General features: G+C 46.4%; 3 protein-coding genes and 1 long non-coding RNA gene across 8 annotated transcripts; 1 reads left to right on the top strand and 3 right to left on the bottom strand.

The window, feature by feature from the left end:
- Positions 1 to 11,218: 11,218 nt before the first annotated feature.
- On the bottom strand, positions 11,219 to 17,409 carry fosb (FBJ murine osteosarcoma viral oncogene homolog B). Of its 3 annotated transcripts, XM_072549328.1 has the most exons (5): positions 16,881 to 17,409; positions 13,539 to 13,820; positions 12,751 to 12,858; positions 11,812 to 11,976; positions 11,219 to 11,621 (listed from the first exon to the last, which is right to left on the bottom strand). In XM_072549328.1, the coding sequence occupies exons 1-5, from the start codon at positions 17,007 to 17,009 to the stop codon at positions 11,556 to 11,558; spliced, it is 750 nt and encodes a 249-aa protein (XP_072405429.1). In that variant the 5' UTR covers positions 17,010 to 17,409; the 3' UTR covers positions 11,219 to 11,555. The 3 variants fall into 3 exon arrangements, with proteins under 3 accessions (XP_072405429.1, XP_072405428.1, XP_072405427.1); XM_072549327.1 differs by lacking the exon at positions 16,881 to 17,409 and adding an exon at positions 15,504 to 15,599 and having other exon boundaries at positions 11,221 to 11,976; XM_072549326.1 differs by having other exon boundaries at positions 11,223 to 11,976; positions 16,881 to 17,406.
- LOC140454520 (uncharacterized) lies at positions 16,414 to 19,768 on the top strand. The gene is made up of 2 exons (XR_011952709.1): positions 16,414 to 16,680; positions 18,167 to 19,768. It is a non-coding gene; the product is annotated as an uncharacterized lncRNA (long non-coding RNA).
- An 81,350-nt stretch (positions 19,769 to 101,118) lies between these two features.
- capn12 (calpain 12) lies at positions 101,119 to 147,126 on the bottom strand. The gene is given in 24 exon segments (XM_072549322.1): positions 101,119 to 101,563; positions 101,965 to 102,011; positions 103,636 to 103,752; positions 104,449 to 104,527; positions 105,157 to 105,228; positions 106,096 to 106,157; positions 113,470 to 113,515; positions 113,663 to 113,731; positions 114,378 to 114,414; positions 115,472 to 115,680; positions 117,547 to 117,558; positions 125,119 to 125,282; positions 129,333 to 129,487; positions 130,004 to 130,081; positions 130,923 to 131,008; positions 132,060 to 132,143; positions 134,249 to 134,423; positions 143,357 to 143,490; positions 144,175 to 144,293; positions 145,225 to 145,294; positions 146,810 to 146,911; positions 146,913 to 146,936; positions 146,938 to 146,991; positions 146,994 to 147,126. Coding segments are annotated over 24 exon segments (2,091 nt in total). The 5' UTR covers positions 147,063 to 147,126; the 3' UTR covers positions 101,119 to 101,536.
- A 712-nt stretch (positions 147,127 to 147,838) lies between these two features.
- LOC140454517 (reticulon-2-like) lies at positions 147,839 to 211,774 on the bottom strand. Of its 3 annotated transcripts, none has more exons than XM_072549323.1 (10): positions 211,574 to 211,771; positions 198,557 to 198,613; positions 191,962 to 192,765; positions 188,393 to 188,758; positions 173,094 to 173,301; positions 171,072 to 171,210; positions 155,221 to 155,290; positions 153,022 to 153,068; positions 152,632 to 152,690; positions 147,839 to 152,218 (listed from the first exon to the last, which is right to left on the bottom strand). In XM_072549323.1, the coding sequence occupies exons 1-10, from the start codon at positions 211,629 to 211,631 to the stop codon at positions 152,176 to 152,178; spliced, it is 1,851 nt and encodes a 616-aa protein (XP_072405424.1). In that variant the 5' UTR covers positions 211,632 to 211,771; the 3' UTR covers positions 147,839 to 152,175. The 3 variants fall into 3 exon arrangements, with proteins under 3 accessions (XP_072405424.1, XP_072405426.1, XP_072405425.1); XM_072549325.1 differs by having other exon boundaries at positions 211,608 to 211,769; XM_072549324.1 differs by lacking the exon at positions 152,632 to 152,690 and having other exon boundaries at positions 211,574 to 211,774.
- Positions 211,775 to 246,668: the final 34,894 nt, after the last annotated feature.

Below are 246,668 nucleotides of genomic sequence, written 5' to 3'. Positions count from 1 at the left end.
CAGAGGGTGGGGAATCTATGGAATTCACTGCCACTGAAGGATGTGGCGGCCAGGTCACGGAGTATATTAAGATTGAGATAGATAGGCTCTTGATTGTCAAGGGGCTCAAGGGTTACAGGAGAATGGGATTGAGAAACTTAGCCATGATTGAATTGTGGAGCAGACTTGATGGGCTGAATGGCCTACTTTCTGTTCCTACATCTTATGGTCTTACGGTCTCAACCATTCAGATGCCTTTTAAATGTTGTAATTGTACCAGCTTCCAACACTTCCTCTGGCAACTCATGCTATACACGCACCACCCTCTGTATGAAAAGGTTGCTCCTTCAGTCCCTTTTAAATCTTTCCCTTCTCACCTTAAACCAATGCCGTCTCGTTTGGGACTCCCCTACCCTGGGGAAAAAGACCTTGACCAATCATCCTACCCGTGCCCCTCATGGTTTTACAAACTTCTATCAGGTCACCCCTCAGCCTCTGACGCTCCAGGGAAAACAGCGTTAGCCTGTTCAGCCTCTCTGTGGCAATCAAAATAAGCGCCTGAGACTACAAGACTGGAAAATGAGGTTAGAATTGATGGATATGACAGAAATTAGTTGAAGGATCTTTTCCCATGCTGTAAAAACGCTATGACCTGTTATCTACGGAGAGAATCAGGGTTAATGTTTGGATTTCTGACCGCTCATCCAAACAGGGACAGATTACATCCTTAATAACCCAATCAAGCACAGTAGGAGGAGAGATCTGGTGTGGCAGTGGGTAACATCCCTGCCTCTGGGTTCAAGTCCCACTCTACAACTTGACAAAACAAGAAAGGTACATAATGCAGACAAACAGAGTTTTGACCTGCAAATGCTTCCAACACCTGCACACGGCAAGCAATAAGGGCAGGGGAGATTCCTGGTCAGGCATGTTATACTGACAATGGTGGACCCTCTATCATCACTGCCTGTGTATGCACCATTGTAACTCAGATATAGACAGAACTGTAAAACCTCATTTCAGAATGTTCCCCATTATAGTTCCTAACCTCTGTCATGGAGGTGTTATAGAGTTTTACAGTATTGAAAGAGACTATCATCATATCCAGTTCTGGTCACCCAGTTAAAGGAAGGATATTATTAAGCTGGAGAGGGTTCAGAAGAGATTTACCAGGATGCTGCTGGGAATGGAAGGTTTGCCAGGTATGTCAGGTATAAAGAAAGGCTGGGATTTATTTCACTGGAGAATAGGGAAGTTGAGAGGTGACCTTATAGACGTTTATAAAATCACGAGGGATATAGAGAGGGTTAATGGCAGTTGTCTTTTCCCTAAGATGGGGGATTTCAAGATAGGGGGCAAAGTCTCAAAGTGAGAGGAGAGAGATTTAAGAAAGACATGAGGAGCAAATGCTTAACACAGAGGGTGGTCCATGTGTGGAGTGGTGGTTATGGGCACGGTTACAAAGTTTAAAAGACACTGAAATAAGTGCATGAATAGGAAAGGTTTGGACAGATATGGGCTGGAAGTAGGATTGATTGATTTAGTTTGGGATTATGTTCAGCATGGACTGGTTGGGCCAAAGGGTCTGTTTCTGAGCTGTACGACTCTATGAATCAATGGCTGCAACAGTCGCAATACCATTTTCTAGCTCTTGGACATTACCTTGAATGTTATGGCATCTCAATTGCTCAGCTGTTCTCTGTCTCCTATAATATTCCAACGAATGTCATTTTCCCCTGGTACTTTGAGCTTGTTGATTGGAATATCTGTCTCCACTGTTTCTTTTCCCTCAGTTTTGATTTTGGATGGCAACTGTTGATCAGAGTCCTTTCTTTCCCTTTCACCACCCCTCGATTCATCTTTTGTTGTTGAGGGGATGCTGAGGGAAAGGTTTTACACGTATTTGGAAAGGGAAGGACTGATTAGGGATGGTCAACATGGCTTTGTGTGGGAAATCATGTCTCATTAACTTGATTGAGTTTTTTGAAGAAGTAACAAAGAGGATCGATGAGGGCAGAGCGGTGGACGTGATCTATATGGACTTCAGTAAGGTGTTCAACAAGGTTCCTCATGGAAGACTGGTTAGCAAGGTTAGATCACATGGGATGCAGGGAGAAATAGCTGTTTGGGTACAGAACTGGCTCGAAGGTTGAAGACAGAGGATGGCGGTGGAGGGTTGATTTTCAGACTGGAGATCTATGACCTATGCCCAGTGGTGTGCCACAAGGATTGGTGCTAGGTTCACTGCTTTTTGTCATTCAAATCAATGATTTGGATGTGAACGTACGAGGTATGGTTAGTAAGTTTGCAGATGACACCAAAATTGGAGGTGCAATGGATAGCAAAGAAGGTTACCTCAGAGTACAATGGGATCTTGATCAGATGGGTCAATGGGCTGAGGAGTAGCAGATGGAGTTCAATTTAGATAAATGCGAGGTGCTGCATTTTGGAAAGGCAAATCAGGGCAGGACCTATACACTTAATGGTAAAGCCCTGGGGAGTATTGCTGAACAAAGAAACCTTGGTATGCTTGCCTTTATTGGTCAGTGCATTGAGTACAGGAGTTGGGAGGTCATTTTGCAGCTGTACAGGACAGTGGTTAGGCCACAATTGGAATGCTCCATGCAATTCTGGTCTCCCTACTTTGGGAAGGATCTTGGGAAACTTGAAATAGCTCAGAAAGGATTTACAAGGATATTAGCAGGGGTTGGAGTGTTTGAGTTACAGGGAGAGGCTGAATAGACTGGGGCCATTTTCCCTGGAGCAGTGGAGGCTGAGAGGTGACCTTATAGAAGTTTATAAAATCGTGAGGGGTATGGATAGGGTGAATTGACAAGGTATTTTCCCCGGGGTGAGGGAGTCCAAAATTAGAGGGCATAGGCTTAAGGTGAGAGAGGAAAGATTTAAAAGGGACGCAAGAGGCAACTTTTTCATGCAGAGGACAGTGCGTGTATGGAATGAGCTGCCAGAGGAAGTGGTGGAGGCTGGTACAATTGCAACATTTAAAAGGCATCTGGAGAGCTATGGGCCAAGTGCTGGCAAATGGGACTTGATTAATTTGGGATATCTGTTCGGCCCGGACAAATCAGCCTGAAACATTGACTTTCCTGCTCCTCGGATTGGTCTGACCTGCTGTGCTTTTCCAGCTTCACATTTATTGACTCTACTCTCTTTAGGTGGTCATAAAAGATTTCAAGGTATTATTTTGGAGAAGATGGGCTGTCCTGGATGTTACTCACCCAATACGACTAGAAGAAAAATGGCTAATCTGTTCAGGATTAAACTGTTGTTGCTGTGCCTCCATTTTCTGCCATCTTTCAGTCATCATGGCGGTGACAACAGTTCAAAAAGTACTTCATCGAGTGCAAAATCTTTTTGGCCACCTTCAGATTTTGTAAAGTTAGGGGCTATTTAAAGGCAGAACTTTCTGCCATGAGGTTCCGTTGTCAAGGTCGCAGTATCCAGAATGCAGTTAATCCAGGATTAATTACTCATCAGGGTCCTCAGACAGTGCGTCAGGCTCTTTGCTTCCCCGTGTGGAAGGTCTAATGTCTGTTTCAAATCCAGGGCCCACTTTCCCTCCCTTTACCAATACTGCGGCTCTACAGCTTCCAGCTGTGATTGTCATTCTTTAAATTCATTCAGGGGATGTGGGCATCACTGGCTAGGCCAGCATTTTATTGCCCACAGGGTAGTTAAAAGTCAACCACATTGCTGTGTGATCTGGAGTCACATTTAAGGCAGACGAGGCAAGGATGGAAGATTTCCTTCCCTAAAAGGACATTAGCGAATCAGATGGGATTTTTATGGACATCATTAGATTTTTAATACTATATTTTTATTTAATTCAAATTCCACCATCTGCTGTAGCGGGATTCGAACCCAGGTCCCTGGACTAGCAATCCAGCACTAATACCACTCGGTTATCACCTCCCTCTCAAATGGATACTGAGACACTCATTTAGAATCTGGGAAATTCCGCCAAATTTCTGGGGCATACAAAAGACACAAATGTATACTATCCATGGTCATTACTTAAGTGACCTGAATCTGGAATCTGTACTCAGTGAGGCTCCTACTACACACCCCCCTCAACCCAGTGAGAATGGGGTCCTGCCCCTGCCCCAAGTGAGAGGTAGACCCCTGTACCCCAGTTTGGGTGAAATCTCTACTCAAATATATGCCTCAGTGATTTAAAGAATGCAAGTAGTAAGAGAGAGATGCAGAGAGGAAGACAGACAGGAATATGGAGACTGAGAGTTGCAGAGAGCTAAAGATAGTCAGAAAGGGTGAGGGAAACATATATGGGAAGGAATACAAGAGAAAGAAAATTATACACACTTATATAAACTTATATAAAATAAGTATAGAGAGAGGCGAACCAGAGAGAGATAGAGCAGGAAAAGCAAAGGAGAGAGACCCCCAGAGTAAAAGAGAGAGAGAAAGAAAGAGGGAGACAAACAGAGAGAGATAAAGATGATTGTTCTTGCAACTTAGTGAGTAAATGCTAAGGTCATATCGAGCAGGACTGGGCATGGAACACTAGTGGACTTACTAACATTAAGGGCATTTAAATGATCATTGGATAAATATATGAATGACAATGGAATAGTGTTGGTTAGATGGGCTTTAGATTAGTTTCACAGGTCAGTGCAACATCGAGGGCCGAAGGGCTTGTACTGCGTTGTAATAATATTCTATGTTCTCTGAAGTCTATGCAAAGCAGTCAATGAGCCTCTCAGCTCCGGCTGACTCTAGTTCTGGGAATGTGAAGTGTTGGGCCATTTATGGACACTAGATGGCAGAAGGGACCACAGTTAGTCAGAGTACAATGCAATGTTTTAAGCACACACAAAAAAACTTGTCCTCCAAATTTGGATCATTTGGGGTGGAGTTGCCAAATCTGGTTGCATGTATTCCTGGACAACCTCCTGTTTCCAAAATCCATGGCCCTCAGGCCAGTAGAAGTTAGGCCACACAAAACCTAGTGTTCTTGTCCGAGACACCACATCTTTCGCAAGGATTTATTTTGAGGGACAGCAGTATAGGCTTTGTAATATAATTCAAACTTAAATTGCAAGGAGAGATCACACAAACCTGTGTCCTCTAGAATTTCAGGTCAAGGATGATTAAGGTTTTCTGTGAAATAGAACAGATAGAATGGTTAACAAGGCTTTTAAACACTTACCTTCATTGTTCAGAGTTGGGACATCATGTTGAGGTCGTGCAGGACATTGACGATACCTCTTCTGGAATACTGTGTCCAGTTCTGGTTGTTCTGTTATAGGAAAGATATTATTGAGCTGGAGAAGATTTAGGTAAGATTTACCAGGATGTTGTCAGAAATAGGTAGGCTGGGACTTCTTTCACTGGAAGACAGCAAGTTGAGAGGTGACTTTATAGAGGTTTATAAAATCATGAGGGGTACAGATAAGGTGAATGGCAGGTGTCTGTTCCCTAGGGTGAGGGATTCCAAGACTAGAGGGCGTATTTCTAAAGGTGAGAGGAGTAAGATTTTAAATAGACCTGAGGGAATGTTTTTAAACACACTTGAACTTCCAGAGGAACTGGTGGATGTGGGTACAATTACAAATCATTTAAAAGACATTTGGATATGTTCATGAATAAGAAATGTTTGGAAGGATATGGGCCCAGCACAGGCAGGTGGGAGCAGTTTAGAATCTTAGAATCCCTACAGTGAGGAAATCAGGCCCAACAAGTCCACACCGACTCTCCGAAGAATGACCATCCTAGACCCATTCCTCTCCCCTATTACTGCTTACCCCTGACTAATGCACCTAACCTATATAGACCTGAACACTATGGGCAATTTAGCATGGCCAATTCACCTGACCTGCATATCTTTGGATTGTGGGAGGAAACCGGATCAAACCTACAGATGTGGGACAATGGCTGTGTGGGGTTTGCACAGTCGCCAGAGGCTGGAATCAATCCAGAGTCCCTGGTGCTGTGAGGCAGCAGTGCTAACCACTGAGCTACTGTGCCTTTAGTTTGGGATTATGGTTGGCATGGACTGAAGGGTCTGTTCCATGCTGTATGAGTCTATGAAATGGACTGATAGGGATAACAGAAATACTCACTAATTGATGCTCAACTCATTGCTAATTCTAAATCGGAGATTGATGGCCAAAGGTGTTAAGGGATTATGGGAACATATGAGGTTGGCTTATAGATCAGCACTGACAGAACAGACTCAATGGGCTGAATGGCCTCCTTATGTTCCCAAGTTTCGTGGTTGATAATCTGACCAAACCCCACATGCCTCACACGTTGAATTGGAAAGCAAATAGTGTCTTCATTTAAAGTGGGGCTGACAAGGGTAAGAGGAGAGAGGGGCAACATTTTGCCCATCAAATATTCCCAGGACGGGGACAGCACAGGGTTAGATACAGAGTAAAGGTCTCTTTGCACTGTCCCCAACCACTCCCAGGATAGGGATAGCACAGGGTTAGATAGAGTAAAGCTCTTTTTACCCTAACCCTATCAAATACTCCAAGCACATGCCAACACAGGATTATAAACAGTAAAGCTTCTTCGACACTGTCTCCATCAAACACTTCCTGGATAGAAACAGTATGGGGTTAGATAGAGTAAATCTTGCTCTACAAAGATTGCCAAACACACATGATAGGTACAAAACACGGGATCAGATACAGATTAAAGCTCCCTCTTCACTGTCTCCCTCAAACACTCCCAATGCAAACATCGCATGCTCATACATACAAAGATCCCTCCACACTGTTTGTACTGATGGTCTCCTGCCACATGAGGAAGGGTCTGGTCTCAGTTACTGCAGAAATGGACTGAGTTGCCCTATCGGATCCATATTTTGTTGGTGCATCAATCTGTGACTGAGTCTGAGCTGGTTTGAATTGCAAATCCTGGAGCCCCAATAACCCAGCAAAATCTGAGAGGCTTTTTGACATTTCGTGCTCACATTAGCTGCTAATTACTAAATAATGAGACGACAACTTTGGAGTTAGCATCAATAGTTCCTTTATTAACACATAGGAAAACTCAGTTCATGCACGTTATTGATCCAACAAACGCGGATTTCACCTTGTTAACAGGAGCAAAATACTCAAATATCAAAATAAACCTTAATTTCACAAAGTGCATAAAACACTGGTGGATCTAGGGCATGTCAAAGTCATGGTCGGAAATCATAATGGGAGACTGACATACACCAGAGGGAAAGAGGGAAAGAGGGAAAGAGGGAAAGAGGGAAAGAGGGAAAGAGGGAAAGAGGGAAAGACCATGAGAAGGAGATAGAGACAGTAGGCTGACAAAGATGAGTCCTTATCACACAATTAGAATTATTACTTGTTCAGGATTGCAATGTGGCTCAACACCAGTTTCACTTAAAAACAATCTTGACTCCTGCCCAACCCCCTCCCCCCCATCGCCAAGAGTCTCTGGAATGCTGTTGCGATGGAAAAGGAGGGAGTTAGAGTGAATGTTCCTGACTGAATTGGTTTCTTTACTTTATGCCCAGTTATCCAGAAGGTTTGCTTGATCCCACCAGTGGCTTCACAAACTGGAGAGGAGGATCTGACCACATAGGTGCCAGTCTCCCAGAGTTGTGGCAGATTTGAGAGCAACAGTTAGACCAAAGATGAGGTTGCATAGACACTGAACAATGTCTGGTAATAGATCCTGATCTTTTTTTTGGGATGGACAGCAAACCAAAAGGTTTGTCCACACACAACAACAGCTCCTTCCCTAATGACCCAAATGAGTAAATACTTTCAAAAAAAAGGGGCTTGTGCCTGGGTCAGGCTGCAGACTGGCATCTACAGCGAGAGCAAAACCCATTTCCCAACACCCTGGTTACTATGTTAAAGCAGTTGTACCACTGCAGGGTGCTTAGACATTGTAAGCAAGCTATAAAACCCACAACAATTGTCCACTGTTTAACTGCATCAAGCTCCACAAACACTGGATACAGGTAGGAATATTGGTAACAGTTCTACTCCAGACTCAATCATATTATGATGGGCCCCCTTTAAACTCAGTCAAAAATAAAATCTAACTCCTGCTCTCAAATCTGGTTTTTAAAAGCCGTTGTAATGCCACATAATATACATATACAGTCACACATCCAGAAATAGATCTCAAAATATTTTTTCAAATAATTACGATAGAATTTCCAATAACCTACTATGAATATAGTCACAGTACAAGACACAGGAACATACAGTATATAATCGGCTGCTGTAACACAGTCTGAGATTGTCCTCTGTCACAGTAAATATCAGATTTCTGTTTGAAATGTTAGCTGGTATCCATGCAGTTTTTTGGACATATTTTTTGTAACATTTTTGTTGTTAAAAAGCTTTTTAATCCCTCAGTAATAGAGCTTAAAACTAGACACTATTTATAGACTAACACTTGATAAGCTGTGGCAGTTTGAAGCAAGTTGCTTTCACATCAAGACTAAACAGAGTGAAAAAAAATAGAATGGAATTGATCAGTAGCTTTGTATATATGACTGGCTGGCACAGAATAGGACTAGCTGTGGACTTTCCCTCTCCAAAGAGTTTTTTTCACAAGACAGTAAAACTTTTGATAGCTCCAGACATTTTGTACAGCAAGTTTTGCATTCCATCTAACTTTAATTCTAAAGTTTTTTTTTGTTAGAACTTCATACTTTTTTCCCCAATGGAAAAACGCAGATCATTTGAACCCATTAAAAAAATAAATATTAAAATATTAAAAAAAATTATAAAAACAGATGCTGCTAACGGAGACATCACCATTGGCACACACAAAAAAAGTGTGCCATCCTACACAAACTAAAGCCTAACCCTGTAGAAGACAATGGAGGCATGGGTGGGGAACACAGATGGATACTTTTTGCCTGCCATCCCTTGAAGTGGGACTGCCCCTGGGTGCAGTCTGTGTGCACCAGCCTAGGCGTGGATCGTGGGCAGGATCCTGGGCAAAAAGCATAATCTATTAGGGCCCAGTGACAAGGTGCCCGCATGGTTTTCAGGCAAGGGAAGGGGAGTGGAGCCATTTTAAAAGCCTCATGTGAAAGTTTAAACTCAATGAGAGTCCCTCCACTGGAGGGTCATCTGCATCTATGTGGCGTTAAAATATTGACAAAAATACGATAACTTAAAAGGTGATTTAAAAAGTGATTTGGTGTCAGCAAAACTTTTTTAAATGGGTCCTGTGTCAGAACCATAGAGGGGTTACAGCACAGGAAGAGGCCATTCAGCCCATCACCTCTGAGCCAGCTGAACAAATGGCCATTCTTAATTCAGCCCGGTTCTGGACCCTGGCACGTTACAGTGCTGTGGGACGTGCTATCCATTAGGGACTGTGCCACTTACCTCCCATTCTCTGTGCTACAAAGTCAAGCTAAGACATTCAGCGAAGAACTAGTGAGCTTTGGCAACCAGTTCCAGATAATGGGTGGGTGTATTCAGGTGGATAATTTCTGTTCTGGCCCGGGGGGGGGGGGGGGTTAGAAACAGGGCTGTGGGAAGGTGGTGGGGATGGGGGAAAGTGATTGCTGCAGGTCCCACTGAAAAGCACTCAAACCAGGAGCTGCCAAGACTGAAGCTCAGACTCAGTCCCAATTATAGGGAACTTAACTCATGCAGTTCTTTCCTCACAGAGAACCCTCTTTCCCCATGCCTTCTAAGACGAGGAGGGATAATTTTATCAGCTTCCTCAAAGCCCTGGTGGCTGTTCACCCTGAAGGGGCATCACAGACCAAAGAGGCGTGGCCTCTAGTTGGAAATGTGAAGCAAAGCAAGGGCAAGAGCAATAAACAGCACCTCAGGAGAGGGGGCAATCTGAAATACTTCAAGTGGAGGCCGCAAAAAGAAAATCTACTTGAACTTTTGCCTTTCCAGCTTCAAGACTCTATAGCAGCGAGAGAGAAAAAAAAAAGTTAAAAATCACACAACACCAGGTTATAGTCCAACAGGTTTATTTGGAAGCACTAGCTTTCAGAGTGCTGTTCCTTCACAGGAAACCTGTTGGACGCTAACCTGGTGCTGGAAAAGCACAGCAGGTCAGGCAGCAGCCGAGGAGCAGGAGAGTCGACATTATATCCGGAATCCTTCATTCCTGAGTAAGGGCTTATTGCCCTAAACGTCGACTCTCCTGCTCCTCGGACGCTGCCTGACCCGCTGTGCTCTTCCAGCGCCACACTCTCCTCTGACCTCCACACCTCCCTTTCTCCAAGCTAACCTGTTGTTGTGTGATTTTTTTTTAAAAAAAGCTTTGTCCACCCCATCCCTACACCGGCTCCTCCACGTCAGAGAGAAAAAAAAAGTTAACCTATTTCTGACAAGGTGGGTGTATCTGTAGCCAAGTTCGAGGAGAAACATGGGGTGGAGGGGCGGGGGAAAAATTCCGCCCAAACTCCAAAATCGGGGCTGGCTGTACATGCAGATGTCATCCAGAGAGAGTCAGTTTCTAATCAGCTGAGTTAAAAATGGGCGGTTTCACATCGCCTCAATAGGAGAGGACAAGGGATTTTCTTACACCCCCCTCCCAACGCCCACGTCTCCAATGTCAAGCCCAAAAAACCTTCACTTCTTTGACAAAGTGTCTGGATTCACAGTATATTTAGCGAGGAAGGCAGCTATTTTTCGATTTACATTTAAAAACACAAGCAGAATTCTGGTCGGCAGAACTTGGCTCCGCTTCGGATTTAACAATCACCTCTCCCCCTTTTTTTAAAATATAAATATAAAGGAATTTCTTTGAAGAAACATCATTTCAAGTCCGTGGGGGGGGGGGGGAAGGGGGTGTCGAGGTTATTTTCTCTCCTCTCATTTTACCGTCTACAGCCCCCCCACCCCTCCCAGGGGGAGAAGGGAGAGCAGAAAGAGTTAAAATTAGGTGGTGATTGGTGCCCGGAATAAAGTTCTGTCCAGTTCCCCCCTCCCCCATTTCATTGATGGGGGGGGGGGGGGGGGTCGGAGGGGGATGTGTGTGTGGGGGGGGGGGGTTTCTTCCTTCATCTTCTTTATTCTTGCATCATCCCGAAATCTTGCGAGGCCGTAAAGAATTGGGGGAGGGGGGTGGGGAAATAAAACACTGGTCCACTGGTTTCACAAACGGGTCCTTTTCTTCCCCCGCCCCCACGCTGTCTTCCTCGGCCGGCTGATCGGCAACGTGGGGCATCACAATTCTGTTGTGTTCTTCCCCCATTCTGCTCCCACTCCCCCCCCCCCCCCCCTCGATTCGCGTTGTTTCTTCCTCCCCAACACCCCCCTCCCCATTCCTTCCTCTCCCCCCCCCCCCACCTCGGGGGAGGGGGGGGGGGGGGTAAAAAAGCACACACACACACGATGCAGCCCAACACCCCTCCCCAGGAGAAGTTGGAATGAAGTGGAGGGGGGGGGGGCTTATTTCTAAAAATAAAAGACGATGAATCGTGGGAGGGTGGTTGAGAGAGAGAGGCGAAGGTGGGAGGGAGCGGTAGGTGAAGTCTTTGGGGGGGGGGGATAAAAAGGGGTGGGGGTCTTTTTTTAAAAGCAGGTTTTTTGGAGAGTGTGTGTGTTTTTAAAGAGCCAGTAGCGACGGCGAATTCAGAGAGTCCGTGGACTGGTCACTGCTACTGTTCCGCTGGTGCAGGAGGCCGCAGCTGCTTCCCTCTGGGTAGGTGAACACAAATGAAGATGTGTATGAGGAGTTGGGGCTACTGGTATTCAAATAGGCCGAGTGGAGTGGTTCACAGTGCGGATAGAAAGAGCTGCCAGCCAGCGGTACCTCTGGTGGGTAGCTCCTGGTGAAAGGCGGTTCCTTCGCTTCCACAAGCGCGCTAGGCGGCGGCAGAGAGCTCACCTCGGCTGTGACGGCGCCCCCCTGCGGGCTCACGGGCTCCTCGAACGGGATCTTGCAGGCCGGCCGGTGCGCCACCAGCACGAACTCCAGCCGCTCCTTCTCCTTGTGCAGCTCGGCGATCTGCGACTGCAGCTCGGCCTTCTCCTCCTCCAGCTGGTCCGTCTCCTGGGGCAGGGGCCGAGGGAGGAGGGAGGAGGGGGAGGAGAAAAGATACCAGCCGGGAGGGTTCACCGTTAGACAGGGCGGGCTATAACCAGGGATACAGGGGAAGGGGAGAGGGGGGAGAGGGGGAGAGGGGGTACACAGAGAGAGAGAGAGAGATAGATAGATAGAGAGAGAGATACACAGACACGGACAGACATACACACACACAGAGACACACAGAGGCAAAGAGACAGACACACACACAGACAGAGAGACAGAGGCACATGCAGAGGCAGAGAAAGGTAAAAGAGAGAGACAGAAATTGGGAGGGGGTGGGAGAGAGCAATGGGGAGGGGGGAAGAGAGAGAGACAAACAGAAAGGGAGAGAGAGAGAGACACAGAGGGTTGGAAGAGAGCAATGGACAGAGAGAGACAGACAGACAGAAAGAGAGACAGACGGAGATGAAGGGGGAGGGGGTGAAGACGCGGCTGGTGCACGAGCCCCAAGTTGTCGCTGTGTCCTCCCCAGCCCCGGGGGACGGAACCCTCCCGAAACAGGATCACTCCAGGTCAACAACCCCCTCCCCCTCAATGATCCCACAGACTCCCCAACACCATTCGCCAGAGGCGCGGCCTGGGACGCAGAGACCCCCCTCCCAATCCCAATTCCAATCCCAATCCCCATCCCCCCAGCTCCCCGGGAAGATGCAACTTTCACAGCCCCTCCCCTCCTGTCCCGTCCCGGGGGTTGGGGGGGTCGTTGCTGGAGGGAATTCCCCGGGGTCTGCTACTTACACTCTGCAGACGGTCAGTCAGCTCCCGGCGCCGGTTCCGGCACTTGGCGGCGGCCAGTTTATTCCTCTCCCGGCGAACGCGTCGCTTCTCCTCCTCCTCGGCTGTGAGCTGCGGCAGACAGAAAGACAGTCAAGTTCCAAATCTTTACTCTGTATCTGGGAGTGTTTGATGAGGACAAGTGTAGAGGACGCTTTATTCTGTATCTGTAACACTCTGAAGGACAGAGTGAGCGTAGCCAAACTGGACTACAACTCATGTTCAACTGACGAACTGTAACCTTTTTGCAAATAAAAGGTTTTTAAAAAAAAAACCTCAGTGGCTTTGATATAAAAGGTTGACCGCTGATTGGATACAGTCCCGTCTCACTCACTCTCCCTCGCCCGTTCACACATTCATTCATTCACACGCTCAGTCTCTCACTGACATACGCTTCTCTCTCTCCCCCTCACACTCACTCATTCACGCAGTCTTTCTGTCATTCGTTCACACACTCAGTTTCTCTCCTTCTCAACCGTTCACTCTCACGATTTGGAGATGCCGGTGTTGGACTGGGGTGTACAAAGTTAAAAAAAAAAATCACGCAGTACTAGGGTATAGTCCAACAGGTTTAATTGGAAACTCTGATGAAGGAGCAGCGCTCCGAAAGCTAGTGCTTCCAAATAAATCTGGTGTTGTTGTGCTTTTCAAACTTTGTTCACTCTCACACCCGCTCTCAATCTCTGTCTCTCTCAGTCTGTGTCTCTCTCTCTCTCACATTCTCACATTCTCAGTGCCCCTCGCCCTCTCACCGTTTCATCCCGTGCTCTCCGGGGGCGGCTGGACCGCGTGGGTTTGGACGGCTCGCCCCTGCTATAGGGGCACATGCCGCCGGTGGAATAGCTGGTCCCGGGGAGGTTGTAAGGATCGATGCTGGGCTGGGGGAGAGCTGGAAGTTGAGCTTGAGCCTGAGACTGGGCCGCCGACGAGATGACGGTCGGTTGTACCATCCACTGTAGATCCTGGCTGGTGGTGATAGCCGTCAGTGTCGGTACAAACGATCCTGGCATTTCTCCAACTCCCGTGGTACACTCCTGGGAGAGATGGCCGAATATTACAAATACAGTGGGAGAGAATGGGGGTGTCGAAATAACCAATGACAGGGAGACCCGAAAGTGTAGATGTCCCGTTGTTACAGCTAAACATGATCCAGCACCACATTGAGTCAGAGATGTACAGCATGGAAACAGACCCTTCGGTCCAACCCGTCCATGCTGACCAGATATCCCATCCCAATCTAGTCCCACCTGCCAGCATCCATCTGCACTGCTCCCCATCCCTTCCTAATCAGCCTCTCCAATGAGGGACTTTTGCCCGTCGATTCTCTCGCTTCTCGATTGCTGCCTGACCTGCTTTTCCAGCATCATACTCTCACCCCACAACAATCCCAAGTCACAGCCTCCTGTTCATATCACATCCCCAACGCCAGGAGGTTCCTATGTCAATTTCACCCTCCCTCCCTACAGGGTCCAATTGGGTAGGTGAGGAGAGAGGGGGAGGTGAGTGAACTAGAGAGGTATGGGCTAGTGACAGAAGAAACAGACAAGGTTCCAGATTCTGCCTCCTTTCACCTGGCGGTGAAATGGTACTTTTGCCTGACGCCCCCAACAGTACCACGAGTGAAGGGGGCTTCACAGACAACGTGCTGGAGCAAACTCAGCAGGTTCTGGCAACGGGAGGGAAAGAGAAAGTGAACATTTCCGACGAAGGAAATGCTCGTCCCGAAACGTCTGCTTTCTCTCCATAGATTAGATTACTTAGTGTGGAAGCAGGCCCTTCGGCCCAACAAGTCCACACCGACCTGCCGAAGAGCAACCCACCCAGACCCATTCCCCTACATTTACCCCTTCACCTAACACTACGGGCAATTTAGCATGGCCATTTCACCCTAACCGGCACATCTTTGGACTGTGGGAGGAAACCGGAGCACCCGGAGGAAACCCACGCAGACACGGGGAGAATGTGCAAACTCCACACAGACAGTTGCCTGAGGTGGGAATTGAACCCGGGTCTCTGGCACTGTGAGGCATGCTGCCAGACCTACTGAGCTTTTGTTTTTGCTTAACATTTCGAGTTTGGATTCTCTTCCTCGGAACCCAACTGCAGATTCGAGGAAGTGTGACACTGGGCCCGAAATGTTAACTGCTGCCAAACACTGCTGAATTTCTCCAGCAATTCCTATGTTAGATTCAGATTTCCAGCATCCGTGGGTATTTTTGCTTTTTTAATTAAGGGGTCTCGCCCAGTCTGGTTGCATGTAAGTTAACATGAAAGATCAACAAACATAATCTTCCCCTATTTGATAACAGTCACTTGTCCTCCCTGGATCCCAGCTTTTATTCCTAATTCACTGCATCCAGCGCCACTACTCTGCTTCTTAAATCCAAGTCCTGGCGGTCCAGGAGATGAGACTACAAGAGGGACAGTTCCGCGCTTGGCCGTTAGGGGACGCCTTCATCGCCGTCAGTGAGGAAGCTTTCCAAACCACATCGCTTTCTGCTCATTTTTGCGTCTAATTGGAGACTCGTGTCGTCAGAATGAGAAAATCTTTTTTTCTCCCCTCATTAAATACCGCCACACCGCGATACCAAAATCTTAGAGAGAGCCTCGCCCACGCTTCCCTCCCCCACCCCCCATTTTGTGGACAAACTCTACCCACACACACTTTCTTACTCCCAACCCACCCCCCCCCAAAAAGAAAAGCTTCCCTACAAAACCTTTGTAGATTAGTGACAGTTTCCACGCAGCTGCAGTTTTACGCCCACGGGAAGAGTCAAGAGGTGAAATGATCGCCTCCAGTTTATCTATTGTTTTGGGGTTAGACGAGGGAGATTGTCCCCGTCCGTGACTACTGGAAGCCCGATTAATTCTGCAGCACCTTCTGTGTCTAACTGTTAAAATTTAGGAGTAGGAACAGCTTACTGCCAGAACCGAAATACACCGTTGACATCAAGCAGGATTTAAAATGGAACAAACAATACCAGCAACTGCTAGAGAAACTCAGCAGTTCTGGCAATATTTGTGGACGTGCCGGTGTTGGACTGGGGTGGACAAAGTTAAAAATCGCACAACACCAATAAACCAATCAAACTAAAAACAGAAATTGCTGGATAAAAGCTCAGCAGATCTGTGGCAGGAAATAAAGCAGAGTGACGCTTCTTCAGAACTGGATACGGATGAGTCTCCCCAGCAATTTCTGTTTTTGTTTGAGATTTAGTCTCGGATCTCCAGTATCCATAATTCTCGGATTTCCGATTGGAAGGTGCGGTGGGTTAGAGGGAGCATTGCAAACGAGAGCATCGAGATGCTGGGCGGCTTGCAAGAGATTCCCCCCCTTCTCCTCTTGCGTCCCCGGGGCTACAACTGTCAATCAAAAGCCGTCCATTCATAAAACAGAGCGAAAAAAAAGGGCGCGCAGGCCGTGAGAGCGAGGGAAGGAAGCTGGGAGGGGGCGGGGCCTGGAGCCTGGTATGCTAATATCCCAGGCGCGCGTTGACGGCGTGGGGTTGCCTAGCAACGTTCCAAAATAGAACGTCGCCGACGTCAGCGCGTCACGGAGGGGGGGGGCGGCGTGCGTGCGTAACGTCAGCAGGAGCATTCCAAGACGTCAACCTCCTTACGCACCTCACCCGGACCCAAACGGCCAGCTTTTCCAAGTCGGCTGGAAATCGATGCAACTGATCGATAAAGCGATTCTAACCGATGCCATCGCGGAAATGCAACGCCTCGGACACACTCGTCAATTGCACGGGGCGCGCCGACTGATTTTCTCTTTGCAACAACGGCCCTTCAACCAACCGCCGCCGCTTGCACCAGATTGTGTGACATTAGCGCAGGGATCAGTCAGTCACCGAGGTGCTGCCAAAACATTTGCTTGCCTCAATTGTAAAAAAGGTAAAAAAAGGAAGAGGAGGGTGGGGTGGGTGAATGTCAGTGGAAAGTTTGGATTCCGGTCCTTTTACTATTATTCCCTTTTAAAGATGTACAACCAGACCTCTCCCGCACAGAGCATGCAAACTAACCAAGACAGGCAGCTACCCCAAACCTCTTCCCCACCCAACAAACTGGGGGGAAAAAAAAGTTAATTCGTTTACCTGGGCTGTGGTGGTCGGACTGCCCACGCTCTGGCTGAAGGAGTCCACGGATGACAGGTACTGAGGCTCCGATGGGGAGGAACTGCAGCGGGAAGCCGAGTCAAAGTCGCCTGAGAATCCCTGGTACATGTCCTCCCAGTCGGTGATGACCCAGGATTTGTCGCCCCTCGGATCCAGTTTCTGGGCTTTTGTTTCCCCTTTCTATTGTATGTGTAGTCTGAGTGGAAATAAAACGCGCTGTTGTTGCTGCTGTAGTAGTTCCTCGGTGCTGCCGCTCTCTTTATGAATGAATCCAGATCCTCGGCTGTCTTCTTTTATATACTCGCTGTTCTTCTGACGTCAGGTGGAATAGCAACACACCGAGAGGGGGGAGGGAGGCAAAACGGGCAAATTCCGACTGGAAGCTGAGACCTAGATACCCCCCAGACTGGCAGGAGTGAAGCCGACAGAGCTAATGCTGCTGATCGCCCGCTTGTAGCTTGCCCACTGCCCTTTATTGCGGGTAAAAGGCGATAAAATCCCTTTCGGTGAGGTAGCTCCGCCCATCCGGGATCCCTGACGTACATGCCCAAATATGGAACTGTGTAGCGCGCTGTTTACTGGTAACCAAGCAATGACGTCAGAGGGAATCCCTCTCTAGACAGCAGCTTTATCAGAAAGGCAAGTTTTTAAAATAGAAACCCGAGCTTTATTTTTACAATCGGAGCAATAAATTTATCCTTTTTTCGAATTGTGGGGGTGATCGACATCCTCGCCTCGGGGTGCAGGCCCCGTTACCTCCTCTGATCCAAAGCGGAGGACTGGGCTGCAAGGGGACGCTCTTTCTGGGATCTTGCTGTGCGCACACAGTTGCCCTTTTTACGACGGGTCAGCACCTCCCCCACCCCACACAAACATTATTTAATTGACAAGCAGAGAAAGGAGTCGATCCACCCTCCGCTAAAATACCGATTTGTTTTTTAACCAAATGAAACTTTTGTTTTTCGAAATATAAAATGTTCCTTGTTTATTTTTCTTTCTTCTTGAACTGCTGTCCCCAATTCTTCCAACCCACAGGTCAGAGCGACAGTTTGTCATCTCCGAAGTAGGAATTGTCTTTGCACCAGAACTGTTTGTCAGTGACGCCCCTCCAAACCATGGCTTTCAAGAGCCAACCAGTAGTTATATTTTTTTTCAAGACTTTGCCTTATTTCAGTAAATTGCGTTTGTGGATTTGTCTGCTGTCTGTGTTTGTGGTTTGCATTCTAACTGTGAAAAGTAATCCCCTTGTTTGTTTTTGCAAGCAGGGAGCTCCTTCAACCGCCTCTCTCACTTTCGCCTTTCCACAGACACTTGTATTTACATTCCAAGAGTGATCAGTCAGTCATTGGGCGTTCAAACTTTGTGAGAACGCGGCCTTGATTGAGAACGGAACACACACGTGGGTTTCCTGTAAACGGCTGAGCGACTGTGTTGAGATAAAGCCAGTTTGATATTGAGGACCGCCTCGTGAAGTAAAAAACATCACGGTCCCTACAAAGACACAAAGTATTATTCAACTCCTGGAAACATGTTCATTGACAAGAAACATTGATCGTGTCAAGCCGTTCAGACTTGCATTTACCTAGCGCCTTGCATGACACTAGGGGCGTTGCAACTAATGAAGTACTTTCCGCTGTCAGGAATCAACTTTGCAAGATGGGGTCGTGAGAATTAGGAAAAGGAGGAGGCATCCCTCCATCTAATTCCATGTGTTCTCCCCACCCACCCCCTTCACTTCCAATAAGCCTTGATTCCCAGCTTGCTCCGCCATTCAACAAAACCCTGGTGTCCATGTACCTGCAGGGTCAATTTGCAGGGGAGTGGGAAGAGGCCATAGACACAGAGATACCATAGACACAGTGGGCTGAATTGCCAGTGTGCTGGGATTCTGCTGGCTTATCTGCACCAGAGGCTGGGAAGGCAATGGGACAATTCCTGCTCAGGATGACCCAAATCCCACACCTTCAGCCAACACAGTAGCAATCCCAGATGGGAACTTGGGATCTTCCTACCCTTTTTGTGAAGTTCTTTGTTAACCCTGTATAAAGAGATAAACCGATGCAAATTTCCAAGAAGATTAGATTTTAGTGCCTAAGATTTTGTACAGAAGTACCTTTACACCTAAGGTGGCACCAGGAATGGCAACATTGTACACTTTTCACTGAACTCCTGTATCATTGTACTTGTGACAGTAAAATCTAATTCTAATTCTTTTTAATTCAATTGGAAACATTAATGGAACAAACGAATACTTGAGAAACGGTAATATACCATTTACCATGGAACTGTAAAGCTATCGGCTACAAAACAAGTTCATCACAAGATGTCCTTCCTGTTTTGTTTCAGTACCATCCCTTAAAAGATGATTGTGGAGCCCTTTGCATTAATGGGCAGATTTTGTAGGCAGCTAAATTGCTATCCTCCTTTGTTGAGGGATAGCAGCTCAGTTGTGAATACCAATAGGATAGGGTTAGGAACCACACAACCAAGTTTGTCAATAAAACAATGATTCCTGAAGAAGGGCTTATGCCCGAAACGTCAATTCTCCTGCTCCTTGGATGCTGCCTGACCTGCTGCGCTTTTCCAGCAACACATTTTTCAGCTCTGATCTCCAGCATCTGCAGTCCTCACTTTCTCCTAATAAAACAATGATTGCAATCCATACCGATAGAAACATAACATCACAAAGGGGTATTAATGGATTGAGCGAATATGTCAGAACTGTGTCAAATGTCACAGCAAGTGTGAGCCCTCCTGCATTGGGTTCCTAAAATGATTGAACCTCTTAATAAAAAAATTGAAGGTGCAGAGAGCCTTAGGAGTCCATGTGTGTATTTATCAATAAAACGTCAAAAGGAAAGATTGAACATGGTCGGCCTGCATCTTTGAATCATTGAAGCAGGCCATTCAGCTCATTGTGGGAGCAGGCCATTCAGCTCATTGAGTCCATGCCAGCCCTCTGAAGAGCAGCCCGCCAGACTCACCCTGTAACCCTGCATTTCCCATGGCTAACCCACCTAGTCTGAATATCCCTAGATGCTATGGGCAATTTAGCATAGCCAATCAACCTAATGGCATGGTGGCTCACAGTGCCAGAGACCCAGGTTTGATTCCAGCCTCGGGTGACTGTCTGTGTGGAGTTTGCACATTCACCCCGTGGCTGCATGGTTTTCTGCCAGGTGTTCTGGTATCCTCCCAAAGTCCAAAAGATGTGCAGGTTAGGTGAATTGACCATGCTAAACTGTCCACAGTGTTCAGGGATGTGTAGGTTGGGTGCATTAGTCAGGGGTTAAAAGTAGGGGAATGGGTCTGGGTGGGTTACTCTTCGGAGGGTCAGTATGAGCTTGTTGGGCCGAAGGGCTTGTTTCCACACTGTAGGGGTTCTATGATTCTAACCTGCACATCTTTGGGCTTTGGGAGACAACTGGGACACATGGGGGAAACCCACGTAGACACAAGGAGAACGTGCAAACTCCACACAGACAGTCACCAAGCCTTCCCCCAATCCCATAACTCTCTCAGATCTTCTCTCTGCTCCCCACCATCCCCGTTCCCACCTTTTCAGTTCTCACCAAGGGGTTTCAACAACACTAGGAGGCAGCAATGCTAGCCACTGAGCCACAGTGCCACATTGGAGTTCAGAAGGAGAGGTGCCCGTATTGAGTCATAGAAGATCCTGAGGGGGCTTGGTAGGGCAGGTGCTAAAAGGATGTTTTCCCTCATGGGGGAATCTAGAGCCAGGGAGCACAGTTCAATGGTAAGAGGTGTCCTACTTAAAATGGCCCTTTAGGCACCCCGAGGAAATTCTTCTCTCATAGTGTTGTTCGTTTGTGGAATTCTCTCTTCCAGAGAACAGTGGAGGCTGAATAGATTCAAGACTGAGTTAGATTTGATTATCAAGGAACTCAAAAGGTTATTGGAAGTGGGGGGTAAGCACATGTGGAATTAGATTAAGGCACCATTAGATCTTATTGATTGGCAGAGCAGGGTTCAAAGGGCTGAATGGCCTGCTCATATTTCTTATGTAACAAAAGATCAAAGTACTCCTCATAATGCTGGCCTCTACATCTCAGGGTCTAATCATAGAAAGAAGAAGAAAACATGCTGCAGTTATAAAAAAAACCTTGGTTCCATTATACCTGGAGTATTGTGTTCGGCCTGGACATCAATTCTTAGGAAGGGTGCAGCAGCCTCAAGGGAGTGCAGTATAGATTTACCAGAAATATTTGCCAAAATTCCAAGGGTTAAGTTATGAGGAGCGATTACACAAATTAATGTTTTCTTCCCTGGAGTCTGGAAGATCAAAGCAGTGATTTCATTGTACAATTTATTAAGGGGAACAGAAGAGGCAGATAGTGAGAAATTATTTCTGCAGATTGGATAATTGAAGAGTTGTTCAGGAGTGAAGTTTGGGAACACTTCAGCACACCAGGGAATTTTGGAACTCTATTAAATGAAATAAACTGGCAATTAAATGAAATGGGACAAAGGATGGTATATTGAGTGAAAACATGGAGCATCTAGGCTTCAGAGGTGAAATGATCTCTCCTAGCTTCTATGATCATTTAAACAATCAGTATCAGTCTGAAATGCAGAGTAATGCTTCCTCTACACTGTCCTCATCAAACACTCCCAGAGCAAGGACAACACAGGATTAGATACAGAGTAACACTCCCTTGACTGTTTAAACTGAAAGTAAAGCTCTGTTTACGTTGACTCCACCAAATACTCCTCATGCAGGTACAGCATGGGGTTAAATACAGGATAAAGCTCCTTCTACATGGTTCTCATCACACACTCCCACAACAGATACAGCACTGATGCAGAGTAAAGCTCTCCCTACTCTACAACATATTTTTATATACTATTCAAACCACCCTGTGACGTCCCTGTATTTATATTGTTAATTATTGCTAAATCAATTAAAGCGCAACTTCCCTCAGTGCATGGGGGCTGGGTGGGGGTGTTGGTGGAGGACACAGTGAAATTTAGAGTTATGAGGCTGAGGCAGCAATGACCACCACAGGGCTCTGAGCCTTCCCCCAATCCCATAACTCTCTCAGATCTTCTCTCTGCTCCCCACAATCCCCATTCCCACCTTTTCAGTTCTCACCAAAGGGTTTCAACAATGTATATGTCACCAATTGGGGTCATAATTGGAGAAAGTTTGGGAAACACAGAATTATAGTATGACATTTACTAGGAATTAGATTGAAATTGTCCAACTTCATTTCACATCCCAGCGTTTGTCAGAAATTTCAAATCCATTGGTTTGTATTCAAATGGAACCAACATCCCAAAAATGAAAGGGCAGTGTCTGTTCTGCCAATCAGTTCCACAATGACCCTTCATATTACACCTAATGGATTTATAATTACTAGGAGAGCAACTTGAACATGTTTTTACACCTGTTTGTGAACAGTGAGAGATGGATTCATTGTGTATTGTCTTCTCACACTGCTCTCTAACTGATACAGCAAAGCTTCTAGAAGTTGAAAGTTCAGTAGGTATATTTCTAAGATATCTGAGGTGTAGTGACCATCAGACACAGTCTGCTGGGAATGGCATTGCTTTTAATGTCTAATGCCTCTACTGTCTGACTCATCCCTCTCTAAGACTCGCCTTGGCTAATTAGTCATAGTCATAGAGTCATAGAGAGGTACAGCATGGAAACAGACCCTTCGGTCAAACCCGTCCATGCTGACCAGATATCCCAACCCAATCTAGTCCCACCTGCCAGCACCTGGCCCATATCCCTCCAAACCCTTCCTATTCATATACCTCTTAAGTGTTGCAATTGTCCCAGCCTCCACCACTTCCTCTGGCAGCTCGTTCCATACACATACCACCCTCTGCGTGAAAGAGTTGCCCCTTAGGTCTCTTTTATATCTTTCCCCTCTCACCCTAAACCTATGCCCTCTAGTTCTGGACACCCCAACCCCAGGGAAAAGACTTTGTCTATTTACCTTTCTAATGTCAAACTGTCTTATGACCTTATTATCTGACTGGGAGAAAGTGAGGACTGCAGACGCTGGAGATCAGAGCTGAAAAATGTGTTGCTGGAAAAGCGCAGCAGGTCAGGCAGCATCCGAGGATGAATCTGATCCAAGATTCTCCTGCTCCTTGAATGCTGCCTGACCTGCTGCGCTTTTCCAGCAACACATTTTTCAGCTTATTATCTGATTCCCTTGTTGCCTCTAAACTTGTTTATTCCAACACTCACCCACATTCCACTCCCCACACATCCGAGGCTGTCTAAACCTCTCTTGTCCACGTTCAAATTTTCACCAAATCCCCACTCACCTGTCATTATCTTATTCTCACTGACCCGCATTGGCTGCTAGTTAAGCAAGGACATCAATCTTAAAACTTTTGTGTTCAAATCTTTCCATGCCGTCACTCTTCCCTGTCTCCATAGTCTCCTCCTGCTCCACAATCCTCCAAGTTGGTTTCCTCTTCCAATTCCGATATCTTAAGCCTCCCTGGTTTTAATCACTCCACAATTGGAGTCCGTGGCTTCAGCTACAAAGGCACTAAGCCCCAGTATTCTCTCTTCAGATCTCTCTCTCTCTCTCTTCATTTAAGATGTTTCTGAAAGCCTTCCTCTTTAGCCAGATGTTTCGTCCCCACCTTATCAGTTTCAGTGTCATGTTTTGTTTGACAGTGTTCCCATGAAGTATTTTCAGATTTTTCAAGACATTAAATTGCTATGTAAGTAGAAGTTGTTGTTGTTAAGGTTAACATGTGCTGTTTTAGGATTGGTAAACAAAGCCAGTATAGTTTTCCATTTGAATTTGAGAATTAAGTTGGACATGTTTTGAGGTTTTCAACAGTTTTGAGGGAGACGGTGTCATAGTGGTAAAGTCAAAGGGTTAGATCTGAAACTAAATTCTAGGGACATGGGTTCAAAAACCACAATGGCAAAATTGAATTCGTAAATTTGAAATCTACTCGCAGTGACGGTGGCTTGTGACAGTTCTCAGTGATTGTTGTTCAAATCCATCTGGTTCAATGATGAAAAGGAAGAAAATCTGATCTGGCCTACATGTGACTCCAGACCCACAGCAATGTGATTGATACTTAACTGCCTCTGAAATGGTCTTAGCAAGCCAGTCAGTTCAAGGTTAGTTAGGGTAAGGCAACAAATGCTGGGCTTACCCATCAAACAATAGATTGAACAAATTAATCTTGCATATGTGGTTCGGTGTCATTGCAGAACGTGCAGTCACTCTTCGTATTTTGGAAATTGCTTTCAATAAATCATGGCTGAAAACCAACAGAAGGGAAGAGTTTGATTTTCTAAAGCAACCTTCACAACCCCACCTCTGCACATTCCCAATTAGAGACGCAAGCACTGTTCTAAGGCAGGACACACAGCAGCCAATTTGCACACAGTAAGGTCCTGCAAACAGCAATGTGATAATACCCAGATAATCTGTTTTAGCAATCTTGTTACAAATACATACCAATAAATTTTGACCCTAACACCTCTCAGTGAAGTGACTGGATTTCTGAACTGACTTGATTCTCCTTCAGGAGAAATCATTCCAGCTCTAAACTGAACTCTTGATTTATCTGAACAAAAGCTTTGAACCTTCAGTTCTGAAGTCAAAACTAAGCTAATTGCCTTAATGCATTTACTCTGATGATCATAAACCTCACACAGTAAACATTTTATCTAAATAGAGGTCAAAATTGATTCATATTGTTGTAATGGCATAAATTGGGGATTCTCTGTGCTTCCTCCATTCAGAGTTAAAAATCGCACAACACCTGGTTATAGTCCAACAGGTTTATTTGGAAGCACTAACTTGCGGAGCACTGCTCCTTCATCAAGTAATTGTGTGACCCTTCAGGTCTGTAGATACCAAGCCATGTAGCAAATGCCAAAATGCCATCCTGATGTGGAGGGAATTGTGGCAGGCCCCTTCTGGGTAAACTGAAGTTTATGGAGATTAGGATATTTGGTGAGATACCGCTGATTGCGTTGGAGTTATCAGGTCTGGAGGTATTCTAGAAGGTTTCAGCAGCAGATGAACTGAGACAAGTTCAGACCATTTTCCGAGCTGCCATCAGTTCTGAGGAAGGGTCACTCGACCCGAAACGTTAATCCTGATTTCTCTTCGCAGATGCTGCCAGACCTGCTGAACTTTTCCAGCAATTTCTGTACTTGTTTCAGATCATACAATGTTGTGATGAGAAGTGCATAATATATTTTATTGTTTGTGGAAGCTGTATTTTAGAATTATAGAGTCATAGAGATTGACAGCATGGAAACAGACCCTTCAGTCCAATTTGTCCAGGCTGACCAGATATCCTAAATAAATTTAGGCCCATTTGCCAGCACTTAGTCCTCTAAACCCTTCCTATTTATATACCCATTCAGATACCTTTTAAATGCTGTAATTGTACCAGACTCCACCACTTCCTCTGGCAGCCCATTCCACACATGCACCACCCTCTGCGTGAAAACGTTGCCCCTTAGATCCCTTTTAAATCTTTCCCCTCTCACCGTAAACCTATGGCCTCTAGTTTTGGATTCCCCACCCCAGGGGAAAGACCTTGTCTGTTTATCCTATCCGTGCCCCTCATGATTTTATAAACCTCGAGAAGGTCACCCCTCAGCCTCCAACACTCCAGGGAACACAGCCCCAGCCTATTCAGCCTCTCCCTATAGCTCAAATCCTCCAACTCTATCAACATCCTTGTAAACCTTTTCTGAACCCTTTCAAGTTTTACAATATCCTTCCTAGAGCAAGGAGAGTGGAATTGCATGCAATATTCCAAAAGAGGCCTAACCAATGCCCTGTGGAGCCTTTTGTGTAATAGGCTTCTGTTTTGTTGTTAAAACGCATCTGCAGTCTCACACGAATATGTTTGTCACTAACCTCCACATTAGCCAACCAAAAAAAAGGAAACTTATGAGCTGTCAAGCCAGACTTTATACTGGGAACTGACTTGTCCAACGTTAAGCATTAGTTGGGATGATTACAATGAGATGGTGATGGGAAAGAAGATTTTCATGCTGTAAATGGGCAAAGGCCTTTCAGCAACTGAGGAGTTGTGAATGGTACTAAATACAGTGCAACCATCAGTGGACATCCCTCGCTATGGCTTATGATAGACGGGAGGTGATTGCTAACTCCTAGTTGGGAAAACTGGTCAGCAGGGTCTATTTCCATGCTGTATTACACTATGACCATGACTCAGCTGAAGATGGCTGGTCCCCATGCACTACCCTGAGGCGGAAACACTCTGAAACTGATTTGATTGTCTTCAAACAACCAAACAACCGACACTTACATCTTCAACGTTGACAAGTGTGACTCCAACCAATGGAGAGGCTGCCTATTCCCCTGCAGTGGAATCTCCAGCTTATGATCCTGGGATAGAGAGCACAAAAGGAGCACGATCCCATTAGAACCCCCCTCCTCGAAGTTAACTGAAGAGGCCGCAGCTCAGACTTTGGTCGGGAGCGGCTAACAGGTGCACAGTAAGATCCCACAGTCAGCACTGAGTGACACATGTCAGATTGCCAGGGAGACTCTCCTGCTATCGGTATTGAGTCATTGACAGCACAGAATGAAGCCATTTAGCCCATCGGGTCTATCCTAGCTCTCCATAGACCAAACCCAATTCATCCCATTTCCTCGAACTGTCTACCCTCAAGGCCCCAAGAAGTTTATTCCCCCCCCCCACCCCCCTCCCGGAGTCCATCTAATTTCCTTCCAAAATCATTCATAGCCTCCACCTCTGCCCCCCCAACCCCAGCAGGGAGAATATGCTCAGGAAGAGTTCTCCCTCACACTCTTGCAAGCCATCACCCAGAGCGTCAATCCCAAGTCCAGCAACAAATGGGGAGAAATTTCTGTTCTCCACCTTATCTACAGGTGTCAGACTCTTATGTACACCTCGATCAAATCTCCACCCAGCCTCCACTGCTCAACCCCAGCTTCCCCAATGTGATACAATTCCCGATTTTAGAGCCATTCTGGCGAAGGTTGGCCCGGATGAAGCCATCCTCATGGATACCCAACTTAGCTATCGGCCTCTGCTCAGCCACTTTGCATTGTTGCCTGTCCTGAAGTCCACCTTGGAGGACGGTCACCCGAAGATCCGAGGCCTCCAAGGCAAAATGGCTGAACAGAGGCTGATAGTCAAGTTCAGTACCCTTGGGGGTGGCCTCACCCGAGACATTGCGTTCATGTCACACTACATGTGACCCCACGATACTATACACTCCCTCAAACACACACACTTACATACTCACACTCTCATGCAGACCCTCTCTCATAAACGTACACATACACCCCCCCACAGGCACCCACTCACAGGCTTAGACTCCATCACACTCAGACACAGACTTTACCAAGCTTGCACACAGACAAACACACACTCTCTCATATGCACTCACACTCACTCTCTCTCTCTCTCTCTCTCCCTCTCTCTCTCCTGCACATGCGCACCCGTATAGGTCCATGGGGTGAATTTGTATATGCAGCCGTATATTTACAGATATATTCCATTTAGCTCAAAAAAATACACAACCAGTAGGCAGTTAATGCAGACAGTCAATCCATATAATATTTTGTAAATTCCACTTTGGAAACAGAACCAGCCTGAGTCAAGATTGGGATACAGACAGACTCTGACCTCACACCTTTATGCATTGTCTGAGCTGAGATGTCACCTTTCTTCATAAAGCCTTAGCTTATCTTGAGAACGTGACTTGAAAGAAGTTCTGGGTCCTACGTGTTAATGAACCAAAACCTGTAACCCATTCTAAAAGATGAAAGACTTAACAAAAATTGAGGTTTGTTAAATGTATCATTTTTCTTGTATGATACTATAATCTTTTGCTTTAAATTCTGTGTCTTATGCTTCTCCTCATTCACAACCACCTGGTGCAGTGCTCTGAAAGCTAGTGCTTCCAAATACACCTGTTGGACTGTATCCTGGTGTTGTGTGATTTTAACCGTTTCCACCCTAGTCCAACACCAGCTCCTCCACATCTTAAAAACACAAAGACCTCCGCACCCCCAGTGAAGCACTGGACACATCAAGCAGCTGAGGTACTTTAATCCTCATAGCAACCCTGGCTATTCCTACAGAGCTTCTAGTGCTGACCCTGTCTACAACAGAGCTTCTAGTGCTGACCCTGTCTACAACAGAGCTTCTAGTGATGACCCTGTCAACTACAGAGTTTCTAGTGCTGACCATGTCTACAATAGAGCTTCTAGTGCTGACCCTGTCTACAACAAAGCTTCAGGTGCTGACCCTGTCTACATAAAAGCTTTTAGTGCTGACCCTGTCCACAACAAAGCTTCAGGTGCAGACCCTGTCTACATTAAAGCTTTTAGTGCTGACCCTGTCCACAACAGAGCTTCTAGTGCTCACCCTGTCTACCACAGAGTTTCTAGTACTGACCCTGTCTACAACACAGTTTCTAGTGATGACCCTGTCTACTACAGAGCTTCTAGTGCTGACCCTGTCTACCACAGAGTTTCTAGTGCTGACTCCGTCTACAACAGAACTTCTAGTGCTGACCCTGTCTACAACACAGTTTCTAGTGATGACCCTGTCTACAACAAATCTTCTAGTGCTGACCCTGTCTACCACAGAGCTTCTAGTGCTGACCCTGTCTACAACACAGTTTCTAGTGATGACCCTGTCTACAACAAATCTTCTAGTGCTGACCCTGTCTACAACAGAGCTTCTAGTGCTGACCCTGTCTACTACAGAGTTTCTAGTGCTGACCCTGTCTACTACAGAGCTTCTAGTGCTGACCCTGTCTATTACAAATCTTCTAGTGCTGACCCTGTCTACAACAGAGCTTCTAGTGCTGACCCTGTCTACAACAGAGCTTCTAGTGCAGACCCTGTCTACAACAGAGCTTCTAGTGCTGACCCTGTCTATTACAAATCTTCTAGTGCTGACCCTGTCTACAATAGAGCTTCTAGTGCTGACCTTGTCTACAACAAATCTTCTAGTGCTGACCCTGTCTACAACAGAGTTTCTAGTGCTGACCCTGTCTACAATAGAGCTTCTAGTGCTGACCTTGTCTACAACAAATCTTCTAGTGCTGACCCTGTCTACAACAGAGTTTCTAGTGCTGACCCTGTCTGCAACAGAGCTTCTAGTGCTGACCCTGTCTATAACAGAGCTTCTAGTGCTGACCCTGTCTACAACAGAGTTTCTAGTGCTGACCCTGTCTACAACAGAGCTTCTAGTGCTGACCCTGTCTACAACAGAGTTTCTAGTGCTGACCCTGTCTATTACAAATCTTCTAGTGCTGACCCTGTCTACAATAGAGCTTCTAGTGCTGACCTTGTCTACAACAAATCTTCTAGTGCTGACCCTGTCTACAACAGAGTTTCTAGTGCTGACCCTGTCTACAATAGAGCTTCTAGTGCTGACCTTGTCTACAACAAATCTTCTAGTGCTGACCCTGTCTACAACAGAGTTTCTAGTGCTGACCCTGTCAGCAACAGAGCTTCTAGTGCTGACCCTGTCTATAACAGAGCTTCTAGTGCTGACCCTGTCTACAACAGAGTTTCTAGTGCTGACCCTGTCTACTACAGAGCTTCTAGTACTGACCCTGTCTACTACAGAGCTTCTAGTGCTGACCCTGTCTACAACAGAGCTTCTAGTACTGACCCTGTCTAGTACAGAGCTTCTAGTGCTGACCCTGTCTACAACAGAGTTTCTAGTGCTGACCCTGTCTACAATAGAGCTTCTAGTGCTGACCTTGTCTACAACAAATCTTCTAGTGCTGACCCTGTCTACAACAGAGTTTCTAGTGATGACCCTGTCTACAACAGAGCTTCTAGTGCTGACCCTGTCTACTACAGAGTTTCTAGTGCTGACTCCGTCTACAACAGAACTTCTAATGCTGACCCTGTCTGCTACAGAACTTCTAGTGCTGACCCTGTCTACAACAGAGGTTCTAGTGCTGACCCTGTGTATAACAGAACTTCTTGTGCTGACCCTGTCTACTACAGAGTTTCTATGATGCACCTGTCTACTACAGATCTTCCAGAGCTGACTCTGTCTACAACTGAACTTTTAGTGCTGACTCTGTCTACTACAGAACTTCAAGTGCTAACCCAGTCTACAACAGAGCTTCTAGTACTGACCCTGTCTACAACAGAGCTTCAAGTGTTAACCCTGTCTACTACAGAGCTTCTAGCGCTGAACCTGTCTGCAACAAAACTTCTAGTGCTGACCCTGTCTACTACAGAGTTTCTAGTGCTGATCCTGTCTACAACAGAACATGTAGTGCTGACCCTGACTACTACAGAGCTTCAAGTGTTAACCCTGTCTACTACAGAGCTTCTAGTGCTGATCCTGTCTACAACAGAGTTTCTCGTGCTGACCCTGTCTACAACAGAGCTTCTAGTGCTGAACCTGTCTGCAACAAAGCTTTTAGTGCTGACCCTGTCTACAACAAAGCTTCTAGTGCTGACCCTGTCTACAACAGAGGTTCTAGTGCTGACCCTGTCTACAACAGAGCTTCTAGTGCTGACCCTGTCTACAACAAAGCTTCTAGTGCTGACCCTGTCGACTACAGAGTTTCTAGTACTGACCCTGTCTACAACAGAACATCTAGTTCTGACCCTGTCTACAATAGAGCTTCTAGTGCTGACCCTGTCTACTACAGAGTTTCTACTGCTGACCCTGTCTACAACATAGCTTCCCGTGCTGACACTGTCTACATTAAAGCTTTTAGTGCTGACCCTGTCCACAACAAAGCTTCAGGTGCTGACCCTGTCTACATTAAAGCTTTTAGTGCTGACCCTGTCTACAACAGAGCTTCAGGTGCTGACCCTGTCTACATTAAAGCTTTTAGTGCTGACCCTGTCCACAACAAAGCTTCAGGTGCTGACCCTGTCTACTACAGAGTTTCTACTGCTGACCCTGTCTACAACAAAGCTTCAGGTGCTGACCCTGTCTACATTAAAGCTTTTAGTGCTGACCCTGTCCACAACAGAGCTTCTAGTGATTACCCTGTCTACCACAGAACTTCTAGTGATGACCCTGTCTACAACAGAACATCTAGTTCTGACCCTGTCTACAACACAGTTTCTAGTGCTGACTCCGTCTACAACAGAACTTCTAGTGCTGACCCTGTGTATAACAGAGGTTCTAGTGCTGACCCTGTGTATAACAGAACTTCTAGTGCTGACCCTGTCTGCTACAGAGTTTCTAGTGATGCACCTGTCTACTACAGATCTTCCAGAGCTGACTCTGTCTACAACTGAACTTTTAGTGCTGACTCTGTCTACTACAGAACTTCGAGTGCTAACCCAGTCTACAACAGAGCGTCTAGTGCTGACCCAGTCTACAATGAGAGCTTCTAGTACTGACCCTGTCTACAACAGAACTTCAAGTGTTAACCCTGTCTACTACAGAGCTTCTAGTGCTGAACCTGTCTGCAACAAAACTTCTAGTGCTGACCCTGTCTAGAACAGAGCTTCTAGTGCTGAACCTGTCTGCAACAAAACTTCTAGTGCTGACCCTGTCTACTACAGAGTTTCTAGTGCTGATCCTGTCTACAACAGAGTTTCTAGTGATGACCCTGTCTACAACAAAGCTTCTAGTGCTGACCCTGTCGACTACAGAGCTTCTAGTACTGACCCTGTCTACAACAGAACATCTAGTGCTGACCCTGTCTACAACAGAGCTTCTAGTGATGACCCTGTCTACAACAGAGCTTCTAGTGCTGAACCTGTCTGCAACAAAGCTTTTAGTGCTGACCCTGTCTACAACAAAGCTTCTAGTGCTGACCCTGTCGACTACAGAGCTCTAGTGCTGACCCTGTCTACAACAGAACATCTAGTGCTGACCCTGTCTACAACAGAGCTTCTAGTGCTGACCCTGTCTACTACAGAGCTTCTAGTACTGACCCTGTCTACAATAGAGTTTCTAGTGCTGACCCTGTCTACCACAGAGCTTCTAGTGCTGACCCTGTCTACAACAAAGCTTCAGGTGCTGACCCTGTCTACATTAAAGCTTTTAGAGCTGACCCTGTCCACAACAGAGCTTCTAGTGCTGACCCTGTCTACTACAGAGTTTCTAGTGCTGACCCTCTCTACAACAGAGCTTCTAGTGCTGACCCTGTCTACCACAGAGCTTCTAGTGCTGACCCTGTCTACCACAGAGCTTCTAGTACTGACCCTGTCTGCTACAGAGCTTCTAGTGCTGACCCTGTCTACCACAGAGCTCTAGTGCTGACCCTGTCTACAACAGAACATCTAGTGCTGACCCTGTCTACAACAGAGCTTCTAGTGCTGACCCTGTCTACTACAGAGCTTCTAGTACTGACCCTGTCTACAATAGAGTTTCTAGTGCTGACCCTGTCTACCACAGAGCTTCTAGTGCTGACCCTGTCTACCACAGAGCTTCTAGTACTGACCCTGTCTACTACAGAGTTTCTAGTGCTGACCCTGTCTACCACAGAGCTTCTAGTGCTGACCCTGTCTACAACAAAGCTTCAGGTGCTGACCCTGTCTACATTAAAGCTTTTAGAGCTGACCCTGTCCACAACAGAGCTTCTAGTGCTGACCCTGTCTACTACAGAGTTTCTAGTGCTGACCCTCTCTACAACAGAGCTTCTAGTGCTGACCCTGTCTACCACAGAGCTTCTAGTGCTGACCCTGTCTACCACAGAGCTTCTAGTACTGACCCTGTCTGCTACAGAGCTTCTAGTGCTGACCCTGTCTACCACAGAGCTTCTAGTACTGACCCTGTCTACTACAGAGTTTCTAGTGCTGACCCTGTCTACCACAGAACTTCTCGTGCTGACCCTGTCTACTACAGAGTTTCTAGTGCTGACCCTCTCTACAACAGAGCTTCTAGTGCTGACCCTGTCGACTACAGAGCTTCTAGCGCTGACCTGTCTATAACAGAGCTTCTAGTGCTGACCCTGTCTACAACTGAGGTTCTAGTGCTGACCCTGTGTATAACAGAAATTCTAGTGCTGACCCTGTCTACTACAGAACATCTAGTTCTGACCCAGTCTACAACAGAGTTTCTAGTGATGACCCTGTCATCAACAGAGCTTCTAGTGCTCACCCTATCTACCACAGAGTTTCTCGTGCTGACTCCGTCTACAACAGAACTTCTAGTGCTGACCCTGTCTACAACAGAGGTTCTAGTGCTGACCCTGTGTATAACAGAACTTCTAGTGCTAACCCAGTCTACAACAGAGCGTCTAGTGCTGACCCAATCTACAAGAGAGCTTCTAGTAATGACCCTGTGTACAACAGAGCTTCAAGTGTTAACCCTGTCTACAACAGAGCTTCTAGTGCTGAACCTGTCTGCAACAAAGCTTTTAGTGCTGACCCTGTCTACAACAAAGCTTCTAGTGCTGACCCTGTCGACTACAGAGCTTCTAGTGCTGACCCTGTCTACAACAAATCTTTTAGTGCTGACCCTGTCTACTACAGAGCTTCTAGTGCTGACCCTGTCGACTACAGAGCTTCTAGTGCTGACCCTGTCTACAACAGAGCTTCTAGTGCTGACTCTGTCTACAACAGAGCTTCTAGTGCTGACCGTGTCTACAACAGAGCTTCTAGTGCTGACCCTGTCTACTACAGAGCTTCTAGTGATGACCCTGTCTACAACAGAGTTTCTAGTGATGACCCTGTCGACTACACAGCTTCTAGTGCTGACCCTGTCGACGACTGAGCTTCTAGCGCTGACCCTGTCTACTACAGAGCTTCTAGTGCTGACCCTGTCTACAACAGAACATCTACTGCTGACCCTGTCTACAACAAATCTTCTAGTGCTGACCCTGTCGACTACAGAGCTTCTAGTGCTGACCCTGTTGACGACTGAGCTTCTAGTGCTGACCCTGTCTACAACAAATCTTCTAGTGCTGACCCTGTCTACAACAGAGCTTCTAGTGCTGACCCTGTCTACAACAAATCTTCTAGTGCTGACCTGTCTACAACAGAGGTTCTAGTGCTGACCCTGTGTATAACAGAACTTCTTGTGCTGACCCTGTCTACTACAGAGTTTCTAGTGATGCACCTGTCTACTACAGATCTTCCAGAGCTGACTCTGTCTACAACTGAACTTTTAGTGCTGACTCTGTCTACTACAGAACTTCGAGTGCTAACCCAGTCTACAACAGAGCGTCTAGTGCTGACCCAATCTACAAGAGAGCTTCTAGTAATGACCCTGTGTACAACAGAGCTTCAAGTGTTAACCCTGTCTACAACAGAGCTTCTAGTGCTGAACCTGTCTGCAACAAAGCTTTTAGTGCTGACCCTGTCTACAACAAAGCTTCTAGTGCTGACCCTGTCGACTACAGAGCTTCTAGTGCTGACCCTGTCTACAACAAATCTTTTAGTGCTGACCCTGTCTACTACAGAGCTTCTAGTGCTGACCCTGTCGACTACAGAGCTTCTAGTGCTGACCCTGTCTACAACAGAGCTTCTAGTGCTGACTCTGTCTACAACAGAGCTTCTAGTGCTGACCGTGTCTACAACAGAGCTTCTAGTGCTGACCCTGTCTACTACAGAGCTTCTAGTGATGACCCTGTCTACAACAGAGTTTCTAGTGATGACCCTGTCGACTACACAGCTTCTAGTGCTGACCCTGTCGACGACTGAGCTTCTAGCGCTGACCCTGTCTACTACAGAGCTTCTAGTGCTGACCCTGTCTACAACAGAACATCTACTGCTGACCCTGTCTACAACAAATCTTCTAGTGCTGACCCTGTCGACTACAGAGCTTCTAGTGCTGACCCTGTTGACGACTGAGCTTCTAGTGCTGACCCTGTCTACAACAAATCTTCTAGTGCTGACCCTGTCTACAACAGAGCTTCTAGTGCTGACCCTGTCTACAACAAATCTTCTAGTGCTGACCTGTCTACAACAGAGGTTCTAGTGCTGACCCTGTGTATAACAGAACTTCTTGTGCTGACCCTGTCTACTACAGAGTTTCTAGTGATGCACCTGTCTACTACAGATCTTCCAGAGCTGACTCTGTCTACAACTGAACTTTTAGTGCTGACTCTGTCTACTACAGAACTTCGAGTGCTAACCCAGTCTACAACAGAGCGTCTAGTGCTGACCCAATCTACAAGAGAGCTTCTAGTAATGACCCTGTGTACAACAGAGCTTCAAGTGTTAACCCTGTCTACAACAGAGCTTCTAGTGCTGAACCTGTCTGCAACAAAGCTTTTAGTGCTGACCCTGTCTACAACAAAGCTTCTAGTGCTGACCCTGTCGACTACAGAGCTTCTAGTGCTGACCCTGTCTACAACAAATCTTTTAGTGCTGACCCTGTCTACTACAGAGCTTCTAGTGCTGACCCTGTCGACTACAGAGCTTCTAGTGCTGACCCTGTCTACAACAGAGCTTCTAGTGCTGACTCTGTCTACAACAGAGCTTCTAGTGCTGACCGTGTCTACAACAGAGCTTCTAGTGCTGACCCTGTCTACTACAGAGCTTCTAGTGATGACCCTGTCTACTACAGAGTTTCTAGTGATGCACCTGTCTACTACAGATCTTCCAGAGCTGACTCTGTCTACAACTGAACTTTTAGTGCTGACTCTGTCTACTACAGAACTTCGAGTGCTAACCCAGTCTACAACAGAGCGTCTAGTGCTGACCCAATCTACAAGAGAGCTTCTAGTAATGACCCTGTGTACAACAGAGCTTCAAGTGTTAACCCTGTCTACAACAGAGCTTCTAGTGCTGAACCTGTCTGCAACAAAGCTTTTAGTGCTGACCCTGTCTACAACAAAGCTTCTAGTGCTGACCCTGTCGACTACAGAGCTTCTAGTGCTGACCCTGTCTACAACAAATCTTTTAGTGCTGACCCTGTCTACTACAGAGCTTCTAGTGCTGACCCTGTCGACTACAGAGCTTCTAGTGCTGACCCTGTCTACAACAGAGCTTCTAGTGCTGACTCTGTCTACAACAGAGCTTCTAGTGCTGACCGTGTCGACGACTGAGCTTCTAGCGCTGACCCTGTCTACTACAGAGCTTCTAGTGCTGACCTGTCGCCTACAGAGCTTCTAGTGCTGACCGTGTCTACAACAGAGCTTCTAGTGCTGACCCTGTCTACTACAGAGCTTCTAGTGATGACCCTGTCTACAACAGAGTTTCTAGTGATGACCCTGTCGACTACAGAGCTTCTAGTGCTGACCTGTCGACTACAGAGCTTCTAGTGCTGACCCTGTCTACAACAGAACATCTAGTGCTGACCCTGTCTACAACAAATCTTCTAGTGCTGACCCTGTCGACTACAGAGCTTCTAGTGCTGACCCTGTCTACAACAGAGCTTCTAGTGCTGACCCTGTCTACAACAAATCTTCTAGTGCTGACCTGTCGACTACAGAGCTTCTAGTGCTGACCCTGTCGACTACAGAGCTTCTAGTGCTGACCCTGTCTACAACAGAGCTTCTGTTGCTGACCCTATCTACAATAGACCTTCTAGTGCAGACTCTGTCTACAACAGAACTTCTAGTGCTAACCCAGTTTACAACAGAGCTTCTAGTAATAATCCTGTTGACGACAGAGCTTCTAGTGCTGACCCTGTCTACAACAGAGCTTCTAGTGCTGACCCTGTGTATTCTGACAGAGTTTCTAGTGCGGATCATGTCTACTCATTTAGAGCTTCTCGGGATGACCCTATCTATTCCTAAGAGCTCTCCCACGTTGGAACCTAGACCTGTTGACAATGTAGGAGGGTGTGGGTGGGAGGCTGGTCTAACCTTGCAAAAGGCAGATTGTGTCACAAGGTTTGGCGGCGGGGTGGGGGGAGGGGGCGGGGGGTGTGCTCCAACCCAAATTGATCGAAAGGTTATTGCCTTGAAATGCAAGAGGCACGCCCACGGGACGCAGCCTTGGGGCAGGGAGTGTTGTTGCACACACAATTCCACCCCAGAACTCGGTACAATGCGTCTTATCTGAGGAACATTGTGCCAGTGACGTGAGACTTTATTTGTCCCGTGGATCCAATTCTCAATTCTCCCAAAGAAATGCTTCACGCTACATCCACGATTCAAGACAAAACAAAACATACAGACAGAAAGAAACAAAATGTGACTTCTGATTTTATTTCAATCGAAACGTGTCGCGTCCTCGCCGCCAGCGTGATGTTGATCTAACTCGCTCGTTCATTCTCTATGTAACATGGAGAAGAATGCACAGAGAATCGTGCTCACAAGGACAAAGCGCCTGACGACACAAGGTATTTCATCTCAGGGGTCTGTCGTGGAGTTTGACACCTTAAGTTGTGATATCTTTTTCCATTGAGTCTGTATAGGCCCAGATGAAATGACTCGTGCTATCAATTAGTCACTTAGTGAATGTGGAGACCGGATGGGGTCTGCGGGTAGGTTACCTTTTCCCTCCGGGCTGTAACTTTTTAGAATGCAGCTGAGAGACTGCACTGAGCTTCACTCCCCACTCAAGAGTTCCAAATGGATCGTTACAACGAACAGAAACCGGGATTTTTAAAATTTCATTCATTTGGTGTGGGTGTCCCTGACTGAGACTGCCATTTATTGCCCATGCAAAAACAGGACAGCACAAACAGACCTTTAGAGCCAGCAAGCTCTATTCACGCATGACTCTGATCCAAACTTAAAAACTTTTTGCCTCTGATATCTCTCTACTCCCTGCCTGTTCAGGTATCAGTCAAGATGCTCCTAAAACGTTATTATTGTTATCTCCTTCTCCTACTTCCTCTGGCAGCGCATTCCAGACACTTACTCTGTGTGTAAAAAAAACTTGTCTCTTTCATCTCCTTCAAATTTCCCCCTTTCACCTTAAACCTATGACCCATATGAATTGACATTTCGGAGCCGCCTTCATGATGCAGGGATCCACAGTGCTTTTTTAGATTAGATTACTTACAGTGTGGAAACAGGCCCTTCGGCCCAACAAGTCCACACCGCCCCGCCGAAGCGCAACCCACCCATACCCCTAACCTAACACTACGGGCAATTTAGCATGGCCAGTTCACCTGACCCAGCACATCTTTGGAGTGTGGGAGGAAACCGGAGCACCCGGAGGAAACCCACGCAGACACAGGGAGAATGTGCAAACTCCACACAGTCAGTCGCCTGAGGCGGGAATTGATCCCAGGTCTCTGGCGCTGTGAGGCAGCAGTGCTAGCCACCGTGCCGCCCACCGTGCTGTTAGAGCGTTTCAGGTTTTTGGTCCTGAAAGGACCTTTCCAAGACGGGATAATGATATGTGGCTTAGAGGGAACTCGCAGGAAATGGTCTTCCCCTGCATCTGCTGCCCTTGACTTTGGAAAGCAACCAGACTGTGCACTGCAAAAGCAAAGCACAGCGGAAATCTGATATTTAATAGGAACAAAAAAATGCTGGAAATACATCTGACATCATCTAGAGAGGGAGACACGAAATTGACATGCTTTGTGACCTTTCATTGGAATGGGTTTCAAAATAAATATTTGGAAAAAAAACCACAGAAAATTCTGGAAAGAAACCCAGCAACATCTGCGAGGCAAGGGTGAGATGAACATTTCAGACGTGACCTGAGTGCCCCAGCATTTGACTTGTTTTTGTTTTAAGATTTCCTGCATGTTTAGCATTTTTACCATTGGTGAGATGTTGTTGCAGATTAGAGAGTGCAGCGACGGCAGGGTGAGGCGATCTCCCATTAAAGTGCATTACCTCACACACACACACACAGTTACACTGTGCTGTCACGGCTCTGCTATGTTCTGGAATGTTCTGGTCAGTTTCTGGTCAGTTTCACATTCCACCGCGTCTGACCAACCGATACCCACGTGGGCCGCTGCGTCGGGGTGGATACATCGCTCGTCGTCATGACGACCGCCGCCTCAACGTTCCACAGCGCGTGACGTCAGGCCGCTGCCATTGTTGTCCCGTCGCGCCGGGCAACGCTTCCGGTACAAAGCAACGCGGGGGCGGGGCGGCGTATGGCGTCATGGCACTTGACTGACAGCTGGGGCTATGGGCGGAGCCCTGACTTGGGCTCAGTCACAGACGGTCGTACAACAACAACTTACTTTCATTTGGAAAGCGCCTTCCAGGCGTTGGAACGCTTTGTTGCGCTGCCTAGAGTGCCTCAGGGCACCGAAATCCTATTCTGAGACATATATTTTAAACATTCAGACAGAAAACCAAGGTTTCTAGGGAAAGGGGAATTTAAAGTTATCAGATTAGCCACGATTTTATCGATGGTAGTGTAAAACGTGGGCTGAATGGTCTACATCTGCTCCTATATATTCTGTATTGTGTGAAGCCAAAGCTTAGTGGAAGAGTTAAAAAGTGTGGCTGGTTTGGAATTCTCTACCACAGAAGGCTGTGGAAGCCAAATCACTGAATATATTCATGAAAGAGAAGGATAAATTTTTAGATTCTGAAGACGTCAAGAGATATGAAGAGAAAGTGGGAAAAGGGCATCGAGGATCGTGATCATACTGAATGACAGAACAAGCTCGAAGAGGTGAATACCCTATTCTTGTCCAAGTTTCTACAATTCCACATCAGCTTTAATTTCTATTGCCATTTGCCATAGAGGGAGTGCAGTGGAGGATCAGTAGGCTGATACCAAGGTTGGCAGAACTGTCCTATGAGGAAAGATTGGTTCGACTAGGACTGTGTTGACTAGAGTTTAGAAGGATGTGAAAAAATTTGATAGAATTTTATATATTTCAAACAGGGCCATACAGACTGGATGCCGGGAAAATGTTTGCCCTGGGTTGGAGAGTCCAGAACCAGAGGACACACTCTTGGGTTATGGGATCATCTATTTTGGACTTAGATGAGGAAAAATGTCTTTGCTCCAAAGTTGGTGAACTAGTGGAATTCTCTGCCACAGAAGGCTGTGGAGAAATAGTTATTGAATACAATTGGGAAAATGATAGATACATTTTAGATTTGAAAGACATCAAGGGGTATTGGGAGAAATCAGCAATGAGATAGAGTCAACCATGACCATATCGAATTGTGGAGGAGGAGGCTTGAAGGGCCGAACGGCTTACTCCTCCTCCTGGTTTCTATGACTAAATGAAGCACAGCAGTGGAGGATTGGAGCAGTTTAATGTTCAGAGTCCTGGCAACTGAGGGTGAGACAAGCTGTGGCAAACATCAGCTTGGTGATAGACTTCGATGACAGGTGCATATTGATAGGGTGACTGGAGGTTTCCAAAGTCAAAACTGGAACACTGTTGAGAAGCCACTGGGAAGATACGGGGCTTTCGTGATGATTCACACAACAGCTTATCAATGACTGGATCCTGAGGGAGGTCACGCGATAGCATGCTGTGGATTGTCCAGGTACAGTTGGCAACCCCATTCCACCAACTGTTATAAAAGGTGTCACCAATGATGGAACATTGGCTTCAAAATGGTGGTGACATAGTATCACTTGGAGTTGAGAGGGAGGTGTGGGGGTAGGGTACAGGTCCACTGCTTGTAATGTAATGGCCACATATAGAAAGAAGGGTGAAGTTTCTTTCCCTTGTTGTCTTTCCCTTATCTCAGTTTACAGAGAGGTAAGCCAGAGAGGACAGGGAGGTACAAGACTTGGTGAGAGTTAAGACAAAGGCAGCAAAAGATTGGATGACCTTAAATTATCAAAGAATAGAATTTTGGAGACCAGCCAGGAACTGGTCTAGAGGTAACAAAGATACAAATGAGGGGATTCCACAGCTGGGTTGCTGAGCTAGGGAAGGCTTCAGGCAACATTACAGAGTTGGAGGTGGGTGGCCTTCGTGGTGCCACAGATAAAAGGAAGCTCATCCCTAGGTAAAATGTGACAACAAGGCTGCAACTCTCAATCTCAGATTGTTACCAGAGAGTTAGCAACTCACGTATAAATACAGCACAAAAGGAGATCATTCAGCCCATTGAGTCTACACTAGTTCCTTCGAGAGGAGTTAGCATTGCTTTGAACTCCCCCTGAAATCCTACAAATATTTTCCCTTCAAGAACAGAAGGTTACCATTGAACCTGTTCCCACCACAACTTGCTGCTCAATAAATACATTCCTCTGGCCCATTTGCCATTCTATCTCCTCCTGACTACAGACCCTTGCACTGCTGAAACTCCTCACCGATTCTATGCTCAATCTTCTTTAACCTCCTTTGCTGTCATCAAACAGTCCCAGCTTCCCATGCGAATAAAGTGTCTTATCTCCAGTACCGTCCTGATAAATCTGCTCTAGACCTCTTTCCAAGGCTATGAATTGTTTCTCTCAAAAGCACTGCTCCAATCTCAACAAAATGCAATAATATTTTTGTCTCTGCAAAGAAGGGAATCTCTGAAAAGCCACACTGGCCCTAATGACCAACCAAGAGGAAGACGGTCTTTTGTTCTCAACCCCTCATCACTATATATATAGAATCATACAGCAGAGAAACAGATCCTTTGGCCCAACTCCAGGTTTCCTCAACTAACCAAACCCATTTGCTGTATTTGGCCTATATCCCTCTAAACCTTTCCAAATGCTTTTCAAAAGTTGTAATTGTACCCAATTCTACCACTTCAATTCAGTCTCCCTTGTACTAAAGGGAATGACCCAAACAATCATGGAATGAATCAAACAATCATAGAATCCCTACAGCAGGCCATTTGACCTATCAAGTCACACTGACCCTCCAAAGAGCATCCCACCCGCTACCTTATTGCCATAACCCTGCGTTTCTCACAGTTAACTCACCTAACCTGCACATCCCTGGACACTATAAGCAATTAAGCATGGCCAATCACCCTAACCTGCATGTCATTGGGCTGTAGGAGGAAACTAGAGCACCTGGAGGAAATCACAGACTCAGGGAGAATGTGCAGACTCCATCCGGAGTCACCCAAAGGTGGAAACGAACTTGGGTCCCTGGTCCTGTGAGGTAGTGGTGCTAACCACTAAGCCATCATGCTGCCCTAATCTTTCCTCATAACATCCTTGTAAATCTGCTCCATCTCTTCTCTAGTCTAACTGCCTCTTTCCCACTGTACATGGTGTTCCAGCTCCAGTGTGTTCCAGCTACAGTTCCTCAATGTGTCCGAGTCTTATTTTCTACCTCAGTATCTGATGGCCCAGTGGGCAATGGCTCCCACCTCTTAGACAGAAGCTCCAGATTCTAATCCCAGCTGACGGTCACAGAAGGTGTGTGGCTGATCCACCAACTGTAAATCTTTTTAATGTGACTGTGCAATTCTAGTCTCCCTCCCCTAGGAAGGATGTTGTGAAACTTTGAAGGGTTCAGATACAATTTACAAGGATGTTGGAGGGTTGGAGGATTTGAGCTGTAAGGAGAGGCTGAATAGGCTGGGGCTGTTTTTCCTGGAGTGTCGGAGGCTGAGGAGTGACCAGATAAAACAGCCCCAGCCTGTTCAGCCTCTCCCTATAGCTCAAACCCTCCAACCCTGGCAACATCCTTGTAAATCTTTTCTGAACCCTTTCAAGTTTCACAACATCCTTCCAATAGGAAGGAGACCAGACTTGCATGCAATATTCCAAAAGTGGCCTGACCACTGTCCTGTACAGCTGCAACAAGACCTCACAACTCCTGTACTCAATACTCTGACCAATAAAGGAAAGCATACCAAACGCCTTCTTCACTATCCTATCTACCTGCGATGCTACTTTCAAGGAACAACGAACCTGCACTCCATGGTCCCTTTGTTCAGCAACACTCCCAAGGACTTTACTGTTAAGTGTACAAGTCCTGTTTTCCCAAAATGCAGCACCTCGCATTTATCTAAATTAAACTCTATCTGCCACGTCTCCATCCATTGGCCCATCTGATCAAGATCCTGTTGTAATCTGAGATAACCATCTTCGCTGTCCACTACACCTCCAATTTTGGTGTCATCTGCAAACTTACTAACTGTACCTCTTATGCTCTCATCCAAATCATTTATATAAATGACAAAAAGTAGTGGACCCAGCACCGATCCTTGTGGCACTCCACTGGTCAAGGGCTCCAGTCTGAAAAACAACCCTCCACACCACCCTCTGTCTTCTACCTTCGAACCAGTTTCATATCCAAATGTCTAGTTCTCCCTGTATTCCAGGAGATCTAACCTTGCTAACCAGTCTCCCATGGGGAACCTTGTCGAATGCTTTACTGAAGTCCATATGGATTATCTCTACCACTCAGCCCTCATCAATCATCTTTGTTACTTAATAGACAAAAAAAATAGAGAAAGTCTCTACAAAAGTAGAGAAAGTCTTTTCCCTGGGACGGGGGAGTCCAGAACTAGAGGGAATAGGTTTAGGGTGAGAGGGGAAAAATTTAAAAGTGACCTAAAGGGCAACTTTATCATACAGAGAGTGGAGCGTGTATGGTGTGAGCTGCCAGAGGAAGTGGTGGAGGCTGGTACAATTACAACATTTAAAAAGCATCTGGATGGGGATATGAATAGGATGGGTTTAGAGGGATATGTGCCAAGTGCTGGCGAATGGGACTAGATTAGGTTAGGATATCTGGTTGACATGCATGAGTTGGACCGAAGGGTCTGTCTCCATCGTGTCCATCTCTATGACTGTGGCACGGGGAGGAGAGAGAGAAATTCCTGCACTCCCATTAGGGTGTGGGAGCTGCAGCAGAACAGCCTACCCCACCATCCCAGGTATAGAAAACCCTCAGGACCTCGCCAGAGGCTGGTCTTTGATTAGAGGCAATGCTAGACATTCTATGCTTTGTCCAGTAAACTCCAATCAAAGCAGGGGCCTCTGATGATCTACCTCGACATCCCCAACTGGGTAAAGGTACCTGGGATTTCTCCAGGAGAAGTTTCCGATGATTTTCTTGAGCTTTGCTGAGTTAGCAGTGCGAGGTTGTGAAATGACATTAAGGTGATCTGCCAAAGGGGCAGCTGACTGCATCCTTGGCCAATTAAGTACAATGGCTATTTCTAAATCTTCACCAGCATCAGCAGAATGTGGATACACTCCACCCTGTTTTGCGACAAACACCTTGCCTAGATTGCTGAGGCTGCAAGCTGTCAGCAACAAAGAGATTTGAATGACTAAGATGTACAAATCTGGGAGGTTCCCTATTCGGCCTGTGGTTTGTGCTGAGTTAGCTGTATTCAGCAGAGAGGCGGCCAAGTGCATACTTACCTTTACATTAGTCATTGGCAGCTGGGTCAAGTCTTCCTGGAGTTGAAGGAACTCGATACTGACTGGGACATGGTCACTGATCTCCAGCACATGTCTCATCTGCCCGGCTCAGGAGAAGACCTTTGATGGAATATTGCACCCCTGCAAAAGGATGAGGCATGGCGAGGGCATCTGCAATTGGATCCAACAGCACATCGAAAACCAATAGCCCACTTCCAAATGGTGGAAAGGTTTCTGACCAAGCTGCCCCCTCATTTGTACGTTGGGTAGAACCTTTGGCCAAGTGCACTGGGAAGGATGCAAGCGCAGAAGGGCTGACAATTCCAGATAGTTTGGGTATTCAAGACTCCGTGCATTAGGAGAATGTCCCTATCTTCTACTCTGACCCGCTGCAGGCTGTTGAGCAGCTCAGCCCAGTTCGAACAGGCCTCAGGATCTAAGGGAAATTGAGGTAACGGCAGGCCAATGTTCTGAGTGAGTTGGGCCGACTGATGCTCTCTTCCCCTTAGTGTTAGGTCAGCCTGCCGAGGGGGTTGGGGAAAGGCCGGGAGGCCTGTGGGACAGGTGAGAACAGGAACCAAACATATGAGAGCTGCTCTCTCACTCCAAACAGGTACAAACCTGGCCCATTCCTCACTCCTTCACCATGGAAGATGAATCGAGTAATCACCATGTAGAAAATAGAAGCAGGCCTTTCAGCCTATTGTAGTGATTACATGAGCGTGGTTGATCATCCAACTCAGTCTCTTGTTCCTGCTTTCTTCCCCATACCCTTTGCTCCCTTTAGCTCCAAGAGTTATATCTAACTCCTTCTTGAAAACGTTTCATGTTTTTGGTCTTGACGGAAGGGAATTCCACAGGTTTACCACCCTCTGGGTGAAGACACTTCTCCTCATCTCAGTCCTAAAAGATCTGTCCCGTGTCCTCAGACTGTAGGTTCTGGACTGTCCAGTCATTGGGAACATTCTTCCTGTGTTCACTCTACCTAGTTTTGTTAGAATTTTATTGGTTTCTATGAGCCCGCCTTCATTCTTCTGAACTCCGGTCTTTCTTATGTCAGTTGCACCATCCCAGGAATCAGTCTGGCAAACCTTCGCTGCACTCCCTCCATTGCTGGGACCCCTGTCCTCAGATAAGGGGAGCAAAACTGTACACAATACTCCAGGGTGTGGTCTCACCCAGGCCCTGTACAACTGCTGCAAGACCTCCCTGCTCCAGTACTCGAATCCTCACGCTATGAAGGACAACATAGCATTTGCCTTCTTCACTGCCTGCTACACCTGCAGACTTGCTTTGAACCACTGGTGTACGAGGGCACCCAGGTCTCATTGCACCTCCTCCTTTCCCAGTCTGTTGACATTCGGATAATAATCTGCTCTCCTGCTTTTGCTACTGAACCTTACAGTTGTCCACATTGTAGCTCATCTGCCATGCAGCTTGTGCACTCACCCAACTTGTCCAAATCACACTTCCATTGTATCCAGAGTTTGAAAATAAACTGTGTGCACAAGGACAAGATGTTACAAGAAACCTCTAGAGCAAAGGGAAGAAAAATACCCAAAGGCGCCTTATCCTATTGGCTAACCCTCTGTGTGAGGCCGCAACAAGTCGTGTTTAGATCCTGGGTGCACAAATGTCACTACGGACTGAGGTTTCTCCTGATCCTGCTGTTTTGAAGGAAGGCTCTGGCCCCATTGTTGAGGAATACTTCAAGCAGTTGGACTGTGCTATCTCATCTGATGGAAAGGGTTTGTTTTGTGATGTCCCCGAGGCCCTGTGGAGAAAGTAGAGGTAGATCCTGTTGGATAGATCTCTATGAATCATCAAGAGTTAGAACGCTTCTTTCAATCTAGCTTGCTAGAGCGCCCAGTGGTGAGAAGGGCACTTCCCATCAAGTCCTTCCTACACACCCAGATCTCACTCTCTCTGCCTAGTGTACTTGAGGTGCCTGTGGTCGGGAAGAGACTATTATCCACCTCCATGTGGAACATGCCTTTCCAAATAAGGGCTCAGAGAAAGGTGTAACTTTTTTTAACTTGAGCTGCTCTGTTCCACTGATCTCTGAGTCCTCCCGGGACACAGAGAACACAGGAACAGGAGTAGGCCATTCAGCCCCTCAAGCCTGCTCTGTCATTCAATGAGATCATGGCTGATCTCTGGGCCTAACTCCATACACCCTGCCTTTGGCCCATATCCCTTAATGCTTAACAAACATAAATCCCTCTCGGATTTAAAATCAACATCTGATCGAGCATTCACTGCTGTTGATGGAAGAGAGTTCCGAGTCTCGACCACCCTTTGTGTGTAGAAGTGCTCCTTAATATCTATCCTGAACGGTCTGGCCCTAATTTTCTGTCCTGTTGTTCCAGAATCTGCAACTAGTGGAAATGGTTTATCTTTATCTTATTGGCAGTCGCTGCCTGGGGGACTGCCAACTCAGTGAAAGACTGTCTTCGGTCTGCCTGAAACTTGCTGATCTTCCAGTGCAGAGTTGTCCTTGACCGAGTTTTGCAGACTGGTACATTCCAGCGTCCAGGACTATGTGCTGAGGGGTGCACTGAAGCTTGGGGCAGCCACAGTGGGGAAAGACCACAGTTTAAGACTTGCCAGCCATTGTGCATTAAGGGCTCGTAACATATAGAATTTCTCCCTGACAGGGAATATAAATTCTGAACATTGAGAGTGTTGAAATTGTAATGTAACACCCCAGAGTGGAATACATGTATGGAGAAAAGTTGAATTTTATTGCACGTTCTGTAGTTGTCAATTTGAAATGGTTTGCCCATGGGCTGTATACCTGACACATTGTAATAACTTGGGGATGCCGGTGTTGGATTGGGGTGTACAAAGGTAAAAATCTCACAACACCAGGTTATAGTCCAACAGGTTTAATTGGAAGCACTAGCTTTCGGAGCGCTGCTCCTTCATCAGGTGGTGCCACAACCGAAAGCTAGTGTGCTTTCAATTAAACCTGTTGGACTATAACCTGGTGTTGTGTGAGTTTTAACTTTGACATTTGGTAAGCATTAAGAGTACCAAATTGTGCTAAGGCTCCGAATGGTGGAACTTGCTTCATGGAGGCAAATGGCAGCTTCTTCAACCGTCCATTGTTTTGAATTAAATATGTTTGGAATGTATATTTACAAATATTATGAATAAAGCATACTTTTATTTTTAAAAATTGCATTTGCCGCGCACTTTTTAAAACAATCTCAGGAGATCCACAAGCGGCTTCACTGAAGAGTAGTTTTCTTGTGGACTTGGGGTGAGAATGTGATGCCCCCACCATGAAATTTATTTGCATTGTGTGTTCAGTGGGCAGGCAGAGAAGCGAAACCACCATTGCCAGTTCACTAATAATTCACGAAAGACCCTCGAGAAACTCGATCTGAGCTAACAAGTAACTCCAGCTCCAAGCCATTATGATTGGATATTTACCAACCACTGAGAGCTGGCAATGAGAGTGAGACAGTGTGAGTGAGTGAGGGAGGGGTTGGTATCTGAGAGTGGGACAGTGTGAGTGAGTGAGGGAGGGAGGGCATGGTATCTGAGAGTGGGACAGTGTGAGTGAGTGAGGGAGGGGTTGGTATCTGAGAGTGGGACAGTGTGAGTGAGTGAGGGAGGGAGGGCATGGTATCTGAGAGTGGGACAGTGTGAGTGAGTGATGGAGGGAGGGGCTGGTATCTGAGAGTGGGACAGTGTGAGTGAGTGAGGGAGGGAGGGCATGGTATCTGAGAGTGGGACAGTGTGAGTGAGTGACGGAGGGAGGGGCTGGTATCTGAGAGTGGGACAGTGTGAGTGAGTGAGGGAGGGGCTGGTATCTGAGAGTGGGACAGCGTGAGTGAGGGAGGGAGGAGCTGGTATCTGAGAGTGGGACAGTGTGAGTGAGTGAGGGGGGGGCTGGTATCTGAGAGTGGGACAGTGTGAGTGAGTGAGGGAGGGAGGGACTGGTATCTGAGAGTGGGACAGTGTGAGTGAGGGAGGGGCAGGTATCTGAGAGTGGGACAGTGTATTGGGAGGGAGAGAGGGTATCTGAGAGTGGGACAGTGTGAGTGAGTGAGGGAGGGGCTGGTATCTGAGAATGGGACAGTGTGAGTGAGTGAGTGGGGGGGGTGCTGGTATCTGAGAGTGGGACAGTGTGAGTGAGTGAGTGAGGGAGGGAGGGAGGGAATGTCTGGTATCTGAGAGTGGGACAGTGTGAGTGAGTGAGGGAGGGGCTGGTGTCTGAGAGTGGGACAGTGTGAGTGAGTGAGGAAGGGAGGGAGGAGCTGGTATCTGAAAGTAGGACAGTGTGAGTCAGTGAGGGATGGGCTGGTATCTGAGAGTGGACAGTGTGATTGAGGGAGGGAGGGGCTGTTATCTGAGAGTGGGACAGTGTGAGTGAGTGAGGGAAGGAGGGGCTGGTATCCGAGGGTGGGACAATGTGAGTGATTGAGGGGGGGGCCTGGTATCAGAGAGTGGGCAGTGTGAGGGAGTGAGTGAATGAGGGAGGAGCTGGTATCTGAGAGTGGGACAGTGTGAGTGAGTGAGGGAGGTGCTGGTATCTGAGAGTGAGACAGTGTGAGTGAGTGATGGAGGGAGGAGCTGGTATCTGAGAGTGGGACAGTGTGAGTGAGTGAGGGAGGGGCTGGTATCTGAGAGTGGGACAGTGTGAGTGAGTGAGGGGGGGGGGGAGCTGGTATCTGAGAGTGGGACTGTGTGAGTGAGTGAGGGAGGAGGGAGCTGGTATCTGAGAGTGGGACAGTGTGAGCGAGTGAGGGGGGGGAGCGGGTATCTGAGAGTGGGACTATGTGAGTGAGTGAGGGAGGAGGGAGCTGGTATCTGAGAGTGGGACAGTGTGAGTGAGTGAGGGAGGGGCTGGTATCTGAGAGTGGGAAAGTGTGAGTGAGTGAGGGAGGGGCTGGTATCTGAGAGTGGGACAGTGTGAGTGAGTGAGGAAGGGAGGGAGGAGCTGGTATTTGAGAGTGGGACAGTGTGAGTGAGTGAGGGGGGGGAGCTGGTATCTGAGAGTGGGACAGTGTGAGTGAGTGAGGGAGGGGCTGGTATCTGAGAGTGGTACAGTGTGAGTGAGGGAGGGAGGGGGGAGCTGATATCTGAGAGTGGGACAGTGTGAGTGAGTGAGGGAGGGGCAGGTATCTGAGAGTGGGACAGTGTGAGTGAGGGAGGGAGGGCTGGTATCTGAGAGTGCGACAGTGTGTGGGAGGGAGAGAAGGGTATCTGAGAATGGGACAGTGTGAGTGAGTGAGGGAGGAGCTGGTATCAGAGAATGGACAGTGTGAGTGAGTGAGGGAGGGGGGAGCTGGTATCTGAGAGTGGGACAGTGTGAGTGAGGAAGGGAGGGAGGAGCTGGTACCTGAGAGTGGGACAGTGTGAGTGAGTGAGTGAGGGGGGGAGCTGGTATCTGAGAGTGGCACTGTGTGAGTGAGTGAGGGGGGGAGCTGGTATCTGAGAGTGGCACTGTGTGAGTGAGTGAGGGAGGAGGGAACTGGTATCTGAGAGTGGGACAGTGTGAGTGAGTGAGTGAGTGAGGGGCTGATATCTGAGAGTGGGACAGTGTGAGTGAGTGAGGGAGGGGCAGTTATCTGAGAGTGGGACAGTGTGAGTGAGTGAGGGGGGGGGGAGCTGAGAGTGCGACAGTGTGTGGGAGGGAGAGAAGGGTATCTGAGAGTGGGACAGTGTGAGTGAGTGAGTGAGGGGCTGATATCTGAGAATGGGACAGTGTGAGTGAGTGAGGGTGGGGCTGGTATCTGAGAGTGGGACAGTGTGAGTGAGTGAGGGAGGAGCTGGTATCAGAGAATGGACAGTGTGAGTGAGTGAGGGAGGGGCTGGTATCTGAGAGTGGGAAAATGTGTGAGTGAGTGAGGGAGGAGCTGGTATCTGAGAGTGGGACAGTGTGAGTGAGTGAGGGAGGGGCTGGTATCTGAGAGTGGGACAGTGTGAGTGAGTGAGGGAGGAGCTGGTATCAGAGAATGGACAGTGTGAGTGAGTGAGGGAGGAGCTGGTATCAGAGAATGGACAGTGTGAGTGAGTGAGGGAGGGGCTGGTATCTGAGAGTGGGACAGTGTGAGTGAGTGAGGGAGGGGCTGGTATCTGAGAGTGGGACAGTGTGAGTGAGTGAGGGAGGAGCTGGTATCAGAGAATGGACAGTGTGAGTGAGTGAGGGAGGGGCTGGTATCTGAGAGTGGGACAGTGTGAGTGAGGGAGGGAGGGGCTGGTGTCTGAGAGTGGGACAGTGTGAGTGAGTGAGGAAGGGAAGGGCTGGTATCTGAGAGTGGGACAGTGTGAGTGAGGGAGGGAGGGGCTGGTGTCTGAGAGTGGGACAGTGTGAGTGAGTGAGGGAGGGGCTGGTATCTGAGAGTGAGACAGTGTGAGTGAGTGAGGGAGGGGCTGGTGTCTGAGAGTGGGACAGTGTGAGTGAGTGAGGAAGGGAGGGGCTGGTATCTGAGAGTGGGACAGTGTGAGTGAGGGAGGGAGGGGCTGGTATCTGAGAGTGGGACAGTGTGAGTGAGGGAGGGAGGGGCTGGTATCTGAGAGTGGGACAGTGTGAGTGAGGGAGGGAGGGGCTGGTATCTGAGAGTGGGACAGTGTGAGTGAGTGAGGAAGGGAGGGAGGAGCTGGTATCTGAGAGTGGGACAGTGTGAGTGAGTGAGGGGGGGAGCTGGTATCTGAGAGTGGGACAATGTGAGTGAGTGAGGGAGGGTCTGCTATCTGAGAGTGGTACAGTGTGAGTGAGGGAGGGAGGGGGGAGCTGATATCTGAGAGTGGGACAGTGTGAGTGAGGGAGGGGCAGGTATCTGAGAGTGGGACAGTGTGAGTGAGGGAGGGAGGGCTGGTATCTGAGAGTGGGACAGTGTATTGGGAGGGAGAGAAGGGTATCTGAGAATGGGACAGTGTGAGTGAGTGAGGGAGGGGCTGGTATCTGAGAGTGGGACAGTGTGAGTGAGTGAGGGAGGGGCTGGTATTTGACAGTGGGACAGTATGAGTGAGTGAGTGGGGGGTGTGCTGGTATCTGAGAGTGGGACAGTGTGAGTGAGTGAGTGAGGAGCTGGTATCAGAGAATGGACGGTGTGAGTGAGTGAGGGGGGGAGCTGGTAAGTGAAAGTGGGACTGTGTGAGTGAGTGAGGGAGGAGGGAACTGGTATCTGAGAGTGAGACAGTGTGAGTGAGTGAGGTGGGGAGCTGGTATCTGAGAGTGGGACAGTGTGAGTGAGTGAGGGAGGAGGGAACTGGTATCTGAGAGTGGGACAGTGTGAGTGAGTGAGGGAGGGGCAGGTATCTGAGAGTGGGACAGTGTGAGTGAGGGAGGGAGGGGCTGGTATCTGAGAGTGCGACAGTGTGAGTGAGTGAGGGAGGAGGGAACTGGTATCTGAGAGTGGGACAGTGTGAGTGAGTGAGGGAGGGGCAGGTATCTGAGAGTGGGACAGTGTGAGTGAGGGAGTGAGGAACTGGTATCTGAGAGTGAGACAGTGTGAGTGAGTGAGGTGGGGAGCTGGTATCTGAGAGTGGGACAGTGTGAGTGAGTGAGGGAGGGGCTGGTATCTGAGAGTGGGACAGTGTGAGTGAGTGAGTGAGGGGCTGGTATCTGAGAGTGCGACAGTGTATTGGGAGGGAGAGAAGGGTATCTGAGAGTGGGACAGTGTGAGTGAGTGAGGGTGGGGCTGGTATCTGAGAGTGGGACAATGTGAGTGAGTGAGGGAGGAGCTGGTATCTGAGAGTGGGACAGTGTGAGTGAGTGAGGGGGGGGAGCTGGTATCTGAGAGTGGGACAGTATGAGTGAGTGAGGGAGGGGGGAGCTGGTATCTGAGAGTGGGACAGTGTGAGTGAGTGAGGGAGGGGCTGGTAACTGAGAGTGGGACAGTGTGAGTGAGTGAGGGGGGGAGGAGCTGGTATCAGAGAATGGACAGTGTGAGTGAGTGAGGGGGCGGAGCTGGTAAGTGAGAGTGGGACAGTGTGAGTGAGTGAGGGGGGGCTGGTATCCGAGGGTGGGACTGTGTGAGTGATTGAGTGAAGGAGGGGGGAGCTGGTTTCTTAGAGTGGGACCGTGTGAGAGAGTGAGTGAGGGAGGAGCTGGTATCTAAGAGTGGGACAGTGTGAATGAGTGAGAGAGGTGCTGGTATTTGAGAATGGGACAGTGTGAGTGAGTGAGTGAGGGGGGGAGCTGGTATCTGAGAGTGGGACAGTGTGAGTGAGGGAGGGAGGGGCTGGTGTCTGAGAGTGGGACAGTGTGAGTCAGTGAGCGAGGGGGGGAGCTGATATCTGAGAGTGGGACAGTGTGAGTGAGTGAGGGAGGGGGGATCTGCTAAGTGAGAGTGGGACAGTGTGAGTGAGTGTCAGAGAGGCTGGTATCTGAGAGTGGGACAGTATGAGTGAGTTAGGGAGGGGGGAGCTGGTATCTGAGAGTGGGACAGTGTGAGTGAGTGAGGGAGGGGCTGGTATTTGACAGTGGGACAGTGTGAGTGAGTGAGTGGGGGGTGTGCTGGTATCTGAGAGTGGGACAGTGTGAGTGAGTGAGGGAGGGGGGAGCTGGTATCTGAGAGTGGGACAGTGTGAGTGAGTGAGGGAGGAACTGGTATCAGAGAATGGACAGTGTGAGTGAGTGAGGGGGGGGAGCTGGTATCTGAGAGTGGGACAGTGTGAGTGAAGGAGGGAGGGGCTGGTATCTGAGAGTGGGACAGTGTGAGTGAGTGAGGGGGTGGCTGGTATCCGAGGGTGGGACACTGTGAGTGAGTGAGTGAGGGGCTGGTAAGTGAGAGTGGGACAGTGTGAGTGAGTGAGATGGGGCTGGTATTTGACAGTGGGACAGTATGAGTGAATGAGTGGGGGGTGTGCTGGTATCTGAGAGTGGGACAGTGTGAGTGAGTGAGGGAGGGGGGGAGATAATCTGAGAGTGGGACAGTATGAGTGAGTGAGGGAGGGGGGAGCTGGTATCTGAGAGTGGGACAGTGTGAGTGAGTGAGGGCGGGCCTGGTACCTGAGAGTGGGACAGTGTGAGTGATTGAGTGAAGGAGGGGGGAGCTGGTTTCTGAGAGTGGGACAGTGTGAGTGAGTGAGAGAGGGGCTAGTATCTGAGAATGGGACAGTGTGAGTCAGTGAGCGAGGGGGGGAGCTGGTATCTGAGAGTGGGACAGTGTGAGTGATTGAGTGAAGGAGGGGGGAGCTGGTTTCTGAGAGTGGGACAGTGTGAGTCAGTGAGCGAGGGGGGGAGCTGGTATCTGAGAGTGGGACAGTGTGAGTGAGGGAGGGAGGGGCTGGTATCTGAGAGTGGGACAGTATGAGTGAGTGAGGGAGGGGCTGGTAACTGAGAGTGGGACAGTGTGAGTGAGTGAGGGGGGGGCGAGCTGGTATCTGAGAGTGGGACAGTGTGAGTGAGTGAGGGGGGGAGCTGGTAAGTGAGAGTGGGACAGTGTGAGTGACTGAGTGAGGGGTTGGTAAGTGAGAGTGGGACAGTGTGAGTGAGTAAGGGGGTGCTGGTATCCGAGGGTGGGACTGTGTGAGAGAGTGAGTGAGGGAGGGGGGAGCTGGTTTCTGAGAGTGGGACAGTGTGAGAGAGTGAGTGAGGGAGGGGGAGCTGGTTTCTGAGAGTGGGGCAGTGTGAGTGATTGAGTGAAGGAGGGGGGAGCTGGTTTCTGAGAGTGGGACAGTGTGAGTGAGTGAGGGAGGGGGGAACTGGTATCTGAGAGTGGGACAGTGTGAGTGAGTGAGGGGGGGGAGCTGGTATCTGAGAGTGGGACAGTGTGAGTGAGTGAGAGAGGGGCTAGTATCTGAGAATGGGACAGTGTGAGTCAGTGAGCGAGGGGGGGAGCTGGTATCTGAGAGTGGGACAGTGTGAGTGAGTGAGCGAGGGGGGGAGCTGGTATCTGAGAGTGGGACAGTGTGAGTGAGTGAGGGAGGGGCTGGTGTCTGAGAGTGGGTCAGTGTGAGTGAGTGAGAAAGGGAGGAGGCAGCTGGTATCTGAGAGTGGGACAGTGTGAGTGAGTGAGGGAGGGGGGAGCTGGTATCTGAGAGTGGGACAGTGTGAGTGAGGGAGGGAGGGGCTGGTATCTGAGAGTGGGACAGTGTGAGTGAGTGAGGGAGGGAGGAGCAGGTACCTAAGAGTGAGATAGTGTGAGTGAGTGAGTGAGGGAGGGAGGGTCTGGTATCTGAGAGTGGGACAGTGTGAGTGAGTGAGGGAGGGAGGGAGGAGCTGGTATCTGAGAGTGGGACAGTGTGAGTGAGTGAGGGAGGGAGGGAGGAGCTGGTATCTGAGAGTGGGACAGTGTGAGTCAGTGAGGGAGGGGCTGGTATCTGAGAGTGGACAGTGTGATTGAGTGAGGGGGGGGGGCTGGTATCCGAGGGTGGGACAGTGTGAGTGAGTGAGGGGGGTGCTGGTATCTGAGAGTGGGACAGTGTGAGTGAGTGAGGGGGGGCTGGTATCCGAGGGTGGGACAGTGTGAGTGAGTGAGGGAGGGTGGGCCTGGTACCTGAGAGTGGGAGAGTGTAAGTGAGGGATGTAGCGGGGGAGCTGGTTTCTGAGAGTGGGACCGTGTGAGTGAGGGAGGGAGGGGCTAGTATCTGAGAATGGGACAGTGTGAGTGAGGGAGGGAGGGGCTAGTATCTGAGAATGGGACAGTGTGAGTGAGGGAGGGAGGGGCTGGTGTCTGAGAGTGGGGCAGTGTGAGTGAGTGAGGGAGGGGCGAGCTGGTGTCTGAGAGTGGGACAGTGTGAGTGAGTGAGGGAGGGGCTGGTATCTGAGAGGGGGACAGTGTGAGTGAGGGGGCAGAGGAGCTGGTATCTGAGAGTGGGACAGTGTGAGTGAGTGAGGGAGGGAGGGAGGGAGGGGCTGGTACCTGAGAGTGGGACAGTGTGAGTGAGGGGGCGGAGGAGCTGGTATCTGAGAGTGGGACAGTGTGAGTGAGTGAGGGAGGGAGGGAGGGGCTGGTACCTGAGAGTGGGACAGTGTGAGTGAGTGAGGGAGGGAGGGAGGGAGGGGCTGCGATCTGAGAGTGGGACAGTGTGAGTGAGGGAAGGAGGGAGGGGCTGGTATCTGTGAATGGGACAGTGTGAGTGAGTGAGTGAGTGAGTGAGGGAGGGAGGGAGGGGCTGGTATCTGAGAGTGGGACAGTGTGAGTGAGGGAGGGAGGGAGGGGCTGGTATCTGTGAATGGGACAGTGTGAGTGAGTGAGTGAGTGAGTGAGTGAGGGAGGGAGGGGCTGGTATCTGAGAGTGGGACAGTGTGAGTGAGGGAGGGAGGGAGGGGCTGGTGTCTGTGAGTGGGACAGTGTGAGTGAGGGAGGGAGGGGTTGGTATCTGTGAGTGGGACAGTGTGAGTGAGGGAGGGGTTGGTATCTGAGAGGGGGACAGTGTGAGTGAGCGGTGGAGTTGCGATGCTGGTATCTGAGAGTGGGACAGTGTATGTGCATGGTGCAGCCTTTATCTGAGAATGCTGGTACAAAGACACATAGTGTGTATCTGGTATCTTGTGTGTAAGGTTAATGAGAAGGCCCTTTACAGTTGTGGCTGACTGTCCAAATAACACGTATAATGAATGAACACAGTGAGCTCTCTCTACAATATTTGCTTTTACAGAGCGTGCAGTACAGAAGACCTGAGTTAGCACAATGTGTGAACCCTGGGCCAAAACACCACAGTTTGACAAGGAGGCAGAGTCTGGACCAAAGCCATGTTCAACAACGCTGTCATTCAACAGGATACTGCTTGTTGCTTAGCAACAAATATTTGGCACATGATGTACGTCTTAGGCGTAAGACCTGCCTCGCAACTCTCCGCCCCTTTCTTCCTTTTCAGTTGCAAACAGTAAATCGCCTGCAGTGGTTTTATTTTAGCTTTGCGGTTTTCCTCTGTTACGTGTGAGTTAATCTGTACCTTTGTTGCCCCTCCACCCACACCCGCGGGACTTGTTCACAAACACAATAACTAGACACAGCCGAGGCTGTTAAATCATCTGTTTATTTTCGATGTTATTTAATTTTATTCATCGGGTTGCTCGATGTTTTTTAACTCTTCGTATCTATGGAGATTTGGGCGGATTGTTTAGCCACTATATGCTCTTTTGAATGTCCTATCTGCATTATTTTTAAGGCCAAGGGTCAGAGTCGTAAGGGTTGTAAATGTCTGAAGTGTGGAAAGTGTCGAAGTTTTCAAGGTAGCAATGGGGATTTATTGGCCAGTTCATTGAGTATAGGAGTTGGGATGTCATGTTGCAACTCTCCAGGACTTTGTTTAGGCCACTTTTGGAATACTGCGTTCAGTTCTGGTCTCCCTGCTAGAGGAAAAAACGTTGTTAAACTTGAAAGGGTGCAAAAAAGTTTTACAAGGATGTTGCCGGGTTGGAAAGTTTGAGCTATTGGGAGAGGCTGAATAGGCTGGGGCTATTTTCCCTGGAACTTTGGTGGTTGAGGGGGGAACCTTTTAGAGGGCAAGGTCTTTATCTCAGGGTGGGGGAGTCCAGAACTAGAAAGCATAGGTTTAGGGTTAGAGATGAAAGATATAAAAGAGACCCAAGGGGCAACTTTTTCACGCACAAGGTGATACGTGTATGGAATGAGCTGCCAGAGGAAGTGGTGGAGGCTGGTACAATTACAGCATTTAAAAAGCATCTAGATGGATATATGGATAGGAAGGGGTTAGAGGGATATGAGCTAATGGGACTAGATTAGGTTAGGATATCTGGTCGGCATGGATGAGTTGGAACGAAGGGTCTGTTTCTGTGCTGTACATCTCTATGACTCTAATTGATGGACTGAGAGAATTCATGTTTGCTGGTTGCGGAGTCTAGTGGTGCAATCTTCTGGAACCAGAGGCAGGAAGGAAACTTAATTTGTTGAGATAATGATAGACCTACATCTGGTGCCTTCTCATATCCAGATAAATTAAGTTTCTGTTTTGTTTATTGACAGATTGTGAGCATTTCTGGTTAGACCAACATTTATTTCCCATATTGGGGTATGAGGGTTGAGAGGCTGTGGGTCTGGAGATGCATGTAGGCCACACCAGGTTGGGACATCAGATTTCTTTCCCTAAAGGGTATGAGTGAACCAGAGGAGGCTTTAATGACCACTGACTGGCTCCAATGAGGCTTGTTTTCTTTTCAATTGACTTCAAATTTTAACCATCCGTCATGGTGGAATTCAAACTCATGCCCCCCAGAATATTAGCCTGATGTTCTGGATGACTAGTCCAGTGACACTACCACTGCATCACTGCCTCCCCTTGGTCAGGAAGGCCCCGAGCTCCATTCACAAGGTGAGGCCACCTGAATGGTCAACTATTGGCCACCTTCGTCCCTGTGTCCCCTAGGGTGGCAATGATCTGTTTCAGGCAGGACAGGAAAGACGTGGCCCAACTGGCTGGTCAAACCGGGGCTGGATAGGCTTTGGTTTGGGATGGTGAGGGGATGGGAAGATGGGTGGGGAGCAAGTCCCTTCATCTGCACCAGTCTGTGCCCGGTGGGCATTGGATATGGTGATGGTCACTGAGAGCCACCACCATGTTTTGTATTTGATCCTCATGCCTCCTTTAACCCTCTCTTCATGACCCCCATCCATCTAATTCCTCCCAAAACAGTTTTATTTTCCAGTGTTGTTGATGCTCCATTGGGAATATGGGGTGGAGATGGGGTAGTGGGGGATGGGTTGTACTGGTGCCAGCCACAGCCTCCTCCACAGTCCAACCTTCTGTCCTCTCAATGAATGAGGGTCTTACTTGCTCCATTGTCAACCTCCAATCCCCCCACCCCATCACCCCCACCCCCATCCAAGCCTCAGATTGCTATCACGTCCTGGCAGTCTGTGGGTTATCTCTCCTGCAACAGGGCAATAGGTTCCTCAGACCAGGGAGCATAGCCTCAATCCTAGAGCCAAACCTTTCAGTGAAATCAGGAAGCCTGCAGATTCAGGTAGACAGTGATGGGCCGGAGGAGTGATCGGGTTGTACGTTTGCTCGCTGAGTTGGCAGGTTCGTTTTCAGACGTTTCGTCACCACGCTAGGTAACATCATCAGTGAGCCTCTGGTGAGGTGCTGGCGCTCTGTCCCACTTACTATTTATGTGACTTGGTCTGTTAATTTGGGAGATATCATTTCTGGTTCTTTTTCTGAGATTGGTAATTGGGGTCCAAATCGTTGAATTTATTGATGGGGTTCCAGTTTGAATGCCAGGCCTCTGGAAATTCCTGTGCATGTCCCTGTTTTGCCTGTCCTAGGATGGATGTGTTGTCCCAGTTGAAGTGGTGTCCTTCTTCATCTGTATGTAAGGATTGTAGTGATAGTGGGTCACATCTTTGGCTAGTTGGTGTTCGTGTATCCTGGTGGCTAATTTCTGCCTGTCTGTCTGGGATAGTGTTTGTTACAGTCCTTGCATGATATTTTGTAAATGACATTAATTTTACTGGTTGTTGGTACAAGATCCTTTAGGAGAGATATTGGAGGACTTGGGATACTATGAGCCGATTGACAGAATGAACCCAGGATCTGGATTAGTGGTGCTGGAAGAGCACAGCAGTTCAGGCAGCATCCAAGTAGCTTCGAAATCGACGTTTCGGCCAAAAGCCCTTCATCAGGAATTCCTGATGAAGGGCTTTTGCCCGAAACGTCGATTTCGAAGCTACTTGGATGCTGCCTGAACTGCTGTGCTCTTCCAGCACCACTAATCCAGAATCTGGTTTCCAGCATCTGCAGTCATTGTTTTTACCACCAGAATGAACCCAGGATCCTGGTGCCATTTCTAATCATTCCTTTTGCTTCAAAACAAGTTCTGTGTTCTGTTGTCCCTCAGCATCCTTACTCATGGCAAGATCCTGCTCACAGAATCTTTTAACGCAGGGGGTGGTGCTGTTCCAGTACAATTACCAAGCAGATTAGACATTCCCTCTTCTTGGCCCAGGCACGTCAGAGACATCTATAAATTAATATGCATATGTTTGGCTGATTTCTGTGCCCATCCGTTCTTAAAGTGTAAAAACACAATCTAAAGGAGGAACGAAATCAGAAATTTCCGGAGAAACTGGCCTGGCAGTGTCTGTGGAGAGAAAGCAGAGTTAATGTTTCCGGTTCAGTGACCCTCCTTCAGAAGGGACTGAAGTTCTGAAGTGTCACTGGGCCCGAAATGTTAATTCTGCTTTCTCTCCACAGATGATGCCAGACCTGCTGAGTTTCTCTGGAAATTTCTGGTTTACAGCATCTGTTGCTCTTTGTTTGTTTATTTTCTCTTAAAGGAGGAGTTGGGCATAGCACGTGAAGCTTAGAAGGGTGAAAGATTATCGGGGGGATATCAGGAACAGGCTGTTGAGTCAGGTGATCAGTCATGGATGTGACAAATGGCGGACCAGGCTCAGAGGGTTAAAGGCCTCCTCTTGCTCCTGGTTTCCACGTATCTGTATAAGTGGGAAGTTATACACTCTCAGACAACAACTCACCAGGACGAAGGACCCGATACCCAGCATGAGCAAATCCAATGTAGTTTACAAAATCCCATGCAACGACTGCACAAAACACTACATAGGACAAACAGGAAGACAGCTAATGATCCGTATCCATGAACACCAACTAGCCACGAAACGACACAACCAGCTATCCTTAGTAGCCACACACGCAGATGACAAGCAACATGAGTTCGACTGGGACAACACTACTATTATAGGACAAGCCAAACAGAGAACAGCCAGGGAATTCCTAGAGGCATGGCACTCATCCACAGATTCTATCAACAAGCACATCGATCTGGACCCAATATACCGGCCACTGCAACGGACAGCTGGAACTGACAACCGGAAGCGGCAGATTCAAACCACTACAAATGCCGAAGGAAAGATCACAGAAGCGCTTCACAGGAGGCTCCCAAGCACTGAGGATGTCACCAAGACAGGGGATGAAATGTCTGCAACACAAATTCCCAGCTCAGCGAACAGAACCACAACAATGTATAAGTAGGACTCAAACCCAGAGGATGCAAGTCGTTAGAAAGCCTCAACAGTGGAGGGGCTGTGGTATAGGTCTTTAGCTACTCCCATTTTCAGAACAACTGAGCTATTCTGGAAATACACACCAGCTGTAGCGAGCTTGAGGCTCAGAGCTATGTGGCCTTTGGGAATGAATTCATCACAACACACACAGCGTGTCTACAGCCACCACAAGTATCATTGTAACTTGAGCTGCTGTGACTCAGAAGCTGCTCAAGCCCATTCTATAATTAATAAAACATTTTTGCCAAGCTTCTCATATTCCAGGCACTCACCACAACAGCAACATTGAAACACATAATGGTTCCCATGTGCTTCGCTGTCTGTTTGCTAATCAGGACAGACTTGTATTTTGTTGCTCCTTATCTCCTGGTTGCTGTGCTATTCCTTTAGAGGCCTTGACTGATCCTCTGGGGATATGGTACCGAATTCCGTCACCCACTGGGGAATGTTATCGCAAAGAACGAGATAAACTTGGCATTAAAAAGCTTGTTTCAGTAAAGATTAGAAGCAGAGACATGAATTGTTGTTAAAAACTCATCTGTGTCACTATTGTCCTTCAGGGAAGGAAATCTGCCATTCTTACCTGGTCTGCCCTGTGAGTTGAACTCTCTCCCCAGCTGCACTGTGTCTCTATCTACCCCAAATGTTAGTTCAGAAAGGCAGTCCATCATCAACTTCTCAAGGGCAACGGTAGCTGGGTAGTAAATGTTAGGCAAGGCAGCAATGCCCATATCCGGCGAATGAATAATTTTAACTCCAGACCCACAGTAAGGGGTTGGCCCTGAAGCTTTCTATCAAATGGCCTGGCAAGCCCCTCAGCTACAGCTCACATTGTGAACTTACCCCCGAAGATTAATTGCCGTGGAGAATCCTGCATATGTTGATTTCTGCTGGAACTGTTTGGGTAGGTTCGCTGGTGCCAATCCTTCTTGCCCACATCAGTCCGGGCTACTCATGCCATGTGGGGGAGGATGCCCACACACAACTTTTTCAGCTCATTCCTGATGAACAATAAATAGCTTTATCGCATGTTGCTTTGTCGCTAGATACATTATACTCCAAGGCAAAAGTGAGGACTGCAGGTGCTGGAAAGCAGAGTTTAGATCAGAGTGGTGCTGGAAAAGCACAGCAGGTCAGGCAGCATCCGAGGAGCAGGAACATCGATGTTTCGGGCAAAAGCCCTTCATCAGGAATAGAGGCAGGAAGCCTCCAGCGTGGAGAGATAAATGGGGGGTAGGGGGTGGTGCTGGGGCTGGGGAGAAGGTTGCAAAGCGTACAATAGGTGAATGGGGATGGGGATGGAGGTGATAGATCAGAGAGGAGGGTGGAGTGGATAGGGGGGAAGGGAGATTGGCAGTTAGGACAGGTCATGAGCAGAGCTGGAAGGTTGGAACTGGGGTAAGGTGGGGGGAGGGGAAATGAGGAAACTGGTGAAGTCCATTATATTCCAAGACATATGACTGTCCCTAGTAAGACTACCAGCGTCAATTCAAGATTAAGTACACATAATACTTTAGTTGCGTGTTGTTAACACTTAGGACAAACACTGAAGTATGATGTATATTGTGGTGAACATATGCACACACAACTCTGATTAGTTCCTCCTTTACATCCTGGCAGACGAAGGTTATTTTGTGATGCCAGTTAACCCTTACAGATACAAACTATCTTATACAACACTTACTCCCATGCTTTCTCCTTTCTGTTTATTTTTTTAAAAATTCTTTGTACGATTGTTTCAATAAGTTAAGTAGCTCTATCGCTACTCCATCTCCCCTTGAGTCTCTGACTTCATAAATGTCTGACAACTTGGTTGGGTCTGCTGCTGGAGGACGAAACATTCATGTATAGCACATTGCGATCCCGGAGGCTTGGTGGATGTTTGGATTCCTGAATGTCCTTTGCAGAAGATGAAATATCTTCATTGGTGGAATCTTAATTTTTCAGATACTCTTGACCAATGATTTCCTCTGGTACGAGGTGGAACTGTATCCAATCCTTCTATTCTTGCTCATATTTCAATAGATTCATCAGGATTTGATTTATTGTTGTCTCATGTACCTAGGTACAATGAAAAGTTCTGTTTTGTAGAGGCAGATCATACTATACAAAGTGCATTAGGGTAATCAAACAGAGTGAGGAACACAATGTTATGGCTGCAGAGAAGATGCACCAAGAGCGAAATCAACACTAAATTTGAAATTTGAGAGGTCCATTCAGAAATCTAATAACAGCGGGGAAGAAGCTGCCCTTGAATTTGTTGGTACGTGTTTAAGCTTCTGTATTTTCTACCCAATGGAAGAGGGTGGAAGGACGATAACCAGGGTGGGAGGGATCCCATTAATGATGCTGGCTGCCTTCCTGAGGCAGAGGGAAATATAGATTAAGTTAATGGATGGAAGATGGGCTTGCGTATAAAGCTGTTTCTTAGAAATGACTGAATTTAGTGTCTACTGCCAAACCCTTACCACCTGACACCTGGAGGAAGATCGCCTCATCTTCTGCCTTGGGACCCTCCAACCACGCAGGATCAATGTGGATTTCAGCAGTTTCCTCATTTTCCCTCTCCCCACCTTAGCCCAGATCCATTTTCCAACTCGGCACCACCCTCTTGAACTGTCCTACTTGTCCATCTCCCTTCCCACCTCTCCGCTCCACCCTCCTCTCTCCGCCCTATCGCCTTCATCCCCAACATCATCTACCTATCGCATTCTCAGTTACCTTCCACCCAGCCCCACCCCTCCTCCCATTTATCTCTCAGCCCCCTTGGGCCAACCCCTCCGTCCCAGGGAAGAGCTTAAGCTCGAAACGTCGATTCTCCTGGTCTTCGAATGCTGCCTGACTGGCTGTGCTTTCCCTGCACCTTAGTCTTCGACTCTAACTGTAACAAGAGTCTATCATCGATGTTTGATGGTCAAGGACATCAAATTTTGAAGATTCTAAAGTCAGAAGACATATTTGAATAATTCCTTCAGACTGGTGAAATCAATTGTATCTTCTGACCATCTTGAGTGGCCCATACTTTGTCTCAGGTTGAGTGCACATTCTTCTGCAGCCATTAAAGCTTTTCCTTGGTGGAGCAGTTACGTTCATCTTTGGTGATTGGGTTCTGAGCTGGTTGAGGTTCTTTGATTGACTGTTGAATTTAAAGAGCAAAGCATGCATGGGGGGGGGGGGGTGGTGAGAGTTTCTACTGATGTACACTTGTTCCTTTTGTCTTGGTCTCTGTGTATTTTAACAAGCATTCCCTTGATTTTGTGCAATGTGCCCACATCCGTTTCACACGGGTGTAATTTCGTTCTGCCAAAGCGAGTCTTTTCCACCCAGCTCAAGGAAGGCACGTGAACACGAGGAGGACAAAAGATGTATTTCGAAGACTCGCTCGAGAAATGCAGCATAGATGTCGACATGTGGGAGACTCTCCTCCAGGAAAAAAAACAGACCTCCCTGACGAAAGGATGCAATTCTTTGCAAACAAGCGAGACCAGATGAAAAAAAGGACCGGAGTAAGGAATGCCAACAGTCCGAAGGTCAAGATCCACCTCCCAGAAGCACCTGACAAGCACATGGTCCGACATGTGATGCGCAGGGACTGGGATCCTTAGTCACACAATGACCCACAGAACCCATGGAATTTCATCAGCGCACAGTTATACTTGTTAGCAAGTATTTGCCAATGATGAAGAGTTTAATTCTCCCCAAACAAGGGATTTTCTCACCTCGTACAGTAACAGTGACCCTGGTGTTGAGTTTGAAATGCACCTGTGTATGGTACGTGTCACCTCTGGTCCAGATGAGTCACCTCTCGGAAATGTTTGATTTGTATCTTTCAAAGGTGACATATCCTCAAATTTTGATATCCATTCGTATGAATGTTTGTCATGGTATTCTGTGTTTTCATCCAAATATGCATTTCCTTTGTGCAAGTGAACATGATCGGTTCTGTGGTTCAGTGGTTGCTTTTAAGCTTTGCACACCCTCTGGAAAAGTCCCATTTTCTAACAAGGACACCAGTGTAATAGAATTGTGCATGGTGACTGTCAGTGAGAGTGTGTGCTTCTTAACTCCCTATCTGGAACATCAAAGGACTTAAAGACATTTTGAGTTGGAATGTCACGTGACTTTTGTTTTGTACTTGAAGAAAGTCGACAAAGTTGGATCGCCTTGTTGAATCGCCTGTGGGGCAATCCGGAACAAGAGGTCATTGTTTCAGGAGAAAGAATAGCAGATTCACTACAGAGATGAAGAGAAAGGACTTCTCTCAAAAGGTTTGTGAATCTGTGGAATTCACGGCACCTGTAACACCTCCCCCCACCTCCCACCCACCCGTTCCCGGGTGTAAGGAGATTTTTAATTAGCAATGGATGGAAGGGGTATGGAGAGCCCACAGGAAAGTGGAATTGAAGCGTCGGTGACAGCAGAGCAGACTCAAGGGGCTGAATGGCCTACATTTGCTCCCTGGCTGGGGACTCCAAGGGGCAACATTTTGAAAAAAGGACATGCCACTTCGATATGGAGCTTCTGCTTTTTATTTAGAGGGTTGTAAACCTTTGGACTACTCTTAACACAGAGTCGTGGAAGTCAGTCTTTGAGTATATTTAAGGCAGAGATTGATAGCATTCTGGTTACCAGTGGGGTACATGGTAATGGGGTTAAGGTGAGTTGAAGTCATTGGACTGTTCAATCAGCCATGATCACACTGAACAGTAGGGCCGGCTTGTTGGGCTGAATGGCCTATGCTTTGGCACAGACACTGCCACTCTCCCCAATGGATTTGGGGGTGGCATGGTGTCTCAGTGGTTAGCGCTGCTGCCTCACAGTGCCAGGGATCCAGGTTCGATTCCAGCCTCATGCAACTGTCTGTGTGGAGTTTGCACATTCTCCCCGTGTCTGCGTGGGTTTCCTCCAGATGCTCCAGCTTCCTCCCACAGGTCCAAAGTTGTGCAGATTGGGTGAATTGGCCATGCTAAATGGTCCATAGCATTCAGGTATGTGTAGATTAGGTGCATTGGTCAGGGTAAATATGGGATAGTAGAGAGTGGGTCTGGGTTGGTTACTCTTCAGTGTGGACTTGTTGGGTTGAAGGTCCTGTTTCCACACTGCAGGGATTCTATGATCTTCTATAATGATCTATGACAGTACTGTGATGAGCAGCCTGGTATTGGTGGCATGCCCTTTAACTTCAGCTGTCTTGCCCTCTCCGTGGGGCACTCCTGAGACATTTCCCATAGCAGGCAACATGAAACGGTGTGCGTTTGACACCTTCAGAGATTGTCAATGGGTGCGATGGAGACGGCGACAGGTGGTCCGGTTAACGTGCACACTCGCCATTCCTATCGTTTTGTGGTCAGCATTTTGGCTGAGTCCCTGTGCTAGGGAGGAGTCCACCCTAGTAACCATCAATGTACAGTAACTGTCCTGCCAGTGTGGGGAAAGCCCAGCCTGTGCTGTTGTGGCTGAGCCTGTCAGTCAGCACTCTGGCCTCAGGCTCCTGGGTCTGTGTTTGCACAGCTCCGGAACCTGTTTCTATCCGGCAATATGCCATCCCAGCTGGAGTGAGATTTCCTCTCACTGTCGCACCATCAAGTAACAGTGAAATTCATTCAAACCAACTCCCTCAGGGTGCATTCTGTCACAGGGAGGATCAGACCAGCATTTATTGCCCGTCCCTAATTGTTCTTTAACTGAATAGCTCACCAGACTATTCCAGAGGGCAGTTAGAGTCAATCACAGTGGGTCTGGAGCCATGTGTGGGCCAGACTGGGTAACGACATTGATCCCCTTACTGAAAGAGGCCATTAGAGAACCAGATGAATTTCTACAGACTGGTTTCATTTTTATTTCCAGATTTTTTTGTTTATAATTGAATTCAAACCCCACCATGTGTCGCTGCTGGATTTGAACTCAGCTCCCTGGAGCATTAGCCTGTGTCTCTGGATTATTACTCTAGTGCAGTTATTATTAAGCCATCATCTCCCCTTTATCTCTGTTGCTGAGTTTCTCTAGCTTTGTTTGCTTTTGTTTGTTTCGGATTTCCAGCAGTTCTTTGTTTTATATAAATAGAAGCAGCAGTAGGCCATTCAGCCCGTGCTTCACTATTCTAGATTATGACTTTTCGATCTTCTCCCTGAAAGCCAATGTTTCTGCACTTTCTTCATATTCCTTATCAGAGAATCCCTACAGGGTGGAAGCATGTCATTTGGCTCATCAAGTCTACACTGAACCTCCAATTAATGTCTTTTTTTAATATCTGGAAATCTGTTTATCTTTTGCTTGAATATGCTCTGGGTAATCCAAGATGGAGGATGGGAAAAATTTCTGGCTATAACAGCTGCTCCTTTATTGAGGTATTTTAGGTGCTGGAAGTTATTTCCTCGAATTCCAGGAGCAGCAATTACTGTTTTATATGCTGTTGCATTGTTTTGGAACTTTGGGGAAGAAAAAGTAAAAAAAACAGCAGTTTTAAAAGGGAGAAGAGCAGACAAAGGAAGCACATGGTGAGGTCACTGCAGGAGAGAGAGAGAGAAACTGACACCACAGTGAACATGTACAGTTACTGCCTTTGCTGTTTGAATTCATGTATCGCTGGCACGCAGAGGGTGGTATGTGTATGGAATGAGCTGCCAGAGGAAGTGGTGGAGGCTGGTACAATTGCAACATTTAAAAGGCATTTGGATGGGTACATGAATAGGAAGGGGTTAGGGGGATATGGGCCACATGCTGGCAAGTGGGACTATATTGGTTGGGATATCTGGTCGGCATGGACCGAAGGGTCTGTTTCCATGCTGTACATCTCTATGACTCTATAACTCAATGACTAAGCTTCCTCAGGCCTCTCGGGTCAAGATTTCCAAAGATTCATCCTGCTCTGAATGCAGAGATGCCTCTTCATCTCAGCCCTCAATCCCTTGTTTTGAGACTGTCCCCCCAATTCTGGATACCCTCAGTATATGGGAAGCATTGTTCTTGTGTCTACCCTATTGGTCCATATAAGAATTTTGTATGCTTCAAGGAGATTGAAGCATTAAATCTCAACATTAAATCCCAGTCTCAATCTCTCTTGAGGCAAACCAGGCTGTCACATGGTGTGATAAAATATGCAGGGGGAAGGTGATATGTAAACAGTCTAGTGACTTTACTGACCCAGTTCCTATCTGCCCCTTGTCCTGCCTGTTCACCCTCCTTCCCCTTGAGACTCATATTTGCCCCTTTCCCTGCTCCCAGTTGCCTTCTGTGGTCCCTAACCGTTCATATCTGCTGAAGGTCTGCATCATGCCACTATTTTCTTAAATTGGTCTGAATCAAGGTTGAGTCAAAGAGTGTGGCGCTGGAAAAGCACAGCCGGTCAGGCAGCGTCATAGGAGCAAGAGAGTCGATATTTCGAGCATAAGCCCTTCATCAGGAATGTTGGGGGCCCAAGAGATAAATGGGAGGGGGAGTGGGGATGGGGGGAAGGTAGCTGGGCATGCAACAGGTAGATGAAGGTGGGGGAATGATGGTGATGGGTCAGAGTGAAGGGTGGAGCAGATAGGTGGGAAGGAAGATGGACAGGTAAGATTAGATTTCCCACAGTTTGGAAACGGGCCCTTCAGTCCAACAAGTCCACACTGACCGTCTGAAGAGTAACCCACCCAGACCCATTCCCCGACTCCATATTTACCCCTCACCTGCCCTGCACATCTTTGGATTATGGGAGGAAACCCACACAGACATGGGGAGAATGTACAAACTCCACACAGGTAGTTGTCTGAGACTGGAATCAAACCCAGGTCCCTGGCGCTGTGAGGCAGCAGTGTTAACCACTGAGCCAGCATGCTGCCCTCAAGAGCGTGGTGCCTGGTCTAGAGGGTTGGATCTGGGATAAGGTGGGGGGAGGGGAGATAAGGAATCTAGTGAAATCAACATTGATCCTGAGTGGTTGGAGGGTCCCAAGGTGGAAGATGAGATGTACATCCTCCTTCACTTCTGGCGTCTGGTGGCTAGAATTTGGTGGTTGAGGAGGCCCAGGACTTGCATGTCATTGGTGGAGAGGGAGGGGAAGTTGAAGTGTTCGGCCACAGGGTGGTGGGGTTGATTGGTGCGTGTGTGAACCCTCATTAGTTTTATTGATGAAACTAATTTTTAAAATTTCTTTTTGTGATGTGGTCATTGCTGTCTAGATCAGCATTTGGTTGCCAATCCCTAATTGCCCCTTGAGAAGGTGGCTATGAGCTGCTTTGTTGAGCTGCTGAATGTCAATGTGCTGTGTATTGACCCTTAAGGAAGGAATTCCAGGATTATGGCCAGTGACACTGAAAGAATGGAGATATATTTGCAAGTCATGATGAGTGGTGTGGAGGGAAACCAGTGGGGGCTGGTATTCCAATGTATCTGCTTCTCTTGTCCTTCTAGACGATAGAGTCCCGGGTTTGGAAGATGCTGTCTCAGAAGCCTTGGTGAATTTCTGCGTTGCATCTCGTAGATAGTACACACTGCTGCTACTGAGCATCAGTGGTGGAGGGAGTGAATGCTTGTGGATGTGGTGCCAATCAAGTGGGTTGCTTTGTCCTGGGTGGTGTCAAACTTCTTGAGTGTTGTTGGAGCTGCACTCATCCACACAAGTAGGGGAGTATTCCTCACACTCCTGACTTATATTTTGTTGATTGGTGAGCAGACTTTGGGGAGTCAGAAATTGAGTTCCTTACTGGGGAGACAGGCCATGCTCATGACCTCATCTCCCTCCCTATTCCTAAAGATCCCAAATTTTGTTGTCTCATGGCTTCTGTGTAGATAGAGGTTTATAAAATCATGAGGGGCATGGATAGGGTGAATAATCAAGGTCTTTTCCCCAGGGTAGGGGAGTCCAAAACTAGACGGCAGAAGGGAAAGATTTAAAAGGGACCTAAGGGGTAGCTTTTTCATGTAGAGGGTGGTTCATGTATGGAATGAACTGCCAGAAGAAGTGGTGGAAACGTTTACAATCACAACACTTAAAACATATCTGGATGAGTACATGATTAGGAAGATTTTAGAGGGATATGGGCCAATTGCTGGCAAATAGGACTAGATTAATTTAGGATATCTGGTTGGCATGGATGAGTTGGGCCGAAGGGTTTGTTTCCATGTTGTACATCTTCCTGAAGAAGGGCTTATGCCTGAAATGTCAATTCTCCAGCTCCTTGGATGCTGCCTGACCTGCTGCACTTTTCCAGCAACACATTTTTCAGTACATCTCAATGACTCTATAACTCCTAACCCTTGAGATCCTCATTCTCCCTTCCTCTGTGGGAGCTCTGACGGTAAGGTCGACACCGTATTTGGCTGCACTCATGGCTGAATGATGGGGCCATAATGGAAATGTAATTTGCCTAGGAACCCAGACATATGCCCTGGGAGCGCATGGGTTCAAATCCCACCACGTGAGCTGGTGAAATTTCCATTCAAATTTACATAAAATCTGGAAATTCAAGCTTGTCTCAGTGAAATTATCACCGGTTGTCATGAAAGCCCATCTGGTTCACTGATGCCTTTTGGGGAAAGAAATCTGCCATTGTTTCCTGGTGTGGCCTACCCACAACTCCAGACCCATAGCAATGTGGTTGACTCTTAACTGCTGTCTGAAATAGCCTGAGCAAGTTCAAATTCAAGGGCAGTCAGAGGATGGGCAACACGTTCTGCCCAATGGTGCCGACATTTCCGAAAAGAACAAAGAATGCAGGGTGACCCCCGTATCCACAAAATCGTTTTCCATGGTTTCAGTTACATAAGGTTTACCGCGGCTGGGTAAACTTTTGGGATCAGAGGGCTGCCGGGAAGGTACATTTCCCATTTAAATGAAATGGTTTCAGGCTTCTGTGGTAGGTTTGGGAATGTACCTCCTGTGGGTACATGGGAACTACGGTATCTCCAGAACATTAGCCTGGGTCTCTGGATCACAAATGCAGTTATTCTACCCCATCTCCCCTTATCTTTGTACAATTGGCTCTGTCCATTTATGCCTGAGTCCATTTGCTTCTGTAACCCTTATCCACTAGTGTGTCCAATGAATCCAACTCTCTCCTGGCTGATGACACACCTTCCCTCTCGCCTTGTTCCTCTCAGTAAACCTGAGTTGCATTGACAATCTTAATTGTCTGTCCTAACCCGCACCACATCATGTTCCTGTACTTGCTGACCTTAGTGAATTCCCATTCTGCGACAGCTCAACTTCAACATTCGCGTCCTTGTTCACCAATCCCTCCAATGGCCTCATTCCCCCTTCATCCCTACCTCTGTGATCTCCCCCAAATCTCTCAACACTCCCAAGTTACCTATCCTCCTCCACTTTCAGCGTGTTGCACAGTCACTCCTCCCCCACCTCAATTTCCATCAGCCCTTTAAAGAGGCTCTCAAGAGAGAGAATGTGAATCTTAAGGGGTCTGAATTCCACAGAATCCATAAAGCAGCAAGATTTGGGATTTTGGGAATGGTGAGGAGTCATGAGCATCCCTTCTGAGTTCTCTGCACCTTCTTTAAAAAAAAAATTCATGTACAGGATGAAGGTATCACTAGCTAGGTCAGCATTTATTGCCCATTCCAGAAGGCAGTTAAGAGACAACCACATTCTTGTGGGTCTGGAGTCACATGTAGGCCAGACCAGGTAAACATGGCAGCTTCCTTCCCTAAAGGACATCAGTGAACCAGATGGGTTTTTCTAACAATTGACAACAGATTTGTGGCCATCATTCGATTCTTAATTCCAGATATTTATTGAATTCTAATTCCACCATCTGCCGTGGCAGGATTTGAACCTGGGTCCATAGAACATTACCTGGGTCTCTGGATTAACAGTCTAGCAAAAATACCACTTAGCCATTGCCTCCCCAACCTCACTCAAGTCACTCCTTAAACTCACTGGACCGATTCCTGGGATGACGCCACTGTCTTACGAGGAGATATTGAGGACACTGGGTCTCTATTTTCTGGAGTTTAGAGGAATGAGAGGTGATGTTCTGTGCCCAGCCAAAATTCTCACAGGATAAAAGCAGGAAGGATGTTTCCTTTGACTGAGAAGGGGATTCTAGAACCAGGGGACACGGTGTCAGAATAAGATCTCAGCCCATCGGGATTGAAATGAGGAAGAATCTCTTTGCTTAGAGAGCGGGGAATCCTTGGAAATCTCATTGAGGATGTTCAAAAATGAGATCAATTGGGTTCTAGGTTTTTAAAGATTTCACAAGAGGTGGAGATGGTTTGCGTGGTGATTGGAACCAGGGCTGGGTGAATCTCATTGACTATGAGATCCTTGATTGGGGTTGTTAACCTAGGCCAACCAGGGAGCCCTGGCTGACAGATATAAACTGGCAATCCAGAGAGTCTCCTCAGTCGAGGGACTGGCTTTGAGCTGGCCGGTCAGAGCACGTGTAAATAAAGGGATACTGGCCTCAGTGCATTTATTTCAGTATGGGAAAATGATGTTGAGGTGGAAGATCAGCCATGATCAGAGATGGCCTCCTCCTGCTCGTATTTCCTCTAATCCTATTAACAATTACCTCTTTGACGGAGCTTTTGGGCCTCCACACTAACATCTCCTTATCTGGGGCTCAGTGTCACAAATTGACAGGGCTCGCTGCGGTGAAAGCACCTTAATGTTTGCCTACGTTGAGGGCGCTATGGCAATGCAAACTGCTGCTTGTGTTGCCTCAAGCTGCTGCGCAAAGCCGCAGCAGTGATGAAGGAGCCCAGGGCTGTGACGAAGGTGGTGATGCCTGCGCTCTCAGCATGTGATGTCAATTGCAGGCACTAATCTGGCTAGTGCAGTCACTGCTGGCTTGACAGACAGCTGGTGGGCCCAGGCTCTGTGTGAAAGCCAGCCGTCGAGAGGAAACCAGGTCACCTGCCCCGACACAGTCAGACCTCAGCTCCCTCTCTCCAGGAGTGCTCCAGTGCCTCCTTGATTGCAGCTCCTCCAGACTCAAGATTTTAAAACAGCTTCTCTATGTGGCGTTTGCCCAGATACCCCAGGCAGAAGCTGAAAGCATTCAGAGCAGGTTGAGGGCATTCCTTGGGCGGCCTGGTGACTCAATGGTTAGCACTGCTGCCTCACAGCGTCAGGGACCAGGGTTTGATTCCAGCCTCAGCCGATGGTCTTTGTGGAGTTTGCACATTCTCTCTGTGCCTGCGGGGGTTTCCTCCCACAATCCAAAGATTAGATTAGATTAGATTCCCCACAGTGTGGAAATAGACCCTTCGGCCCAACCAGTCCACACCGACCCTCTGAAGAGCAACCCTTCCAGACCCATTTCCCTCTGACTAATGCACCTAGCACAATGGGCAATTTAGCATGGCCAGTTCACCTGACCTGCACATCTTTGGACTGTGGGAAGAAACCAGAGCACCTGGGGGAAACCCACGCAGACACGGGGAGAATGTGCAAACTCCACACAGTCGCCCAAGGCTGGAATTGAACCTGGGCCCCCTGGTGCTGTGAGGCAGCAGTGCTAACCACTGAGCTACCGTGATGTGCAGGTTAGGATGAATTGGCCGTGCTAAATTGCCCATAATGTTCAGGGATGTGTAGGTTGGGTGCATTAGTCAGGGGTAAATGTAGGGAAGGGGAACAGGTCTGGGTGGGGTACACTTCGGAGCTTGTTGGGCCGAAGGGCCTGTTTCCACATTTTAGGATTCTATGATTCCCACAGTCAATTTGGACATTTTCCTACACCTTTCAGCTCGGGTCTTCCTTGCTGGTCGTGCTGCACGGGGCAACTTGTTAAAAACCAAGCCAATGGTTTTTCAGCAAAAAACTCAAAAGATTAAAGGATTGAGAAAGAAAGAGTTTAGATTACAACTATTCTCTGATCAATCTGTTCAGAGCAGGTGGGACTTGAACCCAGTCCTTCTGTCCCAGAGATAGGGTCAGTGAAAGAAAGAAAATAAGAGCAAGAGTAGGCCATTCAGCCCTTCAAGCCTGCTCTGCCATTCAAAAGTTTAACTTATAGATAACCAGCCTGTTCAGACGCACTATGACAAATGGCCAGTGTAGGTTGGGACTTGAACACTTGCCTCCTAGTTTGGAGGAAGGGACACCACCACCAGTGTCAAACAAGCCCTCCCATTTTACATTACTTATGTTACAACGTGATTCAAAGATGTTAGAATTATGTTCGGCATGGACTGGTTGGTCTGAAGGGTCTATTTCCGTGCTGTGTGACTCTATGACGTCTGGAGTAGATTGGGCATGAACCCAGGGCTCAGAGGTGAAGACACTGCAACATGGAAAACAGGAGCAGGAGTAGGACATTCAGCCCTCCGAGCCTGCTGTACCACTCCATACGATCATCCAACTCAATACCATGTTCCTGCTTTCTCCCCATACCCCAACCAACCTGAAGAACTGTATCTAACATTCTGTTGAAAACTTCCAATATTTTAGCTTATGGGGTTTTGTTCAATGCAACATTCAGGTAAGTTTCATCTTTAGTTCTCAGGGGCATTAAAGACTAGACACAGAGGCAGCTTTGGCAGCTCCTGGTGAACTTAAGGGGGAGGGGATGGCCTTGTTTTATCCAGAGACTATTAATCCAGAGTCCCAGGTATTGTTCAGGGGAAAAGAAAACATGCGGGAGATCATAGTGGGTCAGGCAGCATCCATGGAGAGAGAGCAAGCTAATGTTTCGAGACTAGAGAACTCTTCATACTCAGAACTCTGATGAAGAGTCATCTAGACTCAAAACCTTCCCTTGTTCTCTCTCCATGGATGCTGCCTGACCCACTGTGATCTCCAGCATTTATTGTTTTCAGTGCCAGATTCCAGCCTCTGCAGGAATGTACTCCTGTAATGTTAGAGGGACCTGGGTTTGAATCCGAATTTTTTTAAAAATTTGCAATTAAAAGCTAACAACCATTGTTGATTGTTGGAAAAACCCGACCGGTTCACTAATGCCCTTGATATAGGGAAATCTACCACATTTACCCCGTCTGGGCTACAGACCCACAGCAATGTACTTGTCTCTTAACTGCCACAGGGCAAATAGGGATTGGCAATAAATGCCAATGGTGCCCACATCCCTGTGGATAAATCAAAAACAAAGGTGGGAAACTTGTCCCTTTAATGAAGAAGTGACGTTGTGAAACTTGAAAGGGTTCAGAAATGAATTACAAGGATGTTGCCAGGGTTGGAGGATCTGAGCTACAGGGAGAGGTTAAATAGGCTGGGGCTATTTTCCCTGGAGCGTCAGAGGCTGAAGGGTGACCTTATAGAGGTTTATAAAATCATGAGGGGCATGGATAGGATAAATAGGCAAAGTCTTTTCCCTGGGGTTGGGGAGTCCAGAACTAGAAGGCATAGGTTTAGGGTGAGAGGGGAAAGATATAAAAGAGACCTAAGGGGCAATATTTTCATGCAGAGGGTGGTACGTGTATGGAATGAGCTGCCAGGGGATGTGGTGGAGGCTGGTACAATTGCAACATTTAAGAGGCATCTGGATGGGTATATGAATAGGAAGGGTTTAGGGGGATATGGGCAGGGGTGCTGGCAGTTGGGACTAGATTAGGTTGGGATATCTGGTCGGCATGGACAAGTTGGACCGAAGGGTCTGTTTTCGTGCTGTACATCTCTGTGACTATGACTCTAAGTAGGTATTGGGAAAATGGGGGATTAGAAACAAGCTCATTTGGATTCTGTGAGATCACTGCTCCCTCTCACTGTCACAGGCTGTGATCCACCGGAAATATGAGTAGTCAGCTTTGTCACTATTTCTGTTCTCTCCTGTTCCCTTCTTATGGCTCACTGCTTTATAAATAGCACTGGCTGCAATAAATAGGACAAAGTGAATCTCTTGGAGTGCTGTGTCTGCGCCTGCAGCTCATTCGCTGCTTTGCCTGTCCTCTGGTGACTTAATTTACTATTGTCGAACAGCACAGCGCTGAGCTATGTGACAGGGGAGAGAGTTCAGCACCTGCACATTGAGGGGGTGGGTGAGGGGTTTATTCAGCCACTTGGTGGAAGGGGGAGACAGCAGGGGCAGGGGGTTGGGGAGGGAAGGGTCACATCTGACGTGTTTGTGCAATTTATTTCTTGCAATGTGTCAACACTCCTCTGCTCAGCAGCAGCCACAGTTAGGAAGTGATATCAATCCATGGGAATTAGGAGTAGATTCAGGCCCTCAGTCCTGCTCCTGTGGTGATGGTTGATCTGATGTGGTCTTAACCCCACCTTTCCTCGCCCTAACCCTTCAGTCTCTTGTCAATCAAAATTCGATCGAACTCAGCCTTGAATTCCTTCAATATACAGGGAAGGAGTGGAGCACATCTCGAATCCCTACACTGTGGATGCAGGCCATTTGGCCCATCGAGTCCACACTGACCCTCTGAAGAGCATCCCACCCAACTTATGCTATTTCTGTAGCCCTACACTTCCCATGGTTAATCCATTTAGCCTGCGCATGACTGGACACTATGGGCAATTTGCCATGGCCAATGGTTTGGACTGTGGGAGGAAACCAGAGTACCCTGAGGAAATACATGCAGACACGGGGAAACTCCATACATTCGCCTGAGGCTGGAATGTTCAGGGGCTAGGGGCTCCACTCCCACTATGGTTGACGGCGAAATTTGAATGCAGTGAATTTCTGGAATTATCCAAAAGCTAATCTAATGGCAACCACATAACATAGAACCTTACAAAATAGGAACAGGAATAAGCCATTCAGCCCTTTGAGCCAGCTCCGCTTTTCACTATCATCATTCAACTCAATCCCCTGTTCACATTTTCTTCCCTTTGATTTTATTAGCATGGGAACTGTATCCAACTTCTGCTTGAAAACATTCAGTGTTTTGGCCTCAACTGCTTTCTGTGGCAGAGAATTCCACAGGCTCCCCCACTCTCTGGTGAAGACATTTCTCCTCACCCTGTAGACAGAGTACTGAAGAAGACATTTGGTACGCTTGCCTCTATTGGTCAGTGCACGGAGTGTAGGAGTTGGGAGAACATATTGAGGCTGTACAGGACATTGGTTGGGCCCATTTTTGGAATACAATGCTGAATTCTGGTGTCTTTTACCATAGGAAAGATATTGTTAAACTTGAAATGGTTCAGAAAAGGTTAACAAGGATGTTGCCGGGGTTTGAACTATAGGGAGAGACTGATTAGGCTGGGGCTATGTTCCCTGGAGCATTGGAGGCTGAAGGGTGACCTTATAGAGGTTTTTTAAATCATGAGGGGCATGGATGAGATGGATAGTCAAGGTCTTTTTCACAGGGTAGGAGAGTCTAAAATTAGAGGGCATAGAGTCATAGATTCATAAAGATGCACAGCACGGAAACAGACCCTTCCGTCCAATTCATCCATACTGACCAGATATCCCAACCCAATCTAGTCCCACCTGCCAGCACCTGGCCCATATCCCTCCAAACTTTCTTATTCATGTACCCATCCAGATCCCTTTTAAATGTTGCAATTGTACCAGCCTCCACCACTTCCTCTGGCAGCTCATTCCATACACATACCACCCTCTGCGTAAAAAGGTTGCCCCTTAGGTCTCTTTTATATCTTTCCCCTCTCACCCTAAACCTACGCCCTCTACTTCTGGACTCCCCGACCCCAGGGAAAAGACTTTGCCTATTTATCCTATCTATGCCCCTCATGATTTTATAAACCTCTATAAGGTCACCCCTCAGCCTCCAACGCTCCACAGAAAACAGTCCTAGCCTATTCAACCTCTCCCTGTAGCTCAAATCCTCAAAACTTGGCAACGTCCTTGTAAATCTTTTCTGAACCCTTTCAAGTTTCACAACATCTTTCCAAAAGGAAGGAGACCAGAATTGCACGCAATATTCCAACAGTGGCCGAACCAATGTTCTGTACAGCCACAACATGACCTCCCAACTCCTGTACTCAATTCTCTGACCAATAGGTTTAAGGTGAGAGGATAAAGACTTAAAAGGGACTGAAGGGGCAACTGTTTCACGTAGAGGATGGTGCATATATACAATGTGCTTGGATGCACGTATGCACTTGACCTACCTTTACTTGCTCATTCATAGGATGTCAATGCCACTAGCAATCCCTGGCATCTATTGCCCATCCCTAAGTGCCCTCCTGGTGGTGAACCACCCTCTTGAATACAAAATGTACATTTGAGTCAACCCATTGATCTGGGTCTTGAGTCACACGGAGGCCAGATCAGGTAAGAACGGCAGATTTTCTTCCCAAAAAAGGGCCTTAGTGAATCCGATGGTCTTATAACAATTGACAATGATTATCTTGAAACCGATAAAATTCTAACAGGGCTAGACAGGATGGATGTTCCCAATGACCAAGGAGTCCAGAAACAAGGGTCATAGAGTCATAGAGATGGGACAGCATGGAAACAGACCCTTCGGTCCAACTTGTCCATGCCGAGTAGATATCCTAAGTTCATTTAGTCCCATTTGCCAGCATTTGGCCCATATCCCTCCAAACCCTTCCTATCCATGTACTCATGCAATTGCCTTTTAAATGCTGTAATTGTGCCAGCTTCCACCACTTCCTTTGGCAGCTTATTCCACACACGCACCACCCTCTGTGTAAAACAGTTGCCCTTTAGGTCCTTTTTAAATCTTTCCCCTCTCACCTTAAATCTATCCCCTCTAGTTTTGGACTCCCCTACCCTGGGGTAAAAAAACCTATTTATCCTGTCCATGCCCCTCATGATTTTATAAACCTCTGTAAGGTCACCTCTCAGCTTCTGATGCTCCAGGGAAAATAGCTCCAGCCTATTCAGCCTCTCCCTATTGAACAAACCCTCCAACCCCGACAATGTCCATGTAAATCTTTTCTGAACCCTTTCAAGTTTCACAACATCCCTCCTATAGTAAGGAGACCAGGATTAAATGCAATATTCCAATAATGGGCTCACCGATGTCCTGTACAGCTACAACATGACCTCCCAACTCCTATACTCAATGCACTGACTAATAAAGGCAAGCATACAAAAGCCTTCTTCATTATACTATCCAACTGCGACTCCACTTTCAAGGAACTATGAACTTGCACTCCAAGGTCTCTTTGTTCAGCAACACTCCCCAGGACCATATCATTAAGTGTATAAGTCCTGTCCTGAATTGCCTTTGCAAAACACAAAACCTCACATTTATTTAAATTAAACTCCATCTGCCACTACTTGGCCCATTCATCAATATCCTTATAACACAGTCTGTATGTTCCTCATAGTATAGGTTTTATGTCTCTCTGCCTGTGGCTCTGTGCTGCAGCCTGTCTCACTCTGATCCCAGATCCAATTCCTCCTCATGACCTAACTGTGTCCACTCCTGGATAAATTCAATTCTCTTCCTAGTTTATTATTTCTGTCAGCTGTGGCTCAGTGGTAGAATTCCCACCTTTGAGATGAAAGACAAACTTGGTGGATGCACCTGTAGTAGTCTTCCAGGAATTTCTAGATTCTGGAAAAGTTTCAGAGGGTTGGAAAACTGTAAATGTAACACTTTTACTTAAAAAGAGGAGGAAACGACAAAAAGCAGTTTAACAGTAGGGCAGTTAATTTAATCTCTGTTATTTGGAAAATGTTAGTGTCTATAAACGATATAATAGCAGACCATTTAGAAATGCAACATATGATCAGGAAGAGTTAGTATGGTTGCATGAAGAGAAATCATGCCTGACAAATTTACTGGAATTCTTTGACTTGGTAACAAGCAGTATGGATAAAGGGGAAGCACCGGTATAATTCATTTGGATTTTCAGACAGTGTTTGATAAGGTGACACACATAAGGCTACTTAATAAGGTTTTTGGAGGTAGGGCATTTGCACAGATAGGAAATTGGCTAAGACAGGGGTTGGGGGGGCATTTTCAGGATGACAACTAGTGGAGACCCACAGGAATCAGTTCTGGGCCAAAATTATTTAAGATATATGTTAATGGCTTGGATGGGGAAAGTGAATGCCGGCATGGTGGCTCAGTGGTTAGCACTGCTGCCTCACAGCGCCAGGTACCCGGGTTTGATTCCAGCCTCGGGTGACTATCTGTGTGGAGATTGCTCATTCTCCCCGTGTCTGCGTGCGTTTCTTCCTAGCGCTCTGGTTTCTACCCACAGTCCAAAGTTGTGCAGGTTAGGTGAATTGGCCATGCTAAATTGTCCATTGTGTTCAGAGATGTGTAGGTTAGGGGCATTATTCATGGGAAATGTAGAGTAATAGGTTAGGGTTGTGGGTCTGGGTGGGATACTCTTCAGAGGATCGGTGTGGACTTGTTGGGTTGAATGGCCTGTTACCACACTGTAGGGATTTGATGAATGTTTGTGGATGACACAAAAATTGCTGGGAGGTGGGTGACACAAAGAGTCTGCTGCAGGCTACAGAAAGGTTAAATAAGTGCACAAAAGCTTGGCAGATGGAATATAATGTGGGAAATTGTGATGTCATGCACTTTGGATGGAAGAATAGAGGAGCTGAATATTATTTAAATAGAGAACGATTGCAGAAAGTGACAGCACAGAGGGATTTGGAAGTCTTTGTGAATGAATTGCAAAAAGCTAACATCCAGTTCAGTGGGTAATAGGGAAAGCAAATATAATATTGGATTTTATTTCAAAAGGAATGAAATATATAAATAGGGAAATTTGTTCAAACTATGCAAGGCAACAGTCAGACCACAGTGGGAATATGTGAACAGTTTTATGCCCCCTTTCTAAGGAAAGATATACTGGCATTGGAGGCAGTCCAGAGAAGGTTCATAATGCTGACACCAGGTATGGAAGGATTGTCTTATGGGAAGAGGTTAAGTAGGTTGGGTTTTTACACATAAGAATATAGAAAAATGAGAGGAGACCCTGTTGAATATACAGGCTTCTTAGGAGGCTTGATAGGGTAGATATAGAAAGGGTGTTTCCCATTGTGGGAATGTCTAGGAACCAGAGGGCATAATCTCAGAATAATTGAATTGAATTGAATTGAATTTATTGTCATGTGTACTAAGGCACAGTAAAAAGCTTTGTCTTGCAGGCAGATCACAGAGTTAAGCAGCATAGATAAGTAAATAATAGATAAACAGCAGCAAAAATAAAAACAGGTACAGGTGAATGTTAAGAGTTTGTGAGTCCATTCAGTATTCTAACAACAGCAGGATAGAAACTGTTACAAAACCGCTGATGCGTGTGTTCAGGCTTCTGTACCTTCTCCCCGATGGTAGAGGTTGTAGAAAAACATTGCCAGGGTGGGATGGATCTTTGAGAATGCTGGCGGCCTTTCCTTGACAACGGGCCTGGTAGATGGATTCTGTAGATGGGAGGTTGGCCTTTGTGATTGCCCAGGCCGAGTTCACCACTCTCTGTAACCATCTCCGATCTTGAATGGTACAGTTGCCATACCAGGTAGTGATACATCCAGACAGAATGCTCTTGATGGCGCACTTATAAAAGTTGGCAAGGGTATTCACCGTCATGCCAAATTTCCCCAGCTACCTGAGGAAGAAGAGCCAATGTTGGGGCTTTGTAACCGGTGTGTCCACATGTAAGAGATCACCTGTTTAAGATAGAGGGATTTCTTCTTTCAGGGAATTACGGAAATCTTTATCACAGAGGGCTATTAAGACTGGGCCATTAAGTATAATCAAGGCTGAGATACAGATTTTCAATCAGTGAGAGAATCAAGGGTTGTGGGGAAAAGGCAGGGAAGTGGAGTTGAGGATTATCAGGTCAGCCATGATTTCATTGAATGGTGGTACAGACTCGATGGGCTGAATGGCCTATATCTGCTTCTATGCCTTATGGTCTCATGTTCTTTAGTTTCAAATCCTGTTTCAAAACCTGTGCACAGTAGAGTGGTGTGGTGATAGCGTGCTGGACCCATAACCCAGAGGTTGGTGCATCGAAACCATCCTCTGCTTCTATGAAGGTTTCAACCTGCAATATGTGTCTGCTCACTGTGCCAGTGTTCTGTAGGACAAGACGTCTGAGAGGTCAAGACGATGAGCTGCTGATCCCTTGTGCTTTGCACACGTGGGTTTGAATCCTATTCTCGTTGCTGCTTTAGGAAGTGCTTGATGGGTGCAGGTTTGTTGAATCCTGACATGTGTTTCTGCTTGTAAGGTGGCACAGTGGTGAGCACTGCTGCTTCATTGCTCCCGGGACCTGGGTTCAATTTCAGCCTCAGGCGACTGTCTGAGAGGAGTTTCCACATACTCCGTGTGTCTGCATGGGTTTCCTCTGGGTGGTCCAGTTTCCTTCCACAATCCAAAGATGTGCAGGTTAGGTGGATTGGCCATGCTAAATTGCTCATAGTTTCCAGGAATGTATTGGTTGGATGGGTTCGCCATAGTAGGTGCGGGATTACGGGGATAGGATAGGGGGCTGGGTCTGGGTGGGATGCTGTTTGGAGGGTTACTGTGGATTCCATGGGCCAAGTGGCCAGCTTCCATATCGTAGGGATTCCAATCACAAAAATCCAGGAGGACACTGCAATGTTATATTGAGGGACCGCTGCATGCTCAGAGGTACAACCTTTTAGAATGAAGCATTAAGGTGCTTTCTGCCTGCTCAGATGGATCTAAAAGATCCAGCGGCACTATTTCAAGCAAGAGTAGAAGGATCCTGACTGATATTCATCCGTTAATCAATGTCACAAATAAAGTAAAAGGTCACAAAAATGTTACCTGATTATTGTGGCTTTGCTGTTTGTGGGAGATTGCTGTGTACAAATTAACCATTGCATTTCCAACATTGGTAATGGTGACTATACTTCAAAAAACACTTCATTGGCAGTGAAGTGTTTTAGGTGGTCCAGTGCAACTGAAAAGTGATATATAAATGCGCATCTTTACTTCTTTTCACTCCTTGTTGGTTTTCCATATTCTACTCTCTCTGAAATTAAGGTTAGCCAAATCTCCGTTCTTATACCCACCAAGTCTCGTTCACCCATCACCCTCTCTGCTCACTGATATTAGTTCCACCTTGATTTTAAAATTCTCATCTTTGATTTTCAATCCCTTTGTGGCCTTGCCCCATCCCTATCTCTGTAATCTCCACAGCCCCACAACTCATCAAATCTCTGTGCTCCTCAAAAGCCTATCTTTCTGGCCAAAGTTTTGGTTATCTGCCTAAGTGCCTCCTTAAATATCTCGGTGTCAAGTTTTGCCTGACATTGCTTCTGTGAAGTACCTTGGGGCTTTTTATTATATTGCAGACACCACATAAATACAAGTTGTTGTCGTTGTATGTCTCAGCATCTTCTAGGTAAAAACAAGGACTGCAGATGCTGGAAACCAGAGTCTAGATTAGAGTGGTGCTGGAAAAGCACAGCCGGTCAGGCAGCATCCGAGAAGCAGGAAAATCGACATTTCAGGCAAAAGCCCTTCATCAGGAATAGAGGAATGTCTCAGCATCTTACATGCGGGTGTCCCTCTCTGTGTACTGCAGCTTGTTTGTCTCTGTACTGCAGGTTGTGTCTGTCTGTAATAGTGTTTGTACTAGCGTGAATCTCTCTCCTAGTGCGTGTGTGTACTACAATGTGCCTCTCTGTACTACAGTGTCTGTACTGCAGTGTGTGTCTGTCTAGACTGCAGTGTCTCTGCCTCTCTGTACTGCAGTGTTGTCTTTGCATTGCAGTCATGTCTCTGACTATACTGCAGCCTGTGTGTGACTCTCTGTATTGCAATGTTTATATTTCTCTGTACCAAGTAATGCAGAGACATGCAAGCTGCAGTACTTAGAGACGCATGGAACCAGTATGATTCTGTCTTAGCCTGCCTGTGGGTGTGTGTCTCTCTGTAGCATCCAGTTTCTCTCTCTCTCTACTAGATCCTGTGTGTTTCTTTGCTGCACAGTGTCTCTGGTGTTTGTCTTTCTCTGTTGCATGTATGTGTTTCTGTCTGTTGCACCCTGCGTGCTGTCTCTCCCTCTCACTGTTGCACCCTGCGTATGTCTCTCTCTCTGATGCACCGTGTGTGTCCCTTTCGCTCTGTTGCACCCTGCGTGTGTCCCACTCTATTGCATCCTGCGTGGAATCTCTCTTACGTTCTACTGTTTCTCATGGCAGAGAGAGAGAGAGAGGGGGGCCGCTCCACCCACGCACGCTGCGCCGTGCTGCTATGAATAACTACATTGACGTGAAGGGGCCTGTGACGCTTTTATTTTTGTTGTTGTATTTTTGTCCACCTCCTGAAATGAGTCTTTGAGCTGAGAGCAATGCCAGCTATTAATAGAAGAAGCTGTTACAAAATGAGAAAAATGAACAGAGGTTAAAATAAAAGACACAAACACGAGGTAACCAGGTGAAACAGCAAAGATATCGTCACACACATTTACACGTACAAACACGTATGCACATTTTACACTCAATCACTTACACACTGTTGAATGCGTGCGTTGATAAACACACAAACATACATGATTGCACCATTAAACATACACATGCAAATACAGACGCACACACTTGCAAACAGGCACATACATGCACATCCTCAGAGATGTACATATACACGGCTACTTACATCCGCCGATGAACGCTGGCATTTCCATGCACACATACACTGATACACATTCACATAAAGTCAGATCTTAAAGACACATGCATAGGGTCATGTATAAGTTAGATAGGTGCAAAAAGGGGATAGACAGACTGTGAGCTCGGGGTTATTGAATTCAGTGGTGACAAGTGTGAGATCGGCCAGTTTGGGTTCAAGGTGTTCATATCAGAATCAGAATGGTTATAAATACTTTTGGAAATTTCTTTTGATTCTCTAGTCTTAAGAACTCAAATCTTTAAAACAGTAGATGCACGCAAAATATAAAAGGTGGGGTTCATGGATACAGTGAGAAAGTGGGGCTCAGAGATACTGTGGAAAGTTGGATAATGTGAGATGGTGGGGTTCAGAAATACAGGGTGAAACTGGGGTTAATGGGAAAGTGAAAAGGTGCCATTTATGGATACAATGAGAAACTGGGGTTCAGAGATAATGAGAAAGTGAGGATTGTGGGTTCAGTGAGAAAGTGATTTTTATGGGTACAGCTAGAAAGTGAGATTTATGGACACAGTAAAAAAAGTGGGGCTTCGTTAGATTAGATTCCCTACCGTGTGGAAACAGGCCATTTGGCCGAAGAAGTCCACACTGACCCTCCGAAGAGTAACCCACCTAGACCCATTTCCCCCTGACTAATGCACTTAGCATAGCTAATTCACCTGACCTGCACATCTTTGGATTGTGAGAGGAAACCCACACAGACATGGGGAGAATGTGCAAACTCCACACAAACAGATGCCTGAGGCAGGAATCAAACCCAGGTCGCTGGTGCTGTGAGGCTGCTGTGTGAACCACTGAGCCACCATGCCACCCTGGGCTCCTGGGCACAGTGTGAAAATGGGGTTCAGGGTTGCAGTGAGAAAGTAGGGTTTATTGGTAGTCAGAAAGCGGGGTCCAGAGAAACAGTGAGAACATGGGGTTCATAGAGCAAGAAAGTTGGGCTCATAGATACAGTGAGAAATTGGGGTCTGATCATAAAGTGGGAAAACAGGAATCATTGGTACAGAGAGAAAATGAAAGTAATGGATACAGTGAGAAAGGGTTAATCAATACAGTAAGATAAAATGAGTAAGTACAATGAAAAAGCAGGATTATGGTTATAGTGAGAAAGTGGGTTCATTGGTGCAGGGAGAAACTGGGTTTCAGAAACACAATGAGAAATTGGACTTAATTGGGACAGTGAAAAACTGAGAGTCATTGATATGGTGACAGTGTGGGGTCTTTGAACAGTGAGAAAGAGGGGTTCAGATATACAGTGGGAAAGTGGGGTTTAATGAACAGTAAAAAGGGAGGCTCATGAGAAAGTGGGGTTTACTGGTACAATGAGAATATGGGCTTCATAAATACAGTGAGAAAGCGAGGTACTGAGATATAGCGGGGTAAGTGGGTTTAGAAATACAGTGATAAAGTGATTTTTTATGTCTACACCAAGAAAGTGAGGTTAATGGATACAGTAAGTTGCAATGGGGAAAGTGAGGTCCATGGATATAATGAGAACATGGGGTTCATGGATGCAGTGGGAAATTGGGGGTGCAAATATACAGAGAGAAGGCAGGATTCATGGTATTATTGACATCCAGCATTATGTTTAAAAAAAACTTTAAGGAGAATGAGAATTTGGATAGTCGGGCTAGATGGGTGAATAATAGAATGATTTCCTAGTAAGCTGAGTTGTTAAACCCACTGTTGGGAAAGATTTCATGGTCTTCTTTGAATTTGTGTTGGATAATTTCTCCTGGTGCACTGGATCAATATTTATCCCTCTGCCACCAATATGAATAAACTGATCATTTATCTTATTGTTGGTTCTGGCCTTTTGCTGCACAGAATTAGCTACCACAGTTTCACAATTACGAAGCAGCTGCACTTCAAAAAGTGATTTCTTATCTGTGAAGCACTTTAAGGATGCAAAAAATACTATAAAGCGTACTGTGATGTTGGGATTTTGTAGGCAGGAGCAGGCAAAAATATTGAGCTGATTGGCCTTTGGCACTCAGTGTTTGCATGTTCAAGAATATTTTGCTTAGGTGGGAAAAATCTTTTAAAACCTAACGCAATTCTTTCCTTCCTGAAGGAAGCCTTCTTCTTTAGATAGCATAGTCTAAAATATTTGGAAACCCCAGTCTGAGCAAAGCACCCTTTGGAAGCAAACTTGGTGGTTCAGTGGTTAGCACTGCTCCCTCACTGCTGTCCTTGGTCTGAGTTCAATTCCAACCTTGGCCGACCGTCTGTGTGGAGTTTGCACGTTCTCTTTGTGTCTGCGTGGATTTCCTCTGGGTGCTCCAGTTTCCTCCCACAGTCCAAAGATACACAGGTCAGGTGGATTGCCCTTTATGTTTGGGAATGTAAAGGCTAAGTGGATTATGCATGGGAAATGCAGGTTTATACAGGTGGGGTAGGGGGTGTAGGATGCTCTGCGATGGGTTAGTGTGGACTCGATTTACCGAATGGTCTGCTTCCACAATGTAGGAAATCTGTAAGTACAGTGAGAAAGTGGGATTATTGATACAGAAATTGAGATTCGCAGGATTAGTGAGAAAGTGGGGTCTTTGAATACACTGAGAAAGTAGGATTGACAGATTCAGTGACAAAAAGCGGCTCTTTGAAACAGTGAGAAAGTGGGGGTTATCGATACAATCAGAGAATGAGGTTCATTGACACACTGAGCTAGGAATACATTGAGAAAATGGTGTTTACTGATTATATTGAGAAATTGGGCCTCAGTTTAGGGTGAGAAAGTGGGGTTTAGACATAAAATAAGAAAGTGGGGCTTATGGATACAATGAGAAATTGGGATTCGTAGATATAGTCAGAGAGTGGGTTTTATAGTTACAATGCAAAAGTGGGGTCCACAGGTATCATGATAAAGTGAGGTTTGTGGCTACACTGGGAAAGTGTTGTTCTTGGGTGCAGGGAGAAAGTGGTCTTTATAGATATAGTGAGAAAGTGTAGTTCTTGATTAGGTTACAAACGTGAATGTATAAATACAGGAAAGAATGTGGGGTTTATGGAGAGAGTATGAAAGCGTGTTTTATAAATACAGTAAGAAAAGTGTGGTTAGCCAATGCAGGGTTTCAATTGGGCCGATTCCTGAATCTTTAGGCAACTTCTGCTACGATACAGCAATATTTAGAAGTATCTGCTGTGGAAGATGTTGTAGGTGTCTTGTTATCTTCTCATTACTAGGCCTTTTCAACGGTTGAAGGTTATCAGATTGTTCCCCCAGGTTGTTGAACTGTGGGAGGTTTTTCAGCTTGATGACGTTACTGGAACTGATATTGGGATTCAGTCAATTAAAAGCAAGATCCAAACCCATTATAAGAAATCGTGAAATGTTCCAGAGTTTTGCTGTGGCTTCAGTCTCTGTGCTTGGTTTAATCTACTCAGAAATCAATTGCGTTGGTGTTAGATACTTCCTGTTGGACACAGTTCTCCAGTGCAGCTTTCTGTATATTTCCTTTTTGATAAAACCCACAGTGTGACTTAATCTATCTTCAAACAGCTAGTTTAAGTCACACTACTCAGCAAGTAATTGATCTCACAACTGATTACGACCCTGAACAGTGTGTAATCAACAGCTGACTTCCCCACTTACAACCTCCTGATAAAAGTAAAGTCGTTGCTGAAGCAACTGAAGATGGTTGGACCCATAGCACTCCCCTGAATAACACCTCCTGCAGTGAAGCCTGGGGACTGATATCCAGAAATTGGCCTTCAATAACAAAACCATCTTCCTACGCCAGGTACGTCTCCAACAAGTGGAGAGTTTTCCTCCTGATTCTCAATTACTCCAGTTTGGTGAGGGGCCCTTGATGCTACACTCGTTCGAATACAATCTTGATGTCAGGGGCCATCCTTCTCACTTCACATCTGGAATTCTGCTCTTTTGTCCATGTTTGAACCAAGGCTGTAACAAAGTCAGGAGCAAAGTGGCACTGGCGTAACCCAAACTCCGCGTCAATGAGCAGAGCGATATTACGGTGCAATGTTGTTTAATAGCACTATCAAGGACCTGCTCCATTACTGATGATTGAGAGTACAGCAGTAATGGGCGGTAACTGGTGGTTTGCGCTTGTCCTATATTTCATGGACAGTACAAACATGGATAATTGTCCACTTTGCTGGTTGGATGCCAGCGTTGTAGTTGTACTGGAACAGCTTTGCTAGGACTACAACAAGGAGAAAGTGAGGACGGCAGATGCTGGAGATCAATGTCAAAAGGTGTGATGCCGGAAAAGCACAACTGGTCAGGCAACATCCGAGGAGCAGGAGAATCGACGTTTAGAGCATAAGCTCTTCATCAGGATGAAGCTCTTCTGCTCCTCGGATGCTACCTGACCAGCTGTGCTTTTCCAGTACCACACTTTTTGACTCGGGGTGCAACAAGTTTTGGAACACTATCGCTGGAACGTTGCCAGGGCCACAGCCTTTGCAGTACCCAGTGTCTTTAGTCATTTCTCGATATGAGATGGTGTGAATTGAGTTAGCTGTGATGGTGCGAGCTCAGTCAGACACAAAGATGGAACATCCACTCAACACCATCGCTGAAGATGCCGTCAATATTCCAGCAATTGTGACTTTTTCCCCATTCTCTGGATGGCTAATATCCCCCACTGGGTTTAGATTCCTTATTCTCATTCTCTATTTTGTTTCTTTGCCTTAATCTTCCCTTCAACATTTGCCTTAGTGTTTCTGTAGAGTCATAGAGATGAACAGCACGGTAACAGACCCTTCGGTCCATGCCGACCAGATATCCCAACCCAAACTAGTCCCATCTGAGCTAGATAAAATCTTTGTGTAAATATTGGTATGAGTATTGTCAGTATTACTTTATTGCCTAGTTTCAGAGAAATTATCAGATGTATGATCCATACTGGATGGAGGTGAACATTCTCTGCAGTAACAATTAGAGGGGGAAGATGTCAGACCTGCAATGATATCAGAGTGATGATGTTAGTGCACGCAGAGACTTCGCAGGAAATGATGGTGTCAGCATGCGCACTGACCAGACAGGAAATGGTGTTGATTTGGGGTGCGATGATGTCAGCACACGCAGTGACTTCATGGGGCGTAATGATGTCAGTGCCTGCAGAGACCTCACAGGGAACGATGGTGTCTGGCTACTCGTCGACTTTACCTGAGGCGATGATGCCATTCCATACAGTGACCTTATATGAAGTGATGATGCCAGCCCAAAAAGTGACTTCATTGGGGTGGATGATGTCAGTATCTGCAGAGACCTCTTGGGGAACGAAGGTGTCTGAGTGTCTGCTGACTTAGCTAGAGGTGATGATGCCAGCGGGTGCAGTGACTTCTTAGGGGTAAATGATGTCAGCACGCGCAGTGATCGTATGTGGAGTGATGTATGCATGTGTGGTGATGTCATCGGAGATGGTGATGCCACCAGCTGTGATATCAGTGTCCGCAGTGACATCACAGGGAGTGATGATGTCAGCACACGCAGTGAGGTCTCAATAAGTGATATCAGAGCTTGCAGTGATCTCATTGGGACTGATGATGTCAGTGTGTGCAGGTCTGTACTTGTGGTGACCTCAGAGGAGGGGCTGTTGGTGTCAGCACGTGCAGCGACGTTTTCAAGGAATTCCTCATTTACCCCGTCCCCTTTCTTCGTCACTTTGGACTCCATCTTTGCTTGGATGCTTCACTCTTCAGAGAGCTGTTGTGAAAAAATGTCCTCTTGTCTGCTCAGCAAATCCGACTTCCTCGATCAGCTCAATCATCCTGTGCAAACACAGGCAGCCAAACAAACTTGTCAGCTATAACTTTGTTTGGTGATGCCATGGGTTTCTGCTTTCATTGTCCTAACCTGCTCCCTCTGGTGTTCACAGTGAGAATCAGCGGGGATCCACCTCGACATACAGTTGGCATTTGCTAAAACACAAATTTTACTTCTACCAAACACATTTAATGACCATACAGTTACTTATACCCATCATATGGATAGCACCATTCTGTGGTACAGACATCCCTTCCCCACTGCATACAGATAAACCCCTTCCTCACTCATACAGATACTCACAACACCCCTTATTATACGGATACCTTCAACTTGTACAGATAACTCCCATTCCTATTGTAGATACCCATTACCCTACTGAGTTAGGGTCACCATGAGTGAATGTGATTTTTCTACTACTTTCCCAGCTATGTTCCCTAAACTTAAGTCTAGTACTGACCCTGTCTTGTCGGATTTAATACATGCTGGCTTGAAAACCTCTCCTGGATAGATTTTTAAAGAATTCTGACCCCTTTAATATCCCAGTTTAGATATCTCCCCTACTATTTTTACACCGATATTTTTACACTTTTCTGAGATTTGCCTACATATCTGTCTTTCTATCACTCCCTGAAGGTTTAAGAGTCTATAGTAAGCTTCTAACAATGTGAATGCCCTATTTTTAAGATCTGTCCATACATCTTCAGTTGAAGAACCATCTCTCCTACCGCAGTCATTGGCTTCTTGATCAATAGTGCGACACCACCTCCTCTTTTACACCCTGTCTCACCTGAAGATTCTATATCTGGAGTATCACCCGTCCTGCTCTTCCGTCAACTGTATCTCTGTGAGAGCAATGATTCCACATCCCCAAGTGTTAATCAACACCCTCAACACATCTATGTTACTTGCAAGACTTCTTGCTTCGAAATGAATGCCATCCAGCCTTGCCATGCTCCTTATGCCTTGATTTGACAATATTCACACTGCTTCCTAGACTGACTTGGTCAGGATAATGGTGAGATGCCGACTTTACCAGTCAACCACGAAACATGTGTTTCACTGCTCAGTGACATTTTGTGGCACGTGTTTCTGTAAACACCCTAAGCAAGGCACACAGTTTAAGAGCCTGCAGATCTCTGTCTGTTTTGAACATTGTGAACGTCACTTTTACATCGTGAGTGAAATAAATCTATTTGCCCAACTTTGGTAACATCACCCAATTAATATCCCCAGCCTCAGCTCATCGACTGCGGAAGCCCTCAGGCATTGACATTAGGCCAGAACTAGAACAGCACAGCGTTCTTGGAGGGGTGGAGGATGCTGGATAGAAACAAGGAATAGTTTCATCTGTTTGCTCCTAAACACTGAACTAATTACTACTTGTGCTCTGCATTGAAGCCCAAAGACATTTAATAAAACAATAAATAACCTCACTGAGATTTAAAACAATAACTTCAACAAAAATGCTTGATTAGCACCCTGTCTACAAATATCTACTCTGTCCACCATTGAAGTTCAGTTGGCAGTGTTATGAGCTACAAGATACACTGCATCTCACCACGGCTCCTGAGACAGCATTTTTCAACCCACCCCCCCCCTCCTCCACCACCTCTACACCACCACAACCACCACCATTTTGATCTAGAAGGACAAGGGCAACAGATACATAGAAACACCCCACCTGCAAGCTCCCGTCACTTTTGATTGTGATTTTGATTGTGGACTGAAACAGGAAAAATATTCTTTTAAAAACCATGGCTGATTAAGGATTACCACACCTTTTTAAAAATCAAGTTACCTGACACTAATTTTAAGTGCTATTTACACAGCTATTTGTTCAAGGAATCATGGTTTGGACAGCACGGTGGTTTAGTAGTTAGCACTGCTGCCTCACAATGCCAAGGAACCGGGTTCAATTCCAGCCTTGGGTGACTGTCTGTGTGGAGTTTGCATTCTCTTCGTGTCTGCATAGGTTTCCTCTGGGTGCTCTGGTTTCCTCCCACAATGTGCAGGTTAGGTGAATTGGCTATGCTAAATTGTCCATAGTATTCAAAAATGTGTAGGTTAGGTGCATTAGCCAGGAGTAAATGCAGAGTAATAGGGTCGGGGAATGGGTCTGGGTGGGTTGCTCTTCGGAGGGTTGGTATGGACTTGTTGGGCCTAAGGGCCTGTTTCCACACTGTAGGAATTCTTTGAGTTGGGGGTGAAGTCTAACAACAGATGAGCTGGACTATGGGTTGTGTAGATGGAGTTTCAGCTGGCAACAGGTAGCTGTTGGTCTGTGGTGTGGTGACCAGATATTGATGCCTAAGGTCTTATGCCTGCCAACAGGTATGTAATTGGCTCCCAGGTAGCTTGAGGGTACAAATGTTTAGGAAGGAGCCATCAGATCTCCAAAAGGGGAGGAGCTGTCCCTTTTTCTCTATAGTAAAAACCACCACAAGGTTGAAGAAAGCCAGTTACATTTTCCCTCTAGTTACTGTAAACCGTGGTTGTTAATCAATAAGTCAGTGATTTTAAGAGTGTGTACCAGTCCCTGTGTGCTTCTGCAAAGAAGTGAAAGTAAATGAGAAGGAAGATAAATGAGCAACATGCTTACAAGCTGAGAGGATTATCCCTGGAGACAGGGGTCGTTGAACTGCCTTCTCCGTCAGTCCCTCCACCCAAAACACCAATTTGTTTTTGTTTGTTTCTGTCTACATCTGTGTTTAGGGGAAGTTTATAAGGGGCTAGAGTGGAGTTAACTGGGGTGGTACAGTGGCTTAGTGATTAGAAGTGTTATCTCACAACACCAGGAACCCGTGTTCAATTCCAGCCTCAGGTGACCGTCTGTGTGGAGTTTGCACATTCTGCCCGTGTCTGTGTGGGTTTGCTCCGGTTCCCTCCTACAGTCCAAAGGTGTGCAGGTCAGTTGGATTGGCCATGCTATATTGCCCATAGTATCTAGGGATGTGCAGGCTAGGTGGATTAACCATGGGACATGCAGGGCTACAGGATGAGTGGGACACTCTTCAGAAGGTCAATGTGGGCCCGATGGGCCTACTTCCACACTGTAAGGATCCTGTGATGGTTATATGTCAATGGTTCATAAATGTGTACCTATTTAATTATAATAACTAACGAATCTTGTGAAGTACAGAAACCTTATTTGTGATCTGTTATCAACCTGGGTCTAAAAGGCAGGGAAAATGGAGGCTTTTGCATACTTTTAAAAACTTTTTTTTTCTGCTAACTCTGGGAACAGCAGGACATTCGCCAGCACACTCCCATTGTGAGGCATAACACTATTCTGACTCGGAAAGATATCATTGTTCCTTCGGTTTCAATGGGTCAAAATCCCGAAACTCCCTCCCTACCTGCATTGCGCCAATGAATGGATCACAGCAGTTCAAGAAGGCAGCTCACTACCATCACCACCTTCAGGGCAACTGCAGGTGGGCAATGAATGCTGGCTCTACCAGCAACACCAACATCCCATGAATGAATTCACAAAAAACTCATACTTAGTACCTTTAGGGAGATAAAGGTACTAATGATGCATGAAGAGCTAGAGAAGTTTGGTAAAACAGGCAGACCTTAAGCAATGATATAAAGAAACTGAAAGAGGTAGGTCTGATGATTCCAATCCACTCCTGGCTGTTCTCCCACATTCTACCCTCTGTAAACCTGAGGCTATCCAAAACTCTGTGGCTGGTATCCTAACCTGCACCTCACAGCATCAGGGACCTGGATCCAATTTCAGCCTCGGGGGACTGGAATTTGCACATGCTTCCCATCTCTGCATGGGATTCCTCCTGGTCCTCCAGTTTCATCCCACAGTGCAAGGATTGGCCATGCTAAATTGCCCACAGTGTCCAGGGAGATGTGGGGGTTAGCCACAGAAAATGCAGGATTACAGGGATAGGATAGGGGAGTGGGTCTGAATGGGATGCTGGTTGGAGGATCAGTGTGGGCTCGATTGGCCAAATGGCCTGCTTCCACACTGCAGGGGGATCCTGTGATTCTGTGAATGTGGCATGGTGGCTCAGTGGTTAGCACTGCTGCCTTACAGCTCCAGAGACCCGAATTTTATTCCAGCCTTGGGCAGCTGTGTGGAGTTTGCACATTCTCAGGTTAATGGGGTGGCACAGTGTCTCAGTGGTTAGCACTGCTGCCTCACAGCACCAGGGATCTAGGTTTGATTCCAGCCTTGGGCAACAGTGGAGTTTGCACATTCTCCCCTTGTTTGCGTGGGTTTCCTCTCACACTGACCATCTTAAGAGCATTCCCTGTAACTCTGCATTCCCCATGGCCAATCCGTCTAACCTGCACCTCTTTGGACTGTGGGAGGAAACTGGAGCACCTGGAAGAAACCCACACAGACACAGAGAGATTAGATTAGATTCCCTACAGTATGGAAACAGGCCCATCGGCCCAACAAGTCCACACTGACACTCCTTAAAGCCTAACTTACTTACATCAAACTTTGGGTCCAATGTCTGTAATATTTTCTAATGTGGTCTGGTGTCAAAGATTGTCGAATAAAAGTAAAGTCACCATGGTTACAGAGGAGGCTGCATCCCTCCTTACGAGAGAGAAAGACGACTGCTGGTAGTATATAACCTGACAGTCACCCACAACCTCAGGTGAGAGGAGAGGCATGAAGAGAAGAGTCCTTCATGGTCACTTCAGCTGTTGCAGAAATTGAACCCATACTGTTTGGCATCACTCTATATCACAAACCAGCCATCCAGCCAACTGAGCGAACTGACTTAATGGAACAGGTGACTTGACTGGGGACTCATGCTGATTCTTGGGGTGAATGACATCCAGTGCATGTTCGGACACTGGCCACAATGTTTTGAATGGCCTCATGTTTATGGACGCTATAATGCAGAAAAACAGCCAAAAGTGAAGAAAGATTCTTGGACCTGAAAGGTTAACTTTGTTTCTCTCTTCACAGATGTTGCCAGGTGTGCTGAGTTTCTCCAGAATTTTTTTTTTTTGTTTTAGATTTCCAACATCTGCAGTTCTTTGTTTTATTTTACTGGATTGGATGGGTCACATCCACTGGTAATGAAGACGCTGCCTCTCTGGGTACCTTCAAAATATTTCTTAAGATCTACCTTTTTGAGTGTTTGGTAAGGCTTCTGTGAAGCAGTTTGGGATGTTTCATTCGTATAAAAGTGCTATAGGTTTGTTGTTACTGACGTTTTAACTCTGTTAACTTGCTAGTTCTTTTCAGAACAGTGGGCTTCATTGCAAAATGCAGAAAGGAAGTCATTAATTGAGTAAAATTAAAATCAGAAGAAGTCACTGGGTTTGAAACGTTATCTATTTTCTCTCCACAGATGCTGCTAGAGCTGCCACTTTTGTTTTTTTGAATTCAGTGATTCATTCAAAAACCCACGCCTCCTTCTAGAATCCTTTGCCACTATAATTCCGTTTTTATTTTACCAATTCCAATTCTGTGGTGTTTCCTGCCTTCCAAACAAGCACCAGAATTCTCTCCCTCCGCTCTTAAACCAGCATCACCAAAAAGATTAAAAACAGTGTGATGCGGACGATGGAAATCTGAAGTTAAAATAGAGAGCGCAAGAGGACTATCTGGTCACAATCACAATTAGTAGGAGCTTGTTGTGTGCAAACGGGCATTTACAACTTCCAAAGTGTAGAGAATGGAATTGAGGTGTCACTTGATCATGAAAGGCTCTGCTTAAATATGTGATCACCTGTTCTGCCGTTGCCTTCTCCATCTCCAAGTCGTTTTGGTCTTGATTACGATGGCGAACCTTCAGGGATGATCTATTAAGACAAACGGTCTTGGGAGGAGTTCAGAGGAGGGGGAGCTCTATGTAGGCGAAAGGATGAGACAGGAGGGGTATATGTGTGTGTGTAAAATTGAGAATGTGTGAGTGAGATGAGTTGTCTATATGAGATTGACTGTATCAATGTGTGTGTGAGAGGTTGTGTATGTGCAAGATTGAATGTGGCTGTGTGAAATTGACTGTGATTGACAATCTCACACACACATTGACACACTCAAAATATGTGTAAAATTGAGAGAGTCCATGTGAGACTACCTGTGAGAGAGATTGAGGGTGTGTACATGTTATGTGAGAGTGAATTATGTGTGTGTATGGATGTGAATTAGAGTGTGTGTATATGTTTGTGTATGGATGTGAGTGTGTGTGTGTATGTGTGGTGTGTATGTGTTGTGTGTCTGTGGGTGTGAGTGTGTAAATGTAAGTGTGTATGGATTGTGTGTGTTTGTTATGTGTATGACCCTGTTGCCTAGCACTTGTTTTACACAAACAGATGTCAACAATGGCCGGAAGCACAACCCTAACCCCGCCGCTGGTGACGCAGGAGCACTTCCTGTTCGCGTAACTCTAGAAAGTTCGATGTGTCGAAGCGGGCGGCGGTGAGTCAGTCTCAGGTAACGGATCTTTTCCATGTTCTCCCCCTCCTACCCCCCCTCGCGTCCGCCCTCCCCACCTTCCCCCTCCCCCTCCCCTCCCCCCTCCTCCCCTCCCCTCCCCACCCCTCCCCTCCCCTCCCCTCCCCTCCCCACCTTCCCCACCTTCCCCCTCCCCTTCCCCCTCCCCCTTCCCCCTCCCCCCCCCCTCCCCTCTCCCCCCCTCCCCCCCCCTCCCCTCTCCCCCCCTCCCCCCCCCTCCCCTCTCCCCCCCCTCGCCCTCTCCCTCTCCCCCCCCTCGCCCTCTCCCTCTCCCCCCCTCGCCCCCTCCCCCTTCCCCCTCCCCCTCCCCCCCTCCCCTCTCCCCCCCCTCGCCCTCTCCCTCTCCCCCGCCTCGCCCTCTCCCCCCCCTCGCCCTCTCCCCCCCCCCTCGCCCTCTCCCCCCCCCTCGCCCTCTCCCCCCCCCTCGCCCTCTCCCCCCCCTCGCCCTCTCCCCCCCCCCTCGCCCTCTCCCCCCCCCTCGCCCTCTCCCCCCCCCTCGCCCTCTCCCCCCCCCTCGCCCTCGCCCTCTCCCCCCCCCTCGCCCTCTCCCCCCCCCCTCGCCCTCTCCCCCCCCCTCGCCCTCTCCCCCCCCCTCGCCCTCTCCCCCCCCTCGCCCTCTCCCCCCCCTCGCCCTCTCCCCCCAGCCCTCCCTCGCCCCCCCCCGCCCTTTTCCCGCCCCCCCCTCGCCCTTCTCTCGCCCCCCACCGCCCCCCCTCCTTCACCCCCCCACCCCCTCTCCCTCCCCCCCCTCGCTCCCCCCCCCACCCCCTCGCCCTCCCTCCCCCCACCCCCCTCTCCCTCCCTCCCCCCACCCCCCTCTCCCTCCCTCCCCCCACCCCCCTCTCCCTCCTTCCCCCCCACCCCCCCTCTCCCTCCTTCCCCCCCACCCCCCTCTCCCTCCTTCCCCCCCACCCCCCTCTCCCTCCTTCCCCCCCACCCCCCTCTCCCTCCTTCCCCCCCACCCCCCTCTCCCTCCTTCCCCCCCACCCCCCTCTCCCTCCTTCCCCCCCACCCCCCTCTCCCTCCTTCCCCCCCACCCCCCTCTCCCTCCACCCCTCCCTCCCCCCTCTCTCCCTCCCTCCCCCTCTCTCCCTCCCTCCCCCTCTCTCCCTCCCTCCCCCTCTCTCCCTCCCTCCCCCCTCTCTCCCTCCCTCCCCCTCTCTCCCTCCCTCTCCCTCCCCCACCCCCTCTCCCTCCCCCACCCCCTCTCCCTCCCCCACCCCCTCTCCCTCTTCCCTCCCTCCCCTGTGTTCATTTCTAGATCATTGGTGTACCCAACAGCAAGGGACCCAGCATTGAACCCTTTGGTATGCCACTGGACAAAGGAAAACAGCTACACAATTATCCTTCGACCATCACCCTCTGCTTCCTGCCACTAAGCCAGTTTTTATTTGACAAATTGCCCTGAATCCCATGAACCCTTAGAAAGTTGTAAAGTGCCTTTGGTGCCTCAGAAGTTGATTATCAAATATTTTACATAAGGAAATTGAGCAGAAGCTCCTTGATATTAAGATGTCTCTTCAGCCAGCAAAAGAGGTCAAGTGACATTGAGAGTCACATCCAGGAATGTGGGGGTCCAGGCGGCTGAAGGCACGGGGGTGGGGGTGGGGGTGGGGGTGCCCAAGATGGGAAGCTGGAGGGAGGGATTCACTCATGAGTTCCAGAAAAATTGGGCACAGATGTGGGAGGCAATATTGTGCTCAGGGGCATGAGAAAGAAAAGGATAGGGAAGATCCAGGTGAGCTCAGGTTTGTAATAGTGGAAAGATCAAGGATTGATTTTATTCACAAGGGACAATGATGTTAGCTTTGAAGGGATGGGAGAACAGAATCTGACAATATCAACAGATGTGGATACTAGTGTGAAAGTTAGCTAGTCATGTACTGCCCAAGGAGGGGACAGATGAAGCAGCTACAGGTCTTGCTGAGTGAGTGGGAATTATGCAGGTTGCTGTGTAAGACAAAGACAAGCAAGAGCTTCAGCTCCTTCAGTATTGGGGATCAGAGCACAGGCATTAGAGTCAATGGAGTCATAGAGATGTACAGCACGGAAACAGACCCTTTGGTCCAACTCGACCATGCCGACCAGATATCCCAACCCAATCTATGGTATTGAATGACATAGCGTCGGATGATGTGGAATCTGTGTGGGTGGAATTGAGGAACCACAAAGGCAAAAAAACCATAATTGGAGTTGTGTACAGACCTCCTAACAGTGGTCAGGACCAGGGACGCAACATGTACCGGGAAATAGAGAAGGCATGTCAGAAAGGCAAGGTTACATTGATCATGGGTGACTTCAATATGCAGGTGGACTGGGTAAATAATGTTGCTAGTGGATCTAAAGAAAGGGAATTCATGGAATGCTTACAGGATGGCTTTTTGGAACAGCTAGTCATGGAGCCCACAAGAGAGCAGGCTATTCTGGACCTAGTGCTTTGCAATGAACCAGACTCTATAAAAGATCTTAAAGTAAGGGAACCCTTAGGAAGTAGCGACCATAATATGGTAGAGTTCAGTCTGGAGTTTGAAAGGGAGAAGGCGAAATCTGATGTAATGGTGTTACAGTTGAATAAAGGTAATTATGAGGGCATGAGAGAGGAACTGACTAAAATAGACTGGAAGCAGAGGCTAACCGGGAAGACACTAGAGCAAAAATGGCAGGAGTTTGTAGGTATAATTGAGGACACTGTACAGAGGTTCATTCCCAAGAAAAGAAAGATTAACCGGGGAGGGATTAGACAACCTTGGCTGACAAAGGAAGTCAGGAAATGTATTAAAGAAAAAGAGAGATCCTATAAAGTGGCTAAGAACAGTGGGAAATCAGAAGATTGGGAAGGATACAAAAGCAAACAGAGGATAACAAAGAGTGTAATAAGAAATGAGAGGATCAAATATGAAGGTAGGCTAGCCAGTAATATTAGAAATAATAGTAAAAGTTTCTTTCAGTACATAAGAAACAAACGACAGGCAAAAGTAGACATTGGGCCACTTCAAACTGATGCAGGGAGCCTAGTGATGGGAGATAAGGAAATAGCAGGAGAACTTAACAAGTACTTTGCGTCAGTTTTCACAGTGGAAGACAGGAGTAATATCCCAAAAATTAAAGGGTGTCACAGGGCTGAGTTGAGTATGGTTGCCATTACGAAAGAGATAGTGCTAGAAAAGTTAAAAAGTCTTAAAATTGATAAATCTCCTGGCCCCGATGGGATACACCCTAGAGTTCTGAGAGAGGTTGCTGAGGAAATAGCAGAGGCATTGGTTGAGATCTTTCAAGAGTCACTGGAGTCAGGAAAGGTCCCGGACGATTGGAAGATGGCTGTAGTAACCCCCTTGTTCAAGAAAGGATCAAGGCAAAAGATGGAAAATTATAGGCCAATCAGCTTAACCTCGGTTGTTGGTAAAATTCTAGAATCCATCATTAAGGATGAGGTTTCTAAATTCTTGGAAGAGCAGAGTCTGATTAGAACAAGTCAACATGGATTTAGTAAAGGGAGGTCATGCCTGACAAACCTGTTGGAATTTTTTGAAGAGGTAACAAGTAGGTTAGACCAGGGGAACCCAGTGGATGTGGTCTATCTGGACTTTCAAAAGGCCTTTGATAAGGTGCCACACGGGAGACTGCTGAGCAAGGTGAGGGCCCATGGTGTTCGAGGTGAGCTGCTGGGATGGATTGAGGATTGGCTATCTAACAGAAGGCAGAGAGTTGGGATAAAAGGTTCTTTTTCAGAATGGCAGCCGGTGACGAGCGGTGTCCCGCAGGGTTCGGTGCTGGGGCCACAGCTGTTCGCATTATATATTAATGATTTGGATGAGGGAACCGGGGGCATTCTAGCGAAGTTTGCCGATGATACAAAGTTAGGTAGACAGGCAGGTAGTACTGAGGAAGTGGGGAGGCTACAGAAGGATCTAGACAGGTTGGGAGAGTGGTCCAGGAAATGGCTGATGGAATTTAACGTGAGCAAGTGCGAGGTCTTGCACTTTGGCAAAAAGAATATAGGAATGGACTACTTTCTAAATGGTGAGAAACTTAATAAAGCCAAAGCACAAAGGGATCTGGGAGTGCTAGTCGAGGATTCTCTAAAGGTAAATATGCAGGTTGAGTCTGTGATTAAGAAAGCGAATGCAATGTTGTCTCTTATCTCAAGAGGGTTGGAATATAAAAGCAGAGATGTACTACTAAGACTTTATAAAGCTCTGGTTAGGCCCCATTTGGAGTACTGTGTCCAGTTTTGGTCCCCACACCTCAGGAAGGACATACTGGCACTGGAACGTGTCCAGCGGAGATTCACACGGATGATCCCTGGAATGACAGGTCTAGCATATGAGGAACGGCTAAGGATACTGGGATTGTATTCGTTGGAGTTTAGAAGATTAAGGGGAGATCTAATAGAGACGTACAAAATAATACATGGCTTTGAAAAGGTGGATGCTAGAAAATTGTTTCTGTTAGGCGAGGAGACTAGGACCCGTGGACACAGCCTTAGAATTAGAGGGGGTCATTTCAGAACGGAAATGCGGAGACATTTCTTCAGCCAGAGAGTGGTGGGCCTGTGGAATTCATTGCCACGGAGTGCAGTGGAAGCCGGGACGCTAAATGTCTTCAAGGCCGAGATTGATAGGTTCTTGTTGTCTAGAGGAATTAAGGGCTACGGGGAGAACGCTGGCAAGTGGAGCTGAAATGCGCATCAGCCATGATTGAATGGCGGAGTGGACTCGATGGGCCGAATGGCCTTACTTCCACTCCTATGTCTTATGGTCTTATAGTCCCACCTGCCAGCACCCGGCCCAATTTCCTCCAAACCCATCATATTCATATACCATCAAGATCCTTTTTTAAATGTTGCAATTGTACTAGCCTCCACCACTTCATCTGGCAGCTCATTTCCATATATGTACCATCCCCTGCATGAATAAGTTGCCCCTTAGATCTCTTTTAATCTTTCCCCTCTCACCTTAAACCTATGCCCTGTAGTTCTAGACTCCCCCACCCCAGGGAAAATACTTGGTTTATTTATCCTTTCCATGTCCCTCACGATTGCATTGATGGAAGGTTAAACTCAACAGTGTCAAATTGGGGCAGGCAGTAGACAACCCCTCTGACTTGGAGACAAACCATGTAATGTTTGCAGAGTATTGGTCTCATATAAATGTAAGTTATTAGAGTTAAATGATAGCAGCTTCATGTAACTACAGCACCCCTCCCAATTTCCTCATTTACCAGGGATCCCCTGCAAATTCTGATTCATTTCCCAGGAACCTCTTGTAATAATTGACCCAACCTGAGGGATCTTCTGCAAATATTGAAGCACTCCCTGGGACTCCACGTAAATATTGACATACTCCTACAGGACACCCTGTAATTGTGATCTGCCCACAATCTCCAGGAATGTGCACTCCTGGGGAAATCCTGTAAATATTGATATTACAGTGTATACAGGAGCTGATGCTATATATTCTGCAGTTTTGTACACATATTCCCACTGCCCCCACTGAATCTATGACAAAAGAAGCTCAAAAAGTGCTTTGCAACGTCTGATTTTATTATGAATTTTATTATGCAGTACTATATGTTGGCAGCACGTATAGATCCCATTTCCCAACTGAGATAGACCCTCAATGTCAGTGACCATCATGTTGAATCATTGATATAGAAGAAAGGTGTCTCAGAAACTCAAGCAGCAGGCACTTAGGGTACTCAAGGTTTGTCGATGTCTGACGAGTTGCAACCCGGAATGTGAAGGGTTCAGATCCAGTGCATCTTGCAGACGGTGATATTTGACTGTACCTGAGCAGCATTTTTCATGATTAAATGAAGTTGAAAGCAGAATTAAGCAAAGACTGGACTCCCGTGTAAACACTCAGGAGATCTCATATCTGCGTCTGATGATTTACCATGCTTGCTGAAGGCAATCCGAACCCAGCAAATCTCAGCAAGCATCAGATGCCAATAAAGAGCAAGAGCCACTGAGAAAAGAGAAGAAAAATGCTCAGTGTTTCTGGCTTCTCATCATCATTCTATCCCGGTTCCCAGGCAAAAATTCTCTTGTTCTGTCCAGTTGTTAACTGGACCCGACGCCCACCCTGTCCTGGGCCAGCCTGAACCCCTCCACCCAGTGCAAGTGCCGGACTGGAGGCCCCACCCATGTCCTGGGCTGGACTGGACCGGACCACCCACCCAGTGTTGGGGCCGGACTGGAGGCCCCACCCATGTCCTGGGGTACCCATGTCCTGGGGTGCCCCCACCCTAGCTAGGATGGACACTCCTCCTATCCTGTGTCTGGAATGGACAGCCCCTGTCCCAAGTGAGACTGAACACTTAGAACATTGCGTCAACCCCTTTTTTTGCAGCACTAACTGTGAATCACCTGATGAATTGCTTTCGGCTGTGGGTCCTTCAGTCTCTCATATGTAGCTGAAATGAAAGAAATTGATGGTTATTTACTTGTTGCTGATATTGATGCTGGAAAAGCACAGAATGTCAGGCAGCATCTGAGGAGCAGAGAATCAACGTTTCAAGCAAGAACCTTTCATCAGGAATGAGGCTTGTGAGCCATGGGGGTGGAGAGATAAATGTGGGGGAGTGGACTTTATATTAGAATCATTTGACAAGCATGGAAAAGTCAGGTGGAGCTGGGAAACTTCAGTCAAAACTGATAACTTTCATTGATGTAGCACCTAACAAGGACATCACATGAAGTAAAATATAATCATTGGTTATTGAGTGGCAGCCAATGTTTATCCCAGCACAATGGCACTCTCTCAGTACTGACCCTCTGACAGTGCAGTGCACCCTTGGTACTGACCCTCCGATAGTACAGCATTCTCTCAGCCCTGACCCGACTACAGTAAGGCACTCAACATCCCACCGTGTGGCACTCTCTCAGTACTGACCCTCTAATAGTAGGGCACTCTTTCAGTCCTAACCCTCCAATCATGCATTGCACCCTCAATACTGACTTTTGACAGGGCAGTGTTCCCTCAGTACTGACCCTCTAACAGTGCAGCACTCCCTCAGTACTAACTCTTGGATATTGTGACACTCCCTCAGTACTGACCCTTAGATATTTGTATTGATTCTTCATTATTTGACCCTCCACCAGTGTGGCACTCCTTCCAAATCTAGACTTGCCTGACCTAGAGATGAGACCCATTGGCTACAGCTGACAAGGAATCATAGAAACCGTAAATGTGGAAACAGGCCATTTGGCTCAACAAGTCCACACCAACCCTCTGAAGAGTATCCCACCTAGACCCATTCCTCTACCCTACTTACATTTCCCCCGACTAATGCACCTAATTTACACATCCTTGAATACGATGGGCAATTTACCATAGCCAATTCACCTAACCTGCACATCTTTGGACTGTGGGAGGAAACCTGAGCACCTGGAAGAAACCCACACAGACTGTGCAAACTCCACACAGACAGTTGCCCGAAGCTGGAATCGAACCCAAGTCCTTGGTGCTGTGAGGCAGCAGTGCTAACCACTGAGCAACTGTGCTGCTCAGTGATGAATGCAGCCTGAGGCCCACTGACACTGGATGAATTCAGCCCAAGGTCTCCCAGTGCTGGACTCCAAGAGCTAAAATGAACTGCTAGAAGAAAATGTACGTTTGATAAAGAAAATTAGGATGAAATTGTTTTTTTGAACTCTCTTTGTGGGATGTGGGCATCCCTGGTTGACCAGCATTTACTTCCCGTCCCTCTATATGCCCTTGCGAAGATAATAGGGAGTTGCCTTCTTTGAACTGCTGCAGTCTACCTGTTGTCGGTTGACCCACAATGCCATTAGGGAGGGCGTTCCAAGATTTGATCCAATGACAGAAACAAACAGCAATACTTTTCCACGTCAGGATGGTGAGTGGCTGGGAGGAAAATTTGAAGGTGGTAGTGTCCCATATACCTGCTGTACTTATTCTTCAAGTGATTTTGGGTTTGGAAGATGTTGCCTCAGTACCTTTGGTGAATTTTTGCAGTGTATCTTGTAGATAGTACACACTGCTGCTCCTGGTGACTGTAGCAGGAGTTTACTCACCAAAGAGCTTTTGCAGCTTGGCCACACAGCTGACAAAGTGACTGAAGCAGATTTTGTTGGTGCTGGTTCTGTGACGCATCCAAAGTGCATGGTGAACCTTCGAATCCAATTCAAACCCTGGGAAAGTAAGAAAGAGATCTCCTTAATAAAATGGTGGGGGAGGGGAGGGGTGGGGAGGGGTGGGGTGGTGCAGTTTCTTGAAGACAAATAAGGGAGAAAAACTTGCATTTATATAGTGCTTTTCACAGCCCTATAAACAGTGACGTTCAAAATTGCACAGTTGGATCACTTGATTTAATATTTGATTTGAAAAATGATACCTACATCAGTGTGGCAATTGCTCCGTTCTGATCATGGGACAGTGCTTGCTCGTCAGTACTACATTGGAGCACGAGCCTTGATTTCTGTGTTCAAATCCTGGAGTGGGACTTGAACCTGAACTTCTGCTGTTCAGTGGCTGCCTACTGAGCCAAGCTGACCTTTGGACAGAGGCTAGATACTTTGTCACTCAGGAAATGAGTGGGAGATATTCCTCCCAGCCCCACTAGTCCCCAGGGAGACTCCATTGTTGCCACCCTCTCTCAGGATCCATCATAGGGTTATGAGAGGGGATGGGTGTGTAACTGAGAAGGAGAACGTCTAGTATGGGTGCTCATGATACTGTCTATTTCATGTGCTGGTTAAAGGGTCTGCAAGCCAGGTCATGGCTTCTCAGCCCTTTCCTCTCCATCTTGTCTCACTCCTTGGAGAATTTGGAATGTGGTTCTTTAAAGACATATAATGTACAAGCTGCAACCTTACAGATAGTCTCACCTGCGTCAGACAATGCAGGGCGAAGGTCGTGGGAATTCATCAGACCAGTTTCACGGTCCACAAACTGGTCAAATATACCCTGTGATCACAAGCAATAGTTAACACTCTGCAAATGCTCCAGTGACATGCTATTAGCAGCATTACTATGGTTATACACCCCCTCTCTGAGAAATGATTTATTCCTTGTCATTCACTCTCCCTTTCACACATTCTCTACTTCATGTTCTCCCTATCTCCACATTCACACTCCTTCCTTCCCACCTTTTCCACTTTCTCTGTTTCCTCCTCCCACTATTTATTTTCCTCTATCACATTCTCCCTTCCTCCCCCTTTCATTCTCCCTCTCCCTCACTTACTCCCAAACAAGCCCATCCTCCCTTCCCTGTCTTCTACTCCCTCTCCCATTTTGCCTCACTCCCTCCACCTTATCTCACTCTCTTTTTTTTCCCCATTCCCCTCTCCCTCACAAAGGCCATCCACTCTGCCTCCTTACCTTATCCTCTGTTCCATTTCCCCATCTTTCCCTCTCTCTCTCTCTCCCCCTCCTTCCCACTTCCCATCCGCTCCCTTTTTCCACCCTCCCTTGTTCTTCCATTCCCTCTCCATATCCTTTCCTCTACTCATTCCTCCCTGTCTCCTCCTTCGTCTCCCATTCTTTCATCCTACACTCCCCCGCACGTCTGTTCCTCCAAAGGACGAAGTCCTCACCTGCAGTTTCTGCACGTGCATCACCATGAGTTTGACCTCCTGAGGGCTGAGGCAGCCAAGTTGACCAGGGGACTGGACATTAACTGTTAAGGTGGTTCATCTCCAAAACTCTTCAGCAATCCCAAAACCAACTCGCCCAACAGTTTTCCCAACACAGACTAACCATTTACCAGCAGAGGCCTAGTTAGGGGCACAACCTTCTGAAATCTTCCATTGGTCTGTGTTCACAATTTATAAAACTCCAGGTCTAGAAGCAGCTTGCAAGGTGGAAGGAGGTGTGACTGTCAGCTTCTTGTCCTGACTCCAACTCACACCATCCTAGAACAACACCTCAATACAGCCTTCAGGTCTCTTCCTAGTCACTTCCATCCCTCCCCCTCTTATTTTGTGGAATATTGCTAACTGTGTTAAGTTTCCTGAGATCCTAATGCACTTGATGCAATTGCGATACACCAACCTCTGTGAACAACAGCCAAATTTTATTAAGCACAGTACAGTACAAGCTTTGGAGAAACGCTGAACACTCCTTGCCATGCTTGCGAGGCATGTTTAGGGAAGCTCTCCCTGTGCAAAGGAAACAGCCCCTCCTTTATACAAAATCTTTACATCACAGATTGTAATGCTCACAAGACGACCCCCAGTCATTCTCTCACAGTCACATGCCACTCAAGACACTTGAGTGTACTTTTGTACTTTTTCTGTAACTATAGGGGAGTAGTCAAATTCCAAATGTAATGTTCTTATTGATTTCTTACAAAGTAACTAAGTCAGAGGCATCTCACCCTAGTCTCAGGACATCCAATTTTCTGCAGGTCAGCAGAGCAAAGTAACTCTTAAATATCACAACTGTACTCTCTTAACTCTGATTTCCTCTGGCCTTCATCCACACCACTACAATATGCTCTCAGAAATTTAGCAAGTGGCTTCAGTAAAAGATACATTAACTGCAAACATCAAACTGCAGCAGGTCTCCAGGCTTAGGTGATATGTATCAGAACTGGCTGTTGGAGGAGCGAGAGAGAGGCAGACAGACAGAGGGATGCAAGACAAAGAAACACAGATAAAGAGAGAAACAAAGAAAGAGACAGAAACAGAGACAGAAATGAAGACAAAATGAGACCGACAGAAAGAAACCAATGAAGGTAACAATGATCAAGTCAATTGAACAGAGAGACAAAGATGAGGAAGAGTCAGGAAGACAAAGACAGATAAAGAAAGGGACAGACACAAAAAGAGAAAAGCAAAGCAAAGTAGAAAGGCAATGAAATAATTAATTTTAAAAACCAATTCATTTGAACCTGTGGTTGAACTTTCTGACATTGAGGCATGTACATGAGTAGGGATATCTCAAATTTATTCAAACAAAAATTAACAGATAACATTGATTAAAATATGTGTATCAGTCAATAAAAGTATAATGTTAAACAAAGTGGAATGATTGTTGTAACTTGTAGAAATAAGTTGACAATCATCAAGAGATTGTTGGTATCAGTAAATGGATAGATCATTGTTTGGCTTTTTTGTCGTTGCTTTAGGCTGTCTGAGGGAACACGGGGAGGAGTTTCATAGAAATCCTACAGTGTGGAAACAGGCCATTCAGCCCAACAAGTCCACACTGAGACTTAGAAGGACATCTCACCCAGACTCACCCTCCTACCCTCTCCCTGTACCTCTGCATTTCCAAACCTACACATCCCGAGGCAATTTAGCACAGCCAATCCATCAAACCTGCACAACTTTGGCCTATGGGAGGAGACCCACACAGACATGAGTAGCATGTGGAATTCCATAAGACAGTCTCCTGAGGCTGGAATTGGACCTGGGTCCCTGGTGCTGTGAGGCAGCAGTGCTAACCACTGAGCCACAGTGCTGCTCATAGTGAAAGTTGTTATTATTCATACCCCAGAAATAAGCGTCTGGTCAGGGTATATACCCCCCACACACACAGCTGGACAGTCATCAGAGCCTGGGGGAACTGGGTGACAAGTGCATTCCTGTGCAGTGGGTGGTCCAGTCATGTGGGGTAAGTTTTGGGTGGAGGTGATTCCTGTACTCTGGGGCATCCTGTATTTCCACAGGCACTTGTTTCTGGTTTCAAATGTGACTCATTAAAACCAGCTATCAGTTAGCTTGTTGCTGTCTGTACTAAAGGTCATTCAATAGCTCTCTCACACAAGACAATTGTGAACTGTACAGTACCAAACTGTAATCGTGGGTGAGAAATCAAAGATCAACAAACAAATCAGAGCCAAACCTGTTAAAAATGAAGTTCAAAAATCTTTTACCAAACATACAAACAAGGAGCAGAAGCAAGTCATTCAGGCTCTTCAGCCTGCACCACCATTCAATAAGGTTATGGCTGACTTGATTGTAACTTTAAATCTGTTTTCTCTTGATAACCTTTCACCTCTTCCACCCCCCAGTTCTTTAACAATAATCTATTGCCTCTGCCTTAAAAATGTTAATACACTCTGCTTCCACTTCTATTTTAGCAAGAATTCCAAAGAGACTACACCTTCTGAGAGAAGACGCTTTACCTCATTCCTGGTTTAAATGGGCAATGCCTAATTTTTAAGCTGTTCAACTATTTAAGCCCAGTTCTAGATTTCTGCAAAGAGGAAACATCCTCTTCACATCTATCCTGTCCAGATCCCTCAGGATCTTTTAGATTTCAATTGCGTCACCTCTTGTACTTCTAAACTCGAGCAGATATCAGCTTAGCCTGTCCAACCATTCCTCATAAGATAATTTGCCCATTCCAACAAACCCTGGGATAACCTGGCAAGCCTACTCTGAATTGCTTCCATTGCATTGTCATCTTTCCTTAAAGAATATGACTAGTATTGTACATAGTATTGCAAATGTGTCACCAGTGTCCTGCATCACCGAAGCATATTGTCTCTATTTTTCTGTTCACTTCCCCTCGCAATTCTACATAGTAATCTTAGACAAGTCATATATTAGGACACCCAGGTTCATCTGCATCTCAGAACTCTACAATCTCTCAACCATTTAGATATTATGCTTTTTAAATTCTTCCTCACAAAATGAATAGCTTCACATTTTCCCAGCTATAGCGTCATATAGCATGAAAATACACCCTTAGGTCCAACTAGTCCATGCCGAACATAATCCCAAAATAACTAGTCCCTACGTGTCTGCTCTTGGCCCATATCCCTCCAGACCTTTCCTATTCATGTACTTACCCAAATGTCTTTTAAAAGTTGTAACTGTGCCCACTTCCTCCACTTCCTCAGGAAATTCATTTCATCCACAAACCATCCTCTGTGTAAAAAATTTCCCCATATGTCTTTTTAAATCTCTCTCCTCTCACCTTAAAATATGCCTACTAGTATTGAAATCCTCCTTCCAAGGGAAAAGACACCTACCATGAACCCTATCTATATCCTTCATGATTTTATAAACCTCTAGAAAGTCACCTCTCGATCTCCCATGCGCCAATGGAAAAAAAGTCCGAGCCTACCAACCTTTCGTTATAACTCAAATGGTCCATACCTGGTAACATACTGGTAAGTGTCTTCTGAACCCTCTCTAGCTTAATAGTATCCTTCATATATGTTCTCCATTGACACATCTTTTTCCCCCACTCACTTCACCAATCTATATCATGTAGGCAAAAATGAGGACTGGAGATTAGATTCGAGAGTGTGGTGCTGCAAAAGCACAGCAGGTCAGGCAGCATCTGAAAAGCAGCAAAAGCCCTTAAACGTTGATTTTTCTGTATCACTTTGTAGCCTCCCTATGTTGTCTTCACAAACTACTTTCCTACCTATTTGTATGTCATAAGAAAGTTTAGCTACATATCTTCCAAACCTTCATCCAAGTCATATTACCAACAATCAAAGTCCCAGTCTTTGTTTAAACACTTATTATTTCTTCCTTTTATATTGCACTCTGCAATATGGTTACTGTTAAAGGACCTGTACATCACTTCACAAGTAGAGTCAAAGAGATGTACTGCACGGAAATAGACTCTTCGGTCCAATTCATCCATGCTGACCAGATATCCCAACCCAATCTAATCCCACCTATCAGCACCCAGCCTATGTCCCCTGAAACCCTTCCTAGTAATATACCCATCCAGAAGCCTTTTAAATGTTGCAATTGTACCAGCCTCCACCACTTCCTCTGACAGCTCATTCCATACATGTACCACCCTCTGCATGAGAAAGTTGCCCCTTAGGTGTCTTTTATATCTTTCCCCTCTCACCCTAAACCTATGCCCTCTAGATCTGGACTCCCCCACCCCAGGGAAAATACTTTGTCTAGTTATCCTATCCATGCCCCTCGTGATTTTATAAACATCTATAAGGTCACCCCTCAGCCTCCGATGGTCCAGGGAAAACAGCCCTAGCCTATTCAATGTTTCCCTATAACTCAAATCCTCCAACCCTGGCAACATCCTTGTAAATCTTTTCTGAACCCTTTCAAGTTTCACAATATTTTTCCGATTGGAAGCAGACCAGAATTGCACGCAATGTTCCAACAGTGGCCTAACCAATGTCCTGTACAGCCGCAACATGACCTCCCAACTCCTGTACTCAATACACTGACCAATAAAGGAAAGCATATCAAATGCCGCCTTCACTATCCTATCTACCTGCGACTCCACTTTCAAGAAGCTATGAACCTCCACTGCAAGATCTCTTTGTTCAGCAACATTCCCTAGGACCTTACCATTAAGTGTATAAGTCCTGCTAAGATTTGCTTTCCCAAAATGCAGCACCTCACATTTATCTGAATTAAACTCTACCTGGCATTTCTCTATCTATTGGCCCATCTGATCAAGATCCCGTTGTAATCTGAGGTAACCTTCTTCGCTGTCCACTACATCTCCAATTTTGGTGTCATCAGCAAACTTACTAATTATACCTCTTATGCTGACATCCAAATCATTTATATAAATGATGAAAAGTGGTTGACCCAGCACTGATCCTTGTGGCACTCCACTGGTCACAGGCCTCCAGTCTGAAAAACAGCCCTCCACCACCACCCTCTGTCTTCTACCTTTGAGCCAGTTCTGTATCCAAATGGCGAGTTCTCCCTGTATTCCATGAGATCTAACCTTGTTGAATGCCTTACTGAAGTCCATATAGATCACATCTACTGCTCTGCCCTCAATCCTCTTTGTTAAATCCTCAATCCTCTTCAAAAAACTCAAATCAAATTTGTGAGACATGATTTCCCATGCATAAAGCCATAACATTGTATCTTTATCATTTCTCATTACTACGAACCTATTCCACATCCTTGTTTATCTAATTAGGCAAGCCTTCTCTATATTATTAAACCATCATTAACTAACAGAGCCACACCTTCCCCTTTTCCTAGTATCTTGTTGCTCATAAATTCCCGGTTCTCTTCAATATGCAAGTCCCAAGTCATGTTGTCCTGCAGCCACATTTCTGTAAATGACTACCAGATCGTACTTATGAATTTCTATTTCTGCAGTCAGTTCATTTATTTTGTTTTGAATTCAATGTGTGTTCAAATACAGAGCCATTAGTTTGTTCTTTTGTTGTTTTTGCATATTCTGGGTCTTTTTTGCTGATTGACTCTAGATTCATTCTGTCCTTTCTTGTCACAGTCTGATTATCATTTTCCATATTAATACGTTTCTCTTTGGCCTTGACAACTCTTTGATTTACCGCATCTTCTAAATTTGATCCCTTGCTCTCATTTAATTTGAAATCAACTTTATTTCTATAGTTATATGGTTGCCAAGAACACTGGCCCCAGCATGAATCAGGGGAAGACAGTCCTAATGGTACAGATCATCCTTTTCCCCTGTACTGGTGACAGTGACACACAAACCAGAACTCACCTATTCTACACCAGTCTTAGAGAGAGGAATGTGTCTCCCAATCTTGATTTTCTCTGTGCCAGTTTGCACGTACCTCAGGTAATAATGTAGACATTATGACCTTTGAGGTTCTGTTCTTAATTTGGTGTGTAGCTCCATATACAGTTTATGCAGCATCTCCTTGCCTGTGTTGTTGGTATCTGCATGGATCACAATGACTGGATTCTTTGTCTCCCACTGTAAGTTCCTTTCTAGCTCTGAGCTGATGTCCTGAATCCTGGCGTTGAGCATTCAGCACAGCTGTCTGGAATGTTGCTGTTTGCAACGGAGAACAGTGTCAATTCCCCACTATAGTATCCCTTATTACCACTACATTCCTCCTTACTTCTTGAGTGACTTCCCTTGCCATGGCCAGTTCATCCACTCTGCAGCCCTCTCTCTCTTCCAAACTGAAAGAACCTCAGACTTGTTTGGCAATTTGAAAGGCTGAGGTTCGTGCTCTTAGCCTTAAGACCCCCTTATCTTTTTTTCAGTTGCAGTTACACTCTTCAGGCGTTAAATAGACAAAATCAGATAACCCAACCTCCTGGAACGTGGAATTCAGAAAGCTTCCCATTCCTGATAAAGCACACCATCCATAGTTCAGTGTCCAGCTTGTATACAGTTGAAACTGATCGAACTTCAAACGTTTGCCCTGGATCAGACTAGCATCCAGGAGCTTCCATGTGCTGCCTCTGTGACACTAAATCTTTACTGCCATCCTTAATGTTTTCTACTTAATTTATTCAATTCTACATTTACTTATATTTTAAAATGTGTTATTAACTTTACACCTCTTGTAGTTTAATGTTGAACCTTAGGAATAGAATAAATCTTGGTTACTTACCAGATACTCACCAAATAACAAACTTCCTCTTCTGTAGCACATTAAGAATCACTTCCTGGAGGCTGAAATAACTAGGAAAAGCAAAAGCAACGGAGCATCTATTTCCCTTCTTCCCTTAATTCCATGTATACCCACTCCAGTACTCTATTGTAAGTTGTACTCAAGTCCAAAGTCACACTATGTTAGCTATTTAACATATTCTGGTACTAGGACCTAGGGGCATAGTCTCAGGATAAAGGGGCACCATTTGAAGACTTGAGATGAGGAGGAATTCCTTCAGTTAGAGGATAAAGAGTCATTGGAACTTCTTGCCTCACAGAGATGTGGGGGCAGAATCCTTGTGCTGAGACTATTGATCAGCAGGGGAATCAAGGGTTACGTGGAAAGGGCAGAAAGTGGAGATAAGGAATTTTTTGATTTGATGTGATTTATTAATGTCATTGTACTGAGGTAGAGTGGAAAGTGTTGTCTTACATGCTTTACAGGCAGATTGTACTATACAAGTACATGAGGGTAACAGAATAGTGTGCAGAATGCAATGTTACAGTTGCTCTAAAGGTGCAGAGAGATCAGCATTAATATTAAAAAATCTGATAACATCAGGAAAGAAGCTTGAATCTGTTTGAACGTGTATACAAAATTTTATATCTTCTGCCCAATGGAAGAGGGTGTAGGAGAGTATAACCAGGGTAGAAGGGGTCTTTGATTACATTGGGTACTTTCCTGATGCAGCAGGAAGTATAGATGAAGTCAGTGGATGGGAGCTGATTTGCATGATGGACTGGGCTATGTTCATGACTCTCTTGGGTTCCTTTTGATCTTGGGAAGAGCAGTTGCCATATTACGCTGTGATGCACCCAGTTAGGGTGTATCTGTAAAAAAATTATAAGTGCCTTCGTGGATATGCTGAATTTCCTTAGCTTCCTGAAGAAGTAGAAGTGTTTCTGTGCTTTTTTGACCATACTGTCAACATGGGTGCACCAGGACTGATGTTGGTGATCGTAACTCCCAGGAATTTGACTCCAATGAATGATAGCGATTGCTCGAGAGATTGAAAAGTTTACTTCTGTCCCTATTTCTGTTGATCTTATGACCTAACACATAGGGGCGCTCTGACCTGCTTAATGAGGAATCTGTTTGAGCTGCTTCTTTATTTAATCCCAACTGCTCCTCCTAAAACACAGCTTAAAGCTGGAAACAGTAGTGTTTAAATTATACATTTCAGGTATATGTTAACTAAAAACTAGAAGCAAAATTAGATTTGTACAAAAAGAGGAAGTTTAGATTTTTCTTGTCCGCCAACTACAGGCACTCGGTCCTAGAGTGGTAGATTTTAGAACTCTCCACACAGTCGCACTATTGGCTGGAAGGTCAATCACTCACTTCTGCTATTAGTCAGAAGGCTGATGACTCGAATCAAGTTTTAGGGAGAGAACAGGACACTCACAGACGCTATTGTGCAGAAAGCCAGTCACTCGCTCATACAATTGGCCAGAAGATGGGTCACTTGCTTATGCTATTGGTCAGAGGACAGGTCACTCCACTGTATTGGCTGAAAGGGAGGGTGTGTCATTCACTCACAGGATTTTGAGGTTTGACAGACCTGAATTGAAGAGCTCCATGAACGCTGAGGCACTTAAGGTGTCAGTCTGTAAGAGAGAAATAGAGAGATCACAATAAGCCCAACAATAAGCAGTAAGATCCAGCCCGAAAATAAACCCACAATCAGTGAGCAGTAACCCATGACTGAAGCTATATGAAGGAGCTGACAGTCACCTCCGCAGAGAAACACATACCTCACTTACAGCATCTTTCAGCACGTTCAGTGCGCTCTTGTTGTCAACATCAACCTCTGTCCAGTTGACCTGGAAGAGGCAGAATTTGAAGTCAAATCAAGTCCAAAGTACAGAGGCATGCGTGAATGTGATGAGGAAGCAGCCTGTGCAATTTGTGTGTACAGAAGGTGTGCACAGAACTACCATTGTGCAGCCAGAACCCTCCCATTGTTTCAGAAATTGCCTCAAGTTAAAATTCAGGTTACCCACAAGATTTTGTCTTTTGGGAGCTATTATAAGCCCTCTTCCTGCTACTAGCCCCCAATGGTTAGAGAAAAAGGTCAGCTGGTGGTGTCTCCGCAGTATCGCATTTGCATTGCACCAGATCTGGATGTAGCTACCAACCCCACACTCTGCCAGTGGTTAGTCAGTGCAGGCCCAGATATCTCAGCGTGAACAGAATCGGGTCGGTCCATCTCAACTTGCAAAAGCCAATGGTCATGAGTATTAACAGTCACTTACTCAAACTTTTAGCGATCAGGAAACTGGTGCTATATATTTCAGTGCAATATGGGAAATTGGTCCAGTATAGTCAAGATTAGGGTTTAAGCAGGTTAATGGGATAATTTGGAGGGAGATTTATTCTGTATCTAACCCCAATGCTGTACCTGTCCTCAGAGTGTTTACAGAGATGCTGACTCAAGTACCTAAACAGCTTATCGTCTATTACGATTACCTCTGGGTTAAAGGCAGAAGTGGTGGTGCTGTTCTCCCTGGGAAAAAAAAGAAATACTGATGAGTAAAGGAACATCAGATTTATTATTTAAAAGAAGTTCACTATATTGCATTAGTCATGTGATTGTATGAATTTCTAAAACTGCTTCATAAACAAAATAAACTTGAGTATTTTGTTGGAGCTTTTCATCTTGCACTCATCAGGACACTTTGCAGGAATACCCATTAACATTTATACTGTGTGAGAGGAGACAGCTAATTGGTAGGCAAGTAGATGCTGGTTGAGATGTTGCTGTGGAGAAATTATAACTAATGATGATTGACAGTTAACTGTCAGCCATTGTTTACATTTTTAAATCAGACAGTTTGGCTCTGATTAGTTAAGGCATTAGCCTGATAAATCAACCAGTAAACGGCTGTCCCCTATTTTGTTAGTTGAAACAGGTGCAAAGCATTTGCATGTTCTTTCTGTCTGAGTGCTAATATATACAGCTTCCAGTCCACACAACGCGTGGCACTAATAGTCCTAACTGATAACCCTAAATGGGGTTACTTGCATGAACTGGAGGCCACATATATTAATGGGTCACTGGTGAGGCATTTATGACATATCCCTAATTGACCTTGAGAAGATAGCAATGAGCCATGTGCTAGAATGCAACTGAGTGACTCTCTAGGCTATTTCAGAGGGCAGTTAAAAGTCCACCCCATTGCTGTGGGTCTGGAGTCATGTGTTGGCCAGACCAAGTGAAGATGGCAGATTTGCTTCCATGAAGAGTATTGGTGAACCACATGGGGTTTAGGGCAATTGATCGTAGTTTCATGATCACTGTCACTGAGATGAGTTTTTCATTCCAGATTATGTGACCCATGACAGATATTGCATCTAGTGATATTAACGTCATGCCACCATCACTCCCTTGCACCCATAGACAGGAGTTTTTAAATCTGAACCCTATTACATCCTGGAGGTGTATGAATATTGAAGTGTGAGATTCTTATTGAACAGTAGATGTTGAGTTGATCAGAGGTTGGGATCAGAGTGAGAAATGACTCCATCCCCCATAAGTTCAATGGCCAGCTCCGATGCTGTACCTGGAGACATTGTTCTTCTTTGCAAAGATCCGCAGAAAGAACTCCCCCTCCTCGTTCTTACTGAAGGTGGTGGGCAGAATGACGTACTCGCCAGGAGGGAGCTGCAGCCGCCTCGCCACGGAACGGCTGTTGATGTAATTGCCCGAGTCAAACACCGGTCGGTATTTACGGAAGAACTTTCTGCCAAAACGGGAGTTCTGATTCTGAAACTTGATGGAAGTGAGTGAGAGTGAGTCAATTCATTACAGCAGACATGTGATTACGAGCTACCTCACTCCCATTCCCGTATTCCTGTCACTGAAAAAACTGCAGCACAAGCCCCAACTCATTCACGCCTTGTTTAATTAACTTCACTGAGCCATTACGTTTCTTTGACTTTGTTCAGCTATCTTGCCTTTTGGTCAGTTCGTTTAATTGAGATGGAGTGGTGCCAGAGGACAGAGAAGGTTTGTTTGATAGCGGGCTGGTTTTGAAATGTTCCATGACACCAAGTTACGGATAGATCCTTTCAAAACCTAGTACCACAATAGTGAGGGCATTTGCTGCTGATCAGCTCATAACAAAACTCGTGATATGGGTTCTGCACTGGACAGAGGTTTGGAATGGTGTGGTGCCAGTGGGCATACAAAAGGAAGCTGGGTATCATTGGCTGGTGGGGAGGCAATAGTCATGTCATTGGACTATCGATGCAGAACCTCAGGTTGTTGTCCTGAGGCCATGGGTTCAAATCCCACTATGGCAGACGATGAACTTTGAAATCTGTAAATACTGGAAGAAAGCTGGTCTGATGTTTAGTGATCTCATGACTATTGTTGATTGTCATAAAAATCCATTTGGTTCACTGATGTCCTTTAGGGATGAATGGGGTTGACGCTTAACTGCCTCTGGGCAATTAGAGATGGCCACCCAGTGATGCCCATATCCCATGAATGAATGACACAAGTCAAAGATGAGTCAGAGATCTGTTAGCTTACTGAGATTTTTCCTTTCAGACTTAACTGAGAAAGGGTTTGTATACTAAGATGCACACTTCAAATCCCTTCCACACACCACAAGACCCATGAAGAGGGCCTTGAAACTGCAACAGCGAAAAGAACTCTTAAGAATTGACAACCCAAAACGGAACGATTATTTGTGCTAAATAAAAGCAAAATACTTTGGATGCTGGAAATCTAAACCAAACATGGAAATTACTGGAGAAACTCAGCAGGCCTGGCAGAATCTGTGGAGAGAGGGATAGAGTTAATGTTTCGAGTCTGGAATAATTGTTTTTGGAACTGTGTCAGGAATTCCAAAGCCTTATTTTCTTACTGTGTTCCAAAGAAGTGTCATATCAGACTTGAAATATTAACATGCGTGTATGAGTGAGAGAGGATAACCAGATTTATTAATTATTTTCAACAAAGATTGGAGAAGTTCATAAAGTTGCCAATGGCAGGGTTCCAGAACAAAGGACAAATGGCAGATGTTTTCAGGATCATGAGGGGGCTGGTTAGAGTATATGGGGAAAATCTATTCCTGCTTCTAAAAAAATCAAGAGCTAGAGGGCACAGGTTTAATGTTTTGAAAAGCAGTTATGAGGTGAGAAACTAACATTTTCAAACAGTGAGTGGTCTGGGTTTGGAAATGTGGAAACTTTTAAGAGGGGTCTGGGATTCTTATTTAAATGAAAACAACATACAAAGTTACAGGGAAAAGATGGGAGATTGGCATCAAGTTAAGATGCACAGGGAGCTAGTAGAAACATAAAGTGCCAAATGGCCTCCTCCTACACTGTAACATTTCTGTGCAAGGCCACTTGAGACAAGACATTTCACACAGTGACATGTTAGGATCTAGAATGCTGTGCAAGAGAACATAGTGGAGGCAGCTTTAATCATTGGCTCCCAAAAGAGAATTGGATAAATATTCAAAAGTAGAGAGACTTGCAGGGTTACACGAAAAGGGACACAGGTAGTGGGACTCGCTGCAGTTCTCTTGGAAAGGGTCAGCACAGACCCAGTGGGCTGAATGGTCTTCCTCTCAGCTGTAACTGTTCTGTAATTCTCCTTGTAATAGGGTAGCTGCATACGTACCCGTTGAGGGACCTGCAAGAGAAACACAATGATGTCAGTGTCCTGATATTGTACACAAATTCCATCTGTGAAACTTCCTCATCAGTACACAGACAGAGGAGGAGGCTATTGAGCCCCTCGATCCTGTTTTGCTAGTGGTCTCACTGTGGTGTAACTCTTGATGTTTTCATCAAATAAATATCTAACAACTTTCTTCACCAAAGCTCTCAACTTTTTCTGAGTGTCCACAAGCATCTGGAGGACGTGATGACCCCATTGACCTTTTCCTATGAAAGCTGCTTCCTAATTTCCTCCAAAATGGGCCAGTTCCAATTTTGTGATAGTCATAGCTCTTGCCAGAAAGGAAATAGTTCCTGCCTCTCCATCCCACTGAGTCATTTAAACGGTTACATCTCAGCCTTCCAAACTGGAGGAGATACAAGCCAGATTTGTGCGGCTCTCTCATAAACAAAACCTTTAACCCTGAATCCTTCTGTTGAATCTGGGCTGTATTCCTTCCAAAGCAGCGCATCATTCTTGAAGTGAGGTGTTCAGATGGTGTCTGGCTGAGGCTCTACACAATTGTAGCCTCATTTTCTCCACTGTATTTTAGCAGTCTTTGTTGAGACAACGTCCAGGCATATACTTGCTTTTTATTCATTCATGGATGTCACTGACTGAACAGCATTTTTTGCCTGTCCCTCCTTGTCCTTGAGCTGCTTTCTTAAAGTGCTGTAGTTCAAATGCTGTAGGTAAACCCACATTGCTGTTTTGGAGGGAATTGTAGTAATTTGACCCAGGGACAGTGAAGGAAAAACGATACATTTCCGAGGCAGGACGGTGAGTTACTTGTGAGGGGAACATGCAGGAGTGGTGTTTCCATGTATCTTCTGACTTACCCTTCTAGATGGAAGTTGTCATGATTTTGGAAAGTGCTGTCTAAGGATCTTTGAAGCATTGCTGCAGTACATCTTGTAGATGGTACACACTGTTCCTACTGAGTGTTGGTGGATGGAGTGGATGTTTGTGGACATGGTGCCAATCAAGTGGGCTGCTTTGTCCTAGATGATGTCAAGTTGTTTTTAGTAATATTGGAGCTACACTCATCCAGACAAGTGAGGAATATTCCATCACATTTAGGATTATTAATATGCAGAGGGCTCTGGGTGTGCAGATCGACAGATCAATGAAGATGACAGCGCAGGTAGGTAAGGTAGTAAAAAAGGCATTTGGCATGCTTGTCTTCATTGAAAAGGACATTGAGTATAGCATAGGCAAGTTATGCTGCAGCTTTATAGAACTTTAGCTAGGCCACGCTTAGAATATTGCGTACTATTCTGGTCACCACACTACCAGAAGAATTTGGATGCTTTGGAGGGGGTACAGAGAAGGTTTATCAGGATGTTGCTTTGTATGGGGGATTTTAACTATGAAGAAAGGTTGGATAGCTTGGGTTTGTTTTCACTGGAACACAGGAGGTTGAGAGGCAACCTGATAGAAGTTTATAAGATTGTGAATGACATGGATAGAGTGGAAAGTATGAGGCTTTTTCCTAGAATGGAGGGGTCAATTACAAGGGGCACAGGTTGCTGTTATAATCTGTTTGCATGTTTGGAACTTCATGCTCACGATCATAGTTGGCTATTCAGCCCCTCAAATCTGCTCTACCATTAAAACTGGCATGGCCTCAACCGCACTCACCTGGATATCCCTGATAACCACTGATCCCCTGTTAGTCAAGCATCTATCTACCTCTGCAATAAAGATATTCAATGAGCCTGCATCCCCTCTTTGGGAAAGAATTCCACAGACTTATGACCCTCTAAGAGAAAAAAAAATTCTCACCCTGACCCCAGGAGAGAAACAGAAATTCTCCTCATTTCTATCTCAGTTAGGACTTTTTATTTTTGTTACTGTGTCCCTCCTAATCAAACATTATCTACAAACTTGGATTGCTCTCTGTTTAACTAGATCAGAGGTAATCGTGGTTAAAAAGTTGAGTTTGACCATTCGTCATATCTTGCTATTCCAATCACCAGGGCTTAAGTCTGGTGCATCTGGGAGTGGTGGTGTAATGGTAATATCAGTGGAGTAGTAATCCAGATGATGTCGAGAGGTGAGAACGAGGACCAGAGGGCTGCTGGGAAGGTGAGTGAAATAGTTTTATTTGGGTAGTGGCTGAACCCGAGACACCAAATGTGTACTGCCTTCCACCCTCCTTTCTCCTCTAACTAAAAAAAGGGACTCTGTGCTGAGTTGATCAAGTAAAGTTTTCCTATTTCCTTTTTGTTTTATTATTTTAAATCGAGTGATTTGGCAAAAACTTTCCTTTTTTGTTTACCTCAGCTAAGACTAAAGTTAAATTTAAGATTAAAAATGGCATGAGATCTCAGACCCATGGTTTGCTCCTCTTGCTCACTGTGGGTGCTCGGGGACTCAGCTGACATCTCTGGTTCCTTCAAGTGTAGGATGGGTGTCCAGTTGCAGCTCTTGTTAGATCACATGATGGCTCTGGAGCTGTGGATGGACTCACTTTGGAGCATACACAATACTGTGGGGATTGTGAAGAACACATTTAGTGAGTTGGTCACCCTGCATATTAGGATTGCTGAGGGAGAAAGGGAATGGGTGACCAAAAGGCAGAGAAAGAGCAGGAAGGCAGTGCAGGTGTCCCCTGCGGTCATCTCCCTCCAAAGCAGGTATACTAACTGTTGGGGGAGATGGCTCACCAGGGGAAGGTAGCAGTAGCTAGGATCATGGCACCGTGGCTGTGCTGTTCAGAAGGGCGGGAAAAAGAGTGGAAGGACTATAGTCATAGGGGATTCAATTGTAAGGGGAGTAGATAGGCAGTTCTGTGGTCGAAAATGAGACTCCCGAATGGTATGATGCCTCCCAGGTGGTGCACAGGACAGGGATGTTCTCGGATAAGCTGCAGAACATTCTCAAGGGGGAGGGTGAATAGCAAGTTGTCGTGGTGCATATATGCACAAACGATATAAGTCAAAAAAAGGGATGAGGTCCTACAAGCAGAATTTAGAGAGTTAGGAACCAAGTTAAAAAATAGGACCTCAGGTAGTTTTTCTACCAGTGCCACGTGCTAGTCAGAGTTGGAATGATAGAGTAAACAGGATGAATGCGTGGCTTGAGAGATGGTGTAGGAGGGAGGGGTTCAGATTTTTGGGACATTGGGACCAGTTCTGGGGGAGGTGGGATTATTATAAATTGGATGGTCTCTACCTGGGCCGGACTGGAACCAATATTCTTGGGGGTGATTGTGCTAATGCTGTTGGGGAGGGTTTAAATTAATGTAGCAGGGGATTGGGAACCAAATGAAGTAAGAAGACAGTAAGAAAGCAGAAACTAAAGCCTGTAAGGAACTAGATAATGAAGTCAGCATGACTAAGGGGAAGAGAAGGCAGGGAGCAGATGATGAATGTAAAGGGACTGATGGCCTGAGTTGCATTTGTTTTAATGCAAGAAGTATAGTAGGAAACGCGGATGAACTTGGAGCTTGGATTAGTACCTGGGAGCATGATGTTATTGCTATTACTGAGATTTGGTTGAGGGAAGGCATGATTGGCAGCTAAACATCCCAGGATATCAATCCTTCAGGAGGATAGACTGGCAGGTAAAAGGGGTGGAGGAGTTGCATTACTGGTCAGAGAGGATGTCACAGCTACGCTGAAGGAGGGCACTAGAGCAGTGAGACAATATAGGCAGAGCTCAGAAATAGGAAGGGTGCAGCAACAATGTTGGGGCTGTACTACAAGCCTCCCAACAGTGAATGTGAGACAGAGGTGCAAATATGTAAACAGATCATGGAAAGATGTAGGAGCAACAGGGTGGTGGTGATAGATTTTAATTTTCCCAACATTGACTGGGATTCGCTTAGTGTTAGAGGTCTAGATGGAGCACAATTGTAAGGATCATCCAGGAGGGTTTTCTAGAGCAATGTGTAAATAGTCCAACTTGGGAAGGGGCCAGACTGGAGCTGGTGTTGAGAAATGAGGCCGGCAAGGTGGTTGAAGTTTCAGTAGGGTATTACTTTGGGAATAGTGATCACAATTCCATACGTTTTAGAGTACTCATGGACAAAGATGAGAGTGGTCCTAAAGGAAGAGTGCTGAATTGGGGAAGGCCAACTATACCAAAATTTGGCAGGAGCTGGGGAATGTGGATTGGGTGCAGCTGGTTGAAGGTAAATCCACATTCAATATGTGGGAAGCTTTTAAAGAGAGGTTGATTAGAGTTCAGCAGAGGTATGTTCCTGTGCTAATGAGGGATGGAAATGACAAGATTAGGGGACTACGGATGACAGGTGAAATCGTGAGACTAGCTAAGAGGAAAAAGGATGTGTAGATGAGGTCTAGGCGACTGAAGACAGACAAAGCTTTGGAAGAATATCGGCAATTTAGGACCAATCTGAAATGGAATTAAGAGGGCTAAAAGGGGTCATGAGTTATCCTTAGCAAACAGGGTTAAGGAAAATCTCAAAGCCTTATTTTCATATATAAGGAGCAAGAGGGTAACTACAGAAAGGGTTGGCCCACTCAAGAACAAAGGAGGAAAGTTATGTGTGGAGTCAGAGAAAATAGGTGAGATTCTTAATGATTGCTTTGCATTGGTATTCACCAAGGAGAGGGACATGATGGATGTTGAGGTTTGGGATAGATCTTTGGCATACTCTAGGTCAAGTCGGTATAAGGAGGGAATAAGTTTTGGGTATTCTAAAAGGCATTAAAGATGGACAAGCCCCCAAATGGGATATACCCCAGGTTACTCAAGGAAGCGAGAGAGGAAATAGCTGGGACTTTAACAGATATCATTGTAGCATTCTTGAACACAGCTGAGGTCCTGGAGGACTGGAGAATTGCTAATGTTCTCCCCTTGTTTAAGAAGGGTAGCAAGGATACTCCAGGTAAATATAGACTGGTCAGCCTGACGTCAGTGGATGGGAAGCTGCTGGAGAAAACACATAGGGATAGGATCTTTTCCTATTTGGAAGAACATGGGTTTATCAGTAATGGGCAGCATGGTTTTGTGCGGGGAAGGTCATGTCTTATGAACTTAATAGAATTTTTTGGGGGAAGGGCTGAACATGTCATATACATGGACTTTAGTATGGCATTTGATAAGGTTTCCCATGGTAGGCTAATGGAGAAGGTGAAGTCGCATGGGGTCTAGGGTGTTCTAGCTAAATGGATAGAGAACTGGCTGGGCAACAGGAGAGAGAAAGAGAGTAGAAATGGAAGGGAGTTTCTCAAAATGGAGACCTGTGACCAGTGGTGTTCCACAGGAATCCGTGCTGGTACCATTGTTGTTTGTGATATACATAAATGATTTGGAGGAAGGTATCGGTTGCCTCATTAGCAAGTTTGCAGATGAGATGTAGTAGCAGATAGTGAGGGGGACTATTAGAGAATACAGCAGAATATGGATAGATTGGAGAGATGGGCAGAGAAATGGTAGATGGAGTTCAATCCAGGCAAATGCAAGGTGATGCATTTTGGAAGATCCAATTCAAGAGTGAATTATAAAGTAAATGGAAAAGTCTTGGGGAAAATTGACATACAGAGAGATCTGGATGTTTCAGATCCATTATTGCCTGAAGGTAGCAACACAGGTCAATAAAATGGTCAGGATATTGAGTACAAGAGTTGGCAGGTCATATTACAGTTGTTTAGGACTTTGGTTCGGCAGCATTTGGAATACTGCGTACAGTTCTGGTTGCTACATTACCAAAAGGATGTGGATGTTTTGGAGAGGGTGCAGAGGAGGTTCACCAGGATATTGTCTGGTATGGAGGGTGCTAGCTATGAAGAGAGGTTGAATAGATTAGGATTATTTTTGTTAGAAAGATGGAGGACGTGATTGAAGTCTACAAAATCGTGAGCAGTATAGCCAGGATGGATAGCAAGAAGCTTTTTCCCAGAGTGCAGAATTCAATTACTAGGGTTCACGAGTTCAGAGTGAGGGGGGGGAAAGGATTAGGTGAGATATGCGTGGAAAGTTCTTTATGCAGAGAGTGGTGGAAGCCTGGAACACGTAGCCAGCGGAGGCGGTAGAGGAGGGAACGATAGTATCATTTAAGATGTATTTAAACAGATAAATGATTGGGCAGGGAGCAAAGGGATACAGATCTTTAGAAAATAGGCGGCAGGTTTAGATAGAGGATCTGGATCGGCGCAGGCTTAGAAGGCCGAAGGGCTTGTTCCTGTGCTGTAATTTTCTTTGTTCTATGTTCTGAAAAGGTGATTTGTATTCTATCACAGCAGATGGTGAAATTTGAACTTAATAAAGTCTCACATCAGAGCATGTTGTTTAAAATAAAAGCACCTCCTTCACTGATGCCCTGCAATCTTTACCTAGTCTGGACTACATGAGAGTCTAGACCCACAGCAATGTGGTTCACTGTTAACTGTCCTCTGGGCAAAAAATGCTGACTTAGCCAGTGACACCAAATCCCACAATTAGTTTCTTTAAAAATGGTTCTGAAGGAACTGCTAAAATCTTGCTTGTGAGAATAATGTGATTGAGAATAAACATGAGCTGATCAGACTAATTTGGTCAGACCTAACTTGAGTTTTAACTATCTGGCTGAATGTTTTGAGGATTACAGGAGATAAAGGAATGTCTTTGAATGTTATTGATATAGATTTCCAGAGATACTGTATATACTTGCATAAAAGTTGATTTTCTGAGAATCTGCGGGTTTAAAAAAAGTTGGAGCGGTCAACTTTTACAATAAGTGGGACTGTTTCAAAGGGGCCTCACTTCAACTAAAATGTTATGTGGGAGTCAGTGTTGGAAACATCTGATCATCATTTACAGCTCTTCGACTCTTTTATGGTGGCCTGACCTCTGGGCCAGAAGTGAGTTCAAGTCCCACCTGCTGCCGATAGGGAAAATAGTTCTTATATTGTATACAGAAGAATTTCCTGCAATAGTAAATGTAGAGTCCAACAAGATAGGATGCAAAATTTGATACAGATTCAACTGCATGTGACACTTTAATAATTATAGCTTCCTGTGTCATATACGGTTTACTATAAACAGCTCTGCTTAATATTATAGAGCTCCATGTGTGACACAGTTTAATATATACAGCTCCCTCTGTGACTCTGATCACTGTGTAACAAGCACACTGTTTAATATATACAGTTTCCTGTGTAACAGTGTTTGCAATATTTTCTAACCAACCTATTCAGGGATGTCATTACATACATCTGGAGCAGATGTGACTTGAACCTCCTGCACAGAAGTCGGGACATTACCACCACACCACTAGAGCCTCCACCACTGTTTAAATGAAAGCTGGAATACCTGGGTAACCTTAATGAGAAACTCTTTAACAAGCAAAATGTCGCCTCAATTTGATGCTTGAAATTGTCCTAATTCTGGCCCCAGATTTTCGACCCTCAATACCACATTGAGAAGCCCTGGTATAAAATGCCAAGGCCCCTGTGTGCTGGCCCATCTGGTTATGCAACTCCATGTGGTGACATATTTACACGATATTAGATTCTGCGTGATGTCGATCACATAGTCACCAGATCAATCCATATTATTATAACGTATCGCTAGTTCACTCACTGCGTAGATGTAGAATCCAATGTAGTAGAAATTGATCTTATCTTTCTTGCGACCATATTTCTGCAGAAGTTCGACAGCAATTGTACAGGTAAGCTCCTCGTCATCTGGATCGTCGTCCGTCTCGAATAGTCTCAATCTGTACTGAGGGTTTGTCGAGAATGTGTCTGTGTTTGTTGGGGATTGGGTTTGGAGGGGGAAAGAGAAATCCAAAAAGAGCATTCAGTCAACAGGGAATGTAAAGGGAGATGCTGCAAGTGGGTGGACTCTGGAATTCAGTGCTCAAGATTGTATTGGTGGCAGATTAATCTTGTTTTATAATTGTTCACATGATGAGGGCATCACTGGCTGACATTTATTGCCCATCCCTAGTTGCCCTTGTTTGGCAGTTTCAGAGGGCACTTAAGAGTCAACCCATTGCTGTACATCTGGAGTCACGTGTAGGCCAGAACAGGTAAGGATGGCAGATTTCTTTCCCTAAAGGACTTTAGTGAATCAGATAGGTTTTTAAAAAAAACAACAGATGCCATTAGATGAACTCTTTGTTCCAGATTTTTTAAATTGAATTCCAATTTCATCACCAGTCAGCAGGGTTTGAATCAGTGCCCCCAAAATCTTAACCTGGGCTGTTGGATTACTAGTTCAGTGACATTACCACTAGCATCTAGAGTCAAACAGCACAGAAACAGACTCTTTGGTCCAACTCTTCCTTGACACCCAGGTTTTCTAAACTGAACTACAGAGGAACCTTGATAACATTGTTAGCCAAGCTCTGGGATGTTGTGTTCTTGTCTGGATAATCCAAAATTTGGTTAATCGTATGCTGGATAATAGAGGTTCCTCTGTTGTACAATTTGCTTGCATTTGGCCCATATTCCTCTAAACCTTTTCTAGTCATGTACCTGTCCAAGTGTCTTTTAAATGTTGTAATTGTACTCATCTTTACTATGTCCTCTGGCAGTTTGTTCTATATATGCACTACTCTCACTGTGAAAATGTTGCCCCTTGAGTCTCTTTTAAACCTTTTGCCTCTCTGCTTAAACTTATGCCCTCTAGTTTTGGACTCCCCTATCTTCGGGAGTCTTATCTATGCCCTTTACAATTTTATAAACCGCTGTAATGTTGTCCCTCAACCTTCTCTGATCCAGGGAAGAAAGTCCCAGCATATCAAGCCTCTCCTTATAACTCAAACCCTTGTAAATGTTTTTTGCACCCTTTCCAGTTTAATAATAGGGCTGTATTCTAAATGTGTCCTTACTAGTGTCTTGTACAACTTTAACATGATGTCCCAACTTCTGTACTCCTGACTGATTAAGCAAGCCTGCCAAATGCTGCCTTCACCACCCTTTCTATTTGTGATGCCACTTTCAAGGAACTATGTACCTGCAGCCTAAGTGTTTCTGATCGACAACAGTGCACAGGGTCCTACAGTAACTGTGTAAGATCTGCTCTATCATTTATATAAATTAAACTCCATCTGCCATTCCTCAGCTGACTGGTTCAGTTGATCAAGTTCCTGTTGAACTCTAAGAATCTTCACTCTCTGCTATTTTACCAATTTTAGTGTCATTTGCAAATTTAGTAACCATGCCTCTTGTATTATCATTCATATTGCTTATATAAATGATGACCACGGACGCAGCACCAATCCTTGCAGCACACCCCTGGTCGCAGGTCTCCAGTCGAAACAACAACCCTCTACCAGCACACACTATCTCCTAGCATCAAGGTAACTCTGTATCCAATTGGCTAGCTCTCCCTAGATCCCATGTGATCCATCCTTTCTAACCAGTCTACCATGTGGAACTTTGTTGAAGGCCTTCCTAAAGTCCATGTAGACAATGTCAAATGCTCTGCCTTCATCGATCTATCATAGTCATCTCTTCAAAAAACTCAATCAAGTTTATGAGTCATAATTTCCTGAGCAAAGCCATGTTGACTGTCCCTAATCAGTCCTTGCCTTTCCACATACATGTAGATTTAGTCTTTCAGAATCCCCTCGAACAGCTTACCCACCACTGACGTAAGGCTCATTGGTTTGGGAGTTGTGTGCCCAACTACCCCTTGCCCCAGGCATATTCTGTTCCACCCCTCCCACTCCCCATGATTTACAAAGTTAGCATCAAACTGGTACTGCCTGTTTTAAATTAGCTCGTCTGCTTAGGAAGTTCCTCAATCACGTTATCACAATGTTGTAAACAGCTTAAATTGTGATTAATCCCGTCTCGTATGTTGTCACTGTTGGAATGTAAATCTATGGCAGCTCAATTTTGCACAATATAATTCTAATTGTCTACTTGTTCTTTTTGCTTGGGGATTGGAAGAGGAAGATTGGCCGGGACATTTCCTGTCCACTTGTACCATGAACCTATGATCCAAAAGATGGCACCTCCACCACTGCTACATTCCCTAAGTATGACACAGGAAGTATCAACCTGGATGACGGGAGAGGGTCTAAGCACATGACCTTTTGATTCTTAATGGCCTCTCGTTCTGTGTGGAATTTCAGCCCTGATCTTTGACCCCAAGTGAAAGAAGCATAGAGTGGAAAGGAGGTTCTTTATTCTTACATGGGACTTGGGCATCGCTGGCAGGGCCAACATTTGTTGACTATCCCCAAGTGCCCTTGAACTGTTTGTCTTGCTTAGAGTGGTGCTGGAAAACCATAGCCGGTCAGGCAGCATTTGAAGAACAGGAAAATCGACGTTTTGAGCAAACGCCCTTCAGCAGGACCGGATGAAGGGCTTTTGCCCGAAACGTCGATTTTCCTGCTCCTTGGATGCTGCCTGACCAGCTGTTCTTTTCCAGCACCACTCTAATCTAGACTCTGATTTCCAGCATCTGCAGTCCTCATTTTTGCCTGTTTGTCTTGCTTGACCATTGCAAAGTCAACCACATTGCTGTGAATCAGGAATTACACGTAGGCCAGATTTCTTTCCCTAAAAATCTCGAGTGAACTAAATGGGTTCCTACAAATTATCAATGTTTGTGGTTATGGTATGAGATTAGCTTTAAAGCTGCAGATTTACTTTTAGAGTTTAAATGAATTGAACCTACATCAACAAAGTATGAACCTGGGCTGCTGGCTTCCTAATCCAGTAACATTGCCAACACCCCACTATTTCCAGTGAATTCTGAATGTGAGAAACGTGAGTGTTTGTGTAACTATTGCACAAGACTTTTATTTAGAGTTGGTCTCTTAATCACCCATGGGCGCCATTTCACTGCAACAGGGTTTGATTGCAGAGAGACTTAATCTCCTCTAAAATACCATTTGAGAAAAAAAAAGTGTTCACAATTGAGCACAGGCCAGAACTTGCTCAAAGAATATTGCACAGACAGCTTGCTGGAATGGATGAATAAGTGGCAGATTAAATTCAGTGTAGAGAATTGCAAAGGCAGTCAGAAGAGAGACAACATAAATAAAAGGGTGTGATACTAAAGGGAGTGCAGGAGCAGTGGGACCTGAGCATAGTGTACACAATTTATTGAAGGTGGCAGAATATGCTGCCTGAGTGTGTGGGGGAGGCAGGTTCAGGTGAGGCTTACAAAATGTAAACTGGGTCTTTATCAGAAAAGGAAGAATGTGCAGGGTTTCCGAGGAAAACATTAGAGAATATCAGGAAGGGAATTGATCAAACGCTGTAGACATAATGCACCGAACAGTCTCTGTCTGTCCTACATAATTTGGATTTTGAAGAACTGATCATGAAACTGGGAATTATTTACTCTTGTGCTGTCAGGAACATTGTGAACAGCCCCATTCCCTTCTCCTCCTCCGTAGCTCAAATTGCTGTTGCATCGTAACATGAACGAACCTGTCTTAACTACTGTTCTTGGAAATTAGGCTCTACCACACAGTATGTGAGCATGGCCCAGGATCCAGTTTGTCAGAGAGCTAGTAACAGACAGTCCAGGGCTGACTCCTAACTCTCCACAACATTCCCTCCCGCCTCTCGAAGTTTAAGAGTCAACCACATCGCTGTGGAAATAAGGAACTTTGGAACAGTACGTCTTGAGAATCGATGCAAGTCAGTTGAAATAATACTCGTTTATCTGCCCTTGGCTTTGAATTTTTTTGACCTTTGTGCCCACCACCCTGGGAATTGCCTCTTTTCCAGAATCTCAGAGCCTGTAAGAATTTATTACCAGTCAGTCAGGGGGGTCAGAGCTAAGGAGGCAATGGACACACCGGCTTCTGACAATACTACTCTTACCTTCATTAGTGCATCCGCCAGCACTAATTCCTGCCATCCACTTCCCCTCGTGAGAAGTAATGGTCCAGAGACAGTCGGTGCTGTGTAGGCAGAGGGGTTGTAGATTACACAGCTCAATCTGGGTAAAGTTCTCAGTAAGAATTTTGGTTGGCATCCTGTATAAGAGGGGATGGTAGTGGCAATGTGGTAAGACACAAGGCAAAAGGTCAGAAAGCTAACGAAGTGGCTCCTGCATTCTCCCTTTATTCTGCACTTTGTACCCAGCAGCGGTGCAAACTCCCTATTGGTAGTGAGAGTTCTCCTTTAAAAACCAAGGAAACAATTAGTGTCAGAACCCATCCAAACCCCATTAAATAACAACAATCTCAGTGCTAAAGCAGAAGTCATCTTTCTTGCTTAATGCTAGACAAAGACATGGGCTGTTGAAGCTTTTCACCTCTCGCTCATCAGGACAGAATTACAAGAATGCCACACTTCAAAGGGAATAACAATTTATAGTGCTGAGGAAAGGATGCTGATTGGCTGCCAAGAAGGCTCTGATTACTTGGAATTTAGTCATGGAGAATGCACCAGGGAAATCAAATGGAGCCATATTTGATTGATGACCATTGTTGCCCCCATTCTGATTTACAGCAAAGTGCTTTCAGTGCAAGTCAGAGTGAAGCACTTACCAGAATTCCCCATCTTCCTTAATCATCAACTTCAGTTTGGTCTTCTCATTCTCACTAACTGCATTCCACAACTGGGATCTGCAAAAACAGGAAAGAGAACATCAGATATTTGAGGGAAATCCATAATAATGAGCCTGAGATCCTTCACTGTCTATGATCTTGAAAGGTTTAAATTGAAACACTTCATAAAATCCAAATCCAGGTGAGAAATAAGGTGGGGTTCTTGAGTAAGAACTTGCAGGATGAGTGGCAAAATCATGTTTCCTTATTGACAGAGTAAGGCACAAAGACAATACCTGTTCTGGAAGTGTTTAATGGGAACAACATTGAGGGAGTTTTAGTCTGGAATTGGCCTTGTGTGTTCTCCCTGCCCTTCTGACTGTTTGATGTAGATGGTGTGGAATGGGCTTTGCTTGCAGTTTAGAAGAGTAGTGGGGCCTTTATTTTCTATCTAACCCTGTGCTGTTCCTTTGTCTGGAAGCAGAGAGCTTTACTGTTTCCAAACCTGTGCTATCACTATCCTGGGAATGTTTGATGGGATAGTGAATGGGGGCGGAAAATTTTGAGGAGACAATATGTAGTTTCTGGACAGCTATGGTTGCTCCTGCACCCAGGAAGGAAATGCCTAAACCAATATGGAGCACAAGATCCCCTGCTGGTTGGAGAAACTAGACCCTTAAGGAGTCTTATCCTCGAAGTCTGGCTGATCCTGATCCAACCTTCATAAAACTACAGCACTGGCAATGGGATCTGGTTCGGGTAACCACGGAAATGATTTTGGGAGCAGGTAACCAGCATTCGGCTAGTTTTGATAACTCTCAGATTCTGTTTGCCTCTGTTCTGGTCCTGTGCCTACAGTGGCCATAGCTAACCTGTCTCATGCAGTGTGTGAAATTTTTGGGAGAGAACTCCCTCCTACCTGTCACTCCATGGACCATTGTACTCCTTGTGACCCCAAGGATTGCGCAGACGGAAGAGTCTTATTGAGGAGCCATCATACTTCACCTAGTGATGGAAACAAGTGGATGAGGGTCAGTGGTAGAACAAGGACTACAGAACTAGTATAACACAGAAGGAGGCTATTAGGCTTGGTTCGAATACCTACTGCCTCCTGCCTTTTCCCCATCACATTAGTTGAATAGAAATGTTTCTATTTCTATTCAACTAATCATCCAGTGCCCACTTGAGTGCCTCTATAAATATTAATATGTAAGGGCCTGCCCTCTGCAAGCACGAGGAACAGGTCCAGGTAATTTCTCTTTGTTGACTTAAAAATGAGTGTAGGGGACAATAGTTCCTTAATGCATGGTAGAAGCTCAACCAGAGTGAAACTAATCAGCATCCTTTTCTCATGCATTTTAAACTGTTGTTCTGTTTGAGATTTGGCATTCTTGCAATTCTATGTGTTGAAGAGCCTTGACAACATGTCCCTTTATTCAGCAGTACACCAGCTCTGTGTGCCCAGGGCATTCTACAAGAGCATTTTAAAACTGATCAAAGGAAGTGTAGAAAGGGCACTTTGAAGGTGTCATAGGATTTTCCAAATTGACATTGAATCCTATGCAGAATCCAGGGCCTATCACAACTAAGTTTTTTTTTAAAAAGCACAGCCTTGTATTGACCGTTGAAAGCAAGCAAGATCAGAGGCAAGAGAAAACAGAGAGACCCAGCCCAAATTAGCAATTGATCCAAAATGCAGTTGCCGATCATAGCCCATCCTATTTACAGCAGAATCTTATCGGCACAGATGGGTTTGAGCAGTCACCAATGTTCCCCACCAAGAACCTGAACTCGAACGAATACAGTCATTTTCACCCAGAAGCATGAACAGACTCCAAGTCACATACGGAGCTGTGAGATCACAGAGACCATGCACTTCGTCAATAAGGTGAGATTCCGAAAGAGTATCAAAGAGGAAAGTGAGGCTGAATATTGGATGTGTTTCGGGGAGGCAGGACCTGAACAAAAATTAAATTCAGACATTCCCAACAGACAATAATGAGTGGAGCTCTGATGTCAGAGATGACAAAACGGTGAGGAGCGAGGATGTACTCACCGTGTCTGCACCTGTGATTGCGTACGAATGTGCCTTCATTAGACCCAGCCCATGGTCCTTCTCCACATCCTCCTGGTTGGCAGCCTAGGATAAACCCAGAAGGTCACTGTCACAACGGGTTTGGAATCAGCAACAAACTCCGAGATCCTACTCCCAGATCCCGACAGTAATCATGCAGCTCAGGATGGTTAATCCTACAATGTCTTGACGGGGTTATGAATGATCCAATTGGTCACTTCACCTGATCTTGGGATCTCCTGCCCTCGTGGTTAGGCCACATGTTGGCTAACCCAGAGGAGAGGGTTATTTGCTGAATTCTTGGGAATGAGAACAACCTGAGGTTTCCGTACCTCCAGCCTCAATGAGAAGGTGTGGACAGATCAGTAACCCCTGATTGAAAATGGTTGTGACCTAAATAAGAGTCTCACAAAACAACTGGAGCAAATTTCTAAAATTGATTTCCCAGGTCTCCCTCCAGGTTCAAGCGTCCATACCCTGATATCTCTCTTTGGTGAGGTCTCAGCTCCTGCCAGACTCCCTGTCTCCTCAACCCTTCCTCTACTCCAATTCCCTCTAATCCTTCCTCAGAGCCTCTCTTTTCCCAAAACCATCATTCCCCTCTCTCCTAACCCTTCCTCAGAGTCCCTCTCTCCAAAATCCCCATTCGCATCTCCATAGAAGTCTCCATCAGAGTTCCTCTCTCTCCTCAAACACCAAATTCCCTCTTCACCCTACTCTCCTTCAGGACCTCACTCTGCCCAATCCTCTCAAAGTGCCTCTCATCCCCTGATTCTCCCTTAGAGTCCCCCTCTATCCAAAACCCCATTTTCGCCCCCTCTCTCTAACATTCCCTCAGGGTTCCTCTCTTCCCCATATCCTCCCTCAGAGCCTCTCCCTCCTAAAACACCCAATCCTCTCTTCCCCCAAACCCACCCTCAGTTATACAGAATAACATAGAATCCCTACAGTGTGGATTTGCCCCAACAAGTCCACGCTGACCCTCCGAAGGGCAACCCACCCAGGCCCATTTCCCTACTGCTCTACCTCTACCTCTGACTAATACACCTAACCTACACATCCCTGAACACTTTGGGCAATTTTTAGCATAGCCAATTCACCTAATCTGCACATCTTTGGACTATGGGAGGAAACCGGTGCATCTGGAGGAAACCCACCGGGACATGGGGAGAATGTGCAAACTCCACACAGACAGTAACCTAAGGCGACAATTGAACCCAAGTCCCTGGCACTGTGAGGCAACAATGCTAACCACTGAGCCACCGTGCTGCCCAGTTCCTCTTTCTTAATAAGATGCCAAACTCCTTTCTCCCAAACCCTCTCTACCCCACCCTTTTCAAGTTCCCACTCTGCCCAGCACTTTCTCGGAATCTGTCTCCATTCTCCTCTCCTCCAATTCTCCTTTAGATTCCCTCTCTACCCAACCCTTACTCATTCACCACTACCCCCAATCCCCTTCAGTTCCACACTCTTTCTTTCTCTTTCTCTCTCTCTCTCTGTGCCTTTGTCTTCTAGACACCCAGCATCCATTTCTCTTCAAGCCCTCTGTCTCCTGTGTGACCCCAAGTCCCCAGTAACCCCTCCCACTAAAACCCCCATCCCTACACACTTAGCTTTACCGAGTCTATCCCTTTCTATAAGCCATAATCCACTCCACCAATTTCCCTCTCTCTACCACTCCAGAACCAGAGGTCACTGTCTAAAGATGCTGGGTAAAATATTTAGGACTATGGAATTCTCTGCCACAGAAAGGCAGATGAGACCAAGAAGATGTTAGATATGTTTCTTCTGGCTAAAGGGATGAAAGGGTATGGGGAGAAAGTGGGAACCGTGGACTGAGGCAGATGATCAGCCATGATCACATTGAATAGCATAGTAGGTTTGAAAGGCTGAATAACCTACACAGCTACCATTTTCTATGTTTAACCCTCTCTCCCCAATTCCCCAACTGTTACACTCTGAGCCACCACCTCCCCTTGACCTCAGTAGCTACAACCCAGTGAGGGGCAGTGGACAGCGACAGAGAGTTAAAGACCCATGATCTCCTGAAGAGATCCAGTAAATCAACAGTATCCCATCAGACTGGTCATTGAGGCCTGGAGTTGCTCAGCAACACCATATTGGAGCCTCCCATTGGGAGTGAGAGAGCAACAGCACAGTGTTGGCATTACCTCGATGCTGCAGGATGCCAGTGACTGCTTGGTGAGAGCTCGCTTAATCAACGTCCACAGCTCATCTGGGTTTCTGGAGCTCAATTTCTCCAAAGAGACAGCAATTCCTCCGGTGAAGTCTTCCATTGCCTCTGACACATTGCCGCCGATTAAACTGGAATAGGAACCATACAGCCTACAGGGGCAAGACCAGAATGTCACCATCATATCAAAATAATTGTCTTTGTTGACACTTTAGATCTTAAAAGCTGCATGTGAGTGTTACACTGAGGGGAGTGGGATATAACATTATTACCCTGACGGGTGCAGGGATGTGGGGGATATCAGAGTGTTACAGTGAGGTATGCTGGCTATATTGGAGTGTTCTGGTTAGGGTTGTGTGCTATATCAGAGTTACAGTGAAGGGTGTGGGGTATATCAGGGAGTGACACTGCTGAAGTCAGGTGATCTCTACCTGCTACAGGTAGTCGACTTCGTGGCTCTTTTAAAAAATGTCTTAACTGAACAGTCACTAGCTAGTGATTGCAGAATAGATTGCTATGAAATAAGATGCGACTGATTTCAATACCGCTAAGGACAGCACTGTGAGAAAATTGAAAGGAGTGCGGAAATTGAGTAAAGGCAGGACAAACAGAGCTGTCCCCTCAGGTAGATCAACGCTGTTTAATTGAATAGCCATAAACCATGTAGGATTTGCTAAAATACAGGTTAAATGATCCTTACAAATTTCCAAACATCATGAGCAAATTGTTGGCTATTTTGAAGAGTTCCTAACAGGTGTGCTTTCCTTGAATCTTCCCTTGGTCAACCTATTCAGCGGTATTATTAAACACCTCTGCAGCAGGTGGGACTCTAATCCAGATCTCCTGGTTAAGGGGTATGGACATTACCACCACATCACAACAGGTCCTTGGTCCTTGTTATGGAGTTTTAAACCAATGTTCTGATTATGTTAGCACATGGTGTTCCACCTAGTGGTGGCATTGGGCACAACTGCAGCCCACACTGGATTCTCAACCATACCGATCCATTTAAGTCATAGAGATGTACAGCATGGAAACAGACCCTTCAGCCCAACGAGTCCATGCCGACCAGGTACTCCACTCTAATCTCGTCCCATTTACCAGTACTTGGCCCATATCCCTCTAAACCCTTCCTAATCATATACCCATCCAGGTGCCTCTTAAATGTTGTCGAGAGTGCGAAGGTGGAAAAGCACAGCAGGTTCATGCAGCATCTGAAGAGCAAGGGAATCGACATTTCAGGCATTAGCTCTTCATCAGGAAATTCCTGATGAAAGGCTAATGCCCAAGACCTTGATTCTTCTGGTCCTTGGATGCTGCCTGACCTGCCAAGCTTTTTCTCCTCCACACACTCAACTCTGATCGCCAGCATCTGCAATCCTCACTTTTTTCTAGCCTTCTAAATGTTGCAATTATACTAGCCTCCACCACTACTTCTGGCAGGTCATTACTTACACATATCAGCCTCTGCTTTAAAACGTTGCCCCTTAGGTCCCTTTTATATCTTTCCCCTCTCACCCTAAACCTATGCCCTCTAGTTCTGGGATCCCCCATCTCAGGGAAAAGACTTTGTCTATTTATCCTATCCATGCGCCTCATGATTTTATAAACCTCTGAGATCACCCCTCAGCCTTCAATGCTCCAGGGAAAACAGCTCCAACCTATTCAGCCTCTCACTGTAGCTCAAATCCTCCAATCCTGGCAACATGCTTGTAAATCTTCTGAACTCTTTCAAGTTTCACAATATCTTTCCGATAGGAACGAGACCAGAATTGCATGCAATGTTCCAAACGTGGCCTAACCAACATCCTGTACAGCTGCAACATGACCTCCCAACTCCGATACTCAATACTCTGATAAAGGAAAGAATATAAAACACATTCATCGCTATCCTATCTACCTGCGACTCTACTTTCAAGGAGCCATGAACTTGCACTCCAAGGTTTCTGTTCCGCAACATTCCCCAGGACCTTACCATTAAGTGTAGAAGTCCTGCTCTGATTTGCTTTCCCAAAATTCTATCACCTCGCATTTACCTAAATTAAACTCCATCTGCCACTTCTCAGCCCATTGGCCCATCTGATCAAGAGGTACCTTCTTCGCTGTCCACTACACCTCCAATTTTGGAGTCATCTGCAAACTTAGTAACTATACCTCCTGTGTTCACATCCAAATCATTTATATAAATGACGAAAAGTAGTGGACCCAGCACCGATCCTTGTGGCACATCACTGGTCACAGGCCTCCAGTCCAAAAAACCACCCTCTGCCTTCAAACTTTGAGCCAGTTCTTATCCAAATGGCTGGTTCTCCCTCTATTCCATGAGATCTACCTTGCTAACCAGTCTCCCATGGGGAACCTTGTCGAATACCTTTTAGATATGTCCACCACTCTGCCCTCATCAATCATCTTTGTTACTTTTTCAAAAAACTCAATTAAGTTCGTGAGGCATGATTTCACACGTACAAAGCTATGTTGACTATCCCTAGTCAGTCCTTGCCTTTCCACATATGGGCAAATCCTGTCCCTCAAGATTCCCTCCAACAACTTCACCACCACAGATGTTAGGCTCACTGGTCTATAGTTTCCTGGCTTGTCCTTACCACCTTTCTTAAGTAATGATACCACATTAGCCAACCTCCAGTCTTCTGGCACCTCACTTGTGAATATCGATGATACAAATATCTCGGCAAGGGGCCCAGCAATCACTTCCTCAGCTTGCCACAGAGTTCCAGTTTTCACTTGATCAGATCCTGGGGATTTATCAACCTTTATGCGTTTCAAGACATCCAGCATTTCCTCCTCAATATGGACATTTTTCAAGATGTCACCCTCCATTTCCCCACTTTCTATATTATCCCTGATGCAAAATACTCCCCCATCTCCTGCAGCTCCACACAAAGGCCGCCCTGCTGATCTTTGAGGGGCCCTATTCGCTCCCTAGTTACCCTTTTGTCCTTAATGTATTTGTAAAAACCCTTTGGATTCTCCCTAACCCCCTATTTGCCAAAGCTATCTCATGTCTCCCTTTTGCCGTCCTGATTTCCCCCTTAAGTATACTCCTACTGCATTTATACTCTTATAAGGATTGACTTGATCTATCCTGTTTATACCCGAAGTATGCTTCCTTCTTTTTCTTAACCAAACCTTCACTTTCTCTCGTCATCCAGCATTCCCTACACACACCAGCCTCTCCTTTCACCCTAACAGGAATATACTGTCTCTGGACTTTCGTTATCTCATTTCTGAAGGCTTCCCATTTTCCAGCCGTCCCTTTACCTGCGAATATCTGCCCCAATCAGCTTTTGCAAGTTCTTGCCTAATACTATCAAAATTAGCCTTCCTTAACTGTTAGATCTGGTCTATCCTTTTCCATCACTATTTTAAGTCTAATAGAATTATGGTCGCTGGCCCCAAAGTGCTCCCCCACTGACATCTCAGTCACCTGCCCTGCCTTAGTTCCCAAGAGTAGATCAAGTTTTGCACGTTCTGTAGTAGGTACATCCACATACTGAATCAGAATATTTTCTTATACACACTTAACAAATTCCTCTCCATCTAAACCCTTAACACTATGACAGTCCCAGTCTATGTTTGGAAAGATAAAATCCCCTATCATAACCTCTCTATTATTCTTACAGATAACTGAAATCTCCTTACAAATTTGTTTCTCAATTTCCCACTGGCGATTAGGGGGTCTATAGTACAATCCCAATAACGTGATCATGCCTTTCTTATTTCTCAGTTCCACCCAAATAACTTCCCTGGATGTATTTCTGGGAATATCCTCCGTTAGTACAGCTGTATTGCTATCCCTTATCAAAAATGTCACTCCCCTTTCTCTCTTGCCTCCCTTTCTATCCTTTCGATAGCATTTGTATCCTGGATCATTAAGCTGCCAGTCCTAGGTAAAAACAAGGACTGCAGATGCTGGAAACCAGAGTCCAGATTAGAGCCAGCTGTGCTTTTCCAGCACCACTCTAATCTAGATGCTGCCAGTCCTGTCCATCCCTGAGCCATGTTTCTGTAATCGTTATGATATCCCGGTTCCATGTTCCTAACCATACTCTGAGTTCATCTGTCTTCCCTGTTAGCCCTCTTACATTGAAATAAATGCAGTTTAGTTTATCAGTCCTACCTTGTTCTCTGCTTTGTCCCTGCCTGCCCCGAGTGTTTGACTCACTTCTTTTCTCAACTGTACCAGTCTCATATTGATCTCTTTCCTCACTATCTCCCTGGGTCCCAACCCCCTTCCTCGTTTAAATGCTCTCAAGCAGCTCTAGCAAATCTCCTTGCCAGTTTATTAGTCTCCTTCCAATTCAGGTGCAATCCATCCCTCACTACTACCCCAGAAGAGATTCTAATGATCCAAAAATGTGAATCCTTCTCCCATACACCAGCTCCTCAGCCACGCCTTCATCTGCTCTATCCTATTCCTATCCTCACTCGCTCTAGCACCGGGAGTAAAGCAGACATTACTACCCTTGAGGACCTCCTTTTTAAATTCCTGCCTAACTTTCTGTATTCTCCCTTCAGAATCTCATCCTTTCCCCTTCCTATGTTGTTGGTATCAATGTGTACAATGACCGCTTGCTGGTCCCTCTCCCCTTTGAGAACATTCTGCACCCTCTCTGAGACATCCTTGATCCTTGTACCAGGGAGGCAACATACCATTCTGATTTTTTGCTGCTGGCTGCAAAAACGTCTGTCTGTGCCTCTGTCTAGAGAGTCCCTAACACAATCGATCTCTTGGAACCTGATGTACCCCACATTACGTTAGAGCCTGTCTTGTTACCAGAAACTTGGCTGTTCATGCTACATTCCCCTGGCTATTAGGGGGTCTATAGTACAATCCCAATAACGTGATCATGCCTTTCTTATTTCTCAGTTCCACCCAAATAACTTCCCTGGATGTATTTCTGGGAATATCCTCCGTTAGTACAGCTGTATTGCTATCCCTTATCAAAAATGTCACTCCCCTTTCTCTCTTGCCTCCCTTTCTATCCTTTCGATAGCATTTGTATCCTGGATCATTAAGCTACCAGTCCTAGGTAAAAACATCATCACCTACATTTTCCAAAACAGCATACTTATTTGAAATGGCGATAGCGACTGAAGACTCCTGTACTACCTGCCTAGCTTTCCTGGAGTTAACCCTTCCACCTGACTGTATCTGCAGTTTTTCTCCCTTCCTATAACTGCCATCCATCACACTCCCTTGCTCTTGTAAATTTCTCATTGCCTCTAACTGTCGCTCCAACCGATCCATTCGATGTGACAGGATTCGCAACCAATGACAGTTATTGCAGATATAATCCTCAGTAACCCGTAAACTCTCTCGAAACTCCCACGCCCAACAAGGAGCATATCACTTTATCAAAGGCCATTTTGCTCTTTTCAATCTACAGACCCAGAAAATAGCATCATCTTATTGCTCTACAAAACACTACTCCAGGCTAACTTAATACTTATAGTTTACATTTTAAAAATTTAATCAAGAGACAGATCCTAATAAAAACATATAATCAGGAAAGAACTCACTCTACTCACTATTGTGGATTTACAGCAAGGCTGTACTTAAAACTATTCGCTTATCTGTTTCTGTACTGTGACCTTTTCCAAATAGGTTCCTCCAAGATCTGTTGTGAATTTCACTGTTTGTTAAATTTTCCTAGACATACTCTGATGTCCAGTGATACATGAATTCAAACAGCAAAGGCAGTAACTGCTCAGATTCACTGCTGTGTCAGTTAGCAGTATGGGTTTCTTTCTCTCTCTCCCTTACAGACCACATCCTTTGTCAGTGGCTCTCCCTTTTAAAAGTGCCGTTTTGACTTTTTTTCTCCAAAGTTCCAAAACAGTTGCAACAGCATATAAAACCGTCATTCGAGGAAATCATCTCATAGGCCTAAAATACCTCAAAATGGAGCAGCTGTTACAGATGCAATGTTTCCCATCCTCCATCTTGGATTACCCACTAACATAGATCCATGCAGTAAATCACGCAGCATCCAAGGAGCAGCGAAATCAACGTTTCGGGCAAAAGCCCTTCATTATTATTCCTGATGAAGGGCTTTTGCTCGAAACGTCGATTTCGCTGCTCCTTGGATGCTGCCTGAACTGCTGTGCTCTTCCAGCACCACTAATCCAGAATCTGGTTTCTAGCATCTGCAGTCATTGTTTTTACCATGCAGTAAATCACACTGTAAAAGTCATAGTTTCAGAAAGACCGACTACAACGTATGGGTGAAAAATGCACAATGTCATGGCAACTTGGACTACCTGGTCAGTCGAAAGCTATCCAATTTCCCATCACATTCCTGGGCTTTCCTCAACAGTCATAGAGTCATAGAGATGTACAGCATGGAAAGAGACCCTTCAGTTCAACTTGTCCATGTCACCTAGTTATCCTAACCTAATCTAGTCCCATTTGCCAGCACCTGGCCCATATCCCTCTAAACCCTTCCTATTCATAGTCCCAGCCTGATGCCTTTTAAATGTTGTATTGTACCAGCCTCCACCACTTCCTCTGTCAGCTCATTCCATTCATGCACCACCCTCTCTGTGCATATCAAATGTTTTCCTTTTGAAATCTCGATCAAATTGCATGGAATTTTGAAATCCATACCCACATTCAGCAGCTCATTCCAGATAATAACATTGAGCAAATCCCCCCGCCATGTGATCGTGTGTAACACAGAAGTCTATTGTGTTGCATTTCTGAACAGTTTTTCGCTTGGTTTCATTGCAAAACATGTGCCCCCAGGGAAGGAGTTACAAATCAAACTAGTTACTCTGGTTTCTGTGGTGTTCAGGTAAAGCTGTCAGAGTCTGCTTCTCAGAGGTAAGTGTGAGTAGAAGCAGGGTATTTGACGCCATTTGTTCGATTGGAAAGGTTGCTAGCTAAGGCCTTTCAGCCCCTCTAGTGTTCTAGGGAGACTGGGAACTTCAATACCTCTTGTGCTGTGTGCTTTGATCACAAAGGTTACGTGACATAAATTAAGAAGTATTGAGGCATCTCAGTGAAATGTGTTGTTTAGAGAACGCTCTGCATTTCCAATTTGAACTGTTTTGGCCTCAGGCAAATTGGGTAATGGTCATGGAATGTATTTGTTCGATATGTAGACTGTTGTCCAACTGTCCTTGTTGAAATTGCTGGCAAATCCTACAACATCCAAATCAAAATGCTCATGTGATGTTTTTGTTCCTGATTTTAAGAAAAAAATATATTTTTGGACAGAATAGAATTTAAGCCTGCTCCTCACTTTTTAAAAATTTTCAATCACCCTTTTCCAAATTTTGTTTCCAGCTCCCTTTCCCTCCACGTCACCAGATCTCTGTGTGCAGTGAATGTGGGGAGCTGGGGGGGGGGGGGGGGAGAGAAGAGTGGGTAGGAGAGAGTGCATGTGAGGTTAAAAGAGATTGGGTGAGAGGGTGGGTGAGTGAGTGGGGAAGAGTGGGTGAAAGAGGGTGAGTGAGGGAGGGAAAGAGAGGGTGGGTGGGAGGGGATGAGTGAGGGGGTGAGAGTGACATAGAAGGGAAGAATGAATGAGTGAGAAGGTGTCAAATCCTGTGGGGGGGGATTTTGAAAATTTCAAGACGAAAATCACCTCTCATTCTTCTAAACTCCAGTGAAAATGGGCCCAAGTCTCCTCAGTCTTTCCTCTCTAGATAGAGCAACATCAAAGTAATAATGGGGAGGCTATTGCCTCATTGAGTCTCTCTCTATTTAATGGCCTGCAATGCCAACCAAACTCCACCCACTGTGCCAATCACTTACAGCTTATTGGTAGTTAATTGACAAAGACAAGCCAATAAAATTCAAAATGGTAAACTCAGTTTAATTTGAGAGATGTTAGTCTGCACTGACAAGGAAACACTCCCTCCCTCAAGAAGGTCCTGACACTTTTACTGCATTATCACTGATTACTCCTCATGGTCACTGCAACCCCATGTGCCATCCTGAAATATTTGATGGGGATACTGCAGAGAGAGCTTTACTCTGCATTTAATCCTGTGCTGTCTCTATCCTGGGAGTGTTTGATGGTGACAGTGTAGAGGTAGTTTTACTAGTTTTACCCTGTATCTAAGTCTAGGAGTGTCTGATGGGGACAGTATAGAGTCATAGAGATGCACAGCATGGAAACAGACCCTTCGGTCCAACCCGTCCATACCAACCAAATATCCCAACCCAATCTAGTCCCACCTGCCAGCACCCGGCCCAAATCCCTCCAAACCCTTCCTATTCATATACCCATCCAAATGCCTCTTAAATGTTGCAATTGTACAAGCCTCCATTACTTCCTCTGGCAGCTCATTCCATACACGTACCACCCTCTCTGTGAAAACGTTGCCCAGTAGGTCTCTTTTATATCTTTCCCCTCTCACCCTAAACCTATGCCCTCTAGTTCTGGAGTCCCCAACCCCAGGGAAAAGACTTTGCCTATTTACCCTAACCATGCCCCTCATGATTGTGTAAACCTCTAAGGTCACCCCTCATCCTCTGATGCTCCAGGGAAAACAGCCCCAGCCTGTTGAGCCTCTCCCTATAGCACAAATCCTCCAACCCTGGCAACATCCTTGTCAATCTTTTCTGAACCCTTTCAAGTTTCACAACATCTTTCCTATAGGAAGGAGACCAGGGAGCTTTACTCTGTATCTAACTCCATGCTGTGCTTGACGTGAGTGTTTGATGGGGACAGTGTAGAGGAAGCTTTATTTTAAATTGACTTTGAGTTTAGAAGGGTGAAGGAAGCTTTACTCTGTATCTAACCACATGCTGTCTCTATTGTGGGACTTTGATGGGGAAAGTGTAGATGAAGCTTTACTTGCAGTTTAAAAGAATTGAGAGAGCTTTACTCTATGTCTAGCCGCACTGTGTCCTTATCAATTCAGTATTGTAGAGAACTTTACAGTGTTTGCCTGATATAGAAAACATGCCATTCTAAGTGAGGACCACCTGGAATATAAAACTTCCCTCGAATGTTGGTGTTGATAACTAATCAGTGAAATTAATCTCAAGATCTCTCTCTTTGGTGGATCTACAGCAAACAGTGTTTGATATGGGAGAAGATTGGGTCCTTACTTGGCATAGGCCTTCTCTAGAAGGGCACTCCAGAGTTCATTCCGCGAGGACGATGAGGTGAAGATTAGTCTCTGGTTCTTCACTGGGAGTTGATCATCCACGACAACATCCACCCATTTTCCGTACTGCCAGAACTTGGAGAACAGGCAGATTTAAACATAGTATATAAAACTGGTCCTTTTGTCTAAATGCCCCCCCCCAGCATCATCCCCAGCCCCAGCCTGTTTCCATCTGTTCCTCTCCCAAAGGCCTGTCTCCATGGGAAGTACAACATCCTCACTCAATCAGCCATTCTTCAGCAGGGAGTTGGGGTTGAATTTTACCCATCGTGAGGCAATGCTGGTGCAGTGGCCATGATGTTAGTGGATGAGCGATCTTAGCATAAGTATTGATCCAGGGTCAAGTATTCAAATCCTACCCCAGCTGCTGGCAGAATTTAAAGTTAATTAATAAATCTGCAATTAGAATCTAGACTGGGTGATGATAACCATGACAACCACCATCAACTGTAGGAATCACTCATCTGATTCACTAATGTCATTTTGGGGAAGGGCAATCTGCCGTCCTTAACTGTCTGGCCTACACATGCCCCCAGAACCCCCTCGGGATTGAATCAAACCGTCATTCCTCATGAACAGACAGACACACAAACACACACACAGACCAACATACTCAGAAACACACACACACACACAAGTGTATCCCATACAAGTGCACACACTCACACAAACAGAAACTCACTTGTTCACACACTCACACAACACACACATTTCTAGCTCCATTGCCTCCATCTGATGGGGTTGATCCCAGTTCCGTACCCGGAAATGGAAGATCCCGGCATACGGCTGCTGAAAACTCTGCTCGGTGGGAACTGCATAAGTGAAGAGCTTTTCATCGAGGGTCAGTGAGGACATAGCTGCCAGGAACCAGCAATCACCTGTAAAGAGGAGAGAGTTCGATTGAGAGGGGAAAGTGAAAAAAAAAGTGAGAGATTAAGACAGTGAGTGAGTGAGAGAGAAAATGGCAGAGCAAGAGAAGGAATGAGAGAGAGAAAAGTAAGAGAAATTAAGACAGATTTTGAGTGAGAGAACATCCCCACTCCTGACCTTAAAATGGAAACATATTATATGCAGGGAGGTGATGGCATAGTGGTTATTATAACTATTGACTGGGTTTGAATCCTGCCATGGTAGATGGTGGAATTGGAATTCATTAATTTCTGGAATTAGGTGGTTAATAACAGCCATGAAACCAATGTCAGAGAAACCCATCTGGTCACTAATAGGAAGGGAACTGTTGTCTTCACCTGGCCTACATGTGACTCCAGACCACAGCAATGTGGTTGACACTTAACTGCCCTCTGGACAATTAGGGATGGATAATAAATATTAATCTGACTAGTGACGCCCACATCCACAAAAAGAGTTCACTGGTGATTGAACAATGTTCTGCGCCATGAACAACTTTGAAGCAGTCGATGTTCATATGTGACAAGATCTGGACTATATTCAGACTTGGGCTAAAATGTACCAAGAAACAATTGTGCCATGCAATTGGGCATTGGTGAGACTTCACCAAGAGCATACGGCACCGTGGGCAGCACGGTGGCACAGTGGTTAGCACTGCTGCCTCACAGCGCCAGAGACCCGGGTTCAATTCCCACCTCAGGCGACTGTGTGGAGTTTGCACATTCTCCCCGTGTCTGCGTGGGTTTCCTCCGGGTGCTCTGGTTTCCTTCCACAGCCCAAAAATGTGCAGGTTTGGTGAATTGGCCATGCTAAATTGCCTGGGTCTGGATGGGTTGCACTTCGGCGGGTCGGTGTGGACAACGTGAAGGAGCAGAGAAGGATTCACAGACTGACACTCACCGAGCCGGCCTTGGCGAATATCCGTGCGGCTGATCGAATCCACAAAAAACTGGGGCTTTGAAAACAGTTCCTGTAATTTGAATGAACATTGAACCTTTTAAGCTTGCTTTACTATCTGCACACATTTCAGACTTCCACAATCATGGAAGTGATATCCCAACTAGCCCCAAGGACAGAAATGTTTCCCTAAACCCCAGCAAATACTGACAGACACCCCATCGTCCTCCTCTCCGGACGCTATGGAAATACTGAAGACGCACCCCCATCCCCCCCCCCCACATCCACCATCAGTCCCCAAGGACTGCGTCTAAATACTGACACACACCCCCACCTCCCCACAACCCAGCACAACCTCCCTATGGGATCTCTGGTGTAAATACTGACACCCACCTCCCTCCAACCCAGCACAACCTGAGTATGGGGACTCTGTGTAAATACTGACAAACCCCTCACTCTCACTCTCACTCCCATCACCCCCCCCCCCCCAACCCAGCACAACCTCCGTATGGGGTCTCTGTGTAAATACTGATATTACCACACCCTCACCCCACCCCGCGAATGAGGAAGACTCTGTAAATACTGACACAATTGACCCCCAGTCTCCCTGTAAATACTGACACTCCTCCTCCCCCCACCCAGTCTCCCTGTAAATACTGACACTCCTCCCCCCCTGCAATCTCCCTGTAAATACTGACAATCCCCCCGCAATCTCCCTGTGAACACTGACACTCCCCCCCCTGCAATCTCCCTGTAAATACTGACACTCCCCCCCTGCAATCTCCCTGTAAATACTGACACTCCCCCCCCTGCAATCTCCCTGTAAATACTGACACTCCTCCCCCCCTGCAATCTCCCTGTAAATACTGACACTCCTCCCCCCCTGCAATCTCCCTGTAAATACTGACACTCCTCCCCCCCTGCAATCTCCCTGTAAATACTGACACTCCTCCCCCCCTGCAATCTCCCTGTAAATACTGACACTCCTCCCCCCCTGCAATCTCCCTGTAAATACTGACACTCCCCCCAGTCTCCCTATAAATACTGACACTCATTACCCCCAATCACCCCCGCAGTCTCCCTGTAAGTACTGACACCCCCCCCCCCCCCAGTCTCCCTGTAAGTACTGACAACACCCCAAAGTCTCCCTGTAAATACTGACCACCCCCCCTCCCTCCCCCGGAGTCTCCCTGTAAATACTTACACCCCCCCCCGGAGTCTCCCTGTAAATACTAACCACCCCCCCCCCCCCCCCAGTCTCCCTGTAAGTACTGACAACCCCCCGGAGTCTCCCTGTAAATACTGACACACACTTACTCCCCCCACCCCCCCGAGTCTCCCTGTAAACACTGGCACCTTATTATATGAAAAGGACAGGGGTGTGGAGAGATTGTCAGGGGGTATTTGGGTATTTGGTGCTTTGTTGACACAGTGCAGAGTGTGGGACAGTTGGCAAGGATAAAGTTTTAATTGAGTCAAAGTCCCTGAACTCTGACTAACTCCTGTCTCTGTCCTTTAAGTCCAGCCCACTCCGTCTTCCCTCGTCTCTAGATTACCACACTTTGATCGACCTGATCCCGGATCTTACACTGGCTCGGATCCACTCGATCCCCGTTTCCTTCACTGCTCCCAGGGAGCCCGCGGCTGCAGGAAATTTGGGATCTTCGAAAAGTCTCCGGTCCCGCAGCAAACTGGCTCCGGATCTGCTCGAAGTCCCTGACCCTGGAACTTCACCGGGTTCTCCCGGCTCCCTGGCGCCGTTCGCCCGGGGAGGGTTCCTCGGGTTCCTCCAGGATAGAGGGGTCAACGTTTTCGAGCATCCCTGAGTCCGTGTTCCCCATCGCGCTGTCCTGCTCTTGAGCCGAGCTCCCCTTCCAATCACAAGCTCCCCGCTTCTCTCTCTCGCTCTGGCTTTCCCTTCCTCCTCCTTTAATACCCAGTCACTCCCTCTCTCTCGGTCCCTCCCTCCTGCTGTCACCCTCTCTCCCTAACCCCCATTCCTTCCTTCCTCCTTCCTAATCTGCTGCTCCCCCCTCTCCCCTGCCTCACTCCTCTCAACTCAATTCCTCTTCCTCTCCCAAACCATTCTACTCTCCCTGTCCCTCTCCTCAAGTCCCTGACTTTTTATCACTTTCTGTCCCACCCTTTCTCCCTCTCATTTTCTCCCTCCCTGATCTGAATTGTAGATCTCCTCACTTCTCCGTCCCCTTGTCTCTCATTCTCATCACTCCCTCTCTCCTACCCCCTTTTCCTCCATCTTCCTTGTGTCCTTTCCTCTCATTCAACGAATGTTTTTCTCTCCTTCCCTCCCACACCATCCCTCTCGTCTTCACAGGAAGATTAGATTACTTACAGTGTGGAAACAGGCCCTTCGGCCCAACAAGTCCACTCCGCCCCGCAACCCACCCATACCCCTACATAACACTACGGGTAATTTAGCATGGCCAATTCACCTGGCCTGCACATCTTTGGACTGTGGGAGGAAACCCCCATGCAACCACACAGTCAGTCGCCTGAGGCGGGAATTGAACCCGGGTCTCTGGCGCTGTGAGGCAGTAGTGCTAACCACTGTACCACCGTGATCTTGTATGTTGAGGTATGAGTCACACACTGTTGGTTGAGGAAAGCCTCCTTTATTGCACTGTTTCAGATGCAGGTATAGGTTCTTTTACAAATTCAGACTTGAAGAACAGAGCACAGAGCAGTGAACTGGCTAGCAACATCCCACTGTGATCAAGAATGACAGATTTCAAAATTGTAGATTTCCTCTTTGCCCTCCTTTCCTGGAGCGGCTGCAAATTAACGCGATATAACATGTTGAGGATCTGTCGACAGTGAGAGGCAGTGAGATTGAAAGCCATCAGAGAAAAACTGAACTTCCCTGTGAGCCACTGTGAGATATTGTTAGCCACAATTTTATTCAGAGAAAAATATCTCCTAAATAGAAAAAAAAACAATGCATTCATGGAGCAACTTTTACCATTGCAGGGCATCCCACTGCACACTTCAACTTGTAGTGATTTTCTAATCAACCTGTTCAGAGAGTCTTATTTCACACCTCTTGAACTTGGGCCTTCTGACCCAGAGATAGGGACACTGCCACTGCATCATGGTGGCCCACTTTGCACCTTGTGAACTGTCAGAAACACAAGTGACCAATTTGCGTGTAGCCACTTCGGTGTGATAATGCCCAGATACTGCGGTTGGCAGAGTCTCACAACAAGGTAAGTGCATTACTAAACCGAGCCACCTCAGCAGTCAGAGCATGGTTGAGATTTAGTCCAAGGGCCAGTCTCCTGTGCTGGGTGTCAGCACTCACTGGCTCACAGAAAGCATTTGGATTACTGTGACCGCTGGAGTAGTCTGGAGAAACCTCAAGAGCAGATCATTTCTCTCCCCCTTTATTCTTTCACCTGGTCGACACTGGCCATTTATTACCCATCTCTAAGTGCCCTTTAATTGTCTCGCTTGGGCATTTCAGAGGGCAGGTAACACCCAACCAAATTGCTGTGGAGACTGGAGTCACATGAAGGCAGGCCAGGTATGGACAGCAGATTTCCCCTTGAGGGGCATTAGATGGCTTTACAACAAATTGACAATCGTTTCATAGTCACCATGTTTAATTTCCGATTTATGATTTGGATTTAAATTCCACCTGGTCGGTGGTGAAATTTGAACCCACTCCACCTGCATTATCACTGCGTCACCGCCTTCCGCCTGATTATTGATCATCAAATTCTTTCAATTGGCCCTGCCTGATGCGAAACGTCATTTCTTTATGTTACATTCTGCAACTGGACACAAGCCAAAAGTCCTGAGAGCAATACTTCTTTTTAAAAAACTTCTCAGTAATTTATATCTTTACAATAGAGTCAAAGAATCGGGGTAAATGTAGGGGAATAGGGTCTAGGTGGGTTGCACCTCGGCGGGTCGGCGTGGATTTGTTGGGCCGAAGGGCCTGTTTCCACACTGGAAGTAATCTAATCTAATCTAATCGTACAGCACAGGCTGGACCAACCAGTACGTGCCGACCATAATCCCAAACTCAGCTAGTCGCACCTGCCTGCTCTTGGACCATATCCCTTCAAACATTCATGTACTTATCTAAGGATCTTTTAAATGCTTTAACCTCTCGATTATGTTGAAAGAGCAGAGTACGATATGGACAAATTCACGCTTCAACGGTACAAGAAATGTAATAGTTCAGGAAAAGGCCAGCTACAAGGGAATGATCTGTGATGAAAGACAGGAGAAGTTAAATAATGGGAAGGTCAGTCATGCAGAGCTCAGGGTGGAAATATAATCAAGGCAATAAAAGAAGTACTTAGATCAGTCTTTGAGAACTGCAAACAGACGAAACCAGTTTCACACAAAGGAGACAGAACGGCGACGAGGAGATTATGGCCTGTCATTAATGGTCCCATTGTTGGGTTCAGAAAGCTGTGAAGTAACCGACTGAAAAAAAATAGATGCTGTTCCTTGAGTTTACACTGACTTTCGTTGTGGGACACACCAGCAAGCTCAGGTCAAGGTGAGAGCAGGTTGGGTCGTAGTTGCTGACTGAACCAAGGTGTTCTGCCGAACGGTCACCTCAGCTGCGATTGGTCTCCTCACAGGAGGGCTGACCACACTGGAAGCAGCCACCAGGGGACCCAACAGACGGCCTCCACAAACCCTGGTAATTCCTGGGGGACCTGGGTTTGAATCCTGCTGTGGGAGATGGTGGAATTTGAAATCATAAGACTTTGGAATTAGGAGGTAAATGATGACTGTGAATTGATTGTCAGGGAAAAAAAAAACCCTGTGGCTCACTTATATCCTTTAGGCGAGGAAACTACCATGTTTACCTTGTCTGGCCTACATGTGACTCCAGGCTCACATTGTTGTGGTTGACTCTTGACTCGACCCTCTCCCTATGAATGAGTTTTTTAAAAATGCAGAATACTGAAGTACATCACTGTTTAACGACGAAATATATGTACAATGTCAGTTTATGTTCTCAGATGTTATATAGACGGGGTTTTTAGGACCAGAGCTTGTGGAGGGTAACTCGATCCCCCATGTAAAGTCATTTCTGATATATTTCTATTGTAATTCCTATCTCTTGTGTTTTTCAGGATTATTGTGGAGCATGATATTTACCAGTAGGTGGCAGCACAACAGGAGACAGGGATGATCTGGCCCTGCCACACTCTGAGCTGATTGCTGGATGTCACTGTCGGGGTATATAATGGGCAGGCTGCCCACTGTCTCCGGCCTTGGCGCTGCCACCCAGCTGGGACCTCTCCCCTGTTCTAAGCCCGACCTTCTGCCAGGGCTGCAGGGACACCACTGGAGGAAGGATGCTATTACAGAGTAACACATTGTTTACACAGGCTTTTAAACATGGCTTCCACAATTAAATAATAGGAACAAAGATTATTGGGAATTGCATGCAGCTGTAGCATTTTTAATATATCATACTTTTTGATGCTTAAGTTCATATGTGATGAGCACCATTAAAAAAATACCTACATGCTTTTTCACTCACTCTCACAGTTGTTGCATTTTGAGGGCTGGTGTTTCCAGCCCATCACTGAATCACCAAACCTGGAAATATCATTTACAACCAGCGGTTTGAAAGATTCAAGATTTACACAGAACCCCTTGCTCTGAAAATTTCTGATCCCTTTTATTTCTTTGATGGAGGTTGAGCGTCAGTGGCAAGATCAGCGTCTGTGTAGACTCATCCACATGGCTGTTTTTCACGTTTGACCAAGTCATCAGACATGAAGGATTTCACAGCTAAACCCACTCTCAAATGTTTTCCATACAGAATCATGAATCTCTTGGCTGGGGGGGGGGGGGAAGAGACCAGCATAGTGGTACCGTCCCTGGGCTAGCGATCCAGAGGCACACAATAAGGGTCTGGGGGTGAGGGTTGAAGCCCAATTGAAAGCTTATCCTAGGTGAGCAATTATTGGTGGTTGTGAAAATCCATCCAGTTCACTCGTGTCCCTTTAGCGAAGGAAATCTGCCCATCCTTACCTGGTCTGGCCTACATGTGACTCCAGACCCCACAGCAGCTGTCACCGTCATAGCTGGGATGAGCCACAGACGCTGATCTTGCCACTGACGCTCAACCTCCATCAAAGAAATAAAAGGGATCAGAAACTTTCAGAACGAGGGGTTCTGTGTAAATCTTGAATGTTTCAAACCGCTGGTTGTAAATGATATTTCCAGGTTTGGTGACTCAGTGATTGTGAGGAAGGATTTTCACCTCTACACCCTCAACCCTTTCTGTATGAGCCCCTCATTGTAAAACTTTATGCTCTAACCACTCTCTATCTAAAGATATCACCTAACACTCTACTGCAGTGGGTTAAGGATGCTGCAATATCTGATATAAATAAGGCATCTTTTAGAATGAGGGAGGTGGGAGGCAGGTGGGAAAGTGGAGCTGAGGTAGAAAATAAGCTACAGTTATATTGAATGGCAGAGGCCCTAGTTCTTTTGTTTTGTCTACAACTTCCGTCTCTGCCCTCATCTAATCCCTCCACCCGATAATTCCCTCTCTGAACTCTCAGGCCCCTTCACTCACAAGCCCTGGCCTCCTTACAATACCCATCCTTCACCCTCTTCCAGGCCCAAAGGTCCCTCAGCCTAAATTCTGATCTTATTCACCCATAAAACTGTGTTCCCACCTTCATCCAGGTTCCCATGAGGTATCGCTGTTGTGAACAGGCCAGCAGGCTGGGCTGGGAGCATGCCCTGCATTAAAAGATAAATTAATCTGAAGGGGAGTCCCTTGAGCCTTGAAGCCTTGGGCCAAGGGGCAAATGCAGCCTTTTAAAAAAAAATGTTCGATCCCTGTGCTCTGATTTGTGGGCAGTTAAGACTCTCGATTGTAAAGATTAATTGCATTGTTGGGTCCGGGAGTTTGCTCAGTGGCTGCAGGTTCACCTTTGGGTCCACTCATTCGGCTTTGGGTTTGGATCCTGGGAGCTTAGCCTGGATTCTGGAAAGAGAGAAAGAGAGACCGACTGAAGAGAGATGAAGATTCCTCTGGTTAAAAAAAAAAACGCTGCTCCCGACAGACATAGACTCAGCCAGGAGAACGTCTGGGGCTGGGGTTTGTGAACGAACACGTGGAGATGGGTCTTGGACAGTGGAGCTGGGTCAGGAGGAAAGAACGGTCAGGAGGAGAGAGGGTCAGTGAGAGAGGGGCAGTCAGTGGGTGGGTTGTCTGTGAATGAGGGGTCTGTGGGGGAGGTTAGTGGAGAAGGGGGTCAAAAAGGGTGGGAGGTGAGGACAGGCAATAGGAGAGGGGGTGAGTGGGGAAGGAGGCCAGTGGAGGAGGGGTTAGTGGGGGGCAAGTGGAATAGGTGGATAGTGGGGAACATTCGCAGAAGCCAGTAAAGAGAAGTGTACTTTGCTGTGAATTCCTTGATCTGTCCTGTCACCAGCCCCAGGTACTGGTTGATGTGAACCTGATGGAGAGAAACAGGAGAATCAGTAGGAGTCACGAAAGTTAGTGAGATAGGGGAAGCCATTCTTATCACACAGCCAAAGCTCCTTATGCAGCACAGATCACTTACACATACACACAGACATACAAACACAGATACAGAGCCAGACAAACATGCAAACACAGACACATACTGCCTCGCAAGGGGATATTGGAAGGAATCAGCAACTCGATGGTTGCCCTAATGGCACTAAGGCCAAACTTTGCCTCCTGCTACATGTCAGTCTTTTTGGTTAATCACGTTTGGTAAAGGGCAGGAGGCTGAGCTGGAGGGGGTTAGCTCCAATACGTACCTTGTGTTTCCGATACACCAAAGGAACAATGAAGATAGCAACTGTCACTGAAAACAAGAGAAAACAACATCAGGACATTAGATTAGATTAGATTACAGTGTGGAAACAGGCCCTTCGGCCCAACCAGTCCACACCGACCCGCAGAAGCGCAACCCACCCATTCCCCTACATTTACCCCTTTACCTAACACACGGGCAATTTAGCATGTGCAGTGTTTTTTAAAAACTTTATTCAGTCACAAGATGTGGATGGACATCACTGACAAGGCTGGCATTTGTTACCCATCCCAACTCGCCATTGAATGAACTCGGCTTGATCAGCCATTTCAGAGGGCAGTTAAGACCTGACCCATTGCAATGGGTATGGAGTCATGTATAAGCCAGCCCTGGTAAGGGTGGCTAATTTCCAACCGTAAGGGATGTTAGTGAACCAGTTGGGTTGTTAAAAATGATAATCAGTGATTAGATTACTTACAGTGTGGAAACAGGCCCTTCGGCCCAACAAATCCACACCGCCCCGCCGAAGCGTAACCCACCCATACCCCTACATCTACATTTAACCCTTACCTAACACTATGGGCAATTTAGCATGGCCAATTCACCTGACCTGCACATCTTTGGACTGTGGGAGGAAACCGGAGCACCCGGAGGAAACCCACGCAGACACGGGGAGAACGTGCAAACTCCACACAGTCAGTCGCCTGAGGCGGGAATTGAACCCGGGTCTCAGGCGCTGTGAGGCAGCAGTGCTAACCACTGTGCCACCGTGCCGCCCACACGGTCACCATTACTGAGAGTAGCTATAAATACAAACATAAGGACAAGTGTAGGCCAATCGGCCCATTGAGTCTGTTCCACCATTCAATAAGATTGTGGCTGATCTGAGTTTAACCACAACTCTACATTTCAGCATATCCTTGATAATCTTTCATCCCCTTGGTCATCAGTTGTACAGGTCTATCATCTCACAACACAGACAGAGGCCATTTGGTGCATTGAATGACCCCTCTTTGAAAGAGCTCTCCAATTAGTGCCGTTCTTATTTTGCTCTTTTACTGACAGTTCTACAATACTTTTCCACTTCAAGCGTTTATCTTGTCAAAGTTACTAAACCTTTAAAGGCTACTTCCAGAGGACATTCTAGCTCCCCCTGTCGCTTTGCTGGGAGAATTCCCTCGAGTCTGGGAGAGGCCCGAAGGTTCTGTAACGAATCTCCCCATTCGCACATTTGTAGAGTCTTGGACAAACAACTTCGACAATGTGAACTGGGCACCAGAATTCCTGGGGATTGCCTGAAACTCGCTCAGTGAGAGACACAGCGTCTGGTTGAAACCGGTTCCCTTCGGTTCCTATTGGATCTGCTTCAGACAGTGCATTCCTTAACAAGTCACTGCACAAAAATAAATTCGCCTCATGTCTCCCTCTACTTCTTTGTTGATTAGGTTCAATTTGGGCCAAATGGTTACTGACACTCCAGCCAGGTGGAAATGTGAGCTATTACAAACCCCTTCATCATGTGGAACGTGTCGATAAATGTTCCCTTAGCTTTAAGGTGAACAATCCCAGTTTCTCTAGTCTCTGCACATGTCCCTCACCCCTGGTGCTTTACTCACGTGTATGCTTTATATAAGTGCAAAGAATTAAGAGGAACAAAAGTGGGAAATTCTATCTGAACCATTTCACTAATTAAATCATGTTCAGCTTCACCTTACCTGGGGTCAATTTACTCAGCAGAAGGGGAAGGATAGCTTCTGAGCTCTTCCTGCTCTACGATTCAGTTTCAACCAGACTGATCCAGTTTCAACCAGATGCTGTGTCTGTCACTGAGCATGTTTCAGTCAGTCATCCCCCCCCCCCCCAGCCCCCAACCTATCCACCCCAGGAATTCTGCTGCCCAGTTCACATTGTCGAAGTTGTTTGTCCAAGACTCTACAAATGTGATAATGGAGAGAATCCTTACAGAACCTCCAGGCCTCTCCCAGGAAGCACTCGCTTTCGGAGTGACGCTCCTTCATCACCTGATGAAGGAACGTCACTCCGAAAGCGAGTGCTTCCAATTAAACCTGTTGGACTATAACCTGGTGTTGTGTGATTTTTAACTTTGTACGCCCCAGTCCAACACCAGCATCTCCAAATCATGACCCCTGGGAAGTTGGCTATATAGATTTAGTAACTTTGACAGGCGCGCCCTACTCCTTACCCAGAATAGTGAGGGTCAGGCCATTAAATATGGCCCCGACATATGTCATCAGCCACAGCAGCACTCCGAACTGGAAAAGAGAAAGAGAGACACACACAAACTCAGCAACTAATCTTTCCGACAGTGATAAACCAGGAAAACCGGTGAAGGAGACACACCGTTCCAACTTGTATGCTACAAATTCAAACTCCAGTATGACCAGTACATCCGTTTCCGTGAGTGGCTTCTTTTCACTGTTTTCCTTCCCGCAGAGTCACAACACCTCCCCCCCCCCCCCCCCGGCCCCATCATAAAATTGTACAGAACTCAATCAAGGGAGCTATTCCACCCAATGTCCCCCCCCCTGTGGCTGCATGTTGAAAGAGGTCGTAAGCCATAGGAGCATGAGGATGCGATTCACTCTGCTCTACGTCTGCTCTGTCACTCTATGAGGTCATGGATCAGCCTCAACACCACGTTTCTGTCTTATCTCGATGTCCCTTGATCACTGACTAGAAATCCATCTTTCTCAGCCTTACATCCACTTAATGTTCCAGCCTCGACACCCCTCTGTGGTGAAGAATTCTGCAGATCCCTTCTGAGAAATTCCTCCTCATCTCGGTCTTAAATGTATGTCCCCTTACTCTGAGATGACGTTCTCTGCTCCAAGACTCTCTCACAACAAAGAACCAAGCTATCTGCATCCCTCCACACACACACACACATAGACACACACACCCTCCCGCCACACACACACACACACTCCCTCCCGCCACAGACACACTCACCCTCCACACACACACATACACACACTCCCTCCCTCCACACACACTCTCCCTCCACACACACACACACACACACACTCCCTCCCTCCACACACTCACACTCTCCCTCCACACACACACATACACACACTCCACACACACACATACACACACTCCCTCCCGCCACACACACTCTCCCTCCACACACTCACACTCTCCCTCCCTCCACATACACACACACATACACACACTCCCTCCCGCCACACACACTCCCTCCCGCCACACACACTCTCCCTCCACACACTCACACTCTCCCTCCACACACACACATACACACACTCCCTCCCTCCACACACACACACACTCCCTCCCTCCACACACACACTCCCTCCACACACACACTCCCTCCACACACACACATACACACACTCCCTCCCTCCACACACACACACACACTCCCTCCCTCCACACACACACTCCCTCCACACACACACATTCTCCCTCCACACACACACATACACACACTCCCTCCCGCCACACACACTCCCTCCCTCCACACACACACACACTCTCCCTCCACACACTCACACTCTCCCTCCACACACACACATACACACACTCCCTCCCTCCACACACACATACACTCCCTCCCTCCACACACACACTCCCTCCACACACACACTCTCCCTCCATACACACACTCCCTCCCGCCACACACACTCTCACTCCACACACTCCCTCCCTCCACACACTCCCATACACACACTCCCTCCCTCCACACACACACTCCCTCCACACTCCCTCCCTCCACACACTCCCTCCCTCCACACACACACGTACACACACTCTCCCTCCACACACTCCCTCCCTCCACACACACACTCCTTCCACACACACACATACACACACTCCCTCCCTCCACACACACTCTCCCTCCACACACTCCCTCTTTCCACACACACACTCCCTCCACACACATACACACATTCCCTCCCTCCACACACACTCCATTCCTCCACACACACACATACACACACTCCCTCCCTCCACACACTCCCTCCCTCCACACACACACTCACTCCACACACACACGTACACACACTCACCCTCTACACACACACTCCCTCCACACACACACTCCTTCCACACACACATACACACACTCCCTCCCTCCACACACACTCTCCCTCCACACACACTCCCTCTTTCCACACACACTCTCCCTCCACACACACACACACATACACACACTCCCTCCCTACACACACATACACACACTCCCTCCCTCCACACACACTCTCCCTCCACACACTCCCTCCCTCCACACACACTCTCCCTCCACACACTGCCTCCCTCCACACACACACACTCCCTCCACACACACACACACACACACACACTCCCTCCCTCCACACACACCCACCCTCCACACACACACCCACCCTCCACACACACACCCACCCTCCACACACACACACCCACCCTCCACACACACACACCCCACACACACACATACCCACTCTCCATACACACCCTCCACAGACATACACACACACTCTCCATCCACACACACACCCACCCTCCACACACACTCCCTCCTCACACACACACATTCCCTCCTCATACACACACACTCCCTCCTCACACACACACATCCTCCATCCACACACACACACACACCCTCCACACACTCCCTCCACACACACTTCCTCCACACCCACTCCCTCCCCACACACAGACACACACACTCCCTCCATACACACACTCACTCCTTCCATACACCCTGCACGTACACAAACACATCCCTCCTCCACACTCACACACACTCCCTCCTCACACACACTTTCCCTCCTCACACACACACACACACCCACCCACCCTCCACACACACATACACACACTCCCTCCACAGACACACTCCCTCCACACAAACACACACTTCCTCCCCACACACACACTCCCTCCCCACACACACACACTCCCTCTCCACACACGCACACACACACACTCCCTCCCCACACCTACACACATCCTCCACACACACACACCCTCCCCACACACAAACACACACTCCCTCCCCACACACAAACACACACTCCCTCCCCACACACACACACACTCCACCCCCCCACACACACACACCCTCCCCACACACACACTCCCTCTCCACACACACACATACACACTCCCTCTCCACACACACACTCCCTCCCCACACACACACACTCCCTCTCCACACACGCACACACACACACTCCCTCCCCACACCTACACACACCCTCCACACACACACACCCTCCCCACACACAAACACACACTCCCTCCCCACACACAAACACACACTCCCTCCCCACACACACACACACTCCAGCCCCCCACACACACACTCCCTCCCCACACACACACTCCATCCCCACACACACACTCCCTCTCCACACACACACATACACACTCCCTCTCCACACACACACTCCCTCCCCACACACACACACTCCCTCTCCACACACAAACACACACTCCCCCCACACACACACTCCCTCGCCACACACACACTCCCTCGCCCCACACACACACACACCCTCCCCACACACACACACTCCCTCGCCACACACACACACTCCACACACCCACATACCCATCCTCAATGCACACACCCTCCACGCACCATCTATACACACACACCCTCCACACACACACAGACACACACCCTCCACACACACAGACACACACCCTCCACACACACACCCTCCACACACACAGACACACACCCTCCACACACACAGACACACACCCTCCACACACACACCCTCCACACACACAGACACACACCCTCCACACACACAGACACACCCTCCACATACACACCCTCCACACACACAGACACAAACCCTCCACACACCCACCCTCCACACACACAGACACACACCCTCCACACACACACCCTCCACACACACAGACACAAACCCTCCACACACACACCCTCCACACACACAGACACACACCCTCCACACACCCACCCTCCACACACACAGACACACACCCTCCACACACACACCCTCCACACACACAGACACACACCCTCCACACACACACCCTCCACACACACAGACACACACCCTCCACACACACACCCTCCACACACAAACCCTCCACACACACATACTCACCCTCCACACACACACACACACACACACACCCTCCACACACACATACACACACTCCCTCCACAGACACACTCCCTCCACACACACACACACTCCCTCTCCACACACACACTCCCTCCCCACACACACCCTTCACACACACACTCCCTCCCCACACCTATACACACCCTCCACACACACACACACTCCCTCCCCACACACAAACACACACTCCCTCCTCACACACACACACACACTCCACCCCCCCCACACACACACACACACTCCCTCCCCACACATACACACACTCCACCCCCACACACACACTCCCTCCCCACACACACACTCCACCCCCACACACACACTCCCTCCCCACACACACACTCCCTCCCCACACACACACACACACTCCCTCTCCTCACACACACACACACTCCACCCCCCCACACACACACTCCACCCCCACACACAAACACACACTCCCTCCACAGACACACACTCCCTCCCCACACACACACACTCCATCGCCACACACACACACTCCCTCCCCACACACACACACTCCCTCGCCACACACACACACTCCCTCCACACACCCACATACCCATCCTCAATGCACACACCCTCCACGCACCATCTATACACACACACCCTCCACACACAAACCCTCCACACACACAGACACACACCCTCCACACACACACCCTCCACACACACAGACACAAACCCTCCACGCACACACCCTCCACACACACAGACACACACCCTCCACACACACACCCTCCACACACACAGACACACACCCTCCACACACCCACCCTCCACACACACAGACACACACCCTCCACACACCCACCCTCCACACACACAGACACAAACCCTCCACACACACACCCTCCACACACACACCCTCCACACACACAGACACAAACCCTCCACACACACAAACCCTCCACACACACATACTCACCCTCCACACACACATACTCACCCTCCACACACACATACTCACCCTCCACCCACACACACCCCACACACACACCCCACACACACACCCCACACACACACATACCCATCCTTCACAAACATACACACAGACACAATCTCCATCCACACACACACCCACCCTCCACACACACACACTCCCTCCTCACACCCACACCCACTCCCTCCACACCCACTCCCTCCACACCCACTCCCTCCACACACACACTCACTCCCTCCATACACACACTCACTCCTTCCATACACACACTCACTCCTTCCACACACCCTGCACATACACAAACACATCCCTCCTCCACACTCACACACACTCCCTCCTCACACACACATTCCCTCCTCACACACGCACACACACACACCCACCCTCCACACACACACACACACACTCCCTCCCCACACCCACACACTCCCTCCTCATGCACACCCACCCTCCACACACATACACACACTCACTCCACACACACCCTCCACACAAACACACACATACCCTCCACACATACAAACACACACTCCCTCCCCACACATACTCCCTCCCTGCACCCACACACTCCCCCCCCCACACACACACACACCCTCCACACACACAAACACATCCCTCCTCCACACTCTCACACACTCCCTCCTCACACACACACTCCCTCCTCACACACACACTCCCTCCTCACACACACACTCACCCTCCACACACACACACACACACACTCCCTCCTCACACACACTCACACTCCCTCCACACACACACACACACACACATTTCCTCCTCACACACACTCACACTCCCTCCACACACACACACACACTCCCTCCTCACACACACTCCCTCCTCACACACACTCACACTCCCTCCACACACACACACACACACACTCACACTCCCTCCACACACACACACACACACACTCCCTCCACACACACACTCACACTCCCTCCACACACACACACACACACACTCACACTCCCTCCACACACACACACTCCCTCCACACACACACACTCCCTCCTCACACACACTCACACTCCCTCCACACACACACACACACACACACTCCCTCCACACACACACACACACACACACTCCCTCCACACACACACACATACACACACACACACACACTCCCTCCACACACACACACACACACTCCCTCCACACATACACACACACACACACACACACACAGGCACACTCCCTCCACACAGGCACACACTTCCTCCAAACACACACACTCCCTCCACACACACACACACACCCTCCCTCCACACATACACACACACACACACACAGGCACACTCCCTCCACACAGGCACACACTTCCTCCAAACACACACACTCCCTCCACACACGCACACTCCCTCCACACAGGCACACACTTCCTCCAAACACACACACACCCTCCCCACACACATACACACACACACACAGGCACACTCCCTCCACACAGGCACACACTTCCTCCAAACACACACACTCCCTCCACACACACACACACACCCTCCCTCCACACATACACACACACAGGCACACTCCCTCCACACAGGCACACACTTCCTCCAAACACACACACTCCCTCCACACACACACACACAGGCACACTCCCTCCACACAGGCACACACTTCCTCCAAACACACACACACCCTCCCCACACACATACACACACACACACACACACAGGCACACTCCCTCCACACAGGCACACACTTCCTCCAAACACACACACGTACACTCTCTCCATACACAGACACACGCACACACTCCCTTCATACACACACACAAGCACACACCCCACACACACACCTCACACACACCCCACACACACACACCCCCACACACACACACCTCACACACACACCTCACACACTCCCTCCACATACACAACCTCCCCACACACACACAACCCCCACACACACCCTACACACACACACAGGCACACTCCCTCCACACAGGCACACAATTCCTCCAAACACACACACTCCCTCTACACACAGACACACGTACACTCCCTCCACACACACAGACACTCGCACACACACTTCCTCCCCACTCACATACACTCTTCCTCCACACACACACTCTTCCTCCACACACACACTTCCTCCACACACATACACACACATTTCCCCCCCCACACACACACTTCCTCCCCACACACACTCCCTCCTCCACACACACGCAGACACACACACTCCCCCCTCATACAGACACATGCACTCCCTCCACACAGACACACGCACACTCCCTCCACACACAGACACACACACACACCCTCCACACACACACACTCCCTCCACATCCACACACTCCATCCACACCCACACACTCCCTCCACACACACACACACACCCATACACGCATCCACCCTCCACACACCCACACACACACAGACACAGGCACACACACTCCCTCCACATCCACACACTCCATCCACACCCACACACTCCCTCCACACCCACACACCCATACACGCATCCACCCTCCACACACACACACTCCCTCCACACACACACACAGTCCCTCCACACACACACACATACACACACACACACACACACACACACGCACACACGCACACATACACGTCCTTTAAGAATCTTGGATGTTTCAGCAGGGTCTCCTCTCATTCTACAACCTTCCAATGAGAGCTCTTCAGGCAGTCCTAGAACCCTTGCTCTTTTCCCACACAGCCCACAAATTTCTTCCTTTTGAAATAGGAAAGGAATCCTATATCCTTTCCAATACATCCAAATCCCTTTTGAGAGTTATTATTTAATTTGCCCTTCCACATCATAGCAACTCATGGCAAGAAAATATTCACCTCGCCATCTCTCTGATCCTTTTGTCAATTACCTTAAATCCGTCTGACCCCCCCTCCTGCCATTGCAAACATCTGCCTCTATTAATGATTTTGAACACCTCTTCACTGTATCCACCTTTCACCTCTTCTGTCCCACAGAAGGTAACCTCAGCTTCTCCATAGCCCTCCAGATCAATGGAGTATCAACTGGGCTACTGCAAATGATATAAAGCACAACATTTCGCATTCAAACTGAAAACAGAACATCTTGGAAATACACAGTCGGTTGTCAGATTTTAGAGTCATAGTCATACAGTCATAGAGATGTACAGCACGGAGACAGACCCTTCGGTCCAACCCGTCCATGTCGACCAGATATCCCAACCCAATCTAGTCCCACCACCCAGGCCCATATCCCTCCAAATCCTTCCTGTTCATATACCCATCCAGATGCTTGTTAAATGTTGTAATTGTACCAGCCTCCACCACATCCTCTGGCAGCTCGTTCCATACACTTACCACGCTTTGCGTGAAAAAGTTGTCCTTTATATATTTTTTATATCTCTTTAATATCTTTCCCCCTCACCCTAAACCTATGCCCTCTAGTTCTAGACTCCCCCACCCCAGATTTTGTCTATTTATCCTATCCTTGCCACTCATGATTTTATAAACCTCTATAAGGTCACCCCTCAGTCTCCAACACTCCAGGGAAAATAGCCCCAGCCTGTTCAGCCTCAAACCCTCCAACCCTGGCAACATCCTTGTAAATCTTCTCTGAATCCTTTCAAGTTTCACAACATCCTTCTGATAGGAAGGAGATCAGAACTGTAAGCAATAAGAGGGCAAATGTAAAATGGTTTTTTGTTTCTATTAATAGCAAAATACCGTGGATATGACAATGTACTGCAAATCTGAAACAAACACAGGAAGTGCTGGAGAAAGTCAGCAGTTATAGAGAGAGAAGCAGAATTAACGTTTCAACTCCAGTCTAAATCTTCTTTGGAACTGAAACTGATATTCTGACTCTGTTTCTATCATCACAGAGGCTGCTGGTGGTCACTGCCCTGGATCATATCCTGAGATAGACTCATAGAGATGTATCTTTTGGTCAAACTCATTCATGCTGATTAGATATTCTAAACTGATCTAGTCCCATTTGCCAGCACCTGGCCCATATCCCTCCAAACCCTTCCTATTCATATACCCATCCAAATGCCTCTTAAATGTTGCAATTGTACCAGCCTCCAGCACTTCCTCTGGCAGCTCATTCCATACACGTACCACCCTCTGTGTGAAAATGTTGCCCATTAGGTTCCTTTAAATATTTCACCTCTCACCTTAAACCTATGACCTCTAGCTTGGATTTCCCCACCCTCAGAAAAACACCATGGCTATTCACCCTATCCATGCCCCTCGTGATTTTATAAACCTCTATAAGGTCACTCCCCAGCCTCTGATGTTCCAGGGAAAATGGCACCGGCCTATTCAGCCTCTCCCTGTAGCTCAAACTCGCCAACCCTGGCAACATCCTTGTTAACCTTTTCTGCGCCCTTTCAAGTTTTTCAACATCTTTCCTACAACAGGGAGAACAGAACTGAATGCAGTATTCCAAAGTGGCCTCACCAATGTCCTGCAGAGCTGCAATATGACTGTTGGCGATCGATGTTCAAGAAGGAAATCAGAGAAGGAAGTGATCAGCTGATATCGCCAGGCACCTGCCCTGTCTCCCACACTGGGAACTGTCATCGTCTGCTTACACTCAAGTGGATGGTACGTTGGGAAAATGCATCCCAATGAGGTGATATTAACTGATAGTGAGAAGTTAATAGGCCTCTCACCACTCACGAGTGAGAAATCCCTCTCAACATTGTTTGAAAAATGGGAATTTCTACACTGAAAATTGGGAAGCTCCTTGCTGCAGATCCCATCTAATTTTCCCAACTTTGTCGCCAATGCTGGCATCCTTCAGGAACTGGCAGAATCCAGCCGTTTGAGTCGAAGATGAGGTTGAAAGTCAAAAGACAGACAGAGCTAGCACCTATGGAGCTAGTTTGAGATTCCAGGCAGCTGAGGGACAAGGAGGTACTAGAACTGCCAAAGATCTCAGAGGGATTAGGGGTCACTGAGTAGGGGAATAGGGAGGTGAAGAGAGTGTGAGGGGGCATTAAGGGTCACTCTCCTGCTAAGAACCAAACTGAGACTGTGAACCAATTCGGAAAAAGAGTCTTACGGAACTTGCAACGTTAACTCCGTATGCCTCTTCACAGATGCTGCCAGACCTACTGAGTTTCTCCAGCATTCTCTGTGTTTAAGATTTTCAGCATCCACAGTATTTTGCTGTTACACAGAAAGTGAACCACCCTCAGCCTTCCTGTCACATTTCCAAAACATGAATGATCTTTTATTAAACTGCGGCAAATGATTTGTTTTTAGCTAACATCAGGACATCTTGAGACAATACTTGTCTTCACCTGTCCCCATGAATGTTGTACCCCAGTGTTATACAGAGACAGACCTGTCCACACCAGTACTGTACCCCGGTGTTATAAAGTGACAGTCCTATCCACACCATTACTGTACCCCAGAGTTATGCATTGACAGACCTGACTCCACCAGTACTGTACCCCAGTGTTATACAGTGACAGACCCGTCCTCACCAGTACTGTACCCCACTGTTATACAGTCACAGACCCGTCCTCACCAGTACTGTACCCCAGTGTTATACAGTGACAGACCTGTCACCATCGGTCATGTACCCTAGTGTTATACAGTGACAGACCTGCCCCCACCAGTACTATAACTCACTGTAATACACTGACAGACCTGGCACTACCAGTACTGTATCCCAGTGTTATACAACAACAGACCTGTCCCCATCAGTCCTGTACCCCAGTGTTATATAGCGACAGACCCATCCCCACCAGTACTGTACCCCAGTGTTATACAGTGACTGACCTGTCCCCACCAGTACTGTACCCCAGTGTTATACAGAGACAGACCTGTCCCCACCAGTACTGTATCCCAGTGTTATACAGAGACAGACCTGTTCCTACCACTACTGTACCCCAGTGTTATACAGTGATAGACCTGTCCCCACCAGTACTGTATCCCAGTGTTATACAGAGACTGACCTGTTCCTACCACTACTGTACCCCAGTGTTATACAATAACAGACCTGTCCCCATCAGTCCTGTACCCCAGTGTTATATAGCGACAGACCCATCCCCACCAGTACTGTACCCCAGTGTTATACAGTGACTGTCCTGTCCCCACCAGTACTGTACCCCAGTGTTATACAGAGACAGACCTGTCCCCACCAGTACTGTACCCCAGTGTTATACAGTGACAGACCTGTCCCCACCAGTACTGTATCCCAGTGTTATACAGAGACTGACCTGTTCCTACCACTACTGTACCCCAGTGTTATACAGAGGCAGAACCATCCCCACCAGTACTGTACCCCAGTGTTATACAACGACAGACTTGTTCCCTCCAGTACTGTGCCCTGGTGTTATACAGTGACAGACCTGTCCCCACCAATACTGTACCCCAGTGTTGTACAGAGACAGACCTGTCCCCACTAGTACTGTACCCCAGTGTTATACAACGACAGACCTGTCCCCGGCAGTACTGTGTCCCAGTGTTATACAGCGACAGACCTGTCCCCTCCAGTACTGTACCCCAGTGTTATACAGAGACAGACCTGTCCCCTTCAGTACTGTGCCCCAGTGTTATACAGTGACAGTCCTGTCCCTACCAGTACTGTACCCCAGTGTTATACAGGGACAGACCTGTCCCCAACAGTACTGTACCCCATTGTTATACAGAGACAGACCTGTCCCCTCCAGTACTGTACCCCAGTGTTATACAGTGACAGACCTGTCCCCACCAGTACTGTACCCCAGTGTTATATAGCGACAGACCCATCCCCACCAGTACTGTACCCCAGTGTTATACAGTGACTGACCTGTCCCCACCAGTACTGTACCCCAGTGTTATACAGAGACAGACCTGTCCCCACCAGTACTGTACCCCAGTGTTATACAGTGACAGACCTGTCCCCACCAGTACTGTATCCCAGTGTTATACAGAGACTGACCTGTTCCTACCACTACTGTACCCCAGTGTTATACAGAGGCAGAACCATCCCCACCAGTACTGTACCCCAGTGTTATACAACGATAGACCTGTCCCCACCCAGTACTGTACCCCAGTGTTATACAACGACAGACTTGTTCCCTCCAGTACTGTGCCCTGGTGTTATACAGTGACAGACCTGTCCCCACCAATACTGTACCCCAGTGTTGTACAGAGACAGACCTGTCCCCACTAGTACTGTACCCCAGTGTTATACAACGACAGACCTGTCCCCGCCAGTACTGTGTCCCAGTGTTATACAGCGACAGACCTGTCCCCTCCAGTACTGTACCCCAGTGTTATACAGAGACAGACCTGTCCCCTTCAGTACTGTGCCCCAGTGTTATACAGTGACAGTCCTGTCCCTACCAGTACTGTACCCCAGTGTTATACAGGGACAGACCTGTCCCCACCAGTACTGTACCCCATTGTTATACAGAGACAGACCTGTCCCCTCCAGTACTGTACCCCAGTGTTATACAGTGACAGACCTGTCCCCACCAGTACTGTACCCCAGTGTTATACAGTGACAGACCTGTCCCCACCAGTACTGTACCCCAGTGTTATACAGAGACAGTCCTGTCCCCACCAGTACTGTACCCCAGTGTTATACAGAGACAGACCTGTTCCCTCCAGTACTGTACCCCAGTGTTACACAGAGACAGATCTGTCCCCACAAGTACTGTACCCCAGGGTTATACAGGGACAGACCTGTCCCCACCAGTACTGTACCCCAGTGTTATACAGAAACAGACCTGTCCCCACCAGTACTGTACCCCAGTGTTACACAGAGACAGACCTGTCCCCACCAGTACTGTACCCCAGGGTTATACAGGGACAGACCTGTCCCCACCACTACTGTACCCCAGTGTTATACAGAGACAGACCTGTCCCCACCAGTACTGTACCCCAGTGTTACACAGAGACAGACCTGTCCCCGCCAGTACTGTACCCCAGGGTTATACAGGGACAGACCTGTCCCCACCAGTACTGTACCCCAGTGTTATACAGTGACAGACCTGCCCCCACCAGTACTATACCTCACTGTAATACACTGACAGACCTGGCACTACCAGTACTGTATCCCAGTGTTATACAACAACAGACCTGTCCCCATCAGTCCTGTACCCCAGTGTTATATAGCGACAGACCCATCCCCACCAGTACTGTACCCCAGTGTTATACAGTGACTGACCTGTCCCCACCAGTACTGTACCCCAGTGTTATACAGAGACAGACCTGTCCCCACCAGTACTGTATCCCAGTGTTATACAGAGACAGACCTGTTCCTACCACTACTGTACCCCAGTGTTATACAGTGATAGACCTGTCCCCACCAGTACTGTATCCCAGTGTTATACAGAGACTGACCTGTTCCTACCACTACTGTACCCCAGTGTTATACAATAACAGACCTGTCCCCATCAGTCCTGTACCCCAGTGTTATATAGCGACAGACCCATCCCCACCAGTACTGTACCCCAGTGTTATACAGTGACTGACCTGTCCCCACCAGTACTGTACCCCAGTGTTATACAGAGACAGACCTGTCCCCACCAGTACTGTACCCCAGTGTTATACAGTGACAGACCTGTCCCCACCAGTACTGTATCCCAGTGTTATACAGAGACTGACCTATTCCTACCACTACTGTACCCCAGTGTTATACAGAGGCAGAACCATCCCCACCAGTACTGTACCCCAGTGTTATACAACGACAGACTTGTTCCCTCCAGTACTGTGCCCTGGTGTTATACAGTGACAGACCTGTCCCCACCAATACTGTACCCCAGTGTTGTACAGAGACAGACCTGTCCCCACTAGTACTGTACCCCAGTGTTATACAACGACAGACCTGTCCCCGCCAGTACTGTGTCCCAGTGTTATACAGCGACAGACCTGTCCCCTCCAGTACTGTACCCCAGTGTTATACAGAGACAGACCTGTCCCCTTCAGTACTGTGCCCCAGTGTTATACAGTGACAGTCCTGTCCCTACCAGTACTGTACCCCAGTGTTATACAGGGACAGACCTGTCCCCACCAGTACTGTACCCCATTGTTATACACAGACAGACCTGTCCCCTCCAGTACTGTACCCCAGTGTTATACAGTGACAGACCTGTCCCTACCAGTACTGTACCCCAGTGTTATACAGTGACAGACCTGTCCCCTCCAGTACTGTACCCCAGTGTTATACAGAGACAGACCTGTCCCCTTCAGTACTGTGCCCCAGTGTTATACAGTGACAGTCCTGTCCCTACCAGTACTGTACCCCAGTGTTATACAGGGACAGACCTGTCCCCACCAGTACTGTACCCCATTGTTATACAGAGACAGACCTGTCCCCTCCAGTACTGTACCCCAGTGTTATACAGTGACAGTCCTGTCCCTACCAGTACTGTACCCCAGTGTTATACAGAGACAGACCTGTCCCCTCCAGTACTGTACCCCAGTGTTATACAGTGACAGACCTGTCCCCACCAGTACTGTACCCCAGTGTTATACAGAGACAGACCTGTCCCCACCAGTACTGTACCCCAGTATTATACAGTGACAGACCTGTCCCCACCAGTACTGTACCCCAGTGTTATACAGAGACAGTCCTGTCCCCACCAGTACTGTACCCCAGTGTTATACAGAGACAGACCTGTTCCCTCCAGTACTGTACCCCAGTGTTATACAGAGACAGACCTGTTCCCTCCAGTACTGTACCCCAGTGTTATACAGAGACAGACCTGTTCCCTCCAGTACTGTACCCCAGTGTTATACAGAGACAGACCTGTTCCCTCCAGTACTGTACCCCAGGGTTATACAGAGACAGACCTGTCCCCACCACTACTGTACCCCAGTGTTATACAGAGACAGATCTGTCCCCACAAGTACTGTACCCCAGGGTTATACAGAGACAGACCTGTCCCCACCAGTACTGTACCCCAGTGTTATACAGCGACAGACCTGTCCCCACCACTACTGTACCCCATTGTTATACAGAGACAGACCTGTCCCCACTAGTATTGTACCCCAGTATTAGACACGGCCATACCTGTCCCACAGTATTTTACTCCAGTGTTAAAAAGAGACAGACCTGTCTACACCAATACTGTACCCTGGTGTTATGCAGTGGCAGACTTGTCCACATGAGTACTGTAGCCCAATATTATATTATGCCTGCCAATACTGTTCCGTTGTCACCTATAATGAGCTTGTCCCCGTCAGTGCTGTAACCCTACAGTTACACAGTGACAGACCTGTCCCCACCAGTACTGTACCCCAGTGTTACACAGTGACAGACCCGTCCCCACCAGTACTGTACCCCAGTATTATACAGTGACAGACCTGTCCCCACCAGTACTGTACCCCATTGTTATACAGTGACAGACCTGTTCCCTCCAGTACTGTACCCCAGTGTTACACAGAGACAGACCCGTCCCCACCAGTACTGTACCCCAGTATTATACAGTGACAGACCTGTCCCCACCAGTACTGTACCCCAGTATTATACAGGGACAGACCCGTCCCCACCAGTACTGTACCCCAGTATTATACAGTGACAGACCTGTCCCCACCAGTACTGTACCCCAGTGTTATACAGGGACAGACCTGTCTGATTCAGAGCTATATCACACCATTAGATGGCGACAGACCCGTACCTCATTTTATGTGTGAGTGACCTGTCCTCACCAGGGCTATATCCCACTGTTACTCACTGATAAATAGTACTTTTTTTTAAAAAGTTCAAATTGAACAGTGATCACCCAGAAGAAGCTGATTTTAAATCGATCGTATGTTTGTGACATTATGCTGAAAACATCGACTGGGTTCCAGATTACAAACATTCCAATATGACTCTTTATTGAACATATTGTCAATGTAACTCTTTTTCTCAATCAGCTTAATGAAACTCAACTTCATTGACCATTTATCAGCAGTTTTTTTGTTCAATGTTTCACTCAGCCACGCCCCACAGTGTGATTTTACCCTTTCAACCCCTTGCTGACCTTTGCACCATCCCCCCACCACCCCCAAACTTCACCTTCAGTGAGTCCAGCAGGTCTCCAACCAGGAACAACCGACGAAGGTGTGAAATGGCGCTGGTCACATAAAGCACCGTCACTTCCAAGTATTTCCGCAACTGTTCCTGGGACAGAGTAATGTCCAGATCAAGATAGACCCTGTTAACGGAAAGAGAGAAGTGAGTGAGGGAAGAGAGCGAGACTTGGACAGAGAGTGGAAGTGAGGAGAAGGAGAGCAGGAAGTGGGAGTAGAGGGGTGAGGCAGCAAGGGGAATGAGACAGAGTGAGTAAATTGGAGAGAGGGACGGGAAAGGGAGAAGGAGAAAGTAAACAAGGATGGAGCGGGGAATAGGGAGGAGAGCAAGAAAGACAGGATAGATAGAGGGAGAATGGGGAAAGAGTTAGGTGCTGGAAAAGCACAGCAGGTCAGGCAGCATCTGAGGAGCAGGGGTATAAACCTTAAACTAGGCACAGGGTGACTTTTTTATTCATTCACAGGATTAGGGTGTTGCTGGTTAGGTCAGCATTTATTGCCCATCCCTAATTGCCCGGGGTGGGGGGAGCAGTTAAGAGTCAACCACATTGGCCAGACCAGGTAAGGATGGCAGTTTCCATCCCTAAAGGACATTAGTGTATCAAATGGGTTTTTCCAACAATCAGCAATGAATTCATAGTCATCATTAGACTCCTAATTGCAGACATTAACCAAATTTGAAACCATCAGTCATGGTGGGATTTGAACCCAGATTCCCAGAATGTTATCTGAATTAACAATCCAGCGATAATGCCACTCGGCCGACAACTCTTCAGGAAGCAGTCCTTTACATGAATCACTGTCCCCTGGAGTTCTGCGTGAGGTTTTAATCCCCGTATTTAAAAAGAGAATATACTGGTATTGGATGCAGTTTAAAATTCACTGGGTGTTGACTTATCAACAATGGCTAAGCAGATCCGGCCTTTATTCATGTGTTGCTGGAAAAGCGCAGCAGGCCAGGCAGCATCCAAGGAACAGGGGAATCGACGTTTCGGGCATGAGCCCTTCTTCTCCTGCTCCTTGGATGCTGCCTGACCTGCTGCGCTTTTCCAGCCACACATTTTCAGCTCCGATCTCCAGCATCTACAGTTCTCACTCTCTCCTGGTAGGTCTTTATTCATTGCAGCTTAAAAATATGAGAAGTGATCTTATTGGAGACATACAAGATTTTGAGGGGACTCAACAAGGTAGATGTTGAGAATATGTATCCACTGGTGGCGGATCTAAAACCAGGGTTACAATTGCATGATAAAGGATTGCTCATTTAAACTGAGCTGCAAGGGATTTCCTTCTGTCAGAGTGTAGTGAATATTTGGAGTTCTCTAGGCTCACTCTGTGCCTAGTTTAAGGTTTATATCCCTTTGATCCCCAGCGCCAGAAGAAATAGTTTCTCAAACTATCTTTTTAAAGCTGTTAATCATCTTGAATGCCTCTGTCAGATCAGCCTTTCATAGAGCACGGAAACAGACCCTTCGGTCCAACCAGTTCATACCAGAGAGTTCCAGAAGTTGGATCACTGACTGTACTTAAAGAGGAAGCATATAGATTTTTGAACCATCAGGCAGTTTGAGATCTGGAGCAAATCAGCATGATCTTGTGGAATGGCAGGAAGGCTTGATGGGCTGAATGGCCTTCGACTGTTTTTATCTCACATGCTCTTATGTTCTTAAATAGAGAACAGCTCCAAATAACTGAATGATGGACAGGTTCAAGGGGCTGAATGGCCTTCTGTTGCCATCTGTCCTTCAACACCACCTTCTGACCTGTAGCGCCCAGATACATGGGAACACCACTCCCTGCAAATTCCCCTTCAAGCCACTCACCATCCTGACTTGTCAAAATCCTGGAACTCACTCCCTAACAGTGTTGAGGGCCTACCTTCGGCATATGGACTGCAGCAGCTCAGGAAGGCAGCTCACCCACCACCTTCTTAAGGGGCAGTTAGGAATGGACAGCAAATGCGAGGGCCTTGCAACATCAAAAACTGTGGGTGCCGTTTGGTACTTACTGGAACGGGTGGACCTCCTGGGTCTTGTAGATCAGGTGAAGAGCAGATGTGTAAAGGCGAAGGCTGATGGTGACAGAGAGGACAGACAGTGTCAGGTATGCCAGCACGCTGATACCGCTGAACTGGGTGAGGGAGAACAGGATGAGGATAATGGCGCCAAACACAGTACCAGTCTTCTTGACATCCTCCCAGTACAGAAGGTCAGTCACTGTGGGAAAAAAACAGAGAGAAACAGTAAGGGCTTGAGGGGGGATTTCACCAAACTGGTGCTTTATCAATGCAGTCACTCAAAGGCTTTTCTGAAAATGGTCAAATTGTGCCTGAGTTAATGTCCAAATCAAGCTGTGTACAGGGTAGGTCTGGCAGAGGTGTCATGCCATATTGGATTAACGAATCAGAATCTGATCACACTGTTCTACAGGAAAGACTGAGAGGAGATTTTTTAGATTAGATTCCCTACAGTGTGGAAACAGGCCCTTCAGCCCAACAAGTCCACACTGATCATCCGAAGAGCCACCCACCCAGACCCATTCCCCTACATTAATCCCATTCACTTAACACTACGGGCAATTTAGCATGGCCAATTCACCTGACCTGCACATCTTTGGACTGTGGGAGGAAACCGGAGCACCCGGAGAAAACCCACGCAGACACAGGGAGAATGTGCAAACTCCATACAGACAGTCACCCAAGGCTGGAATCGAACCTGGGACCCTGGTGCTGTGAGGCAGCCGTGCTAACCTCTGAGCCACTGTGCCACCCTTTGACTGAGATTATCAAAATCATGATAGAGTAGATAAAGAGAAGCTGACCCCGCTCTTAAAAGGAACAAGAACAAGAGGGCATAGGTTTAAAGTGATCTGCAAATGTAACAAGGGTGACATGGGGAAAAATCTTGCCCAACCAGCAAGTACTTAGGGTCTGAAATGCATTGCCTGGAAATGTGGGAAAGGCAAGTTCAATTGAGGGATTTCAAGAGGCTTTTGGGTAGTTACTTGGTTAGAAATGATGTGCAGGGATATGGGGGAAAGGGACAGAGTGGCACTAGGTCACAGGACCATTGCAGGCATGATAGGCTGAATGGCCTCCTGAGCCATAACAAACATTTGTGTGGTGATTTGAAAGTCTGACCAGGACAGCAAACTTTGGCAAGATTATCATGAGGCCTTCACAGTTAAACCTCCATTCAGCTGTGGTCCATCAGTATGGACTAGTTTAGTCTGGGGGACCTGGTCAACATGGACGAGTTGGATCTGTTTCTACGCTCTAAGACTCTATGGCACTGCATTAAGTAATAGCACAAAACAGAAACCTCTCAAGGGGCGATGGTGGCTTATGTCCCTGGATTTGTAATCCAGAGCTGAGGATATTGGGGTTGCAGACTCAAATGCTATTAATTGGCCTGCTTTTGTTCTCCTGGGTGCCGGTGGTCTCACAATGGGGAGCTGATAAAAACAACAGGCCTCATTCTCCACCCAGTTTCTGATGGGATTCATTTCTCAAAGACATGGTGACAAAACCTCCTGATGGAGGGGATCACTCAAGTAATTGCAGGCAGGAAACGGTTTTCCTTTGAAAAGTACATTCTAGTGTGAAAAATGAAGAAATGAAGAGTATTCTTTAAATAGTTATACACAGATTATTTGATTAGCCGATTTTTGGATTATCCAAACAAGATTGCAAGGTCCCGACCCTCGGTTAACAATGTTATCTGGCATTTGACTAACTGAACAAAATACTCCCCGCCTGTGTCCTTCAGATAATCGAGATTCCTCTGTATTATGACATACAAGAGGATCAAGACGCGCTTGTACACCAGTCAATTAAAGCAGACAACAAAGGTGTCTATCCTTAATTGTTAAGGATCAACTGCGTTGTTGTGGGTCCCGGAGTCACAGTTAGGCCAGACCATGTAAAGATGGCAGATTTCCTTCCATAAAGGGACATTAGTGAATCAGATGATTTTTCCCAACAATCAACAATAGTTTCACGGTCACCATTAGACTCTTAATTCCACATTATTACTAACATTGAATTCCTTTATTTACAGGATGAGGACATCGCTGGCTACGCACCATTTATTGCCGAGAGGGCAGTTAAGAGTCAACCCCATCGCTGTGGGTCTGGAGTCACATGTAGGCCAGACGTGCAGTTTCCTTCCCTAAAGGGCATTAGTGAACCAGATAGGTTTGTCCCCCTCGGACAATTGACAATGGATTCATGGTCATCATTAGACTTCCACCATCTGCAATGGGGAGATTCGAACCCAGCTGCCCAGAACATTATCCGGTCTCTGGAATATCAGTCCAGTGAGGATACATTAGGCCATCACCTCCCCTTGTTCAAATTCCACTGTCTGCCATAATATTCCCAGAATATCACCAGCATTTTTAGATGAGTAGTCGAGCGATAATACCACTAGACCATCACCTCTTCTACCTTCCGTGGGAAGTCAAAATATTGTGTTTGGAACATGTTCGGCACCCAGTAATAATTCTCAGCGGTTCAATTTCTTATGCAATGGTACGAGGAAATATAATTGAAAGGAAAGAGAGGCACAGGGCAATTCTAGTCAGGCTCGCAGCCCCGCAGCCAGTCCCCAGTGCTTTCAGCGTCTGTGTTTCTACTCCAACATGTGCCACTCCCAGAGGACAGTCTGTGGCAATATGAGCATTCCCGGTGCTATGATTAGCCTGAGCACTGAAGGGGACAGGACAGAGCAGCTGGAGGATCTCCACACCATCTGTGACAGCTGATCAGATCAAATTGCAAAGAGGGGGGGAAAAAAAAAGAAAGGTTTTTGTAAAGCCCTCAGGCATGGAGAGATAAAGGGAAGAACAAATTCAACAACGTTATTAGTAGATATTTCTGAACTTATTCACACTGAGATACGCTGTATCAAATAAAATGAGTCACTTTTAATTCTCAGAGGTTGGGCCAATTCTGGGCAGGGGCTGGCACTGACCTCTTGCACTTTATAAAGACATTTCGCAGCCGTTAACAGCAAACTCCTTTTCACCCCTCCCCGCCATAGCTTCCCCATTGCCCCACAAACCTGCCACAGAGCCAGATATTCCTTCTCGCCATCACTCTGTAGCTTAACATAGAAAATAGGATCAGAGAAGAGATCATTTGGCCCTTAAAGGCGGCTGCACTATTCAATATGATCATGCCTGATCATTCAGCTGAGTCTCCCATACCTGCTTTCCCCCCCCCATACCTTTTGATCCCTTTAGCCCTAAGACCTGTATCTAAATCCTCTTTCAATGCTCTAGCCTCAAATGCATTCTGTGGCCAAGAATTCCACGGGCTCACCACTCTCCGAGACATTTCTGTTTAACCGAGAGACAAAGCACAGTCTAACCTTTCCAACCCATTCTCGAGTTCCTCTCTCTCACTTTGATCCCCAGTTGTCAGGAGAAGCTGTAGGGAGACAGTGTAGCTCCGTCTGCTGGGTCCAGCCACTGGCAATCTGTGCTCGGTCTGTCTGATCCCCAGCACACACCACGGCACTGATTAACTCTCGATGGTCTGAGGCTCACCCCAATGCTTCAGCAGCCTCATATGACAGCCAACAACAACAACGAACTTTTATATAGCATCTAATGAAACATCCCAAGGTGCTTCGCAAGCCCTACTTTCAAACAAAAAAATGACACAGAGCCAAATTTATTTAAAAAAAAATAATTCATGAGATATGGGCATCTCTAGTGAGCTGCCTTCTTAAATTAAACTGCATCCATTTGGTCTAGGGAACCCCACACATCTCCCCAGTGCCTTTAGGGAGGCGGGGTTCCAAGATTTTGACTCATTGGCGCTGAAGGAATGGTGACATTTTCTCGGTCAGGATGGGGTGTGGCTTGAAGGGGAATTTGCAGGGAGAGCTCTTCCCATATATCTGCTGCCCTCGGCCTCCTACGAGGTAAAGGTCACAGGTTTAGAAGGTGATCTTAGGACAGGTGACCAAAAGCTCGGACGAAGAGGTAGGATTGAACCAACGCTCTGTCTAGTTTACTGGCGTGGGAACTGCAAGGTCTGTGTGCAGCAGTGACCACCAAAACCGAACGTCAATGTATTGGCATTTCAATCGGCATTGGCATAACTTTGGTGCGTCTACATGAACCTGCAGCTGGACGGATTGTAGGGAACACTGGATTCAACATAAGGACATATACACGAACACCTACATTAAGAGGAAGCATTCGATATCATTGTGGCTGATCTCATTGCGACCCCTACATTCCTGTCGAAGATAAATTACTTATATTTCTGATGTCAAACCCACCCATCGATGCGTTAATTCAGAGAAATTGTGGTAATTCCTATGAGATCCAGAAGGAAACAGGAGTAAAACCTACAAATGACACATACTGGTTTGACCCAGTCTTATATGCCTAAGAACAGTGCTCCAGTATGACCATTTCCAAATATTACTACCCTTTTTAAACTGTTTTTTTCCCTCTGGGAAATATATGTCAAGAATATCAGCCGATGGAATTAAAATTCGATTAATAAATCCATAATTGAGCCAGTCTCAGGGATGGACACCATGAAACCAAAATCAATTGTTGTAAAGGCTCTATCTGATTCATTAATGCCCTTTAAGGGAACAAAGTGGCCTAATTGTGACTTCAGATCCACAATCTTGTTGACTCAGCAGGTATCACAAGAAACTAGTGGTGCTGGAAGAGCACAGCAGTTCAGGCAGCATCCAAGTAGCTTCGAAATCGACGTTTCGGGCAAAAGCCCTTCATCAGGATGAAGGGCTTTTGCACGAAACGTCGATTTCGAAGCTACTTGGATGCTGCCTGAACTGCTGTGCTCTTCCAGCACCACTAATCCAGAATCTGGTTTCCAGCATCTGCAGTCATTGTTTTTACCATCACAAGAAACTATTCTGTTCATGGGCAATGAGGGATACAGACATCCCAGCAATGCCAAATCCAAGGAAGGAATAATAAGTCAGATGTAGGCAGGAGGACTCGCTGGAGGCTCCCTCTCCTGGAGGCATTGCCTCACCCAATGGCTTTATTTCACTTTGGCATTGAGGTTTCAGCCATATGGATGGAAAGAATGTACAAAGGCGCCAGCCAATGTATCTCACTGTTTCAACGACACATTTAAAAATAATCAGCCAGGAGAACATCTCCCTGTTCCCTTGTAAAAGTTGGTGAGAGAAAGCAATGCTAACAGTTCAGTATCTGTGTCCCTGATGTTCGTATTTACGCCACTTCCACTGCAGAGAAAATGAACAAACTGATAGTCAAGAAACTGTCAAACATGACTTTCATTCCTTTATGGGATGTCGGTCATAAGACCAAAAGATATCGGAGCAGGATTTGGTCATTTGGCTCATCAAGTCGGTTCTGCCATTCCATCATGGCTGATATGTTTCTCAACCCCATTGTCCTGTCTTCTCCCTGTAACCTTTGATCCCATTACTAATCAAGAACCTAGCTATCTCTGTCTTAAAGACTCCCAATGACCTGGCCTCCACAGCCTTCTGGGGCAATGAGTTCCACAGATTCACCATCCACTGGATGTAAAGATTCCTCATCATCTCAGTTCGAAAAGGTCTTCCCTTCACTCTGAGGCTGTGCCCTCTGGTCCTAGTCTACCCTCCTAGTGCAAACATCTCCTCCACATCCACTCCATTCAGGTTTCCATCACTGGCAAGGCCAACATTTTCTGCCCAGCCTTAATTACCCTCAAACTGAGTAGTTTGCTCGGCCATTTCACTGGGGCAGTTAAGAGTCAACAACGTTGTTGGGGTGTGTGGCTGGATTCATATCTAGGACCAGATGAGGTATGCACAGCAGATTTCCTCCCCTAAAGGGCATTAGTGACTTATTATGACAAGTATCACGGTCACTAACACTTGCTGTCAATTCCAGATTTTAAAATTGAATTTAAAATGCATCAGCTGCCATGGTGGGATGTGAAGTTACATCCCAAGAACATTAGCCTGAGCATCTGGGTTTCTAATACCTGGATTAGCTCTGCTGCCTCACAGCATCAGGGACCAGGATTCGATTTCAGACTCGGGCAACTATTTGCGTGGACTTTGCACATTCGACCTGTGTCTATGGAGATTTCATCCCACAATGCAAAGATGTCCAGGTTAGGGTGGACTGGCCATGCTGAATTGCCCATAGTTTCCAGGGATGTGCAGGTTAGGTGGATAAGCCACTGGAAATGGAGGGTTGTGGGGATAGGGTAGGGGGGTGGATCTGGGAGGGATGGTCGGTGTGGTGTGGACTCAATTGGCCGAATGACCTGCTTCCATACTGTAGGGATTCTATCACTACACCAACATTTTGCACCATCTGCTGCTGCTGGTCACATTTTATGGTTCTCAATGTACAAGATAAAACAAAAAAACTGCAGACGACAACAATCTGAAGCTAATACAGAAATTGCTGGAGAAACTCAGCAGGTCTGGCAGCATCTGTGGGAAGAAAGCAGAGTTCATGTTTTGAGTCCGGTGACTCTTCATCAGAATTGACTCGAAGTCAACGCTTGAAATGTCCATGTAACTCACTCCAATCACACAAATCAGTAAAGACTGCCCTGGGAAATAGTAAATTAAATATTACATTTAAACATATCTCTCGATCAGGCCACAATTACAATATGACAGTGCAACCTCCACCACACTGCAGTTACCATGGTTGCAGGGACTGCTCTATTTGTTGTTGGGTTCATTCTAGTTTAGCCTTGGTGCAGAATTACAGCAGCCACACTGACCAGGAGGCCACAATAAATAGGAATTATTGTGATACATCTCAGCATTGCCAGAGTCTGGGAGTCAGTGTGGGGCTGATAGGCATGCAGCATATAATAACCCCTGGCACCACCACCCATGCTACTTAACAGACTCCTGCCAGTTAACGACTAACATATCACCTCTATCTGTTTTTATTCAGATTCTTCTCCTGTTCCTGTGGTCACTACTCTTGCCGAATCTCCCTTTTGAATTATTTCTCTTCCTTTCTTTTCCAATTTGCCTCCTTTTCTTCTCTTCCCATTTCCATCTCTCTGCCTCCTTCCTTCTCCCTCCATCTCATTCTCGATTTGTCAACACCACCATTCTCACCATTGTCTCTCCACCCCCATTCTCCAGCTCTCAATCTCCTCTCGGTCTCTCTATCCATTTAAAAAAAAAGTTTCTTTCCCTCCAACCCAGAGCCCTGTATTTCTTGCTCCTTAATTCTCTGTCTTTTACCATTTCTCTCTATCTGGGCAACAACTGTAAAAGAGACATTTTATCAGAACAAGATTGCAAGAGTGCCAAATTTCAAAGGGAACAACAATTCATACTGCTTGAGAAACAGGGTGCAGATTGGATGACAAACCATTTCTGATTGGTCAAGACATTGCCATGAAGAAGTCACCAGGGAAACCATTATCCTGAAAGTGTTAATGAAAGGCAAATATTGTGGATGCTGGAAATCTGAAACAAAAAGAAAATGCTGGAGAAAATCTGCAGGTCTGGCAGCATCTGTGGATCTGTTTCTCACTCCACAGATGCTGCCAGACTGGCAGAATTCATCCAGCACCTTCTATGTTTGTTTATCCAAAAGGTATTGTTTAATTGAAAATTGCAAATACTGGACAAATATTTCTTAATTTCATCTCACTTTTTCTCTTTCAATTTATCTTTCATATTCCTTCACTCCCTCTAACCCCAAACCCCCGCCATTATTTTGGGTTGGAGGTCATGAAGTGGTTTTTTTAAATGGATGGAGAGACCAAGAGGAGGTTGAGAGCTGGAGAATGGGGGTGTTGAGAGAGAGAAATTCTCTACTTCCCACATTGGTTCTGTCCTTTCTCCTTATTTTGCCAATTCCCTGTCTCCATTTCCTCCCTATAATTGTTTTCTGTCACCCTCTTTCTCACCCACCTTTCGTGTTCTCCACTATCCAGGCTCAGTTGGTAGTAAAAGCAAAAACTCTACAGTGTCCCATCCTCTCATTAGAGAGGGACACACACAACTAGCAGTGAGTTTAACCTGAGGGTCACCACACCTCAGACAGGGGATAAGACTGAGGAAGCGGGACCATCATGGTGACCTCAGTTAGTGTCAAAATTGAACCTGTACTGTTAGCATCACTCTGTACTATAAGCCAACGAAGCTAACCAATCCCAAGCTCCTTACGGTCACAACTTTGTGCGTTCAAGTCCCACACCAAAGTGGTAGGAGGTGGTGACACAAAGTCACAGGGCTGGTAATCCAGACCCCAAGATTTTAAGGGCGTGGGTTCAAATCTCACAAGAGCAGTTGGTGAAATTTGAACTTAATAACAAATTTGGAGTACAAAGTTAGCCTAAAGGCAACCACGTGATTGCTATCGGTTGTTGTGAAAACCCTAGTACACCAATGGCCTTTTGGGAAGGAAATATGCCGTCCTTACCCTGTCCAGCCTACTTGGAACACCAGACCCTGTGGCCAACTCTTAACAATTAAGGGTGGACAGTAAATGCTGACCTGGCCAGCATTGGACGTCCATGACCAATGAATGAGAAATGAACCCTGTCTTTCTTCTCAGGCGAAGATTAACAGAAGACAGCACCAAATAATGTAGAAATATAGAAGCATAGTAACAAAAGTAGGCCATTCAGCCCCTCAAGCCTGTTCTGCTATTTAATGAGATCATGGTTGATCTGTAACATAAATTCATATGCTTTAATTCCTTTGCTTAACAAAGTAAAATTATCTATCTTAAATATAAAATTAACGACTGAGCTAGCGAATGTAGTTGCTGTGGGTGCAATGTCTTTAGAGTCATAGAGACATAGAGCTGTACAGGACGGAAACAGACCCTTCAGTCCAACTTGTCCATAATCGACCAGATAACCTAAATTAATCTAGTCCCATGTGCCAGCATTTGGCCCATATCCCTCCAAACCCTTCCTATTCATGTACCCATCCAGATGCCTTTTAAATGTTGTAACTGTATCAGCCTCCATCACTTCCTCTGGCAGCTCATTCCATACATGCACCCACCCTCTGGGTGAAAATGTTGCCCCTTGGTTCCCTTTTAAATCTTTTCCCTCTCACCTTAAACCTATTCCCTCTAGTTTTGGACTCCCCTGTTCTGCCATTTAATAGGATCATGGTTGAACATTCACTCTACTCATGCCCCACATGATTTTATAAACTTCTATAAGGCTACTCCAGGGAAAACAGCCCCAGTCTCTTCAGCCTCTCCCTATAGCTCAAACCCTATAAACCTGGCAACACCCTTGTAAATCTTTACTGAAACCTTTCCAGTTTCACAATATCCTTCCCATAGCAAGGAGACCAGAAATGAAGACGACCTGCAAGGTATCTTTCAGTTTGCTGTTTGGCTGGGCAGTCGTACAATTTAATAAAGAGCAATGGAGTCCTCTAAAGTGTCGTAGCCACCATTTATCCATCAAACAACATCACAAAAACAGATTATTAGCTCCACATCACATTGCTGATTGTGGGAGCTTGCTCTGTGCAAATTGGCAGTGACCACCCTTCAAAAAGTGCTGTTCTTCTTTGGCTGTAACAGAATTCGACACATCAGGAGGTCATTAGATTAGATTAGATTACTTACAGTGTGGAAACAGGCCCTTCGGCCCAACAAGTCCACACCGCCCCGCCGAAGCGTAACCCACCCATACCCCTACATCTACATCTACCCCTTACCTAACACTATGGGCAATTTAACATGGCCAATTCACCTGCCCTGCACATCTTTGGACTGTGGGAGGAAACCGGAGCACCCGGAGGAAACCCACGCAGACACGGGGAGAACGTGCAAACTCCACACAGACAGTCGCTTGAGGTGGGAATTGAACCCAGGTCTCAGGCGCTGTGAGGCAGCAGTGCTAACCACTGTGCCACCGTGCCGCCGTGTCGTCATGACAGGCGATATAGAAATGCAAGTCTTTCTTTTTCATATTCTCCTTCTCTCATTTTACCTTCCCTCTCCCTCCATCTCTATATCGTTTCTTTCTCTCTCCATTCCTTTGAGAATTTTAAAATTTCTTACTGAATCTGATTTTCTTCCTCTTTCCCAGTGTACCGCACTTTCAATTTGAACAACACTTCTTCACTTTCTTTCTCTCATCGTTTCTCAAATTCCATCTCTTTCTGCTCTCCTCTCCTCCCGGATTCACACTCACTAGCTGCTTCTTGCTATATTCACTTCTTCCCTCTTCTTTTCTCCCTGTCACCATCTTTCCAATTCTTTCACCATCTCTCCTTGACCATGCTATTCTCTCCATGCTATTAGGATTTTCAGAGCCTCTGTGGATTCGTGCCAAATACGCATAGCAACAGGTATCACAGCACACTCTTATTTGACGCCCTTGGATGGCATGTTTTCTGCTGTGCTGATTATTGGTGGCAGCTGAGGAGTGAGGCAGTGACAGACCCATGTCTGGTTCACCTGGGACACAGGCAAAAAGACTGATTTAACTTCCTTTAAACCTGAAATATGAAGCAGATGGCAGACAATGAATTGAATCGATTGATCTCAGGAGACATTTGCTGACTGATCCTTCTCTCCCTGTGACTGACTCGCTCCTAACCTCTTTAATTGCTTTCCAATCTCATCCTGTCTCTTTGTCTCCATTTCCCCTCCTATGGCTCACAGATGCGCTGTGGCAGCTTCATCTCTATTACTGAATCATTTCTTCTCCTGTTTCTTTCTGTTGTCTATTTAAGTTACTGCTTAAATATGCTCCCCCTCTTTATCCTCCTCTCTATGGTCCCCACCCTTTCTTTTCTCCTCTTTCTATTCCTGTCTCTTTGTCCCGTACTCTCTCTTTCCCCCTTTGTTTCATATTCTCTTGCCTTTGTCAATTTCTTCAGCGCCCCGGCTCATTCCTCTGTTTGTTTGTCTCCCCCTCTCTCTTCATCTTCCCCATCTGGATTAGTGGTGCTGGAAGAGCACAGTAGTTCAGGCAGCATCTGCTGCCTGAACTGCTGTGCTCTTCCAGCACCACGAATCCAGAATCTGGTTTCCAGCATCTGCAGTCATTGTTTTTACCTTGTTGATCTTCCCCATCTGCCTGGTTTATGCTTTTTTCTTCTTTTTTGCTCTTTGCCTTGTTCTTTCTCTCTTGTTGTCCCCCTCTTACATGTCTCGCTCTTTGCCTTTCTCTCTGTCTTGCTCTTTGTCTTTGTCTCCCTCTTGTGTGCGTCTTTCTCTGTGCCTGTCCTTCTGTCTTGCTCCTCATCCATGTCTCTTTTGCTGTCCGTCTCTCTTTTATCTTTTTGTGTCTCTCTCTGTCTTTTCACAGTCTGTCTCTCTTGTCTTCCTCACGTGTCTGTCTTTTCTTGCTCTTTGTCTGTCTCCCTCTCTTTTTGTCTCCGTCTGACATTAGTCTTTTTCTCTTTGCCTTTCTTTTCGTCGATGTCTCTCTTGCACTGCCTGTCTCTCTCTCTCTCTTTGTCTCCCTCTTGTAAGTGTGTGTGTGTATGTGTGCATCTTCCTGTCTCTCTTGGCCTTTTTCTCTGTCTTGCTTTTTGTCTATGTCTCTCTTGCAGTGCCTGTCTGTCTCTCTCTCTCTTTGTCTCGTGTGTGTGTGGCTGTGTGTGTCTCTCCCCCTCTCTCTCTCTTTGTCTCCTGTGTGTGTGTGTGTGTGTGTCTCTCCCCCTTTCTCTCTCTTTGTCTCCCGTGTATGTGTGTGTGTGTGTGTGTCTCTCCCCCCCTCTCTCTCTTTGTCTCCCGTGTGTGTGTGTGTGTCTCTCCTCCCCTCTCTCTCTTTGTCTCGTGTGTGTGTGTGTGTGTCTCTCCCCTCTCTCTCTCTTTGCCTTTCTCTCTGTCTTGCTTTTTGTCTAATTTCCATCCCTTTGCCTCACTCTTTATCCTCACGCCCCTGTCTGTTTCTGTTTCTCCCTTTTGTCTGCCTCTTTCCTCTTCTCCACACCTTCCTCTCCCTCCCCACAACCTGCCAGCAGCATTTCGGGTTGAACCTGGGAAGTAAGCAGCATTCAATACCCTTTTCTTTACAGAGAAACGAGCTCCACACACTCTCCATCCCTGGACATTCGGACCTGATCTCCATCACCAGCCTGTGTCGGGGATTGTAGCTGAAGCCGTGGTCCTCTGCACAGTTGGGGTAAGGCAGGTCTCTCTCTCTCTCTCTCTCTCTCCCCTCCTGATCCTGTGATACAGTCGGGAGGGACCAGCCAGCTTTCTAAATGCTGCAGTATCCTCCATAACCAATGAGACTGCAGATGGAGCGTTGCCCAGCAACGCACTTCATTGAGTGGTGTAACTCTTTCAGTGCCAAACCTTGACAGATAGCACATCCCTTAACTGAACGTGGGCATCACCATTTATTGCCAGTCTCTGATTGCCCCTTGAGAAGGTGACGGTGACCTGCCGATCTGAACCACTGCAGTCCATTGGGGTGGGGTTTGGGTACATCCGCAGCCCTGTTAGGGACAGAGTGATAATGTCTGGAAGGAGACCGTTCAGCCCATCAAATCTGAGCCAGCTCTTGAGTAGAAATTAATCTCATCCCCTCAGTCAAAACTCAAAGCTCTGTCAGTGCTTTCCCTTCATTAGTATTTCACCAATTAGAGTTCAGAAGGATAAGTACACCTGAATCTGCACTGCTAGAGAGAGTGACAGAGATAGGGAGAGATATGGGACCGCAAGGAGTGACAGAAACAGGAAGAAGTGTGGGTCAGGAAATTGAAATGTATAACATTCTAAAAGACCTGCACAGATCGGATGCAAGAAGGATGTTTTTTTCCCATGGTTAGGGAATTCAGAACCAGGCATCACAGTCTCAGGATACAGAGGTGACCATTTAGACTGAGATGAGGAAACATTTCTTTACTCAGTGGAATTCTCTATCACTAAAGGCTGTGGAGGCCAAGACACTGAACGTATTCCAAAACATATTCAAGAAAGAGACTGATTTCTTTTTAGATATTAAAGATGTCAAGGGAATATAGAGAGAAAGAAGGCATATGGCATTAGGATAGAGGATCCGCCATGATCATACTGAATAGCAGGCAGGCTCGAAGGGCCAAATGGCCTCTTGCTAGTTTCCATGTTTCTACATAATTCTCTTTTGAATGTTACTCTAGAATCTGCTTCCATTTTTTTCTCAGGGTGTACATTCCAGAGTGCAACAATATTCTGTGTGAAATAAAAGTTTCCTTGTGATATCTCTAATTATTTTGCTCCTGACCATAAATCCTTCATTCTCCAGCTACGCTGCAGTTTTTCCTAATGTACCCTACTGATGAGTCATTCATGAACATGTAAATCAGACCAAATCTTCTATATCCCTCTCCATCCTGAACAGTACAGTCACAGCATCGCCATTGCTCCAGTTTACAAGCAGTCCCTCTTCCCAAATATCACTCTAGTAAAGTGCAGAATATCAATGACTTCAAAAGGACATTGGAAGGAAATACAGTCAAATTCAGTCAAACAGATATCATGTGAAAGAGTAGGACTGTTTGGATTGCTATGAGGGAACTTGATGGGTTGAATGGCCATAAATGACACTGAGACACTAAATCTCCTATCAAATGAACACAATATGTACCTGATCCAGACTGACGCCAGATTGCACACACAGTATACCTGAATCTGCACTGCTAGAGAGAGTGACAGAGATAGGGAGGGGTATGGGACTGCAAGGGGTGACAGAAATAGGGAGAAGTGTGGATCAGGAGGGAGTGACAGAGACAGGGAGGTGTAGGTGTGGAGGGAGTGACACAGACAGGGAGGGGAGTGGATATGGAGGAGGTGATAGAGCCAGGGAGATGTGTGGGTCTGGAGGGATTGACAGAGACAGGGAGGGGTGTGGATCTGGAGGGATTGACAGAGACAGGGAGGGGTGGTGGGTCTGGAGGGAGTGACAGAGACAGGGAGGGATGTGGGTTTGGAGGGATTGACAGAGACAGGGAGGTATGTGGGTCTGGAGGGATTGACAGAGACAGGGAGGGGTGTAGGTCTGGAGGGATTGACGGAGAAAGGGAAGGGTGTGGGTCTGGAGGTAGTGACAGAGACAGGGAGGTGTGGGTCTGGAGGGAGTGCCAGAGACAGGGTGGTGTGGGTCTAGAGTGGGTGACAGAGACAGGGCGGTGTGGGTCTAGACTGGGTGAGAGAGCCAGGGAGGTGTATGGGTCTGGAGGGATTGACAGAAACAGGGAGGGGTGGTGGGTCTGGAGGGAGTGACAGAGACAGGGAGGGATGTGGGTTTGGAGAGAGTGACAGAGGCAGGGAGGAGTGTAGTTCTTGAGGGAGTGACAGAGACAGGGAGGCATGGGTCTAAAGTGGGTGACAGAGACAGGGAGGTGTATGGCTCAGGAGGGAGTGACAGAGATAGGGAGGTATGTGGGTCTGGAGGGAGTGACAGAGACAGGGACGGGTGTGGGTCTGGAGGGAGTGACAGAGACAGGGAGGGGTGTGGGTCTGGAGGGAGTGACAGAGACAAGGAGGTGTAGGTGTGGAGGGAGTGACACAGACAGGGAGGGGAGTGGATATGGAGGAGGTGATAGAGCCAGGGAGATGTGTGGGTCTGGAGGGATTGACAGAGACAGGGAAGTATGTGGGTCTGGAGGGATTGACAGAGACAGGGAGGGGTGTGGGTCTGGAGGGAGTGACAGAGACAGGGAGGTGTGTGGGTCTGGAGGGAGTGACAGAGACAGGGAGGGGTGTGGGTCTGGAGAGAGTGACTGTGCGGTGTGAGTGTCTGGGAGTGACAGAGACAGGGAGGGGTGTGGGTCTGGAATGGGTGATGGAGATAGGAAAGAGTTTGAAGTCAGGGAGAGATTTGGAAACAAGGATGCAAAGTTTAAATTTAAAATGTAGCTGATCCAGTACCTAATGCAGGTTAGCAGAAGTGAGGGTGATGAGGGATACAGATCAGGTTTGAGTAAAGGCACAGAGATTTGTTAAGGTGAAGTTAACGGATCATGAAGAATTGGAGCTTGACCAGGAGAAGGTGATGGAAGCTGAGATTTATCATAAAGCATAAAGGATTATCTTTACCTTCATGTACAGTCTGATATAACCAGTGACTTTCCTTAGAATTCAGTTCCTTAGGCACTAACTGAAGTTTGAATTTAGTGCTTGATGGGGAGCGTATAGAAGGTATTTTACCCTGTACTGGGAGTGTTTGATAAGGACAGTGTAGTGGAAGCTTTACTCTATAATTAACCATGTGTTGACCTATCCTGGTAGTGTTGGAAAGGGACAATGTCAATGAGCTATACTTTCAGTTTAAAAGAGGAGGGAGCGTTACGCTGTATCTAACCCCATGCTGTCTCAGCCTGAGAACGTATTTACCTGATTGGTCTACCGCCTTCGAGTTCTGTGATTTGGGATGATCTGATTGGTCGAAGGCACTGGGTTGCCATGGTGACTGCCAATTGTCTGCCTGTGTCTCCTCATCTGTCACTTGCTGAGTTTCATTCGCACTTGGCACCGTGACTGGGGTGAGTGAGTGTTGGCGAACAATGGCATCATCTGTGTAAACGCAGCAGTCACATCCTCCGGGCAACATGGCTGCTACTCTGCCCACTCCCACAGGCTCCAGCCCGTCTCTCCAGCTGACTGTTTCGACTGTGTCTGTCAAACTCTCTGTTGGTCCTGTTGCTGTCTTGTCTTCTGCTGCTCCCATCACTTCCAGCTCAACCGCCATACCCTCAGCTTCTGTAAATGAGAAACAGGGGTTGTTATTAATGTTCTTACACCCTGTGTGACTGTAACCTTGTCCAGCTTCCAGGACAGGCCACGGGATGTATATCCAAGCAAGCTCATGGTGCTGCTCTGAGTGAGTGTTGAGTAAGCAAACCTGAGGGAGGGAGGGAGGGAGGGAATGCACCTGACTGAAACACACTTGTGTTTGTAATTATGATCATATCACACCAAGAGCCGCCAAAGGGAGCTCACCAGGGATCTATCTGAGTGAATGATCCTGCAAATGCCAAGGGAAGTGGGAGAGTGAATTCTGAAAAAAAAAAATTCTTGTGGGGATGTAGATGTCACTGGCTAGGTCAGCATTCATTGCCCATCCTTAGTTAGCCAGAGGGCAGTTAAGAGTCAACCACATTGTTGTGGTCCCAGATTCACATGTGGGCCAGACCAGGTAAGGATGGCAGATTTCCTTCCCTAAAGGACATTAGTGAACTGGATGAGATTTTATAACAATGGCGAGATATTGCTATTAGGTGAGTTTTTAATTCCAGATTTCATCTGCCATGGCGAGATTCATAGAAACATAGAAAATAGGGGCAGGAGTAGACCATTCGGTCCTTTGAGCCTGCTGAACCATATAATCTGATCCTGCTCCTGCGTTCTCCCCATAATCTTTGATCCCTTTAGCTCCAAGAACTATATCTAGCTCCTTCTCAAAGCATTCAATGTTTTGGCCTCAACTGCTTTCTGTGGCAGAGAATTGCACAGGCTCCCCCACTCTCTGGGTGAAGACATTTCTCCTCATCTCAGTCCTAAATGACCTACCCCTTATCCTTAGACTGTGACCAGTGGATCAGGACCTCTCAGTCATTGGAAACACCCTTCCTGCATTTATCCTGTCCAGTCCTGTTAGAATTTTGATAGGTTTCTATGAGATTCCCTCCTCATCTGTCTAAACTCGAGTGAATATAGTCCTAACTGATCCAGTCTTTCTTTCGTTTTGCCCTCCCAAGTTTCACTCTGATAAAACTTTGTTACACAACTCTACAGCTAGAATATCCTTCCTCAGATGAAGAGACCGAAACTGCATACAGTATTCCAATACTGAACAATTCAAACGAATGTCCCCTAAAAATTAGCACGGAGTTCGGGATTACAAGTCCAGTGACATTCCCATTATTGGACTTAGAAGTGGATGTAAAAAAGCCTGGTCTGCATTATTCAGTTATTATGGAATATTCAATGCTAGCGATATCAGTGGAACAGGAGGCGTGATGGACACCCGAGGGGATACAACAACAGAAATTGCTGGAAAAGTTCAGCAGATCTGGCAGCATCTGTGAAGAGAAATCAGAGTTAATGTTTTGGATCCAGAGACCCTTCCTCAGGCCTGAGTGACCCCACGTGATCCTCATTGTTTTGGCCTCCTACTCATGTCCCATTTCACCCCTAGTCTACTCATTCTGGCTGTCTAATTATTGTATTCACTGGTCTTGGAGGTAAGGGTGGAGAATGGACTTACTGACACCTCAGTGGGCTGTGAGAAGTGATAAGGAACTCAGGACCATTGGATTGAAGCTGGGGGAGGCGTGCAAAAATCAGCCACAGTTTCCTGCCTCTATTCAACAGCCACTGATCCCCATTGACAAGGGACCATTGTGGGGAGAAGAGGGGATTTGTGGGATGCATGAGGTATTGAAACCTGGCTGGGCCCCTCCCTTCAACTAATGTCCCAGCGCCTCTGACCCTCTCCCTTGCTCCTCACGTTGTGATAGAGCCAGGACAGAAAGCCAAGTGAGCACAGTTATCCAGCAGCCATCCTACTGCGTTCCCTGCACTAGACGTTATGGAATCCCCACTTGACTAACTTCTACAGCAATAGAGAAATTCCTTACTGAGTATGGAAATGATGTTGCTTTAAGTCCACTATTCTGAACCGATCCCAGGACAGGTACACCACAGCGTTTATTTGATGGGGACAGTATAGAGACAGCTTTACTTTCTGTCAGGGTACAGGGTGCTTTATTCTGTATCCAACTCTAAGTTGTACCTGTCCTGGGCGCATTTGATGGCTGCAGTGTAGAGTCAGGTTTACTTTCAGTTTTAAAGAGTACCTAACCCTGTGCTGTCCCTGTCCTGGGAGTGTTTGATGGGGGACAGTGTAGAGAGAGCTATACTCTGTATCTAACCTCGTGCTATCCCCGTCCTGGGAGTGTTTGATGGGGGACAGAGTAGAAGGAGCTTTACTCTGTATCTAACCCTATGCTGTCCCCGTCCTGGGAGTGTTTGATGGGGGATAGTGTAGAAGGAGTTTTACTCTGTATCTAATCCCTTGCTGAACCTGTCCTGGGAGTGTTTGATGGGGGATAGTGTAGAAGGATTCTGGATTAGTGGTGCTGGAAGTGCACAGCAGTTCAGGCAGCATCCAAGTAGCTTCGAAATCGACCTTTTGGCCCAAGGGCTTTTGCCTGAAACGTCGATTTTGAAGCTACTTGGATGCTGCCTGAACTGCTGTGCTCTTCCAGCACCACTAATCCAGAATCTGGTTTCCAGCATCTGCAGTCATTGATTTTACCTCGATAGTGTAGAAGGAGCTTTACTCTGTAGCTAATCCCTTGCTGAACCTGTCCTGGGAGTGTTTGATGGGGGAACAGTGTAGAGGGAGGTTCACTCTGCATCTAACCCTGTGCTGTCCTTGTCCTGGAAATGAGTTTACCTGATTGGTTTATTACAGCCAAGCCCTGTGATTTGAGATGATCTCATTAGATCATGCTCTTGATTGGCTTCCACCGAGAGCTGTTGTGAACTGTGGAATAGCTCAGTTTTGATTCCGCCAGGAGCTGAATAATCTGACTCTGCCTGAACACACAAAACAAGCCCAATATGTTGTGTCTAATCAAATGCTGAATTTTAGAATCCTGTGACTATCTCAGATACAAAGGGACCTCGATTATCCAGCATTCGATTAACCAAATTTCGGATTATCCGAACAAGGTTGCTAGGTCCTGATGCACGGCTAACTATGTTACCCGGCATTGATTGTCCGGAATTCAATTAACCACACGAAATACTCCCCACCCGTCTCCTTTGGAAAACCGAGGTTCCTCACCCACACCCATCCCCCCAACCCTCCTTCCCCGGAATATGTGTTTCCGGCTATCTTTCCCAAACACAGTGTAACTTGCTGAGGTTTGCAATGAGCCATTGACCAGACCTACCTGTGAAAGGCTGCACAGAGGAGTCTGAAGGTGCTCCCTCTTCCTCAGTCATCGACTCCACATCTGGGTTGCTACTCGGTGGCGCCTCCTGTCGCTGAGTGGGCTCGGTCTGGTCAGAGTAAAGGTCCTCTGTCCACGTTCCACTGTCAGTCTCCACCTCCACAGTTTGTCCTTCAAATACCTCTGCGTCCTTCCGGCTTCCGGAATCTTCCGTCCGGAGAAACCCAAGCTCTGGGCTGCCCTCTGATTGACCCTCTTCCATTTCGAGTCTCGATTCTGACGCTGTGCTCTCCTCAGGATCTCGGTGGATTGGGATGCTTTCCAAAGCTGGGAGCACTGAGCTAGATTGCAAGAGATGTCCATCAGTGCTGTCTGGGAGCTGAGGCATTGTCCCCTGTTCCACACGGTGCCAATGTCCTCCAGCCACTTCAACGTGAACGTGATAGCCCTCCAGCTCATCCTCTTCCTCCGCTAGAAAGGTCTCGATCGTCTCAGTGTGGACCACCCCCCTCGGCACTGGACATTTCTCTTTTGTTGTCTGGGCTGCATTGCACTTTGAGGGTCTCTTCCTTCCAGGGCTATGCGTGGCCTCCCCCAAGCCCCTCGCTGGCAGCTCCGGGGAGCCGCTGCCTGGGAAACCCCCTGGAAAGCAGGATGGCTGCTGGCCCAGGGGAGTTCCGCAGGACAGCATGGACTCCAGGGACATCTGCCGGGGTGTCCCCCAGTACAGGGAGCTGTCGGTCAGCAGATCGTCATCGGAATGCTCCTGCGCGGTCTGGGGTTCCAAGAAATCCTCACTGGCACCTGGGCAGGTCGGAAAGCAGGGAAAACCCCTGAGTATTCCACTAGGACACAGAGCAGAGGGAACATGCGGCCAACCAAGACAAGCGCGGCAGATAGATCGATTTGCCTGCCCACCATCTCCCTATTCAGCACTCCCACCAACCCACCTCCTTCCCAAACCATCTCAGAGAAGAAGGGGACCACTTGCACAATCCCCTCCAAGCCACTCACCATCCTGACTTGGAAATACATTGCTGTTCCTTCAGTTTCGCTGGGTCCAAATCCCGGAACTCCCTCCCTGGCAGCACTGTGGGCGCCCTGTAACCACAGGAACAGGAGTGGCTCACCCCCATGTTGTCGGGGCAATTCGAGAAACGCAATTCATGTTGCATAGGAATCCCGCCTGGTCACTGCCTGTCCATTTACACCACACTCAATTTGGCTCTTTAATCATCAAACTAACCATGGGAATGTAGTGTCTCATCCCAATCCCTTCTCAAATCCAACAGCCCCATCCTACGAAATCTTCAAGATCCATCTTTAGATTAGCTGTTTATAAGTGATCATCACCAGGATCGCCATGTCAATGGGCCATGCCTGGTTTTGTGGGCGGAATACAGATATTTGTGATAACAGCACAGGAGAAGCACCTGCTCACTGTATCTTTCAGTCCCACCTGCTCACCCTCACCCCGTGTTCCCCCAAAAATCATCATCTTGCAGTATTCTCCACATTCCCTTGCTGACTCGCCCCCCCCCCCCCCACCCCCCGTATCACTCCAGGCGAAAGTGAGGACTGCAGATGCTGGAGATCAGAGTCTAGATTAGAGCGGTGCTGGAAAAATATCAGGAATAGTGAAGGGCTTTTGCCCGAAACGTCGATTTTCCTGCTCCTCGGATGCTGCCTGACCTGTTGTGCTTTTCCAGCACCACTCTGATCTAAACCCCGTATCACTCCATCCCATCCAAATGTAGCTTCTTCCTTCCATTTCCAAATGCTGCCTAATCACCACTGAATGCGACAGTTGTGTTCCTCTGCAACCCTGTGCTATAGAAAATCCCACTGTGGAATACCGCTACAGAAAGTCCCACTGTGGAAGATCGCTAACAGAAAACCGTTCGGTGGAAAGTTTGTGTTATCCAAACAACATCCACAATTCGTCAATCGCATCGTGGCCAATTCATGCTGATGAAACATGCGTTATAGCAGAATCATTAGTAGGCCATTCAGCCCGTCTCGCCTACTTCTCCATTCAATTAGATGACAGCTGAACAGAACGTGACAGTTGTGGAAAAGAACAAAGATCGATTTCATTGGGGGGGGGGGTTCTCAATGAGAGAGGGTTAGTTTTAGTGATCTGGCCTGGATCAAGTGGGCCGTAAGGTCAGCAGGTAGAAAGCAGCCAATGAAGTTGATTGGATGTTTGATGTAGAACTGTTTGGTGCCAACAGCTTGGGGTTCAATCCCTGTTCTGATTCGAGAATGAGCATTTCATTAAATAGGCAATGGGAGGCTTCCAGAGAGGAGGCAGTCCAGACATCAATGAGATACATTCCGAACTTTGGACAAGGGAAGGCTGGAGCTTCCTGGATGAGACATATTAAAATGCTACAGAAAATGGAAGCTCAAGACGAATATCAGATTCCTAATGCTGTAGAGAATTGAGCAGCGTTTTAAACAAACCATACATGGGATGTGGGTGTTGTTGGCCCAGAAGGCAGTTAATTGTCAACCACATCATTGTGGATTTGGAGTCATATGGCAGCTAACCCAGGTAAAGATGGTAGATTTACTTCCCTAAAGAATATTAGCCAACCAGATGGATTTTAACAACAATTGACAGTAGTTACATGGTCATCATTAGACTAGCTTTTCAATTTAAAATGCACCTATTATGGTGGGATTTGAACCCTGCTCTCTGGGGATAATTAACCCATTGACATTGCTACTGTACCATTTCCTCTCCAAGCACGGAGCTGCAAATGAGAATTAACAAAAAGAAAGAAAAAAGACGAAAGACAAGGCATTAGAACAGACTGACAGCAAATATTAAAGCATGTGCTAATTCCTCAGTTCTGACCCACACACTCCAAGGATGCAGTTCTCAGATTATAATGGGGATCAAACTCCACGCTGTTGGCATCAAACAGATCCACACTGAACATCCAATTGGATTCCTCAAGGTATCTGGGTTCTCTTTTACATGCGTGCGGTCTTCAGGAGCTATGAGTAGTGATGGTGGGGGCACCAGTATCCTTTCCATCACATGGTGAGCAGTCATCACTCCCATTGTTACCTCATGTTGCCATTGCTGCTTTTTGGAAAGATTTACACATTAATAATCGATCTGTTTGACCACATTGCGAACCTTCCTCCCCTGGACATCAAGTGTTGGAGTGGGATTTAAACCCAGAGCTTCAGACTCGGGGGCAGGAATGTCTCAAGCCCTCCCTTCAACAATGTTATAAACATATAAATAATAAAATGGTCGTCAAAAGAGGAGTGGGGTCAATTAAGGACTTCAAAGACAGAGGGCTGTGGTACTGAATGTGTACTTTGCATCTGTCTTTATGAAAATATGGGGATGCCACCAATGTTACAGTGAAGGAGGAGGTCGCAGAGAAATTGGAAAGAAGAAGAATAGATAATAAGGATATAATTCAACAACTGACAGAGCTCCAAGTGGGAAAGTCACTAGGTCCAGGTGGAATAAGTAACCAGGTTGCTGAAGAAAGCAGAGGTGGAAATTGTAGAGGCTGTAGTCACAACTTCATAATCCTTCCGGGAGATGGGGTCGGAGAGGCCCAGTTATGACAGCTAATCAGTTTAATATTGGGGTGGGAAAAACTTTAGGGGCAAAAATCTGAGACACAAAATCTATTTTCCGACATCCTATATCTTCCATGTCCTTTTCCATCAGTATTTACTGTGGAAAAGGATATAGAAGATATAGAATGTAGGGAAATAGATGGTGACATCTTGAAAAATGTCCATATTACAGAGGAGGAAGTGCTGGAAGTCTTGAGACACATAAATCCTCAGGGCCTGATCAGGTGTACCCCAGAACTCTGTGGGAATTTAGGGATGTGATTGTTGGGCATCTTACTGAGATATTTGGATCATTGAAGTCATAGGTGAGGTGTCAGAAGACTGGAGGTTGGCTAACGTGGTGCCACTGTTTAAGAAAGGTGGTAAGGACAAGCCAGGGAACTATAGACTGGTGAGTCTGTCGTCGGTGGTGGGCAAGTTGTTGGAGGGAATCCTGAGGGACAGGATGTACATGTATTTGGAAAGGCAAGGACTGATTCGGGATAGTCAACATGGCTTTGTGCGTGGGAAATCATATCTCACAAACTTGATTGAGTTTTTTGAAGAAGTAACAAAGAGGATTGATGAGGGCAGAGCAGTAAATGTGATCTATATGGACTTCAGTAAGGTGTTCGACAATGTTCCCCGTAGGAGACTAGTTAGCAAGGTTAGGTCTCACGTAATACAGGGAGAACTAGCCATTTGGATACAGAACTGGCTCAAAGGTAGAAGTCAGAGGGTAGTGGTGGAGGGTTGTTTTTCAGACTGGGGGCCTGTGACCAGTGGAGTGCCACAAGGATCGATGCTGGGTCCACTACTTTTCATCATTTATATAAATGATTTGGGATGAGAGCATAAGAGGTATAGTTAGCAAGTTTGCTAATGACACCAGAATTGGAGGTGTAAATTGGAGGCAGGAAACATGTTTCCGCTAATGGGTGAGTTCCGAACCAGAGGACACAGCTTAAAAATAAGGGGTAGGCCATTTAGGACAGAGATGAGGAGAAACTTCTTCACCCAGAGAGTGGTGGGTGTGTGGAATGCTCTGCCCCAGAAGGCAATGGAGGCACAGTCTGTGGATTTGTTTAAGAAAGAGTTGGATAGAGCTCTCAAGGATAGTGGAATTAAGGGTTATGGAGATAAGGCAGGAATAGGATACTGATAGAGGATGATCAGCCATGATCATAATGAATGGTGGTGCAGGCTCGAAGGGCAGAATGGCCTACTCCTGCACCTATCGTCTATTGTTTATTGTGTAGTGGACAGCGAAGAAGGTTACCTCAGATTACAACAGGATTTTGACCAGATGGGCCAATGGGCTGCGAAGTGGCAGATGGAGTTTAATCTAGATAAACGTGAGGTGCTGCATTTTGGGAAAGCAAATCTTAGCAGGACTTATACACTTAATGGTAAGGTCCTAGGGAGTGTTGCTGAACAAAGAGACCTTGGAGTGCAGGTTCATAGCTCCTTGAAAGTGGAGTCGCAGGTAGATAGGATAGTGAAGGCGGCATTTGGTATGCTTTCCTTTATTGGTCAGAGTATTGAGTACAGGAGTTGGGAGGTCATGTTGCGGCTGTACAGGACATTGGTGAGGTCACTGTTGGAATATTGTCTGCAATTCTGGTCTCCTTCCTATCGGAAAGATGTTGTGAAACTTGAAAGGGTTCAGAAAAGATTTACAAGGATGTTGCCAGGGTTGGAGGGTTTGAGCTACAGGGAGAGGCTGAACAGGCTGGGGCTGTTTTCCCTGGAGCGTCGGAGGCTGAGGGGTGACCTTATAGAGGTTTACAAAATTATGAGGAGCATGGATAGTATAAAGAGACAAAGTCTATTCCCTGGGGTGGGAGAGTCCAGAACTGGAGGGCATAGGTTTAGGGTGAGAGGGGAAAGATATAAAAGAGACCTACTGGGCAATGTTTTCACACAGAAGATGGTACGTGTATGGAATGAGCTGCCAGGGAAAGTGGTGGAGGCTGGTACAATTACAACATTTAAGAGGCATTTGGATGGGTGTATGAATAGGAAGGGTTTAGAGGGATATGGGCCGGGTGCTGGCAGGTGGGACTAGATTGGTTTGGGATATCTGGTCGGCATGGACAGGTTGGACTGAAGGGTCTGTTTCCATGCTGTACATCTCGATGACTCTATAATTGAAGTCATTTGGAGAAAAAACATGGGTTAAAAATTGAGGACCGGGCAGATTTGCGAAAACTTGACTGGACTCTGATGAAATAATTCAGGGATGTTTGATGAGGGTAATGTGATTGTATGCATGTGGACCCTCAAAAGATGTTTAATAAAGTCAGCATAATAGACTTATTAAAAAAAAAATCACATGTTGATGACACTTTAACCTATTACACTCAAGGCAGTACATGTTCACAGAAATCAAGCCCTACTTTAATCCCAGGATTTGATTCTGATGAAACCTCTGGGAATGAAAAATGAGACACAATCTCATTGAAGCATTTTATTGGGTTTGACAGGGTAGGTTCAGGTAAAATGTTTACCCTTGGGCTGGGGATGTCAGGAACCAGGGGCACTATTAGGGGTAAAACATTCAGGATTGAGATGAGGTGGAATGTCTTCACTCCAAGGATGGTGAATCTTTGAGATCCTTGAGTCCAATGAATGGCCTGTTGAGACTCAGTCATGGAGGTGTTTAAGCAAGACATTTCCAGATGTGAAGGATATCAAGGGGTGTGGGGAGAATGCAGGAAAACGGTTTTGAAATAGATGATCAGCCATGATTTTATTGAATGGTGACAGGGGTAGCAGGCTCACAGGGCTGAATGGCCTATTTCTGCTTCCTGTCTTATCAGAACCTTAACTTGGAGCCACCTACCATCTCCCCGTAATTCCCCAAACCCGGCTTCTTCCCACATCCTGCAGAAACCAGTCTGCTTCTCCCATGATTTTCCAACTCAAAGTAAAACATCAGACAAACCAGTTGCTGAGAAGCACCAGGAAATTGGCATGGAAAGGGTTAAGGAATGTGGCTTACCTTCAGTAGAAGACGGGGTGGAATCTGGAGTGGTGGAAACAGTTGAGGCCGATTCCTCTAATGGAGAGAGCAGGGTACAATCACGTGAAATCAGCAGACAGTCCCCCCATTGCCAAATGGCACAGACCACCTTGCAAGTTAAATATCCTCCTTCATCTGAACTGTACCCAGCATCCAAACAGGTAAAAACAATAACTGCAGATGCTGGAAACCAAATTCTGGATTAGTGGTGCTGGAAGAGCACAGCAGTTCAGGCAACATCCAACGAGCAGCGAAATTGACGTTTCGGGCAAAAGCCCTTTATTCCTGATGAAGGGCTTTTGCCCGAAACGTTGATTTCGCTGCTCGTTGGATGCTGCCTGAACTGCTGTGCTCTTCCAGCACCACTAATCCAGCATCCAAATACACAACTCCATGGACAATCTGAAACTGGTGATCAACGGGACAAAACTCAGATTCCCTTATGATAGATGTGTGTGTGTGTGTGCGTGTGCATGTGTGTGTGTGTGTGCGTGTGTGTGTGTGCGTGTGTGAGTGTGTATGCATGCATGAGTCTGTGTTACAGCCTGTACTTTTTTTTCAATTATTTCATAGAATCCCTACAGTGTGGAAGCAGGCCATGTGGCCCATCAAGTCCACACTGACCTTCCAAAGAGAATCCCACCAGACCCACTCCCCCCCCCACTACACTATCCCTGTAACCCTACATTTCCCAAGGCTAATCCACCTATGCATTCCTGGACACTAAGAACAATTTAGCATGACCAACCCACGCATCTTTAGACTGTGGGAGGAAACCAGAGCACCCGGAGGAAATCTACACAGACACGGGGAGAATGTGCAAACTCCACACAGACAGTCACAGTGGAGTTGAATCTGGGTCCCTGGCGCTGTGAGGCAGCAGTGCTAACCATTGAGCCACTGTGGTTCCCCCAAACTCACATAGACTAATGTACGCGCACTGCAATATGCACACTAATCTTTATGTTTAATAACTGAAACATAAGGAAGAGGTTGGAATGATGTTAATGTCACTGGGCTAGTGCTGTGAGGAGATGGGTTTGAATGAGTGTGGGTCAGGGTGGGATGTTCCACAAAAGGGTCTGTGTGGACTCGATGGGTCGAATAGTCTGTATCCCCATTGTAGGGATTCTGTGATTTATGATGATTGTTGATGTGTGTGAGATTGATTATGTGCATGTTAGTTTGTGCCTGAGATTTAGTGTTTCTGGTAGAGACACTTTGGCTGGATTTTTCCCTTGAATTCAGGGTTTTGAGATAGAGAGAGGTGATGTCCTGAGTATCATGGAAAAGCAAGACCCCATGTTAGGAGAACTCCTTGAGGCATCCTAACAGTGGGAAATTTCTCATGAATAAGCAAGGAACCGGATCAGCTGCCCACACGACTGAGTTGGACAGCCAATGATGGTTCATGCCCCATTTAGCGGGCATTTTGCAGTCTCTGTGACATTGGGTCATTGGTGGAAAGGGCCCTATACCATGTGGCCATCTCACTAGAGGCAATCTCTGGTACGCTGTGGTCTGGGGGGGTAGGTCCATTGGAGCTGAAAGCATCATGTCCCAAGATGGGGCAATGGGAACCCAGAGGCCCCAGCGAACACTCTTGTGGGGAGTCCCCTCCAAGGGTCCTTTCTGTCTTCATGAGATGCAACATTTTAAACCCTACGTTCTCTCCTGCCACCACCCCTCAGTCCCATTGTCAGGGTCATAAGGCTGCGGTAAAATCCACTCGGCAGTGTGGCAGCCTGTGTGTGAGTTACCACTACATCTCTGTCTTTCCCAGCTCTGCACAAACTCCATTGACCCCTCTGTTCTTTCAGAACTGCTGGCCTGACATTTCATGCTGCTTTTGCCCGAAATGTCGATTTTCCTGCTCGTCGGATGCTGCCTGAGCTGCTGTGCTTTTTCCAGCACCACTCTAATCTTGACTCTGATCTCCAGCATTCTGCAGTCTTCACTTTCGCCTATTCCATGCTGGGTGAACAGAAATAATGTCCGACAAAATGCTGGGAAGATATTCTCTTTCTACCCCCACCGCAAAGACTCGTCCCCGGTTCTATTCCTCTCCCTATTGGGCTGAGATCAAAGCAGACTGTTTGCTACTTTGATGTCTCAAGTGAGTTTCCAAACACACATCTGCACCATTTCTGAGATCACCTTTCTCCACCTCTGTCCCTGCCTCAGCTGATCTGCTGTTGAACCTCGATCCATTCCTTTGCTCCTTCTAGATCATTCCAGCACAACTCCCACTGTCCATTGTCTTGAGTTCATTGACAACTCTGCTACTCATATTTTACTTCACACTGTTCCAATCTCCCATCAGTCACTGGTTGATGACAGGTTGACCAATATCTCCATTTTAAAATTGTTGTCCACTTCGTCAAATCCCTTGTCCATCCACATTGTTGTGATCTCCTCCAACCTTGCAAAGCTCCAAGATTTCTGCACACCTCCAATTCTCGCCTCTTGCACTCCCAGATTTCAAAAGCTCTCCCCACATCTCAATTAAGTGGAAACTGACATTTGTGTCACTTAAGTGTCAAGCAATGATAATCTCCAGCAAAGGTTAGCCTAACCACTTCCTTCGGTGTTCAATGGTGTTACCATCAGCGAATCCCTTGTTATCCACATCCTGGAGGTCAGGCACCAACCAGAAACCGAACTGGGCCAACCAATTCAATAATATGTTTGAGAAGGCAGGTCAGAGGCTTGGAATTCTGCACTGAGTAACAACTCTTGGACCTACATCCTAAAGTCTGTCCACCGTTTACAAGGCATAAGTCAGGAGTGTGATGGAGTGCTCTTCAGTTGCCTGGATGAATGCAGCTCTAACAACACTCAAGAAGCTCTATACCATCCAGGGAAAAACAGCCCACTTGATTGTCATCCCCTTCACTGTCCTAAACCTTTGCTCCCTCCATCACTGGCACATCATCGCTACAATGTGCATCATATAAAAGATTAACTGCAGCAACTCAGGAAGGAGTCCCCAACAATATATTGCAAATAAGTAATTGCTTTTTATTCTTTAGTACCTCAAAATGGGGCAGGATTGTGGCAACAGAACACTTTTCAGTGCATTTCTCCATGTGACGACAAACCATTCACTCATTTAAATGATGACCTCCACCACCCAGAAGAACAAGATCCGTAGGCTCACACCATCCTGACTTGGGAACATGTCACTGGTTGCTCACCTTTCCTGGCAAATGGTTTGGAATGGTGTCCTTAACAGGGAGAGTGGAATTCCCTACCTGAGAAGGCTCAGTCATTAAGAATATCTGAGACAGAAAGCAAAGGATTTCTGAATGCCAATAACAGCAAGGGAGATGGGGGTTACTGGGGAGATAGCATAGAGGTGGATGATTGGTTATGATCTGTTTGAATTGAGAAATAGGTTCGATGGGCTGATTGGTCTACTCTTGCTCCTATGCTGCACACAAATGCACATCGGTCCTTATAAAAGTGGATTAGCAAAATGATTAGATTACAAAACAAGTTCAGAAGAAGTTTGACGTATAGTTAAGGTAAAAAAACCTGATAAGAAACTAAGCGTGTTGAAAAATGAGCAAAAGTACAAGAGAAACTCCATTTGGACAAATGGGCAGGTCATGAGAAGAACTGAACATAGTGAATCGTTCTGGAAGGAATAAACCAATCAAATAACAAAAAATAATTTCAGGATGAGGTAGTCACCATTCTAGAAACCTGAGCTGTGGTTAAGTGGGAAATAATGTTGAGAAAATGTGAACATCACAAGATAGGCTCCATGAGGTTAACATGAAGGTCCCACCTTTTCGGTCTCTCCCCTCACCTCGGGCGAGGTGACCCTCAGGTTAAACTACCACTGGTTGTCTCTCTCTAATGAGAGAGAGCAGCCCTGTATTCCTCTAGCACCATAATGACTTTACCTTTCACATCACTATAAGAGTGTTGATAAAAGGCACTTTCCAACAGCTAGAAGAAGAGAATCTTGCATTTGTATGGGACCTTTCAGGATGTCTCAAAGTGCTTCAAAACAATTGGTCATGTATGTTAATTTGGAAATCTGGTGTCCAATTTGTGTGCAAGAAGCTCCCCCAAACTGCAATATAATGAACGGCTGTTCATTGAGAGGCAAATATTGGGCAGAACACTGGAGAGAACTGCTCCAGTGTTCTTCAAAATCATTCCAGGGAGTATTACACATTCATCTCAGAGGGCACCAAGACTTGATTTGGCAGCTCGACTAAGAGACAATGGTGGCACAATGGTGATAGGAGGTAAGCTAGGTGAGCCACAGTCTTAGAGATGTACAGCACATCTCTAATCTTGACTCTGATCTCCAGCATCTGCAGTCCTCACAGTCACCTATTCCAATGCTGGGTGAGCAGAAATACTGTCCAACAAAATACTGGGAGGACCCTTCGGTCTAACTCGTCCATGCTGGGCCAGCATTTATTGCCCATCCTGAGTTATTTTTGAGAAGCTGTTGGTGAGTTGCCTTCTTTGACTGCCTGTTCTGGAGTAGTGTCCCGTTCTGGTCTCCCTTTTATAGGAAAGATATTAGTAAGATGAAGAGGTTTCAGAAGAGATTTACCAGGATGTTGACCGGAATGGAGCGTTTGAGTTCTAAGAAGAGTTTTGTTAGGGTGGGATTTTTTTCGCTGGAGTGAAGGAGGTTGAGAAGTGACCTTATAAAGGCTTATAAAGTAATGAAAGGTAGAGATAAGGTGAATGTCAGGCGTTATTTTCCTAGCGTGGGAGACTTCAAGGCAAGGGGGCATATTTTTAAGGTGAAAGGAGAAAGATTTAAAAAAGGAACGAAGGCAACGTTTTTACACATTTGTGTTTAGATTAACTGTCCAAAGGAAGTAGTGGAAGCAGGTACAGTTATAACATTTAAAAAACATTTGAAAAAGTACATAAATAAGTAATGTTCGGAGGGATATGGGCCAAACGCAGACAGTTGGGATGAGTTTAGTTTGGGATTATGGTCAGCATGGACTGGTTGGACCGAAGGGTCTGTTTTCATGCTGTATGACTCTATGAAAAAAATTGTCGCTGTAAGAGCTGCTCATTTTTGAGGTACTTTAGGCTTTGGAGGTGATTTCCTAGAATTCTAGGAGTAGCAATTACTGTTTTATAGGCTGTTGCATTGTTTTGGAACTTTCAGAGAGAAAAAAAAGTCAAAACAGCAGCACTTTTAAAAGGAAGAAAGGCAGACAAAGAAAGCAAGATTTGGAGATGCCGGTGTTGGACTGGGGTGAACAAAGTTAAAAATCACACAACACCAGGTTATAGTCCAACAGGTTTAATTGGAAGCACTCGCTTTCGGAGCATCACTCCTTCATCAGGTGGACGACCACCTGACGAAGGAGCGACGCTCCGAAAGCTAGTGCTTCCAATTAAACCTGTTGGACTATAACCTGTTGTTGTGTGAAAGAAAGCAAGCACATGGTCAGAAGGGAGAGAGAGAGAGAAAGAAACCTGCTAACTGACACAGCAGAGAATCTGCGCAGTTACTGCCTTTGCTGTTTGAATTCATGTATCCCTGGGCATCGGAGTGGGTCTAGGAAAAATGAACAAACAGTGAAATTCACAGCTGACTTTGGAAGAACCAGCACAGGAACAGATAAATGCAGATTTAACAGATTTAACGTGTAACCTTGCTGAAAGTCTGCAGTACTGAATAGAATGGGTTCTTTCCTGATTATATATTTCATTGAAATCTGGCTCTTGATTAAATTTTAAAAAATATAAACCAAAAGTACTAAGTTAGGCTGGAGAAATGGTTTTTAGGGCACAAAAATGTTGCTATTTTCTGGCTCTGTAGATTGTGAAGGAGCAAAGATGGCTTCGAATAGAGTGATATGCTCTTCCTGTTGAATATGGGAGTTCAGAGAGAATTTCCATCTTACTGATGATTATGCCTGCAGTAAATGTGTTTGGTTGCAAATCCTATTGGATTGCATGGATCGGTTGGAGTGACAGTGAGAGGCAATGAGGAATTTACAAGAGCTAGGGACTGTGATGGTTGGCAGTTTTAGGAAGGGAGAAAAGTTGCAGATGCAATCAGGTATATGGGTTTATTCCAGGAAAGGTAGGAGCGTGCAATTCTGGTCTCCTTTCTATCGGAATGATGTTGTGAAACTTGAAAGGGTTCAGAAAAGATTTAAAAGGATGTTGCCAGGGTTGGAGGATTTGAGCTATAGGGAGAGGCTCAACAGGCTGGGGCTGTTTTCCCGGGAGCGTCGGAGGCTGAGGGGTGACCTTATAGAGGTTTATAAAATCATGAGGGGCATGAATAGGGTAAATAGGCAAAGTCTTTTCCCTGGGGTTGGGGAGTCCAGAACTAGAGGGCATAGGTTTAGGGTGAGAGGGAAAAGATATAAAAGAGACCTAAGGGACAACTTTTTCAGACAGAGGGTGGTGATGTATGGAATGAACTGCCAGAGGAAGTGGTGGAGGCTGGTACAATTGCAATATTTAAGAGGCATTTGGATGGGTATATGAATAGGAAGGGTTTGGAGGGATACGGGCCGCGTGCTGACAGGTGGGACTAGATGGGGTCGGGATATCTGGTCGGTATGGACGGGTTGGATTGAAGTGTCTGTTTCCATGCTGTACATCTCTATAACTCTACGAGTAGGCAGGTAGTGCTGGAGATTTCTGTGGCTATTTCAAACAAGTATGCTGTTTTGGAAAATGTAGGGGGTGATGGACTCTCAGGGGAATGTAGCATGAAGAGCCAAGTTTCTGGTATTGAGACAGGCTCTAATGTAATAAGGGGCACGTCAGGTTCCAAGTGACCGATTGTGGTAGGGGATTCTCGAGTCAGAGGCACCAACAGACGTTTCTGTGGCTAGCAGCAAAAAAACCAGAAGGGTGTGTTGACTTCCTGGTGCCATGATCAAGGATGTCTCAGAGAGGGTGCAGAGGGACCAGCAGGAGGTCATTGTACACATTGGAACCAACCACATAGGGAGGGAAAAGGTTGAGATTCTGAAAGGTGAATATAGAAAGTTAGGCAGGGATTTAAAAAAAGGAGGTCCTTGAGGGTAGCAACATTTGGATTACTCCCGGTGTTAAGAGCCAGTCAGGGTAGGAATAGGAACATAGAGCAGATGGATGCATGGCTAAGGAACTAGTGCAGGGGAGAAGGGTTCACAATTTTTGGATCATTGGAATCTCTTCTGGGGTAGAAGTGACCTGTCCAAGAAGGATGGATTGCACATAAATTGGAAGGGGATTAATATGGCAGGGAGATTTGTTAGGGCTGCTCAGGAGGATTTAAACTAGTAAGGTTACGGGGGTGGGACCCAGGGAGATAGTGAGGAAAGAGATCAATTTGAGATTGGTACAGTTGGGAAAGGGAGTAAGTCAAACAGTCAGGGCAGAATGGAAGTAAGCAGAGAACAAGGTAGGACTGATAAATTAAATTGCATTAACTCCAATGCAAGAGGCCTAGCAGGGAAGGCAGATGAACTCAGGGCATGGTTAGGAACATGGGACTGGGATATCATAGCAATTATGGAAACATGGCTCAGGGATGGGCAGGACTGGCAGCTTAATATTCCAGGAAACACATGCTCTAGGAAGGATAGAAAGGGAGGCAAGAGAGGAGGCGGAGTGGCGTTTTTGACAAGGAATAGCATTACAGCTGTGCTGAGGGAGGATATTCCTGGAAACACATCCAGGGAGTTATTTGGGTGGATGGAACTGAGGAATAAGAAAAGGATGATCACCTTATTGGGATTGTATTATAGACGCCAAAGAGTCAGCAGGAAATTGATAAACAAATTTGTAAGGAGATTTCAAGTACCTATAAGAATAATAGGGAGGTCATGGTAGGGGATTTTAACTTTCCAAACATAGACAGGGACTGCCAGAGTGTTATGAGTTCAGATGGAAAGAAATTTCTTAAGTGTGTACAGGAAAATTTTGTGACTCAGTACGTGAATGTACCTACTAGAGAGGGTGCAAAACATGACTTACTCTTGGGAAATAAGGCAGAGCAGGTAACTGATGTGTCAGTGGGGGAGTATTTTGGGGCCAGTGACCATAATTCTATGAGCTTTAAAATAGTGACGGAAAAGGATAGACTGAATTTAAAAGTTGATGTTCGAAATTGGAGGAAGGCTAATTTTGACAGTATTAGGTAGGATTTTTCAAAAGCCAATTGGGAGGAGATGTTCGCAGGTAAAGGGACGACTGGAAAATGGGAAGCCTTCAAAAATGAGATAACGAGAGTCCAGAGACAGTATATTCCTGTTGGGGTGAAAGGAGAGGCTGGTAGGTGTAGGGAATACTGAATGACGAGAGAAATTGAGGTTTTGGTTATGAAAAAGAAGGAAGCCTATGACAAATATGGACAGGAGTGATCGAGTGAATCCTTAGAAAAGTATAAATACAGTAGGAGTATACTTAAGAGGGAAATCAGGAGGGCAAAAAAGGGACATGAGATAGCTTTGGTAAACTGGGTTAAGGAGAATCCAAAGGGCTTTTATAAATACATATTAAGGACAAAAGGGTAACTAGGGCGAGAATAGGGCCCCTCAATGATCAGCAAGGCGGCCTATGTGTGAAGCCACAGGAGATGGGGAGATACTAAATGAGTATTTTGCATCAGTGTTTATTGTGGAGAAGGAGATGGGAGATACAGAATGTGGGAAATAGATGGTGCAATCTTGAAAAATGTCAACATTACAAAGGAGGTGATGCTGGATGTCTTGAAACGCATAAAATGGATAAATACCCAGGACCTGATCAAGTGTATCCTACAACTATGTGAGAAACTAGGAAAGTGATTCCTGGGCCCCTTACTGAGATATTTGTATCATCGATAGTCACAGGCGAGGTGCCGGAAGACTGGAGGTTGGATAACATGGTGCCACTATATAAGAAAGACACTAAAGACAAGCCAAGGAACTAAACACCAGTGAGCCTGACATCAGCGGTGGGCAAGTTGTTGAGGGAATCCTGAGGGACAGGATTTATAAGTATTTGGAAAGGCAAGGGCTGATTAGGGATAGTCAGCATGGCTTTGTGCGTGGGAGGTCATGTCTCACAAACTTGATTGAGTTTTTTGAAGAAGTAACAAAAAGGATTGATGAGGACAGAGCAGTAGACATGATCTATATGGTCTTCAGTAAGGTGTTCGACAAGGTTCCTCATGGGAGACTGGTTAGCAAGGTTCGATCCCATGGATTATGGGCAGAACTAGCCATTTGGATACAGAACTGGCTCGAAGGTAGAGGACAGAGGGTGGTGGTGGAGGGTTGCTTTTCAGACTGGAGGCCTGTGACCAGTGGAGTGCCACAAGGAACGGTCATGGGTCCATAACTTTACGTCATTTCTACACCAAAATTGGAAGTGTAGTGGACAACGAAGAAAGTTACCTCAGATTACAAGATCTTGATCAGATGGGCCAATGGACCAAGGAGTGGCAGATGGAGTTTAATTTAGATAAATGTGAGGTGCTGCATTTTGGAAAAGCAAATCAGAGCAGGACTTATACACGTAATGGTAAGGTCTTAGGAAGTGTTGCTGAACAAAGAGACCTTGGAGTGCAGGTTCATAGTTCCTTGAAAGTAGAGTTGCAGGTAGAGTTGCAGGTAGAGTTGCGGATAGTGAAGAAGGCATTTGGTATGCTTTCCTTTATTGGTCAGAGTATTGAGTACAGGAGTTGGGAGGTCATATTGCAGCTGTACAGGACATTGGTTAGGCCACTTTTGGAATATTGCATGCAATTCTGGTCTCTTTCCTATCAGAAAGATGTTGCAAAACTTGAAAGGGTTCAGAAAAGATTTACAAGGATGTTGCGAGGGTTGGAGGATTTGAGCTATAGGGAGAAGCTGAATAGGCAGGGTCTGTTTTCCCTGGAGCATTGGAGGCTGAGGGGTGACCTGATAGAAGTTTATAAAATCATGAGGGGCATGGATAGGATAAACAGACAAGGTGTTTTCCCTGGAGTGGGGGAGTCCAGAACTACAGGGCGTAGGTTCAGGGTGAGAGGGGAAAGATATAAAAGGGACCTAAGGGGTAACTTTTTCACACAGAGGGTGGTGTGTGTATGGAATGAACTCCCAGAGGAAGTGGTGAAAGCTGATACAATTACAGCATTTAAAAGGCATCTGGATGGGTACATGAATAGGAAGGGTTTAGAGGGATATGAGCCAAGTGCTGGCAAACGGGACTAGATTAGGTTAGGCATGGACAAGTTGGACTGAAGGGTCTGTTTCTGTGCTGTATATCTCTATGACTCTATGTGCTGTAGATAGAGCCACAAAGCCCTTAGGGTGGGAATTACAGGATTTTGACCCAGCAACAGTGAGGGAACAGTAATATGTTGGAGGGGAACTTGCAAGGGGTGGTAGTCCTGTGTATCTCCTTGTGACTCCAGACCAACAGTAATGTGCTAGTCTCTTAACAACCTTATGAAATGACCCCAGAAAACCACACAGCTCAAGGGCAATTAGGATGGGCCACAAATGCCGTCATATCCATGTCCCAAGAAAGATTATTACAAATAAATGTTAAGTATAGTACTTCAGTACTGCCCCTCACTATTGCACATGGGATGCAGGTATCACTGCACGTGCCTTGATTATTTTGGGGTCCATGTCTCCGTGTCATGAACCCTTTATCATGGCCAGCGTCGAAGAGTAAGCACATTGTGTGAGAGTTTAGCCATTGCATTTATTCTTGCCATTATTTCAATTTTGACATGAGGCTGATGTGTTCACTTCAGAATCAGGCTCTCAGCTCTTTTGTGTGAAGGGCAGTTTGTGAACATCATCTACCATAGCATTGTTTGGGTCTTGGCCAGAGGTCCTTAAAGGAAATGTGGAAGCCACTCAATTACAAGAAAGAAGACCTCAAGACGTCCAGGGTGTTTGCTTTCATGGAGTCAGAAGGGGCAGGATTACTCCTCTTGGCTTACTGTGGTTTTTGCCCGATTCCAATAGTCTGCCACCTTCCATTCAGCAAGCTTCCCTATGGACATTCCTCCCATTCATGTCTCGTCAGAATCCCCGATTTAAAAAAAAATGATTTTGGAGGTCATGCTTTCAGTTCTCTTAACTTGAAGCTCTGGAATCCCCCTCACACCTCATTTCTTTCTTTTAAGATGTTCTTTAAAATCTACATTTTTGATCACGTTGTGGTTAGCTACTCACATAACTCCTTATATGTTTCAGCCTCATGTTTTGGTTTGTCATGCTCTCTCATGCAGTGCCTTGGGAAGTGTGTTAAAGGTACTATAGCAATTCAAATTGTTGCTGTATTCGAGGAAGTGCTTCTGAGAGTGTGTGTAAGAGGATTTGAGTGACATTGTGACATTGTGTGTGCGTGAGAGAGAGTGTGCAAGTGCATGTGTGAGTGTTTGTATGTGTATGTGTGTGAGAGAGTGTGTACGTGTGAGAGAGAGAGGATATGAGAGAGTGAATGTGTGTGTTTGAGAATGTCTGTGTTTGAGAACGTGTGTGTGTGTGTGTGTGTGCATGTTTCTGTGTGTGAGTGCGTGCAAGTAAGTGAGAAAGTTTGTGAGTGAATCCTTCAGTCTGCTGAGATTGTGAGTGTTACTTTATGTGTGAATATGATGGGGAAAATTATATCTGTGTGTGTGTTGTCTATAGGTGAGTAGCTATGCCAGTTTTGGGATGCCAGTATTCACATGTGGTCCAGTATCACCTCCAACACTACCCCCAGCCTACTCAACACAGCCAAAGGGTTGAACCTTGGCTGTATTCCTTGTAACACAGTGCTCAACGCCATACTTGATTGTGTTTTTACTAAATAGCCCCATGTACCAGATAGGGGTTTGTTATAAGTGTGTGTATGAATGTATATATGAATGAGTTTGTATGCATGTGTTTGAATATGTCTGCATGTCTAAGTGTGAACAATGCCTAAGTGTGAACCATGCCGAAGTGTGAACATGCCTGAGTGCAAATGTGCCTAAGTGTGAACAATGCCTAAGTGTGAACATGCCTGAGTGTGAACATGCCTAAATGCAAACATGCCTAAGTGTGAACATGCCTGAGTGTGAACATGCCTGAGTGCAAATATGCCTAAGTGTGAACCATGCCTAAGTGTGAACATGCCTGAGTGCAAATGTGCCTAAGTGTGAACAATGCCTAAGTGTGAACATGCCTGAGTGTGAACATGCCTAAATGCAAACATGCCTAAGTGTGAACATGCCTGAGTGTGAACAACACATAAGTGTGAACATGCCTGAGTGTGAACATGTCTAAGTGCAGACATGCTTGAGTGTGAACATGCCCCTGAGTGTGAACAATGCCTAAGTATGAACAATGCCTGAGTGTGAACATGCCTGAGTGTGAACAATGTCTAAGTGCAGACATGCCTGAGTGTGAACATGCCTGAGTGTGAGCATGTCTAAGTGCAGACATGCCTGAGTGTGAACAATTCCTGAGTGTGAACATGTCTAAGTGTGAACAATGCCTGAGTGTGAACATGTCTGTGTGAACATGCCTGAGTGAGAATGTTCCTTACTGAGGGTTCAGTTCAAATCTGATCGTCCTGTGGGTATTACACGGTATACAGCAGTAAAATGCAGAGGCAGAGAGAAATGGAGAAGAGGTCACACAGACATGCAATAGAAAGCACCATAAGGGTCAAAGAGATCAGCAGTAAAACTGTCCATAATAAAAACACAGCGGTATTTGTTGGCTCTAACTACACAGAGGAAACTAGCAGGCCGCAGTAACATTGCCCGACCCCATTCATTCACTGCATGCAACCTCCCACACACTGGCCAGGCAGCGACAATCTATCGTCCACACCCACACAGCCTCTTTGTCCTTTTGAATAGATGCTCGGTGCTTGGTTAAAGTTAAACCACCAAGGCTGCGCGGCTCAGATCTAACCTCCGTTTCTGGAGAACTGGAGGGACTTGCGAAGGTTGTAGGGGTGGGGCTCTCGTTAACTAGATTTCTTGCATGCAGTCCCTGCGTCGGTTGAGAAAAGAATAGAAAATGGAGGGGAACATACTGCAGTGTCCAAACCCCAGCACCTGCCCCATCACCTGTCCCAAGTGGTGCAGGCCCATTCAGCTGGAGTCCTCGTACAGATGATGCTGAGCTGCTGGTTTAGTCGACTGGGTCCTAACCATCATTTGAGGGGGGCTGCCTCCCAGCATTGTCCCACGTCATTGTGAACACATTCAGACAGCCTCAGTAATGCTGCTTCTCTCTCTCTCTCTCTCACACACACACACTGTCATCTCTCGGGGGATGTGGCTGAATCCAGTTTAAAGGGGAGGGGAGAAGGGGGATTGTCACAAACAGGAGGACAAAGGCAGTCAAGGTAGAAAACAAAAGCAAGACAGCGGAAGATAATAAACTAAAAGGAAGGCAAAAAGGATTGGAGCATAAATATCAGGGATGTGAGTAAAATTAGTCGAAGGCACAGGAGCTAGGAGGGCGATAGAGCAACTGATCCATATTCTAAACACCTATTCAGCAATCATATAGTCACAACGCCTTTAGTGATAGAGATGTACAGCATGGAAACAGACCATTTGTCCATGTCAACCGGATATCCCTAAATTAATCTAGTCCCATTTGGTCCATATCCCTCTAAACCCTTCCTATTCATGCACCCATCCAGGGTCATAGAGTCCTATAGCACAAATCAGACCCTTCGGTCCAACCAGTCCGTGTCAAACATAATCCCAAACTAAACTAGTCTTACCTACCTGCTCCTGGCCCATATTCCCCAACTTTTCCTATTCATGCACTTGTCTAAATGTCTTTTAAACGTAACTGTGCCCACATCCACTATGTTCTCTGTCCCAAAGCCCAATCTTGAATAAGCTGCAGGAGGAAGGATCAAAGGAGGCTTACTCTGTAAGACACCAGTACCTCAAATAGTGAGAGGGACTGGGAATCCCTACATTGAAGGGGAGATAGGGGTGTTGCAGGGCAACTTGCCATGGCCTGGCCATCTTTATGGTTGGCCTCCTAAACATTTTGCAGAAAGTGAGGACTGCAGATGCTGGAGGCCAGAGTTGAAAAGTGTGGTGCTGGAAAAGCGCAGCAGGCCAGGCAACATCCGAGGAGCAGGAGAATCAACGTTTCGGGCATAAGCCCTTCTTCAGGAATGAGGCTGGTGTGACAAGCTAAATGACAGATCGGCCACCGTTTGGTGGGAAAGTCCAATGACAACTTGGAGGACCTTTGGGGATGGTTGCTAGCAGTCGGGATGATAGGGCTTTGCTGTGTTGATGAGGAACAGTGGTATTGGGGGTTTTAGGGGAGAAGGAAAGGCGAAGGCTTCCTTAAGACATTGGGAGGGTTGGGGGCTATGGGGCAGCATTGACAGGGGACTACTGCTCCCCCTCTTGGTTCACAATGGGTGCTAGAAAAGGCACATCTTCGAGAGTCAGCAGCCACAGCCTCCTATTCACTGACAATTCCCAAGCTATAGGAAACCCATTTGGCAACTGCTAAATTTAAATCAAGTCTGCCAACCACACTGATATAAATAACTATGTTAATCAAACAGTTTCACTCTGAAGGCCATGCTTACACACTGCAAAATCTGCTGCTGCAGCACCCAAGCAAGTATACAGCACACTGGGGACACGTTCCCCATTAAAATATTTTATCTTATCCCAGAACCTCTCTTGCCCACCCCAGAGGCAAGTACTGGTGTGTTTGTCTGCTCTTTGTACTTGCTTTGTAGATAAACATCAGGCACTTAACTGTACATAAAGGATTGGTTAACACAAAAGTGCAAATGTTCATAAGGATCAGAGAGGTTGGAAGCACTGTTGTAGAGTTGGGGAACTTGTACACCTATAAGAGGAGGCTATGGAACAGTGGTAATGTCACTGAGTTGGTAATCCAGCCTCCCAGACTAATGTTCTGGAGACATGGAAGTTGTCTAATCGTTACCATGTATCACCATTGTCCATTGTTGTAAAATCCTACCTGGTTCACTAATGCCCTTTAGGAAAGAAAATGTGTCATCCTTAGCCAGTGTGGCCTACATGTGACTCCAGGTTTGCTTTAATGTGGTTGACTCATAAGTGCCCTCAGTAATTGCCTTGCAAACCATTCAGCATTAGGGATGGGCCACAATGACACCCATGTCTCATGGAATGAATTTTTAAAACTTGAGTTGATTAAACTTGTTTGGGTGGCACGGTTAGCACTGCTACCTCATAGCACCAGGGACCCGGGTTCGATTCCAGCCTCGGGTTACTGTCTGTATGGAGTTTGCACGTTCTCCCCGTGTCTGTGTGGGTTTTCTCCAGGTGCTTTGGTTTCCTCCCACAGTCCAAAGATGTGCAGGTCAGGGTGAATTGGCCATGCTAAATTGGCCATAGTGTTAGATGCATTAGTCAGAGGGAAATGGGTCTGGGTGGGTTACTCTTCGGAGGGTCAATGTGAACTTGTTGGGCTGAAGGGCCTGTTTCCACACTGTAGGGAATTCAATCTAATCTAAACGCAAAATTACCATACTCTGGCTCTCTTTTTAGAGGGACACAAGTGACGATAGTCTTATCTGAGGGTCACCACCTCTGAGGTGAGGGGAGAGGTTGAAAATATGTGTCCTTCATGGCAACCTCTGGTGGTGTGGGAATTGAACCCAAATTGTTTGCATAACTTTGTGTCACAAACCAACCATCCAGCTCCCTGTGAGGTATGCAGCTCCCTGTGAGGTAACCAGCTCCCGGTGAGGTAACCAGCCCCCGGTGAGGTAACCAGCCCCCTGTGAGATAACCAGCCCTCTGTGAGTTGGCACATTCATGAGTCAGAGTGGAATAAGTCAGAACAAACTCAGACAAAGGACACAATCTTGCCCTCCTTGAGAAGTGGCAGAGAAGGTGGGGAAAGGGCAAATAATTGGATAGATTGGCATGGGACAGATAACTGTACCACTTCCCACCACCAAAAAAATTACATTTTGGATGGGATGGCCCAAATTTGACTTTCTTGCCATACCACCATCGTGAAGTCTCATGACATAAGGTCAAATATGGGCAAGGAAACCTCCTGCTTTATTACTATGTACTGTCTTCCCTCAACTGATGAATCAATGCTTCTCCATGTTGAACAACACTTCGAGGTAGAACTGAGGGTGGCAATGGCACGAAATGTACTCTGTGCAGGAGATTTCAATCTCCACGACAATATTGTTAGACAATTAAACAAATAACTGGCTCAATGATGGAAGAGACCAGCACATCAATGTAAAAGATAAGGCTGATGCAATCATAGCAACCTTCAACCAGAAATGCCAGATGATCGATCTCAAACACCTTCAAAGGTCCCCAGCGTCACAGATTCAACTCTTCAGCCAATTAGATTCACTTTATGTGATATCAAGAAACAGTGGGAGGCACTGGATACTGCAAAGAGTACGGGTCTTGCCAACTTCCAGCAATAGTACAGAAGACTTGTGTTCCAGAACTTGCTGCTCCCTCAGCCAAGCTCTTCCAGTATAGTTATTGACATCTACCTGTCAATGTGGAAAATTGGCCAGGTATGTCCTGTACTCAAAAAGAAGGATGAACCCAACCCGGCCAATTACCGCTCCACTAGAATACTCTTGATCATCAGTAAAGGCTGGAAGGTGTCATCAACAGCACACTCAAGTAGGACTCTTCAGCATTTATCCACGTATTAACCCCCAGACATAGAGTCATCGAGTCACACAGCACGAAAACAGACCCTTCGGTCCTACCAGTTCATGCCAACCATAATCCCAAACTAAACTAGTTTCACCTTCCAGCGGTTTGGCCTATATCCCTCCAAACATTTCTTATTCACGTACCTAAATAAATGGTTTTTAAAAATGTTGTAACTGTACCCATATCCGCCACTTCCTCTGGAAGTTCATTCCACACATGAACCACTCTCAGCATAAAAACATGGCTCCCATGTCTTTCTAAAATCTTTTTCCTCTCACCTTAAAAATAGATCTTCTATTCTTGAAATCTCCGACCATGGGAAAAGACACCTGCTATTCACCTTATCTATACCTCTCATTATTTTAAAAACCTCTGTTAGATCACCTCCCAATTGCCTATGTTCCAGTGAAAACAAGTTCCAGCCTATCCAGCCTCCCTTATAACTCAAACCCTCCATTCCAGGCAACATCCTGATAAATCTCTTCTCAATCCTCCTCAGGGTAATAATATCCTTCCTATAACAGGGTGACCAGAACTGGGCACAGTACTTCAAAAGAGGCCTCACCAACATCCTGAACAACTGTGACGTAATATTTGGGTTCTGCCAGGGCCATTCAGCTCCTGACCCTATTACAGCATTGGTTCAAACAAGATAAATGAGCTGAACTCCAGAGGTGAGAGTGACTACCCTTGACATCAAAGCTGCGTTTGACTAGGCGTTGCATTAAGGAACTCTAGAAAAACTGGAATCAATAAGAAAGAAGGGAAAAAAACACTCCACTAGTTGGAGTCATACCTGGAACATAGGAAGATGGTTGAGGTTTTTGGAGGTCAGTCATCTCAGCTCCAGGACATCTCTGCAGGAGTTCCTCAAGTTAGTGTCCTAGGCCCAACCATCTTCAGCTGCTTCATCAATGATCTTTCTTCCATCATAAAGGAACTGGGAATGTGCATCAATGGTTGCACAATATTCAGTATTGTTCATGCCTCCTTATGTACTAAAGCAGTCCATGTCCAAATGCAGCAAGACCAGGACAATATCCAGACTTTGTCTGACATATGGCAAGTAACAATCATAACTAAAAATGTCAGGCAATGACCACTCCAATACAGACACCGCCCCTTGACATTCATGACCATCACTGAATCCTCAACTATATGCATCCCCGGGGTTACCAATGACCAGAAACTGAATTGAACCAGCCATATACATACAGTGCATGTTAGAGAATAGGTATCCTGCAATGAGTAACTCATGTCCTCAAACCCTACCCACCAAATATAAGGCACAAGTCAGGAGTGTGATGGAACTTACCTGGTGGAGTGCAGCTCCAACAAAATTCCAGAAGCTTGACACCATCTAGGATAAAGTAGCCCACCTAATTGGCACCACATCCACAAACATCCACTCCCTCCACCAAGTTAAAAATCAACACCAGGTTAAAGTCCAACAGGTTTATTTGGAAGCACGCGCTTTCAGAACGCTGCTCCTTCATCATGTGTTGAAAACTGCAGTGCTGGAAAAACACAGCAGGCCAGGCAGCATCCAAGGAGCAGGAGAATCGACGTTTCAGGAATGGCTTATGTCTGAAACGTCGATTCTCCTGCTCCTCGGATGCTGCCTGGCCTGCTGTGTTTTTCCAGCACTGCAGTTTTCAACTCTGGTCTCCAGCATCTGCAGTCCTCACTTTCTCCTCCTTCATCAGGTGGTTGTGGAGTATGGAGCAGCGCTCCGAAAGCTAGCGCGTCCAAATAAACCTGTTGGACTATAACCTGAGATTGTGTGATTTTTACCTGTACACCCCAGTCCAACAACGGCGTCTCCAAATCATCCCTCCACCAAGCATTCTTAGTAGCAGCAGTGTGTACCATCTACAAGGTGCACTGTAGAAATATTCCTCCAAGCCACACATCATCTGACTTGGAAATATACCACCAAACCTACACTGTTGCTGGGTCAAAATTCTGGAATTCCCTCCTAAGGGCATCGTGAGACCAGCTACAACATAAGGACTGCAGCTCACCACCACTTTCTCAAGGGCAGTCAGGGATGGGCAATAAATGCTGGCCTAGCCAGCGACGCCCGCATTCCATGACTGAATATGTTTTTAAAAATTGAGGCCCTCAAGTGTTTAATTAATGGGCATCCAGGCTGCAAAAACTTCAGGTCCAGGTGAGTGTGTGTGGCACTGTCATGTTCTGGAGGTGTGCTGGCCTTTGATTAGCTAGCAGGTGGGACTTTCTAACCCAAACTGAAATTATGGCACAAGGCAAACTCATAGTCGCTTGATTCTGAGCTCAGAGCTTCTGAACTGAAGTCCAAACAGCAGTCACTGCAACACATGAGGGAGTGGGAAAATGACCAGATAACATTTTTTTAGGAGACTGTCACACCACTTTGGACAGGGAGTTCTAATTTGGCCACTGATCCTCAGAGGGAGTAGGGTATGACTGTGAGTGAGGCAGACGGGGGGACCCAAAAGGCAGGAGTTCAGGATCCTGAGTTGCAATTTTCCCAGAATTCCTCAATTCACCTCAATAAAGACATTCTAGTTTCAGGTAATCAATTGTGAACCATCAGCAGGTAACTCGACCTGTTAAAACTCTAATTCCCTATAAACACCCTATATATATCTCACACACACAAAAAATGTGGGTATTATGGATGGAGGGAAATAGTAGGACGGCAGTTCCACGTTTGCAGAAATGATTCGTAGAATACTCGGTCTGCTCTGAATACTGTTTCCCACATTTCCTTTTCCTTTACCCATTGGGGTCTCAAGAGGACCACACTGACAAGTTCACTGAAACAGGTATGATTAGTTAAAGGTCACAGCTTACAGAAACTGCTGGAGGAAAAACAAAATGATTTACTTCTGGCTTAATGTGGTTTTTAATGTAAGAGTTTTTTTTAGATTAGATTACTTACAGTGTGGAAACAGGCCCTTCGGCCCAACAAGTCCACACCGCCCCGCCGAAGCGTAACCCACCCATACCCCTACCCCCTACATCTAACCTAACATTACGGGCAATTTTAGCAATGGCCAATTCACCTGACCTGCACATCTTTTGGACTGTGGGAGGAAACCGGAGCACCCGGAGGAAACCCACGCAGACACGGGGAGAACGTGCAAACTCCACACAGTCAGTCGCCTGAGGCGGGAATTGAACCCGGGTCTCTGGCGCTGTGAGGCAGCAGTGCTAACCACTGTGCCACCGTGCCGTCCACCTGAGATGGTGGAGACTTCTCTGTATCTTGTTCACAGCCCTAAGCAGTTCAGTTACCTGAGAGTCATTCACATAGTTGTTGGTAGGCAGAAGGCCTTTGGATATTGATATCTGGTGACTAGTCCACAGACCAATCTGCTGTGTGTCCAAACCAAGGCTCCATACCAACCCTTCACTCCAGTACGCTTGCGAACTACACCTGGTTTGGTCTACACCTGAATCGTGCTGTCAGTAACATAACTAGGGAAGTAGAGAATGTTTTAAACAAAATAGTGAGGGCAAGGAATCACATTTGGGATGATGCGGCAAATCAAAGAGTCAAGTGGGAAATAAACAGGAAGGGATAGATAGTTCAAATATAAGAATAAATCAACAGAGAAGACGAGAGGTTACAAAAGTAATAAAAGAAAACTAAAGCTCTGTATCTGAATGCATGCAGCATTTAGTTATACCAATCGCTATAAAGTCTCAAAGAAATGAAACTAGACAGATCACCTGGTGTCGACTGAGGCACTGGAAAAGACAATGCCAGAAACAACCCTGTTGACCCTGCAAAGTCCTCCTTACTAACATCTGGGGGCCAGTGCCAAGACTGGGAGAGCTGACCGACAAGGCTAATGAAGCAACAGATGGACATTAAAGAAAGACAGGGAGCTAGGAAAAGGAGGGCTGGTTCTGTTAACTCATGACTGTATTAATACAACAGACAGTACCGATCTAAGAAATTAAGAAATCAGGATGCAGAAGCAGCTGGGGTAGAAATACAAAATTACAAAGACAAGAAGTTATTTGTCAGAGTGGTGTACAGGTCCCTGAACAGTAACCACATAGTAGGATGAAATATAAAGGAAGAAACAACAGGAGCCTGTCACAATGGTATAACGCTAATTATGGAGATTATAATCATAGATCTATGTGTGTATGTATCAGATGAGTAAAGATAGTTTAGATTAAAGGTTCATAAGGCATTTTCAAGGTAGTTGCTTAGAACAGCACATTCTGGAGCCAATGAGAGCTAGGGTATTAGGCAAAGAGATTGGATTAATTAATGGCTTCATATTTAAGGTGCCCACAGGCAGCAATAATCATTAACATCATTTAATTTTATAATTTATTTGATTGGGGGAAGAATGGGACCAATACCAGTGTTTTAAAATTAAATAAGGGCATAAAATTAAATAAGGGCACTGGCAAATTGGGTTAAAGGATAGGTCAATAGTGATGCAATGGCAGATTTTTAAGGGGATAGATCAGAATACACAGATTAATCACATTCCAGCGAGGAAGAAAAATTCCAAGGGAAGTAGCCACCATCTATAGTTAACTAAGAAAAGGCAAGGATAGTATAAAACAGAAATATAAAGCATAACATTGAGCAGAGATGGGAAGCAGGTTGGAAGGCTGAATAGAATATTGAAAACATGCAAAGTATAGAGTAAACTGTGAGATATTGTATCATGGGTCTCTTTACTAACCCACTCACAAGCATTCTATGTTTACAAATATTGCATTTTCATTCATTCACCATAAAATGGTGCTTTTGTAATACATTTTACTATTCCAAGATAATCTAAATTAAAGCTGCCCTTCCAACCCATTACTGCTTCTTCACACCTTCAATCCTTATCAGCTCCATGCTGCAAGCAGTGTTTAGACCTATTTCTATTTCAAAAGCTACCCCTGAATAAATGTCAATATTGTAATCTATCCAGAACAATGCCAGGTCCACCACCTTGCCTCCATAATTCACCTGAAACTATGGAAAGATTATAATATTAATCAGCCCTTAGCAAACATCTCTCGGGTTCTGAATAGATTGCAGAACTTCAAACTGTTTCCTCAACTGTTAAATACACAATCCCCTTTATGAAACTTACGGTCAAAACAGCGCTCCTATGAAACTGCATGAATGAATGTCAAAACTGGCAAATAGCAAATAAAATGTTTGAGAAAATTTGTAGCTCAGGTTGAGGTGCTGAACGTAGGTTTGCTCGCTGAGCTGGAAGGTTCATTTTTCAGACGTTTCATCACCATACTAGGGAACATCTTCACTTCGGCTTCGTCCGGAGGCTCACTGAAGATGTTACCAAATATGGTGACGAAACGTCTAAAAAAAAGAACATTCCAGCTCAGCGAGCAAACCTACATCCAGTAAATAAAATCTCATGATCCAGCTGCGGTAATCAGTTTAATATCCCTTATACTTTCATGAAGCACATGCATAATTTCTAACTTATTTAGATCATATGTGTTAGTAACATTTACTGACTTAAAAGATGAAAGGACTAATACCTCTTAGTAGACCAGACAAACACTCAGGGGTAGCAGCCAGCACTTAGCAAATGTTGAAACAATTGCCTGCTTCACCAGGAGAGATGTCTCGCAAACGTTTTGTGTATAACCGGTTAAACCATGTAACACCATAGCGATAAAATTTTAATGTATGCAAGAACTGTGTATAAAGACTTGGAGATAGTGAGGACTGCAGATACTGGAAGTCACAGTCGATGAAAGGTAAAGTTGGAAAGGCACAGCAGGTTCTGATGAAGATCCTGATGAAGGATCCCAACCCGAAACGTCGACTCTCCTGCTCCTCCGATGCTACCTGACCTGCTGTACCTTTCCAGCTCCACTTTTTATCGACTGCGTATATAGTAGTGACGGTAAGAATTGTACTTCGCTGCCTTGACATGTGTTATTGTGAATGCTCAACAAAAAGGCAATTTCAGTTGCTATTTGAATGCAATCCCATAATTTGGAGAACCAGCGCAGTTGGCTGGTTCAATGGGGAACACCGTCTGAAGTGACCGGTCACTGACAGCTCTTCAAAGGGTAAGAAGCTTCCTCCTTATAGTCATGATCCAGTCACTGAACGCGATCCAGAACCTCTTGTGAGTTGGTATTTTTTGAATTCCCTACCCTCTCCATCCAGACTTCGTGCACTAGAGGTCTCCTGGAATAGCCCACGGCAGGAAATTGCCTATGGTGCATGAATTTCGGTGACCATGAGTGACCCCAGAAAGCTGTCTATGACCTCCAAAGGCAGGCTAGCCCCTACTGACATCACTGATGAAGAAATACTGCACCAGTTAGAGAACCACCTTGAGATACCCTAACCAAACCTGGGCAGAAATATAACATGCCCCAAAGACAGTGGACATGAAACAGGTATGGGGAAAAACACCACCTGACAGAAAAATAAAGACAGAACTAAATGGTCCCTTGCATTAATGGGACAAAATGGCCAAAGAGATTAAATATGTCCTGATCACTCCGTGATGGTGAAGTAACCCACCTGAAAGAGCAGTTAAAGGCACTGCATGAACAGCTGCACAAAGAAAGATCAAAACGGGGAAAGAGCTGAATTTAAAATGCAGGAGTTTGAGGAAGAGAATAAGAAACTGAAGGACGAGCAAACAGTCCTGTCAGTTTCTTCCCCGGTTCTCAAGCCCATGCAGAATTTGTATCCAACTCCCTGAGACATCCAGCAAGTGGTTTGGCAAAACCAAGCTATTGCCCTTGGGAAAGAAAGGGACACAAGTGATAGGTCCTCTAGCAGTGAAAGTGATGAGGACTGTATATCCTTGGCACCACTTTTACGCCCCCGTAAAACCAAGCAGGTGAAAATAGATAAAGTGGTCAGGCAAAGGTCAGAGGATGGCACTGAGGTTGATGTTCTGGTAAAATGGACTGAAGAGCACACTGTGCCTGGATCTGCGACCCCCGAAAACATAGGCAGGTGGTCTAAAGAAATGCCTCACCCAAAGAAAGGGCCAGTGAAGACATAGGAAAGCCTAAAGGGAATATACATGCTTGTGAGAAACCAAACTCACATATTAATAAATTTCAGTCCGTGTCAAATTCTGAAGCAGCAAATTTTATTGATACGTACTTGCAAGAACAGGTGCCTAATGAGTAAGCACCCCAATCTGAGGGTTACATTCTGATTGATGCTGTTCAGCTGCGTCTCTCAGTCCTCCCCTGTCACCCCATTGGTTACTTTTGCTGTAGCGCGTAGCCTATCACAAGGTCTAGCTTCTCTCCACCTTTGTCTAGCTTCTCCCTGCCTCTGTTTACTTCTCCCATTGCTCTAAGCCTGTCGCCCCTTACTCTTATTTATCTCATCCCATATATGTGACTATCCTGGCATAGTTTGCTGTCTTCGTGCGATCATCCTGCCAAACTAAATTCCATCTGTTGGCCACATCCCTCCTGCGACTGGCACACTATTCTCCTGTTACTGGTACATCCCGCCACACGGTCACTCTGCCCTATTAGTCAGAGATAATTCTACCTGTTTTCGCATCTTCTGTTTTCCAATACCTGGTACATCCTGCTACACGGTTGCTCTGTCCTATTAGTCAGAGATAATTCTACTGTTTTCACTTCTCACTGTTTAGTATTGGCATGTGCAGTCTAATTTTATAATGTAAGCTTTTGCAGAAGCAACACCTGTTCCCTTATTCTGCACAATTTTGACCCTATACCTTACAATGCTCCATCCCTGGGATGGGGTACAGAATCTGAATGTTATTGTAACCAAAACAGAAGGACACCTTCTCCATGATGCTATTAGACAGCACAGCAGGAACTGCAAGCTGGCTGAACAGCAGTAAAACCGATCTCCTGGTACAGTTTAAAAAGCTGTAAAATCACCCAGAAGCAGCAGGAATTGCTAAAACTGACAAAAAACTTGAAGAGTCCTCCCCGTGCCCCTCTACGCTCCTACTGGCTTTATGCTAGCAGAGGGGAGACGGACTGTATGTGACCATGAGAACGGGCGAACTGGACATTGAGTGGCTTTTGGACACAGGAGCAAATTGAAGTAGCCACTCTAGAGGTATGAGACCAAACTCCCGCTCGACAGGGCAGTAAGAACAGCTTACGGAGCAAGAGCTGACAGGATCAAAATTAGAAGGACCAAACCAATGCCGATTGCACTGGGCCCCCACGAGTTAGTAACCTTTATATGAGTAGGACCTATAGCCCAGCCGCTCATCGAAATGGATATCCTCACCCAACTAAATTCATCTTTACATTTCAATGATGGACAGATAACGTGGTCCATCAGAACCCTTTGAAGGGAAGAATTGAAGGATCACCCCAACTAGGCTAAAGACAAGGATGACAGCAGGTTTTAAATGAACATCTCCACCTTGCACTGAACAGTACCTCATCAGCCCAACATCTACTGCAGGAATCCTCCCGATAATTCAAAAGTCAGAGGAAGAAGGGACATTGATAAAAGCCCACAGCATCTCTAACAGCCCAGTGTGGCCCATGTGAAAGGCAAGTGGGAAATGGAGACTAACCCACCAATTACAGGAAAGCTGCATGGGCTGTCACGACACTCCACTCTGCCATGACATTGGGAAGGCTACCCCTGGAGCATCGGCACAGCCAGCACAACTATGGGCTCTGACTGAAGCCTGCAGAATAGCAGAAGGTTCCGTGTGCCAACATTTACACAAACTCCTGCTATGCTTTTGGGAGTTGCCTACAATTTCGGAAGGATTGACTGGGAACTTTCACTGTCCCTGTCATCCACAGTCATCAGGGCAGGTGGAAAGAATGAATCAGACCCTGAAACAGCGATTGGCTAAATATCACCAGGAGGGAGTGCCCTGGGCCCAGACTTTACCAATAGTTCTCTGTAGTGTCAGGATTACCCCAACAAAACACAGATCTGAGTCCCTTATAAAAAGTGACAGGCAGGCCAATGTCCCTACCTGGGACGGTAGACCTACAAAGGGCTGACTGACATCTTCAGACTGATGTTCTATTGTCCTGTAACAAAGTACTAACTGATGTTGTAAGTTCTGCCTCCTCACTGGTATCAAAATGAAGAAAAACTGCACATGATGGAGTCCAAAGTAGACAAGCAGGAAGCTGGAAGAACACAGCAAGCCACGCAGCATCAGGAGGTGGAGAAGTCAACATTTTGGGTATAACCTCGCAGGTATTGGCTGCCTGGAAGGACCTGCTGGAGAGAGGTCACAACATTGTACCAGGTGAGTTGGTTCTTGTGAAAAAGATCCACAAGGAACCCCTTACGCGTGAAATGGAAAGGACCATACCAGGTGCTGCTGATCACCCAGTCAGCTGTCAAGGTCTGAGGAAAGAAGGCCTGGATTTTAAATTAGATTCCCTAGTGTGGAAACAGGACCTTCGGTCCAACAGGTCCACACCGACCCTCCGAAGATTAACCCACCCAGACCCATTCCCCTAACTAATGCACCTAACCTACACATCCCTGCACACTATGGATAATTTAGCATGGCCAATTCACCTAACCTGCACATCTTTGAATTGTGGGAGGAAACCAGACACAGGGAGGACATGCAAACTCCACACAGAGGGTCACCTGAGGCCAGAATCAAACCTGGATCCCTGGCGCTGTAAGGCAGCAGTGCTAACCACTGAGTCACATCAAATGGGCATTTTACAGTACAGCAGAACCAGATACTAACTGACCAGCATGATGTTTACTATTGTTATTCTAACTGTGCATGTTGTTTTCCCTTTTGTAAGGTGCAGTTGCCCACAAGCTGTTAAAATGTGTTGCTGGAAAAGCGCAGCAGGTCAGGCAGCATCCAAGGAACAGGAGAGTCGACGTTTCGGGCATGAGCCCTTCTTCAGGAATGAGGAAAGTGTGTCCAGCAGGCTAAGATAAAAGGTAGGGAGGAGGGACTTGGGGGAGGGGCATTGGAAATGCGATAGGTGGAAGGAGGTCAAGGTGAGGGTGATAGGCTGGAGTGGGGGTGGGGGTGGAGGGGTCAGGAAGAAGATTGCAGGTTAGGAAGGTGGTGCTGAGTTCGAGGGTTGGGACTGATACAAGGTGGGGGGGGAGGGGAAATGAGGAAACTGGAGAAATCGGAGTTCATCCCTTGTGGTTGGAGGGTTCCTAGGCAGAAGATGAGGCGCTCTTCCTCCAACCATCGTGTTGCTATAGTCTGGCGATGGAGGAGTCCAAGGACCTGCATGTCCTTGGTGGAGTGGGAGGGGGAGTTGAAGTGTTGAGCCACGGGGTGGTTGGGTTGGTTGGTCTGGGTGTCCCAGAGGTGTTCTCTGAAACGCTCCGCAAGTAGGTGGCCTGTCTCCCCAATGTAGAGGAGGCTATATTTGCTAATACTGTGTTTTCATTCATTCCTAAAATCTCATTTTTGTAGTACAGTTTATTATTACAAGATAGATTAAACTAAAACAGCCTTTCCAACCCATTACTGCTTCTTCACACCTTCAATCTTTATCAGCCCCATGCTGAAAGCAATGTTTGGACCTATGTTTATCTCAAAAGCTACCCCTGAATAAATGTCAGTATTGTAATCTATCTAGAACAATGCCATGCCCACCACCGTGACTCACCCAAAACTTATGGAAAGATTATAATATTAATCAGCCCTTAGCAAGTGTCTCTCAGGATCTGAATAGATTGCAGTACATCAAACCATTTCTTCAACTGTACCTGTTAAATACACCATCCCCTTTAAGAAACTTATGATCAAAACAGCACTTCTGTGAAAGTGCATGAATGAATATCAAAACCAGCAAATAGTAAATAAAATCTCATGTCCCAGCTGCGGTAATCAGTTTAATATCCCTTATACTTTCATTAAGCACATGTATAATTTCTAAATTATTTAGATTATATAGAGATGTACAGCATGTAAACAGACCTTTTGGTCCCAACTTGTCCATGTACACCAGATATCGTAACCTAAACTAGTCCTATTTGCCAGCACATGGCCCATATCCCGCTAAACCCTTCCTATTCATATACCCATCCAGATTCCTCTTAAATGCTGTAATTGTACCAGCCTCCACCACTTCCCCTGGCAGCTCATTCCATACACGCACCACCGTCTGTGTGAAAATGTTGCCCCTTGGCTCCCTTTTAGATCTCTCCCCTCTCACCCTCAACCCATGCTGTCTAGTTCTGGACACCCCCACCCAGGGAAAAGATCTTGCCTATTTATCCTATCCATGCCCCTCATGATTAGTTTTAGTACTTTTACTAACATTTACTAACTTAAAAGATGAAAGGGCTAACACCTCTTATGCAAGCAGACCAGACAAACACTCTTAATCACTTCAGGAGTAGCAGCCAACACTTAGCAAATATTTAAATTGTGATTTGGATATGCCAGTGTTGGACTGGGGTATACAAAGTTAAAAATCACACGACACCAGGTTATAGTGCAACAGGTTTAATTAGAAGCACACTAGCTTTTGGAGCGACGCTCCTTCATAAGATGATTGTCACCTGATGAAGAAGCATCTCTCCGAAAGCTAGTGTGCTTCCAGTTAAACCTGTTGGACTATAACCTGGTGTTGTGTGATTTTTAACAAATGTTTAAACAATCTCTTTTGTCCCAGGAGAGATGTCATACAAACATTTTGTGTACAATAGATAAAACTATATAACACCATAGTGATAGAATTTTAATGCATAAAAGAACTGTCTACAAAGAGTTGAAAATCACACGACACACCAGGTTACAGTGCAACAGATTATATTTGAAAATACAAGCTTTCAGAATGCTGCTACTTTATCAGGTAGGAGCAGGATACATAGGATACATAATTGTACTTGCAGATACATTCTATTTTGTTCAAGAAGCACACAATCTGTAGGCAGTCAGTCAATGTAACATTTCACAAATTTTTACTTTGAAAATAAAACCAGTCTGACTCCAGGTTGTGATACAGACAGACTCTAACCTCACACCTTTAATGCACTGTCTGACCCGACATGTCACCTTTTTGTATAGTAATAAAACCTTCAGTTATCTCGGGGCAGTGACTTGAAAGAAATTCTGGCATTGACATTAATGAATCAAAATCTGCATCCCCATTCTAGGTGGTTACAGACTTAGTAGCTTTCTAGGTTTGTCTAATACATTGTACCAGTTGTATGACACTTTGATCTTTCACTTATAAATTCTGCGTCTTATGTATCCCGCCCAACTAGCTACCTGATGAAGGAGCAGCACTCCAAAAGCTTCTATTTTCAAATCAACCTGTTGGAATATAACCTGGTGTTGTGTGATTTTTGACTTTGTCCACCCTATCCGACACTGGCACCTCCACATCGTGTATAAAGAGGCTACTAAATAAACTGTACTTTGGGATTCCATCGCCGCCTTCAACTATGTTACTACAAATACTCAATAAAGATCCAATTTTCGCCACTTAACGATTTGGGTTGTTATTTGAACATTATCCTACAGAAAGTTAATACTTATGGTTTATTACAGGGGAACTGGCACCAAAAATAGAGAGGTCATGCTTCGGTTACTCAATGCATTGGTGACACCATGTTTGAGTTACTGTCTATTTGATTGGTCTCTTTGTTTAAGGAAAAATGCAAATGCATTGAAAGCTGTTCAGAAAAGGTTTACCAGAATAATACCTGGATTGGGCTAGTTGTCTTACGATGAAAGGTTGGATAATCTGGGGTTGAGAGAGTAAACAGGAACTTAATTAAAACATATAAATTCCTCAGGGGTCTTGACTGGATGGATGTAGGAAGAATGTTTCCTATTGTGAGAAAAATCTAAAACCAGGGGTTACTGTTGTAAAACCTGTTCCAGGATCTGTTGTAAATCTTGATCTCAAAAGGCATGGAACAGTCATAGAGTAATACAGCATGAAACAGACCCTTTGGACCAACTAATCCATGTCAACCAAGGTTCCCAAACTTAACTAGTTCCACTTGCCTGCATTTAGCCTGTATCCCTGTAAACCTTTCCTATTCATATACCTATCCAAATGTCTTATAAGTGTTTTAACTGTACCTTTAAAGCAGAGGTGGTGAAAGGTTATCAGGAGTAGGTGGCAGCGTGGAGCGATCAGATCAATCATGATCTTATTGTATGGTGAAGCAGGCTTGAGAGGTTGAGTGTCCTACCCCTCACTGTGCAAATGTTTGTACTTTAGCATATAATTATGAGCTAAGAAGCACCTAGAGCTTTCTGATCCTGAAGTGTCGTGATGGTCTGCTTGTACATCCCAACCTCGCAACTGTCATGCTGGCTTGAGGTAGCTGAGTTTGGTCACAATTGCGCCACTGGGTGTGATGGCCTTGGCTCTGGGCAGATCCATGTCATTGTGGCTGGTTGCCAGGCACTTTCTATTGGATGTTGAAAATGAATCAGTTGTCCTGTCCTGAAACCTGTCAACTCTTTCCTGACATGCCTGTTTGTGTGACTTTCAAAAGTTCTTTGGTTTCCAAAAGGGTAGATTGGTGATAGCTGGGTAGACGGGTTAGCACTGCTGTCATACAGCACCAGGGGAGCCAGGTTCGATTCCAGTCTCGGGCGACTGTCTGTGTGGAGTTTGCACATTCTCCCTGTCTCTGCGTGGGTTTCCTCCGGGTGCTCCGGTTTCCTCCCACAGTCCAAAGATGTGCAGGTCAGGGTGAATTGGCCCATGCTAAATTGCCTGTGGTATTCAGGGATGACTCCTGAAGAAGGGCTCATGCCCGAAACGTCGATTCTCCTGGCTCCTTGGATGCTGCCTGACCTGCTGCGCTTTTCCAGCAACACATTTTCAGCAGCATTCAGGGGTGTGTAAGTTAAGTGCATTAGTCAGAGGTAAATGTAGAGTAATAGAATAAGGGGATAGGTCTGGCTGGGTTACTCTTCGGAGGGTTGGCGTGGACTTGTTGTGCCAAATGGCATGTTTCCACACTGTAGGGATTCTATAAATAGCTTTACAGTGGCATTCTAACCAAGAGTCTTGCCAGCACTGGAATGTTTGCATTTGGAGTATTGCCCTAAGGTGTTTGCATTACACAAGGTAAACCTATTTGACTTGTCTGTATTTAAAGGTTTCATGTTTGAATCATTCTTTTAATCATATCTTTAGTTTTGGAGTAGGGTAGAGACTAAGCTGTGTGATGCATTCTCTATTTTTCACATGCTGTCACTGGGACTAGTAATCCAGAATTCCGAGGCTAATGTTCTGGGAACATGGGTTCAAATCCCACCATGGCAGATGGTGAAAGTTGAATTCAATAAAATCTGGAATTAAAAACTAGCCTAACAATGACCATGTTGCCACTGTAGATTGTCACACAAAAAAATCTGGGTAAAAGTGAGGACTGCAGGTGCTGGAGATTAGAGTCAAGATTAGATGCTGGAAAAGCACAGCAGGTCAGGCAGCATCCAAGCAGCAGGAAAATCGATGTTTCGGGCAGGAGCCCTTCTTCAGGAATGAGGCTGATGAAGGGCTCATGCCTGAAACATTGATTTTCCTGCTCCTTGGATGCTACCTGACATGTTGTGCTTTTCCAGAACCACTCTAATCTTGATTGAAAAATATCTGGTTCACTTAATGTCCTTCAGGGAAGGAAGTGAGCCATCCTTACTTGATCTGGCTGACATGTGACTCCAGAGCCATAGCAATGTAGTTGACTCTTAACAGCACTTAGGCAATTAGTAATGGGTAGTATATTCTTATGACGCTGAAGATGTTACTGTACCTTTAAGAGAGAGTGAATGCTGTTCTGAACTGAGAGCTTATAAGCACCTATGTAGATGACTAGATGGCAGTCCCCGAGTGTACTGGAAAATTGAAAATATGTAACATTTGGCTGTGAAATGGATACCTGAGTTTTGGTTGCTGTTTTGACAACAATCTGAATTTAACCAATCAATTTAAGTTATGCCTCAGGATGAAAAAAACTCAATCAAGTTTGAATTTATTGTTTTGCTAACATCAAACCAATGAGACGATCCGATGTTAGAGATCTCAAAATGCGGACATTTTGAAAATTGGACAGACAGCAACTGCCATCGAGACAGATCCAAGAAATTAGGAAATACTCTCTATCAAAGGTACCTTTTCACATGAAACATACTTGCAGTAAATAAACAAGAAGATGACCCAGGGAATTCATCAGCTAGAAGAGTGAAATCACAGAAGAATACAGCGGCCTTGTGGTTTTGAAATTAAGTTGATGTAATTTTAATACGTCAGCATATTGTTACAGAGTTGGAGGCAGATAATAAGCAATTAAGATGGGTGGGGGCTTAGAGTTGTGAACAGTTGTTGTTTAATGTTCACTTTTAGACTTTAAAAAAAATTGATGTTACTTGCTTTAAATAGTGGAATAACTGAGTTCTCTGTCACTCATATTTTACAAAGCGAGGTAAGCTTTTCTGAGTGTTTGGTTTAATTAACAGAGTGGTGTCGTAACAATATGTTGGCCTAGCCAGTTTTCTCCTCATCCCATGAATGAACATAAAATGTCTCTGAATGCCAGCCATCAAGATGAGCATTGGCCTCTGAGATTATCTCTGTGGGTGCCCAAAAGAAAACAGAAGGCAGATCTCAGGCATATTTCCATTTTGCTCGGCTTAGTGTACAACTGATAGACAAGATATTTTTAAAAATTGACAAAAAGAAATCTTGGCTCAAGAACGTGCAGGATCTTTGTGTGGTAAAGTTGGCTTCTTGTACTGACTGGGTGTATTGCCCTGATGTACTATGCACTTTTTAATTGTGCCTTTAATGTGATTGTTCATATCGGGTAATAGACCGTTTCACCTGAAAGCTAAATATCACACAAAATCAGGTTATAGTCCAACTGGTTTATTTGGAATCACTGACTTTTGAAGTGCTACTTCTTCATCAGGTGGTTGTGGAGCAGAATCATAAGACACAGAGTTCAGAGCAACAGGATTGCTGTGTCATGGAACGTAATATTAAACAAATTTAACTTATGTCTTGCACCTTTTAGAATGACCATGTTAGTCGCTATATTTTGTAATATATACTTGCATCCCAAAGGGCGGCACAGTGGCTCAGTGGTTAGCACTGCTGCCTCACAGCGCCAGGGACCCAGGTTCGATTCCAGCCTTGGGCAACTGTCTGTGTGGAGTTTGCACATTTTCCCCGTGTCTGTGCGGGTTCCTTCTGGGTGCTCTGGTTTCTTCCCATAGGAGAAAGTGAGGACTGGAGATCAGAGCTAAAAAAATGTATTGCTGGAAAAGCTCAGCAGATCAGGCAGCATCCAAGGAGTAGGAGAATTGATGTTTCGGCAGAGTGAATTGGCCATGCTAAATTGCCCAGTTTTAGGTGCATTAGTCAGAGGGAAACAGGCCTTGGGTCAGTGTGGACTTGTTGGGCTAAAGGGCCTGTTTCCATACTGTAGGGGAATATAATCATAAAGTTTGTGTCTTATGATTCTGCTCCAAAACCACCTGATGACGAAGTAGTGCTTCCAAATAAACCTGTTGGACTATAATCTGGTGTTGTGTGATTTTTAACTTTGTCCACCCCAGTCCAACACCGACACCTCCAAATCCCACCTGAAAATCTCCTCTTACAATGTGCTTTCAGATGTTGATCTGCCTTGTGTGATCTGGACCCAATGCTGGAAGAGGCAACAACACATCAATCAGTGCACACGGAACCTTGGAGTGACTGTGCAGATTGAAGGAGGTTGTTGTGGTTCTGTTCGTCGAGCTGCGAATTTGTGTTGCAGACGTTTCGTCCCCTGTCTAGGTGACATCCTTGATGCTTGGAAGCCTCCTTTGAAGCGCTTCTGTGATGTTTCCTCCGGCATTTGTAGTGGTTTGTATCTGCCGCTTCCGGTTGTCAGTTCCAATTTCATCAACAGATGCCTAAGGGAAAGACAACAGAATGAGGACATGCCACAACCCAAAGGACTAGTCACGTTACCATACACCAAAAACATTTCTGAACTGACAGCCAGACTACTGCGACCACTAGGACTCATAACAGCACACAAACCAACAGCCACTGTCAGACAACAACTCACCAGGACGAAGGACCCGATACCCAGCATGAGCAAAACCAATGTAGTGTACAAAATCCCATGCAAGGACTGTACAAAACACTACATAGGACAAACAGGAAGACAGCTAACGATCCGCATCCATGAACACCAACTAGCCACGAAACGACATGACCAGAGATCCTTAGTAGCCACACACGCAGATGACAAGCAACATGAGTTCGACTGGGACAACACTACTATTATAGGACAAGCCAAACAGAGAACAGCCAGGGAATTCCTAGAGGTATGGCACTCATCCACAGATTCAATCAATAAGCATATTGACCTGGACCCAATATACCAGCCACTGCAGTGGACAGCTGGAACTGACAACCGGAAGCAGCAGGTACAAATCACTATAAATGCTGGAGGAAAGATCACAGAAGCGCTTCACAGGAGGCTCCCAAGCACTGAGGATGTCACCTAGACAGGGGACAAAACGTCTGTAACACAAATTCCCAGCTCGGCGAACAGAACCACAACAACGAGCACCCGAGCTACAAATCTTCTCCCAAACTTTGAATTGAAGCAGGTGTTGTATATTAACCATATGATAGATTTACTGCCACTACCTCTTTTCCTTCTAGAGATCTACAGGGCTTGCTTGGTTTTAGTGGCAGAGGATCGTCTAACAAGAACAGATTCTTGTTCGAAACAAAATGTTGTTTATTACATAATAGCCGTCAGGTATAAGTTACACTAGTGTGATTGACGTTGACTCAGGTACAATGAAGAATATTTCAATGTCAGGTCTTAGTCCTTTGAGATCCAAAGTTGTTCCCTCAGCTGAGTTCGTGTGAAATCACAATGAACTCTACTCACTGTTAACCCAATCAGACCTTATTAACCTTGCAACACTAGTCTTTTCGTCTCTCCGCAAAAGTCAATATTTCTGGTATGTGTGTGGTTCTCTGGCCTATTCTCTCAAAGATCCTTTGGCTGTGCCATGGTCAGGAATGTATGAGTCAAAGGGTTATTCAACCAGAGAGGAGAGAGACAGAACCTAATGCATTTTGTGACGCTGACACTCCAGAGCAGCAATTGCAGTGAACCGCAGTGTTGGAAATACCATCTTTCAAATGGACCAGGACCTTTCTGCTTGCTTGTCTGAGCATAAAGATTCCATGCTTCTGGATTAGAGTGATGCTGGAAAAGCACAGCAGTTCAGGCAGCATCCAAGGAGCAGGAAAATCGACGTTTCGGGCAAAAACCCTTCATCAGGAATATTGCCGAAACGTCGATTTTCCTGCTCCTTGGATGCTGCCTGAACTGCTGTGCTTTTCCAGCACCACTCAAATCCAGAATCTGGTTTCCAGCGTCTGCAGTCATTGTTTTTACCTCGTTGATTTTAACCTAACTGCGAATCCTCTTGCAAAGATTCCATGCCTCAATTCTGAAGAAGAGGCCTCCTCAGTATTCCAATCAATATTTATCTCCCAATCAACATCATTAAAAAGATCATCTGGTCATTGCCATATAGCTGTTTGTGGGAGCTTGCTATTTGCAAATTGGCTGCTGCGTTGCCTGTTACAACAGTGACCTCACTTCAAACGGACCTTGCAATATGTTTTGAGATACCTAGTGGGTGTGAAGGTTGCTATATAAATGCAAGATTTTCTATTTCTTGCTATTAAAGTGAAAGATGCAGTTGCCCATTACTGCGGAAGAACCGTGGAACCAAAACGATATGCCTGAAATGTTAATTCTGTTTCTCCCTCTGTAGATGCTGTCGGACCATTTGAGTACTTCCAGTAGTTTCTGATTATATTTCACGATTCCAGGATCTGCAAGATTTGCTTAGTCAGTTCACAACCTAGTGGTTAATTAGGCCCTGAGATGAGCTCCTGATCTCATATCTGCCTCAGTAAGACTGTGGGTGGAATCTTTTTGGGTCTGAATGACATGGTTGTACTGGGATTTGTGGCAGTGTCACCTGAGAAGTCCAGGAAGGCCTAGCTCAACAATTGGCATGGCCAGTATTTCAGGAGGCAGCAGTGACTGATCGATTTAAAGGGGATTTATTACTTCAGATTAGATTAGATTACTTACAGTGTGGAAACAGGCCCTTCGGCCCAACAAGTCCACACCGCCCCGCCGAAGCGTAACCCACCCATACCCCTACATCTATATCTACATCTACCCCTTACCTAATGCTATGGACAATTTAGCATGGCCAATTCACCTGCCCTGCACATCTTTGGACTGTGGGAGGAAACCGGAGCACCCGGAGGAAACCCACGCAGACACGGGGAGAATGTGCAAACTCCACACAGTCAGTCGCCTGAGGCGGGAATTGAACCCAGGTCTCTGGCACTGTGAGGCGGCAGTGCTAACCACTGTGCCACCCGTGCCGCCCACTTCTTAAACACTTTATTGATGACTTGACTCACTTCAGCTTTCAACTCTAGAGAACACAGCAAACAAGCTCAACATTGTCATGGAAACCAGAGTGGGCGCTTGGCAAATTCAGCTTGCCACTTGCTCTGTCTTGCAAGGGTCAACGGGCATCAATTGCATGCACCCCTATCCAGGATCATTGGCGTTCAGCATTTGCCAATCTCTCATGGCCAAGGTGGTACCTCTCTCAGATGCTGGCAGGGTGCTCAGGCAGCACAGACTTGTGTTGCAGGGCACACTGGCAAGTGGCATTGGAAGTCTGCAGAAGGTAGACTTTGCTTGCACAGACTGACACCCAGTTTAACAGATTGGACTAGGCTATATCTCAGGGCTTGCTCTTTTAGCACTGGCTGCCTGCGTGCTGGCAACATCCCTGCTTTGTCTTGCTTTAACAGTCACACAACCAGGCAGTTTGCCTCATGCAATATTCCTAACGAAGGGTTTATGCCCGAAACATTGACTCTCCTGCTCCTCGGATGCTGCCTGACCTGCTGTGCTTTTCCAGCTTTTTGACTCTGATCTCCAGCACCTGCAGTCCTCACCTTCTCCTAGTTTGCCCCTCACTCAAGGGGCTGAATATCTTGCTGTGTGGCATGGTGTGATATTAATCTCACATTTGCATATCTGCACATCTCACTTTATGTCAAACGCACGTCCTGTGCTGCAAGGGTTATTTCTCAAAGTCTTACAGGAATAGTCCTCACTGAAGTCCATAGATAGACCTGTCAGTTCAAGGGTTCCTGGCACAGGAACCAAGGGCAGCCACCTACATCAGTCCAAGGAATGGCCCACCGCTGGTTAGGGTATTCTTGGTCTGGGGGTCCATGCCTCTGTGGTCCAGGGAGTGGGTCATGGTGTGTCCTGTGACTCTGTACTGGCCAGTCCAGGCAATGGCTAATATGATTAGGGAAATATACAGTACTAGTCAAAGATCTGGCATCTTCTCGTCCAGGACTAGCAGCTCAGTTTGTTAGCTTCACCCTCAGTGACTGAGGGGAAATGGGTTGGATGGTGTTGGGTGAGATGGGCAATGGGCAGGGGTGAGTCTCTGCCGTGGTAATAGACTCGGCAACTTCAGCTTTGGCACTGGGAGGACTGCAGGCTTGAGGGAAAGGAGGGAGTGCAATTGTGAAGTGGAGCAGGGGTGTCTTTAAGGGGGGAATAGGGTAAAGCCTAGAAGGGAAGTGGGTAGTTATACAGGAGGTGGGGGTGTTGATGTCCATCGTCAGGAGCACCGTGGCTTCAAGAGGTTGGGGGCACAGTGTGTGAGCACAGTTGATGTGGTCACCTCATATGCCAGGAGCTGGAATGGGGAAAGGTGAACAGGTAAGGGTGCATGTAGTGGGGTCGGCTGGGGACCTGGAAATCTGTAAAACCAATGGGGTTGAGAGGAAGGGATAGCAGGAAAGGGATATAGATATTCAGGGACTCACCAAGACATGCAAGCCACTGGCTGAGGAGTGCTCCCTGTCACCTTTCATAGTACTGGAAATTGGATGCACAATGGGACAGGAAATGGATGTGATCATACTTGGAATGGGCAGGGTGATTAGGTCCAGCCGGAAGGAGAGGGCTTTTAATGGGAAAGAACATGGCACACAGACCCAAGTGTACAGGACATAGACCTGAGGGGTCTCTGTTCCCTAGCTATCTTAAAGCGTCCCCACACCTCAGTGTGTTACACTCCCAGCCGCAGACGCTGCTGGACAACACATTAACATAGAGGCTGTGAAAAAATAGGGATTTGGAGACAGTAAGGATTGCAGATGCTGGCAAAGTCTTGACGAAGGGTTTCGGATTGAAACGCTGACTTTCCTGCTCCTCAGATGCTGTCTGACCTGATATTCTTTTCCAGCCTCACATCTGAGGAGTGCCAAAAGATATTAGCATGATCTAATACCATGTATACACCTCGCTCCTGTCACTACCAAACGATGCAGCAGGATCTTAGAACAGACTTCCATCCATGGAACATTGTCTGTGATGTGAAGTGATTTTTGATACCAATGCCATTTGGGGCAACTCCAACGGACAAACATAGAGCCTGCACATTGTCACCTGTGCCACCAAAGTGCCCTCAATAGGTTTTGTTCTTTCTCTCTATCCCATTATGTCTGATCCATACCCAAGCCCACGGTGGCACAGTGGTGGGGCGGCATGGTGGCAGTGGTAAGCACTGCTGCCTCACAACGCCAGAGACCTGGGTTCAATTCCCGCCTCGGGCAACTGTCTGTGTGGAGTTTGCACATTCTCCCTGTGTCTGCGTGGGTTTTCTCCGGGTGCTCCGGTTTCCTCCCACAGTCCAAATATGTGCCGGTTAGGTGAATTGGCCGTGCTAAATTGCCCATAGTGTTAGGTGAAGAGGTAAATGTGGACTATTTGGGCCGAAGGGCCTGTTTCCACTCTGTAAGTAATTTAATCTAATCTCTCTATCTCCCTAAACATCTCCAACCCCATAACTTTGAGATATACAGGCCCTTCCTGTATACTATTTTAATTGCTTCATCATCAGTGGCTATGCTTTCAGCTGCCAAAGCCCTAGAGTGCTACAATTCCATCCTGTACACCTTTAACCCTCACTCCCGCCTCCTTTAAGATACTCTTTAACAGAAAGCAGTTGGTCATCTATATTAAGATTCCAGAATAGATCTCAAAGTCATTTTTTGCTTTACCAATGTTCCTGTAAACTATTTTAGGACGTTTTATTACGATAGAGGTGTTACATAAATACAAGTTGTTGTTGTTCAAAAGGTTGTATCGAAATCAATCACAGCAGCCCCATCTTCTGGCAGACACAGAGAACTGCACAAGCTCATCAATAGAAGTTAATCTGGAAAAGCCATAGACATTTACAGATATAATAAGATAGACAATCTTTCAACTTAAACTGCGAATGAAAATGTCATGGGGTTGAATTATATTTTCTTTGGTGAAGTCTGAGTGCATTGAGTGTTTTTGAGATTTTTCACTGCGAATATAACAGGTATATTATCAGACCCATCTCAGTAACTACTTACCTGTCTCTATAACATTCCTTTCATCTGTTTCCAGCCCCATTTTACCAAGTACCTTTCCCTGAAACAACTCACCACTGCTATGGTTTCCTGGCATTAACTGGCGGCCCGTTCCGTCTGAAAAAGGCTGCGGTGCAGCCCGGACAAGCACTGTCAGTCTGGAGCTGCCCTGCACGGTTCCTGATATTTGCCCAGACGTGGCAGAGTGGAGGGGATTGATGTCTTGCTTTGTGGGCAGGGGCCTGAAGGTCCTGCTGGATGGCGTGGCTGGAGATGTCCTCTTCCCCCAAGGCCAGCAGTGGCGGCCATGACACCAGATGGTGCCAGCCTGGTCTGAGGTTCCCACCCGGGTTAAAGCAGTCTAGAGGAATGCCCAGCAACGGACTGTCCTTTTCTACTCTGCCAGCATCTTCTGCCCGATACCTCACATTCACTCCTGGCATTTCTTCCTCCCACCAAGGCTCATGCTCTACCACTCGGACCATTGTATTTCTTTCTTTTTTAAATCGGTTTTTCAATGGCACGGTGTCTCAGTGATTTAGCTTCACAGCGTCAGGGACCTGGGCTTGATTCCACCCTCGGGTGACTGTCTGTGTGGAGTTTGCACATTCTCCCTGTGTCTGTGTGGGTTTCCTCCGGGTGCTCTGGTTTCCTCCCACAGTCCAAAGATGTGTAGGTTAGGGTGGATTGGCCATGCTAAATTGCCCATAGTGTTCAGAGATGTGTAGGTTAGGGTGGATTGGCCATGCTAAATTACCCCATAGTGTTCGGGGATGTGTAGGTTAGGATGGATTGGCCATGCTAAATTACCCCATTGTGTTCAGGGATGTGTAGGTTAGGGTGGATTGGCCATGCTAAATTACCCCATAGTGTTCGGGGATGTGTAGGTTAGGGTGGATTGGCCATGCTAAATTACCCCATAGTGTTCGGGGATGTGTAGGTTAGGGTGGATTGGCCTGCTAAATTACCCCATAGTGTTCAGAGATGTGTAGGTTAGGGTGGATTGGCCATGCTAAATTACCCCATAGTGTTCGGGGATGTGTAGGTTAGGGTGGATTGGCCATGCTAAATTACCCCATAGTGTTCAGGGATATGTAGGTTAGGGTGGATTGGCCATGCTAAATTACCCCATAGTGTTCAGGGATGTGTAGTTTAGGGTGGATTGGCCATGCTAAATTGCCCCATAGTGTTCAGGGATGCGCAGGTTAGGGTGGATTGGCCTTGCTAAATTACCCATTGTGTTCAGGGATATGTAGGTTAGATTGGCCACGCTAATTTACCCATAGTGTTCAGAGATGTGTAGGTTAGGGTGGATTGGCCATGCTAAATTACCCCATAGTGTTCGGGGATGTGTAGGTTAGGGTGGATTGGCCATGCTAAATTACCCCATAGTGTTCAGGGATATGTAGGTTAGGGTGGATTGGCCATGCTAAATTACCCCATAGTGTTCAGGGATGTGTAGTTTAGGGTGGATTGGCCATGCTAAATTGCCCCATAGTGTTCAGGGATGCGCAGGTTAGGGTGGATTGGCCTTGCTAAATTACCCATTGTGTTCAGGGATATGTAGGTTAGATTGGCCACGCTAATTTACCCATAGTGTTCAGAGATGTGTAGGTTAGGGTGGATTGGCCATGCTAAATTACCCCATAGTGTTCGGGGATGTGTAGGTTAGGGTGGATTGGCCATGCTAAATTGCCCCATAGTGTTCAGGGATGCGCAGGTTAGGGTGGATATATATATACACATAGGCACAAAAACAGTTCAGTTCTTAGCATATTGAGAACAAACAAACATTGGAGTTTGAATCTTCCAACAAACCCAAAGACATTTTTTCACTCATGCAAGATATTATTTACATATATTTGAGGTACTGGGAGAGTCCAATAACTGAACAAATCCCCATTTAACGACAGCAGAAAGACGTCAGGCAGTGGTCTTTCCCCACTGCGCCCTGGCAGCAGCTGCCCCAAATTCTAATGTGTCCCTCATAGAACATAGAATATTACAGTGCAGTACAGGCCCTTCGGCCCTCGATGTTGCGCCTGTCATACTAATCTGAAGCCCATCCCATCTACACTATTCCATGTACGCCCAAATGCTTGTCCAATGACGACTTATATATTGTCCTGGACCTTGGAATGTGCCAATCTGCAATACCTGGTCGAGGTCAACTCCTTACCCTGGAAGACCAACAAGTTTCGGGGAGACAAAGAGCATCGTTACCACAGTGTTGACAGTCCACCAGACACAATCAATATTTGTGTTAGTGTGCATCCTGAGGAACAGTCCATAGAGCAGAGTCCTGCATCATGGAGCTGCTTGGGACAAACCTCGACAAAAACCACTGCATATCTCTCCAGACTTCCTTTGTAAAGCTTTGACAGCCTCACCCACCTCAAGCCCTCCAGTGCCGAAACCTCAGCATGCAGTAGCGCTGACAGACCAGGGTATATGAAGCCTCATGACTTTCTCCTCACCAGCCATACTATGTCTTGGTGCTTGTTGGAAACTTGTGATGGTGAGGCATTCTGCCAAATGACTTTGACAGTCTGCTCAGGGAACCACGTGACAGGATTTGCCCTTTCCTTTTCCCGCAGGGTCTTGACAATGCCAGGTGCTGACCACTTCCTGATGGACTGTGGTCAAATGTGCTTTGCTCTGTAAATTTCTCCATGAGGGTCCAACTACTTGGAGTGTTCTGTGGCAACGTAGCCAGTCCCATCCTTCGCTATGCACAACTCGATGCAGCCACACACAAAGGTTATCATCAGGGTGAGGGTGGCGTTGGCTACATTCTTCCCCTCCTTATCTAGAATTTTGGAGTCCCTGCAGATACTGGTCCATCTTGCATTTCTAGATGAAGTGGAGGATGGCTCAGGTGACTGCAATGACGCAGGGTCTGGGCATGGGGCAGACCTGTGCAATGTACAACAACAGAAAGAGGACCTCACACCTCATGGCCAAGTTTTTACACTCAATGGAGAGGGAGCAGTGTTCACAAGAGCCCAGTTTCTGCCTTACCTTGGTAATATGCTCCTCCCAAGGTTTGCACATGCCTCGGTCCCTCCGAACCATATTCCTAGTGCCTTTGGGTAATCTGTCCTGATGGTGAAGGGTACAAAGGATCGGTCGGCCCAATTCCCAAGGACCATGGCCTCACTCTTGCTTCGAGTTACTGTGGCTCCCATGGCCAGTTCAAACTGGTCACAGATGCTCCTGGGTCTGTGCACTGACAGCGGATCTGAGCAGCAAATGGCACCATCATCTATATACAGGAAGGCTCTGACCTGCAGGTCTCCATGCTTGGAACAGTCAACCATCTCAGGCTCGGATCCTTCCTGACGGACTTGTCAAAAGACTCTATACAGCATGTAAACAAGGCAGGAGAGATTGGGCATCCCTGCCTGACTCCAGATCTGATCGGGAATATGAATCCCACACATTGATTGAGACTGCACGACTGATGTGACAATAGATAATAGGTGCAGGAGTAGGCCATTCAGCCATTCATTCTGATCATGGCTGATCATCCACAATCAGGATCCTGTTCCTGCCTTATCACCATAAGCCTTGATTCCACTACCTTTTAGAGCTCTAAAAAAACTCTTTCTTGAAAATATCCAGAGACTTGGCCTCCACTGCCTTCTGGGGCAGACCATTCCATGTGTCCACCACTCTCTGGGTGAAGAAGTTTCTCCTCAACTCTGTTCTAAATGGCCTACCACTTATTTTTAAACTGTGTCCTCTGGTTCTGGACTCACCCATCAGCAGAAACATGCTTCCTACCTCCAGAGTGTCCAATCTTTTAATAATCTTATACGTCTCAATCAGGTCCCCTCACATTCTTCTAAACTCAAGCATATACAAACCCAGTCACTCCAATCTTTCAACATGTGATCGTCCGTCCGTTCCTTGTGAACCTTGTGAATTGACCTTGTGAACCTACGCTGCACTCCCTCAATAGCCAGAATGTCCTTCCTCAAATTAGGAGACCAAAACTGCACACAATGTTGGTATAGAGCAGCCAGATCCAGTTGCGGATTCCCTCCCCAGAGTCCCTCATGTAGGTGTGTGACATTCTCCTGGTCCAGGCCGATGAGACAGGCTTCCACCACCCCTGTCCAGCACATAGCCGATTGTATCCATGAGGAGCGTGAGGCTCTCAGTGATTGTCCTGTCTGGTTTGATCAGTTTATTCACCAATACCAGAGCAGACCTGACCCAGCTGGCGATGACCTTATACAGGATTTTGTCGTGTGCATTCAGCAGTGAAATTGGTTGCCAATTTCTGATTTTTCTCCCTCTCCCATTTCTGCATGTAGAGGAGGGTGATGATACCTTTCCTAATGGATTTGCACATGCTACCTGCCAGAAGCATACTGGCGTACACCTCTAGCAGGTCCTGTCTAATCAAGTCCCACAGGACTGAATACATCCTGACTCTGCCCCAAGTGGCTGATTGACCGTGTCCAAGCCCCAGGACTGGTATTGACTTGCCACGCTGGAAACCCCTAAGTGAAGGCTACTACTCTTAACCTGACTGAGGCCTCCCGGCAACCATAATCAGCTTCCTGACTATGTGCCTGAGATAAGTAGCACAGCAAGGCTGAACTTAAATGAGCCTATTAGCTCTGGCTGAGGGGATAAAGCACACATAGGCAAGGCGAAACGGATGCTGTGGGTGTTCAGGTAGGCTCAGAGTGAACGGGCATTATGACTGTGAGTGAAGAGTCCGGAGGTCCAGCCTGGTCCAGCCAATGAGCTACTGTGTCTCATTGAGTGCACAGCGTTCTTGCTGCAGCATTAGAATGAATGTTGCTGGTGTAGCCCAAGGTGCTTTACCGAAATGCACAAGTGTCCTGCGAGTGGATTTCAGATGAGCCATGATGTTCTTAGAGGGAGGCACATACTGGTACTGATGCTGGTTGATGAGAGGTTCTGATCTAAGTTTTTTCCTAGCTCTTTGCTTTCCCTCTTTTTACATATTACAGAATCCCTACAGCATGGAATCAGGCCAATTTGCCCTGGGGTGAGGGAGTCCAGAACTAGAGGGCATAGGTTCTGGGTGAGAGGGGAAACATATAAAAGAGACCTGAGGGGCAACTTTTTCATGCAGAGGGTGGTATGTGTATGGAATGAGCTGCCAGAGGAAGTGGTGGAGGTTGGTACAATTGCAACATTTAAAAAGCATCTGGATGGGTATATGAATAGGAAGGGTTTAGAGGGATATGGGCAGGTGGAACTAGAATGGGTTGGGATATCTAGTTGGCATGGACGAATTGGACTGAAGGGTCTGTTTCCATGCTGTACATCTCTTTGACTCTAAGTCCACACTAACCCTCCAAAAAGAAACCCACCCAAACCCACCCCTTCCCTCTATCCTGTATCCACAACACAGCATTTCCCATGGTTAACCCATCTAGCCTGCACATCTGAGGACAATATGGGCAATTTAGCATTGGCAATCTGCCTTAACCAGCACATCTTTGGACTGTGGGAAGAAACTGTAGCATGTGGAGGAAACTGGAGCACCTGGAGGAAATCTATGCAGGCACAGGGAGAATGTGCAAACTCCACACAGACATTTGCCAAAGACTGGAATCAAACCTGGGTCCCTGGTTCAGTGGGGCAGCAGTGCGAGCCATTGTGCCACCCTTTACTGCTGGTACTGTGAACTCTAGCTGTTCTCCCTCCTCATATAGTCACCCAGTAATGTACTTGACCTAGCACCAGAGGCAACACATCATCCTGGTGTCATGTCTACAGTGATAGAAACATCTACTTGTTTCCCTTGTTACCTTCATGTTCTCCAGGACAATTAAGGATGGGCAATAAATGCTGGCCCAGCCAGAACTGTCAAGATCCTGTGAATTAATAAGAAGAAAACACATTCCTGTATTGCAGTAAGACCTGGACTATGTTTCAGTAAGACACATGGAAACTACATCTCGAAAAAAGTAAGCTCTCCTCGGCTTCAGTCAGGTCATGACAAAGGATTGAGACCAAATGGCTTGCCAATGCCAAGTTGCTTCTTGTCAGCAGGAATCTGAGAATGGAAAGAGTCTAATAAGGGGAACATGAAAAGCTCACATTGATTGTTAAAAGATAGAACACTCCTTTAGCTTTGCATTAACTTACTTCAGGACACCCTTGGGTTTCCACATATCAGTTTCATAAGCAGTATATTGAGAAATATGCCTTTTGGGGCATGAGATGTAATAATCCCAAGGGGTAGTTCCAAGTTCATTTATAACTCACTCAACAGAATATGACAAATCCTCTTGGCATAACAAATTCAATGCAATCAACTCAACTCAACTCAACCAATAGAAATTGCTCCAACGCAAATCAGGCACTGCAATTAAACCACTGGAGCTCAAAATTAACTCAAACCATCCAACACAATCCATCATGAAATCAACACAACTCACACAACGCCACTGAATCAACAGAGCAGATGCAGTGTACAACTCACTCAATGGAGAAAGTGAGGACTGCAGATGCTGGAGATCAGAGCTGAAAATGTGTTGCTGGAAAAGTGCAGCAGGTCAGGCAGCATCCAAGGAGCAGGAGGTAGGGCTCATGAAGAAGGGCTCATGCCCGAAACGTCGATTCTCCTGCTCCTTGGATGCTGCCTGACCTGCTGCGCTTTTCCAGCAACACATTTTCAGCACAACTCATTTAATACCAACAGCTTGCTTCCTTTGAGTGTCAAAAAGCAATACCTGACACTGAGCTACATAAAGTGATATTGAAGCAGATGGCCAAAAAGCTTTTGTCAACACATTTTAGATTTTAAGAAAAGTCATAATGGAGGGAGGAGAGGTTACAGAGCTGGAGACGTTTAGGGATGGAATTCCAAGGTTTCCTGCCTTGAAAGCACCAAAACTATCCTCTAGTGAAATGCTGAAAAATGGGACGAGGTCAGATTGGGATGTCTGGTCGGCATGGGCAAGTTGAACCAAAGGGTCTGCTTCTGTACTGTATAACTCTTGGACTCTATATGCTCTAGAAGGGGTGCCTGAGACCAAATGGGTGATCAACAGAATGGATGATGATTCTATGTTCATTAAGGAATAATTGTATGAGAGGAACTCTCATGGTGCAGTGGTTGAATCCCTACCTCTGGATCAGGAGGTCTAGGTTCAAGTCCCATCTGCTCTAGAAGTGTGTTGTAACATCTCTGAACAGATTAGAAAATATCTATGGGGAACAAGTAATTAAAGGCATTGGGATTTTGCAATGCAGCTGGAATCACAGAGCGTACAATCCCTCCAGTGTGACAGCAGGCGACTTGGCCTCTTGAGTCCACACTGACCCTCTGAAGAGCCCCCAATCCTATCCTTGGAACCCTGTATTTCCCATGGGTAACCCACCGAGCCTGCACATCCCTGGAAACTATGGGCAACTTAGCGTGGCAAATCCACGTAAACTGCACATCTTTGGACTGTGGGAGGGAACCAGAGCACCCTGAGGAAACCCACACATCCATGGGGAGAATATGCAAACTCTACACAGATAGTTGCCCGAGGTTGGAATCAAACCTGAGTCCCTGGCACTGTGAGGGAACAGTGCTAACCCCTGATCCACGCTTAATGAAACCCTTCCAGTAAAATATATGCCTAGACCATGTCTAACCAACATTTACCTCTGGTTCTTAATCAACAATGGGGAGTGATTAAAATCAAGGATTTTCAAGGGGCAGATGTCTTGTAAGATGGTTAGGGTGGAAGAGATTGTAGAGATGGTGGGTTGTGGATCATGCAGAGATTTGTAAACAAACAGGGGATTTTAAATTGAGGTGTTGCTTGACTAACTACATACTTAGATCAGTAGCACAGTGATGATGGTTGAACATGACTTGGCACAAGTCAGGGCATGGGCAGCGGACTTTTACAAGTCACGTAACACGACTAACTCAATCAAACTCACCCAAAATAATTCATCCAGCAGAACACTACCCAACAATTTAATACTGAAAAATGTACTTAATGCAGCTCGTTCAATATAATTCAATGGAACTTATCAAGTGCACACATCCAACATAACAGTGCATATCAATGAGAATTCCTAATTTAATGCGCCCAGAGTGACTCTTCCAATACGACCTGACTAATATGACTTACGTAACATATTTCACGCAATACAACTCATACTATATAACGTATGTGAAATGAATTACCTGCAATAATTCAATCAACACAGCTTAATTAGCAGAATTCTGCCCAAAGACTCATGCTGTAAACGAATCCCAACGCGATTAAATAAATTAATTAATTAACATTGCAAAATTATGTAAAGCGTCTCATCTAACACAACTTAGCCAGCGCATCTCACAGCACATTTAATTAAACAAAAAAAATCACTTTGCTCAAAACAACTTGCCCAACAGAAGTCACTCAATGCAACTTATGCAATTGAATTAATTCTCAACAAGTTGCCCAAATTCAATTCCTTAGCCACCAAAGTTCCCGAAGAAACTCATCCAACATAATGCAATGTAACTTGACTACACTTTTCACACGCAGAACATCCAAGAAACGTCCTACAATGTAACTACTTGAATGTCAACAATCCAACTTTACACTCGCCAAGCACAACTCCCTCAAGAATATTTAAACAGTACAACTCATCTGTCTGGGACAAAGTGAGGACTGCAGATGCTGGAGATCAGAGCTGAAAATGTGTTGCTGGAAAAACGCAGCAGGTCAGGCAGCATCCAAGGAGCAGGAGAATCGACGTTTCGGGCATGAACCCTTCTTCAGCCCTTTCCTCATTCCTGAAGAAGGGCTCATGCCCGAAACGTCGATTCTCCTGCTCCTTGGATGTTGCCTGACCTGCTGTGCTTTTCCAGCAACACATTTCCAACTCATCTGTCTGCCAACTTGGGGTGGCTCAGTGGTTAGGACTATTGCATCACAGGGACAGGGACCCGGGGTTTGATTCCAGTCTTGGGCGACTGTGGGTGTGGAGCATGCACACCCTCTCTACGTCCGCATA

Source organism: Chiloscyllium punctatum, chromosome 29 (genome assembly GCF_047496795.1).
Source record: "Chiloscyllium punctatum isolate Juve2018m chromosome 29, sChiPun1.3, whole genome shotgun sequence".
Classification (NCBI taxonomy): Eukaryota; Metazoa; Chordata; class Chondrichthyes; order Orectolobiformes; family Hemiscylliidae; genus Chiloscyllium; species Chiloscyllium punctatum.
The sequence above is the reverse complement of the archived record's forward strand: the minus strand, read 5'-3'. Positions and strand labels throughout refer to the sequence as shown.

What these genes read in the sequence shown, in the direction of transcription:
- fosb (XM_072549326.1), bottom strand. Translation starts at nt 17,009, where the DNA reads ATGTACCAGGGATTCTCAGGCGACTTTGACTCGGCTTCCCGCTGCAGT. An exon ending in GTCCGACCACCACAGCCCAG is followed by an intron (nt 13,821 to 16,880) that starts GTAAACGAATTA and finishes CATCTCTCCCAG; the next exon opens with GAGTGTACCACGGGAGTTGG. An exon ending in TGACTGACCGTCTGCAGAGT is followed by an intron (nt 11,977 to 12,750) that starts GTAAGTAGCAGA and finishes CCCCTGCCCCAG; the next exon opens with GAGACGGACCAGCTGGAGGA.
- LOC140454517 (XM_072549323.1), bottom strand. Translation starts at nt 211,631, where the DNA reads ATGGGCCTGCACCACTTGGGACAGGTGATGGGGCAGGTGCTGGGGTTT. An exon ending in CACCCCGTCTTCTACTGAAG is followed by an intron (nt 192,766 to 198,556) that starts GTAAGCCACATT and finishes CGACCTGCCCAG; the next exon opens with GTGCCAGTGAGGATTTCTTG. An exon ending in CTCTGTGCAGCCTTTCACAG is followed by an intron (nt 188,759 to 191,961) that starts GTAGGTCTGGTC and finishes TCTCATTTACAG; the next exon opens with AAGCTGAGGGTATGGCGGTT.